General features: G+C 51.1%; 6 protein-coding genes and 2 long non-coding RNA genes across 21 annotated transcripts; 5 read left to right on the top strand and 3 right to left on the bottom strand.

Annotated features, from left to right (window-relative positions):
- Window positions 1-7,607: 7,607 nt before the first annotated feature.
- On the top strand, window positions 7,608-11,826 carry LDLRAD2 (low density lipoprotein receptor class A domain containing 2). Its single transcript, XM_036347071.1, is given in 4 exon segments — window positions 7,608-7,779; window positions 8,196-8,390; window positions 11,591-11,644; window positions 11,647-11,826. Coding segments are annotated over 4 exon segments (570 nt in total). The 3' UTR covers window positions 11,796-11,826.
- On the bottom strand, window positions 10,954-111,222 carry HSPG2 (heparan sulfate proteoglycan 2). Of its 12 annotated transcripts, none has more exons than XM_036348414.1 (104): window positions 111,077-111,222; window positions 77,881-78,016; window positions 77,330-77,374; window positions 75,056-75,130; window positions 71,695-71,804; window positions 71,535-71,593; window positions 71,087-71,247; window positions 69,914-69,964; window positions 69,387-69,515; window positions 68,882-69,127; window positions 68,670-68,789; window positions 67,518-67,649; window positions 66,950-67,094; window positions 66,704-66,855; window positions 66,464-66,610; window positions 63,805-63,968; window positions 63,117-63,296; window positions 62,819-63,015; window positions 62,578-62,725; window positions 61,593-61,720; window positions 61,184-61,270; window positions 61,038-61,096; window positions 60,793-60,860; window positions 59,804-59,944; window positions 59,511-59,687; window positions 59,142-59,321; window positions 58,904-59,022; window positions 58,146-58,257; window positions 57,868-57,981; window positions 57,598-57,725; window positions 57,127-57,213; window positions 56,593-56,642; window positions 56,179-56,273; window positions 55,731-55,871; window positions 55,157-55,348; window positions 53,805-53,843; window positions 53,142-53,243; window positions 52,398-52,607; window positions 51,888-51,971; window positions 49,550-49,642; window positions 49,129-49,209; window positions 48,678-48,908; window positions 47,191-47,304; window positions 46,029-46,156; window positions 45,804-45,890; window positions 44,011-44,069; window positions 43,648-43,812; window positions 43,389-43,499; window positions 40,695-40,795; window positions 40,417-40,597; window positions 39,528-39,653; window positions 39,242-39,394; window positions 39,022-39,164; window positions 38,609-38,744; window positions 38,374-38,522; window positions 38,028-38,178; window positions 37,299-37,468; window positions 37,066-37,213; window positions 36,473-36,624; window positions 36,146-36,281; window positions 35,901-36,052; window positions 35,059-35,194; window positions 34,720-34,871; window positions 34,149-34,287; window positions 33,903-34,054; window positions 32,962-33,097; window positions 32,708-32,859; window positions 32,327-32,465; window positions 31,616-31,767; window positions 31,271-31,418; window positions 30,062-30,213; window positions 29,540-29,681; window positions 29,083-29,234; window positions 28,566-28,710; window positions 28,313-28,453; window positions 27,872-28,006; window positions 27,447-27,628; window positions 26,776-26,971; window positions 26,356-26,535; window positions 25,802-26,062; window positions 24,537-24,741; window positions 23,907-24,004; window positions 22,658-22,924; window positions 21,874-21,983; window positions 21,524-21,671; window positions 21,327-21,443; window positions 20,935-20,952; window positions 20,553-20,664; window positions 19,693-19,837; window positions 19,508-19,607; window positions 19,269-19,378; window positions 19,040-19,148; window positions 18,423-18,521; window positions 17,806-18,027; window positions 17,278-17,522; window positions 16,774-16,945; window positions 16,557-16,679; window positions 16,409-16,465; window positions 14,674-14,749; window positions 14,505-14,583; window positions 14,322-14,392; window positions 14,062-14,145; window positions 13,678-13,781; window positions 10,954-13,564 (listed from the first exon to the last, which is right to left on the bottom strand). In XM_036348414.1, the coding sequence occupies exons 1-104, from the start codon at window positions 111,137-111,139 to the stop codon at window positions 13,392-13,394; spliced, it is 13,776 nt and encodes a 4,591-aa protein (XP_036204307.1). In that variant the 5' UTR covers window positions 111,140-111,222; the 3' UTR covers window positions 10,954-13,391. The 12 variants fall into 12 exon arrangements, with proteins under 12 accessions (XP_036204307.1, XP_036204306.1, XP_036204309.1 ...); XM_036348413.1 differs by having other exon boundaries at window positions 43,648-43,815; XM_036348416.1 differs by lacking the exon at window positions 75,056-75,130 and having other exon boundaries at window positions 43,648-43,815.
- Window positions 21,667-22,687, top strand: LOC118675508. The gene is made up of 3 exons (XR_004973931.1): window positions 21,667-22,194; window positions 22,348-22,404; window positions 22,559-22,687. It is a non-coding gene; the product is annotated as an uncharacterized LOC118675508 (long non-coding RNA).
- Window positions 111,223-123,659: 12,437 nt separating the features above from the next.
- LOC118676178 lies at window positions 123,660-124,454 on the bottom strand. Its single transcript, XM_036349646.1, has one exon. It carries the CDS (start codon window positions 124,452-124,454, stop codon window positions 123,660-123,662), a length of 795 nt encoding a protein of 264 aa, XP_036205539.1.
- A 24,511-nt stretch (window positions 124,455-148,965) lies between these two features.
- Window positions 148,966-154,239, top strand: LOC118674978 (chymotrypsin-like elastase family member 3B). The gene is made up of 7 exons (XM_036347081.1): window positions 148,966-149,021; window positions 149,760-149,845; window positions 151,192-151,289; window positions 151,414-151,548; window positions 152,639-152,775; window positions 153,149-153,291; window positions 153,967-154,239. Exons 1-7 carry the CDS (start codon window positions 148,982-148,984, stop codon window positions 154,237-154,239), a joined length of 912 nt encoding a protein of 303 aa, XP_036202974.1. The 5' UTR covers window positions 148,966-148,981.
- A 5,388-nt stretch (window positions 154,240-159,627) lies between these two features.
- Window positions 159,628-163,459, top strand: LOC118677024. The gene is made up of 2 exons (XR_004974296.1): window positions 159,628-159,773; window positions 163,399-163,459. It is a non-coding gene; the product is annotated as an uncharacterized LOC118677024 (long non-coding RNA).
- Window positions 163,460-176,829: 13,370 nt separating this feature from the next.
- On the top strand, window positions 176,830-215,138 carry CDC42 (cell division cycle 42). 3 transcript variants are annotated; one of them, XM_036347355.1, is made up of 6 exons: window positions 176,830-176,953; window positions 200,211-200,365; window positions 202,903-202,975; window positions 208,493-208,602; window positions 208,944-209,141; window positions 213,665-215,137. In XM_036347355.1, the coding sequence occupies exons 2-6, from the start codon at window positions 200,261-200,263 to the stop codon at window positions 213,752-213,754; spliced, it is 576 nt and encodes a 191-aa protein (XP_036203248.1). In that variant the 5' UTR covers window positions 176,830-176,953; window positions 200,211-200,260; the 3' UTR covers window positions 213,755-215,137. The 3 variants fall into 3 exon arrangements, with proteins under 3 accessions (XP_036203248.1, XP_036203250.1, XP_036203249.1); XM_036347357.1 differs by lacking the exon at window positions 213,665-215,137 and adding an exon at window positions 212,220-213,058; XM_036347356.1 differs by lacking the exon at window positions 176,830-176,953 and adding an exon at window positions 199,124-199,285 and having other exon boundaries at window positions 213,665-215,138.
- A 22,557-nt stretch (window positions 215,139-237,695) lies between these two features.
- On the bottom strand, window positions 237,696-265,544 carry WNT4 (Wnt family member 4). The gene is made up of 5 exons (XM_036350959.1): window positions 265,247-265,544; window positions 251,009-251,244; window positions 241,722-241,853; window positions 241,492-241,634; window positions 237,696-240,661 (listed from the first exon to the last, which is right to left on the bottom strand). Exons 1-5 carry the CDS (start codon window positions 265,321-265,323, stop codon window positions 240,194-240,196), a joined length of 1,056 nt encoding a protein of 351 aa, XP_036206852.1. The 5' UTR covers window positions 265,324-265,544; the 3' UTR covers window positions 237,696-240,193.
- Window positions 265,545-282,768: the final 17,224 nt, after the last annotated feature.

Below are 282,768 nucleotides of genomic sequence, written 5' to 3' on the forward strand. Positions count from 1 at the left end.
GATCAACGTTATGAAGTAATACAGGCTCTATGTAATGGGCAGTGTCATAGGTATAGAGTAAGAAGAAAATTTTGAAAGATATTTAGGACATATAATTGATACAATTTGATGATGTTGGTCTAATCAATGTCTGTTAACTGTCTTATTTGACCTTGAAGTCTGGGTCATGACCCTTTCCCTGGTGCTTAGAGATTCCTGTCATCTATTGCCTCACTTAGCACATGATGAAACAATATTAAATTCCTTGTACTGTCAGTGTTATATGCCAGTTTTTAACCTGGGTAACTAAATGAATAGTTTCTACCGTTAAAAAGAAATAGCAGAGTGGTTCAGTGGTTGCGCGATGACCTATAAACCAGGAGGTCCCGGTTCAATTCCTAGTCAGAGCACATACCCAGGTTGCAGGCTCAGTCCCTGGGCGGGGGGGTGAGGCAGCCTATCAATGATTCTGTCTCTCCCTCTCCCTTCCTCTCTGAAATCAATAAAAATGTATTTTTTTTTTTAAGAAAAAGAAACAACACACCCAAGATGGAGTCACGTTGGTAAGCCCCACCAGCACTTAACACAGGCATACCTTGTTTTATTGCGCTTTCCTTTTTTGTTGCTATCCTCACCCAAGGATATTTTTTAATTGATTTTTTGGGAGAGTAGAAGGGAGAGGGAAAGACTGAAAGAAGCACATAGATTGGTTGCCTCCTGCACGATCCCCCATCCAGGGCCCCAGGCTGCCGGGGAGGAGCCTGCAACCAAGGTACGTGCCCTTGATCAGAATCAAACCCAGGACCCTTTAGTCCGCAGGCCGATGCTCTACTGACTGAGCCAAACCGGCTAGGCCCGCAGCCGTGGGCAAACTACAGCCCGAGGGCTGGATCCGCCCGTTTTAAATGAATAAAACTAAAAAAAAAAAAAGACTGTACCCTTTTATGTAATGATGTTTACTTTGAATTTATATTAGTTCACACAAACACTCCATCCATGCTTTTGTTCCGGCCCTCCGGTCCAGTTTAAGAACCCATTGTTGCCCTCGAGTCAGAAAGTTTGCCCGCCCCTGGGCTAGGGTGAGCTTTGCTTTATTGCATTTCCCAGATGTTGCATTTTTTATAAATTGAAGGCAAGACCCTCCAGCAAAAAGATTACAACTAACTTTATTGCAGTGATCTGGAACTGAACCCTCAATATCTCCAAGATATGTCTGTACTTGCAGTTTCAGCCTCGTCCAGGAATGGAATTTTTTTTTTTTAATTGATCTTAGAGAGAAGGGGGGGAGGGAGGGAGAGATGTGACAGAAACTTCAATCAGTTGCCTTCCGCATACACCCCTAGGGGGAATTAAATGGGCCACACCTGCCAGGGCTGGGAATGGAATATTAAACCAATCAGTCTGGAATTAGCTGGTCAACCCTAGGGGGATTAGCTGTTCAAACCCCCTACCTTTCCCCTAGTTGCCTGAATTAATCCACTGAACTTCCATGTCCCACCCTCTTTCTGCCTATGCTGGTTTACCATTGTGTTTCACTTTATCCCACTTCCCAAAGGTTGAATTTTCTTACAGATTGAAGGCAAGGACCTCCACTGTGGTAATCTTGGAACCAAACCTGTACTCTCTCTGAGGTATCCCTGTAAAACCTACCATTTTGTGCAACTGTTCAGAGCTCCCCTCTAGTTGTTAGGTGAGAGGCTGCCGGATTCATAAATGGTTTTCTAATGACAATTAGATCTTCAGATCAGCTCAATTGAATTTTGTTTTTTAACAATACCATTAACAATACCAAGTGAGGTAGATACTACAGCAAGGCCTTAGATCAGCCGTGGGCAAACTACGGCCCGCCGGATCCGGCCCGTTTGAAATGAATAAAACTAAAAAAAAAAAAGACCGTACCCTTTTATGTAATGATGTTTACTTTGAATTTATATTAGTTCACACAAACACTCCATCCATGCTTTGGTTCCGGCCCTCCAGTCCAGTTTAAGAACCCATTGTGGCCCTCGAGTCAAAAAGTTTGCCCACCCCTGCCCTAGATGGTTTGGCTGAGTGGATAGAGCATCAGCCTGCGGACTAAAGGGTCCTGGGTTCAATTCTGGTCAAGGACACATGCCCGGGTTGTGGGCTCGATCCCCAGTGTGAGGTGTACAGGAGGCAGTCAATCAGTGATTCTCATCATTGATGTTTCTATTTCTCCCTCTCCCTTCTCTGAAATCAATAAAAATATATATTTTTTAAATACAGTCGTTTCCAAACATTTTAAAAAAATGACAGAAGGTGCAGGTTTAGAAGGTAGAGGATGATTTCAATTTTTAATATATTGAATTTAACCCAATCTATCAAATGTTTACATTTCTATATGAAATCAGTATTTTTACTATGTTAATGAAATATTCTACCTTCTCTTTTTCACACCGCCCTTTGGAAATCCGGTGTGTGTTTTACACTTACAGGTCATCTCAATTCAGACGCCCCACATTCAAGTGCTCAATAGCCACATGGTGAGTAGCTACAGTAGAGGACAGTACAGGTCTATACTCTGTTGACTTCCTCATCTATTCACTGTTCCACCTACTCCAATCTGGCCTGTCACCTTAGCACTCCTCTCTAGCTGCTTTTATCAAGGAGGTTCCCATGATTTCCCTACCACCAAAGCCAGTGGCCTCTCTGTCCTCAGCTCTGCAGTCACCAGCACAGATGACCTCTCTCGCTATCTTGACGTGTCCTTCCCGTTTCTGAGCAGTGTCCCTCCTGGTTTTCCACTTCCGTCAGTGGCTGCTCCGCAATCTTCTTGGCCACCCCCTCCTCTTCTATTGGTTTTCTCATCTAAAGGGTGGTGTAAAGGAAAAGCTCATTCTATGTGTCTCCTGTATTCTCAATACTCCACTCTTACACTTCTGTGAGTTTCCCACTCATCAAGCAATTCTGTGATACCACGTGGGTGTCCTACAATTTAACTCAATTCAGGCACTACCTACCTGGAGACTGCATCAGATCACACAGGTTAGGGATTCAGGCTAATAAGACTGCGCGCGCACACACCCTTCAGATACCAGTTGCAAGTCCAGGTTCTCACTTGTGCTTTTGACCAACTGCTTGTAATTTGGAGGTTCCCACAACCCCTCCCCACACACTTGGGTTAAATTAATTTGCTAGAGTGGCTCACAGAACTCGGAAACATTTTACTACTGATTATCAATTTATTATAAAAGGATCAAACTCAGGAGCAGCCGGTTGGAGGAGATGCATTGGGCAAGGCATGCGAGAAGGGACACAGTTTCCACACCCTCTTTGGGGGCATCACCCACCCAGCACCTCCACAGCTTACCAACCAGGAAGCTCTCGGAACCCTGTCCTTTGGGTTTTGGGGTTTCATTACACAGGCTTAATTGATTCAATCATTGGCCATTGGTGATTGGACTCAGTTTCCAGCCCCTTTCTCTCCCCTCCCTGAAGGTTCCAGTCCCCTAACTATGGTTGGTTCTTCTAGCAACCAGCTCCCACATTCTCAGGTTACCTAAGGGGCTTTCCTGAAGTCAACCCATTAACATAAACTGTGATTGAAAGGGGCTTCTTATGAGCCCGGCCAGTGTGGCTAAGTGGGTGAGGTTTGACCTGTGAACCAGGAGGTCACAGCTCAATTCCCGGCCGGGGCACATGCCCAGGTTGCATGTTCCTTTCCCAGTAAGGGGCGTGCAGGAGGCGGCTGATCAACGATTCTCATTATTGATGCTTCTCTCCCTCTCTCTGAAATTAAAAATATATTTATGAAAGGGGTTTGCTATGAATAGCAAAAGACACCTTTTGGCTAGTGCTATTTTGGGGCTGAGCCCATCTGATTTCCAGATGATCTAATACATTTATAATTCTTTACAAATTCTCTAATCGCTTCAGAAATTCCAAGGGTTTTAGGAGTTTTGTGGTAGGAATGGAGAAAGACCAAATATATATTTCTTATAAATCACAATGTCACAGCTCTATCCACTAAGCCAAACTGGCTAGGGCCACACACTTATTCTTATTTACTGGATAACTGCTCTGTGCCAGACACTGGGCATGCTCTGTTAACCGTGATTGCTTTGTTCTGAGTAAAGAAAGCACATTCTAACCTGCCTGGGAGTTAGTTGTACGCCCTGGGACCTGGGAGTCAACCTAGCCCCTGGGGCCTGGGAGTTGACTTGCCCTTGGGAGTCAACCTTGGAATGTGGTCCATTCTCATTCAAGAACTGCCTATTATCATAGAAAGATTAACAACCCTATTACCTGAATAATAGAGTCTAGTCCCAGCCCAAATTGCCTATAATCTGTAATCATTATACCCATTTTTATTCCTTTTGCCTACTTCCCCAGGCCTGTAATACCCATTCTTTTATTTATTTATTTTTTTAAATGCTGTCCATACATCTTTATTTTATTTATTGATTAATTTTAGAGAGAGAGAGAGAGCTAATGCTTTGTTATTTCACTTATGTATGCATTCATTGGTTGCTTCTTGTATGTGCCCTGACCAGGAATTGAACCTGAAACCTTGGCCTATCACGACAATACTCTAACCAACTGAACTACCCAGCCAGAGCCTCATTCTTTTATTTTTTTTCCCATGTATTTTGATTTTTTACAGTGAAGAAGGGAGAGGGATAGAGAGTTAGAAACATCGATGAGAAACATCGATGAGAGAGAAACATCGACTAGCTGCCTCCTTCACACCCCCCACTGGGGATGTGCCCACAATCAAGGTACATGCCCTTGACCGGAACCTGGGACCCTTCAGTCTGCAGGCCAATGCTCTATCCACTGAGCCAAACCGGTTAGGGCTCATTCTTTTATTTTTATTTTTTTTCAAATATATTTTATTGATTTTTTACAGAGAGGAAAGGAGAGGGACAGAGAGTTAGAAATATCAATGAGAGAGAAATATCGATCAGCTGCCTCCTGCATACCCCCTACTGGGGATGTGCCCGCAACCAAGGTGCATGCCCTTGACCGGAATCCAACCTGGGACCTTTCAGTCCGCAGGCCAACGCTCTATCCACTGAGCCAAACCGGTTAGGGCTCATTCTTTTATTTTTTAACTTATCTTTATTGTTGATAGAATTACAGATGTCCCCTTCGGGTTTTTTGTTGTTGTTTCCCCATTGACCCCCTCCACCCAGCACCGGCCCCTCCCAGGCCTCACCACACTATTGTCTGTGTCCTTGGGCTCTGCAGATAAATTTCCCAGTTAATCTTCCCCCACTTGCCTCCCCATCCCCACCTCCCCTTTGAAATTCCTCTGTCTGTTCCATTGTTCTATGTCTCTGGATCTATTTTGTTCATCAGTTTAATTTGTTCATTAGATTCCACATATGAATGAGATCATGTGATACTTGCCTTTCTTTGACTGGCTTATTTCCCTTAGCATAATACTCTCCAGGTCCATTCATGCTGTTGCAAATGGTAAGAGTTCCTTCTTTCTTTTTCTTTCTTTTTTTTAAATATATTTTTATTGATTTCAGAGAGGAAGGGAGATGGAGAGATAGAAAACCAAAGATGAGAGAATCATTGATCAACTGCCTCCTGCACGCCCCATACGGGATTAAGCCCACACCCCAGGCATGTGCCCTGACTGGGAATCGAACCCTGACCTCCTGGTTCATAGGTCTATGCTCAACCACGGAGCCATGCACATCAGTCAGGCTCTTTGCCCATTTTTTCATTGGGATAATTGTCTTTCTTTTGTTAAGTTGTATGAGCTCCTTATATATCTTGGAAGTTAATCCCTTATCAGATGTATCATTGGAAAATGATGCATAGATTGTATCATTGGCAAACCCCATATCATCGTCCTACCCCATATAATAGATTCAATGTAATCCTGACTAAAATACCAATGACATATTTCACAGATCTAGAACAAACACTCCAAAAATTTATATGAAACCAAAAAAGACCTCTAATAGCTGCAGCAATCTTGAGAAAGAACAAAGTTGGAGGAATCACAATACCAGATATCAAGTAATACTACAAAGCCACTATACCAGCCGTGGGCAAACTACGGACCTCGGGCTGGATCCGGCCTGTTTGAAATGAATAAAACTATTGAAAAAAAAGACCGTACCCTTTTATGTAATGATGTTTACTTTGAATTTATATTAGTTCACACAAACACTCCATCCATGCTTTGGTTCCGGCCCTCCGGTCCAGTTTAAGAACCCATTGTGGCCCTCGAGTCAAAAAGTTTGCCCACCCCTGCACTATACACTAAACAGCTTGGTACTGGCACAAGAACAGGCATGTAGATCAGTGGAACAGAATAGAGGCCCCAGAAATTGACCCAAACCATTATGCTCAATATCTGACAAAGAAGGCTAGAGCTGCAATGGAGTAAAGACAGTCTCTTCAAATAAATGGTGTTGGGAAAATTAGAAAGGTGCATGCAAAAAAATGAAACTAGACCACCAACTTCTACCATACACAAGAATAAACTCAAAATAGATAAAAGACCTAAAGTAAGTTGTGAAACCATAAAAATCTTAGAAGAAACCATAGGCAGCACAATCTCAAACATCTCAAATATATAGCAATATATTTACTGATACAGCTCCTAGGGCAGTGGTCGGCAAACTGCGGCTCGGCAAACTGCGGCTCGCGAGCCACGTGCGGCTCTTTGGCCCCTTGAGTGTGGCTCCTCCACAAAATACCGACTTCTGCGCATGGGCCACGAAGTTTCAATCGCACTGTACGTGAGCGCCCGCACGTGGTATTTTGTGGAAGAGCCACACTCGAGGGGCCAAAGAGCCGCATGTGGCTCGCAAGCTGCAGTTTGCCGACCACAGTCCTAGGGCAAAGGAAACTAAAGAGAAAATAAACCAATGGGACTACATCAAAATAAAAAGCTTCTGCCCAGCAAAAGAAACCAGCAACAAAGTGAAAAGAGCGCCTGCTTCATGGGAGAACATATTTGCAATGCATATCCATGCTTATTCCCTTTGCCCTACCCCATATAAGCAGCTGGTTTATTGGGGGTTGCAGGGCAGATTTTGTGGATGGCCTGCTGCTCTCCCGGTTGCCAGCAGTATTGGAATAAATGCTCATATATGACTCAACCCTGTCTCTGCTTAATTGGCTCAAGTAGTGACAGGCAGCCCGGACCCCTTGGTTGTCCAGTTTCTCTAGGGGTTCATAGATCAACAAGACAGTTATAGCCCTAGCCGGTTTGGCTCAGTGGATAGAGCGTCGGCCTGTGGACTGAAGGGTCCCAGGTTTGATTCCGGTCAAGGGCATATACCTTGGTTGCGGGCACATCCCCAGTAGGAGGTGTGCAGGAAGCAGCTGACCGATGTTTCTCTCTCATCGATGTTTCTAACTCTCTATCCCTTTCTCTTCCTCTCTGTGGAAAATCAATAAAATATGTTTAAAAAAAAACACACAAAAAACAAGACAGTTATGGAAAGCAATTTTAGTGGGGGCCAACAGGCAATACACACAAGATAAAAATAAGCAAAATAATTCCAGTGAGTGCTGATGGAATAAATTTGGGGAGATGTGATTGAGTGACAGGAGGGAGAGTGCTAATTCAGATTGAGAAGTGTGGTCTGAGGAGGTGACATGTGACCTGAGACCTGAATGACCCAGAGAAGCCAGCCATGGAAAGCTATAGAGCAAGAGCACCCCAGGTGGAGGGAGCTGGGAGTGCAAAGGCCCTGACCATCCTGGGCCGGGTGAGGTCCACGGGGGAGTTCCTCGCCCTGCGCCTGGTCACCAGAGGTCACCAGCCCTGCGTGGACTTCGTGGGAGAAGTCACCTCTTTCCTTTTGGGTGGGTTAGGGCTGTTGGCCAGGACGGGGCCTCCAAGCTAGGGTAACTGCGGCCCTGGGCTACCAATAGGGCACTGGGAGCACTAGAAGATGGAGGGGATTGCGTCCTAAGAGAGGGAAGGAGGTGGTGAGTGGTGGTGGCATTGGGCGTGATCACGGTAAGGGACATTCCAGACTCAAAGAGCTTTCCCCATAAATCTGGCTTCCATGGCTGCCCATACCAGACACACACGCTCCCACACACTCACACCCACTCACTCACACTGTACATGTACACAACTCACATCTCATACACATGGAATTCACATCACACACCTCATACACTCACAGTACCACCTTGCACACTTCCACACAACTCACACTCATGTTCACACGCCTCTCCTCTATCAGCAGAGGGGCCTAGTTAGGACTCTCGAGTCTGCATGCACATGGAACCAGCCTCCTCTCACCTCCCACATTCTCTCACTATAGGACCACCCATCCTGCTTGCTATGGGCTGGCCCACGTTCCTCATAACATGCATCCCCCTGAGTCTGGTGTGCGATCTCTGGGGCATGGATAACTGTGGCGACAGCAGTGACCAGGCTTCCTGACCACCAGCCAACTGCAGAGGTCAGTGACGGGGTGCAGCCTGGGCCCTGCTGAGCAGCTAGGAGGGAAGCTGGGGCCCAGCTCCCCTTCCCCAGGGCAGGGCCTCGGTGGGGAGGCCGGAGGCGGGGGCATGGCAGAAGAGAATAAGGGGAAGCACAGTAGTGGGGAATCGCTTTAGAAAAACTGTGCACACAGCCCACAGAGTACCTGAGGATCACAGCAAGTTAGAGCCAGAATGACATGAGAGATTATCTAATCCAGCTGCTTTCAAATATTTTTTAAAGAAAAAAAATTTTTTTAAATTGACTTCAGAGAGGAAGGGAGAGAGGGAGAGATAGAAATGTCAGTGATGAAAGAGAATCATTGACTGGCTGCCTCCTGCACATCCCCTCATGGGGATGGAGCCCGAAACCCGGGCATGTGCCCTGACCAGGAATTGAACCGTGACCTCCTGGTTCATAGGTCGATGCTCAACCACTGAGCCACACCGGCCGGGCTCAAATGATATTTTAGTGCTGGAAGCTCTTCCTAAAGAAGCCCAGAGGCCCAAGACATTAAAGGAGAGATGCTCTGTTTGAGTGGACAGGACGGGCCCCGTGTCCCAGTGAGGAACCTGGCTTTGACTCTCAAGACTTACTTTTTTTCTTTCTTTCTTTTTTAAATTTTTTATTGATTTCAGAGAGGGACCGAGAGGGAGAGATAGAAACATCAATGAGAGAGAAACATCATCCATTTTGGCTGCTTCCTGCACACCCCACACTGGGGACCGAGCCCGCACCCAGCCATGTGCCCTTGACTGGAACCGAACCCAGGACCCTTCAGTCTACCGGCCGACGCTCTATCCACTGAGCCAAACCGGTTAGGGCTCTTTTTTCTTTTCTTTTCTTTTTTTTATTTTCAAGACTTAACTCTGGCCCTGACCAGTTTGGCTCAGTGGATAGAGCGTCGGCCTGCGGACCGAAGGGTCCCTGGTTCAATTCCGGTCAAGGGCATGTACCTTGGTTACGGGCACATCCCCAGTGGGGAGGTGTGCAGGAGGCAGCTGATCAATGTTTCTCTCTCATCGATGTTTCTAACTCTCTATCCCTCTCCCTTCCTCACTGTAAAAAATCAATAAAATATATTAAAAAAAAAAAAAGACTTACTCTGAAAACCACTGATCCAGTCTAACACACATTTCACAGATGGGGAAACGGGCCTAGGGAGGAGAAATGACTCAACGGCTCCAAGTCACAGTGATGACATAACCAGGAATGACCCCTGAGTCCAGGGAGACCAGGTCACTCAGGAGTATCCTTCTGAGAATCTGGAGGTGCTCTTGCCCCCAACAGGGCTGGCATACACAGCTGAACAGGTTTACTACAAAAAAGCAGCTGGCGGAGTGGAATCCAGCTTCCCGGGTCCCCGCACATTCCCTCCTCAGTCCCCTTGGCAGGTTCCTCGCCACCTCCCTGTCGCTCTGTGCTTTGTGCCATCAGGCCCAGTCCCTACATCCGCTCCTCTTCCATCCTCCACACTCATTCCCTCAGTGGTCTCCTTCAGAACGCATACCAGCTGGAATGTCTTTGAACTCTAGTTATATAACCACCTCCCTGCTCATCTCCATGTGGGTGTGTAGGTGGCATCTCAAACTTAACTTGGCCCAAAACTGAACTCCTGATCCACAGCTGTTGTGTGACTCTTTTTTAAGTATATATATTTCTTTATTGATTTCAGAGAGAAGGGAGAGAGATAGAAACATCAGCGATGACAGAATCATTGATCGGCTGCCTCCTGCATGCCCTACATTGGGAATCAAGCCCACAATCCAGGCATGTGCCCTTGACTGGAATCAAATCCGGGACCCTTCAGTCTGCAGGCCATCGCTCTATCCACTGAGCCAAACCAGCTAGGGCTACGGGTTTTTTTTTTTTTTTTTTTTTTTTTTTTTTTTGCAGAGAGGAAGGGAGAGGGAGAGGGAGAGGGATATCAAGTTAGAAACATCAATGAGAGAGAAACATCCATTCAGCTGCCTCTTGCACGCCCCCTACTGGGGTTGTGCCCGCAACCCAGGTACATGCCCTTGACCGGAATCGAACCTGGGATCCTTGAGTCCGCAGGCCGACGCTCTATCCACTGAGCCAAACCAGCTAAGGCTACGGGTCTCTTCTTAACCCTCACTCTTAATGAGCTCTCTCCTGACCCCTTAATTTTAAAAAAAGCAACGCTGTGTCCACGGACAGGTGAATGGATAAACAAAATGTGATGTGGTCACACAATGGGATATTATTCAGCCCTAAAAAGGAAATTTCAACATGTCTGAAACCTTGAAGACACTCTGCTCATTGAAATAGGCTAAACAGAAAAGGATAAATGCTGTATGATTCCACTTCTATGAGACACCTAGAGTAGTCAAATTCAGAGACTGAAAGTAGAGTGGTGGTTGCCAAGGGCGGGGGGGCGGGGGTGAGGAAGAGAATGGGGAATTAGTATCTAATGGGGACAGAGTCTTAGTTTTGCAAGATGAAGAGCTCTGGAGATGGATGATGGTGATGGCTGCACAGCAATGTGAATGTGCTTAACACCACTCCACGGTACACTTACAAACGGTTAATGGTTTATTGTGGTATACATCACAACTTTAAAAAAAGCAGCCCTGCTCCGAGCCAACATGCCTGTCCCTTTTCCCTGCTTAATTTTATCTCCATTTGACATAATTTCCTTTGTGTCTTCTCACACTGACTGCCAGTTCCATGAAGACATTTTTGTCCGTTTTGCTCACTGTTGTATCCCCAGTCCCTAGGGCATAGTAGGAGATGCTCGAGAAACATGAGTCAAATGAGAGGAATGAACCTCCATGCCTCCGCTTCCTTATCTGTGAAATGGGGTGATAAACCTCACTTTTCAGAGTTGTTACAAACTTTAAGTGAAACGCCATAGGTAAAGGGCCTGGCACTGAGCACGGTGTTGGGTGCACAGAGAACACTGAATGTGTGCACATCCTCCTTCCTAGAAGTAGCTCCATTCATAAACTCCAGGCCCTGGGGCTGGACTGCATGAGTTCGAGTCCGCCCCTATCACTCCAGCTGTGTGACCTGGCAAATGACTTAGCCGCCCTTCCTTGATCTACTGGCTTACAATGGAAACACTAATTGTAGCAGACAGGCTTGGAAAGGACTAAAGGAGACATAGCCATGCCTTAGGAGCCCAGTTCTGTGTTAGCTCTGTTATTTCCCACTCAGGTCCCTCTCTGATGCCCAGCCAGGAGGGGAGTACAGAGGCTGACACCTCCAGGCCCCCACTGTCTCCCCAGCTCTCGGGTCAGCAGGCCCCCTCCAGAGTGCAGCTGGGAGCAGTCCCCCAGCGGGCCGGGGCCCTGCACAACAGGAGGCAGCTGCGGAAGGAAGATGGTCTTGTTACCACCTGCCCCCACTCCTCCAGGTGTAGGGAACCGGGGGAGCAGGCCAGGCTGAGACCTGAGTGGACTCTCCCTTTCCTCCTGCAGGTCCCCGGCTACAGAAGGTGGCGCTGGCCTCCTCGCTGCTCCTGGCCTCCGCTGGCCTCCTCTGGTGCTGCTGCTCCTCCAGCCAGCTGGCCCGGAGGGCTGGTGCCCGTGGCCTCTGCTTTAGCTGCACCATCTGTCTCACAGGTCCTGGCCAGGTGGCCCCTGGTGGACTGCGGCCGAGTAGGACAGCCTTCCAGGGTCAGGGAGGCCATGCATAGAGAGGCTGCGGCTTCAGAGGACGGACAGTGGGCTCTGGGGTCGGACAGACCCTGGGTCTGTCCCCACCCCCCCGAGGACTGTCTGACCTTGGGCAGGTCACGTAACCCTCTGAGACTCAGTCTGCTCCTCTGGAAAACGGGATGATCCCTGCCTCCCAGGATTGTGGGGAAGGCCACAGGAGGTGACCGGCCCCATAGCTCGTGTGGTGGCTGGCACTCTGCTGGATCCGTGAAGGGCAGGACCTCCGTGCCCAGGGCAGGGAGCAGGGGCCTCGCTCACCTGAAGCTTCCCGGACTCACCCCCAGGCCTCACCTGCCCTGCTCTGGTGCACCCTCAAGTTTCACAAGTGAAGCCCTAGTCAACGACACAGGGGACCGCCCTGGCGGGGATAGCACCGTTTATTAAGAAAGATCAAGACAAAGACCACAGGAGGGCCCTTCTGGACAGAGGCCAGGCGTCCTGACCCAACATCTGGGGAGCTACTGGTGGGGCGGGCGCTTGTCCCCAGCTGGGCCCTCAGGTTCCCACAGATGGGGCAGGGGTGCCATGGCCCCTTCCTGTCGCTCCGTCATGAGTCCTGGCTTCCCCCACCCAAGGCACTCGCTCTTTCCAACCAACACCCTCCTCCCCCCATATCCCTTGGGCCTTCACTTCCAGATCAGTGGGGGGATGTGGCCCTCTCAGTGCTGGGCTCGGGCTGCAGCAGCTCCTGGTAGGAGCTGGGGTGGAGTTTCCCTGTAGCCCCTGAGGGCGGGGGCCCTGGGCTAGGTGTTGGGTGGGGGGGATGCAGACCAGCTGGTCAGGCAGAGGTGAAGGTGGAGGGGGGCGGGGACATGGGCTAACGGGGTGGGGGCTGCCTGTCCAGGGGTGAGCTGCCTTTTGCTCCACAGTTGGCACTAAAGAGCTTTTGCTACCCAGAGGAGGGTGGCAAAGGCCATTGCGACGCCCTCTGCTCCTAGTGGCTGGGGAGGACCCAGGCTGTACGCCATGGTTGGCTCTTGTAGGGACAAGGGCTGCAGACACGGGTGGCCTGGCTCTGCCGTGGGGGCACTTCTGAGGCCACTCAGCCACCATGCCTGTCCCTCTGAGGCACCTGCTCCCAGCCAGCCTGCCCTGTTCCCCAGCCTGCGGCTTTGCCCAGGTGTGTTTGGGTGGGGGGGTGGCATGCCCACCCTCCAGTCCAGCCCAGGGCGGTAGCAGCAAAGCGTGGCATCGCCTCCGTTTCTTACAAAATATTCATAATAATAATATTAATAATAATAGACTCGACGATGTGGGGCTGGGGCACTGCCCAGGAGTCCTTGTGGGCAGGCAGCTGCCTATGAGGGGCAGGGCCGCGTGCTGGCCCCCTCCTGGGCATTGTGCTGCAGGTCCAGGGGCTGTGGGGGCGGGGCGCCCGGCCCAGCCGAGTGCAGCACCAGGTTCCTGAGACAGCCCATGATGCCTGAGGAGAACCTGCCCCCGGTCAGTGTGGCCACGTTGGGGGCTCCGCCTGTGGGGGGAGAGGACAGGACCTGTCAGCTCCAGGGGCCCCAGAGGAGAGGGGGGCGTGTGCTGGAATCTGCAGGCGCCCTTCTGGCACCGAGGCCCCAGCCCAGGACTCACCGACATAGATGTTGCCCTTGGTGTTGACGGCCACATTCGGGCCTGGGGACTGGCCGCTGACCAGCTCCTCACCGTCCACCTGGATGGAGCCCCTCCGGCCCTCTCTGTGGGGGCGGGACTGGGTCAGGCCTCCGAGCTTCCTGACCCAAAGAGCCCCTCCCATTTCCACACACTCGAGAAGTCTTCACCCAGAGTCCTTCCCTCCCCCCAGATAAGAGACCTGCACCCCCAGCTTCCTAGCACCCACCAGGTTTCACCCACCCGTAGGTGCTTCCCCCCCATGCCCTGCCCTGAAGTCTGTGCTTCAAGCTGTCTCCCCGGAGCCCACCGCCTGCCTCCGAAGCGTGGTGGGCCCCTTCCCCAGTGTCGGGGGGGCTCCCTTACCGCAGCGCCGTCACCCGATGCCACTCGCCGTCATTGATGGGGTCCTCAGAGACAAGGCGGGCCTCCCCGCTGCCCAGCTGGTAGCTGTGGTCACACAGGCCCAGGGAGGGGTGAGGTGGGCAGGACAGGAGGGGGTGTGGGAGGGTGGGGGTGACACTGGGAGCTGCAGCTCCTTGTGGGAAGAGCCGTGAGCTGAGCAGACGGGAAGCTATGGGGAGGGCGGGGGGAGGGGGAGGCGCCAGGGAAGGGAGAGAACCCACCTGAAGACAAGGTGCCCATCCTGAAGCCCGAGACTGATGAAGTCCTTCCCTTGGCTGGCCTCTCCCATCTCCTGCCAGGGAAGCACAGGGTGTCTGGGGTCCCCAGCCTGGAGAGCTGAGGCCCCTGACGGTGTGGCCTCCGCCTTTTTCTTTCCCACTGCCCTGCCAGATGCCCACACTCACCATGCCCTGCCAGAGGAGGAGGCCGCTGGCTGTGCTGGTCCGAACTTCCAGCTGGATGGTCTCAGGCACCCTGGGCAGGCTGGGGGGGTAGGTGGACAGGTGAGGGGGCGGAAGTCCCAGGTTCCCACTGCCCTCCCCGGGTCACAGGCTCTCCCAACCCCCATCTCACCTCCTGGGGAAGACATAGCTGGGGAGGGCTAGGAAGCCACCGTCGTCGAAATAGGCTCCGTACTGTCCTGGGGCATCTGGGGAGAAAGGGCTATGGGACAGCTGCTCACCTGCTCCGAGTGTCCACCCCATCGGGTCCTCTGACCCCACCTCCAGCCCGTCATGTAGGACCAGGGGGCCCTGAACCTGCAGGCCCTGGACACCCAGGGGGCTGTGGACTTGGATAGAAAACACTAGGGTTCTAGTTCCCTGTGTTCTCACTGGATTTAGCCGTTTCTCTAGTTCTGCCCGCAGGCAACAAAGGAGAGGAGCAGCAGGAGGGCCTGTGACTTCCTCACCAATAGATTGCTTTTCGAATTGCAGTCGGTGCAAATATCTCAGAACACTGTGTACGCTTATTGAACTGTGTCAGCTGTTAGGACCAGCACGAGATCTTATTTAATGTGTTGATGAAGCAGCACATAGGTTACAGTTGAGAAAAATTAAAACATTTTGATCATCTTATTTCAGTGTAATTGGTTTCCTATTTTTGTGATTGTTGATTTTAATACATTTTTATTGATTTCAGAGAGGAAGGGAGAGGGGGAGAGAGGGAAACGTCAATGATGGAAGAGAATCACTGACCAGCTGCCTCCTGTACATACACTATCGGGGATTGAACCCCCACCCCAGGCATGCGCCCTGACTGGGAATAAAACCGTGACCCCCTGGTTCATAGGTTGATGCACAACCACTGAGCCACGCCAGCCTGGCTGCATTTTTTTTTTTAAATAGTCAATAGGTCCATCCCTAGTTGCTAAGTCCTTTTCCTGGTTTTAGCTCTGAAAGTCCCACAGCTCAAGAAACCCCTCAGCCCTCAGGAAACTGGGACAGTTGGTCACCTAAGTCCATGGCACCTGAAAGATCCAGAACCTTTGTGTTCCTTCCATCTCCCAGATGGGCCAGGCTCAGGGGTGAGTAACTTGCCCAGGAAGTAGGAAGTCTGGATGGTAACCTGGACCTTTTGGCTCTAACATCCATACTGTGCGCACCTCCAACATCCCAGCCCTACCTGCTCAGACCCATCCCACAGGCCAGTGCTGGCCCCTGTGGGCCTGGCAGCTGCAAGGGTTGGGGATACTTGGCCACCCTCCACCAAATGATGAGAACAGCTAACATTTACTGAGCACCTATTATGTGCCAATCACTGTGCAGGGAGTTTCACATCCAGCTGTAAACATAATTTCCTTGAACTGGATCCTTATAATAATCCCATGACTTACATATGATATTCATAAAAGCTAACATCATATATCCACCAGGTACCAGGTGTTGTTCTAAGCATTTTAAAGACTTTCAGTAATTTCACTCTCACACAATATTTTATCCCAAGCCTTGTGGAAGGATGTTACTTCTCTCCATTGTACACATGAGGAAACACAAAGTCACACAGCCAGGCAGGCTGGCTTCAGAGTCTACGCTCTGACCCACGACACCACCACCTATCTCAGTAGTGATAAGAGAGATAATGTCTATAAAGCAGCTAGCACAGTGCCTGTGAATGTTCAAGATGGTAGGACCCAGCTCTGTGTGGCTTTCTTTGCTCTTGTTTAGTTTACTTGTGCCCAGCGAGCCTCTCACATGGACCTGTTCTGTTTAGAGCCAGGATTAAAGGTGTGGGGTAACTGGACAGGGAGCTGAGAGACCCGAATCTAATTAGGAGACAAGTCCACTCAGCTTCTCTGGAAAGTACGTACCGTTGCCCCCACTGCCTTCAAGATGCCAGTCGGATTCCGCGGTGCCATGTCTAGAGCCTATGGAGAAAGGCAGGGTCCCGTCAGTGGGCACAGACGCTGTCCCGCCCCAGAGCTCCAAAAAGGGATGGAGAGAAGCTGGGGCAGTTACCTTGTTGGCAGCGGGGGCCAGAGAAGCCAGGGGGACAGAGGCAGTGGGTACCCTGGCAGGTGCCCCCATGCAGACAGGGCTCACGGAGCTGGCAGGGGTTCTCCTCATGCTCGCAGAGGTCTCCTGCGGGTCATGGCAGAGGTGAGTGGCATGAGCTGGAGTTGCTGCTGACCACCCCACACCCCTCCCTCTCCCAGGGCCTGGGCAGCTCACACACCTTTGAAGCCATCTCGACACAGACACTGAAACTCAAACTCGCCAGCAGGAAAGCACGTGGCGCCGTTCTGGCAAGGCTGGCGCTCACACGGGGAGCTGTCATAGCACTGCCCGATGCCCCGGCTGCCCAGGAAGCTATAGGTGAGGTCTAGCCGCTTTCCATTCACTGACACCTGTGGGCATAGGGACACTGAAGGACTCGGGCCACACAGGAGGTGGGGCATTGGCGTACCAGCAGAGAGAATGCAGTAGAGAGGTAGCTGGAACAGGGGACTGTCGGGTAGGAAAGGGAGAAACAGGAGCACCTACTGTGTACCATCAACCTCCATCAGTACAGTCAATCCTCAGAACAACCCTTCAAATGAGGTGTAATTACCCCATTTTACAGAGGAGGAAACTGAGGCTCACAGGTGAAGCTTCTGGTCCCAAGGGCCTTAGCTAGCTGCAGGTGGGGGAGTCTGGTTTGCACCCCTCCCCTCCTTGTCCTCTGGAAGCTGCTCCTCACCTCACCCAGGCAGCCACGGAAGGGAGTGCTAATGTTGGTGGCAGGGGACAGCTGCACCGAGGGCTCCACGCCACCGAGGTAGAGGAGGGTGTGCAGGTTGAGGCCTTGGCTCTTGCCCGGGGAGGAGCGCAGCACGGGGCGTCCGCCGTCCACCCGCAGGCTGCCGTCCTTGTTGAGGCGCTCGGCAGACACACGGTGCCAGCGGCCCAGGGCCAGTGGCTCTGGACTCCTCAGAACAGCCAGCCCTAGGGAGGATGCCGGGAGGGCTGACACACGGACGGCCCCCTGCCCTGCCCTGGCCACCCCACACAGGGACAGGGAACTCCCGTCACCCTCCTGGTGTTCCACAGGAACCTGAGAGGTCTAGGGACTTGAAGTCACACACACAGAAGGAATGTGAAGGAGCAGGGAACTCCAATTGGTCTGACTTCTGAATTCATTCCTCTGAGCCTTCTCAGGGCACAGGCAGCCAAGGGGGCACAGAGCGTGGCCCCTAGAGCCCATCTGCACTTGGTGTCCGGTGCTCACCTGACCCCAACTCGTAGCGGAACTCCAGGTGGCCACCAACCATCGCCAGGGACACGAAGTCCTCCACAGGCTCGCGCTTGCCCCCGCTGAACAGCAGGATTCCGTTGGGTGCCAGTGGCTTGAACTCAATGTCCAGGCGTAGCTCGTGGTGCATGTTGGTGAGGGCGGGCATCACCAGATAGGAGCCAGTGCCCGACATGGAGGGTGTGGTCACGGTTACACCTGCAGCAGCCACAGCTCAGCCAGGGGCAGTGGGGACACCAGAGTCCCGGGAGGGGTCCCATTCCTCAGCCTTACTCTGGGATCCCTGCCCACCTCACTCTCTAGTCCCAGAGGCTGGAGGTCAGCGAGGCAACAGCTGTGGCTGCACAGAAACTCCTGGCCCACCCACATGCAGACCAGGCTGGAAGGATCCCTAATAAGATGGGCAAGTCCCTTTGCGGACTCTCACATAAGGGATTGGGACTGGGCAGAAGCTAGCCCAGGTGACTTTGAGGCCCTCTGGCTCTGGCATCGTCTTACCATTCTAGGACCCATCATGGCCTCAGAGGGCCCCTGCCCAGCTTCCCCCATCCTTACTGGGATCCCTGGGGGGTCTCAGGCTGGGCTCTACTCACCTTCCTCACACCTGGGCCCGGAGCGGCCCAGGTGACAGCGGCAGTTGTAGCCTCGGCCATCGGGCCTGTTTACACAGGTAGCGTCGGGCCCACAGGCCTCTGGGGGACACACAGGCCACAAGAAGACATTGAGGGTATAGTCCTGATGCCAAAGCCCTACCTATTGCATCCCAGGGGCCTCGGCTATCTAGGGCTTGGCCAGACTAAGGAGGGGGAATGGATTAGAGCAAGGGCCAGAGGAGGCTGGGCAGCGGGACCGCATGACCGGAAGTGAATGAGGACTCTGTCTGTGGTGTTCTTGAAAGACTGTACGTGGACAATGGTATGGGGGCAGCTAATGGGGCGAGTGCCTTGGTAATGGATGGGAAGGTGGTAATTACCTGGGTTGCACGGGTGGGAGAGAGGTGAGTACCTGGGCATCATAATGGGGGTAGGTACTTGGGTAGCAGAGATGGGAGGCAGGGGAGTGTTAGGTGGCAGTGATAGAGGTCAGTATCTAGGAGGAGTGGTAAGTACTTGGGTAAGAGTGACAGCGTGTGGTAAGTACATGTAGCAGCTGGGGTACAGGCAAGTTCCCCAGGGTGACAGTGATCGGGGGGGGGGGGGGGGGTCCGCACCTGGGTGGCAGTGCAGGGCCTGGGAGTGCTCACAGCGGCTCCCGGTGAAGCCAGCTGGGCAGATGCACAGGTAGCTGCTGCTCTCTGAGTCCTGGCACCAGCCCCCATTCTGTAAGGCACCCCAAAACATCAGGCCAAGAATATTGGCCCTCCCGCTCCCCACAGGGCTCTGCCACAGCTGAGGGCAGTGGCCAGGGGCAGCCAAATGGCATGTGAGGTGTGGGGTTACCTGGCAAGGCTGGTCCCGACAGGTGGGGCAGTGGGAGATGCCATGCGCTGTGAGGTTGAGGTCATGGAAGACAATCTCCTCACCCTGGATTTGTAACTCCCGGACACAGCCTGGGGGGGTGGGCAGGTGGATGAACAAAGGTGGTGATGCTCATCCCAACCACACTTCGCAGGGCCCTCCCAGGCTCTGAGGGGCGTTGGAAAGGCTTGGGCAGGGCGGGAGATGGGGAGGGAGCTCACCTATGAAGCCGCTGCTCAGCCCCGCTTTGGGGATGGCGCCATAGTCAGGGTAGCCGCCCAGGTAGAGCTCCTCATTCAGATCCAGGCCCTGGAACTTGCCCTGGGGAGTGGGAAGGTCAGGAATGGCAGCAGGCTGGGTGGAGGTGGGGCTGGGGCTGGGAATACGGGGATGGGCTGGGTCTCACCTGGGAGGTCCCGTTGACTGGGGCCAGGCTGCCTACAATCAGGGAGCCCTGGGTGAGGCTGCGCAGCAGAGTCACGGTATGGAACCGGCCCAGCACCAGCGGTGTGGGGTGGCGGATGGTGGCCATGCCTGAGCCGGCGTCAAACCTACTCCATGGGGCAGGGGCAGGGCAAGAGAGGGAGGATGTCTGGTTGGTAAGAAGGGCTGGGCAGGGGGCGCAGCCTGGGCAAAGGTGATATCACCATTTCCCGCAGTCCTGCTCCAATTCCTGTCCCTGCCTTGTGGCCCACCCCATTACCCACTTCCAGCTTGCCCCATCCCTGTGCCTTCGCTAGCTCTTCTCTTCCCCCACACCCCTGCCTTGGGAACTTATCCAGAGTAGCCCCCAGGGTTCTAGTTGCCCAGTTCTGAGGCCCCGTAGCCTAGCACCTGGCCTCACTGTTCCTCTGAGATCACCTTGTTTCTTCCCATCTTTGTTTACGGCTGGTCTTCCCCAACTAGACTCTACATTCCCACAAGTGCCCGGCACATAGCAGGTGCTCAACAAGTAACTGTTGAATGAACGAACGAATGAATGAATGAATGAATGAATGAATCCTGGACTGCAGCAGTGCCAGCTCCTAAGGATGCACTTAGCATCACTGAGTATTTCTGTGCAAGTCTCAGGCTGCTTCCTCCTCCACCTGGGGGCATGCTGTGCCTACTCCAGCAGATCGGGTGGTCGCCGAGGGTAACAGCCGCATCTCCTTCATCCAGAACCTCCATGTATAACTCAGCCCAGGGCGTGTATGTCTGACTAAAGCCCTAAAGTCTAGTCCCTAGCACCCCCCCCCCCGTAAATGGGGAGGGGGAGGGTCTCACCGGAACTCAGGCCTCCCACCCACGAGGCCGAAGGAGATGAAGTCGGGCAGCCTGTTGGCCAAGTTGGAGGGGCTGCCTGGGATCCGTTTCTGCCCATTGTACAGCAGCATCCCTGGGGGGGGGGGGGGGCAGGTATGTAAGGGCTTCCCAGCCAGTTACCGGCTCCCTGTCTGCCCAGCCCAAGAATGAACCACCCACGCTTGCGAGCCCTCCACTCTAACAGCTGTCCCTCCCCTGGGACACCCCGCACAGCCAGAGCCTCCCCACTACCTCAGGATGTGCCCTAACAGAAGGCCTTGCTGACGGCTCCTAGGCAGACACTGAATTGGCTTCACTCACACTGTAGGGTCTACCTGAACGAGGTGATGGAGGCAGAACTCACCCGAGTAGAGGAGGAGGCCTGGACAGTGAAAGTCAGAGACCCGCAAGAGGTGGGAGGAGACAGATGAGAGAGAAGAGAGGAGGAAAGGGTGAGAGATGGGAGAAGGAGGGAAGACGGAGCAGAGATAAGAATAGGAAGGTGGGACAGGAGGGCTGGGTGTCGATGCACTGATGGCAGAGGGACCATGGGGAGACTTAGATGAGAGATGTCATGGAGGTGGGGATGGAGAAGAGAGGAGGCGTGAGAGAGGGCCCAGAGGGGAGGCCCGGCAGGCCTGGGGACGCCAGGACAGCAGAGGGCTGAGGGAGGTGAGGAGGACTGGGGGCTACCAGGGCTCATAACATGACGGCAGTGACACCAGGCCCCCCCAAATCAGCTTCTCTCCTGCTCACCATCAGCTGAGTCAGGCCGGAAGGTGATCTTGATCTCAAACTTTCTGTAGGCATCCTTGATGGTGGGCAGTGGCAGGAAGGAGTGGGGGGTCTGCGTGAAGTAGGGCACCACCCGCTCTGTTGGCAGAGAGCAGAGTTAGAGACGATGCCCACCAGGCAGTGGGCAGGGCCCTGCTATCCCGGGGGTACTGTCTTACCTGGTACCTGCAGGTCGGCGAAGGCTTTGACCTTGCCCTGGCGGTTAGTGGCAGTGCAGACGTAGGTGCCTGCGTCCTGGGGTTGAACTGAGGGCAGCAGTAGCATGTTGTTCTCCACGCGGCTGCCGGGTGGCAGGTTCCCATCCAGCTGCAAACACACCCACACGTTGGACCCTGCCTGGCCTTAGCCTGCACCTCCATAGGGCCCGTCTCCCATGTCTGCCTCAGGCCCATCCTCAAACCCTGAGCACTCTGTGCCAGGCCTGGGCCAGATCCTGGGGACACTGAGATGGTGAAGACCTGGTCACGGACCCTCAGGCATGCCCACTGGTCCCCTGCCAGGCCTTTACCTTGCTCCAGCTGATGTCAGGAGTAGGGTAGCCAGAGGCCATGCAGGGGAAGGCGGCTGCAGAACCAGCAGGCACACGGACCTCTGGGGGTGTTGAGATCTGGGGCAAGGCTAAGAGGGAGGAAGGAGACAGAGGCCATGAACGGGATTGACAGCCATTGTTTGTGAGCCCAGCCTACGCCCTGACGTATTCATTCCTGGTTGCACAGGTGGAACTGGGCAGAGGCAGGGCCCAGGAACAGGTCCATTTGACTCCACAGCCCAAGACTCTTCAACACACCTGGGCAGAAAATGGCGCAGTCCTTTGGGGACCTGAGAAGGGGTAGGTACTAGGGCAGTGTGGGTCAGGAAGTTAGGGGCAGGGCATAGGGTTTGGGGTGTAAAGGAATTGCCCTTGAAGAAAGCACAGATTTGTGTCTGCTCTGCATCCACGGCCCTTGTTTTATTCTCTGTTATGTCTTTTTGGTGTTTACAGGTCTCAGCCCTCAGACTGGGCTGTAGGTCTCCCTCATCAGAACAGGTGCTCCAGTAGGTAAGGACTACATATCCATTTTCCTTGGATGCCCCTGGGGGTAGCCTTTTCCTGCAAGTCCCAGCCTGGTCCAGAGGAACACTCACGTTTATTCCCTGCTGCCACCACTCGTATGAAACCTGCCTCTTAAATACACAAAATTGAAACTTCCCAGGAGAGTGGAAAGGAAGAGTCAAGCAGGCAAGGCAGGAGATGGCAGCATGAGAAACCCCTGCCACACTCCAGTCCCCACGGAGTCCCTGCTGGCCCTCACCTTGCACGAGCAGCAGCACATGGGACTGGGTGGTGCCGGCGGCGTTGGTAGCGGTGCAGCGGTACTGTCCAGCGTCGGCCAACTCTACGCGGGCAATCCTGATGATGCTTCCGCTCTGCATGATGCCAGGCCGCAGGCGTCCTCCAACTTTGCTCCATGTCACTTGAGGCTTGGGGTCACCCATGGCCAGGCACTCGAACTCCACAGCATGGCCGACCACCACGGTCTGCACGGAGGTCCGGATGTTGATGAGCACCGAGGGCAGGGCTGGGGGAGGAGGAGGCAAAGGCAGCGTGAGGCCAACCTGCTGCAGGCCTGGCCTGAGGGTGCGGGAAGGTGAGCACTGGAGCCCTATGCCAGTGGTTCTCAACCTTCCTAATGCCGCAACCCTTTAATACAGTTCCCCATGTTGTGCTGACCCCCAATTTCATTGTTACAAATTGAACATAATTAAAGCATAGTGATTAATCACAAAAACGACATGTAATTATATATGTGTTTTCCGATGGTCTTTTTTATTTTATTTTATTTTATTTTAATTGCTTAAAGTATTACAAAGAGTATTACATATGTCTCCTCCGCCCCCCCTTGACATTCCCCCGGCCTCCCTTTTCCCCTTTTCTGATGGTCTTAGGCGACCCCTGTGAAAGGGTCATTTGACCCCCAAAGGGGTTGCGACCCACAGGTTGAGAACCGCTACCCTAGGCATTCATTCGTTTCTTCATTCACTTTTCAAAAAATATATATATTTTATTGATTTTTTACAGAGAGGAAGGGAGAAGGATAGAGAGTTAGAAACATGGATCAGCTGCCTCCTGCACAACCCCTACTGAGGATGTGCCTGCAACCAAGGTACATGCCCTTGACCAGAATCGAACCTGGGACCCTTCAGTCTGCAGGCCGACGCTCTATCCACTGAGCCAAATCAGCTAGGGCCTTCATTCACTTTTTGAAGCATTCACTCATTAACACACTTGCTATCTGCTCTTTTGTTTATTCCTTACTCACTTGTGTATCCAATGTTATTCTTCATGGTTTGTCTGAGCACCCACTTACTCCACCCATCTCCCTTCTTCCTTCTTCCCTTGCAATATTTGTCAACCCTCTTACTCTATGCCAGACACAAGCACAATACAATTGGATCATTCTCTTCATTCATAACATTTAAGGGGCTTCCTGGGGAACACAGTCCCTTTGTTCCTCATCTCTGTCCCCTGCTCTTGGCAGAGGCCTGACACCACCATCTTACCTTGGACAACAAGCTGGGCACTGGCCTGGGCCTGTCCCCATGGTCCATAAGCCTGGCAAATATATGTCCCTTGGCAGCTCTGGTCCAAGTTCTGGATTCTATAAAGAAAAAAATAGTAAGTCATCAGTGAATAAAAGCAATTGGTGAGAATGCTTTGCAATTGCATGGGAGTTCAAAGCCACCAGAGATCAGCACAGTGTCACTTCCAGTTCCCCAGAAACCATGTGAGGTGGGCAGGGAGGCAGGCAGGGTGGCATCACCACACTCATTTTGGATTAACACCTTATGGTTTAGAACTCAAGGTAAAAGTTACCAATTTGCAGAGCTGCAACCTGGATCATGCGTCTATATCTGGCCACAGAGCCTGTTCGCTTTCCTCTATATCATAACACGAATATGGGCCACTCTTTACTAAAGGCCTTCCATATGCTAAGCACTGTGTCAAGTGCTTTAGATAATTTCATTTTGATCTCATAACCCACTGTACAGCTGAGGACACTGAGGTCAGAGAGTGACTTGCCCAAGGACATTGTTTTACGTGGAGCCCCGAGAAGGCAGGTATTCTAACAGCCCCACTGGACACCTGGGGCCGGGGTGCCCAAGTTCAGTCCTGCCCCCATCCCCACTCACCGGAGCACCCCATCCTGCACACTGTGGCCAGGAGGCAGCTGCCCCCCTTCCTTGACCCAGCGGAGCTGGGTGTCTCGGTCGTTAGGCACGGCACAATGGAACTCCGCACTGGCCCCTATGCTCTTGGTCTCCAGCTGAGGCGTGACCTGAACGGTGTGTGTGGATCCTGCTGGGATGGGGGTGGCAGGGAGCGAGCCGGAGGGGCCTGTGGAGACATGTACGAGGGTGTGTGTGTATGTGTATGTGTGTGACCCCTGATGCCTCTCCAGGACCCAGGGAGCCCCATCCTAAAATTGAGGGAATATTCTTCTCCCGGTAGCTTCTCTGACCAGAGAAAAAAGACCTTTCATTGGCACATTCATTCCTTTGCTCGCTCAGGCAGTCACCCAATCACCCCATGTAAGAGCCTGTGAGGCGCTGGGCTCTCTGCTTCCACCAGCTCTCGTCTCTCCTAAGAGGATCCATGGTCATGGTGAAGGCGTGGGTCCTCCAGCAGGGGATGGATGGCAGGGTAGGTGCAGATACACATTATCGCCATTTACTAAGTGCCTACTGTGTGCCACCGGCTCCATGTATGTGTATCTCTCTTAGTCAGCCTATGTGCTGGCACTGTTCTCTCTACTTTACAGACAAAGAAACTGAGGTATGAGACCACTTGGCCATGTCTGACCACCAAGTGACCGAGCTGCCCACTGAACCCAGGCTCGTTGTAGCCCAGGCTCTTGACCAACGGGCTACATGCTTTTCCACTTCTAGAATGTGGGGCCCAACAGCACTTGTCTGGCCTGGTGTAACTGATGGAGGAGACCATGGAGAATGGATTCTTTGGAGATCCACGGGAACCCTGGGCATGCCAGGGGCGGGCGCGGCCCTGTCACACATGCACGGTCAGCAATGCCAGCATTTACGGAGCCTGTTCTGGGTCCTGTGGTGGACAAGCCCGGGGCTGCTGAAATGACGGAGCCCAAGCCCTGCCCTGAGCGTCCCCAGTCTGGTAGGTGAAGTCCGGAGGACTTAGGTAGACAGCCCTCGGCAGTGCGAGGTCAATGGCAGTGGAGGGACGCAGCCATGAGAGCCGGAGGTGCTGAGAACTCAGTGATGGGTCTTCAAGCTTTGGAGAACAGGGGGAAGGAGGGATTTCCAGGTGGGGTAATGGAGGGAGGTCCTTGTGTCCTAAGTGGGGATCCCAGGTGCCAGCTGCTGGGTAAGGAAAGGGCCTGGAGGAAAGCTGACCCGTTCTGCCCAGCCTGAGCTAGGCTGCTCACCTTGAACGTGTACCAGGGTGAAGGCCTCCGCCGAGCCCACCCTATTGGTGACCTGACAGCGGTAGCGGCCTGAGTCCTCGGGAGCCACCGACTCAAAGTGTAGCATCTCGTTCCTGGCCGTCGCCCTCCCGGGGAGGCTACCACCCACGCGGCTCCACTGGAAGGTGAGTGGCGGCGTCCCATGAGCCAGGCACTGGAGCTGCACCGCCTCCCCTGCCCTCACCGAAGTGTGCTCCGGGTCCGTGGTGGCGTATGGTGGGCCTGGGGAAAGGGGACGCAGAGGTGGGGAGAGGGGAAGAACAGAGGTCAGATGGGAGCAGGAGACTTGCCAAAGAACCAAGGACACTGAATGGTGAGCCCCAAGGACTGGGGATAAGGGAACCAAAGGTCCCAGGAGGGAATGTGGGCTTTAGGCGAGAGGAGGCTCTGGGGGGCCGAGGTGCATGGGACCTTCTGGAGGGGGTTCTGTCCAGGGTGTAGCCTGGTGGCGGGGCGGGGCTCAGACCTGCATGCGGTACAGACAGTGGCCCAAGGAGGGCAGGTGAGTGCCTTACTCTCCACATGCAGGAGGATGGTGGCCTCTGCATGTCCGGCAGGGCTGGTGGCGTTGCAGATGTACTGGCCCGAGTCCTGCTGGGCTACCCGGGGGATGATCAGTGTGTCACCTTCCAGCCTGTGCTGCCAGGGCAGTGGGGAGCGCAGCTTAGACCAGTGGATGGTGGGCTTCGGGCTGCCTGTGAAGCAGAGTAGAAGGTAGCAGAGGTCACTGGGCTACCTCAGGGTCCAGCTGGGAGTAGGGATGGTGAGGAGAAGACCTGAGTGGTCCTGCCCCTTCACGGGAGGCACTAAGTGGGCACCTCAGCCATCACTAGGAGATGCAGCAGCATGACACCATCTTCAGATTTCTTGTGGCTAAAATTCAAGCCCCAGGCACCACTGCTCTGCCTGCCCCGTGTGCCAGCCCCCGTCCACACCTGTGGCTGAGCAGCGCAGGGTGGCCGTGTGTCCGGCTTCCACAGTCAACTCAACTTCTTCAACCTGGACCTGTGGGGCCCCCGGGGTCACGTTGCCCGTGTCCACAATCACCTCCACCCGCTTCTGTGCCGTGCCCAGCGCATTCTGAGCGAGGCATACGTAGGTACCCGCGTCTGACGGTTTAGCTGATGAAATCTGGAAGAAAGCAAGGAGGCTGGTCATGAGAGAGGACCTTGGCATCAGCCCCACTCTGCCTTGGCTTTACCTCTTTCCTCTACCCTTCCTTTTGTTTTTAGCTTTCCTGTTTGACTGGCTGCTTGAGAGCTAACACTCAAGACATCCTATTGGTCCGTCTATCCATTCACCCATTAAACCGCCCACCTATTCATCCATCTACCCACCTCCCCACCCATCCAACCCCTACCCTCTCTTCTTACCTCCCTCCCTCCCTCCCTCCCTCCCTCCTTCCTTCCTTTTTTCTTCCCACCCATCTTCCAATCTACCCACTATCCACCTATCCCATTCCTCCCTTTCTCTCTCTATCCATTCATCACCCGATTGCCCATCCAACGTTCTTCACTCCAAGCATCTGTTCAAGGATGGGCCCTGACTGGGCCTCAGACAGAGATAAAACAGCCCAGGCCTCTGGCCAGGGGAAGCCACGCCTCACCTGCAGCATCGTGTGGCTGTCCACGAACCCAAACATCTGCTGCTCCAAGTTGGTGGGGGTGCCGATCCGAGTCCAGCGAGCAGAAGAGCGGGGCTCCCCAGCACTGACACATTCCAGGGTGATGGCCTTCCCCACTTTCACCCGCACAGGGCCCTCGGGGAGCACAGACACCGTAGGCGGCCCTGCCCAGAGGAATAACCGCTGATCCACCTGCAGGCTCTGTTGGTCACACTGTCACCACCCCTTCTCAGGAACTACCATGTGGGTACTTGTCTCCCCACTGCACAATGTGGAAACTGAGGTTCAGAGAGGTAGAGTGCCCGAGAGGGAAGCAGTGGCAGAGGTAGGATTTAAACCTGGAGGCTCTGAGCTTGGAATCGGGGCGGAAACAGGAAGGCAGAGCCCGTGGGGTCGACGCCCCTCACCATGGACACTGAGGTTTACGACGCTCTGGGCCACGCCGTAGGCATTGGAGGCCACGCAGCGGTAGGCACCGTGGTTGCTGGGCCGGGTGCCCACAATGGTGATGATGGAGCCATTGGGGCTGATCTGGACGTTGTCTGTGGGGTTGGCATTGGGGAGGGTATGGTCAGTGAGGGTGTCCCATGCCTGGGTGCTGTCAGTAGGTGTACCTCTGCCCCACGCCCCTGACACCTCCAGCCTGGGTGTCCAGCTCACAGGGTCACAGACGGCAAATGAAAGAGTCCTTGCAGACTCCTGGGTCCAGGCCGGAGGCCCCAGAAGAGAAGGGCCTTACCCAGGGTCACACAGTGAGTTTGGTGCCATCCTCAGCCTCTGCCCACCCACAGTGGTGATCACTATACATTGATACCCGCCTCCAGCCCCACCCACCCCACCCAACTCACCCTCCAGCTCTTGGTTACGAAACTTCCACTCAATGCTGATGGGGGCTGCCCCGTCGTGAATGAGGCACTTGAAGCTGGCATCCTGGCCCTGCTGCACGGTGCTGCTGGGCGGGTCGATGGAGATGACAGGGCTATTAAGGCCTGGGGGATGGGGGCATGGAGGGCCGGGCTCAGCAGGGCTGGGTTGGCTCAACCCCGCTGCCTCAGCTCCAGCCTCCCCTCTTTCCCCTGCCACGGCCTCTGCCACACTCACGGTAGGAGGAGCCCGCTGCTCTAGGTGGGACAGTGACTGTGAAGGAGGCCTCCTGCTCAGGGCCTGCACCGCCCGCTACGCGGCAAACGTACTCGCCGGAATCGGCTGGGGAGATGTTGTGAAGCCGTAGCTGGGAGCCGTGGGTCTGTCGGAGCGAGGATGGGGCAGCCATCAGGCCAAAGACTTGGACGGGGCAAGTCCCCAGGCCTGGCTGTGCCCGTGCCCGGGAGTTCTTCCTTGGGGCTCAGGGCTCCAGCTGATACAGGTGAGCTTCATTCACAGAGTCCTACATGTCCAACCCCCCACTTTACAGAGGAGGAAACTGGCTCAGGAAACAGCTCAGCAGCAGAGCCACGAAAAAAACTGGGTGTCGACACTGGTGAACTCTTCCCCCCAAAAGTACTTTCTCCCCTGGGGCGCTCACACTGGCCAGGGTTTGCATGAGGTTTGGGGTGCAGAAGGCCAACTGCAGGTCAAACCCTGCCTGCCTGGAACCACCCCACCCTGGTCCCTATACCTGGTGCTGGGCGGGGAGGCTGCCCCCACGCTTGTACCATGTGACCTGGGCGTGGGCCTGCCCGGGAACCACACAGTTCAGGTCCAGGGTCTGTCCTTCAGCCACATGGGAGGAGGAGGCATCGATGTAGATGGGCTGGGCCAGTCCTGGGGCTGTGGGCACAATGGGTGGGTGAGAAAGGCCAGGCTCCTAGGGTGAAGGCAGGGACCTAAAGTGGTCCTCCTGGAGGCAGAGTGACTGCCATGGCTGCGCGCCATTGACCTAAGAGGGGTCTCCATTCCCTGGGGGCCAAGATGCCACGGTGAGACTCAGCGTTAGACCCCGGTGGCTGGGAGCAGCTGGAGGACCTCCAGGGAGCCCCGAGCCAGAGCCCTGCGGGAGAGGAGGGAGGAGCAAGGCCAGAAAGGGCCCCCTACTGGCCAGGGCCCCACCACCGCCCACTGCTAGGGTCACTCACCGGGAATGGGGTCTGGGCTGGAGGCCTGAATTGTGACCTGGACAGAAGTCCCCAGGATGTCTGAGCCGCTGGTCACTTGACAGGAGTACTCGCCAGAGTCAGCGGGGGACACCTGGTTCAGCCTCAGCAGGGGGCCATGGACCTGGCCGAGGTTGGGGTGAGAGTGGGGGTGAGCTGGGGGCCAGTGGCCAAGGCCTTCAGACATCCAAGTCCTCTGGAACCTGCACCCCAGGACTGCCATATGCAGTTATACGGGCCGCGTCCTGACAAAAGCAACCCCCTTTGACATCAGACATTGTAGAGTATGTTTATTATGACATTTTTTTCTGGGAGGAGGAGTAAGAGCTGCCCTCTTAATTCCCACCAAGGTGCTGGGGGGCCAAGAGTGGCACGCAGGGTTCTTGACCTCCTGACACCCAGTGATCTTGGGGCCACCTTCCCTCCGGGCTGGATTCCGGCAGGATTGCCTGAGCAGGGGGTGGGGTGGGGAGTGCCACCCCCCGCTTTCTCCAGCCCCCTTACCTGGTGCCCGGCGGGAAGGCTGCTCCCTCGCCTGTGCCATGTGACCTGGGCGTGGGGCTGCCCAGGCACCACACATTTCAGATCCAGGGTCTGCCCTTCAGCCACGTGGGAGGAGGAGGTTTCGATTCGAATGGGTGGGACTCTGCCTGGGGCTGGGGCACAAGTAGAGGTCAGTGAACTGGGACTCCCCAGGCGCCCCCCCCCCCACCCCGTCCCGTGCCCTCAGTCCCAGCCCCGGTTTCCCAGATGTTCAGACCAGAGACCATAGGGATTCCCCCTTCCCCATTCTCCTGAGGCCGGGGGCAGCTAGGCTAGTCTAATGGGTAGAGGTGCCTCATTTTCCCAGCCCCACCCCAGACACTGGTCCCCCACCTCCTCCTGCGCTTCACTGACAGCCAGGACTCGGGGCTCAGGGCTCAGGGCCAGGCATCTCCCCACAAATCACTGATGTTTCCTAAACATGAGTCGTGTGTGGCTAAGAACTCAGACTCTGTGGCCAGACTGCCTGGGTTCAAAACCCAGCTCTGCCATGAGTTCTGTGACCTTAGGAAAGGTACTTCACTTCTCTGTGCCTCAGTTTCCCCATCCGTAAAACGGAGAGAGCAAGCATACCTACCTCCACGCATCACTGTAAGGATGAAATGAGTTAATATGTAAATATAACATTACTTATGCTGTATCATGTCTATTACTCAGCAACTCATGTACTGTTATCATGATGTCTGCCACAGCCACATGTTCCCCTGTGTTACATTTTCCTTTTGATTGATTCATTTTAAAAAAACCCTTTCATACTTAGCTCCGTGACAGGCAATAATTTCCATGAAATCATGACAGGTTTGATGTGCTGCTGTTTTCCCCCTAATATACCACTATTAATATAGAAGATGTCTATTAGGGTGTCACCTCAAATCACCCTCACATGCCCCCTGCGTTCCCTACAGGTGCACTGCCAGTCTTTAGGGAACTCAGGTAATTGTTGCAAGAGCTCGACTGTCTCCACTTTACAGATGAGGAAAGTGAAACGCAGAGAGGAGAGGACTGTGTAACATCTCAGGGTGTGGACAGAGGAGCTGGGACCCAGGCCCACGTATGCCAGGCTCCAAAGTCTCTGCTCTAGGGGCCCAGAGCTGCACCCCACTTGACCTCTGCCTGCTGGTCCCCCCACCTCTTTTTCTAGCCTCCCGGCACCACAGTAGGGACTCTTACCAGAGACAGGAACAGCACTGGAACCAGAGGCCTCAACGGTGACCATGATCGAGGCCTCCAGGGAGCCAGAGCTGCTCACCACGCGGCACATGTACTCGCCGGAGTCCGCGGGGGACAACTGGTACAGCCGCAGCCGTGAGCCATGAGCCTGAGCAGGGACAGGACAGGGAGACAGAGGAGCAGACATGGCCATCGGAACCCTTGAAGGATGGTGCCAAGGAGGCAACTGCATCCCACAGGGTCTCCCAGGCCTCCTTGCTGGGCAGAGGTTAGGGAGCAGACCCCGATCCAGGGCCTCCAGACCCAGCAGCCCTCCCACCAATTCCTGCCCCCAAACTCCCGTACCTGGTGGTGAGCTGGGAGGCTGCCCCCACGCTTGTGCCACGTGACCTGGGCGTGGGCCTGTCCAGGGACCACACAGTTCAGATCCAGGGTCTGCCCTTCGGCCACGTGTGAAGATGATGACTCAATTCTGATGGGCACGGCTCCCGCAGGGGCTGGGGGCACAGAAACACCAAGTCGGGGCTTTGGGCATAGTCAGACTGGGGAACAGCTGGGTTGATAGACACACCTCAGCCATAGAAGCTCCCACCCCCAAGGTAATAGTGATACAGTTTACACTTACTAAGCACTTACAGTGTGCCGGGCACTGCTCTAAGCACTTTCCGGATGTTAACTCATTCAGTCCTCACAAAATTCATAAACTTTCTTCGATGACAGAAATGTCCTATTACCTGCACTGCCCAGTACAGTGGCTACTAGCTATACTCATGTGGCCACCAAGCACTTGACATGTAGGCTAGGAATTTGAAATTTTAAAGAATTTAACTGCCACATGTGGCTGGCAGCACCGTTGAGACAGCTCTACGAGGCCGGCCTGAGCAATATGCCCATTTCACTGCAGAGGAAACAGGCTGGGGGAGGAGAATAACTCACGCAAGTCCCTTCGTGGTACAGGCCGGATTCAAACCCAGGCGTCTTTCTGCAGGGCCCGTCCTCCCCAGGGCCCTGTAACCTGTGTCTCCTGGTCCCTTCCAGGGTCTCCATCAGACTCACCGGAGGGGTTGCCAGCACTGGGGGAGACCGAGACCCTGATGGAAGCCTCCCGGGCATCGATGTTGTTGTTCGCCCGGCACACGTACTCGCCCGAGTCGGCCACGGACATCTGATACAGCCGCAGGAGGGAGCCGTGGGCCTGGAGGGTAGATGGGGAAGGAGGGAGAGAGGAAGTGGAGGGGCCAAAGGATCACGGACTGGGCCAGGCCTCTTCCCAGGCCTCCCTCGTCAGACCTCTGAGGCGACCCTCTGTCTACCCGGGCAGCAGGGAGGACTGCCCCAGGATTGCCAGCTAATGCTTCGGGGTCTTTGCCCCACGGCCGTCCGTGCGCCCACCCAGGAGGCGAGGTTCCACCCCCTCGGCCACGTTCCACTCTGTACCTGGTGTCGGGCAGGAAGGTGGCCCCCACGCTTGTACCACGTGATAATGGCCTGGGGCTGCCCAGCGACCACGCAGTTCAGATCCAAGGTCTGCCCTTCGACCACTGTGGGGGATGAGGACTCGATCCTGATTGGTGGGGAGACACTGGGCACTGGGGACAGAGAAGGTCAGATGTAGCCAGTCAGCCAACACTGACGGCGCCAGAAACCTCCCCCTGCCCCCACTTCCTGGACCCCTGCCTGTGTGTTCTCACCATGGGAGGAGCTGCTGCCCTGGATGGTGACGATCAGCGAGGTTTCCTGGGAGCTGGCGCCGTTACTGACATGACACACGTACTCGCCTGAGTCGGCTGGCGTCACCTCAGGGATCCGTAGCCGGGAGCCCACGATCTGAAGGGGAGCAAGTGTCAGTGGGTGAGAGCAGCATCTCCATGTCTTGGGCACTGCTTCTGCCGGGCCTGGACTCTGGGAGCACCCCTGCCTTGCCTGGGGCCAGCTCTCAGCCAGCCTCCTTCAGAACTCCCTCAGCCGCCTTCCTGAGGCTCTGGGCGGGGGAGCACAGTGCCTCTAGCCCAGCCGTGGGCAAACTACGGCCCGGATCCAGTCCGTTTGAAATGAATAAAACTACTGAAATAAAAGACCATACCCTTTTATGTAATGATGTTTACTTTGAATTTATATTAGTTCACACAAACACTCCATCCACGCTTTTGTTCCGGCCCTCCAGTCCAGTTTAAGAACCCATTGTGGCCCTCGAGTCAAAAAGTTTGCCCACCCCTGCTCTAGCCTTTGTACTGTTCCACTGAGGCCCATCCTAGTGACTCCAGAGCGCCCTGCTGTGGCTCCGGTTACACTGCTGTCAGCTGGCACATCTGCCTCACCCTGTAGCCTGTGAGCTCCCTGAGGGCAGGCACCTGTCTCCTTCCTTAGGGCCAGGTACAGGACTTGGCCTGGAGCAAGTTCTCAGGGAAGTGGAGTGAGTGACTCATAGAATGTTCTGCTAAAACATGGGATTCAACTGAGGTCAGAGAGGCTTATCTCCATATCCTCAACACTGGTCGAGGGCCCACACAGCAAGAACAGCCGGTGTTTGTTGAATGACTAAACGAGCACAGAGGAGGTGCTGAGAGCCCCTCCTGATTCCCATCAGGGCCAGTGCGCTCAGCTTTTGCCCTCCCTGCCCGCTGGTTGGTACCTGGTGCCGCCTGGGTAGGCTGCCTCCACGCTTGTACCAGGTGATGGTGTGGGGGGCTTGGCTGGCCACCAGGCAGTTGAGGTCCAGGGTATGTCCATGGGCCAGGGAGGACGAGGAGGACTCGATGCGGACGGGGTACACCACACTCTGGGCTGGGAGGGGGGACGGGAGGCAGGGTGTGGAGCCGCTGAGGTGGAGAGGCCCGAGCAGCCGCACACCACTTTCCGTGACCTCTGAGGTACTCACAGTGGGAGGGACTAAGGCGCTGCTGGATGGTGACGAGGACTGAGGCTTCCTGGGGGCCCGAGCTGCTGGCCACACGGCAGACGTATTCTCCAGAGTCGGCTGGAGTCACCTGGGGCAGCCACAGCCTGGAACCATGCACCTGAGGACAGGAGGAGGCAGGCTCAGAGCTGGGCACTGGGGCTCGCAGCCAGGCTCCTGCTCCCTTTTCTGGCCCCTCCCAGCCTGCTCCCCGCCCCCAACCCCTCCGCCCCCAGCTTGAGGGGAGCTCTTCCAGGGAGAATCTCCATTCATGACTGTTCAATTCCCCGTCCCAGTGTGAGGACTGGGTCCCGCAGGAAGAGGGGGACCGGCATCTGCTGATGTGCTACAGGGAGGTGAAGTAGTCGGTTTGAGCCATGTGGCAGATGAGGACCCTGAGGATCGGGAAGTCAAATGATTGGCCTCAAGTTACACAGCAGGCCAGAGGCAGAGAGCAGCATCGGCACTTGAATGTGCCTGAATTCAAAACTATGGTCCTTATTCTGTAGTCACAAGGGTCCTTCAGGCCCCTTAGTAGCTCCCTGCCGCCTACCTGGTGCCGGGTAGGAAGGCTGCCCCCACGCTTGTGCCACGTGATCTGGGCGTGGGCCTGCCCAGTGACCAGGCAGTTCAGATCCAGGTTCTGCCCTTCTGCCACGTGTGAGGAGGAGGACTCAATCCGGATTGGGAGGGTGACTCCAAGCGCTGGGGACAGAGAGCAGAGGGTCAATCCCTGGCTGGGACGGGAGGAGGAAGTGTGGTGAGTGAAGGGAGGGGCTTTGGTCCCGTGAGTTCCTGCCATTGCTAGAGTGGAAGCCTCTGCTGGCTGGGCCGCAGCCTTTCCATTCCAGCCCTCCCGCTCCCCCCACCGCCCTCGCCAAGTACCACTCACCAGGCACAGAGCTGACAGACTCAATGGTGACCCGGACAGAGGCCTCCAGGGGCACCGGGCCCCCCACCACACGGCACACATACTCGCCCGAGTCAGCTGGGGACACCTGGTGTAGTCTCAGCTGTGAGCCGTGGGTCTGGCGGAAACGGAGGTGAGGTCAGCAGGGGGCTCCGTGAGACCCCTGCACTAAAACATGCTTCTCTCTCTGACCCCTGAGGCCTGGCCATCAGCTCTATCCTGCTTAGGGGTGGGGAAGAGAGGTCTCGTCCCAGGGTGGCCAGGAGGAGCCATGGTGAACTGGGCAAGCACCAATACCACATCCCATCAATTCTGGGACATACTTTCTGACGTCGCTGATGTCCCGGTGCGTCTTTTACAGTGAATAATTTTACAGTTAAATGGCAGCTTTTTTTCCCTTAGAGACACATAAAATAATGGCGCATCTTGCAATCAATGGCATCCTAAATTCTATAAAATACATGAATAATAACAGCTAATGGAATTACCGTAAAAACACTCTCTGTGTGCCAGTGCTCTGAGCACTTTGCATAAACATTAATTCACTCCATCCTAAGACAACTGTGTAAGGTAGGGGCTATTACCATTTAACAGGGGCTGAAACTATGGCACAGGGAGGTTAAGTAACAAGCCCAAGGTCACAAGCTAGTAAGCGGTGGAAGCAGCATTCACGCTGAGGTCCAAGAGTCTGGGCTCTACCCTGCACTCTACACCTGCGCAATGGGGCCCACGGCTTCCCCGGTCTCAGAGGAGCCCCCGGCCCTCACCACCCAGGGGCCTCCCTCCTGTCTCCTCATTGGCCCATCCATTCTCGAGTCCTATACCTGGTGCCGGGCAGGGAGGCTGCCCCCGCGCTTATGCCATGTGACCTGGGCATGGGCCTGCCCGGGCACCACGCAGTTCAGGTCCAGGGTCTGCCCTTCAGCCACGTGGGAGGAGGAGGACTCGATACGGATGGGCTGGGTGCCAACAGGAGCTGGGGGAGAAGGTCCGTGGGTCACTCCAGTTCTCTGCAGCTGCCCGTCTATTCCCTTTTTCTGTCCCAGCCCAGCCTGGTGGCCCTACTCACGGTAAGCAAAGTTGGCCCCCTGGGTGCTGGTTACTGTGACTGTGATGGAGGCCTCCACACCATTGTTGGCCCGGCAAACATACTCGCCTGCGTCAGCTGGTGACGCCTGGAAGATGTAGAGGCGGGAGCCGCGGACCTGGGCAGCATGGGCAGGGGTGTGAGGAGGGCTTCCCAGAACCCAGCAGATGCCCCCCTGCCCACCCTTTCCCCGTTCCTCTGAGCTGGGAACTGCCAGCCCCTCAGCTCAGAGGCCAGGATGCCTGCCACCCAACTGTCCATGGCTCAGCCCAGCTGACCCCCTCCCACCTTCCTGCTGCTATTATGTACCTGGTGCCGGGCGGGGAGGCTGCCACCACGCTTGTACCACGTGACCGGGGCATGGGCCTGCCCTGCCACCACACAGCTCAGGTCCAGGGTTTGCCCCTCGGCCACTGTGGAGGATGAGGACTCAATCCTGACAGGAGGGACGGGTCCTGGGGCTGTGGGGAGAGGGGTGAGGGTAGTAGTAGATGCTACCAGAAGAGAGGGCAAGAGCTGTCCACCCTGGAGACAAGCTCGGCCTTGTCTTCTGAGGCCAGGCCCGTGTTTGGGGGGCTTGATGTCCTCAGCTAAGCAACCCTGGGGGAAGGGCCGGGGCACAGGCAGAGCCTTGCAGAGTGGAGTGAGGAAGTGGGAGGGTGAAGATGGTTGAGGCTGGGAGAGAGGATGAGGAGGCAGCAGCAGAAACATGAGGAGTGATGTGGCCAAAGAGTGATGGAAAGATGGTGGGTAACTCAGAGAAGTGGAGTCTGCCTGGGCCAGGCCGCGGCCAGCTCCAACGTGAGCCTCCTGCCCCGAGTCACAACAGGAGTCCCTAGGACTCAGCACCTTGGGAGGCTCTCGACCTCCTCCAGCTGGCCCTGACATTGGCAGCCACTCACCCGGAAGGGAGCCAGCGCTGGAGTCCGAGGCCTTGATAGTGACGAGGACAGAGGTCTCCAAGGGCCCAGAGCCAAGGACGACGCGGCACACGTACTCGCCAGAGTCTGCTGGGGACACCTGGTACAGCCGCAGCAGCGAGCCGTGCGTCTGAATGCAAACAGGGAGGGTTGGGAGGGAGCCAGAGCGGCCCAATCCAGGCCCTCCAGCAGGCTGGCCCTGGGGGCTGCTGTACCTGGTGCCGGGCGGGGAGGCTGTCCCCACGCCTGTGCCATGTGACCTGGGCGTGGGCCTGCCCGGGCACCACGCAGTTCAGATCCAGGTTCTGCCCTTCAGCCACGTGGGAGGACTCGGACTCGATATGGATGGGCTGGGTACTGCCCCGACCAGGGGACCCACCAGGAGCTGGGGCACAGAGAGGCTGGTCAGATGGGAGACCCGTCTGGGGCTGGGACCTGCTCCTCAGCATGGCCAGCCAGGCCCCTCTTTCCCTCCCAACCGCCAACTCAAGAGTTCAAGGTCCATTTGCCCACAGCCCCTAGGCCAAAAGATGCAGGCTATGCCACAACCCCTTTCTGTCGTGTTTGCTGTTTTCCTAGCATATGGTGGTGGTATGGTCCTCATTTCAGAGGAGGAAACTGAGGCCCAAAAGGTAAAATGACCAGTTCAGAGCTGATAAGGGGTAGTGCTAGGATTTGAACCCACGTCAGCCTGATTCCCTACTCATTGTTCCACCCTGATTCCGCTGCTTACTGCTGAGCTCTGAAAACAATAGCCTCATCATGGCCCCAGGTGAGCTGGACCAACCTGATCCCCACCTTAGTCCTCTCAGCTCCCCAAGCAGGGAGTGGAAGGTCAAAGCCTGCCTAGTGGCCCCCCTTGCCCTGAAGGGACCACAGGCACCTCCCCTGGGAACAGTGAGGTCCCAGGGCTCGGCCTCTGCCCAGGCCCACTGACTCCTCACCTGGGGTGTTGCTGGGGCCTGAATGGGCGCCGTGGAGGACAGAGATGGTGATGGAGGCCTCCTTGGAGTCTGATCCATTCTCCACTCGGCACACGTATTCTCCAGAATCAGCTGAGGAAACCTGGGGGAGCCGAAGTCGGGAGCCGTGCACCTGGGCCAGGTGGGGACAGAGGTTATGTGAGGATGGGGAGGGGGCTGTGGTCACCACTGAGCCGCCCCATGCCGGAAGCTGGAGAGGGAGAAGAGTAAGGGCTGGCCCCTGTGCGTAAAGTGCCAGGGCTGTGTGGAGCCTCCATGTGCACAGGACCACCCCAGGACCCCTGCCTCAGGCTCAGGGAGCTCATACCTGGGTGTGGGGAGGCAGACTGCCCCCTCGCTTGTACCATGTGACCTGGGCTTGGGGTAGCCCTGTCACCACACAGTTGAGGTCTAATGTCTGCCCTTCGGTCACAGAAGATGATGAGGACTCAATCCTGACTGGCAGGGGGCTGGCACCTACAGGTGGAGGCAGAGGAGTGAGTAGGCCTCAGGAGAGCCCTGGCTGGTGCTCCCCACACCTCAAGCCCCCACAGGCCCTGCACCTGGAAGGACAACCACTTGGATCCGGGCCTGCGCGGTGCCAGCGGGGCTGGTGGCCACGCAGAGGTAGAAGCCGGCATCCGCGGTCGTGATGGCTGGGATGAGCAGGGTGGCGATGTCTGTGTGCTCGGACCGGGCCTGCCACACAGGAGAAGGGTCAGCTGCCTGAGTGGCTGTGGCAGCCTGGCAAGGGCTAGCCAGCGAGGGTAGGCAGAGGGGGGAAAGGTAGAGGCAAGCACAGAGCCAATATTAGAGTCCAGCTGGGCACCAAAGAGGCATGGAGCCAGGCCACCATCTTGGAAGTGATGAGAGCCTGAAGAGGCAGAGATGGGGTAGGAAGTACAGGTGGGAGGGGCAGAGGGCAAATGCTGGGACTCTCTTGAGCCTGTGGGCCTGGCCGGATGGATCTCCTCACCTGTGTGGGGAGGCTGCCCCCTTCCTTCCGCCAGGTGATGGTGGCACTGGGCACACCGGCAGCCCTGCAGTACAGCCTGACCGTGCGGCCTTCGTGCACTTGGGTCCTCTCTGGACTCACCTGGACCCTGGGCCCATTGCCTCCTGCAGACAGAGCCCTGTGAGAACACCTCTCTGGGCTGCCCATGTGCTCCCAGCCCACCCTCAGCCTGTCCCCTCACCATGCACGTGGAGCATGGCCCTGGCCACATGTTGCCCGGCGCTACTGCGGGCATAGCACAGGTACTGGGCTTGGTCCGAGGGCTCCACAGCTGGCAGGCGCAGGATACCGCCATGGACTTGTGCCTTCTGAGGCAGCTGGCCACCAGGACCTCCTGATGTGGAGAAGTGGGTCAGCACCTGCTGAACGGGCATTGCTGCCCCCCTCCCGGCAGCCTAGAATGCTGCCCCAGGCCTCCCACATCCAGGAGAGCCAGGCCCTGAATGTCATTCCTGCCACAGCCTCACCTGTCCACTCAAGGGTGGGCGTGGGGTGCCCCGTGGCGCTGCAGCGGAACTCGGCCAGCTGCCCGGGCTGCACTGTGAGCTGTGGCGGGTGGATAGACACCACGGGGGCAGATGGGGCGCCCGAGGCTGACGGGAGAAAGAACATGTGGTTGGGGGAAGTGTCTTCTGAGCTTCCAGGCTGCTCTCTTTGCTTCTACTCCAGCCCCTCAGGGCCATTTGTCCACAGGGCAGGCAGAGGGAGCTTTTGAAATGTCAATGGGGTCTGTTACTTGTGAATTTAAGGCCTATCTGTGGCTCCCTATTGCTCTTAGAATAAAATCCGAACTCCCTGCTGTGATCCGCCAAGTACTACACGCACTCACCTCTGCCTGCATCTTCAAGTTGATCATCCCCCGCCCCCTCCACAGCTCCAGCCACATTGGCCATGCTGTTCCTCATACATCCACACGCTTCTGCTCCGGGGCCTTTGCACGGGCTGCTTCCTCTGCCAAGAACACTCTCTGCCGGCTCTTTAAGTGGCTGAACACTTTCCCTTCCTTCAGGCCTCAGCTCAGATGCCACCTCCCCAGGGAGACCCCCCTCACCACCCATGAAGAGTAGCTCACCCTTCTCCCACAGCATCGCTCACTTTCCTATCACCATTTATTACTAACCCAGCGTGCGTCACCCTGTGTCATTATCCTGCATGTTCGTCTGTTCCATGTTTATCCCCGCCCTCCTAGAACATGGAGTGCAAGAGAGCAGAGCTCCTGTTTGACCTCCTTTGCTCTGTTTCTGCAGAGTCTAGGCCAGGACCTGGTATACCACGGATGCTCAGAAACTGGCAACTGAACACTGGGCATTGGGGAAGTCGGGGGTGGTGGGCCAGGCATGGGCATGAGCAGTATACCTTGCACATGCAGTGTGGCTGTGCCCTGGTCCATGGCGAACATGTTGGAGCCAGTGCATACGTAGGTGCCTGCGTCACTTGGCTGGGCATTGCGAATGGTCAGGATGCCATTGAAATCCATGGCTCGGTCTGGCAGTTTCCCATTGTGCAGGCGGGTCCACACCAGGGTGTAAGCCGGAGACTGCAGGTGGGGCAAGGGGATGGGGTGGGGTTAAGGGTGGCGCTCGGAGACCCCAGAAGATAGAGTCTCCCCGGTGACCGCTCCATGCCTTGCCCACCTTGCTCTTGGCTGTGCAGATGAAAGTGACATCGGCGCCGGGACGCACACTCTGGCTCCGCTGCTCCTCCACTGTCACCGTGATGGGCTTACTTGGAGCCTCTGCAGGGACGGGAGGCCCCCGTGAGTGGTGTGCGGCCAGGCCCCTGTCCTGTGGCCAGTTTCTCTCTCTCTCTCCATCATCTTGTCTGGGTGTCACTTGCTTCCCAGTCTAGCGTAGATTCCATTCCCTGGCACTTCCCACCCTCATCCATCCGAACCCCATTATCATCTTTTTTCTGCTGGCACTGAGCAGGCAGCAGGCTGTGACGGGAGAATGTCACACCATGAGCCCGCTTGGCTCCAGTTCACGACCACAGACCACAAATGAGCTCTGAACACTTCACACTTCACTCCAACTGGCCTTCTGGGTCTGGTTCAAGTTCCCATCCTCCCCAAATCATTTCCCACTTCCTCCCATCCTCTCCACCCTCCAGAACCCCCCTTCCTCTTCTGTAGCTAATGGCTTCAATTCACACTGGTTGAGAAAACAAATTGCTAGACAGGAATTTTCCTGTCTTTCCAAATCTACCCACCTCCCTACTTCCTGGTCCCTGAGGAGCGAGGCCCCCCCACCCCCCCACCCCCGCTTTCTGGGCGCTGGAGCCCCTCCCGGGACTTCCTCCCTCTGCTGTGCCCGCTCTGCCGTGTCACTCTCCTCTCCCTCTCCACTGGATCATCCTCTCCGTAGACAAATGTGTTCTAGCATTTCCCATCTCTGGAAAGGCCCCCTTGACTCCAAACTCGCCCCAGCTAACACCCCATTTCTTGGTCTCCCTGTAGAGCCAAGACTCGAAGGAACTGTCTATGCTCGTTGCCTTCCCATCCATTCTCTGCCTCACTCGAATCTAGTTCTACCCCTTTGCTCCACTGAAAACAGCTCTTGTCAAAGCATGCTCATCAGGGGTTATTTCTCTGCCACATCTCACTTCCTCTGGGCATATGGCGAGGCCGAGCGCCCCCTCCTGGAAGCCTTCTCCCCTCTGGGCTTCCAACACGCATCTCCCCACCTCCCCGCCTCCCCCTAGCTCACTGGCCTCACCTGCTCCAGTCTCTTGCTGTAAAAGAGACTCTCCAACTTGCCATGCTGAGGTTGGAGCTCCTTGTGGCTCTGTCCTCAAGCCACACTCTCCCTGGTAATTTCACCCTGTCCCATAGCTTTAAACACCACCCCTAGCCCTAGCCAGTTGGGCTCAGTGGATAGAGCACTGGTCTGAAGACTGAAGGGTCCCAGGTTTGATTCTGGTCAAGGGCATGTACCTCGTTTGCAGGCTTGACCCCCAGCCCCAATCGAGGTGCGTGCAGGAGGCAACCAACTGATGTGTCTCTCAAACATCCATGTTTCTCTCTCTGTGTTTCTCCCTCTCCCTTCCACTCTGTCTAAGAATCAATGGAAAAATATCTCGGGTAAAGATTTTAAAAAAAAAATATATATATATAGATATATAGATAGATATAGATATATAGATACATATAGGTATATATGTATCTATATATCTATATATCTATATCTATCTATATATCTATATATATATATATCTCACCCCTATGCCAACACCCCCCAAATTCATTTCTCTGGCTGGGGCCTCCTTCCTGAGTTACAGGCTCACATACCCAATGCCTGCCGGATATACCTACTTAGATGTTTCCCCAACATCTCAAACTTGGGGTTCCCCCTGGCTTGTTTGTAGCAGGTGCTGCCAGTGCCCTGCCCAGTCCCCTCACCTTGTTCCTTCAGTGCCGCCAGGTCTGACTGCTGCCAGCCCTGCACTTCTTCGCACAGGGTTTTCTCAGGTCACCAGAGACCACCGTGCCTGCCCAGGAGGGGGGCAGAATGCAGGGGAACTGGTGCTTCTACAACAGGCCCCAGCTGATGGCTGATAGGAGCTGGTATGTACAGACCCCAGCACCCTCGATCCTGGGGTGGGGTGACTCCTAGGTGCATGCTTTACCCTAGAGCAGTGGTTCTCAACCTTCCTAATGCCGCGACCCTTTAGTACAGTTCCTCATGTTGTGTTGATCCCCAATTTCATTGTTACAAATTGAACATAATTAAAGCATAGTGAGTAATCACAAAAACAATATGTAATTATATACGTGTTTTCCGATGGTCTTAGGCGACCCCTGTGAAAGGGTTGTTCGACCCCCAAAGGGGTCGCGACCCACAGGTTGAGACCCTAGCGCTTCCCAGAGTTCCCTTGGCTGCATTAAAAAACTGCTCACAGTGGTAACTTGCTCAATAACACACCTGTTGCTGGCTGCCTTCTCTTCCCTGTCTTTATCCATCTACTAAATAAATTACTAACATGCAAATCATTGTCTCAGACTCTGCTTTTGGGGGAGCCCAAATGAAGAACCCTCCTATTGAGCCTCTCTCATCGCAGTAAATGGCACCCCATTTGCCCGCTGCTGGAAACCAGATGGCTAGGCATCATCCCAGACGTTTCTCTCTCCCTCAGCGACCACAATCAAGTCCGGCCATCTTTGCTCTAAAGCCAGTTCTTAACTCCATCACCTCTCTCCATCTCCATGGCCAGTGGCCCTGTCCAGGCAATCACCATGCCCTCTGGGAGATGAATGTGTCAGCTGCCTGGGTCTGCAGCCTCAGCCCAGCCCAGGGCAGGCCGTCCTGGGGACGAGAGAAGGAGGAACTCACCAGTGACCAGCAGTTCTCCGCGACTGGTATTGGCATGATGATGATTACGACAGGTGCAAATGTAGACCCCAGAATCAGAGGGCTGGACGCTGGGGAAGTGGAGCTCGGAGCCTGGTGGGGAACAGATGGGAACTCGTCGATGCAGATGCACCCTCCTCCCATCACCCAGCCCTGTGGAAGGGCAGGTCCCCAGCAGGGCCGAGAAAAGCCAGTGCCTCTCCGCCCATTGGGTGGTTCATGGGGTTGGGGCCATGGGTACCTTGATGTCGCTGCTGGGTGCTACTGGGCAAGGGCCGCCCATCCTCACGAGACCAGTAGAAGTAGTGGGGTGGGCTCCCACTGACTTGGCACCTCAGGGAGTGGGGGCCACCTTGGGGTACTATGCTCCGAGTCGGTTGCACCTGGACCACCAGTGGGGCTTGGTCTGCTGGTAGGGGGAGGGGAGGACAGGAGAGGCCATTCAGGTAGGAGGCCGAGCATATGGCACTATCTCAGTATCTCTACTTTTCCAAAGACTGGTCTGCCCTACTCCTGGTCCTGTCCCCCAGACCTAGCACCTCTCAAACTCCCTAGGCTCCCTGACTTGCCCATCACCCCAACCAGGGGCCATGGTCCCACTTACTCTGTGGCAGGCATCGGCCCCCTCGCACATTGGGGTTCCCCACGTAACCTGGGGCGCACCTGTAGGGGAGGAACAACGACCAATTCTGTCAGCTTCCAGGGCACCCAGTGCCTCATGGTGGATTTGGGGAGCTGGCTGCCCAGTGTGGGCTGGGAAGGTTCAGTGCTCTGGAAGGATTTCAGACACCAAAGAGGCCAGTGAACTGAGAAAGGGGAGGGCAAGGGGATATCAGCAAGTTAGGTGTGAGGGTGGTAAAGCATTTATTGTCCAGGAAGACTTTCATTCAATTAACGTTTATTAAGCAACTATTATGCTAGGTTATGGAAATACAACAGTGAACACAAAGTTCCCGCTCTTACGGAACTTACTTATTGGGAAACCAACATGAAAACTACATAATGGTGCAGCCACTGTGGAAAACAGTATGGCGTTTCCTCAAAAAATTAAAAATGGAACTGCCATTTGACCCAGTAATACCACTTCTAGGAATATATCCCAAGAAACCAGAAACACCAATCAGAAAGGATATATGCACCCCTATGTTCATAGCAGCACAATTTACAATAGCTAAGATTTGGAAACAGCCTAAATGCCCATCAGCAGATGAGTGGATTAGAAAACTGTGGTACATCTATACAATGGAATACTACGCTGCTTTAAAAAAGGAATTCTTACCATTTGCAAAAGCATGGGTGGAACTGGAGAGCATTAAGCTAAGTGAAATAAGCCAGGAAGTGAGAGAAAAATACCACATGATCTCACTCATTTGTGGAATATAAAGAACATTATAAACTGATGAACAAAAATAGATACAGAGGCAAAGAAGCATCGAACAGACTGTCAAACTACAGCGGGAAGGCAGGGGAGGGTGAGGGGGGTGCGTAAGAGACCAACCGAAGGACTTGTATGCATGCATATAAGCATAACCAACAGATGCAAGACACTGGGGAGGAGCGGTGAGGGCATGTGCCGGAGGGTAGGGGAGGCCAGTGGGAGGTCAACGGGGAAAAAAAAAGGAGACATATATACTACTATTTGTAATACTTTAAACAATAAAAGTAAATAAATGGAAGGAAGGAAGGAAGGAAGGAAGGAAGGAAGGAAGGAAGGAAGGAAGGAAGGAAGGAAGGAAGGAAGAAAACTATATAAAATGAGAGTGAGGAACATGTATTGGGGGCTGTGAGTGCACAGACCCAGCCCTGAGAATGAGGAGGCTTCCCAGAGAATGGGGCTTCTGAGCTGTTATGTTCCCTGGGAGCTGTTATATTCTCTTCAGGCTACTTATCAACGTTTGTAATTATATATTTGTATGATCACTTTTTTGCTGTTTTCTCACCCATTACAGGTGGTAGACTACACAGGACTGGGATGGAATCTGTTTTGTTCAGCACTGCATCTCCAACACCTTCACACACTACACATCACATAGTAGGTGCTCAATGAAAATGTGCTGAATGAATGAATGAATGAATGAATGAAGCTGAGCCTTGAAGGCTAAACAGGAGTTAGCCAGAAAGGGGAAGTTTGAGGGTGAAGAATGTTCCATGTAAAGGAAATAGCTCGTGCAAAGGCCTGAACATCAAGTAGTCACCAAGTTCAGCCCAACCAGAGCAGAGTTAGGTGTTGGGAGTGGATGAGACTGAAGAGTGACAAGGCTACCCAAGGGCAACAGGGAATCAAGGGCAGGGACATGATCCTGGTGGAGAACTTTCTTAGCAGCACCCTATCTAGGGCTCTCACCTAGGAATTTACCATAGACCCGCTCCCTTCACCCTTCCTGTTTGCAAACTTACTGCTCACAGTACTGGCCAGTGTAGCCAGGCTCACAGGCTGTGCAGCGGTACCCACCAGCTCCCTGGCTCTCACAGGTACGGGAGAACCTGGGAGAGAGGAGGCAAAGGTCAGGCCACGGGATGCCCACATCCCACCCTGCTCCCTTCACTCTGGCCTAAAAGCCAGTGCAGTGCCCTCTACCCCCAGTGGGAGCTCCTCCTTGGGCCTTGAGCAAGGGCACCCACATGTTCTCCGGGTTGGTCAGTGGGCAGGCACAGGGCTGGCAGTCCTCCGGTGTTCCGGCCGTGGCATCTCCATAGTAGCCAGGCGCACACAGCTCGCAGAACTCCCCAGCGGCGTTGTGCTGGCATTGCTGTGAGGTACAAAGACGTCAGCCACTCGCCCTTCGGCAGAATTTACCAAAAGCCTTACAATTTTGGAATCCTTTGATCTGGAAATACCATGTTTGTGAATTTATCTTAAAGACTGTTTAGCTCAGTGGTGTTTATAGAAGCAAAATGCTGGAAATAAACCTAAAAATCCATGAAGAGAGAACTAAAAACAACACCCACCCAAATATCTAACAAAGGATGATGTTGATTACATTTCTTACATTTTCTCCCTACACACCTGTAATATCACAGGAAAAGTAGAGGGGTACACCTGGGTGTGTGGGGAAAGAGTTTTAAAAATAGATGCTTTATTATAAATACATGTGGGTTAATAGTCTCCGAAGAGATTCATGTTTGTTTGATTAATGTACCATGTTCTTTGCTCTGCCAACCACCCAACCCTGACCCTTTACTGCAGGGAGGCTAACACACCCCACTCTGAAAACTTCAGGTATAAAAAAGTACTTAATGATACGGAAAGATGTTCATGACCTTTTAAGTGAAAAAAGGTCACTGAACACATCCTGTGTTCATTTGGAAAACACTCTCTCTAAGAATCAATGGAAAAATATCCTCAGGTGAGGATTAACCAAAAAATCTATAATAATAAAAGTGTAATATGCTAATTAGACCGGACGGCCGAACAGCAGAACGACCATATGGATGACCTTCCGGACAAAGCTGGGGCTGCAAGGCAGACTCCACAGCTGCAAGGGCTGAGGCAGCCGTGGTGGCTGCGAGGGCCAAGCTCCTTGCACGAATTTCGGGCCTCTAGTAAATAAATAAAGATGGATGCTATTCCATAGTTCTGACTACCCCACCATGCCTGCTGCTGCTTGGTGATCAGACCTGCTGGCCTAGGTGCTTTGTCCCACAGGCCATGCCCCATGACCTTTGCCCCTGGACCTAGGCCAATCTTACCAAGCCCACCCCCTCGCTATCCCACAGTGAGCCCTGGTACCCCACCCCAGGCCCAGCCAAGCTGACCCCTGCCCTGGCCCTGCTTGCATCTTACCGAGCAGGCCCCAGTCTCTGGGTGGCACAGGTCCGAGTGGCCATTGCATTCACACAGCTCACAATGGCCGAGGTAGAGTCCACTCCCAGTGCGTGTGTAGCCCGGGGCGCAGTCCTGGGCAGGGAGAGAGGAAGGTTGGTCTCCATCTCCAGTGCAGGCTCATCCAAAGCCAGGAGACCCAGAACCCGACACCCTTCCCAAGACTCTCACTGGCTCTGGGAGGGAAAATCCCAGGCCCAGCCCTCCACCCCCCCGCCCTCTCTCAGCCACCCTCTTCCACACTTTACACACCAAAGCCGGATGTTGTCCGAGCCCATCCTGGCATCGCCCGCCACTTAAATTTACTGAAATTGTAGTTAATCCTGAATGGAGAACCCATATGCACCCCTAGGACTCTGTTCCTGAAAATTCTCCTGGCAGGGTCTTTACTGAAAAAACGTAACCCTCGATGGAAAAAGCGGGTTCAGGAGAGGAGGTGGAATGAGCCCTTGAAGAGCTGCACAGCCATTTGCACATTCACTAAATAAAGTGACGGAGGCTGCACACATACAACCAAGGATGTTTTTACTCATTCTCGGTGAGTAGTCATGGGTTCTGAAAACAACGAACTGCTGTTCAACACCCCTTCTTTGAAATCTCTCCAGGCCCTCCCTCTCTCCCCGACCATTTCAAAGGCATGTTTATAAATCTGTTTTTGCTTCACTGCAGAAAATGTGCACCAAGGATTCTGCTTTCCCCAGGGGTTCGCCTTCAAAATGTGTTAAATCTTATCATTCCAAGGGACCTGAAGTTCATGTACTTGGGTTTGAAAGCTCTTGTGGCCACAGTCAAGGTGCACAGATGTAAAACTGCAGAAATGTGGACTTCCCATGGTGGGGTTCCCGAGTGGGTGGGGGGCTGTTCCCATGGTGGACCACTCCACTGCCCTTCCTCCCAATAGGACTCCCCGTCTTTCCCTCTGCCCCATCCATCTCACTCACCATTGGCAGAGGGATTTTCCCGGGGCCCAGCTCCCATGGGTAGCCTTGTCCCAGGCCTAAGGAAGTTCCCACACCCAGCCCGGCTTTCCAGGGGCGACCCTTCTGCATCGCAAGCTATGTCCCCACACATTCCTCTGAGCTTCTGCCTTCCTGCCTAGAACCCTATCCCCTCCCCACGGTTCCTCCTCTCTCTGGGACTCTTCCTTGCTCTGCTTTGGGCTAGAGTCTCTGCATGGGCTGCCTGTCTCTGGTGGGCACCCTGAGAGCACGCGCTGGGTCTTAACCTCCGGAGAGGGTAGCTGTGTGCCCTCATAAGCCATTCGCCCTTCAGTGCCTCTATTTTTTAAAAACCTGTTAAAAGGGGATAATTACACATTTCCAGGGCTGTTGGGAAGAAAAAATGAGATATTGCAGAGCACATTAAAGTTACGACTCGTCAAATGCCAGTGGACCAGCTTGCTGACCCAGCTGCGCCAGAGTAGCGGAGTCTGAGCTGGCCACGCTCACCTGGCAGGACAAGCCCACATAGCCTGGGGGGCAGCGGCATTCCTCCACCTCCAGAGCCGGGGGTCCCCTCGAGGGTCCCGGCTGGGCCACCTCCAGGCTGACCCCGCTGATGCTGGCCGCCCGGGGCACCGAGGAGAACGTGGCCCGGACCAGAAGCTCGTCCAGGTCAGCCAGCGCCATCAGGAGGTGCTCGCGTGTGGCTGGCTGCCCGTCAGGCCGGCGCCAGAATTCCTGGGTGGGGGGACGATAGCACGTGTGGGTGAAGGGGGTTAGGCTCTGTGTGCTGCTTCTGCAGCAACCCGCCCCCCAACTCCTGCCTTCCAGGCACTGGAGGAGGACCCTGAGGTAAGGATGGGGGAGTGAGCAGCAGGGTGGCTGGCTTCAAAGCCAGGCTCCAAAGCAAGGGTGGGGGTGTGGGGGAGTCGGACACTGGGTGGCCGGTGCCCCTTACCTCTCGGAAAACAATCTCATAGCTCTTCCTCTCGGAGCCCTGCAGTGCTGGCTGGGAGGCCACCAGCATGATGTTGTTGCCCTGTGAGACACCAGTGGGATTTGGAGGGGAATGAGGGGCTCTTGGGAACAGTGGAGTCTTCCACCAGTTCCAGACTCTCTGTACCACCAGCCTCCCACACGCCAATCTCCCAGGCTCATGTGCCCAAAGGAATCTGGCACATGCCCGCTGCCCCCTTCTCCCGGCAGCTGGGCCTCTGCCTGGGTAGTGTGCAGCCAGATGTTGAGGTGGGAGCATGGGCTTACCCCCTCCCCCCAGCCCGTGCCAGGCCAGCTGAGTGCTGGACTGAAAGAACAGAAGAAGCAATGAGGGTGCTCCCTGGCCTCCCCTCAGCCCACCCGGCATGGAATCGGGGGCTCACCATGATCTGGATGTCAGGGTCAGAGAGTGAGCTGCCCTGCGCCCCGGCTGTGTAGGACAGGGTGTACCGCAGCTTCCCGCCATAGGCCGCCACCTGCAAGAGGCAAGCCCTGCTGTCACAGCCTGATTGCCCTCCCCAGGTGAGGGGGCAAAACCTCTCAAGGCGCTTTTGTACCTGTGCTGTCTCACCCCACCACCCAAACAGAGGCCGGTCACTAGGCCTGGCCTGTGCCTGCCTAGGAGACAGGCCATCACTCAGTTCCTTCACAGCCTGAGCCGGTGGCAATGACCCTGAGCAGCCTCTTTTCTGCTTCTGGGGCTCCCCATTTCCAAGTGCCCGATAATCACACCAAACATGCTCCAAGTCCCTGTCCATCAGAAGGAACTACCCACAAAGCAGACAGGAGTAAGGACAGTGACCACCCAGGGGAGGCTGCAAAAGGTTCCAAGTTCTTAGCCAGGGGGATGGGGCTGAGGGTGGCTCCTCAGAGGTCTCGTCTCCTGGGCAGGTGGGTTTTGTTTGCTCAGAATCCATTTCCCCGCTTTTGGCAAACTGCAGCCTTGGTTTCCTTTAAAAGAAACTATGTCCTATATGCAGGCCATGTAGCTTGAAGAGAGACATGAGCCAGGCCCAGCCAATCTGCACATTCCATCACTCCCCCTCTCCACTCCATCAGATGTGGACACGTGAACCTGCACATCTGCTCTTTCTACTGGAACAGAGAAACGTCCTTTACCAGCCATTCTGGAAGCCAGAGGAGGACACCAACTGAGATAAAGTCCTAATGAACCCCTGGATCCAGCCATGCCTGATACCAGACACCCTTGGACTCTGGAGTTACCTGAGCCAATAAATTCCTTTCTTTGTTGCCGACAAGACAGGTGGACTTAGATTTTCTTTTCTTTTTTAAATTAAATCTTTATTGTTCAGATTATTACAAGGAACTTAGGTTTTCTATGGCTCACAATGAAACAGCCCTTAGGTCTGACACCGAAGGCTTTCATGTGGGCAGCCAGAGCCTCAGCTCCGCCCCACAGGACTTCCCTTTCTGTCCTTTGCCACCAGGACAGATGTTCAAACCAATACCACAGCGCATCAAGCCTAGCCCATTTGTTCATTTGTTTGTTCATTCAGTTGTGAGCATTTATTAAATGTCTATGGACGACATGCCAGTCCTGGGCTGCACGGGCCCCGAGATGTTCTCCACAAGCTCAGGGTAAGGTAAGAAGTTTAGGGCCATCACCAGATAACCATGAAACAACTAGTTTTCTGTTTGCTTTGGATGCCTCAGGTCACGTAAAATACTGCACTCAGCACAGCGCCTGCGACACCCATCCCTGTCACGTCCAGCTCCACCCGTGGCTTCAGCAGAGCTTCCCCATCCTCATTCTCCTGGGCCAGACTTTCTTGTCTGCTGCTGTGTGTGTTATTTTATTACAAATTATGTGTATTCTTTAGAACAGCGGTCGCCAGCCGGTGGTCCGTGGACCACTGGTGGTCTGTGAGGTCCGAAAGGTTGGTGACCGCTGCGTTAGAAGACTCTAAGTCATTTCGGAATAAGATGGAGGTAATGCCAAGATAACACTAATGTTAATAACACTGCTGCTGGTGCTGATAACAGGCAGGATAATCAGACTGACAGTGCGCGCTGTGAGGCCAGGGTCTTCACTCATCTACAGTAGAGCGCACAGTGAGTGCTTAATCCATGCTTCTTGAATGAACGAATGTAGTGCCAAGAGCTAGTTCAGTGACGCAGGGTAAACGGAGCCTAAAGGAGGGGTGTTCTACTTCCTGAGGCTCCCTCTAAGGCAGTGGTTCTCAACCTTCCTAATGCCGCGACCCTTTAATACAGTTCCTCATGTTGTGGTGACCCCCAACCATAAAATTATTTTCGTTGCTACTTCATAACTGTAATTTTGCTACTGTTATGAATCGTCATGTAAATATCTGATATGCAGGATGTATTTTCACCGTTACAAATTGAGCATAATTAAAGCATAGTGATTAACCACAAAACCAATATGTCATTATATATGTGTTTTCCGATGGTCTTAGGCGACCCCTGTGAAAGGGTCGTTCGACCCCCAAAGGGGTCGTGACCCACAGGTTGAGGACCACTGTGCAAGACAGCCCCTCTGCCAGGGGCCTGTGGCCACTGAAGAGCAAGTGCTGAGCTGGGTGTAGTCTCAGCTACTCTGACCTAAACGTGGAACCCCAGACGAGTCCCTTTCCCTCTCTGGGCCTTGGTCTACCCATTTGATCATGAAGGGCTTTGAGAAAGGGCCTTCTGACATTTCAGGATTCGATGACACCCTGAACCCTCCCAACTCCTTGTTACCTTGTTCCCCAGGAAGGCTCGGGGCAGCTGCCAATAATAGAGGCTTTCCGGAAGTAGAGAGAAGCTTTCGTAGGAGAGAGAGAACTAGGACAGAAGGACAGGCAGTGAGAGCTGAGGGAGCAGGTGCGGGGCAAGAGGGCCGAGGGACAGAGCCCCGCACCCCGCCGCCCAGGTTCCAGCCCTGCTTTTGGAAAACCTGCTTCCCCTGTCTGGACCGAATACCCCAACTGCTCTCGCTGGGCGTGGTTTGGGTCTGTGTCTCCTGTGGACCCCAAGGTGACAGACACAGCACACCAGAAAACATTTTTAAATTTAATGGCAGTTTTAAAGTGTACTTAAAAAAGTATAGTTAGCATAACTGAGTTGTTCCATGATTAATTTAAAGGAAAATCTGAACTAAATACTAGTCCAGGCAGTGTGTGGAAACGCCAGAAATTGTAAAGTTGGTTCAGAACCAATGTCTAGAAAACATGGTGTGTGTGGGTCTTTGGTGGGTGCCTTGGCACATACCTGCGAGCCTATGGAAGACAGAGGAGCAGAGGAGGCGGAGGAGGAGGAGGAGGAAGAGGAGGAAGAGGAGAAGGAGGATGGAACTGCTCGCAGAGCAGCTGCAGGCTGGGGACGGGGCAGGAGCCCGGGGGCAGGGGGGTGAGGTTGGGCAGCAAAGCTGGAAAGGAGCTGCCAGATCTCAGCGTCCATCCTCCTCTGGGCCTCATCCACCTGAGGGACCAGGAGAGGGAGGACAGAGGAAGGAGCAGAGAGGGATAGAAAGGATGTCATGAGGCTTTGCCCTCCCGCAGGCCGCGCCAGGCCCAGCCAGCCGCCTGCTTCTGTTCTATCTGTTCACAACTGCTGATGCCTGACACTCTGGCCCTTGTACCCGCCACCCTCTTGCTCCTCATGAGCCTAATGGGGCTAGCCCAGGACGGGCTCAGGTGACTATGGGCTGTGGCTATGGAGAGAAGTACATATAGAGGGTACCTGGCAAGAGAGGGGCAGACCTAGAGGCATCTGTGGGAAGGAGGAGCTCCTTGGGCCTCACTCTCCATGCGTACCCACGGTGCCAGGCCAAGCCATTCATGGCTCTGGAATGTGTCCCAAGGACAACACTGGGGTGGGCTGGGCAACAGGCTGGGGCCTGGGCTGGCATGGGGAAAATGGCCCAGGAAGACCAGGGCCTCGGCTCAAGGCTCCTGCTTGGACTAGGCTCTCTGGGGCCCCTGACACAGCCTGTTCAGGCCAGGCCCTGGTTACCTGTGAGAGCTGCTGCGCCCGGCCCTTGCCCTCTGGGGGTCCTGGGATCCTCCCAGTAGTCACAGCTACCCGCAACTGCTCCTCTGAGAGGGACGTGCGGTTCTGATGGGTAGAGGGCGTAGGCCAGCTCAGATCTCCCGGGACCTAGAGCTGGAGGCCTGGGGAGTGTCCTCTCCCGGTGGATATCATGGCCAGAAAGGCTCACACTGACTGGGGAGAAAGACGCATGCTCCCCTCTCCAGGCTGGCACACAGGGGTTAACTCCAGGCTGCTAGAGGGGGGTACGCACACAGAGGGTTAATGGAGGCTGCTGGGGAGGCAGTGCTGGGATAACCTGGGTGCCAGGTATAGTCATGTGGTTTTTAGCACTGAGTTAGTTTCCCTGCCACTAGGCCACCACTCTGGTCACCAGATGGTTGGCACCAGAACTGGACCACACAGCAGATAAGGCACACCCACCTCCTGACTCTAACTCCTAGCATCGCAGGGGCTTGGGCACAACAGTGCCACGACCGGGGAGCCAACGGGCACTACCTGGGTTCATGCAGACCCACAATGCCTTGGGCACTGGGCATCTCCCCATGCAGGGCTGAGGGCATCCCAAAACACACCATGCCCATGTCACATCAACTTCACACCACTCAGATCACATCACGGGCCTACCTGGTGAGCCCGGCGCAACCGCGCAAAATATGCCTCCCTCTGCGGGGCACAGGGAACACCAGGAGAGGAGTCAGAGAGAGAGAGAGGCCTAGGAACTGCAGGCCAGGCCAGGGGAGGAGGAACCCGAGAAGGAAGAAGAGACTAGAAGGCAGACAGCCCTGGGAGGAGGCTGGGATGCTTGGGTCTGTCCAAGGAACAAGGTCAGGACAGCTCGAGACTCCACCTCCTCAGCATCCCTGACCTTCCTGGGGCCCTGGGTGAGAGGACAGGTCTGCCTGAACACCAGCCTCAGCCAGCAGGGGGCTCCCGGACCAGGACCCCCTTTCTCTGGGTGCCACCCAATGACCATGACGATTCAAGGAATGCATTTGGGCAAGCTGCCCTGGATCCTCCCCTAAGACCCTGCACCCCACAGGACCACCATCACCACCCACTACCAGGGGTGGGCAAACTTTTTGACTCGAGGGCCACAATGGGTTCTTAAACTGGACCGGAGGGCCGGAACAAAAGCATGGATGGAGTGTTTGTGTGAACTAATATAAATTCAAAGTAAACTTCATTACATAAAAGGGTACTGTCTTTTTTTTCAATAGTTTTATTCATTTCAAACGGGCCGGATCCGGCCCGCGGGTCGTAGTTTGCCCACGGCTGCACTAGACCATGACTCCGGAGTAGCAAAGACATGCTTGTCTCTAACTAGTGTAGTTAAGGAGGGCCTTGGACCTGGGTGTGAATCCCAGCATGGTCACCTTCTGGCTATGGGAGCTCAGGCAAGCTGCCTAACCTCTCACCCAAGTTTCCTCCCCGATGAAATAGCGCAGTCGTAGTACATAGCTCATACAGCTGTGATTTGTGATATATAAATAAGTGCCTGGAACAGTGCTGAGCATGGAGTAAGAGCTCAATAAATATGACCTACAATAAGAATTATTATTATGCCCAACACCAAGCACAGAGCCATCGGCACAGGTGCATTTTCAGTGAGCAAATGAACAAAACTGAAAGTGTGTCTTATTTGTCCATGTGTTTCGTCCAGGACCTAATTGCATGAAAGCTAACAATCATCAACAGACGAGCACTTACTATGTGCCAAGCACGATCTCCAATCCTCCCAGCCACCCTGGAGCTGAGGTTTATCAAAAGGCAGCCAGCTGGTAATTGGTAAGGTCGACTGAGGCCTATCCAACCCTAAGGCCTGTGCGCTTAACCACAATGTGGCTGACACCTGCCTGCTGGCGCAGACTGCTCTGAGGTCAAATAGCGTCTGAGTCCCCACTGGCCCCAAGGCTCAGCAGAGGCCTGGCCCAAAGATGACGATCAGGGAGCCTGCCAGCCTCTGCTGCATGTCATACCTTGTCTCCCTGGTATGTCTCCGGCAGCTGCCAGTAGAAGGAATCGTGACCAAGTTGGGCGAAGTTGCCAAAAGAGAGCTGGGTGCCCTCAGGCACGGGTTCCACGGTGAAGCCTCCTGTCAGGCGGCTGTTCCGCTGCGGATTCACCAGGGCAAAGCCTTGGAAGTCCCCGGGGGCAAAGTGGGTGGAGATCTAGAAGCAGGAGGGTGAGTGTCAGCCTGTGTACTGGCGCTGGCACCTTGGTGAGGGAGGGGCATGGGAGGGCATGAGGGAAGGTAACAGGGATGGTTGAGATCAGGGCCGAGACAGAAACAATGGGTGAATGGGGAGGACAAATGGGGAAAGGAGGGGATTGGGCCCAGTGCTGACAAAGCAATTATGGGGTCATGGGGAGTATTAGGGCAGGGCGAGTGTTGCTGGGATCTGTACTGACACGGCAATAATGGGGGCATGGGCATAGGTGTCCTCATAGACAGTGGGGATGCCACTGGGCCAGGGTTCTGATTTGCCCCAGTGACGAGTCAGGGAGAGGCAGGTGGCAGGCCCCAGTGCAGGGGTGGGCACAGGCTCTTACCAGGTGGCGGGTGTAGGAGGAGCTGGCGCACTGCTGGCTGATGCCCATGCAGAAGCAGGGCAGGCAGCCGTCGGGGTTGCTGGCGTTTAGGTAGAAGTAGTGGGGCTGGCAGTGGCTGCAGGTGAGGCCTTCCACCCGGGCCTGGGAGGATGGATGAAAAGGTGGGTGCAGGGAGCTAGGCTGGGTCTCTTGCACCTCCAGCCACCCTTGAGCCCAGTCTTCCCAGCCATTTCCAGCAATTCTGGGAGCCCTTTTGGCCCCATACCCAGGCCTCAGATCCCATCAGCTGCTGCCTGACTTCCCACCAGTCTTGGAGCCGTGGGGCAGAGAGCAGCCCTCTGAGGGTAGGTGGCCAGGGCACAGCAACGGTCCCGAGGGTACAGTGATAAGGCCTGGTAACCACTGTGGCTGCAGGTCAGGCCTCATAAAGGGTTGGGTTTAGACTAACCTTGCACTGGCATTGGCCAGCAGCGTCACACTGGCTGCTGATGCTGCCCTGGGGGTCGCAGGCACAGCCAATTGGCTCTGGCATTTGGCCGTCTCCTGCAGTGGAGAGAAGCCACAGCTGGAATCCCAAACCCGCTACCAAGCACTCCCATTTCCACCACCCCCGGCCATCTAACTCTCCGCCAAGATAGGGAGCGTTTATTTCTGAACCACGGGTAGGCCTTCTATACATTCACAGCAGCCCTCTGGCACGGGGGTGCCTTTAACTAATCCCCATGTTACAGGCAAAGAAGCTGAGGCTCAGAAAGGGAAAGTCACTTGCCCCAAGTGGAAGGAGAACAAAGGTTCTGTCCTAACTTCACCCCTGGGGCAGACTGGGTAGCCCAACCCTACAGGCTTCCCCAGCCATACTCACTTCGGCATGGCTGGCCCTGGCGGGGATTGCCATAGTAACCTGGGGCACACCTATGGAGAGAGAAAGCACTAGATGAATGGAGGCAGAACTACAGAATCCTGGGGAGCCTGCTGTGAGTCAGGGATCAATGACCTCACAGCGCTAGAAGAACCAATCGGCCTAACTCACCCATTTTACAGCTGGGGAAACAGCTGGGAGAAGAGCAGGCGGGTGGCCCAGGCCACGGAGCCAGTGTAGTTAGCATGCTCAGGCCTCAAACCTATGCCCTTCACAAGAATGAGGGGTTTTCTGGGAAGACTCTGGCAGGGTGGGTCAGGGATGTTGGGGCCGGAGGTGAACTGCAGATCTCCGAGGACCTCAAATGGCAGGCTTAAGGTCGAGGCTCTCCGGGAAGGGAGCTGATCACCTTCTGGGGGCTTGTGTATGATGAGTGGGAGGCTTCTGGTCCCTCCAGGTCAGGAGGACTGGGCCCAGCCTGACTCCAGGGGCAGCCCCTCCTGCATGCCACCCACCCTGCCAGTCTACCCGCCTCACCTCTCACAGTGACGCCCACTGTGGCCTGGGGAGCATGAATCACAGGTCGGGTGGCCGTCTGTGTCCAGAAAGCAAGTGTGGGTGGCCCTGAGAGTGTGGGGGCAAATTCCCAGTTAAAGGTCAGCAGCTTTTTCTTCAGGACTAGGGAGTGGGGGGGGGGAGGGGGGGAAGGAGGGGCATGCGCACTAACATATTCCAAGTGCCAGGCACTTTACTAAGAGCTCCATCTGCATCATCTCATTCAGTTCTTACACCGGAAACAATGGAGTACATCATTATCCCCATTTCACAGATGAGGAGGTTGAGGCCCAGAAAGGGAACGTGTTATCATATCTTAAAACGACACACTGAGGAAGATGTAAGGCCAGGATTGAACCACTGCCTTTCAGGAGGGCCTGGGAGGAAGGGAGTGGGGAGGGAGGGTGGGGGACATTTCAGGAAAGGGCAGGTACAGGCAGGGGTTGGACGCACTGGCCAGCAGAGGGGACTCCATAGCAAGGGCATGGCTGGCAATCACGTGGTGTCCCTTGTTGGGCATCCCCGTAGTATCCCGGCTGGCACTGCTCACACCGAGGGCCCTCTGTGTGGTGCTGGCAACCCTGAAGGGGCAGAGCATGGTTAGGGATGAGCCCCCAGAGGCCACAAGCCCAGGCCTCAGATCCCATCAGCTGCTGCTACTTCCTGCCTGGCCACTTCCCCCTCCTGTGTCCGTCCTGGGGTAGGAAAAAGGGTGAAACTCACCTGGCAGTCACCTGTTTCGGGCTCACAGACCTCCGTGTGGCCATGGCAGCTGCAGCGTTCACAGGTGCCCAGGTAGAGCCCGCTAGGCATGCGTGTGTAGCCGGTGTCACAGTCCTGGGGGCAGGAAGATGGCAGTGGGAAGAGTTTCCTCAGCAGGACCCATTCTGAGCAGAGACCACTGGGTGGCGAGGCTGGGGTGGGCTTGGGGCGGGGGAAAGAGCTAAAGGGAGCACCATGAAAGGAGCTGGCTGGACAGGTGTGTGGGGCCCAGGGCTCACCTGGCAGGAGGGGCCACGGTACCCGGCAGGGCAGGTGCACTGCTCCACTTCCAGTGCAGGGTCCTGGCCAGTGTCCTCAGGCACAGCCACGTCCATGCTGATGCCAGAGATCCTGGGTGTGACAAAACCCTCTGAATGAGCACTCGCTCTGCGCCAGGCATCTCTGGAATCCTACAGGCGACTAACTCATTCATCCTCCCAACAGCTCTGTCATGATGCTACTGGGCCCCATCCAGGTCCCTAACTAGGCGTCCATCCCCAGCTGCTGCGAGGACTGTGGCGAGTGGCTTGCACCTGCAACTGTCTCCAGAGAACGCACCGTCCTCGCCCGGAAAGGTCACACCACCCCGGGGTGACCGATGACAGACTGACCCAGGCACAAAAGCTCCTTTGCCTCAAAGCAGGATGACCCTGAAGGGCTCCACGGGGATGAAGCAGAGGCTCCACCTGAAACTACTTCCTGCCTGGCCACTTCCCCCTCTTGTGTCCCTCTCTCCCTCCTCCCCACAGGTTCCGCCTGTGAATCATGTGCACCTCAATACCCATCTCAGGCTTTGCTTCTAGGGAACCTGACCTGAAACAAGCCCTGTGAGGGAGGCACTGTTATAATCTCCATTTTACAGATGGGAAAATAAGGCACAAGACGTCCACACTGCCTACAGGAGTAGAGCTGGCAGTCTGGCGGCAACGCATCACACGGCTGAGAATGGAACCACCTGCGCAAGCCCCCTCCGTCCCCCTGCCCCGTTCCCAGACACCTGCTCTCAGCCGGCCGCTGGCTGTAGGATGCCTGGATCAGGAGAGTATCAATGCCCGCCAGTGCCATCAGCAGATGCTCCCGTGTGGCCGGCTGCCCATCAGGCCGCTGCCATGCTTGCTGCCAAGGCAAGGATACATGTGTTACAACCCTTACATTCTGGGATACTGACACCCCTGAGTGGCAGAAGCAGGGGCCTTCCTCCTCCTCCGGAAGGCTCCTGGGACGCTGTTGCTCACCTCCCGGAAGGGCACAGTGAAGGTGCTGGGCTGGCCGGGGCTAGGCTCCCGGGAGGAGTGATGCTCCAAGACGATGCCATTGCCTTGCAGTACCACCAATGGCTGCCGGTGCAGGGGCAGGGAGCCAGGCTGGGGCTGCTGGGTCACTGTGAAGCGCAGCTCTCCTCCATAGGAGGTCACCTGGGGCACAGGGCGAATAGGCGCTCAGCTGCGGTCCCGAGTCGGACCGGCCACTGCTCCAGCCTCCCGCTGCTCCCACCACCTTTTCCACTCTTCCCCCAAGGCATTGCAACACTCCTGCGCCCGAGCCTTTGCCTGTGCTGTTCTTGCTGCCTGGAATTCCCTTTCTTTTCCCGTTCCCCTGCCTACCTTGTCCCCCCGGAAACAAGAAGGGAGGTTCCAGAAGTGGGGTCCAGAGAGGAGGCTGTGGAAGGAGGAGAAGACCAGTTCCCCAGGCGAGGGGGATGAGATGCCCATGCTGGTGGTGTGGGTGCCCGCAGCGTTGGTCAGGCTGAACTGACTGGGTGCCTCGGAGGCCCCATGCACCTGGGAGAGGAGAAGAGGCCAAGGTGGAGCTGTGCCCTGGGACTGGTGCGGAGTCCACCCAGCCCTGGGCTCGGCGGTCCCGCCTGTTCGCCCACCCGCCCGCCTCGGGTAGATACCTGGGCGCGGCTCCAAGAGGAGCTGGTGCACTGGCGACTGACGCCCATGCAGAAGCACTTCAGGCAGCCCTCGGGGTTGCGGGCACTCAGGTGGAAAGAACCAGTGATACACTCATTGCAGAGACGCCCCACCACGTTGTTCTGCAAGCACAGAGCTGGGAGCTGCAGGATGGCCCACGGGAGGGGCTGCCTGGAGCTTCCGGCCAAGTCGGCCCACATTCAGATGGGCACCCAAGGCCAGGGGGAGCCAGGGAAAGAGCACATGTATGAAGAGTCGAAACCATGTGAACAATAATTTCACTTAAAGGGAGCTTGTGCAACCAATCATTTCCCCTTTTCTCTTCAGTTGCTGGCGGGGGGGGGGGGGCTCACAAATACATTTAGATTTAAAATATAGCAGGTTGGTTACAATAATTACTGCTACCGTTTATGGAGTGGTTCGTGCACTTTGCTAGTTGCTGTTCAACCACCATCTCATTTAACTCCTCTAAGTACCTGGAGAGGCACGTGATACCTCCATGCTTCACACAAGGAAACGGAGGCTCAGGGATGCAGAATGACTCGCACACAGTCACTAATCCGCTCTGGGATTTAAGGTTGGGGTGCTTGACTCCAAATCTGTTCAGTTCTTTTTTCCAGTGACACTCTTAATGCAAATGACTTCCCTGCTCTGAGCTTCTATTTCCTCACCTGTAAATCGGCAATGCTAATACCTACATCACCGTGTCCACGTGAGAATTAAAGTATGGCTGAAGCCAAGATACAGTACTGATACAATGGGTGTACAAAGAATGACTAGCAGAGGACGTGGGACCTGAGCCTGGGTCACCGGACTCCCCAACCACCTCTCATGAGGTGAAAAACCTGCCAGCCAGACCCATCAGCCTCTGGCTAGGCCACCATCCACCAGCCAAGGAGCTATGGAGAGTACGCGTCCTCCGTTCTCCCTCTCCCAGGTCCTTGGGGTGCGGTAGGGGAGGCATGCGTACCTTACAGCGGCAGGCCTCCCTGGAGGTCTCCGAGGTGCCTCGCTCATCACAGCGTACAATCTCCTGGCCTGGAGGCACAAAGTGGGTGTTGGCAGGGTAGGAAGAAATGACATAGACATAGTCTGGGCAGACGGGGGACAGAGTGGGACACTCCTCAAGGATCATGGGGTTTATGCTAGGCTCCAGGACTGGGGCCTGGTGGGCAGCCAAGGGGGAGGCCAGGGGAAGGTGGCTATGATACTCACTGGTGGGCTTGCACTTCCCGCCTGGCTGGATGGGGTTGCCCGTATATCCAGGGGCACAGCTGGGGGAGAGAGCGGGTTGTGAGTGGCACTTCCATGCCCCCTCCCCATCCAACCCGCTTCCCCTAGCCCCCACCAGCCTCTTTTACCTCTCACACCGGCGGCCTGTGTAGCCTGGGGCGCAGGCATCACACGTGGCTTGGCCATCTGTGTCCAGGAAGCAGGTATCTGAGAATCTATGGGGATCAAGTGGAGAGGACACGGGACAGGCTACAGAGATGGGCCAGGCCAGGCCTTACAGTCCCACGTGGGGAAATGACCACTGGTCACACAGACACAGTCATAATGTCATCTCTCTTCCCACCTGTTCTTATCTGCAACCTCATAACAACACCTGGAAGGCAGGTGGCCCACAGAGGTCAAGGGGCATAGAACAACTTAGCGGCCAGGTTAGGATTTGAACCCAGGCCTCCCAGCTCTTTGCCCAGAGTATGCCCCTAGCTTGTTACACTGCCCGCTCACCCAGACATACCTGCCCCATCCCGAGCTGGGTCCTACCTGCGGGAGGCATCAATGTACGGGCAAGGGCAGGGCCGGCAGGCCGTAGCCGTGCCCTTTGTGGCATCCCCAAAGAAGCCGGCCTTGCATTTGTTGCACTGTGGCCCCTCGGTGTTGTGCTGGCAATTCTGGGAGGAAGGGAAGGGAGTGCCTCAGACTCTATAGAGCAGCCCTCTGCCCCCAATGTGGGGCCATACTGAACCAGGTGGGCTCCACCAGGGGGGCATCTGAGGCTGCCTGGCCCCGCCTCCCCCATCATGCTGAAATTACTCCACAGCTCTGCAGGCAGGGAAGCATCCAGCTGCATCCTGATGAGGAGCTCATCGCCTCACATGGCAGCTAAACACCTGCTTTCTGCTGACCTAAACCTGCCTCCCTCTTCTAACCTGTACCCACTGGCCAGGTCTGCCCTCTGGAGTCCGTTCCTTCTACCCTTGATAGCTCTTCAGAGATTTGGAGATAAAAGTTTTCCCTGCTTGAGCCTTCTCTTCTGTCAGCTCCATAATCCCAGCTCTCTCTATTATTCCAATGAAGTAACAGGATTTATAGGCTCCTTTGCTTTGCATGGTACTCTCCAGCACTGATTTTTTAAAAATATATTTTTATAGATTTCAGAGAGAAAGGGAAAGGGAGAGAAAGACAGAAACATCAATGATGAGAGGGAATCATTGATCGGCTGCCTCCTGCACATCCCCTACTAGGGATTGAGCCTGCAACCCAGGCATGTGCCCTGACTGGGAATCAAACCAGGGAATCAAACCAGCGACCTCCTGGTTCAAAGGTCGATGCTCAACTACTGAGCATACCAGCCAGGCTCCAGCATTGGTTTGACCAGGGTGGGAGAAAGCAGGACTTTCACTTCCTTCATCTGAACATTGTATCTCTATTAATGCATCCAGAGGTCACAGAAGCTTGTCTGGTGGCCATGACCCGTCTTTGTCCCCTGCCCCTATCCAGCATCCAAGTGCCAGCTGGCACTACTCACCAGGCAGTGGCCATACACAGGGTCACAATAGGTGGCATGGCCATTGCAGTTGCAGCCAGAGCAGGTACCCAGGTAGGGCCCTCCAGGCACCCGGGTAAAGTGGGCATCGCAGCTCTCGCAGGATAAGCCAGAATAGCCAACAGGGCACCTGTGGGGAAAGGACCAAGACAGTGGCTGCAGGAACTGTGAGGTCCTGCTGTTTCTCTCCTATCCCTGCCAGGGTCCCTGCTGGGTCAGGCACCTGCACTCCTCTACGCTGTGGGCACGGCCGTGGCTGGTGGCGTAGGTGACTGTGGTATCCATGGCGATGTCGCTCAGCCCCACGCTGGCCATCTTGGCATTGTACACTGTCTGGATGAGCACAGCCTCCAGGCTCTGCAGCACCTGCATCATCTCCGCCCGCTGCACTGGCTGGCCAGACTCATGGACCCAGTGCTCCTGGGTGCAGACAGAGGTGTGGGGGCGGAGAGGTCACCCGTCAGCGCCTGCCCAGCCTGCACCCTCTTACCCGCAGCCCTGAGGGCTCAGGCACCACCCACCTCAGAGAACTGGACTTGGCGCTGGTTCAGAGCACCAGGCTGGGTGGGTGTGTGGCCTCGAGAGAGTAGGCGATATCCGGCACCCACAAGGACCACATCCGGCCGCTGCACTGGCTCCAGCGTGCCTCGTGCCAGCTCATATCGTATCTTGTAGCGCAGCGAGCCGCCGTAGGAGTCCACCTGGCCACGACAGAGCCAATCAGGGCAGGGCAGCCATGGATATGCTTGATGCCCACTGTGTGCTCAGTCATCCCCCTCCCCCTCACTCTGCAACCTGGTGCTCACTGTGTGCCTGGCATGGAGCTGGGCACAGGGAGCAGAGACGAGAGCGACCTGGGCTCTGCCTTTGGGGTGCGCAATCCAATGTGGCGAGGGATATGCTAATTCTATGCAAGAGATGCCCAGGGAGACCTGAGGAGGGGCCCTTATCTCAGTCCTGGTGTGGAGGTGGTCCAGGAGGGTTTTCTGAAGGCTGAGTCGGCTGGCATCCCTCCTGACTTGAGAGGGGCGGGCAGGATGAAGAGCTGCTGCCCACAGGGGCTGTGCTGGGGCACGACCACACCTTTCCCCACAGCTGAGTCTTCCCTGCTGCCCACTAGCTTCAGAAGGAGGAAAGCCCAGGCAGGTTCTGGGCACGCGAGGAGGGGCTTCGCCCCCTTCTTATCCAGGTGGCAGCTAGGCCCCTCACCTTGTTGCCCAGGAACTGCTCGGGCAGAGCCCAGAAAGAGTCGTGGACCAGGAAGCGCCGGGACAGGTCGACCAGCTGGAACTCCTGCAGAGCAGCGTCGATCTGCAGCTGGGTGGTGGCCAGGGGTGGCGTGCTGGGCTGCGAGGGCATCAGCACCTTCACGCCTGTGGGTGGCAAGAGGGAGGGCTTGAGGGCCATAGCATGTGACTGCTCCAGACACCATCTTAAAAGGTGGGAAAGTTCTGGGAGAAATCTGACTTAGAGAGAACTTCAGTCTCTTTCCCAAAGTAAAAAACAACAACAAAAAAACCCCAGTTTCTTTCTCTTCCTGAAGCTTTGGCGCAACATTTCCCTCAGCACGCTCTGGGGAGAGCCAATGCGGTAGAATGATGGTTGGGGACCATTTGGGAACCACGGGGTCAAAGAAAGGCCAAAGGGATTCTTTGCCACAGGACTTCTCAGAGCCTTTTCCTTGCCAATAGGTCCAGGAACTGTAAGGGTTGGAACAGCCCTCAGGGGAGCAGTAAAGAGCTACACGGGGCTAAAGAACAGGCACCCAAGTCCTGGTTCCGCCACCCTCCAGATATGAGTCTGGGCAAAGGCCTCAGTTTTCCCATGTGTAAAATGGGGTAATAGTGGCTTGCCTGAAAGGGTTATTAGGAAGATAAAATGAGCAGACTGATATAAAATGCTTAAAACAAAGTGTGGCGCAGAGGAAGTGCTCAAAAAACAGCTAGCTGTTATTACTGCTGTTGGATGGTTGGCTGTTGCGGCTCTAACTGCAACAGGCCATCTAATCTAACCCTCTCCTACACACACAGGAATTCTCTCCAGCCCTCTAAGGTAGCACCAACCATCCAAGAGAACATTCTGTGATGATGGAAATACCCTCTATCTGTACTTCCCAATATGCTGGCCACTGCCTATATGTGGCTAGAGTGACGGAGGATCTGAATTAATTTATTTAAATTTAAATAGCTACAGGTGGCTAGTGACTACCACACTGGACAGCTCTAAGGGTTGGGGAGCTCATTACTTCCAAAGGCAGACCCTCCCAAGTCTGGACGTGACTCTCAGACAGTTCTTTACCCTGCTTCTGTATCTGTCTACATCTGCAATAGCTTTTCCCCTTGGCCTTAAATGTGCCCCAACAACCATGGAGGAGCCCAGCACCTCATCTGCAGAATGAGCATACACAGCCCCCAGGACCAGGCTACACTGCCCCACGCCTGCCTTCCTCCCTCCCTCCCTCCCAGGGATGTTTTTAGGCTCCCTGCTATCCTGGTCACCATCCACGTTCAGGCCACCTACTCACTCTGGAATTCCCTACCCACCTTGACCATCCTGATTCCAATCAGACAGATCTCTAAAACAGCTGTGTGACACCCCTCCCCCCCACCCCTCGCCACACAACCTCTAAGACAATGGTTCTCAACCTTCTGGCCCTTTAAATACAATTCCTCATGTTGTGACCCAACCATAAAATTATTTTCGTTGCTACTTCATAACTGTAATGTTGCTACTGTTATGAATCATAATGTAAATATCTGATATGCAGGATGGTCTTAGGCGACCCCTGTGAAAGGGTCGTTCAACCGCCAAAGGGGTCGCGACCCACAGGTTGAGAACCGCTGCTCTAAGAGCTTCGAGGTCCTCATCTGAGAACAGTATCAACAGCCGCAACCTTGCCAGGACTATTAGCCACCCAATGACTGTGTGAGTCAAACCACAGTGCCAATCGAGTGCTTGTGAAATGGTGCCCACGGCCATTATTGTTCTAAATATACCAGGGGAACAACTTTGGGAGGTGATTACATTTGATAAGTCACTGAGGTTCCTCAACCAACAAAGGGACGTAATAGGCGACATCTGTGGAGTGCTTACTGTGTGAGGCCCTAAGCCTTCCACTTGCACTTAACCTTCTGTGCTGGAGGTAATGAGATGAAGGGCTGGCTGATGTCAGGTGCTAAATGACAAAGCTTGGACTTGAACCCAGGTCTGTCTGATGTCTGGGCCCATGCCATTCTGCCTCTCAAAGCAAGAGAACTGAGCCCAGCTGCCTGCCTTTGTGTTTGGGAAAACAGGCCCAGAGAAGCCAAGAGACTTGGCCAAAGTCACACAGGCAGTACTTTGGTGCAGCTGGAGCTCAGTCCTGGGCTGAATGCTCTGGGGACAATGACACCTCTCAATCTGTCAGGATCAGGAAGGCAGTAGGGAATATTTACTGGGCACTTGTCATGGACCAAGTGCTATTCTGAGAGGCTGACATGTATTAACCCATTAAGTCATTACAACTACCTGGGGGGGGAGTTATTATTTTCTTCCCATTTTGTAGATGAGAAAACTGAGACACAAGATAGGATTGACCAAGGGTACACAGGCAGTAAGGGCCAGAGCCAGGATTTGAACCAGGAATCTGATGCCAGAGCCCATCCTCTTTATAACCTGAAGCAGGCAAATGTCAAGTGCGGATTTGGCTTTTCCTAAAAATGTTTGTTTTCCCCCTGAAATGCTTTTCTCACAGGACTTGGCATTTCTTCAACAACCTTGTATCCCTTCCCAGTGCTGCTGCTCCCCCCTGTCTTCCCTCCCTCTAAGCCCGCTAGAGCCTGGTGTCTGCCTCCCACCCCCCATAGTGCCCACCCACCCACCAACGCACCCTTGAAGTCATCAGGCTGGTCAAAGCGCAGCCGGATCTGGTCTCGGAAGCGGCGGCTGCTCTGGCACACGTTGGTAACCCCAAAGCAGAAGCAGGGCAGGCAGGAGGCGCTGTGCTCCAGGTAGAAGTGCCCATCGGCGCAGGGTCCTGCTGGGCGGCATAGGGGTGGGCTGCAGCAGGCCCCAGGCAGGCAGCCCTGGCTCACCCCCATGCCCGTGCCCTCCAGTCTGATGGCGGTACCTCGCTGAGGAATGAGCTCCAGGACACCGTCAGGAATGCCGAACACCATGCCTTGGGCATTCATGGCCTCACAGGTGTAGGCACCCTGATCTGCCTCCTTCACGTCTCGAATGGTCAGCGTGCCTCGGCCTCCCTCACTGGTCACTGTCACCCTGATGGGTCCCGAGACAGAGGCAGGGTCAGGCCTGGGCCATTGGCCCAGCCTCCTCTACACTCCCAGCCCCCAACCCAGGCCCAGAGCCAAACCTAGTATGAGATGGAATGTGGCCCCAGTTGAGTCGCCAGTTGATGATGGGGGTGGGGACACCGATGGCCACACAAGTGAAGGTTACTGTCTGACCCCGGGAGGCCTGGATCAACTCCTGGGGAGGGGTCACCACCTGGGGAGGCACTGGAAGACAGGAGCAGATGTGAGGGGTGTGAGGGGCAAAGAAACAAGAAGGGAGGGGATGGATCAGAGGAGCTAGGCAGGAGGGCTGAGGCTGAGACTATAGAGAGGGGCCAGTAGAAACCAGCCCATACAGAGGCAGAGCTGCCTCAAACAGATTGTCAAACTGCAGCGGGAAGGCCGGGGAGGGTTGGGGGACAGGAGGTAGGGGGGTAAGAGATCAACCAAAGGACTTGTATGCATGCATATAAGCATAACCAATGGACATAAGACACTGGGGGATAGGGGAGGCTAGGGGACTGTCTAGGGCGGGGGGGAAAAATGGACACATATGTAATACCCTTTGTATTACTTTAAGCAATAAAAAAATTTAAAAAAAAGAAACCAGCCCAGGGCCCCCATCTCGCCCCCCAGCTCCCTGCTCACTGCAGCCAATCTCATCGCTGCGGTCGGGACAGTCGCTCTCCTTATCACAGTGGTAGCTGGCTGAGATGCACTCGTTCGTGGAGACACAGCGGAACTGCGTGGGCTCACACACGTCCTCGGGGTGCTTGGCAGCTGGGGGACAGAGCAGGTGGTGTGGGCAGAGGGTGGACCAGCCCCATTCTGACCTGTGCCCACAGCCCCACCCTGTCCACCTTCCCCAGGTGTTCCCAGGGTCACTCTCTCATCTCGCCCATATGACACAGATGCCCCGATCAGGCCCGGGCACTGCTGCCACCATACTGCCCACAATGTCACCATCATCAAGGCGGCCATCAAACAGCTCATCACATTACCCTACCGCGCCCCCCCACCCCACTCCTTTGACTCTTTCCCTGCTCTTAGACAACAGATAGGTGGATGCAGTGGGAAAGATGACAATGAATGGATGGATGATAAGTGGAGAGATGGATGGGAGGAAGGATGTTGAACAAATGGATGGATGGACAGATGGACAGTGAATGGATGGACAATAGAATGGATGGTGAGATGGACAGGAGGATGTTGGATAGGTGGATAGACAGATGAAGAGCTTTGCAGCTAGACAATGGTGGATGGATAGTTGGATGAAAGGGTGGACAGATAGATGGGAGGAAAGAAGGATGCTGGACAGATGGACAATGGACAGTTGAATTGACAGATGGATTAAGAGCTGGGATGATGAAGGAACAAATAACTCAGAACCAGCTGTACGTGAAAACCCTCAAGGCCCATAAGGGGAATGCTTTGACTCACACATACATCAAGGAACCCATGAGCAAGGCACCCTGGTGTATATATCAAGCCCTTTTAGCCACTCATCCGACCCACACACAAGCATAAATAACAAAGACAAGATTAATGGTAACAAAATAAAGAAAAGAAAGAAAGAGACATTAACCATGGGCAATCTGCCCAGACTGCTTGCTACAAAGATCAGCTCAGAGCCAAGGGCTCTCAATGCTGGGGTCAGAGAGAGATGAACCTTAAAGTTTGTCCCCAGGGCCTTCACCACTCAGCCAGGGAGAGTAAACAAACCTACCCAAGAAGGGAAAGAACAGGGGTGAACTAGGCCGGGGCGGGGCAAGGACGCCAGGCAAATCCTGGGACACTCACGGCAGTTGGCCTCATCGGTGTGGTCCTCACAGTCAGAGTCGCCATCACAGCGCCACAGCTTGAGGACACAGTGCCCGTTTCCACAGGGGAACTCGTTGGGCTCGCAGGGCGGAGTGGGGCCTGAGTGAACCAGGCAGGGTTCAGCCAGAGGCCCGCCCCTGGCCAGGTCCCCCACCCTGAGCCCCCTCCCTCCATCCCTGCCCAGTCCTCACCACAGTCCAGCTCATCACTGCCATCCTTGCAGTCCTCTTGCCCATCACAGACATAGTCTTTGGGGATGCAGTGCCCACTGTGACATGTGGTCTCATGGGGCCCACAGGGCCTGTCAGGACGGAGAGCCGGAGTGACTGGAAGTAGCCGTGTGGTGGTTGCCTCTGGCCGGGGTGTTATAGGTAAAATCTCCGCCAGATGGGGTGGCATGGAGCTGGGCTCTGGAACTGGCTCTGTAACTGGCTCTTCTGTGGACACAGCCCACTTGGTGTTGGCAGGGGTGTGACTCCTCACCCCTTGCCCCCCACACTCCCCAGGCTCTCCCTGCCACACACACCCAGTGCCCTGGCCCTGACCCTGGTATCACCCTTCCATGTCCCTGCCCACCTTCCTCAGACCCCTCTGCCTGCACCCAACCCTCACAACCCCGATTGACTTGCAGGCCCAGGCATATCCTGACCTTTCCCTGGCATCTGCAGGCCACTGTGCCCCCAGGCAGCCCCTCACCACAATTGAGCTCATCAGACATGTCCCTGCAGTCAGGCCTCCGGTCACAGCGATACTCCAGGGCCACACACTCATTGTGGCTGTGGCAGGCAAACTCCGTCTCCGTGCAGACTCTGGCGATCTGGGGCACTGTGGGGTTGGAGGGAGTCAGAGGGGCAGGCGGAAGGTTGATGGGAGGCGTCAAGGACAGCTCAGGCACTGCCAAGCTGGGCGTGGGCTTTGGTGCCCTGTGTCAGGCCATGTGGTTTGGGGCAGACTCAGCAAGGGCAAGGAGCACATGGTGGACACATCCACAGCACACATGAGATATATGTGTGGCACAGGCCTCACACACAGTTAACATGCCACACACATGCAACCACCACACCACACACATGCAGGCCACACCTGGCCCAGCGAGGATAAAGAGGAAGAGGAGAAGGGGTGGCTTGTGGGCTATGCCCAGCCACCTTGCCCTCATCCTTCCTTCCCTTTCACCTATTAACTTCAGTTACCCTGTTGGGCCTGGATCCGGCTTACACTCTCACCTGGTGTCACTGCGGCCGCCACAGCGGCCAAGGGGGGCGGGGGTGTCTGTGCTGGAAAGGAAGGGGTGATCAGCAGCCATCCCCCCTGGGACCTGGGATCTGGGAGCTGCAGGGCTGGGCCAGGCCCATCCCACCATCCCTAGCCCTGAAGACTCATTGAAAAATGAAGAGGCTGGACCCCCTGCAATCTTCAGACCTGCGCTTGGGGGTGCCAACAGAGCAAACCTGACCTTCGGGTACATTAAGTAACAGTTTATGTGCAGAATGAGAAGGTGATGGCTTCACTGCATTTTCCTGATTGGGCTACACCATGACAGGGAGTTTGTTCAGTTCTGAGTTCCACTGAGTCAGAGGGGGTGACATGTTGGAGTCTTCCCAGGAGAGGGGACTGAAATAGTCAGCTGAGACCCACAGCCTATGAGGAATGAACTGGAACTGTTTAGCCCAGAGAAGAAAAGACTCAGGGACTCAAAATAGGAGACAGGGTGCAGCAAAAAGAACCCTGTGCCAATGAGAGGACAAAGGCCCAGACTTTGCATCTAACAGCTGTGTGACTTCGGGCCAGTTTCCTATTCTCTCTGAGCCTCAGTTTCCCATCTGCTTCTCATCTCATCTTATCAGAGACTCTGGCAAGACTGGCATAGACACAGGGTTTGGTTTAAGTTCTTGCTTTTCCATTATTTGTGTATGTGGATCTGGACAAGTCATTTTTCCTTTCTGGGCCTCAAAACCCTTATCTCTAAAGCAGGAGGTATAAAATCTATTTCACAGGAATTATTGTGAAGATTGAATGGGAGGCTGGAAATAAGGGCATCACAGAGTGCCTAGCATGTATTCAGTGCTCAGTAAATAATTGTTGGTTATTATTAAACACAAAAGTGTTTTGGATCTGAAAGTGCTGTATGAGGAAAAGATTACCTATTGTCAATGTATAGAGGTAGATGGAGAACAGAAATTGAGTTTAATAGGTAAAAGTTAGAGGAAACAATTTATGCTCAACCCAAGACAAGACTGCATAAGGATTGATAGGGCAGACCCATCAGGTGGTGAGCTCCCTGTCCCTAGTGGTGTGCAAGCCCAAGCTAAGACAGCCCATGGGGGGGATACTCAAAAGGGATCCACATGAGTCTGATAAACTGGAGGAGGTGACCCCAGGCTGCAAGATGGGCTCACCTGTGCCCAGGTGTCGAAACTGGAATCCCTGGGGAGAGGTGGTGTAGGAGGCAATGGAGCCCCTGGAGACGACCGACTGCAGCACCTCCTGAATCTGAGCCCCATCTGCGTTTCCTTCGGAGCCCACGTCCAACTCCACGAAGACCCAGCCATCCAGCTCCCTAGGGACAGGCATGGGGCGGGGGAGCAGGGTGAGAAAGATGCCTGTGGTCTCAGCTCCTCGCTTGGTCCCCTGTCTGATAGTTAGACCTGATCTGACACCCTGTAGCCCAGGCAGGGCATGTTAAGGTCCAAATTGTCCCCCAACTAACTCCTGAATTTTCCCCAATATTCACCTGACTAGACCTCTTCTGCCTCCCCTCCTAGTACCCAGGCTTCTCCCCATCTTTGTCAGCTTCTTCCGGGTTACCCACCAGCCCCCAACCTGCCCCCAGGGCGCCCTTCTCACTTGATGAACACCACATTGACAATCTGGTCTCCAGGAATCTTCAAGTACTCTGACTCCAGCTGGGGAGGGACACAGCGCCGTCAGCGTCCAGATGCCCTCACCCCACCCTCAGTCCTGCCCACCGCCACCAGGCGAGCTCCCAAAAGCCCCTTCGCCTCACCGTGTCTACCACAGCCTGGGATACTTCTCGGAAAGCCTGGGAGCCTGCGTCCTCCAGCTCAGAGCTGTAGTGGATGGAGCGAGTGAAGTTCACCAGGGCTCGGAAATAAACTGCAGAAAGGGGCGGAGAGGTGTGTCACTGTGTGGTGGCCTCAGGCAGTTGGGCCTTAGGTGGAAATAGGGAGATGTTCCCTGAGGCCGCTTGCTGAGGCTGACACCTGGGTGCCTATAGCTCTGCCCAGCATGGCCCCTATCAGCACATACTACAGTGGCCCTGGCTGGTCTGCCCAGGGGTCAAAGCTGAGGCCCCACCCTTGAGTGAGGGGCTTCAACTAATAGGGAAAGTGGTCTGATCCAGAAATCAGGTGATGGTGCAGAAGAGGAGACCCCTGGCAGCTCAGAGGAAGGCTAAACAAGAAAAGTGGCTTCCAGAGGAGGCTGGCCTAGTACAGAAATTACTTGCAAGTGACCCAAATGTTTCCCCACTCTTCCCTGACCAATTCCTCCTCACCCTTCAGGACTCAGCTCAGCCATCACCTCCTTCAACCCTGGCTGGTTAGAGACCCCTCCTTGGGGCTCTTGCAGGCTCTCTGCTTCTCCATCAGAGCACCTTCTACCCCACCTTGCACAGTCCTGCCTGAATACATGTGGATCGTAGAGTGTCTTCATAAAAATCATGGGTTCTGAGGTTAGCCACATCTCAGACCTCATCGCTCTGAGCTTCCTCAGTCAATTGGGGACATTAATTACATTAACATCTTGGGCAGCAGTAGAGAATAAATGATATGCTTACATGCACCTTCTCTCTGTGTGCTCAGATGCCATGCCTGGCACGAAAAACGGGCTAGAAAATCAGAAGCTGTTGTCACCTTGTCCTCTCTACTGCTAGACTATGAATTTGAGGGGGGGTGGGGAGACTGCAGGTCTCATTCATTCCTGTATCTCCAGTGTGTGCATCTAGCACATGGGAGGCGCCTAATAAGTGATGGCTGAATCAATTCATATCAGATTGGTGTGAGCAGATACATACACCTATTGTTTCTTAGTACCTACTATACATTTTATACACATTACGTCTCATAATGTTAATGAATTCATATAGCAGTTATAAATATGTTAATATAAGTTGCAAATGACTCATACATATGCACATAAACACATACACCAATCATTTCTTAAGCACCTATTAAGGACAAGATTTTTTTAATGCATTAATTCTCAATGTCATGAATTAAGGTATAAATCAAGCATGTCAAACTCAAAGGCGAACACAGGCCAAATAAACGAGGCATGCGGCCTGCAGATTGCGAGTTTGACATGCTTGGTGTAAATTATAAATACTGAGTTGACATGAGTTACAAATGAGTTTTAAATATGTACAAAGTGCTTAGCACAGAGCTTGGCACACAGTAGGTGCAAAATACTGTGACCAATTCCTATATGAGAGGCAGTGTAGCTCAGTGATTAGAAGCTCGGCCTCTGGAGCAAAACTGCCACTTACAGCCCTGCGACCTTGAGAAAGTTACCTCCACGGAGCCTCCGTTTCCTCCTCCATAAAATGAGAGTAATAGTAGTGCCCACCCCAGAGTAAGAGTTGTGAAGAGTAAGGTAACAAATGTAAGGTGCTTATAACAGGGTCTAGCACACAGTAGGAGCTACATGGAGTTAGCTGTAACTATTCCCTCTGGTCTTTAGGACGAACGGGAGGAATGGATTTGGCTTTATTTCTTCCCATTTGAGGGGGCAGGCATTGCTTTGACAAATCTGTACTGAGGGCCTGCTGTATGCCAGGTGGTGTTCCAGGCGCAGGGCATGTAGCAGTGAACTCGGCAAATGACAAGTCCTCTGGCCACAGAGCTCACTGTCCAGTGGGAGGAGAAAGGAAATGAAACAAGTGAGCACGAAGATGTGGAGGTAGGTGCTACCCCCCCCGGGGGGCCAGGGAAGGCCTTTCCTCAAAGGGCATATTTGAAGGAAGGTAGTGAGCCAAGGGGAGGTATCTGGGAGAACAGCATTCCAGGCTGAGGGAACAGCAGCTGCAAAGTCCCTGAGGCTGAACTGGGCTCAGAGAGGTGATAGAAGACCAGCCTGTGGGTGGCAGAGGAAGTGGCATCCTAACTACAGGCCTGTCCCTCTCCCTCTTCACTCCGTCAGGCCCATCGGTGCACACGCCTCCAGAACCAGGACCCTGTCCCTCTGAGGCTCAGGCTGAGCAAGCCCAGACAGGGGTGGACGGTACAGGAGTAAACTTCAACTTCTACACCAAGAGAGGGTGCTTGTGAGGGCAGCACCGCCTGCTCGGAGCCACAGGGACCATGGCGGACTGGACTCCTGGGGGCCAGGCGGGTGGGGCTCTGGGGGCCGGAGTATGGAAGCCACGAGCTTGGCCACAGAGGCCCCTTGTGAGCAGGCACAGAGGTCCATTGAGAGTCCCCCCCACCCTGGCCCCTGGCCTCAGCCCCACGGCACGGCAAGGGTGAGGAGGCCAGGCCTCTGCCCAGGAATGTGACCGCTCCACAAAGCCCCTTTCTCCTAGGGCCTGGGAAGGGCATGGACCCTCCAGCCTGACCCCACCCCTGGCTTTTTGCAAACCAGGGTAGGTCAGGGCGAGCCCTTCCCTCTTCCACCCTGGGATGTGTTCCTGCAGCCGGTGCCTGAGGGTTGGGGCAGGTGAGGCCTGTCTGTTTCAGGAACCAGCCTCCAGAGCTGAGGGTGCTGGGAGGCGGTCATGCTGCCAGAGCTGGGAGTGCTCGTTGGGTACCTGCCCAGGCCAGCCCACTCCCTCCTAGTCCTCATTCTGACCCCATCTGGAGAGCTCACTCGGAGCCAGAAGCTGGAGGGACAGGAGGCCCAGAGCTGCCTTGCACCCAGGTGGGGGTGTGGAATGCAGTCTACCCTCTTACTCCCCATGCTCACTCCCTGCTCACCAGAACTCCCACACACACCTAGGCCCCTGAACCCCAGCCCTGGTCCCTTAGGTGGGCCCAGGATCAGCCAGTCCTCAGGTGGACACAAGTTGCCTCCAGACTCTAGGGTCTTCCCCCACAGAGGTTTCCACACCCATCCCTGCCCAACCAGTACTCCATGGGAGAACAGCAGGCCCAGCCCACTTTGTTCCGACTGAGAGCCCAGATGGGGCCTAACTGCATCCTGGGCAGGGCAGGGGAGAAGGTGGGCCAGCTGGGGCAGGGCAGGGGCTGGCCTGGCCTCCAGACCCTGGAGGGAGGCGCCTCTGAGCCTCCAGTGTGACAAAGTGCAAGCTGGGGAGGAAGAGAAGAGGAAGGAAAAGGAGAAGGGAGAGCTGGGAGAGAGGGTGGGGAGGGAGAGGGAGAACGAGTCCACCAGGCTGGCAAGTCACTTACTGAGAGGAGACGCCTCATCAGGCTCCGAGACCATCATGCCAGACAGGGCAGGGCGGCCCAGGGGTGGCCCAGGGCCTGCAGAGTGGAGCAGCAGAGAGGGAGACGAGGAGGGGCAGACACAGCAAGGCAGGTGGAGAGGACCAAAGGGAGAGACAGAGACATGAAGCGAGAAAGAAGACAACAGACGGGGGCAGGGGGCAGGGGGAAGGGGTGGGGGGACCACAGAGATTTGGAGACAGAGACACAGAGAGATGCAGACGGAGACATGGAGAAAGTGGGGGGGAGAATGAGAGAGAGGTGAGACAAAGGCAGAAGGAAATGAGGCAAAGACAGAGAAACATGGGGGCAGAGGAGGCAAGCCGACGAGGAAGAAAGACACAGAGTGAGAGAGAAGGATGAGGCACAGTGTATGAAAGAGACAGCTCAGGCAGGGGAGGAGGGGAGCAGGAGAGACACGGAGACAGGAAAGACAAAGAGACAGGTCAGAAGATGGAAAGAAACTGGATGAGAGGAAGTGGGCAGGGGCTGTCAAGGAGGGGCACACGGGAGGGGGACAGGGCTGGGGGCAGAGCCCTGCCAGAGGGAAGAGGAGAGGGGAGGTGCCATCTCTGGGGCTACATTCCAGGGTCTGGCGTTGGCCCAGGGCCCAGGCAGGAGGCACAGCCAGGGACGGCCCCAACACCGTCAGCATGGCCCTCGCTCAGCAGCCCAGAGAGGGCAGGGCTGAAGCACACACGCTGAGCCTCTGGGAACCAGACACACCTGCTGCCTTCCAGGCTAAGATTCAGCCCAGCTGCACGGAGCTGCCCCAAAGGCAGCAGGCGGGTGCCAGGGCTTGGGCCTAGAAGATCTAAAGCCCTACATCTTCCCACGGATCAGCCGTACCCACAAGGAAGGGGCCCTACTCTCGGGCCCTCCCCAGCTGCTACTGCCCATCCCAACCCTTGTCCCACCCCTGGCCTCTCCTCCCCTCACAGCTGCTTCTCATGGGGGAGATGGGCTGGTAAACAACTCAGAGTGGGCAAAGCTGCTGCAGTGGGCAGCCCCATGGGAGGGGCTATAGATATCCCGAGTGGACAGGGTGGGGCAGACCAGGCCCTTCACTTGCAGGCCTGGCTGGGCAAGAGGCAGCTCCCAGGGCCCCATCAGCACAGGCCACTCTGGGATGTGAGCTGTGTACAAGGGCCCACGTGACACCCACTCCAGCTCCCAGGCATCCTTAGCCCGGCAGAGGCCTCCCCGTGGAAAAGCTTCAGGCAGTGTCTGAGTCCCAGGTGCCGGGAGGTCACAGTCAGGACTACTCTGCCCGCAGGCCAACCCTCCTGTTTGCACTGGCTTAGGTAGGGTGCCATTCTCTGGAATCTGGATGCTCCTGAGATGCCAGCTAAAGGGAGTCGACCTCACCCCTGGAGATGCCCAGGCCAGACTCGCCCCAGGCCTGCCAGTGTGGGCAGCACTGGGTGGTGGGGGACTGTCCAGTGGTCAGGCTGAGCCGAGCCCCATCTTTGGCTCTGACCACAGAGTGCCCAGCACTGGCTCCCAGAGGTCAGTGGGGACTCTATGGAGCTGCTGGGACCTGTGACCAGCTAGTCCCTTCTCTACCCAGCATCCTAGGGTGGGAGGAAGCAGGGACTCTCAGCCCCCATCCCAGTGCTGGGCCAGCCCCTGCTCTGGCTGGCACTTCGGGTGCTGGCAGAGTGGGCAGCTGACAGGCTCCTGATTCCTTTCCCTCCATGAAGCCAAGCCCTCTTCCCCCACTGGGAACCCTTGGCTTCCCAGAGACGACCTACCCTAAGGCAGGGTTCCCTCCTATGTCCCGGGTGAGGCTGACTCCCCCCACCCCACTCCACCCCCAATCAGCTTTGTTGGCCAGCCCTATGCCATGGAGCCCCTCTGGCTGCCCACCCTGCCTGAGGTCCCCAGCTCTGCTGCCCTGGGAAGTGAGGGTTTTGCTCTGAATGCTGAGCAGCTGGCTTTCAGTCCCTATCAGAACCGGGCATTTCTTATCTATGGCCATACCACCCTGAATGTGCCTGATCTCCTGATCACAGAACCAGGTATTTCCTGGCACAGGCAAGCATAGAGCCTGGCAATGCATGACCTTGCAGGGACCTGCATACAGCTGTCACTTAGGAGGTACAAGGCCACCTTCACGGCAGGACCAAAGACCCGCAGGGCCCTTGGTTCCAGAGATAGGGCCTCTGTGGCTGGGCAGACCTGCTCTGGGCTTTCCCAGGCACAGGATGGAGCCTATAGGATGGCCCAGCAACTTACCCATCTGGAAGTCCCCACTGCCCACATCTCCACTGCCCAGGTCATCTGTAAGCAAAAGAGAGACTTATTCAGCAACAATATTTGGTGAGTAACTACTGGGTGTCAGGCACTGTTCTGGGCATATAGTGGGGAAGGTCAAGCACAACTGTTACCTCCTGCCCCAGCCTAGTAGGGAGGGCTGGCCTGGAGAGAGGGTGTGGGCCCAGGGTGCTGGGGGAGAGGGACCAGGCCAGACTGGCCTCCAGGGGAGGACAGGAGGAGATGGAATAGGGTGGGAACTGTCCTCCACCACTTTCCCCGTCGGTCCTGACCATCCTTCCTAGGAGGGGACCGTGCAGCAGAGGAGCTGCCAGCAGCCCAGGGTCACACAGGTTGTAAGTGGAGAATCCTGGGATCAGTGGGATCAGGGCTCAGGACACACACAGCTCTTAGCCCATCTTTTGAGGAGCCACCTTGAGCAAGCTTCCTGAGGCCTCTTTAAGGCCTAGTAGGGGCAACCTGATTCTGCCCCTCACTCCCTCCATACCAAGCCACCGGAACCCTCTGCCCACCTCCAGAGGCTTCGTCAGCCAGCAAATCCTCGTCATCAGAAAGGTCTGAATCACTCCAGCCAGCCCGGCCCGCCGTGACCGTCTCCGCGTCCTCAGGCAGAGACACGCCATCATATGCCCTCAGTCCACGGGTCACCTGTGGGAGACCACACAGACGACTGTCACACACTCCAGCTCCTGCCAAGCCCAGGACCCCTCCCCTCCCTTCAAGAGGGACCCAGAGTTCTACCCCAAAGCCCTCCAGGGGTTAAGTCAGATGTGGTTTGGCGAAAAGAGTCAGGCTGGGACTGAATCACTATTTTTGACTCAGCTTCCCTAAACTTCATTAGCCCCTTGAGGCCTCAGAGCCCAACCCTGCAAATTCACAACGTCTGAATGAATCCTCAAATTCACAGACAATGAAATTAAAATCACTTTGGTAAGTGATGACTCTTCTTCTTTTGGAGATATCCACGACATGGGTTAGTGGGTAGGGGGACAGAGGCAGGTAAAGGGTGAGCTGGACCAGCCAAGATGGGAACACAGGCTGGTGGAAGAGTGGCCAGGGTCAGCGTGGATGGGGACAGAGGCAGAAATTGAGGTGAGCTGTTGCCGCCAACGGCAGCTCCCAGCCAGGCCAACTTGGCCACCTCTTTCTGCCTCAGTCTGGCCTCCAAATCTCCAGGCCACAGGGAACGCATTCCAGCCACGTTGGAGAAGTGGCTGGTGAGGGTGGGAGCCGGCAGCTGGGCTGAATGGGGGCAGGTCAGGCATGGTGTCAATTCCACGTGACCTCAGGCTGCTGCTGAGGCCCTGCACCCTGCAGGTGGAGCCGAAGGGCCCCAGCAGCCATCACACCTGCCTGCCACAGGGGTGGGTGTGGGACTGACTGCCTCTTTCCCTTAGACAAGATCAAGATTTTTCCAAATGAGTATTACCAAGTCACTCAGAGGAAAACAAACCCAGCAGAGCCCCAGGGAACTTCAGAGCCCCCTCCCCTGTCAAGTGTGCATGGATTTGCTGTGACCCCATAATGCACCTCCAGGCCCCGATGGCCTGGCAGGAGCGTCTCATGCCCTGCCCTGGCCTCGGCCCTCTCGGGGGAGCCCAGCCTGGCCAGAAGGAAATGGTCTTGCTTGTGAAACCCAAATCCAGCCGTCACTGGCTGGACAAAGTGTGGCAGCAGGAGAGAGGCCTAGGGAGGAGAAAAAAATCGAGGAAACAGTCTGTCCCTCTCCTTCCCCACCTCCCAACTTCACAGTCCATGTCCTGGAGACTGGTCTTTTCTCACACTGGTCCCTCTGTCCGAATGGCCTTCCTCCCTTTGTTTATCGGGCTAACTTCAATTGTCCTCCAAAATTCAGCTAAGCATCATCTCCTTTAACCGCTCAGAAATAAAAAGGAACAAATGCGGACATGTATGGCAACATGAATGAACCTCTAACACAGTGGTTCTCAACCTTCCTAAGGTTGCGACCCTTTAATACAGTTCCTCATGTTGTGGCGACCCCCAATTTCATTGTTACAAATTGAACATAATTAAAGCATAGTGATTAATCACAAAAACAATATGTAATTATATATGTGTTTTCCGATGGTCTTAGGCGACCCCTGTGAAAGGGTCGTTCGACCCCCAAAGGGGTCGCGACCCACAGGTTGAGAACCGCTGCTCTAACACATTGTGCTATGAAAGCAGCCAGACACCAAAGACTGTATGAAACTCTATGGGGAAAAAGTCTAATCTACAGTGACAGAAAGATCAGTAGTTGCCTGGGACCAGGGGTGGGTGGGGCTGACCAGAAAGGGGCACGAGGGAGCCTTTGGGACTGATGGTTGCCCAGGTACATACATATCCTTCTCATTTCTGACCTGTACACTTGAAACGATGGGTTTGTTTTAGTATATGTTTTATAGCTCAGTAAAGATGACTAAAAAGAAAACCTCTGCGAGACCTGTCCTGACTCCTTGCCTTTCCCTGCCACCTGCACCCTCAGGCTGGGCCCTGGGCCCTCTGGGGCTCACCCCGTAATCGCCTGTACCTCTGCTGAAATAGAAGCACTTTGAAGGCAGGGACTGTGATGAATTCAGCTCTAACTTCTCAGTACCTGTATCCAATAAATACTTGAATGAATGGACAAAAATGTCATCATCTATTAATTCTAGAAGCTTCCTGGAGATGACTTGCTTTGAAGGGTGCACAGACGCCCACGCAGTCTGTCTGTATGCATCTCCTTTCCGAGGCTGGGAGCCTGCGGGAGGCCGGGGCCGAGTGCCATTGGGGCATCTTTGTGTCTGCAGTGCTGCCAAACCTGTGTAAGGCCTGCACTGCTGACTTTACCCTCTACTATGGCCTAAGGCCCATCCGCCCCACAATCCATGGGCAAACCCCTCCTATTCCTTCTCCTCCCTGTACCCTCTCCCTCTGGACAAGGGCGGTCAGTGAACTTCTGGGCTGGGCCATGAGGTTTGCATCCAGGAGTGAGACATGGATTCCTGGGCTGTTTCTCAGAGCCACTGAGTCAGGCTCACTCACCTCCGGCCAGCGGGTTAGAGCTCTGTATGCTCAAGGGGATCCGGACACTCACCGGCTAAGAATCACAGGACCATCCCCATCCCAGGGGTTCCTCCTCCCCTGGATGGGGCTGTGGGTACTGAGCACACCCTAACTGACCTGGTACAGGGGCTACTGACACTGGGCAGAGGGGGCTGGGGGGCAGGCGAGGGCTGTGTGTGTGTCTTTGACACACCCTCCTTCTTCCCATGCAAGCAAGGCCGAGGAGGCTGCATGAGGCACAGGGATTCCTGGCACCCCTAGACGCCAGAAGCTGTCTGGAAAAGGAGAACCCTGGTGAGCAAGGTCCAGAGCGTCTCCCAGGGAGGGACTTGGGACCGGACAGGAAATAGCAAAGTGAGATTCATCTTGGAAAAAATGTCAGGAACACACATCTGCAGTGAGAGAGGAGGGAGAATCAGAGCATTTGGGGCCTGGACAGAAGCCCCCTACCCCAGGGACCCGGGAACGGGCCCTCCCCATGCCCGACTGCCCTTGCTTGCAGCCCTCTCTCCAGGACCCAAGGCTCTGGGGTCAACCGGGGCCTGCAGCAAGGGCCAAGCCAGCAAGAGCAGAGACTTCTCTTGTGCAAAGCTGAAGACCAAACGGCTCCGGCAGCTGTGTTTCACATCTGGGAGGGGAGAAGGAGCCAGGCCGGAAAGAGGCTTCGGAAAGAGCCCGAGGAAACCCGAGACTTGCCCATAGAAGGGAACCTGGATTCAGACCTGAGAAGTCCAGGGTCTACTTGGGGAATAAAAGGAGCTAATTTATTGGGCACTCACTATGCGCCAGGCACTCCTTTAGGACTTTTATGTGTTAACTCTGGTTACAGGTGTTAATCAGCCCCACTGTAAAGATGGGGGAAAGGAGCAGTCAGGTCACCTGCTTGAAGACCTGGGTGGTAGAGCTGGAATCGGAACCCTAAGCTCTTACCACTGCACCACACTGCCTCTGTAACCAGGGCTGTGCAATGAGCCCAACTCACCGAGAGGTCACTGAGAGTCACTCTCAACCACACTGCATTTCCGTTTACAGAGCATTTCCTAGGCCTGTGTCGTTTGACCCTGACAGTGGCCCCCTGAAGTGGCTGAGCAGATGCGAATGGCCCCCTTTCACAGAGGAGGAAACTTGCCCAAGATCAGAGCCAGGACCCCAAGCGCCCTGCTCATCAGGAAAGGAGGTAGGGCTGGGCTTGGCTGGGCCGGGGCTAGCTGGTCCCCATCCCCAACCTAACCTGCTCCAGGGTGGACCCCAGGAAGCTGGCATCGGCCTGGGCCCATGCAACGGTGCCTCAGGTCCCAAGGAGGGCCCTCAGAGACTTCAACGTCAAAGGCAGAAATAGAACCCAGGGCTCCTGCCTGCCGGCACGTCTCAGACTGCGACTTCCTCCCAGAGGAACCCAGTACTTCAGGCATGCACTGGGGAAGGATGGCGGGCCAGAGAGGAAGGAGCCAGGCAGAGGAGGATTTTCCAGATCCCGCAGGTTCCTGTGGGGGAAATGGGGCAGCTGACTCATACAGGCCAAGGTCAGAGGACTGTCCTAGTGAGCCGAGAATAATTGTTTAGGACGGGGGTGTAGGTAGGGTGACCCCCCAATGAGCATAGGGGGTTTGGGGTGGGAACTGTAACAGATAGACAGGGGACCTCTGGGAAGCACCCACTCCCTGAGGCTGGGCGTGTCCAGGCCTCCTGGCGAGGATGTGGGTGCACATAGAGCTCCAGGTCCAAGTCCTACAGAGGCCCCTGGGGGCAAGGGACAGAGGCTGGGCCCTCTCCCGGCCTGAGTGAAGATGCAGAGGGAGGCGAGGATGGCTGGGGAGAGCGTGGAGGTGAGGTCAAACCATTAGAGAAGGGTACAAAAGTTAGAGAAGGTTTGGGGTGCAAGGAGAGGTATAGATCCTGATATAGGAAATAGGTTCTAAAAGGAGTTTATGAGGACTGAGGGCCTTGCAATGGATATGTGTATAGATAAGAATTTCCGGAGCTGCTAAAATCAGAGCTGTAGGATGATGGCGCACAGTGAAACGATGACAATAAGAACGGTTGATCCATAGCATTCTCCCCTGTTCTCAGTTGGAAAATCAAAAACGGGTTGAAAATCTCAGTAACCTCTTATGTCTGTTCCATTTGTATGGTTATGAGAAAATGTTATCACTCTCAAACTGGTTCTCAGAAAACTATATTGTGTAAAAATGTGTTTCTTTTTTGTTTGTTTTTTGATTTCAGAAAGGAAGGGAGAGGAAGAGAGATAGAAACATCAATAATGAGAGGGAATCATTGACTGGCTGCCTGCTGCACGCCCCCCACTGGGGACCGAGCTTCTGACCAGAATCGAACCTGGAACCTTCAGTACGGAGGCCAACACTCTAACCACTGGGCAAACCAGCTAGGGCTGTGTTTCTTTTACCTATGTAACTTTAGTATACATTATATTATCTAAGCATTCATTAGATAGTTATATAATAAAGAATAACAATAAGGGAAAAGAAAAAAAAAAGAAGGGTCAGACTGCATGGAGGGCTTTCTCCATCCCAGGCCCCCTGTTCATCCTCAGCAGCCGGGAGGGTTGGCACTGCAGGGCCACTATCCCTCATTTGCAATAAGGGAAATCCAAGGCGCTTGCTCTGAAAACCAAGAGTGTTTTTTTGTGTGTTGTTTTTTTCTATACTGTTCAGCCCCCTTCAGTGCTCACAGCCCAAGGGTAAGGAGGCTGGGCAATGGTTTGAGGCTGCAGCTTCCTCTGGCATGGAGTGTGTGTTTTTTTAAATAAGTTTATAACAAGCTCATTTGCTACCAAGTCCTGACCTGAACTGACATGAAGCTATTAATAGCTTATTCACTCCGCTTCAGGTGAACAGTCGTACATTTTGCTGCAGCAATAGTGGTGTGTTTTATTGTGGGGTGTTGCCCCAGATTCTACTGATGTCACATCACAGCTGGCATGTGCTCTATGTCACCTTTCTCAGGTTTGAAAACTTCTGAATTCCAAAACACGTCTGACCTCAAGGATTTCAACTGAGAGACTAAGCTTGTGCTGTTATTTCCATTTTGTAGGTGAGGAAACGGACGCCCAGAAGGGGTCATCTGAGTAAATGGGGTTCAAGTCTGTGAGGCACTCAGCATGGTACCTGTCTACAGTGAGGGCTCAATGAACATTAGAAGTAGTACCACACAGTGGGTACGGGGCAGAGGTGAGGGGTGAGGGGGGCATGGGAGTGTGGGGTGTGGGCTCAGGCCTGGGGTCAGCCTCCAGGTGTGGGAGGAAGGGAGGGGTGTGGCTCAGCTGCCCAGGCCCTGGGCTGGCGGAACAGGCAGGGCACTGACTGGGGGTGACAACAAAGCTTCGTTCCAAGGCTCAAGTTGTCTGCCTGCTCTGAGGCCGACTCTAAAACGACCGCTGAGCACTTCAACTTCAGACTTCTCCAGAGACATTCTTCACATGCCTTGGGCAGCCAGCCCACCCTCCCCTCCATGGCCCAGGCCTGAGGCTGAGCCCCCTACCGCCCCCGCAGCTGGGCAGAAGGTCTAAGCACTGCAGTCCCTAGGGTGGCTGCAGCTGCCCAGGGCAAGGCTCCAGGCATCTGGGCTGGAGTGAGCTCACCCCATCGAAATCCACAGACAGTGTGGGGGTGGGGACAAACGGGCCCCTGCCTGCCCACCTGCCTCCTGCCTGCAGACTCTGCCTCGGTGGCCCCTCCCCTGTGCCTGGCACAGGAACCAGCAGACGCTGTGACCCACAGCCCCCAATTCTCTGGGACACTGAACCCAGTCAAGTCCCCCCACCCTTCTCTCTGATGCAGGCTCCCAGGTAACCCCACAGTGCTCTCTCTATTCTGTTACAACCCAGGCCCCAGCGATAGGGTCAAGGTGCCCTGCCCCACCCACAGGGCATGGTACCCTGTCCATGGACAGCAAACGGCAAAAAGGAAGGAATCTGTTGGGGCAGCACTTTGTTGTACAAACTGCCAGGGGCAGGAGAGCCAGACACAAAGGCCAAAAGGCCTTTAATCCCCTGGCAGGCTGAGAGGGGCACTGGGCTGGAAAAAAGGTGGCCACAGCCGCCGCTGGCATGCCTGCACTGCCCGTGCCACTCGGGAGGCCTGCCAGCTCTCCGCACTCAGGCTCCCAAGATGGCAGCACCTCCCCAGCCAGTTGGCCAGGAAGGATGGTGATCCCCAAAATAAGAAGGGCTGAGGCTCAGGTGCTCCTGCTGAGATAAGGTCTTTGTGGGTGCAGGTGCTACGTTCTGTGCAAGGCTTATAGCTCACGCAAATCCACAGCCTCCTAAGGCAGACACACTGGCACTCACAGATTTTACAGATAAGAACCCAAGGCTCGGAGAAGTGAAGGCCACACAGCGAAGGCAACAGGAATCCAGTCTGAACGCAGAGCCCTCTCTCCTGGCCGTGGCTAGCTTGGAGGCTCTGACCGCTGCCATCTAAACTCATACCAAGGCCTAGGACCCGGAAAGGCTGCATTCCTGCCAGGGCCTGGGGGAACTCTGCGGGCTCATTAGGGCCTTTGACAGAGACCACCGGAGCCAGAAGCTGGGGTGTGGGATTCCTTGTCCCAGCTCTGCCCCGAACTCACCATGTGGCCTTCGACAAGCTCCCTGTCACCCTTCCCTTTTAGCAAAGGGCAGCGAGCCCCTATGATATGTGCTAGGCTTCCACGCCACCCGTCCCTGTCAACGTGCAGAGAAAGTACCAGGAAGGCGGTGATTTTCATGTGTTTTGATCTTTGCTGCATCTCTGGAACAGACAACACTTACTAGGTGCTCAGTTAGTATCTGCGGACACAGACAGACTGAATGATCGAATGAACAAACTTGGAATGAGGGGTGAGCTGCTTTGGGAAGCACGGTCGGGAAACTGAGTCTGTCTAGCCCTTTCCCAGGTGGGCCTGACATGGTCTCTGCTTTGAAGGCCCCTCTAAGGTAGCTGGGGTGTGCACCCTAATAGTTCTGCTCCTGCCATGGCCGAGCAAGAGCACTTCATCCCCCAGGACCAGAGAGATACGGCCAGGGGTGCAGAGGGCAGACTCTGCTCAGACACCCTGACTCCAGGCCGCCTCGGCCACTTTCTAGCAGGGCGACCTCAACTTTCTCATCTGTAAAAAACAAAGGGGGATAATCAACCAGACCTGCCCAATCAGGTTTAATTTAAGTCACTCTGAGCTTTACTTATCGAGCATCTACGATGTGCTGGGCCCTGGGAACAAAACTGGGAAGTAGACCAATGGTTCTCAACCTTCTGGCCCTTTAAATACAGTTCCTCATGTTGTGACCCAACCATAAAATTATTTTCGTTGCTACTTCATAACTGTAATGTTGCTACTGTTATGAATCGTAATGTAAATATCTGATATGCAGGATGGTCTTAGGTGACCGCTGTGAAAGGGTCGTTCTACCGCCAAAGGGGTCGCGACCCACAGGTTGAGAACCGCTGAAGTATACAGACACATGGAGAGCTCTGAAAAGGAAGGATGGGGGCTGGGAGAGCCCAGGAGAGGGTCCCCCACTTAGTGAGGCAGGTGGGAGTTTGGGGAATGTTTCGCCGAGGGAGTGACAATTTGGCTGGGTCTGAACGATGATTTCACCTCAGTAGGGTGAAGAAGGGGAAGAAGTGTACACCGGGCAGAAGGAAGGGCACGTGCCAAGGCCCAGAGGTGGGACAGTGCACGGCACAGTCAAGAGGCTGGAAGTTGGGTGCCGTGGGACACGGTGTGCCAGGTGGCAGAGGATCAAAGGGACGAGCTCTGAATGGTCTTTTCACTTAGAGAGCAGTGCCCCTTGGCCATGCTGGTGTCATGCTGCTCACCAGAGCCCAATTCTCTCAGTCCGCTCCCCCCCCCCCCCCCCCGCGAAGTCCACGCACTCTCCTGCCCCCACAGACACCCTAAGAATGGGCCTTCCCTGGTGCAGGAAGCCACCGGGAAATGACCCTGCCTCACCCGTTTGCCAGGTGCCGCTGAGGCGGTGGAGGTGGCCAAGCGGGAACAGCTTCCTGGCTGGGCTGCCCAGCAAGAAGGTCCCCAGGGGTTGAATATTATCCGCTAAACACTGTTGGTGCCAACAGTGCCTGCGGCGTTCACGTGCCTGCCTCCTGCCGGAGGCCTGGCTGGTTCTCAGGTTCTCTGGCTCCCGGGTGGTCCTGCTGTGGGCCTTCAAGGCCACACCAACCTGGTTGGGCCTGCCCATGCCCACCAGGGTCATTGCCCACAGGCTTCATGATGCCCCTAGCACACTGCCAGGCCTATGGGAGGATGGGAGAAATATTCCACAAAATTTTCTTGAAATGAAATGCCACTTTTGACAATGATCACTTCCTGAACCTACTAGGTTAGGCCTTTCCATTGCTTTTGACTCAGCAAAGGATTAGAAGAAAAGCCCCTATTGTGGCCAACCAGGTCCTGTGTGATCTGCCTGCACACACGCATACGCCTACACACACCTCTCCAACCTCCTCTCCCACTGCGCTCTCTCACCATCTGCCACATTTATCTCAAACACAAGCCCCCTCCCACCTCAGGGCCTTTGCACTTGCTGTATTCCCTGCCTGGGACATGGCCCCCACATATGCTCACCCCTTTTCTTCCTCTAGTTTCTGCTCTTCCTCTAGATGTCACCTTTACAGAGGCCCACCCTGATCACATTCCAGGTCCAGAATCTATGACAGGTAGCTGTCTGTTACTTCCTTACCCTGCTTCATGGCACCTCACCACCTACATTCAACCCTATCTTTACATGTTTATCTGCTTATCATCTGTCTTCCTTACTAGAACATCAGCTCCAAAAAGGCAGGGACTCTGTCCACTTTGCTCACTGCTGTCTCCCCAGTACCTAAAAGCATCTGGCATACAGTGGCTGCTCAACAATATTTGTTAAATTAGTCAATGAATGGGGTTTACGAATGAAGACATGGAGGCTCAGAAAGGTGACTTGCCCATTGTCACAGAGTTGGAAGAGCTGAGACTGGAAGCCTGACCTGGAAACCCTATACTACCTGGGCCGTCCTCCTGCCATCTCTGGGGAGACAAACAGCCCATGGCCACTGAAGAGAAACCTGCCCACTGCCCAGACCAGCATCCCAGGGAGTGGGCAGAGGTCTCAGAGGCGAGCTGGGCCACAGCTCCGGCCCCAGGGCCTTGCACAAGGCAGCCAGGCAGCCAAGCCTCCGTGGCTCCGCTCCTGCCTGCTCCCGTGGGCATCGGCAACAGGAAAAAACAGACTGGACCGGCAACCCAGCAGCTGCGGCCAAGAAGGCCAGCTCCCCAGGTCCCCCAGGGCTTTCCCCATCTGCTTCCTGGAGGCGGAGGAAGTTGGCGGGCAGGGCCGAGCCCGTGGTTGACCAAAGGCCTGTGGGCAACAGACCTAGAAATAAGAAGAAGGCCCCTTCCTTTCGCAGTGCCCTCTCCCCTTTCCTCATGACGAACGTCCATCCCAGGCACAGTAACTCTGGACGGAAATAGGCATGGGGGAGGGTCCTACAGACAAACACATCTGGGAAAGGCTGGTTACACAAAGCGGAGCTGGTTCCCTAAGTCTTAATGTCTCTAACACCACGATGAGGGAACGGGGTGACTGGCGTTTCCCAAACTTGCTTAACTTGGAAGCCTTTCTTCCTGCAGAGCTCATGGGACTAGGGTTCTACAGAACACACTTTGGGAACACCCACCCCGACATACACCTTTCCTTCAGCTCGCTGCCAACTAGCTCTCCCTCAGGAAGGCTTTAGATGTAAAGAAACGGCCCACCACCACTGGGGTCTTGAAAAGGCGGTTCTCGAAGACAGAAAAGCCCATGGCATGAAGTGCTGCTGGAGAAAAAGCCGTCAAGGTGACAGGCTAGTCGGTGGCAGGAGGGGTACGCTCTCTCCTCCGGGGAACCCTGTCAGAGTCTGAGGAAAGCCAGGTAGGAGCTGCTCCTTCCCTTGCTGGCCAGCAGCCGGCCCTCTCCGGTGATGAGTCCGTGAGAGGGGACAGAGAGGTGGCCCAGCGCCCGGTCACTCCTGATCCCCTAGGACCATACAGAAGGTCCCAAGCCCTGGGGTGGGGGTGAGGGGAGCTGAGCGTTCTAAGGGAGAGTTCAGCTGAGGGGCTGGGGATTGCTGACAGGGTGGGGGTCAGGGGAGAGCAGCGAAGGGGTGAAGCCCCTCTGGGCAGCAGGGTGGACTGAGAACTGGCTTCCAGCTCACCTTGCTGTCTTGGGCAAGTCCCTTTCCCTCTCTGGGCCTCAGACTCCCTCTGTCAAATGATAAAGTAGAGATCTCAGGTTCCCAGTCTGTCCTCAGCGGCCTGGGGGCCACTTTAGAGCGGCAGACAGATGGTTTGATGCCCCCCCCCCCCCCCCAAACACTCACTACAATGAAAAGAAATCTACCTTTTTTTCCTTTTTACATTCTGACCATCTACCTAATATGCCTGGTTCAGCCCCTGGTTAGCTGTGAGGCTGTGAGCAAGTCACTTCACCTCTCTGGTGCCTCCATTTCCTCATCTGTAAAATGGGCATGATAATTAATAATAATAGTATCTCCCTCATAGGGTTGTTGTGAGGATTCAATAAAAATGTAATAAGCTACAAACAGTATTAGCACACGGTGAGTGCTCTGTGTTTGCTATTATTTGTCAAAATATTTTAGTAGTTAATCAAAATACCATTATTTTTATTGAAATAAGGTTTCACCGCTCAAAAATACTAAGTTAGAACGCTCTTAATTTAGATGATTCCAAAGGTTCCTTCTGGCTATGACATTTTAGGACACTGAAATTCTGAAACAACAGGATTCTAAAATTCTAGGCTGTGACTCCAACCAGCAGAGAGGGCAGGGCTATCAGACGGAATTACAAAGTCAGAACCAAGCGTAAGGGGCAGATTGAAGGGAACTGACCAGCTAAGGGTTGCCTCCACCATCATCTGTGTACGTCTACCTCCCCCACCACCCTGTTCCAAGAAGACTCTAAGCAGCTTACAAAAATGTACACATAAAAGCAAGAGAACATCAACTGAACATACACAAGAAAAACTCGGGTAGGGCCACAGATGGAGCCTGGAGTGAGGTGAGTAGACAAAGTATGTGCCACTAGAGGTCTGGGAAAGCCAACTCACTTGGCTCTGAGCTTTCTGGTGGCCAATGGGAAGAAGGAAGCCTGACCAGGCCCTGGATTCCGTGTCCCATGAGGTAGAAGCAAACCGGTTGCTTAGAAGAAGCACAACTATTCCTGGGGCGAGAGCAGGGAACGTCCCAAGGGGAAAGGTCTGTCTGGTGCCCTCCCTTGCCCTTGCCAGTGGGGCCAGCCTCCCCTCGGAGTCCACTGACCATGAGCCTCTGAGGCTGCACTCAGGGTCAGAGTCTACAGCAGGGGTCCTCAAACTACGGCCCGCGGGCCACATGCAAATACAAATATTGTATTTGTTCCCGTTTTGTTTTTTTACTTCAAAATAAGATATGTGCAGTGTGCATAGGAATTTGTTCATAGTTTTTTTTTAAACTATAGTCCGGCCCTCCAACGGTCTGAGGGACAGTGAACTGGCCCCCTGTTTAAAAAGTTTGAGGACCCCTGGTCTACAGCATTCAAAGATCCAGGACCCTGGAATGGCGGTCCAGGCAGCGCCCCAGCATCCTTGGTCTGGGCAGGATTACCCATCCCTCCCCAAGCCTGAACACAGCCAGTGCCCAAAATAGCCAGAGCAGGAGAGGGTGCCAGGAAGCCCCGGGCAGGACCTGGGTAGGCCCGCCCACAGCAGAGGGCCCAGTGGGCCAATGAACACATCCCTGACACATAAAGGAGCACCTTCACTAGGAAACAGGGCCCTCCCTGGGAGTCTCCCACCCACCAAGCTCCCCCTCAGCCACACGTTGCTCACGCAGAACCCAGGCAGCTGCTCCACCCTTCCCACAAGGCGGGCCTTCCTGCAGGAGCCAAATGGAAAAGTCTTCGAAGAAACACCACCCATAGGCAAGTGCCAGCCCCCACCCCCAGGATTAGCCTCCCTCAGGATCCTCCTGCGTCCCCCAGCTGCTGGCCAAGACAATGGGGGTTATTCTGGGCTGCACGAGGTATTTAAAGCTCTGGCTGCGCTTCTGTCCCTGGGGAACAAGAAGCCTTGACCTCAGCAAGACCTTCCTGAAATTGTTGCTGCCCAGACTGTGATGGCTGTGTCCCATACAGTCTGCACCCAACCTCTCCTGCCAGGCCATGAGGCCCGGTGGGATACAGCACAAGTGCCTCCTCTTCCAGGAAGCCCTCAGGGCCACTGCCCAAGAACCTCAGAAGAGCTGGGTTCTGGCCCCTGCTCTGCCACCAGTCTTCTCAGCCTGTTTATTCATCTGCAAAGTGTGGATAATAATATCCATGTGCACTAAGCGCTCAGAGGCTTCTGTGGTTAAGATGAAGTCGTGTCTCCCCAGACCAGTGTGGTGTGAAATGTAAGCAGGGATGGGAATTTTGCCTGTTTTATCACTGTTGTGTGTGTTTTTCTAGTACCTTGCACACAGTAGGTCCCAAATAAACATTTATTGACCGATATAAATATTTGTGGAATGTGTCTGTAACCCCCACTGAACCACCCACGGTGCTGGGCACGCAGATGGCTAATACTCTTTGAAAATATTGCCAGATCTCATTTGGGGCACTTAGAACATGCCAGGCTTTTGCTAAGTACTTTACATGGATTCTCATTTCATTTGCACAATAATCCCAAGAGGTAGGGACTATTATTATCCTATTTACAAGCAAGAAAACAGGAGTTCCACTCCCAGTGGTTAAAGAGCTTGCCAGGGGTCCCAAAACTACTAAAGTGGCCAAGCTGGGCGTCAAACCCAGGAACCCAAGTCTCTATCACCCTGCACAAACACACCCTGAAGAAAGGCAGCAGAGTGAACACGGAGCTAGGAGCCAGGAGCCTGAACTCAGCTACTCAGTAGCTGTGTGACTTCAAGCAAGTTGCTTGGCTTCTCTGGATCTATTTTCTTTTCCATAAAAACAGGGGCACTGATTCCTATTTCTCTGTGTCCTGAGTAGGATCAAGGGAACTAAGGGATGGGACCATGTCACCATCTTGGCCCCAACCCCTCCCCAGGGGCAGCAGCTCTTGCCTATGCGGGGTGGTGGGAAGCTATCCTGGGGAGGAGGGCGGTGCCCAGTGCTGGCTCAGGAACAAAGCTCAGCAGCTGCTGACTACAGCTGGGAAGAGCTCTGGGCCTGGCCCGAGCACAGGGAGAGAGAAGAGGCGGGCTGAGAAGTCACCTCTGGCCCTCCTCTGTCACCATTCCCTGCTGACAGCTGCTGGGGCCTCAGGGCCTACGGCCCCACTGCAGGAGAGGGTGGGAGCAGGCTGGCTGGTTCATCTCAGTCCTCACGCTGCCAACTGCTCAAATCCCAGGGTGCCAGGACACAGGCCTTGTTGCCCCACCCCACAGCCCTTTACCCAGTTCCTTGGAAAGTCTGGGGTGAGGGTGGAGGGGCTGGAGCAAAGGTCTATGGGCCAAGCAGGCCTTGCCTGGAGTCTGAGCTGCCCCAGAGACCCTGGTGGGAGGAAGATGGGCAGGACTAAGTGGGAATGGGGTTTGAGGAGAGGCCTTGTGATTTTCCTGGCAAAGAGACGGGGTTGCAGGCCACTTAGGGAGGCTTCTTGGAGCCTGTGAACTTGGCCTTGGCTGGCCCCACCCCAGGCCCCTCTCGGCCCCCTCAGCTCCACTCCCAGCTCAGTGCCAATCCTGTCCAGTCCGCTCCAGCCCACACAGCTCTCGCTCCTCTGAACTCAGGCAGACCCATAATTACACATTTTCCAAAGCCCTAGAGAAACAAAATTTAACAAAGGATTCCTGGGCCACTTCCGGTGTCAGAGGCAGCCTGGGAGATGTAGTTTGTAAGCACAGGTACTCAAGTTCTGGGGCATGTTCATAATCTTTTGGGAAGACTATTACTTTTATTCCATTTCATTAGTAAATCAAAGCTATCCTAGGAAATGTGTGTTGGCCACATGTCACTCCGCAACACCCTAGCCTGGCGGCTTCCTAGCTGTGCAGCTTTGGGCAAGCCACCCGACCTCTCTAAGCCTGTGTTCTCATCTGTAACTGGAAATAAACAAGGCTGCTGGGAAGATTCAACAAGACAACCTGAGAGCTTAGCCCAGTGTCTGGCACTTACAAGGCTTAAGTGTCACTTCTTCCTTTTCCTCCCCTCCCACCCCCACCCCGCCAGGAGCTCACAAGCAGGAAGAGTGACCTGACCTTTCGGGAGAGCAATTCCTGTTATGCCCTCCATAGGCTAGGTAAGGCTCCAACCAAGTCCTGGGTCCCTGGCTGCCAGAAATGGAAACTTATCAGAAGGGGAAACCGACCCAGAGAAGGGAAGTTAGGCCATCAAGGAGGACCAACCCGTGTTGGGAGCCTGAGCTCAAATCCCATCTGTGACACTGACAGCCCCACCACAAGTGCTGCTATAAGGATAAGCAGCTCCAAGAAGAGAGGGAGAAGTCTCACAGCCAGCTGATGGCAGAGGCGGACCCAGGTCTTTTGGCTTCTAACACAGGGTCCTTCTCCTTCCACAATGGCACCTCCTTCCCCAAGGCTGGAGTCTGGGGCCACACAGATGAGGACTTTGGGAGGGTGGCACTAAGCTGGGTCTTTGTCAGGGGTTCGATCAGCACCTGAGGCACCAGTCTTAGAGCTGGTACTTAGAGCTGGTCTCTCTGGTCAGGCCGAAGCCCCAGGCAGACAGGCTGAGCCGAGGAAATGGCAGGACCGGCAAGTGAGCGGTTGTGTCCTTGGCAGGAGAACTCACCTCCCAGGGACTCAGGTTACCGGAAAGGAAATGGTAAGTCTGCTGCCTGCCACCTCCGAGCAGGAATGTGTGCTGCCTGCGGGAACATCCTGTCCGCCTGCCCCCGGCAGCCCAGAGAGGACTCCCCAGCCCTGGCCCACCCCTGGGGGCTCAGGTTGACCTCTGGGCTCCCCAGCCAAAGGGCATCTGTCATTCTGGGACAGTGGGAGCGGTTGTCACTGACCAATCACAGGAGAAGAGAGGGCTGGAAGGGCACCCCAAAATCTGACGTGTTCAATCCTGTCAAACGGATTCTGAGATTTAAATTTGGGTGAATGGGCTGATCTTGTTAATCCAACATAGGAGGCAGCACAGTGTGAGCTCTGGGGCAGGACGAACCCCACTGGAAATTGGGCTCTGCCACTTCCCAGCTGGGTGACCTTGGGCAAGTCACTGCAGCCCTCCCGCCCCTCATCTCTGATGTGCAAGTGACAAAGCCGTGATGGGGACCCTGGGAAATTCAAGGAGCTGAGATGGGACTGGCTTAGCACAGGGCCTGGCACATGGGAAGGGCCTGGTAAACAGTGGCTGTCGGGTATTGAGAAGTATTGGGAAGAAGAAGGGAAATAATCAGTCATTGCTATGTGAGCAGGTTCTATGAGCTATGCAAGTTTTCTGCCCTCCTGGGACATTCTACTTGGAGCCAGCTGGAACATAAAATAATATCTGTCAAATAATGAGAATGCTAAAAAGAAAAATATAGCAAGGTGAGGGGAGCAGGGAGTGGCTGGGTGGGGCTGCTACGTTCCACAGGCCAGTTAGGGAAGGTGACGCACAGGAAGCTGGTGCATGCATAGAGGAAGAAGGCTCCAGAGACAGGGCACAGCAGCTGCAAAGGCTCCAAGGCAGGAGTATCCTGGAAACAGCCAGAAGACCAGTTATCTAACCCTCACAACTGCCTTGAGAGCAAGGTGGAACTATCCCTATTCTTCAAGCTCAGAGAGGTTTGTCTAAGGTCACAGAAGGAGTAAGTGTCAAAAGGCCAGGATTCCAGCCCTCTTTCTCAGCAAAGTGTCCAGAAGCCATTGTCCTCAGAGCTCCCATGCAAAGAGGCAGAAGGGACAAGAGCATGTTAGGTATTCAGGGTCAGAGGTCTGATTCCTGCAGCCTGGCTGTGTTATCTCAGACGGTAATTTCCTTGCTGGGCCTTCATGGCCTCAGCACATGACTAGCCCAGCGATGCCTGCTCATCCACCTCCCAACTGATGAGGCAGGGAGCCAAAGAAGGGGGAAGGGAGAGCATGATGCTGGGAGATGAGCTTCTCTGGCATCTCAGACCCAAGGCTCCTCCCAGACAGGTGTGAATGCCGCAAGCAGATCCTACCCATCTGAACTGGCCTCCTGCCTGGCCACCAAGAGTTTGCAGCCTGCCTATACCTATGTGGGCCTTGTCCCCTCCTAGCACCCAGGCTCAGCCACAGCTGGGAATCTGTTCTGCACTCCAGCTCCAGGTGTCAGACATGCCCATCACCTTAGGACCCAGACCAGGAACAGCTCCTGGTGTCCTGACCCATGATTGGCCTTTGTAACCAGGGGTGCCAACGCAGGCCAGCCCTCATGGGCACCAGGCCAGACCCTGAGGCCCGGCCAAGTGCAAACAGCATGCTTGGTGCCCAGATACGGGCGCGTTAGAGTGGGCAGGCTGCCCACTGCCCCGTCACAACAAACCATCGTCCCCACCCTGCTGAGAAGGGCCTAGGCAGCCGGATGGGAGCTGGGGACTTCCAGGGAAGGCCTCCCCCTCCTACCCCCTGGGAATGGGCAATGGGAATCTTGGAGGCTGGACATGGAGATTCCAGATGCCAGCAGCCAAACGGGGAAACAGGCAGAGACAGGCTGAGGGGAGTGGGTGGGAAAATAAGGAGAGAAGGTGGGCTGGATGGAGCCAAGTCTCGGACTTTTTAAAAATATGTGTACTTTTATTGATTTCAGAGAGGGAGACAGAAACATCAATGATGATAGAGACTCATTGATCGGCTGCCTCCTGCACGCCTCCTACTGGGGATTGAGCCAGCAACCTGGGCATGCACCCTGACTGGGAATCAAACTGTGACCTCCTGGTTCATAGGCGGATGCTCATCCACTGAGCCTCGCCGATCAGGCGCCAACTCTCGGACTTTTTAACATTACAGATGGGGTCGGGTGAGGGAACAATGAGACCTCTCAGCTGCTGATGGGAAATTGCACAGGACCACAGAGGGGCAATCCTGTCCAGCTCCACCGAGGCCCAGGGGTCTCCCTGAGGGAGTCCCAAACTGGGACCGGGAACTAGTAATAACAACAACAGCCATTCCTTACCGAGTGCACACGGCATCAATGCCATCCAATCGAACTTTCTGCCGTGACAGAAATGTTCTAGGTCTACATTGTCCAATAAGGTAGCCACAGGCCACCTGGGCTATTGAGCACTTTAAATGTGGCCCCGAAATCATGTTTTTAAATGTTTTATTTCATTAAATCTTCCATTTAAATCATCACATGTGGCTGGCCGCTACCATACTGGACAGTGTAGATGACACCATCCTTAAACCAAGACGGGAGGTAGAGCCCTCACCACTTTACAAAGAAGGAAACCGAGGCTTGCACAAGACACAGCTCGTAAGCCACAGAGGCAAAATCAGAACCCAGGCCTGGCTGCCGCACTGTGCTCCCCACCCAGGGTTATTGTCAACATTGGAAAAGACTAACGGAAATCGTACATGTGTGGGCGATAAGGCTGCCCAGTTAATCAAGACATCGCGTCTCTTGCTTTTGGCCTGAATTTTGTCAGCTACACCGGTTATCACACACTGACCAGAAACTCAGACAGGCCATTTATAAAAGTCTTTGGTTGAAGAAAGGGCAGAACGATGATAGACTAATCCCAGCTGGTTGAAGAGCCAAGTCTCTGAAGGCTGGGAACCGTCGATGACAAGAAAGCTGGGCTTGGCCCCGCCACCTCCTCACCCCAGACCCCATGCAGCCTCCAGATGCTCCTGAGAACTGGATGACACTCTCACAAGACACATTTCCCTGCTTCTCAGCTTTTGTGTAGACTGTTCCCTTCTCCTAGAATGCTGTTGCTATGCCTCCCAATCTAAACTGCTCATCCGCCCTTCAAGGCCTGGCTTAATTGCTACCTCCACTCTGAAGTCTTCCTGGATGCCCCACAAAGATAACTTTCTCTCCCGCACGTCCATAGGACGTAATTTCTACCTTTCAGAGAGCTTGAGGTTTCGTCTTTATTATAGTCACTTGAGTAAATGTCTCTACTCTCCTGCTGGAACCAAAGCTTCTTGGGGACAAACACCAGGTTGGGGTTTTTTTCTTTATATATACTTAAACCTTTAAATACTTCCCAATACTGAGTAGCAGCTAGTGGATAATAAACAAATATTTACTAAGTTGAATTGAATTATAATAGTGGCTTAGAAGTTTGGGGAGTCAATATCTTACGGCTCTCCCCAATTTCCTGGGACCCCAACAGGTGAGTCCCTTCCCTGCTCTGGACCTCAATTTGTCCATTTGTAAAATGGGGGCAGGGATAGTACCCACCTTATTAGGAGATTATTTGTACTTATTATATTTATTTAACAAACTTGATGTGCCAGGTACTTGACAAAAATTACCTTCCTAACAACCCCATGAGATATATTATTAACAACTATCCCCACTTTATAGAAGAAGAAACTGAAAGTGAAATTCAATACATAAATGAGATAATGTAAATCTAGCGCTTATTACAGTATGGCATAGGATAAGTGCTAAATATAGTACCTTTTTTGGTTGTTCTGTATAATGAAGAGTCTATGGAATTAAGAAATATATGGGATACTTCTCCAGGGCTGGACACGTAGTAGGTGTCTTGCAAAGTATTTTTTGCCAGATTGACTCGGTCTCAAATATCCCAGAGACAGGCAGGGTGGCCCTAACTAAGCCCAGGCTCTGACTCCCCAACCCCTCCTCTGACCGGCAGGCCAGTGGTTATTGCCGGTATCACAGGCCACAGCGGTAGAGAGCTCTTTTCCTGCCCTCTTCTTTCTTCGAGGACCGGAAGTGTGGAATGACCCCTGTCCAACTGTACTGGTCCCATGGGTGAATGGAGAGAAGAGTCTGATTAAGTCTCAAAGGCAGGGGACACTCTTGACCTTTTCCAGTCCTGCCAGGGGTTTTGACACCACATTCACCTCCCCAACCCTGGCCCAGACCAAAAGCAGGGAAGACGGGGCAGAATTTGGGAGAGAATGAACGCTGATGGAGTTTCTGCAATGGCCCCTCTCCATGTATCAGCTTTCACAACTGTCAAATGATAATAATTCCTACATCACAGGGGTGGGTAGTTTGCAAGATAAAATGAGACAATGTATGCAAAGAGGTGCTTCCACAGCTTTAACATGTACAGGGATCTCCTGGGGATCTGGGGATCTGGTCCACATAGATTCTGATTCCGTAGATCTCGGGCACCTGAAACTCTGCATTTCTGACGAGCATCCAGGTGCATGGACCACCCCATTGAGTTAGAACCGCACCTTGCACCAGTGGCCCTCAATAAAAGTTAGCTTTCCCTTTTCTTCCAGAGATTTAATCCTTTAAAAGCATCCCTAGGGGATGGGAACCTTTATTTCACCACCGGTAACGTTGAGTGACTTGCCCAAGCACAGAAGACTAGAATTCGAGGCCAAGTCTACAAGAGCCATCCTTCCCATGTCTCACACCACTCCAGGCCCCACCGCCTCAGTGGCAGCCACCGGCCTGGAGCTGAGGACGCACCAGCTCTGCCCCTCAGCCTCATCACAGGCCCCTGCTGGGCCAGCCAGGTCTCCAGCACGGAAGCCCAGGCTCCCCACAAAGAGGCCTGGGACATCCCCTTCGCTCCCCCTGTGGCAGCTTCCAGTGGCCTCCCCCTCCATCGCCTTATAAAGCGACCCAAGCTGCTCTTCCAAGTTGCAGTTTAATTTTATATGGAGTGAACCGACTGGCCTCTCCCTGCAGCCTGGGCCCAACTGCCTCACACATTCCTTCTGGAGCAACATTACCTAATTTAACCATACCCCTGCTCTCCAGGGCTCCCAAAAATAGCAGCTGCACTGGGGGAAAATGCCCTAATGGTATCAAAATAAATAATTCTCCCTCCTCCCCCACTCTTGGCCTGCACCAGCCTCAGGACCCAGCCCAGGGAAGAGCCAGGGCTGAGAGGACTGAGGTAGGCCTGGGTGAGACACAGCGACCTCGCCAAAGCCTCATGATCTCCATCCTTCTAGCTGTCTCCACACATACATGTTCCTGGGATCTCCCCATCCCCCTGCCTCCCCCAAATCCTCCAGCTCCTATCATGGGCCAAGACGAGGATTCAACTTTCACTTTCTCCTAATAATAAAAACTACAATAGTAATAAATGCTACCATTCCCCAGATATTAATTATGAACTAAACACTTCCCACACCTTGTCTTGCTGACACTAGCCAAGTAAGGATCAGTATCCTCCTGTTTCAAATGAGGAAATGGTGCTCAGAAAGGTAAAGTGACTTGCCCAGCGTCACACAGCCCGGAAGTGGCAGAGTTAGGGTTGGAAGCCAAGCCCAGCTGCCCCAAAGCCCTAAACATCACACCATCTTCTAGCTTAGACTTTTCAGCAGAGTCTGAGCCAGGAGAGAAGGAGCCCAAGGGTTTTTATGAGCTAGAAGAAGTTTGCTCACCTGGTATATTACTGTAGGGTCTGCTCACACAGCTGGGGCCAAGCCTCAGGGGCCTATTATACCCTAGCTCATATTTTACTCAGATCCTGTAGGCCCTAAGTCTGTCACCGGGGCCCCAGGGGCACAGGCTGCTTATCAATTTGTGGCCCAAGCCCCTACTCCCTGCTCCCCCACCCATGTGCCCCAGAGCAAGGCTGCCACATTAAAGCAGGGAACACCCAGGCTGCTGACATACCTCAGGTGCAACCAGTGGTTAAAGAGCTGGGAGGGTGGGCCTCCCTCTTCCCTGGTCTCTTGCAGCCCAGAATAATCATTAACTGAGGCAAAGCCAGGAGTGAGAGCCGAGGCAGGAACCTGGGCTTTAGCACCCCTAGGGCCAGCTCCAGGACCCTTCCCAGCTAGGGCCTGCTGGAGCCACTTTCCTAGCCACACAGCTGGGCTGCCAACGCCCCTGGTGTAGGAGGGAGTGGCTTGGAAAGCCTAACCTGGTATCACTAGGGCAGGTGGCCCGGCAGGCCCCATAAGGGAGCCTCTGAGCACCCAGGGGTGAGAGAGCTGGTGGGGTGGGAGTGGTAGGGAGAGGTCCCCCCTCCCTAGTCTGGCTATGCCAAGTAACGGTGGTCCTTGGGACTTCCAGTACCTGCCAGGGCAAGAGCTGGGCCTTCTGGGAGATTGGGGGTAGCTGAGAAGGGACACCTAAGGCTTGCATGAAGTGGGGCCTCTTGGCGCGTTAAAGGGAGGTGGCTCCTGCAAACTCCCTCCCCCAGAAGGTCACCATTCTTCATCCTCCTCCAGCTAGAGAATTCCCTTCAATTGCTCAGGTGAAACTAAGGTGAGGCCCAGGCAGGCTGAAAGCTTTGATCTTATCACACATTCCTACCCCAGCCCCAGCAGTCCCTGTCTCCTTTCCCTCCCCCCTCCCCACCCCAGGTGAAACAGCAGCCATCTTAACCCTTTCCTCCCATTTCCTCAAGTCAAATCCAGGCTTGAGCTGATCCCTGCCTCCCTTCCAAGCCCCGCTCCCCTCCTAAGGAAGAGACAGAAAAGAGGAAGGAAAGTGGAAAGCAGGAGCTTTGGGACTATTCCGCTCATTTAACTCACTCAATGCCAAACCTGAGCCCTGCAGCTTCCATTCCTCCTAAATTAAAATAACCAAGCTCAGTATAAATAGCCGCACTATTTTCCATATCCATGATCTCATCTGAGACTCACAACAAAATCAGCCTGTTCTCCTCCCCACCCTTGTGGGTCTTATCCTCTGCCTTAGCCCATGGGAGCTGTCTCCCCATGTCCCCTCTTCCCACAGGCTACTTTCAAGGTAAACAGACAGTTCAGTAACTAGAATAACAAATGGGAGCTGAGACAGTCACAAAGACCCCAGATCCCCCCCAAGAGGTGATGTGGCCCTGAAGTCTCTTTCTTGAATGCAGACTCCTTGCCCCTCCCAACCTTTTATTTATATATATATATATTTTTTTTTAATTGATTTCAGAGAGGAAGGGAGAGGGAGAGATAGAAACATCAATGATGAGAGAGAATCACTGATCGGCTGCCCCTACCTGGGCATGTGCTCTTGAGCGGAATCAAACATGGGGCCCTTCAGGCCTCAGGCTGATGCTCTTTCCACTGAGCCAAACTGGATAAAGCTGCCCCTCAACCTTTTATTGACTCTCCTATCAGACTAAAAGCTCCTTCAGCTCATGCTTGGTGTTTATACCTAATACAGGACCTGGCACTCCATAAATGTTTGCTAAATCAATGAATGAATGAATGGTTCCAAATTTAGCTCAGAGAAGCTAAATGACTTGTCCTGGATCACACAGGGAGGGCCAGGAAGAATACAGGAATCTTACGCCTCCTAATCTATGCTCACTCACTAAACACCAGTGGCAGGTCCCCTGGATGTTAGCTTAGCGGCACTTGCCCACAGGGCACACAGGTGAAACAACATGGCAGACCACTGCATGGGTAATCCCAGGTCCACATGGGTGGACAGGCAAGGAAGAGCTAAGGAAGCAGAGAGCCCTCTCCCTCAACTGTTTCCCTGGCCCTTGTGGGCTGGTAGCATCAATAAATTGATAAGGTGGTAGCTTCTCAAGATGGCTGCCTCCCCAGGCTCCAAAGAATAGAATACTATCAACTCTTAAAGGGAAGCTTTCTCCAAGAACTCAAGGTCCTGGTCCTCTGAGTTGGCAGGCAGCCAAAAAGCAAGAAAGCAGACCATTTCATGGGTAGGAAAAGCGAGGCCCAGGTCTTGACTTCTTGCCTCCTGGTCTAGCGGGGTATGGGCAGGGGACTGGGATGTACATGACCTCAGCCATGTGGTGACTTCCTCCCATTCTTTCCCCAGTGTTAACGACTCCAGCAGCAGGCCAGGACTTTCCTGCCCACACTCAACAACAATGCAAATCTAGGGACAATGGGGATGACTCCCTGACCCCTGCCCTGCATGTCTTCCTCCTCCACCAGCCTAATTCTCCTTGTTTTTTAAGCCCCAGTTCCTCCAGAAAGTCCCTCCAGATAACTCATGCCAAACTGATGTTTGCCTTCCCTGACCATGTGCTGCTGTCCGGGCTTGGAGTTGCGGTGGGTACTTATGATTCCTGAGTCCTCCCTCTGCAAGACCCAGAGCTTCTGGAGAGGAAGTACCACGCCCCTAACTTCTTCCAAGAGGACATGGAACTGAATTCAGCTCCTACCTTCCTCTGCACCTGGCTATGTGATCTTGGGCAAGACACTGCCCTTCTCTGAGCTGTCTCTTCTAGGAAATGAAAGTATAATCCCAACTACACAGGAAAGTTGATAATGCAGATAAAACACTTAGCATGAAGTCTAGCACACAGCAGATCCTTAGGCAATGAATGAGTGAATGAATAAATAAATGGACGGATGAATTCTTGACTCCTCCACTACACAGGGATGTTCAAATGACACAGTTTGGGGCTTGCATGTAGATTCTGGCCTCCAGCTGGGTCATGTGCTTCTGTGGCTTCTATTGCAGCCTAGCCCCCAATATAGAGGTGGGCAAAGGGCTGGCTCAGGACAGGCCCCACTCAGCAAAAATTCACCGACTCCCAACAGCAAAACCTACAGGGAGCCTGGGACCCAGGTGAGAAGAATCCAGGTTCCAGGGGTGGGTCTCAATCCCAGGGAAAGGCAAATCCATCTCCCTGGGGAATGTTATCGCTAAATTGAGAGAGGCCCAGAGTCAAAAGGCACCCAAGCCAGAGAAGTAGGAGCTGGATATGTTCACATGGCCGATATGCAGCTTACTGTAGCCTCTGCCAAGTCCGGCCCAGTCCACCTCCTCCAGGCAGACCTTCCTAACTATGCCAGTTGACCCAGGCTGTCTACTCTCTGCATCCAACAGGCTAAATCCACTCAGGTTGGAATGACAACTTTGGGATCAAACAACCTGAGCTCCATTCCCAGCTGATCCATGTACTTGATGGATGACTTGGGCCAGCCATTGCCCCCCTCTGAGCCTCAGTTTCACCCTCTACAAAATGGAGGTTATTGTGCCAACCTCAAAAGAGTGCTAGGAGGATCATATTCCATAATGCCCCTCGAGAGGCTTGGCTTAAGAGAGAATGGCAGTCTAATCAAGAAAAGGCATAGCGTGAAATGTTCACTGAGCATCGGCTGATGACCCGGTGTCAGGTCACTAGCGAGCAGACCCTCGTCTCTATTCTTCCTGTGCACACAGGAAGGCAAATGGCAGGAGAGGGAGAAGCGTTGTTAAGTGGGAGAAGCCACTGGGGCTAGGATTTTGAGGCCAGAATTTCAATCCATCCAGCCCAGTGAGGGATCCAAGAAGAGGCATGATCCCAGTTCCCAACTATTTGAAAACTGGAAACGCCAAACAAAGAGAGGGATGAGTCAGCTGGAGTAAGGAGGGGAGGCCAGGACCAGGAGATGGGGCCAGAGCCGACTCCTTGTGGTGAGCACTGGGAGGCGGGAAAGGAAGAAGTGGAAGCACGGACCTGGAGGTGGGCTGGGAAGGGGCCAGAGGCAGCTGGGAATTCCCACCCCAGCCCAGGAGAAGCATCTGTGGGGTCACCCGAGGCCGCCTCTGAAGTCCTCCCCTTGCCCAATCCCAGGCTGCTTCCCTAACCCCACAAATTGGCACTGGGGAAAAGGTGGGGAAAGATGCCAAATGTTAAAAAATGAAACACCTGGATGTGATCCATGCAGCAGCCCAAGTCCAAGGCACAGCGTGGGGGGAGAGGTCACCGTGAACTTTAGTCTTGCTGTTTCTCTGAGAGCCCCTGGGGACCAGATTTAGAGCTGCGAGGCCTCATCAACACTCGAAAATGAGAAACTGCTACAGGTTTTCCCAGGGCTCCCTGGGCAAGGTCCTGCCTCCTCCGGTTCGGGGCCTGCGGGAGAATGGGACTGGGATGGAGTCCCAGGAAGCCTCCCTCGGCCGCTCCCCTTAAGATGCATGAACATCCTTTCTGCACCCATGGGAGCCTCTAGGCCACACCTCTTATTGCTCAGAGCCCACCAACTGCACACATCTGGGAAGGGGACAACAGGTCCATAGGCCCCAGACTTTCCCAGGCCCCACCCTGGGGTGTGCCCCTCCCTCTCCCCTCCAGGAAGGAGCAATCAGGGTGGAAGGGTGGACTCTGTCCTGCAGCTGCGGCCTCAGTGGGGGAAGGGGGGCAGTGACAGATCAGATGTAGTCACATCCAGGGCGCTCAGACTTCGGAAGAGAAACAGAAAGAGCAGGAATGATCCCTTCCCTCGGTCATTGATTCCACAAGCCCAGAGCAGGGCCTGGGTCAAAAGATGGCCGATGGCAGCAATCTTGATCAGAAGAAACTGGGCCATGCTGGGCACTGGGAACTCTGAGTCATACACTACTCTGGCCTTGCCCTGGGCAGAATAAGACTAATAGAAGAGCCATCAATTGTCAAACACCTATAACATTCCAGACACTGAGCCAGGTCCATCCACTTGGTCTTGTATTCACTTGGGAAATAAGCATCATGATTCTCATTTCTGACCTGAGGCTCAGAGAGAGGAAGCGACTTGCCCACGGTCACACAGCCAGTTGGGGCTGAGCCAAGACTTGAAGTCAGAGCCCTCTGAGCCTACACCTTTCCCTCAACCACAGTGCCCAGGGAAACGGCACAAGTAAGCGAAAGGCAGCAAGGTAGGCACTCAGACTTGTCCCCCGTGTTCCAGGTGTCAGTCCAACACTGCCCCACCCCCATGCCATCCCCTCCATCACCTGCCATTCTGCACCTTCCTCCCTAGTCTGCACCTCCTGGAGTTTTCCCATCTCAGTTAGTGAGAGCTCCATCCTCCTGGATGCTCAAGCTGGAAGGCTGCGGAGACACCCCTGACTCCTGTCTGTCTGTCACACCCCATCCCTCAGCAAACCCTGTTGGCCCTACCTTCACCATATCTTCAGGATTCCACTACTTCTTCCCACCTCTATCTCCCTGGTACAGCTTCCATTGTCTCTGGCCTGAGTCACAGCCTCCTTGCTTTTGCCCTTGACCCTCCCTGTCTTCTCCACACAGCAAATCAAGTGATCTCTCATCTCGCAAAGAAGCAAATCCAAAGTCCTTCCCATGGCCAAGGCTCTGCCCACCTCCCCTTGCCAATCCTCTGGCCACATCAACCATGCTCCCCTTCACTCATGCTATTCCAGCCATGTGAGCCTCCCTGCTTCCCACAAACACGCTAAGCCCACCTCTGGGCCTTTGCCTTAGCTGTGCCCTCTTCCTGGAGTGCCCTTTCCCGAGATATCTGCAGGGCTCACACCCTCACTTCCTTCAGACGCGTCTGTGTAAATGCCACCTTATCAGAGGATTTCCTGACCGCTCGATCGCTCTCTATCCTCTCCCCTGCTTTATTTTTTCTGGCACTTTTATTGATTGTCTGTCTTCCTGCACTAGCTATAATGCAAGTTAAACGAGGGGAGGGAATTTGCCTTTTTTGTTCTCTGCTGTAACTTCAGCACCTAGAACAAGGTTGATAGTTAGAAGATGCTCAATAAATATTTGTTAAATGACTTTTAAGTCTAACACATAGCTGTTGGGGATTCCGTTTGCAGAATATTTAGTCACATCATGAGTCCATTCATTCGCTCAATGCACACTGTAAGCTTTGTGCTCCAGATGCCCCCTAAAATCCAGAACGGGGCACCCTCCTCATGCTTCAGGGAAAAGGGCCCGGTAGGTAGCTGGGAGCTGGTCCTAAGGACATCTCAGGGATACCACACATGCCCCTGGGGATGCTCTGAGGTCCCTACAACCATGGCATGGGCAGCCATCAGGGAAAGGAGGGAGGGTGAGTTCTGGGGGCGGCTGAGACTTGAAGTCCCCACATTCCCTGGACTCAAAGAGCCGCCTTGTTCCCAGGGCTTTCAGGATGGTGCCCCTGGCCCAGACACCCCCAGCAGCCACCAGCCACTCCCCTCTCAAGGCCGCTATTGACATGGCCGACGCCACCAGGCTGGGCAGTGAGGCTGGCGGCTCCCCGCGAAGCAAGTTCCACACATTCTTCTGGGTTTCAGTCAGCCAGCTCTGGGCACTGGGGTAGCCAGCAAGCCCCAGCCAGGCCCTGGGAGCAGGAGAGGGCAGCAGGGCCCAAGAGGCCAAGGCCCAGGTTGAGGCAACATTCCAGCAAGACCCTCAGCCCAACCTCCCCCTTCCTGGCAGGACTGAGGTGTGGGGAAGGCCAGGGTGGGCCCTGGGGGGAGGGTGCAGGGGGCTCACAAGGTCTTTGGGAAGCTGCTGGAGGATGGGTCACATTCACCCCCTCCTCCACCAGCCTGCCGCCTCTCAGCGGAGATGGGCTGGGGAGGGGGGCAACAGGCCAGGGCTGGAGTCCTGCCCACATGCTCCAAATGGTCTGAGGGTCCAGAACCCACATGTCTGGCCTCCAAGTGGCCTCTGAATCATCACTGCAGATCTTTCCACATTTTGGGCAGCCCCTCCTACCCTCCGTTCTGAGAATCTTGCCCAAGGCCAGAAAGCCCTGAAGCCTGTGCAGACTCACCCTAAACCTCGAGCCCCCAGGGGAGCCCAGTGAGGGCTCTGCGCAGGGCAGCTAGCCATTTCCCCCCCGTCGCTTCCCACACAGGGTAGGGCTGGGCCTGGCCTGCTCTGGTCTTAAAACCTCTGGATTAATTCAACTGTCTATAGGGTCTCAGGGAATATTTAATGAGGAAATTAAATAGCTAACAACCCCATAAAAGAACAGATAATCCCACAAACGACTGCCCTAGAGTTTAGCATTTCTAGGTTCCAGCGCAGGCAGGCCCTGGGGACCCTGCAGCACGCTCATCCCTAGTGCCTCTTATCCCAAAGCCAGGCCCGCTGTTCTTGCCTGAGGTAGCCGCTGCACACTTAGGACCCGAGTTCTTTCTTTTATCAACCTGAGTGACAGCAGTTTCATCAACACCTACTGCCTGCCCGCTACAAGCCTGCCCGCTACTGCCTGCCCGCTACAAGCCTGCCCGCTACAAGCCTGCCCGCTACAAGCCTGCCCGCTACAAGCCTGCCTGCTACAAGCAAGTGGGAAAGCAGCAGAGCAGTGAGGAGAGCTTTGTCTGGCTTCAAAGTCTGACTCGTGGGGCCACTGCATATGTGTGGGAGTCACTGAGCAAGTAACCCCTCTGTGCCTCAATTTCCTCTGCTTAGAGCAGTGGTTCTCAACCTTCCTAATGCCGCGACCCTTTCATACAGTTCCTCATGTTGTGGTGACCCCCAACCATAAAATTATTTTCGTGGCTACTTCCTAACTGTAACTTTGCTACTGTTATGAATCGTCACATAAATATCTGATATGCAGGATGTATTTTCATTGTTACAAATTGAACATAATTAAAGCATAGTGATTAATCACAAAAACCACATGTAATTATATATGGGTTTTCCAATGGTCTTAGGCGACCCCTGTGAAAGGGTCGTTCAACCCCCAAAGGGGTCGTGACCCACAGGTTGAGAACCGCTGGCCTAGAGTAAGCGGACTGTCCTAGTAGCTATAGCTTAGTGCATTCAACGGCCGTATTTCCTGAGCACTTACTACCTGCAGGTGCTAAATATAAAGCAGCAGGGAGCAAAAATACAGAAGGTCCTGCTCTCATGAAGCTTAAATGGGAGTAGGGGGAAACAAGTACACAGATACATGCCGGATGGTGACAAAATAAATAAATAAATAAAGCAGTACAAGGGGACAGCAAACGACAGGCAGAGTAGCAGAGTAGCTGAGGACCTGAAGGAGGTGAGGCAGAGGGTCACACAAATATTCTCTGGGCACTCATTCTAGGCAGGAGGAACAGCAGATGCAGAGGTGGGAGTGTGTTCAAGAAACAAAGACCAAGAGCATCAGCCTGTGGACCGAACGGTCCCGGGTTCAATTCCAGTCAAGGGCACATACCTCAGATGCAAGCTCCTCCCCGGCCCGGGCCCTGGTAGGGGTGCGTGCAGGAGGCAACCAATCAATGTGTTTCTCTCACGTGGATATTTCTGTCTTTCCCTCTCTCTTCTACTCTCTGAAAATCAATGGAAAAATATCCTCAGGTGAGGATAAAAAAAAAGAAAAAGAAACAAAGACCAGTGTAGCTGGACTGAGCAAATGAGGGGAAAGTTGGCAGGAGGAGAGATTCGAGAGGCAGAGGGAGAGGCCAGATCTCATAGGGCCTCCAGGGCTTGGGTCTGACTGTAAGCAACACGGAGAGTTGGGAGAGGTTGTGAGCAGGGGAACATAACAGTATAAGGACCTGCTGAGAAACTTGGTGCCTAGCAGACAGTGGGCATTTGATAAATGTGAACTGTCCACATTACTTTGTCATCATCAGGCCCTGCACCCCAAGACCTCCCTTCTCACCACTCCAAGCCCTGAACCCAGTCACCTTCTGCCACCTTCCTTCCACCCATCTCCCAGGCCAGGCCTCAGACCCACAGATCCCAACTTGCCTGCACTCAGCCTGAGAACAGGCCTGGGCCAACTCTGGTGGGGGCCGAGACTCGTATTCACAGGGAGCTTGGCCTAGGGCATGGGGGGAAGGGGTCCATCTCTGTTCCATTCAGCCTCCACCTCCCTCTATGGACTGACCTGCAGCCCTCCCTATGGAAATCTCCAGGGCTCAACCCCCTCCCAGCAGCAGGTCTAGAGCAAGGGGGGCAAAAGGGGTTGGGCAGGGCCGCCAGCTATGTCAAGAGGAGGACTGAAGTAAGATGCCCCTGAGAAAAGGAGGCTCCTCCATTTCCGGCCAGCCCACAACCTCCCCAGTGAGGAAACCCAGTTGAGGCAGGAAACAGGTATCTCAGCGACTTCCCTCCTCAGCTCTGGAAAACACTGTAATCACTGTGGCCTCCTCAAGACTCCTATCTCCTGTCAGGGCGGGCCCCAAGAAAGGAAGGGCTAAGGCCCCAGCAGGAAGAAAAGGGGTCAGCAGGCCCTGAGTCACCCAGACCTGGCCCCCTGCCCCAGCAAGCCTCCGCACCGCCACTGAAATTACCCCCACACTTAATCACAGACCACCGTCTCCTCTGTCTCCTGCCCCTGCTGAGATCTTGAGCTCCCTAAGGACCATCTCATCCTCCTCTCATATCCTCCTCTCACCCACTCACTGCTAGCTTATGGATGTGAACTGAAGGGTAGAAGAGACCAAGGGCAAGTAGGCAAGGAGGAGCCAAAGGCGTGCTGGGGCCCTGGCTAGGAACCTGATATCATTGAAAACTTACAACAAACTCCTTACTCCTATTTTACAGATTTGAAAACTAAGGCTCAGAGAGGAAAACTTGCCCCAGGTCACAGAGCTGGAAAATGGCAGAGCTGGATTCAAACTTGAGTCCAGAGGCCAAGCTCTTCCCAGGCCTCCACCATGAGCCTGGGGTGGGACAGGGAAGACCTTGATGTGGTTGCTGAGGAGACTCTATAATCACAGGACCAGAGCTGCCTATTTTCTGATCTCAGTTCTGGGAAAGCACAGACAGGGCCTGATCTTGCTCACCCAAAAACCCCAGCCCCTAGTGCTGTGCCAGGTGCACTGGTACACAATAGGTCAGTGATGGAGAACCTTTTGAGCTCGGCGTGTCAGCATTTTGAAAAACCCTAACTTAACTCTGGTGCCGTGTCACATATAGAAATATTTTGATATTTACAACCATAGTAAAACGAAGACTTATATTTTTGATATTTATTTTATATATTTAAATGCCATTTAACAAAGAAAAATCAACCAAAAAAAATGAGTTCGCGTGTCACCTCTGACACATGTGTCATAGGTTCGCCATCACTGCAATAGTGCTTGGCCAGTATCTGCCCAATGAGAATGAATGAACCCTGAACACCTGTTGATTGTCATGGGATGCTGCTCAATGAAGATGTGTTGAATGAACAAGTGAATGAGATGACTGGCTACAATCCGGGAATTTCTGTGGCAATTACTCCAGAACACAGCAAACAACTCCACCTCCTCCCCACTCCTGCCATAGTAGAACCCAGGCATCCAGGAGCCCCTCATTGGGAGGCAAAGCTGGGGAGAGTCAAAAAAGGCAGACAGGCCCTAGCCAGTTTGCCTCAGTAGATAGAGGGCTGGCCTGTGGATGGAAGGGTCCCGGGTGAGATTCCGGTCAATGGCACGTACCTAGGTTGCAGGCTTCTCCCTGGCCCTGTCTCTGGTTGAGGCGCGTGCAGGAGGCCCAACCAATCGATGTAAACACATCAACGTTTCTCTCTGTCTTTCCCTCTCTCTTCCACTTTCTCAATGGAAAAATATCCTTAGGAGAGGATTAAAAAAAAAAAGGCAGACAGCCTACGTGCTAGGTTGGTGCCTCCTTTTTGGAAAAGTGAAAACCAGTGTTGGGAGCTGCATGTTCAGGTCAAGACTGGGAGGCAACTGGACAGGCTCTGCTGAATATGGAGAGGCTGAGAAAAAGGATTAAGGAAGCTGACCAGATTGGGGGGGGGGTGGGTAGGAGAGGTGATGAGTGGGTGGGGCATGAGAGGTGAGAGGGGTCAGGCCTGGGTGGGAGTTAACAAGTGACTCAGAAGGCCAGAGGTGAGAGGAAGCTGGCAAGGCAAGGCAAGGCAAGGCAAGGATAGGGAGTCAGTCACTGGGTAAACACTGGCCAGCTTAGAAGAATCCCTCTCTTGGCTCTGAGAACATGGAGGCAGGGGCAGGGACCGCATTGGACCACCTCAAAAAGGGTGGGTGTGGTTCTGTGGCTCCCCAGGGCAGGCCCAGCTCCCCAGATGTGCCCCCACCTACTTCTGCCACCAGCTCCCTGCCCATTGACCCCACCCCACCCTCCTGGAGTTCATTCAGGTCCTCACAGCCTCTCCTGGCCAAGTGTTCTCCTTTCCTCCATCCAAGCTCCGAGCAGGGGACTGGGCTGCAGGGGCAGTCCCCTCCCCATCCCGCACCTTGGAGACCTGGGGGAAGGAAAGCTGAAGAAGCAGATCCACGGAACGTCCACCACTTAGCAGGCCCAGCTCAGGCACTTTCCTGGGCATTCCACCCGGTCCTACACATGCGCTCGGAGGCCACACATCTTATGTCCCTTAGGCATGAGGGCTGGTCTCCGAGAGCTTCGCTCGCTGGCTCTAGGTCACACTCAGTGAAGAGCGGGGATTGATCCGGGAGTCCTGAGCGCAGGGCTCTGGGTCCGGCGGGGTCACAGTCTCAGGTGTGTCCTGAACGGCTCTTTCCTTGCGCCCGCCTGGTTACCAGCTCCCCAAGGGCACGGGCGCGTGGTGAAGTTCCCGGGGGGCTGCGAGGATCTGCATCGCCCCGAGGGCCCCTTTTCCCAGTTGGCACAGAAAGAAAGGGGTGCCCTCCCCTGCCCAGCCAAGTTCCCACCCTGCTCAAAAGTTTCTCAGCCTGGTCCCCGGGGATGGAAGGCCGAGCCGAGCCCAGCGCCACTCGGAGACTCGACAACGTGGCTGGGCGACCCACGGGCTCCCACGCGGGAGGCCCCGCCCCCGGCCCCACAGGGTTCCCTGGGCGGCCCTCCGGACAGCCCCACGCGGGAGGGGGCGCCGGTCGCTGCCGACCGGCCTGGGCCGACCCGGGGGTCCCCGACGGGCGCCGCGTCCGGAACCAGAGTTCCAACAGCGCAGGGTCGGCGCCCCCGCCAAGTTGGCGGGCACGGCGAGCAGGGCCCGGGCGCCCGCGCCCCCCCGCCCGCACACTCACCGCGAGCAGCCGCCCGTGCAGCAGCAGCGCCAGCAGCAGCGCGCCCGCCGCCCGCCGCCCCATGGCCCGCTCCGCTCCGCTCACTCGCACGCCCGGCGTCCGCCCGCAGCCGCCCGCTCGCCGGCCTGCCGAGTCCTCGGGACAGCGCGGCCCGCTCCCGCCCCCGCCACCCCCACCCCTCCCGCACCCGCCGCCCGCCCCGCCCTGCCCCGCCCCCGAGGCCGCCCGCCCCGCCCCCGAGCCTGGCCCCGCCCCCGGACCGCCCCGCCGGGGCGCGAAACCCCGCCCACGGACCACGGGCGCCGCTCCTCGGAGCCAGCAGCTCCGCCAACTGGGCCTTTGTCTGGCCCCCAGCCCCCTCCGCGGGCCGCGGCCCAGCCCGGCTCCCCGCCAAACCCGGCCTGGAGTAAAGATGGGACGGGGGCCGGGGCCTCCCTCCACGCGCACGCCGCTCCGCGCGCCCCTTCGGACTGCCAGACCCGTAAAACCCCCCCACACCTCTCCACGCTCCACCAGCGGGACCCCCCGCGGGCCGCTCTCGAGGACACTCCAGAATGCCACGCGTGCACACAGGCATTTTTGACACGGGCACCTGAGCACGCTCACAGGACACTTTCACACTCACAAGTGCCACGCACCAGCACTTTCATCTGCTCCCGGTGCGCACTCGGCACATTTGCACTCTTGTACCAACTTTCATACACTAACAGTCTTCCCGGATGCAAAAGAATACGGTATCTCCTCAAAACTCTCACCTCTGCAGGTGACACAGTGGGCACAGCTGGCACACTCATATTCACATTTTTACACAGACTCACATAGACATCTTTTCGCACACAAATTCCTCACAGGCGCCGACAGTTGACACACACAGGCCGACAATTTTCTCACATGCAGGTTGGCCTTGTTACATTTTCTCACACACTAACCACAGTGACCTACAGTAGCAGGCACTCAACCCTGAACTGCCCCGACACATGCCACTTTCCATATCCATCACTCGCAGACCAACTTTGACTCACATAAATCACAGCCCCTGCGACAGAGACACCCCACGCACCCATCCAGGCCCAGACACAGACAGACCCTGCCAGAGCCCCGATCACAGCTGCTGGGCGGTAAATCACAGTCCCTGAGGATCCACCTCTGACACAGACCCAGTCTGGGCACACATGGCCCCGCCACCAGGTCGCCTTCCCGCCCACGCACAGGGCTCCTTTCTGCCTGAAAATTTCCAGGACAGCCAGGCTGATGGGTGGAGAGAAAATTGACGTGTGTGTAGCTGAGAGGAAAACCTTTTGAGTAATGATAGAGGGAGGAGAAGAAAAACTGAAGTTTCCATTGTTTCCTCGAGAGTTGCTAGGTTCCAGAGACTCGCGGCTGGGTTTGCAGCCAGGAGTGAGGTGAGCTGTGGACAGAAGGAAATGCCTAGCTGACAGGGTGGCACCAGGCCTGGCTGCGGAGGAAGGTGTGTTCCCTGTGATAGCAGCCTGCAGTCTCCCGGGCACTCTGGGGCCTCCTATCCAGGCACCTGGGGGACCGAGAACACACTAGCATCCTGGCCTCCATCCCAGATAGGTGTCCCATCTCTAAAAGATGGGGTTCTCCACCCTGTGGGGCATATTTCTGGGGGACCAGCTCAGAGCTGTAAGGAACAGAAATTCATCCACAATGTTTCGGCCAACTCCCTGTGCCCAACCCAGATGCCAGGCACAGCACTGAATAAGACTTTTTTTTTTTTTTAGAAAGAGGAGGGTGGGAGTGGGAGAGAGAAAGAGCGAAAGAGAGAGAGAGAGAGAGAGAGAGAGAGAGAGAGAGAGAGAGAGAGACTCCAACCAACTAAGCCACTAAGGCCAGGGCAAGGTCTGTTTCTGATCCAGACAGGGAGATAGGGATGGACAGCAGAGGGACACCAGATCTTAACCCTTGATGAACTCCTAATCTGATGGAGGGAAGAGGAAGGATATTGTCCCTGTTTTCATGTTGTTTTCAGTGCGATGGAGAATCCTGCCTCCACCACCGTGCTGTGCAACCTTGGACAAATTATTCAACCTCTCAGTATATCTCTATCTCATCAGCAAGAAAAGGAGACTAATGCTAAGACCTGCCTCATAGCGTTGTTCTGAGAGTTAAAATGAATTCATATATATTTTAAAAAGAACCATTTCAGCCCTGGCCGGTTTGGCTCGGTGGATAGAGCATCAGCCTGCGGACTGAAGGGTCGTGGGTTCGGTTCCGGTCAAGGGCATGTACCTTAGTTGCAGGCACATCCCTGGTAGGGGGTGTGCAGGAGACAGCTGATTGATGTTTCTAACTCTCTATCCCTCTCCCTTCCTCTCTGTAAAAAATCAATAAAATATATATTAAAAAAAAAAAAAAAAGAACCGTTTCAGGCACCTAATAATTACTAAATAAGTGGGGGCTATTTCTCTTATTTCTGTTTCTGGGTGAGTTCCGAATCTGAAGAGGGAGACACAACTCTGCCCTCAGATGGCGGGAAGGGGCTCCTGTCTGATGGAGGAGCAGCTTCTGCACCCAATGTGTTAATCCCAGTCTGAAGGCCAGAGGCAACCCCCGCCCCAAGGATCTCCAGTGCGATGGAGGACTACAGCCTTGTGCCTGAGAACTCCCTGTCTGATGAGGAAGGCTATAAAACTCCGCTGACTTCAGAGTTGGCAGGTGGCCAGCTCTGGTGGCAGGGTTTTTTCCAAGGCCTTGCCTGTCTGTGGAGGTCAGCATCCGTGACAAATCGCATTTTGTGAGCTGCCTCAGTGTCTACTATCCCCTACCTCAGGCCCTTTACGTCCCAGAACTTTGGCTTCTTGGATGATTTGCTCATGAGCAAAGGGAAAAGGGGAACAAGTAACCCTTTGTAAAAGTTTGGTCAAGACGAAAACCCAAGCTATAAGCCTTGCTTCCGAAAGGAGGTTGGGGAGAGAGGTGGTAAAGCTGACTGCAGCCAGCAGGAGCGGGCGGAGAGCAGGAAAATGCGGCCTGTCTAGAAAGCCTTCCAGGGTGACTCCACCCGCCCTGAGAATTGGTCATCCACCTATTTATTCTGCATCCTCTCCCCACTAAGGGACTTGGCCGGCTCTGTTTTATTTTGCAGTCCTCGATATCTTTAGTAAATGTTCTCAAGTTGCTTTGTTTAGGGCCTGGCTTTCTCCTCATATGGCTCAGAAGAGGAGCAGGGGCCGGCCTTCTGGGCTTCGCTGAGCCTGCGAGGCGCCTGTAATTGCACTGTACGTACTCATAACTCCCAGTGCTCCTTACACTCTTTGGAAAAGAAACAACTCGAGTCTTGCACAAGGTTCCTTCGATAAGGAGAGGCTACAAGAGTTTGGACAGGCACGAGCAGCCAAACACTATGGCTTCTGAGAAAACAGGAGTCGGGGGCCTTCTGGAACCAGTAGCCAGCGTCTGTGAGTCACCTGCTCCCAAGTTGACAGGACTCAACTTCTCCTGGCTTGCACTCCCACTCCAATTCTTCTCTCTGCCTCAGACCTTCTCACCCATTTCACGTTTTATTTATTCATTCGTTCATTCGTTCGTTCAGGGCTGCAGGGGACAGTTAAGGAGGTGGTTCACTGCACAAGGGTCTGCAGCCAAGTGGGCCCTGTTGTGAACTCTGTCTGCTTAGAGGGGGTACCTTTTGCAAATATGAGCAGGGACACTGTATGGACTAGTGGTGGCCCTGCACTCATTCAATAATGGAAGTAAACATCTATTTTGCACAGGGTTCCAACGCCTGTGTAGGAAAACAGGTGCTAGCATGGTAAAGATATGTTACTGGGTGAGAATGTGGAATAGGACATTGATATTGAGAGGGAGTGGGGATGGAGGAAAGGAAACAAGGAGATGATGTGGCAAAGAGGAGAAAGTGGAGGGAGGACATAGTTCTAAGCAGGTGGTAAAAGTTCCCTTGGACAGCCCAGCCACTGTGGCTCAGTGGTTAAGCATCAGCCCAGGGACTAGGAGATCACGGTTCAATTCCCAGTCAGGGCACCCGCCCTGGTTTCAGGCTGGGTCCCCAGTGGGAGGCAGGCATGCAGGAGGCAGCCCATCAAGGATTCTCTCTCATCATTGATGCTTCTGTCCCTCTCTCCCTCTCCCTTCTTCTCTGAAATCAATAAAAACTTCTTTTTTTTTTTAAGTTCCCTTGGACGGAGAGAGGACCCTGCAGGGCCTGGCAAGATACAGTCCTGCCCATTTCTCCAGCCACATCCCTCCCCCAGCATGGTCTTTGCACTTGCTATTTCTCTTGAGTGCCTACTCTTAGAATCCAGATCAAACTTCATGGCACCATAGAAGCCTTCCCTGACCTCCCTGGCTAGATCATGTCCCTGCTATACTTTCCAACAACCCCCCACCCTTCTCTCTCTCTCTTACCATTTTTGACAATAGCAGTCATTGGGAAGATCATTTAACATTAGGAGGCATAACGAAGAAGGCACAATTGTCTTGTTTCTATCTTGGTCCCAACTATACCCCCTGTGAAGAACACAGTGCCTGGCATGGAGCTGGCACTTGAGTGAATAATGTTACTTAAGTAAAAGAACAAGTTAAAGCAAGCATGTCGTAAGGCACCAATGTCCCCCTTCTGGTTTATACTTGGGGCAGAGATAAACTCCCTTCCTTGACCAACATTGAATCTCATTTTTTTTCACTACCACAGTCACGACATTATAGACAAGTGAGAGCATTTTATTACTTCCCTTTATCAAACAAGGAAACTGAGGTCCAGGGGATGCAATGGCCTGCCTCGTTCACACAGTCAGTGTGGGGTAGAGCCAGGATTCACGTGCATGACTGTCTGCCTCCAGAACCCATTCCCAATTCTGCTCCCCACCCGACCCTGCCTCGGGTTACGCTCAACTCTGCACAGGCAGAAGTGAGACTCTTGAAAATCGTTTTGGATTTGGCCCTCTGACCCCTCCTATCTCCACACCATCCCTCATCAATCACCTTCTTGCAGAGCTCCTGCTGTAGATCCCAGGCCCAGGGGCTGGGTCCCCATACTGTGCCTCATGGATCACCTGCTCTCTGAGATGCTCCTTGGGAAAGGGATTCCCTAGTCAAGAAGATTGGGGATTCCCCGCTCTTTCCCACACTTGGGCCATCTCAAGAAACACCAACACAGGAAAGTTTCTGAGCAGACCTCCAGTGCAGTCACCCATCCAGCTGTGGTTTTTTTTTTTTTATTGATTTTGAGAGAGAGAGGGATCTATAATAATAAAAGCATAATATGCTAATTAGACCAGACAGCTGAACGACCTTCCGGAAGCCATTCCGGATGTCCTTCCAGATGACGCCGCCGTGGTGGGGTCAAGGCAGAGGCAGTTAGGGGCGATCAGGCAGGCATGCAGAGTGGTTAAGGGTGATCAGGCAGGCAGGCAAGCAGTTAGGGGCAATCAGGCAGGCAGGCAGAGTGGTTAGGGGTGATCAGGCAGGCAGGCAGGCAGGTGAGCAGTTAGAAGCCAGTGGTCCCGGATTGCAAAAGTGATGTCCGACTGCCAGTTTAGGCCCAATTGGCAGTTGGACATCCCCCAAGGGGTCCCGGATTGCAAAAGAATGCAGGCTGGGCTGAGGGACCCCATCCCCCTGCACAAATTTTGTGCACCAGGCCTCTAGTAGAGATATAAAAGCATCAATGAGAGAGAAACATTGATCGGTTGCCTCCTGCATGACCCCTACTGGGGATCCAGCCCAAAATCAGGGCAAGTGCCTGACCAGAAATTGAATTGGTGACCTTTTGGTTCATGGGTTGACACTCAGCCACTGAGCCACACCAGCCGGGCCCAGCTGTTAATGCTGCATTCTTCAACATACTCAAGATAGGGACCTCCCTTGTTTTTATGGAAAAACCTTGTAACATTTCACAAGATTAGTGTTTCTCATAACACACTTTGCACATACTGCCCCCGAGCCAGCTCCTGAAAGACCTAAATGGTTTCTATAATTTGAATTTGTCACTCATGCTCCCCCACACCCATGGCTCCCCTCCAGCCAGGCTGGAATTCTCATGGTCTCCACATACCCACTCACATTCCTGCCCACACGCCCCTGCTTCAGCCATAGAAGACTTCTGTGCAGGGCCTGTCATTGGAGCTCCAAAAATGTTCATTTCCCTTCTTTGTCATTGTACACATGTGCATTTTACCCCATGTGATCCCCATATGCATATGAGTTCATGTTTTGCTTTTTCTGCTTAACATTCTTTTCATTAACGCCATTCTGTGTGTCAGTAAAGACCAAGGCCACTTACAAATGGTTCTGTGGATCAGTGCCAGTCCTCAAACTGCTTAGTACCAGTCTGAGACGAGATAAGAAGCTTGTTCAGAGTGGAAACCAACCATATCAGTAAGCACTCTGTTTAGCTTAAGCTAACACCTTTTTTCTTGCAATACTTGGTCCATTTGGGAAGCAGCACCTAGACACATTCTGGTACAAGCTCTTTTTCTTCTTTTCTTTTTAAATATATTTTTATTGATTTCAGAGAGGAAGGGAGAGGGAGCAAAACATCAATGATGAGAACCATTGATGGGCTGCCTCCTGCATGCCCCACACTGGGGATCGAGCCCGCAACGCGGGCATGTGCCCTGACTGGGAATCGAATTGTGACCTCCTGCTTCATAGTTCGGTGTTCAACCACTGAGCCATGCCAGCCGGGCATGGTACAAGCTCTTTATTTCAGATGGTAACCGTTAGCAATTTACGGGCCATCTACTTTGAACAGCACTCATATTGAGTTTGCACATAGTACTTCTAATAATTATTTAGTGTTGTGCCTCATCGACATACTGTTGTTCATTAACCCTATCTGATTGTTGGATGGCTGTTTTTAGGTCATTGTGGTTCAGACAGCATTGCTATGGCCAGGTATGCATGCATCCATGTGTTTACTTTACCAGCTCCTTCCGTTTTTAAGGACCACAAATCTGAGGCCAAGGAGGTGAAGTGACCTTGGCAGAGTCACGAGTGGCAGAGGCACCCCTTCCACCCAGACCTCCTGACCTCAGCGCCTTGTTCCTCCAGCCTGACCGCCCTTCCTACCGGGCCGACTTTCCATTCCTTTCATGCTTTTCTTTACTAGGCTGTGAACCTTCGGCAGTGTTTCCACATGTTGTCTTTTGGAGCTTGAGAGAAATCCTTTTGGAATGTCCTGTGCCTTCTCCCTCCGGCTTTGTTCGATTGTTCACAAGAAATTCCTGCCCTGCTGGGAGGAGCTTAGGAAGCTGTAAAGAAAGTTTGCCAAAAATGGTGCTACCAGCTCAGGCACAGCACATGTCTGAGGCTCTCTCCTTTCCCTGAGATTTCAGCTTAAAAGAGGGCAGTGTGAATGCAATTGAGGGGAAGGGTGTGCCCCATTCCCAGTGTTACGTTTCTTATGCGGAGCAAGCAGGGGCAGTCGTGTAGGCAGAGAAGACAGTAAGGGATAAATGGGCCTCAGAATGGGGGTGAGAAGGGAGGGGGGAGAGGGCGGGAGGCGCGGGCCCTAAGGCTAAGGTTCAGGATAAGAGAGATTAGGGTGGAGTAAAGGGTCAGGAATAGAATGAGCATGTCTCTCAAACACGCACCTTAGTCATACAAAAGCTTCATTTAATTTCTAGGATCTTAGAATAGTGCTATCAAATTATCTGTTTGAAAGGAGTCACATTAGATCAGTGGTTCTCAACCTTCCCAATGCCGCGAGCCTTTAATACAGTTCCTCATGTTGTGGTGACCCCCAATTTCATCGTTACAAATTGAACACAATTAAAGCACAGTGATTAATCACAAAAACAATATGTCATTATATATGTGTTTTCCGACGGTCTTAGGTGACCCCTGTGAAAGGATCGTCCAACCCCCAAAGGGGTCGCGACCCACAGGTTGAGAACCGCTGCATTCGATTGTTTTAAATACAGAGAAATAATTCTAATATCACAAAAATAATTCTAATATCATGCCCTTACACCCAATGTTACCAAATGATGCAGGGACCAGTGGATTGAGCAACTGAGACAGCAGATGACCCTTGAGGAAATTTCTCCCTTTGCTTACTATTTCCTGTAAGAGCATGTTGTCCCAGGTTAGCACGGCCCTGCTCAGAAGACTGGTGTTGGGGGCAGCCCAAACCCCTGGACTTAAATACAATCCTTGCTTTGTCTAATTTATTGCATGTTTTAGAGGCCAAGATTTACCCCTCTTTCTTTTAAAATCCATTCAATAAATACTAAGAAAAAAAACCCAGCGGTTTGAATAGAAAGGGCATTGGCTGAGGGTCAGAGGCCTGGGTTAGCATCCCAGCTCTGCTACTTTTCAGCTGCAGGAGCTCAGGCATGTTACTTTCTCTCTCTGAGCCTCAGTTTCCCCCTCTGCAAAATGGGGTACTGACACCGAGCCTCACAGGGAGCTGAGGGCCGAGAGCCTGTGATTCAGGCCTTGGCAGCATGCCTGGCACTTAATAATGAAGGACTTTCCCCGGCCACACTCTGCCGTGGGGACACCTAGGCCATTCTGTACACAAGATAGACAGCACAGTAAGCCGTGACATTGTTCTGCAGCCTGCCTGCTGCTTCCTGTTTACATGGACCCTGCAGATGCACGGTTTGACCGGTGGATACAGGGACTTCCTGTGGCCTCCGCATGGCCACATGAGGCAGAAGGCCTTCTCTAACGAAGAGCCTTATTTTCCCTGGACTTGGGCAGAGTGACTGGTTGAACAGATTTGTGAGCCATGAGTATATATCCTGAGAAGTCTGAGCCATGCACAGAGATCCTGTCCCTTTAGGGTACAATCAAATCCCCAACCAATGGTCAAATTTCAGTTGAGCACCTACTATGCACTGGGCTCTATAATGACATCTACCATTCATTGGCACCCACAGTATGCATTTGTGGAGCACCTTCTGCTTCCAAGATGTTGTAATCCTAAAGATAATTATTACTGAGCACCTACTCTGCACAACCATTTTTTGAAGAGCCGCTGTGCTCTATGCACTGTAACCATCTTTAGCACATCAATTATACCTGATCTCTCTGTGCTTCAGTTTCCTCATCTGTACGATAGGGACAATAGTACTTTACTTAAAGGATTGGTATGAGGCTTAAATGAGTTAATACATATGGTATAGTTAATGCCTAGGGTATAGTTAAGAGCTTAATAAATGTTGGCTGTCATCATTATCAGTTATTGAAAGTGCCCAGTGTGCAAGGTACTGTAATTACTTTTAATATCATAGTAGTTACCATTACTGAGCACATGCTGGGCATAAGGCCCTTTAATCCATATCAATATAATTGAGCCCCTATTGTGAGCCAGAACTGGGCTAGATACTGGAGACCCCAAGAACAGTGTTGTAGACAAGGGTCTTACACTCTGATTAGGGGAAATTGGACCATTTTTGAGGTAGGCATCCTTAGGAGTCAGGATGACTCTTTTGCAAATATGGGCTTAAAGCAGGAAGGAGATGGGTTTGAGGGGCCAGATTGGGTTTAGGAATCAGGGCACTATTTTTTTTTATTTATTGGTTGATTTTAGAGAGGGGGGGAAGGAGAGAGAGAGAGAGAGAGAGAGAGAGAGAGAGAGAGATTTGTTGTTTCACTTGTTTGTGCATTCATTGGTTGTTTCTCGTATATGCCCTGATGGGGATTGAACCTGCAACCTTAGAGTATTGAGATGACGCTCTAACCAACTGAGCTAGGGCTTCAGGACACCCTTGAGCTACCTCTTGAGTTGGACCAAAATGGATTCTAACCAGCTATATTCCTGTGACTATTTGCCTGGGGAATAAGTCACTGGAGGGCTGAGGACCCTTCAGACAAAGGCCAAAGTCTTCTTCCTGGGAAGGTTAGAGATGCCAGAGACAGAGAAAGAAGCTGCTGGGCTTTGAACCCAGGAAGGATCACCCTTGTCCTTCAGAGATGGAGTAGAAGCGGGGGTGAAGTCAATGGGCTGGGGGTTCAGTGCCCGCTTCCGTCTTCCTATCCTAAGACCACCTCAGCAATCTCATGGTAGAGATATTCAGGCTTGCTGCCTTCTCTGCTTGGCCATAGGGCTAGGCCACCTCCTCCAAGAGCCATGGAGCCTTGTAGACCTTCGGGTTATTTCAAGGTCAACCCCATTCCATACTCCATTATTGCCCTCATATTTCCAAGGGGAATTCTAGCAAGAAGGATCTGGCTGGGTCTGGAGTTCAGAGCCACACAGAAATGGGCCCTGAGGCCTGAAATAGCCCCTGGACAGCCTGGGAAGATAACTCAGGACTTAGGAGGCTTGAGTTCTTGGGTGGGGGTGGGGTATAGTCTCAATTCTCAGCTCAGGACGCTCTAGGCCTCCGTTGGGACCAGGAGAAATGCAAAAATATGAGTCCTGGAGCCCATAGAGATCATCAAATTACCCCATTCATGTTATAGAAGAGGAAACAGAGGCATAGAGAGGGGAAAGGATGAAACCTCGGTCTCTGGGCAGGTGAGTGGCAGAACTAGGTTGGATTCCCAGGCTCCAGAGTCCCTCATCAGCAGGATGGTAGATACCTGGGTGCCTTGTGGGGCCTGTTGAGTCTGAAAGTTTGGAGCCTTCAGTGGCCCAGGGGACACTTTCTCAGATATTCCCAGCAAGAAATGTGGGAGTACCTATTCTGACCCTCCAACCCTCACCTGGTTTGGACAGAACCATTCTTTCCAGAGATTTCCCAGGAAGGGCCATCCTCCCACCTGCCACTATCCCAGGTTGCCTGTTCCAACACTGGGCAATGTAAACTTTTCTCTACATCCACCCTGGGCCCTGGCCACCAAAACCACATCTTTAGAAGCATAAATATGTATGAAACACTTGGAAAACAACAACAACAAAAAACAACAACCCACTTAGAACAGTGCCTGTAAGGGCTCTACAGGGTTTGTTATCATCATCATCATCATCATCATCATCATCATCACTTCTACCCTTCTGCTCACATGGGCTGTGCTAAAGTTAATAATCCTGGAAAAATAAGAGTTTGGATGGGGTTGGGTATAAACACTCTATTTCTTCACATGCAGGAACCAAGGGTAAGGGAGGCTAGGAACCTCCCCAGCGGTCCATGCAAGACAAAACCCAGAGGTTCCTAACTGAGACCTGTGGGCTTCACACTCGGCCAACAAGTATTTTTGTTCATCTCACAGACCCTTATGACTTTTTTTTAAAAGTATGTTTTAATTGATTTTTAGAGAGAGAAGAAGGGAGAAGGGTAGAGAAATAGAAACACTGACGAGAAAGAAACATCATTGATTGGCTGCCTCCTTGCACATCCCACACTGGGGATCAAGTCCCGCAACCTTGGGCGTATTCCCTGGCCGGGAATCAAACCATGACCTCCTGGTTCATGGGTCAACACTCAACCATGAGCCACACCAGCTGGGCTGACGTTTTTTAAATTTGTTGCTAACATATTAAACTCAGATTCCTGGCTTTTCTTGAAAAGGCAACAACCCATTTGAGACCTGGGTTTTGACCAGGTATTCCCTCTCCACTCAGATACAGTCTCCACTATCCAGCCCAATTCACTCATTCATTTTTTTAATACTTTTTTATTGATTTCAGAGAGAGAAAGAGAGAAGGGGAGAGGGATAGAAATATCAATGATGGCCCTAGCTGGTTTGGCTCAGTGGATAGAGCGTCAGCCTGTGGACTGAAGGGTCCCGAGTTCGAGTCTTTTCAAGGGCACATGCCTGGGTTGTGGGCTCGATCCCCAGTAAGGGGCATGCAAGAGGCAGCCTATCAATGATTCTTTCTCATCATTGATGTTTCTATCTCTCTCTCCCTCTCTCTTCCTCTCTAAAATCATTAAAAATCTATTTTTTTTAAAAAAAGAAATATCAATGATGCTCTAGCCAGTTTGGCTAAGTGGATAGAGTGTCAGCCTGCGGACTGAAGGGTCCCAGGTTCGATTCCTAGTCAAGGGCATGTACCGTAATTGCAGGCTCCTCCCGGCCCAAGCTCTGGTCAGGGCATGTGCAGGAGGCAACTAATTGATATGTTTCTCTCACATTGATATTTCTCTTTGCCTTTCCCTCTCTCTTCCAAGCTCTTTAAAAATCAATGGGAAAATATCCTCAAGTGAGGATTAAGGGGGAAAAAAAAAGAAACATCAGCCGAAGCCGGTTTGGCTCAGTGGATAGAGCGTCGGCCTGCAGACTGAAGGGTCCCAGGTTCGATTCCGGTCAGGGGCATGTACCTGGGTTGCGGGCATATCCCCAGTGGGAGATGTGCAGGAGGCAGCTGATCGATGTTTCTCTCTCATCAATGTTTCTAACTCTCTCTCTCCCTTCCTCTCTGTAAAAAATCAAAAAAATATATTAAAAAAAAAAAAAAAGAAACATCAATGATGACAGAGAACCATTAGTGGGTCATGGGCCCATGCTCAACACTGAGCCACACCAGCTGGGCGCACCCATTAACTTTTAACTGCCCGCCCCATAAGTCCTCCAGTTTATAATCCCCAATCTAAATGGCCATTTCCCTCAATGGAGCCTTGGAAGGAGCATTTTGCCACAGACAATTTATTTTGCACAACTGCAGACTGATGGACGTGTGTCCGTTTCATGGTTGGTGTCAATATCACCACCAGCTACAGGGTTTGGAGATGGGTTTGAGAGAGGCATTCCAGTCCGAGCGGATTTCATCCCAGAACTTGGGCAGGCGACCTAAAGAAAAAAGCTTGTTGCCAAACAAACGGAGCTCAGGCAACTTCATCTCTGGTCTCTGTGGCGGCATCGGAGGGGGGTTCTGGCCACGAAACTGATGTGAGCAACTTGTGTTGACGGCATCATCCACATACTGCAAAGCATCGACACCCTTGGTGGCTGGCATCATGGTGGTGCTGGGGTTGGAGTACCCTCGGGGGGAGGAGTGGTCTGGGTGACCCAGGTAGGAGTTGGCCGCCTGTTCTAGGTAGTTGACTGCGAGCTGTGGCAGGTTCAGTACTGTGGAGCAGTTGGTGGCCCTGTCGAGGTAGTTGATGCCTCTGATGAGTTGGTCCAGGAAGGTGGGACTGGAGTGGTCCAAGGGACCATCGGTGCAGAGCAGACAGTGGGGGCTGTCTCGGTAACAGGGCTTTTTGGCCACCTTGGGGCGGTTCCCCGGGTGGCCCGTCTCTACGAACTTGGAGGTGTAGGGCCGGCCCATGCAGATTCTCCTCACTGGAAGTTTAGGGGAGCTGGGGCTGTCGGACTGTTCCGAAGGGTTGATGCCGCTGCTGAACTCCAAGCCCCTTGGGGTGTGAGGACGTTTGAGGCTGTTAGGTCTTGTCTCAGGGCATTGGAACCAGCCTGGAGTCGGGATTTGAAAGGACACATTCTTGGGATGGTTCAAGCGGCTGTGAGTGTTGGGATATCTCACCCGGCGCCCAGACATTGGCCTGCTGGGAGGAGAGAACTTCGTGGCACTGAGTTGCTGTGAGCTCACCTTGAAGCTGGTTACCTGGGTCTGGTGAGGAGAGTGAGGTCAGCCTTCCTCGGCTCCCTGCCACCTCCCACCTGGATTTCTCTCCAGGTGTTCCATCGGCCTTCACGGAGCCAACACTCCACCCTTCTCCTTCTCCCCATCTTCCTCCTAGGCCCAGGGATTTTCAAACTGAAAAACAGACACCCCAGTACTCAGAAAGTACAAAGAGAAGGGTAGGAAGGCAAGATCCTGAAAATGACGGAGCCAGAAGACCCCTAGAAAGAGTGGGGGAGTCTGTCTCTTCTTTTAGCTCCAGCCCACATTCTGAAATTCCTATTTGCCCTTTAAGCCACAGAGGCCCAGCACTGAATCTCATGGTGAATTTCCAAGCACTGAGACAGGCTTTCTTACGAGACAATATCAACTCGCTAATCAACAACTACACAATGGACTCTGATACTAAAAAAATGTGTCTTAGAAGCAACACAGTCCTAGATGCACTATCTCTGAGCCTGGATCTTGCTTGTCTCTTGCATGGAATTCTTACTACAAATCAAGGTGGTAGTTGCTATTCTATTCCTAGATGACTGATGAGGAAACTGAGGCTCAGAGAAATGATGGGACTCGGCTTCAGACCGCACAGCTTGTCAGGGGTGGGCCAAGGTACTATCTTGGGTGTGTCTGATGACCCCTGGAAGACAACGCTATGTTGTCCAGGTGACTTTGGCCTCCCTCACAGTCTACTTAGGAAGAAGTCTCACCACATCTGCTCTGCCTGCCTGGATGAGGGCACGAAGGGGAGAACCAGAGTCAGGGGGGCACTTGCTACCCCATAACTAAGAATGGAGCTGTATGTGAAGCCCAAATGGGGGGTGGGGGGCAGGGGGTGTGGCAAGCCTACTAATCAGGTTGGACTTGTGAAATCAGAACCTCGCAGGGTATTTGGCCTTGATCCTCTCTAACAGTAGGGGTCTCCTCATCCACCCCACAAGAAGGGGGTGAGTATTGGGACACCTACTCCTCCTGCTTCAAAAGTAGGCACTTCACAGGGACTAAGCCCTGACCAGGCCAAAGAGATGCCCCGTCCATTTAACCCCCACTCCTGTTCCTGGGCCTCCCGGTTCCCATTGTCGCTGAGTTCCCCAGTACTGCCCCCACCAGAAGGAAGGCTCTGATTTCTCTCCCCGAGTAATGCCAACTTGATGCTAATTTTCCACTTCTGCTTAGCAAGGACAGAGCTGTATTTGAACCTGTCCCACCCAGAAAACAGCTGCCAGCCCCTCTCCCAGCCCATAGCCCATCAGCTGCCCTTGTCCTTTGGGTCTGAATCAAGTGGAATGTCCAGATCTGCCTCTGCCCTCTCTGGTCCAACCCCACCCTCATTTCCTCCTCTGGAAAAATAGGAGGTAACTGAGGGCTGACCCCCACAGGGCCCCACCCTTCCCTTCCTGGCTGGCTGGGCCCCATCTGCCAAAAGGCCCTCTCCCACTCTCACTCTGTCTTTAGGAGGTAGATGACTTGGCCCTCTCCTTGGTGTCTACTGAGGTTACCCTCATACAGACTGCTGGCCATGTCATAGAATCACGGAATCCTAGCGCTGGGAGGGGCCTCCTGGGGTCATCCTGGTCAGGCCCCTGCCTCAAGGCCAGGCCACTTCAAGCCTTCCAAGACAGATGGACCCTATTTTTAAAACGGGGCTGGGATGGACGTTTTCCAGCATTCCTTGTTGTTTTTCTAAGTGTTTAATTATGCTGCGAGTCAGGAAGTCCTATGCCGGGTCTACTGTAACTCCCATTGGCTGTGGTCAGCATCAATGACTTCTCTTTTCTCATCGGGTCAGTAAACATTTCTCCAGAGGCGCTAGAGTGCTAATCCCTTTGAATGACCCATTCCTGGGCATAACAGCATCTTCTTTCCTCCCTTCTCGCCTCTTCCTCACACCCTCCACAACCTGGTGTCACCCCGTACATGTTCGCTGAAAAAATAAGCAAAATCCCCCTTTTGAGTTCTTACTGTATTTGCCAAGGAAAGCCTCCCTCCATCATTTCCTTCCCTAAATATTGAAAATACAGGTTTACTTTTTATTTTTAAAGATTTCCAGTTACTGAAAACTTCTAAGACAAGAACTCCCATATAGTTTCTATCTAAACCAGCAGTTCTCAATCTGTGGGTTGCGACCCCCTGGGGAGTCGAACGACCCTTTCACAGGGGTCGCCTAAGACCATCGGAAAACACATATATAATTACATATTGTTTTTGTGATTAATCACTATGCTTTAATTACGTTCAATTTGTAACAATGAAAATACATCCTGCATATCAGATATTTACATGGCGATTCATAACAGTAGCAAAATTACAGTGATGAAGTAGCAACGAAAATAATTTTATGGTTGGGGGTCACCACAACATGAGGAACTGTATTAAAGGGTCGCGGCATTAGGAAGGTTGAGAACCACTGATCTAAACCCACTAATTATTTTTTCATCCACTAATTATTAACACATTTGTCACTACACCTCCCCCCCAATTCATTATTATTTTAAGAGTAAGTTGCAGATAATAATATCTTTGCCCTTGAATACTTCAGCATGTATCCCCTACACACACGCTGGGAGAAGAAGAATCTTTTCTTACATATCCACACGATGACTACCAAACACAGGACATTTAACATCGACACAGTACTAGTATCTACTATGCAGTCCGTGTCCCTCTGATGTTCTTCATGGCAACTCTTCCTCCAGCATTTCATCCAGGATCTGAGTCAGGACCAGGCCTTGCCCTTAGCTCTCAGGTCCCTGGTTTCCTTCCACCTGGAAGTCCCTCAGTCTTTCTTTGTGTCTTATGACATTGGCATTTTTGAAGAGTACAGGCAATTTGGGTTTATCGGATGTATTCTAATCATAAGATTCAAGATTGCAAAGCACTTTTACACAGAAAGCTCTGCATACGGCCTCCCCGCCCACAATCATTGAGAGGAAGGGCTTTTTGCACCCAGGCAGGTGGGCGGGGGGTGGAGGGGGGAGCGTTATAGTCACTGAAACAGGGAGCTGAGAGGGAGGATCAGCGCCCCTACCTTCCCGCCCCCCACCCCCACCCCGAGGATGAAGAGGTACACTAGGGGACTCAGGGAACCAGGGAAGTGGTGTCAACTGTTCCTTTGTGGGGCCTCAGCCAGGCCTGGTTCTGCTCTGGGCTGGGGGCTGGGCCTCTGTGCCCTTTGTCCTGACGGTACCCAGGCATCGAGATCACTGGCCATTTCTGGCCTGGGCACTAAGAGCCTCTGGAAATAGCTCCAGGACGATTATTTCAGGAGGAATGTGCAGTTCCTCCAGCCTCCCAGAAAGACAGGCTGTGTCCGTTAAGATGAGGAATGTCTCTCTAGGGCAGTGATGGCGAACCTATGAACTCATTTTTTTGGTTGATTTTTCTTTGTTAAATGGCATTGAAATATATAAAATAAATATCAAAACTATAAGTCTTTGTTTTACTATGGTTGCAAATATCAAAACATTTCTATATGTGACACGGCACCAGAGTTAAGTTAGGGTTTTTCAAAATGCTGACACGCCGAGCTCAAAAGGTTCGCCATCGCTGCCCTATGGCCTCTCCAGCTCCAAGGGACCTCTAGCACTTTGGGGGGCCACAGAGGCCTTCAGAGACAGAAGGGACTGGGAGCCCTGAGTGGGAGGGTTGTTTTGTCCTTAGACGCTGGGTTCTCAAGACCCCGCCTAGTGTCCAGGCAGCTGTCTGACTCCAAGCACAGGGGCACTTGAGGGGGAGGCTGCGGGGAAGCAGCCTGCCCCAGCTCCTTCCCAGGCCCATCCCCAAGAAATTGATATTGTGCCAGAGAACCTGACATTGTCGGGGCCAGGACCTTCACATCCACCCTCTTGTTAAATTCTCATGGCACCCTAAGAGGTGGGGGTTTTGTTTTCCTGGTGAGGTCATTAAGATCCCAAGAGGGGCCCCTGGTGTGGCTCAGTTGGATGGGCATCGTCCTGCAAACTGAAAGGTCGTCAGTTTGATTCCCAGTCAGGGCACATGTTTGGTTGTGGGCTCAATCCTCGGTTGGGGTGTGTGCAGGGGGCAGCAGATTGATGTTTTGCTCTCACATGGATGTTTCTCTCCTTTTCCCCTCCTCTCTCTCTAAAAATCAAAGAGGGGAAAGAAAGATTCTAAGAGGGTAACCGATTTACCCAAGCTCAGCCTGTGGTCAGAATTAGAACCTGGTTTCCTGGGTTCTCCGGGCTTCAGCACTAATTGAGGGAGAACGTGGGCCACCCCCTCACTTAATGAAGACTCCAACTGAGCAGCGTTGGGGGGGGGGGGTCCAGCCTGGAGACACAGGTTGGTAGGCAGCTGTGGCCCTGTCCCCCACCAAGCACGCCCCTATCTTCCACCGTCCAGCCAAGCCCAGCTGCTGCTCCCTCCCTAGCACTGCAGGGGATCCTGAGTGAGTAGGGTCCCCTCCCTGCACAGTCTCCAGCCACAGTGGTCCCCACCTTTGCCCCATGGGGCGACTTCCAACCGTGGCTCCTTAGCTCCTTTGCCAGACCAACTGCAAATCGTGCGTGGGCTTTCTCTAGCCTTTCCCCCGCCCACTCACTCACTCTCACCTAACTCCTCTTCCTGAAGTCCTACCCACATCCTTGTCCCCTCCTCTGCCCCACCAAGACCACCAGGAACCCTTTCTCCGCCTCGGGCTCCAAGAGTTCAAGAGCATCTCCTTCCCTGGAGGCTCCAGAATGGCAGGAACAGCCCCCCTTCTCCAAAGACCTTAGGACCCTGCCCCATGGCTGCATATGCTACTTATAAACTCCCCCACATGTCACCAGCTGTTTTCCCCTCTCTCGGGGCCTGATATGGTGGGAGGAGTGTTCTCTTGAGCTTTCAGCCACAGTGCTCTTGAAATCATCACAGATAAGGAGCTAGCCCAGTTCAGTCCAGGGAACAGCTAGAGCCAAGAGCAATGACATTTTGGCTGTCCCACCCCGATTAAAGACTGTGCCCAGCCTCTGGCGACTGTCGGCAGTGTGACTCACCTGAGCCCTTAGCTGGAGTGGGGCCAGCCTGCCTGCAGGGCTGAAAATCTTTCTTGGGCTTGGTTCTGGCTCTCCCCTAGCAGCAGCCTTCCACCCATCGAAGCACCATGAATGAGTCACCCACTCCCATCCTCTAATACCCTCAAGGATAGGGCCCTCTGCTCACCAGCTGCCAAAATAGCACTTCCCCAAGCCTGTGGGAGGTACAAGCTGGGACAGATCTGAGCTCAGGAGCAGTGGGGCAGGTGTGGCTTGGCAAGTGCCCCAGCCAGTAAGAGCTTCCTTCCTGCCAAGCCACCTCAGGGCTTTTGGGGTGCAGCAGCCAGTCCTGGCAGGGACATCGTTATGGGGTCTGGGAAATTCCCTCTAAGGGGTGGGATGGGGATGGTGATCCTATGTAGGTTTGTGTGCGACCTTGCTGAGAGAAGACATGGGAAACAGGAGAGCAAGTCACTGGCTGGTGCTATGGCCTGGGGTAGCTGAACTCCAAACCTCAGTCTCCTGTTTGTCAAATGGGGGTAAGGAGGGTGCCCAGGGAGCACTGTTCACCTGACTCCTTGCAATAATGGCTAATGTTTAGGAACCCCCCCCTCCCCACGCGGCAGGCACGGCTGAGCTGCAGGAGTGTGCTGCGGTAGTTGTTAGATACGCTGGGATTGGTGCAGTGCTTGTTAAACCATCGGTAGTTTGAAATCAGCCATGGTGGGGATATTGGCAAATGGGACACATGAGAGGGGGGGTTGTTTTTTGTTTTCTTTTCAGTTTGAGACCCAGTTCGCCAGCAGACCGTTGCAGCTGTGTGGCTATGGCCAAACGACTTAACCCTTTTGAACTTTTGTTTCCTTGTCCATAAAACTGTAATGTGTTTGACAAGAGGTTCTACGGAAAGTCAGCTCACAGGGTGATCATAAATTCCTAACTGGGGAGGTCATGGTGGGTAGTCACGTCCCAGGCCTATCACTTCGTCAGTGTAAAGCTTATCTTTGCCTTGAGCAAGCCCTGCTCAGGGTTTCTGCGCACCCAGGTTAACACACCTCTGCCATGCCAGTTTCCAGACCCCTCCCTCTGAAGACAGCACGCAATCCGAAGCTTCCTGCAATCCAGTCCCGCCTCGCTTTCTCCGACCTTCAGGTAGGTAATCTTCCTGACATTCCTCCCTGATTACAAATGCACTAAAGAAACACCAAACTACCCTTTTCCAGAGCCTTTGAGGGCTTGCTCCCTGGCCTATGTCCTCAGTTTGGCTCAAATAAACTCTTCCACAAATTCTCTACAGGTTTGGGCCTTTCTCACGTTGACAGGAATAATGGCCTGTGCGGATTGGTCGCTTCCTGGGTCCCAGCTGCTGTGGGTGCTGCTGGGTGTTATTTTATGTGTCAGCTTCACTGGGCAACAGGATGCCCAGATGTCTGGTGAACCGTAATTTCTGGGGGTCTCTGTGAAGGTGTTTCTGGAAGAGATTAGCATTTGTATTGGTAGATGGAATGAAGCAGACAGCCCAGCCGTCTATGAACCAGTGTGGGTGGGCAGTATCCACTCTGCTGAGGGCCTGTCAGAGGTCTGGACCATGGGACCATTAGCCAGGTCCAGGCTACTGTCTTTGCTGCCTGTGGGTGGCTGATTGTTGGGGGGGCGGGGGGTAGGTTTCTGAGGGATGGGCAAAAGAAGGTTTACAGTTAATACAACTAAATAATACAATAAATAACAATACAAGAATAAACTTTGTCTTGTGTACTCACAACATAAACCTACTTTTGCCAACTTTGGGTCCCCAAAATATGTATACACACTTTATCAGCTGTTAAATTTTGAAAATGAAACGTATTCTAATAAACACGTCCTGTGGGGGAAGGAACGGGGAAGGGGAAGGTGCAGGGTGAGAGAGTGCACGCTGGGACCCTCTTTTTGAGGGTTTTTAAAGTTAGAGAGCATAGAGGAGGTCTTAGGGGAGGATCTTTTTTTTTTTTTTTTTTTTTTTTTATTGATTTCAGAGAGAGGAAGGGAGAGGGAGAGATAGAAACATCAATGATGAGACTCATGGACCGGCTGCCTCCTGCACGCCCCCTCCTGGAAATGGAGCCCACAACCCTGGCATGTGCCCTTGACCAAAATCGAACCTGGGACCCTTCAGTCTGCAGGCCGGCTGATGCTCTGTCCCCTGAGCCAAACCGGCTGAGGGAGGAGAGAGGGGGATCTTAATAGAATATTCATTAGCTTTTCCAGGTGTGTCCTTTCAAGGTTGTGGTGGTCTCTGATAGGTCAGTGCCAGGGCAGGCTTTACTGCTTTTCTGGGCCTGGAACTGAAATACAATTGAGGCCTAGGTGTTATCTCTAGGGAGAAAAGGTCGGGGGGTCTAAACTGCATGGCCAGTCATATGCCAAGGGAGGAAAAGCCACCGTGGAGGCAAGGCCCAGTGCCAGTTTTGCCCGTTGGTAGGTATCGGGGCTTTCTGCCCTGGTGACCTGCATCTGGCTGTAAATTGCTTGGCCAATGTGTTCAGCTATCTGCCTCAGTATCCCCATTCCACTTGCCAAGGAATTTTCCTAGCTTCTTACTATCCTGCTTCAGTTGTAGCGTTGATAAGGTGTCAGAGGAACTTAACTCTTGATCATATCAATTAGCCTATGGTAAAATTGGTTTCATAATATGTCATTTCTCTTAAATGACAGTCACAGAACTGACTGCATGTGGCTCTAGACCAGTGGTTCTCAACCTGTGGGTCGCGACCCCTTTGGCGGTCGAACGACCCTTTCACAGGGGTCGCCTAAGACCATCCTGCATATCAGGTATTTACATGACGATTCATAACAGTAGCAACATGACAGTTATGAAGTAGCAACGAAAATAATTTTATGGTTGGGTCACAACATGAGGAACTGTATTTAAAGGGCCAGAAGGTTGAGAACCACTGCTCTAGACTAGACTGAAAAAAATTCATATGTTGAAATCTAACACCCAGTGTGATGGTATGGAGGTGGGACCTTTGGGAGGTGAGTAGGTCTTAGGGATGCAGTCCTCATGAATGGGATTAGTGTCCTTATAAAAGAGACTCCAGAGAGCTCCCTTGCCCCTTCCCCCATGTGAGAACACAATGGAAAGACAGAAGTCTATGAACCAGGAAGGGAGCTCTTACCAGACACTGAGTCTGCTTGTGCCTTGATCTTGGCCGTCCCAGCCTCCAGAACTGTGAGAAATAAATGTTTGTTATTTAAGCCATCCAGTCCATGGTATTTTTGTTATAGCAGTCTGAATATGGGTTAAGAATACTTCCCATTGGGTCAGTTTTTCTAGAGAACCCTGACTACTACACTGTACTAAGTGCATTATATACCACATTCTCTCATTTATTCCTCATGGCAACCTTATAAGGTAGATGTTAATAGCATCCCCATTTTTTCAGATAAGAAAGTGAAGGGCAGCCCCACTGGCATGGCTCAGTGGTTGAGCATCGACTTATGACCAGGAGGTTACAGTTCGATTCCCTGTCAGGGCACATGCCCAGATTGCGGGCTCGATCCCCAGTAAGGGGTGTGCAGGAGGCAGCCAATCGATGAATTGCTCTCATCATTGATGTTTCTATCTCTCTCTCCTGCTCCCTTCCTCTCTCAGAAATCAATAAAAATATATATTAAAAGATAATAATAAACTGAAGAGCGGAGATGGGGTAACTCACCTAAAGGAACACACCATGATACAAACCCCAGTAATCTGCTTCGGGCTGGCCCGCTAACCTCTGACCTACTGCCTCTAGGGCCATCACTGAGTGGAGACACTATGCTAAGGGTTTTCCTCTGGTAACAGGTCTTCCCCCAAAGCCCTCCAGCCTTCCGGGGTTACTCCTTCCTTTAATAAACAAATAAGCCCTGGCCGGTTTGGCGCAGTGGATAAAGCGTGGGCCTGCGGACTGAAGGATCCCAGATTCGATTCTGGTCAAGGGCACATGCCTGGGTTGCAGGCTCCATCCCTAGTAGGGGGTGATGTTTCTCTCTCTTTCTCTCCCTCTCCCTTCCTCTCTGAAATCAATTATATATATATATATATATATATATATATATATATATATATATATATATCAGATCTCCATTTCCTGTGCAGTGGGAAGTTCAGAGCCTTCCCAACTTTTCCTGGAAAGCTGGGGGTGGGGGGCTGTTATAGCTTCTTGTCATCCCTCACTCTGAATTCCCGCTCCTGGACCAATCCTCAGCCCCCTTTGCTGCCCCACCTCTGGTGACCCTTATCTTCTATCAGTATAATTGCACTCCCCCCCGCGCATGCCCCCCCCACACACACACACACACTCTGGCCCCTGTGACCACGACTCCTTCCTCATCTGTATCCCACACCACTACAGACATGGAGCTCTTGTGTGTGACAGACTGTACTGGAGGCACAAGGTCACAGAGGGTGACAACATAGCACAGGACAGATAATAGCCCAACATGGAACAAAGGGCTGTCACTCAGTTCTTCATGTCCTTTGGCCTCCTCTCTCCTCAGGCCCAGGCCTCCCACCGTGAAGCTCACTGGGGGCCCTTCTTCATGTCACCTCGCCGTACCCTCCCCCCGCCCACTCCTGTTCTGGGGCACCCACCCACACAGGCCTCCTACTCTTAGGCTGCTGATACCCAGGTCAACATTTCCAGTGCTTCTTCTTTTTAAAAAAAGTTATTGATTTTAGGGAAAGAGAGGAAGGGTGAGGGAGAGAGAGAGGGAAACATGATTTGTTGTCCCACTTATTTACGCATTCATTGTTTGATGCTTGTGTGTGCCCTGATAAGGGACCAAATCCCCAACCTTAGTATATCGGGATGATGCTCTCACCAACTGAGCTACCCAGCCAGGGTTCCAGTTCTTCTTCTTCTTCTTCTTTTTTAAATATGCTTGTATTGATTTCAGAGAGAGGAAGGGAGAGGGAGAGAGAGACAGAAACATCAATGATGAGAGAGAATAATTGATCGGCTTCCTCCATGTCCCCCACTGGTGATCCCGCAACCCCAGCACGTGCCCTGACCAGGAACCCAACCAGCACTCTTCTGGTGCACGGGATGACACTCCAACCACCTGAGCCGCACCGGCTAGGGCGAGGCCTATAGATTCTCACTGCTCCCCTTCATTCACCACTCCATGACGTGACACCCCCATTCCTGGTCACATACCTTCCTTGCATTTTTCTCTTTTCCTTAATTCCCCTCCTAATCTGTCTGCTGGGCATCCTTTTCCCCAGTTCTTCTTTTTACCTTTTTTTTAAATTTTATTTTGGGTTATCTTCTCTGTATTCCTTCAACCATCCATCCATCCATCCATCCATCCATCCATCCATCCATTTTTCTACCCATCCATCCTTTTCATTTAACACAAACTGAGCACCAAAGCTGTGTCAGGACAATGGAGCCTGGGTGATGCAGCGCCTAGAATTGGTAGTGAGTGCACCCATTACACTCAGCTAAACCTCCACAACTCCCCTCGCCCTCAAACGCACCCAGAAACAAACAAGCCCTCACACAAATCTACTAGGGGAAGAAAAAAAACGGGGGTGGGGGGATGGAGGATGGGGGGATGGGGGATGGGGGGATGGGGGGTGGGGGGATGGGGGATGGGGGGATGGGGGGATGGGGGTAGGGACTGATCAAAAAAGAAAACAAGAGAAAGAACTCATGGACTGAAGCAACAGTGTGGTGATTGGGGAGGCGGGGAGGGCGGGTGGAGGTGGAAGAGGGTACAGGGCGGATAAATGGTGATGGAAAATAAAGAAGAAAAGTCCTAGATGGTTTGGATCAATGGATAGAGTGTTGGCCTGCGGACTGAAGGGTCCTGGGTTCCATTCCATTTGAGGTCACATACCCAGGTTGTGGGCTCGATCCCCAGTAGAGGGTGTGCAGTAGGCAGCCAATCAATGATTCTTTCTCATCATTGATGTTTCTATCTCTCTCTCCCTTTCCTCTCTGAAATCAATAAAAATATCTTTTTTTAAAAAAAAAGAAAAAGAAGGAAAAAAAAAACCCCTGAAGACAATAATGGCTCTCGGGCGCCTCCTGCTGGTAAAATGAAAATTTACATCCTGAGCCAGAGGGTCCCAGCGTGTCTCCAGGAAGGGGCTGCTCTGGCTCCCCCCTCTGGCAGTCCTCCTGCACTGCAACTTCTACTAGCAATTCCACTTTAGGGGGCCTAAGGGCGGAGTTCTTGTCAGAAATGTTTCATGTCCTAGCCTTTGTCAGGCCCAAGTCAAAGGCCAGAGTAAGAAGCAGTGAGAGAGATTGTTATGGATTGAATGTGTCTCTCCAAATCCACATGTTGAAATCCTAACCTCGGTGTGATTATATCAGGAGGTGGGACCTTTAAGAAGTAATGAGGTCATGAGGATGGAGCCCTCGTGAATGGGATTGGTGCCCTCATAAGAAGAGACACGAGCGCTTGCTTCCTTGCTCTCTGCTCTCTGCCATCTGCAAACCAGAACACCAGGTTTGCCAGTGACCTTGGACTTGCCAGCCTCCAGAACTGTGAGAAATAAATGTCTGTTGTTTAAGCCACTAAGTCTATGGTATTTTGCATAGCACCCCAAGCAGATTAAAACAGTGACATTTGTTTTAATGGGCAGGAGGTGTGTGCTCTGGTGCGTGTGTGTGTGTTGGGCGGGGGGGGGGGGGTGCCTGTACATGGGGGAGGCATGGTGAAACTTCTGAGTGTGTGCTTGCATACCACGCCCTGGGCATGATGGACATGTGCATGTGAGCGATTCTCACCTGTGCACACTAGGTGTTCTCCGGGAATGTGCATGGGACAACTCTGATGTGCATGGTCAGCTCCCAGGGTTTCCTAGTGGGATTGAGGCCCAGATGTCCATGAATGCACCCCATCTTGGCTTTCTTCCCTTCACCATCTCAAGTCCTTGCTTCCCTACACATATTTCTCAGGATCATCTCCCAAATAAACTGCCTGCTTTCGAATCCTTGTCTGCTCCTGGGATGAGAAGGAGGCAGCCCAAGAGGAGAGGCCAACATGCTGAGGCTGGCAGAGAGCAAAGATGACAAAAGCTGGGTCTATGGTGGCATCACCCCTGCCTCTGAGATAACAAATCGGCAACTGTCCTGCCCTCGCCTTCTGGTTAGGTGAGAAAGCCTGAACCATTTACATCTCTTTATATGGAGTCATCTGTTTTTTGTGGCTGAAAGCCTTCCAGGAATAGGAACTCAATAAGGCATAGTTCCATGTAAAGGGAAGTCAGTGGCTGTGTGAAAATGAGCCATAGGGGTAGGGCACTGCTGAGTGTATGTGTGTGTGTGTGTGCGTGCGTGTGTGTGTATGTGTATGTGTGTGTGCACCATATGCACTATGTGAGTGCCTGCTGTGTGCAAACCCCCGAGTATCTGGGCCACAGAATTGGGTCGTCCCGGCTTGCTCGTGTACATCCCGTGTGACTCCCCTGTCAGCTCTTGGCTTCATCTTTCTTGAACACTTTCCACATCCTCAGCTCATTTGTTTCCCCACTGCCCCCACCTGGTTACCGGGACAACCTCTGTAGATTCCCAGCTAGTCTCCCCAGCTGGTATTCTTGATCCCCTTTAAACTATTTTCCATTCAGCAGAGTTGAAAACATACTTTACATCACGTTCTCTCCTTGAAAGCCCTTCAAAGGCCCCTTGTTGCCCTCACCTCCCATGGAAGCTCCTGCCTTAGGTTTTTCCTCACTGTGGTTGGGCAGGGGCTGGGGCACTGACTCCTGCAGACTGGATCTCCCAGAAACCAGTGGCACCTGCTTTCCAGGGGGGTTCAGCCAATGGGAGGCACTGCTGGTGTTGCAGAAGATCGGAGAAAGAATCAAGCCACGCTTAGAGAAAGGGAGTTACATTTTATTTATAAATTCTGCGCAGGTCCAGAGAAAAATGTGTCTTTCAAATTCTGGGACCCCCAACATGGAGGAAACTTCTCTATTTATATTTTTTCCAGTCCTTTGTCTCACAAATTTGGAATGAGACTTCCGGGCCTTCTGAGAAAGAAGGCCTGCATGCTGGGAAGGGGCCATGAGACCCTATCTCAAGGCCTGGCCTGGTGTCAGCATTGACAACTCTGTCTGGGGCATAGTTTACTGCCTCTCTGGAATGGGAGTAGTTTTATTTTCCTTATTATTTAAGCAGGCAAGCATTTACAGAAGCCATACTATCAGGGTTAAAATTTCAAACAGCAGTTCTTATATAAGATGGATGCTTCGCTGGGAGACTGGAGGGCGGCAGGAAGGGAGAAACTAGGGTATTTTTCTCCTTGTACCTCGTCCAAGGTCTCCACTTAACAGGTCTGGGCTGGGTGACCCTGGCTCACCTTCCTCTGTCCCTACAGGCAGTTGTGGCTAATCTCTGGATTCCTCCACCTTCCCTGTTGTCTTCTCACCTGGGTAACCAATTCCCTTGCTTTCAAATACTTGAGATTTCTTTTTTTCTGGTTGACCCTGACTGACACCATCAGCCAGCTGACTCCCAGCCTGTGTAGGGCAGAGCCTTGGGGAAGGGCAGAGAACAGAATCCGGACTTGGGTGTACCTCCCCCATGCCTCCTACCCCGTCTCCAAACTTGAAGTCCTGTGAGCTAATCCATTTCCTAATTGTTTACCTGAGACCAGGCTTCCTGCTGCTCGCATCTGAAAGTTATCTGTGACATTAGGTGCCGGAGACCTGCAGCGGCCCCCAGGAGCCACTCTCCCCTGTTTCTAGAGGTAGAGGAGTTCCCCTGGTGCACAGGGCATTTCCCAGGCCCCTGGCAGCCAGGGGAGGCCTGAGCTGATTTCTTTTTTTTTCTTAATGTATTTTTATTGATTTCAGAGCGGAAGGAAGAGGGAGGGAGAGATAGAAACATCCATGATGAGAGAGAATCATTGACCGGCTGCCTCCTGCAAATCTCCCACTGGGGATAAAGCCCACAACCCAGACATGTGCCCCTGACCGGAATCAAACCTGGGACCCTTCAGTTGGCAGGCTGATGCTCTAGCCACCGAGCCAAACCAGCTAGGGCCTGAGCTGATTTCTTTTTCTTTCTTTTCTCTCTCTCTCTCTTTCTTTCTTCCCAATAAATAAGCTTTATTCATACCATTAAAAAGGTTAATAGTGTCAGTCAGGTTTCCAGCTGTCCTTCTTGGCTTCTCACTGGGCAGTTTTGGGTCATTGAAATCTAACACCTGCTTCCTAGACACTTTTCGCTCTATGATGGGGTGTCTCTCTCCTCGGGGTGTTTGGGGAGGGGATGATTAAGAACTGCAGGTCTGGGCTTGAAGGGGCACAAAACAGGTGGGAAAGATTTCATTTTGGGGGCTGGCTGAGAGGCAGACCGAGCTGATTTCTGACCGTCGACAGGAGAGGTGAGCACAAATTCCAGGTCGGGTGCTTAGAGATAAGGCCATGCATGCTCTTTGCCATTCTCTGTCTGGAATGTGGGTGCAGTGCAGGCGCCATCGCTGTGCCGTGTGAGTTTCCTAGGGCCACAAACTGGGTCATTTAAACAACAGAAACGTATTCTCTCGCTGTTTTAGAGGCTAGAAGTCTGAGGTCTAGGTGTCAGCAGGGTTGGTTTCTTCCAAGAGCTGAGGGGAGGCTGGGTTCCAGGCCCCTCTCCTTGGCTTGTCCATGGCCATCTTCCCTCTCAGTGTGTCTCTCTGTGTCCAAAGTTTCCCTCTTGGTAAGGACCCTGATCATATGGGATTAGGGCCCACCCTAATGACCTCCTCTTAACTAATTACACCTGCAATGACCCTTTGTCCAAATGATTACATTCTGGGCTATTAGAGGTTAGAACAGGGGTGGGCAAACTTTTTGACTTGAGGGCCACAGTGGGTTCTTAAACTGGACCGGAGGGCTGGAACAAAAGCATGGATGGAGTGTTTGTGTGAACTAATATAAATTCAAAGTAAACATCATTACATAAAAGGGTACGGTCTTTTTTTTTTTTTAGTTTTATTCATTTCAAACGGGCCGGATCCGGCCCGTGGGCCGTAGTTTGCCCACGGCTGGGTTAGAACTTCAACACAGGGATTGGGGCGGGGGGACACATGGATTGCAGGGGAGGGCACACCCTACAGATGGATTTCACGGAGCAAAGCTGCAACGCCAGCTTAGACTTTGACGTTAGAGGGAAATACATTTTATTTTGGTTATTTCTTTATTATTTTAATAAATATATTTTTATTGATTTCAGAGAAGAAGGGAGAGGGAGAGGGAGAAACATCAATGATGAGAGAGAATCATTGATTGGCTGCCTCCTGCATGCCTCACACTGGGGATCGAGCCCACAACCCAGGCACATGCCCTGGCTGGGAATCGAACCATGACCTCCTTGTTCATAGGTTGACGCTCAGCCACTGAGCCACACCAGCTGGGCGAGGGGAATACACTTTATCTTACTTTATGCACTATTATTTGGGGTCTCTGTTACATTCGTGCAAACATGTGTCATCAGTCAAGATCCGGGAGGAGAACTCCAGGGGTAACTGAGGAATATTTAACAAAAGTACAGACAGGGTTGGAGAAATTAACAAGGGATAGTGAGCATTCTGAGGCTAGCAACAATGGGGAGCTGATACCAGTCCAGGCCTGAAGGGGCAGAGGGAAGGGCAGTTAATGGAGACAGGGCAATCGGTGGAAGGATGCAGCCATTGCAAACCTGAGGGAATAGATACTGGAACTGCTCTCTCTTCCATCCTCCAGTCTCCTGCTGGCACCTTCCATTGGCTGAACCAAACCCAGAGGACAAGAGCCCACTGATGCAATCCATCAGGTCGGCCAAAGGGGCAGGGTGGGGCTGGTGGGGCTGGGTGGAGAGCAGATGGACAGTATCCAGCAGACTGACTGAATTCCTGCTGCTCACTCTCCCTGCTGGCTGTGAGCTCAGAGGACTTGTCATCCTCGCAGAAGGATCCCCACTGACCAGGACAATGCTTGGAATCTTGTAGGTGTTCAACAAATATTTGTTGAATATGTAGATGCCAGGATGGCAGGGGAGGAAGGAGGAGGGCTTCACACCTCCTTCACCACCATCGCCCAGGGCCGCTGCGGGGAGGGACTCCCACCCCACCCCTGCTCAGGCCCAACAGACATGGCACCAGCCGTGGGAAGAAGACTGTCCCTGGTCCTCATCCCTCCCAGCACTATGGACCAACAATCCCTCAGGTCCCGGCTGAGGCAGTGGCTTCCTTGGGACAAGAGCCACCTGCATGCGATCCCAGTCCTGGGTCTCCTCGTGGCTTCTCAGTGCCATTGCAGGGCAGATGGGGCACTTGTTTGACCTGGGCCTCCTTCCCCACCCCTGAGGCTGGGCTGTCCCATCTGAGAAGGATGGGGCTGGAAGTGGGGAACTCCAGGGCAATGAGGCACCAGGGAGTTCTGGACTTAAGATCACTGTGGCCTTGGCTGGTTTGGCTCAGTGGATAGAACGTCGGCTTGTGGACTGAAGGGTCCTGGGTTCAATTCCAGTCAAGGGCACATGCCTGGGTTGTGGGCTCAGTCCCCAGTAGGGGGCATGCAGGAGGCAGCCTATCAATGATTCTCTCTCATCATTGATGTTTCTATCTCTCTCCCTTTCTCTTTGAAATCAATAAAAATATCTTAAAAAAAGATCACTGCGTTTGGCACATGCCCTGGTTGTGGGCTCGATCCCCCATAGAGAGTGTGCAGGAGGCAAGTGATCAATGACTCTCTCTCATCATTGATGTTTCTATCTCTCTTTCCCTCGCCCTTCCTCTCTGAAATCAATAAAAATATTTTTTAAAAATCACTGTGTATGAATCACAGTGAACATTGGTACCTTAAAGACTCAGAGAAGTCCTGCAGGAAAGAATTTGAACTTTTGTTTAATCTTGTATTTTCCAGCCCCATTTGACCTTTGATTCTGTACGTCGTGCCCACTGGGGTCTGTTCTGAGACCTGGGGTCACAGCTGTGAACAAAGCAGACAAAAGCCCCTGCCTCGCTGGGCTCCATTCCCATGGGTCCATTTGTCATAGAACATCTGTTAATACCCTTTAGGATGCTGCTCTTCCGGACCACCATCCCAAGGCTGCCACTGAGCTTCCCCCGACACGGTCCCAGCCTCCAGATGTGCCCTTTATGAACGTCAGGGTCAATTGTACTTTCAGGGTAGAAAGAGTCAGGCATCTGAAGAGTCCTTTAGCTTCATTCATTCGGTCATTGACTCTTTTAATAGCATATGTATATTGTTGAGTACCTACTGTGTGCCAGGCCCCTTCTAGGCACTGGGAATTCAAAGGTGAATGCGAGAGTTTTGTCCTCATGGAACTTCCCATCAGGTGGGAACTAGAAATGAAAGAACTCCCCAAGAAAAAGGCTCCCCAACCACCCCATTCTCCCTCCCCTCCCCATACCTACTTCCTAATTCCCCGTACTCTCCCCACCCTGACTTCCACCACCCACTCAGGGCGTGGATTGTTGTGTTTCAGGCTGCGGCCTACGGTAGAGCTGGCCCCTCCAGCTTCCTGGCTAGCACCCTCTTCCCAGGGGTTGGGAAGAGGTTCACCTCCAGGGATTTTGCTCCATCTGCTCCTCGGCCAGAGAACCCCCAGAGGGTAAGTCAGCAGTGCAGCTGACTATGTCCACAGGCCTGGAGGTGAAATGACCCAACAGATTGTGATGGGACAATGGTCCTGGAGGACAGAGGGCCAGGGTGGCCGCATGTCTGTCTGCAGAGCCCACAGAGGCCGGGACCCGCTCAAGGCCGCCTGGATAAAGGCTGGGACAGCTTATGGTGTGAAGTTGGAGGGGGTCGTGCCTGTGGGTTACCTGCCAGGCCAGGCAGCGACAAATCAGGGGGCCTTAAGCCAGTCCTCACAGTTCTCTGGGTCTTGATGCCCCTATTTTTCAGACAGAAGAGACGGATTAGATCATTAGGTCATTTTAGGCTGTTTCGCCATTCTTCAGTGGAATCTGGGAGTATCTGACCTGCCTCCCACCTTCCCACAGCTTGCCCCCTCCTCCCTCTTTCTTCCTCAGCCGAGGGCCTGAGAAATCACTCAGAGCTTTAAAGCTGAGCAAACAAACATGTCCAGGCCCATGGGGAACAGGTGGTACGGGAAGGCACAGCTATTTTTATCACAGTTTGAAGGATTTTCACAGCTGCTTCTGTTGTGTCCACACATTTTCCATGAGCCCTGGGTATTGGGGTGCAGACGTCACTGAGGGTGTCATGGGAGGGGGTGACCTTCTGAGAGAAAACCTGCCCAGCTGATGCCTGACGTTCCGCCTTGGGGATCCATCTAAAGCAGCTCAGCCTTGCCCTCCTCCCGGCTTCCAGAACCTTCCAGAACGCAGGAGCCCCGGAGGAGGGCTCTACGCTGCGTCAGGAGCACTGGCAGGAAGGAGCCCAGCCATTCTTAGAGCACTGGGTGTTGAGGGGTGACTCAGGAAAGCCTGCAGAGCCACTTTGCCTTATTTAGCAAGTGTTTATTGAGCTCCATCAACGTGTTGGCCCTGGGCTGGGGGGCTGCTTGCAACAGCCAAGGATGTGCTGTCTTTTCCACAAATGAATGTGGACTAAATTCACTGACTTTGTGCCAGGCACTGTGCTTCATGCCTCACAGAGGTATTGCTCTATCTCCAAAACACGCCCTGATCCCACCCCTATCTGTTTCCATCTCTACTGCCCAAGGCCAAGCCCCGCCCCCTCACATTTGCCCACCCCCTAAATAGCTCCAGCTGGTCCCCTTCTCTCTCACCCACAATCCTTCACGCAGCACCCAGGAAGAGAGTTTTTGAAAGCATAAATGAGATCCCAGGTCCTTCCCCCACTTAATCAGTCCCTCTCTCCCTCCCCCATGGCTTGCTCCTTATGCTGAAAATAAAGACCCAACTCCTTATTATTGACCAGAAAATAAACCCTCCAGGACCTGTCCTTCACCCACCTCTCTCTCGTTCTTATTCTCTCTTTCAGGCAATAGAACTAGATAAATTATAATCCTCAGCCCATGACATACTCTCATCATTGTTTCAGGCGTCATTAGTTCATTCATGGGCCACTTTCATTTAGTTAGACATATAGTTATTTTAAATAATGTACTGAGCACCTTCAAAACCACATCTGACATAATAACGCAGATGAACCTCAGAAGCATTATGCTAAGGAAAAGGCACCCAGAAACAAAAGATATAGACTGTATCTTCATTTGTAGTAAAGATTCTAGAAAAGGCAAACTGTAGTGACAGAAAGCAGACCACTGGGTTGCTGGGGCCAGGTGTGGGGGTGAGACAGCATGAAACCAGGCAGGAGGAAAATTTGGGGGTATTGAAAGTGTTCTGGAATGGCCGGGTGGCTCAGTTGGTTGGAGTGTCGTCCTATACACCAAAAGATTGTGGGTTCGATTTCCTGGTCAAGGCACATATGAGAGGCAACAGATTGATGTTTCTCACATTGATGTTTCTCTCTCTCTCTCTCTCTCTCTCTCTCTCTCTCTCTCTCTCTCTCTCTCTTCTTTCCTCTCTCTCTCAAATCAATAAATACATCCTTGGGTGAGGATTAAAAAAGTTTTGCCCAGCCAGCATAGCTCAGTGATTGAACCAGGAGGTTGAGGTTTGATTCCGGGTCAGGGCACATGCCCAGGTTGTGGGCTCAATGCCCAATAGGGGGCATGCGGGAGGCAGCTGCTCAATGATTCTCTGTCATCATTGATGTTTCTGTCTCTCTCCTTCTCCCTTCCTCTCTGAAATCAATACAAATATTTTTTAAAAAAACTTCTGCTATCATCAACAAATCAGCAAACAATAGGTGCTGGTGAGGATGTGGAGAAAAAGGAACTCTCCTGCACTGCTGGTGGGAATGCAGACTGGTGTAGCCACTGTGGAAGACAGTATGGAGTTTACTCCAAAAGTTAAAAATGGAACTCCCGTTTGACCCAGTGATCCCACTTCTATGACTATATCCCAAGAAACCAGAAACACCAATCAGAAAGGATATATGCACCCCTATGTTCACATCGGCACAATTTACAATAGCTAAGATTTGGAAACAACCTCAGTGCCTATCAGCAGATGAGTGGATTAAAAAACAGTGGTACATCTACACAATGGAATACTATGCCACTATAAAAAAGAAGGAACTTTTACCATTTGCAACAGCATGGATGGTACTGGAGAGCATTATGCTAAGAGAAATAAGCCAGTCGGAGAAAGATAAATATCACATGATCTCACTCATATGTGGGATAGAATGATCAACATAATTTGATGAACAAGAATAGATCCAGAGACAAATGGCAAGGGAGGAGGGGTTAGAGAGCAACCAAAGGACTTGTACGCATGCATATTAGCATAACCAATGGACACAGACACTGGGGCAGTGGGGGCTTGCCCGGGGTGGGAATGGCTGTGGGGGCGGGGAGTCAAGCGGGGGGAAAAAGGAGACATATGTAAAACTTTAGACAATAAAAAACAAACAAACAAAAAACTTCTGTATTATGGTTGTGGTGGTGGTTACATAACTGTATTTGTCAAAACTTATTAATTTTACACTTAAAACTGGCAAATTTTGTTATGTAAATTAACCTTCAATAAAACCAAAACAAGCCGGAGAACCAAGATGGCGGCATAGGTTAACGCCGGAGTTTGCTGCCTTGAACAACTACTTCAAAAGTGAAACTAAAAAACGGAAGGGACATCACCCAGAACCACAGGAACGCTGGCTGAGTGGAAGTCCTACAACTAGGAGGAAAGAGAAACGCATACGGACACTCAGAGGAGGTGCAGTGCTGAAGTCAAATTCTGAGGTGCGGAGTGCGCGGAGCGGGCTGGCGGCGGAGGGCGCGGTTGGCGTTTTCAATCGGGAGGGAGTTGCAGACTCTGAGCTCCAGATACAGGCGAGTCTTTAGGGACCCAGACTCAAATGGGAGAAGCAGGACTGTCTGGCTTCGGTCAGAGCGAGTGCAACTTTCTCTCCGAGCTTTGCAGCGGGTGCTGGGACTCAGAGAGGCAGAGCCCCTGGGGACAGGACTGAGAGCCCCCATAACTGCTCTCTCCGGCCCACCCTGTTGATCCTGTGTGACCCGCCCCGCCCAAGCCCTGCACACAGGCATTTGCCGGATAGCCTCAGGCAAAGGCTAGATTAGCACCTCCCTAGAGGACAGAAGTTCTCTCACTGCAGACACAGCTGATTCTCATAGCCACTTGGCCTGGAGGTCAAACCCTCCCTGGTATTAGCTACAACAATCAAGGTTTAACTATAAGACTGCGCACAAAGACCACTAGGGGGTGCACCAAGGAAGCATAACAAAATGCGGAGACAAAGAAACAGGACAAAATTGTCAATGGAAGATACAGAGTTCAGAACCACACTTTTAAGGTCTCTCAAGAACTGTTTAGAAGCCGCCGATAAACTTAATGAGATCTACAAGAAAACTAATGAGACCCTCGATGTTATATTGGGGAACCAACTAGAAATTAAGCATACACGGACTGAAATAATGAATATTATACAGACTCCCGACAGCAGACCAGAGGAGCGCAAGAATCAAGTCAATGATTTGAAATGCGAGGAAGCAAAAAACACCCAACCGGAAAAGCAAAATGAAAAAAGAATCCAAAAATGCGAGGATAGTGTAAGGAGCCTCTGGGACAGCTTCAAGCGTACCAACATCAGAATTATAGGGGTGCCAGAAGATGAGAGAGAGCAAGATATTGAAAACCTATTTGAAGAAATAATGACAGAAAACTTCCCCCACCTGGTGAAAGAAATGGACTTACAGGTCCAAGAAGCGCAGAGAACCCCAAACAAAAGGAATCCAAAGAGGACCACACCAAGACACATCATAATTAAAATGCCAAGAGCAAAAGATAAAGAGAGAATCTTAAAAACAGCAAGAGAAAGAAACTCAGTTACCTACAAGGGAATACCCATACGACTGTCAGCTGATTTCTCAACAGAAACTTTGCAGGCCAGAAGGGAGTGGCAAGAAATATTCAAAGTGATGAATACCAAGAACCTACAACCAAGATTACTTTATCCAGCAAAGCTATCATTCAGAATTGAAGGTCAGATAAAGAGCTTCACAGATAAGGAAAAGCTAAAGGAGTTCATCACCACCAAACCAGGATTATATGAAATGCTGAAAGGTATCCTTTAAGAAGAGGAAGAGGAAGAAAAAGGTAAAGATACAAATTATGAACAACAAATATGCATCTATCAACAAGTGAATCTAAGAATCAAGTGAATAAATAATCTGATGAACAGAATGAACTGTTGATTATAATAGAATCAGGGACATAGAAAGGGAATGGACTGACTATTCTTGGGGGGGAAAGGGGTGTGGGAGATTCGGGAAGAGACTGGACAAAAATCGTGCACCTATGGATGAGGACAGTGGGTGGGGAGTGGGGGCGGAGGGTGGGGCAGGAACTGGGAGGAGGGGAGTTATGGGGGGGAAAAAGAGGAACAAATGTAATAATCTGAACAATAAAGATTTAATTAAAAAAAAAAAAAACCAAAACAAAATCTACTAACGCAAAGCTAGAACCTCTAGCAACATGTAACCTGACCTTGTCCCCACCAGATTTCAGCCAACCACCATCCAGAATCCTATGTCCATCACACTCTGCTTGCTTTTTTATAGTTTAATTCATCTACGTGTAGTCCTTAAAAAGTATGTTTTTAATTTTTCTTTTAGTTAAAAAGTATGTTTTTACCTCTATAAAAAAGGACAGTAGCCTGCATTTAATTATTCAGGACCTTTTTTCCTTAATTTACATTCCTAGGAATTATCAACATTGTGGCACGTCACTGTGATTCGTTCTTTGACTGTGGGTTCATGCTCCATTCTCTGAATACTCTACATATAGACATGCGTTCACGCCTTCTCCTTGATGGACACTTGAGGTGTGATTAAGGATTGAGGACAGGGCTGCCTGGAACATACTTGTGCGCCTCCCGGGCACATGTGCAAGATTTTCTCCAGGGTTTGTACTGGGAACAGAACTGCTGAGTCACAGGCGAACTCAGCTGTAGGTGCTCCTCGTCTTTGGCGCATCACCCCCCACTCTCCACCTTGACTGTGCTCCAGCCACATTGCTATCCCTCTCCTCAAACCAGCCGCGTCCACTCCAGCTCCCAGACCTTTGCACTTGCTGTCCTTTTTACCGGGAGTGCTTTTCCTTTAGGGCAGTGGTCGGCAAACCGGCTCTCAAGCCACATGCGGCTCTTTGGCCCCTTGAGTGTGGCCCTTCCACAAAATACCACGTGCGCGCACGTAGAGTGCGATTGAAACTTCGTGGCCCATGCACAGAAGTCGGTTTTCAGCCTGGGCGAGTTTATTTTGAAGAAGTGGCGTTAGAAGAAGTGGGGGTACGTTCGCTGAGGTCGACCCCTTAGATTGAGGTCGTTTTTAGCAAAGGCCAGCTTAGGAGTACCCTCGTTAAGTTAATAACAATGTACCTACCGTTATAGTTTAAGTTTAAAAAACTTGGCTCTCAAAAGAAATTTCAATTGTTGTACTGTTGCTATTTGGCTCTGTTGACTAATGAGTTTGCCGACCACTGCTTTAGGGCTTTCCATGACTGGCTTTTACTTGGACTCCTTTAAACACAACCTCCTCAGTCCAAATGTCACTCTTTCTGGACCCATTACTCCTGTTCCCACCCCAGTCACTCACATGTCATTCTTTTTGCAGCACCTACCGCCACACTCAGAAACAGCCTTAACTTATTTTTTTGGCTTATTATTGTTTTTCTGGGAGAGCTAGGGCCATGTCTTCTTTAGCAGTGCACCCCCTGATATAGAGAAAGTACTCAACAAAAAATGTTTTTAATGTGATTTTATTGATTTCAGAGAGGAAGGGAGAAGGAGAGAGAGAGAGAAACATCAGCGATAAGAGGGAATCATTGATCGGCTGCCTCCTGCATGCCCCACCTTGGGGATCGAGCCTGCAACCCAGGCATGTGCCCTGACCGGGAATCAAACCATGACCTCCTGAAAGGCCCACGTTCAACCACTGAACCACACCAGCCAAATTTTTTTTTTATTGAGGTGGATACTAATATCAATTCCATGTTAGAGATGAGAAATCTGAAGCTCAGAGAGGTTAATCCACGTGCCCAAGGTTGCAGAGCTTGGAGGTGGCAGGATTTGAATCTAGGTCTGACCAGTTCCAAAGCCCATGTTCTTTCCTGGAAGAGGCTGTTTTGTTCTCATGTGAACTTTCCTTCCCCCTCCCCTGTTATCAGCAGGCCATTCAATGCCACCTGTATAGCCACATGAGGGAACTCTGTGGCCACACAGGTAGCACTGTGTAGAACTCTGGGTCCTGTCATTGGCTGTCATCCTCCCTTTTGCAGTGGGTGGGGCCATGGCCTTGGACCGTGGGAGACCTGGACTCCCACCACCTGTTTCAGAAATGGGGCCCAGTCCAGTCCCCCACCAACCTTCAGCCCTATATTAGAGTCCCAGCTCTGGGCCTCTTTCCTATCATCTCAAAACGCACCATGCTCTGGCTGCTGAGTTCCCTCCTCTTGGTGGCCCTCGGTAAGACCCCGGCCTGTGTCTGTGTTACCCTGGGTCGGGAGCCCCTGAAGTCTGCCCCATGCCCTGGATCTCATGAACCCAGCATGTACAGGAGGGGGTCTTCAGCTTGTACCTAGGGCATGCTTGAGGGGGCTTTCAGCCTGGTACTTGAGCAGGATAATGGAGGGGAAGCCAGGGGTGGGCCAGCTTAGGAGAAAGACCCAAAGGGCTATGGTGGGAGTCCTCAGTGGGGGCAGCAAACAGTCTAATAATGGTGAAAAGTTTGGGCTCTGTGGTTGGACTACTTAGGCTGGAAATTCTACTCCTTTGCTTAACCCTCCAACTTTCCTCTCACACTCCTCCTACCCGCTCCATGTTCTGTGCTCTAACCCTTTCCTGGTCACTCTGACACACTGCATTCCAGCTCAGGGCCGCCTCCTTTAAGATGCCTTCCTTGACTGACAGTAATAGCTGTCACTTCTCAAAGGCTCTGAGGCTCTAGGCACTGTTCTAAGGGCACTAAACCCTTCACTGTTGCCCTGGGAAGAAGCCACATGTTCATCTCTATCCCTGGGCCCCTGGGACTCTGCTGTAGTCCAAATGCTCATAGTTCATATGCAAGGCTACTGAGGTCCAGAGAGGGGAAGGGGCTTAATGGGGTCACAGAGCCAGTCTGTGGTAAGCTGGGACTGGGACCCAGAATTCTCCTTAGCTTCTGGGGACCCTCTAGCCGATTGACACCTCTACTCTCCCTTCCAGCCTCGGGCTGTGGCCGACCTTCTTACCACCCTTCCACCCGGGTGGTCAATGGCGAGGACGCAGTCCCCTACAGCTGGCCCTGGCAGGTAAGAGCAATACCCTGGCACTGTTTCCTGCCATAGGCTCTGTACCTCGTGCTCTGACTGCAAGGCATCTAGTCTTAACCCCATCGCTTTGCTTCTGGTATCCACTTCAGCTTCCAAAGGCCAGAAAACCCTTGGACAATCTATGTGGAAGTTTTGCCCATTCAACCTGTAACCCTTACAGGGATGTTTGCAAGTTAAACGTGAAATCTGGAGAGAGCAATGTTTAACCCAAGGGTTGGTGCACTAAGTAGAATTTCAGGCTGTACACACAGGGAGGGAGATTTCTGGGGACTCATTTCTAGACTCCTTGAATTGTAGAAAAGAGCGATAATGTCTCCCAGCTGCTGTGGCTCAGTCAGTTGAGTGTCCTCCCATGCACCGAGAGGTCACCAGTTCAAGTCACTGGTTCAATTCCCAGTCGGGGCACATTCTACATTCCAAGTTGGGGCATATGCCTGGTTGCGGGTTTGATCCCTGGTAGGGGATGTGTAGGAGGCAACTGATCACATCAATGTTTCTCTCTCCCTCTCCCTTCCTCTCTCTCTAAAATTCAATAAACTAGTCTTTCATTGTTTTTTTTAATTCAGTGGCTCAATAGCCACATGTGGCTAGTGGCTACCATAGTGGACAGCCAAAATATAGAACATTTCCATCACCACAGAAACTCCTATTGGATAGCACTGGTTTATAGCAGGAGTCAGCAACCTTATTCTATAAGGGACCAGAGAGTGAATATTTTAGCCTTTGTTGCCATATAGTTTTCATTGCAATGACTTCACTCTGCCATTGTAGCGTGAAAGCATAGATGATGCATAAATGAATAAGTATGACTCTTTCCCAATAATCTTATGTACAAAAATAGACCATAAGCCCAATTGGGTCCAGGAGCTATGATTTGCCAACCCCTGGTTTAGTAGGAGCTTTTGAAAGTCTGAATGTGGAAATAAGAAGAGAGGCTGAGAACTTGAGGCGGGTTGTGCCTCAGAGGGCCCAAGAAAGGGCCTTAAAAGAACGGAGGTTCAGGAGAACTGGGTGCCCGATAGAACAGAGGGCCTGGGGTTCTCAAGACAGAAAATTAGAGGGCAGAGAATGTGGAGGTCCCCAGGGAGATCCTAGGGCTGGGAGTTGGAGGGGCTTTTGGACAGAGCGAGGGGGATTCTAGTGGAAAAGTGACAGGGCCACCATGAGCAGCTGCATAGGTTGGGCACTGCGTCTTTCTAGAGGGCGCCGTTCTTTTCTGCAGGCAGGAGGCCCTCTAGAGTTGTACAGTGCCCCTACACAGCCAGGGGTAGCAACCCCCCTTGTGGGGTCCAAACCACTTAAGCTTCTCCCTTCCTGGCCCCCAGATCTCCCTGCAGTATGAGAAGAACGGAGACTTTCACCACACCTGTGGTGGCACCCTCATTGCCCCCCAGTGGGTCATGACTGCGGGCCACTGCATCTCGTGAGTTCTCTCACTTGCCCCGTCCCTGCATGTGACCCTGGCAGGCCAGGGTGGTGGGTGGCTGTGGGAGGGACGGAGGGAGGGGGGCCAGTCAGGCCTGGACTGACCTTACCTCCGCTGGCAGGAGCTCCATGACCTACCAGGTGGTGCTGGGAGAGTATGACCGGGCTGAGAAAGAGGGCCCCGAGCAGGTGATCCCCATTAACTCTGAGGATCTCTTCGTGCACCCACTCTGGAACCCCAACTGCGTGGCCTGTGGGTAAGTGAACTCTCAGGCCTGGGACCTAGGGGCTCCTCTACTCAGCCCTCCATCACCCAAAGCCAATTCTGGGCCCTGCAAGCTGTGCCCAGGTCCACATGCGGAGGGTCACCGCCAGCAGAGCCTTTAAGGACCATCTACACCAAACCTCTTTCCCTAAGCAGGGGACAGCAGGGCCCAAGGAGGGGCAGGGACTCCCCCAAGGCCACTTGGCTGGTTGGCTTCAGAGCCCAGGATTCCTCTAGAACCCAGTCTCCCAAATCCAAGAGTTCCTCCATTCAACAGCTATCAGCCAGTGCATCCTGGGTTCCCGGCACCATGGGCAAAAGGAGAAGCGCTGGACTAAGAGTCAGGCTCCAGCACTAAGTCGCTGTGCAGCCTGGGCAAGTCACTGCCCTTCTCTGGGCCTCAGTTTTACCACTCGCCAAGGGTGAACTTCTGTGCTTCCTGGGTGGTTATGAAGGTCAAGGAGGCAGTCACTGGGTGAGGACACGAAGGTGGGGGGCCACTTAAGGCCCTCAACCATATGCAAAACTGTGTGTCTGGATGGTTCAGTATTTTGGGTGGGAAGGTCCAAGAAGAGTGCAGAACCCCTAAAAGTGCCGGACAAGAATGAGGGGCCATGAGGATCAAGACCTTGACCTGTCCTCATGGGGCTCCTGGAGTAAGTGGAGAGAAAAATCAGACCCAGGTGAAGTGAGCTGAGTGACAAGCGGGTGGATGAAGACCGAGCAGGGGATCTCAAAGGCTGGTCCCAGGCCGGCAGCAGCAGCGCCCCCTGGAAACCTGTTAGAAATGTGAACTTCCGAGCCCCATCCAGACCCCCTGCATTGGAAACTGTGGGATGGGGCCCAGCAACCTGTGTTTTAACAAGCCTTCCTGGTGATTCTGATGCAACTGAAGTGTGAGAACCACTTCAGGGTGAAACCTGAGGACAGCTGTGAAGGTCAAGGGTGAGCAGGGAGCTGAAGAGGTCTGCAGGGACAAGGGGCAGATGTGGTCGGAATGTGAAATATCTGGAGCAAAGGCTGGGAGGTGGGGCTTGGTCTGGGGGATAAGGAGGCTCCCGTGACTTTTCCCTCCTCCCCAGCAATGACATCGCCCTCATCAAGCTGTCGCGCCCCGCCAAGCTGGGAGACTCAGTCCAGCTCGCCTGCCTCCCTCCTGCCGGTGAAGTCCTGCCCGACGAGGCACCCTGCTACATCAGCGGCTGGGGCCGACTCTACAGTACGTGCTGAAACCTCCCCGCCAGCCCCCCCCCCCCCCCCCCCCCCCAGCCACTGGGACAGTGGGCAGAAAGGCAGGGCCTGGGAACAGAGGTTGAAGTCAACACCTGGACCAGTCCTTGCACTTTTCCCCAATTCCTCCTCCAGCAGCAGCCCTCTCCTCCCAAATGTGAATATGAACATTTTAGTGAGTGCCAGGCGCCGGGGATGCAGGTAGACAAAGCGGACAGGACTCTATAGCCGGGTGGGAAGAGGGTCCCCATTTTCCCCATCAGAACCTCCACCCCACACTGAGGCTCCCAGCCCTGACTCCCAGACCCCAGCCCAAGCCCTGCACTCCATGACCCCTCACTCAGCGCTCTCTACCCCCACAGCTGGTGGGCCACTCCCTGACAAGCTGCAGCAGGCCCTGCTGCCCGTGGTGGACCATGAGCGCTGCTCCAAGTGGGACTGGTGGGGCAGCGCCCTGAAGGAGACCATGGTGTGCGCCGGCGGGGACATCCGCTCTGGATGCAACGTGAGTCAGCTCCCTGGGCTATAGCCACTCAGCTGGGCGGCCAGGGCCCTGGGGTCCCACATCTGCCTGGAGGGTGCTGGAGGAATCTTGTCTGCTTGGCCCCTTCAGCCTCCAGGCCAGCAGGACTGGGAGGAAGTTAGTTAGTTCAGACACACATTCCCAGCCCGGGTGTCATGACCTTTGGATTCTAATCCTAGTCACACACTGCCTTGACCCTGGTCCTCAGGCTTCCCCATCAACACAGCAAGGCATATTGACTTCTAAAGTCATCTTCGACTCTGTTGTCCTGAAGTTATCATTAAACCAAACTATTATTGTATTAGAAGTGAGTATAAAATGAAAAAAAGAGAAGTATGAACAATAACATGAATAGTTAACTGTGGTGCTAATAATGGGAACGACCATTTATTAACTGCTTCCTTTCTACTAGGCATTGTGCTAAGATGATATATCTATCATCTCATTTAATTCTCACAAAAATCTCAAAGACCGATACCATTCCCCATCACAAAGAGCAAACTGAGGTTCAGACCAGGTTGATGGGTGGCTGTGGGAGGGATGAAAGGAGGGAGGCCAGTGATGCAGGTTTCTCAAAACCCCAAAGTCAGAATCGACTCCTTACCGCGCAGACATGGCTCAGCCCCCCACCCACCCCCCACTCTCTGACCATTCCAGGGTGACTCTGGAGGACCCCTCAACTGCCCCGCCGCCGATGGCTCCTGGCAGGTCCACGGTGTGACCAGCTTCGTTTCTGCCTTCGGCTGCAACACCCGCAAGAAGCCCACGGTGTTCACGCGTGTCTCAGCCTTTAACGACTGGATCCAGGAGGTGAGCAGGCAGAGGAGCCAGGAGGGCTCCATGTGCTGCTCCTCTGAGAGGTGCCCAGGGGAGGGGAGAAGAGGGGTCAGGGCAGCAGATCCTGAGGAGGGGCTCAAAGGATCCGAGTAAAGGGGTCCTTGGTGACATTCCAGAGGGCTGGCGGGGGGGTGTTTTCTGCTACAGTGTGGCCCCAAGAACTTTGATAGCTTCTGGGTGGAGCTTTGAACTGCTGAACCCAGCAAATGTTTATTCAGCAAGTGTTTACAAAGTGCCTCCTCTGTGCAGGTCTTTTCTTTTCCAAGCATTGCCCTGTGCGGGGGACAGATCATTAAATGAGCAGTAATGATGAGCTGTGATAGGAGAGGCTCAGGTCCCAGTGACAGTGCAAATATCACCTGGGGTTGAATGGTGAGGGGGAGTAATGTTTGTAATAGTAATAGCCACCATGTAGAAACTGCTTAAGTATGTACCAGGCACTGTAATAAGCACCTTAGTTAATAGTTTAATAAAAGAAGCCCCATGAGGTGACGACTATGGTTACCCCCATTATACAGATGAAGAAACTGAGGCTCAGAGAGGTCAAGTCACCCTCCCAGGGTCACATAGCTAATGAGTGACATGGCTGGGAGTTTAACCCAGTTCCATCTGGCTTCAGAACCTGTGCTCCTAACTAGACTACTCTGTGTCTCCCCCGCCCCCTTGTTTTTCCAGACCATGGCCAGCAACTAGAACCAAGGCCTGGGTGGCAGGACGGATCCACACTCTTCGCAAAAAAAATATTAAAGATCTCTCAGAAAATTCCAGCTCCAGGCTTGCTCCCTTCTTTAACTCACCTCTTCCCCTTCAGCCCTTTCCCAAAATGGTAGATCCGCTATGTAGAGACAAGAAGACCATATGCAACCTTCTCATATAAAGATGAGAAAAAAATGAGACCCAGAGAGAAGAAGGGAAGTTGCTACAGGGTGACCTGCACCCCTTTGCCTGGGAGTGAGGGGATCCCAGGACACAGGGCTTTCAGTGCTGAAGCCAGGAGATTTGGTCACCCTCTGTAGCCACGCATGATCATTGGTTTTTCAATGCAGAACACATGGTAGAACCTGCAGGAAAACTGACTTTGCCAGCTCCCTGGGCGGCTCATGCTGGAGTGGGAAGGGCCATGCTTTTTCTGCTTCCACTGATAGGCTGGGGAAGGAGGACTACAGTCCTTCATTCATTCAACAGCATTCATTCCTCGTTCCAGATGAGGGCGCAGCGGGGAAGATGACATGGTTCCTGCCCTGAAATAGCTCCTTATTTAGAGAGAAATAAGCCTATCAGAATCGTCCATCAGAACACTTCCTAGCACCTTCCTTGTGGAAATTTCAGGGCTGGGAGTATAGAGGGGAGTAGCACCAGCTGGGGAGAGTCCTTGCTGGGAGGGAGCAGATGCACGCACAGATGTGCACGCAATGCTGACAATGAGGCCGGAGCCCCATGAGCGGTTGTTGAGGTCCAAGACTGCTGCCACGCAGCCAAAAGCAAAATTAAAAACAACGAATTCCTTTACTCATGCTTTTCCTGAATACCATGAAAGGAAATATGGTCCCAGTGAGGACACACACATATATCTTTTTTTAAATACATTTTTATTTATTTCAGAGAGGAAGGGAGAGGGAGAGAGAGAAACATCAATGATGAGAGAATCATTGATCAGCTGCCTCCTGCACACCCCCCACTGGGGACTGAGCCTGCAACCCAGGCATGTGCCCTGACTAGTAATCGAACCTGGGACCCTTCAGTCCACAGGCCAACGTGGTCTATCCACTGAGCCAAACCAGCTAGGGCCACCCATATATCATTTTTAATATTAATGTTGTTTCATTACCCACCTTTTAAAATCATACTTCTAATTTTGAAAGTTGAAAAGGTACAACATAGCAAATAATGTAGGACACATCCAAGTAGCTTCCCTCCAGAATGGTCAAATTTTACATTTTTCCTTCATGTTTTCTGAAAGGAATAACTACAGTAAAGGTGGAGACTCCTTTGTACTCTTCCCAGAGGTCACCATCATCATGGGTGTGGGGTCATTAACCCTGTTACTGCTTTTCCTTTAGGGCACATAGTAGGATAGCTCTTGCCTGCCCCCTTGAAGTTCGGTTTGGCCACGTGGCTTGCTCTGGGGGATGATCGGAGAGACAGGACGATTTGCCAATCTCTCGTTCCCTTTGCTCTGGCAACTGGTGGCTACAGGTCAGCGGGGTCCCAGACAGGGAGCCAGGACAGAGCCGCTGCTGACCCCTGCTGGACATGCAGCACAAGCAACAAATAGACTCTTCATAAGTCACTGTGATTTCCCGCAGTTGTCACAGAAGCACGGCTCCAACCTATTCTGACTGATAAAATGAGTTTGGCGTTTATCTTTCTACTTGATGCTGTTATATTTTTATTGCATATAAATATCTATAAACAATATGTTGCATTGTTGGAGTATTTATTTATTTTGTAAGGTAACATTTATTTGGTAAATCACAGAGGCAGAAAAAGTAACGGGCCTAGGAAACACGCTATAGAGGTAAAGGAAGAGCCCTTGGGGCTTGGGAGTGAGGAAGCTAACGGTAATAGGCCTGGGTCAAGGAGGCGGGGGGAGAGGGCGAAAGGAAAGGGAAAGGAGTGCTCCCGGGAGAGAGAGCACTGGCATAGCTGGAGTTTTTAAAAACACATGCCCGGCGCAGCCCAGGGGTTGAGTGTGAACCGATGAACCAGGAGGTCATGGCTGGATTTCCGGTCAGGCCACATGCCCGGGGTTGTAGGCTGGATGCCCAGTGTGGGATGTGCAGGAGGCAGCCCATCAATGATTCTCTCTCATCATTGGTGTTCCTATCTCTCCCTCTCCCTACCTCTCTGAAATCTATAAAAATATATCTTTAAAAATATATGCATGGAAATAGACTCACAGATACAGGGAACAGACTGATAATTGCCAGAAGAGATGGGTGCTGGGGGACTAGGTGAAAAGGGCAAAGGAATTGGGAAGGACAAATTGGTAGTTACAACATAATCAGGGGGACGTGGAGCACAGCATAGGGGATATAGTCAGTAATATTATAATAACAGCTATGTACAGTGCCAGGTGGGTACCACAAATATCAGGGGAATCACTCTGTAAATTACATGACTGTTTAACCACTATGCTGTACCCCTGCAACGAATACAAAAAAAAATATTGACTATAAACTAATTAAAATTTTTAAATAAAGAAAGAATACATGCAAGGTTTCATGTCATATGATTTTGCTTCTTTTACCCAACATCATGTTTCTGAGGTCTATCCAGGCTGATTTCTATACCTCTAGCTCATTGCTGCTGGTTTATAGAGTCTCCCATTGCACAACACCAGGAATTTATCATTCTCCCCCTATGGATGGACAGTCACAGCAGGGCCAGTTCTTTGTGGTTACAAATAGTGCCTCAGTGAATGTCCTTGGACATATCTCCAGGGGCACATGTGCGAGTTTCTCTAGGGTATATTCCGGGAAACGGAATCGCTGAGTGGGAGGGCGTGCTCATTTGCAACTTTACCAATTGCCAAATTTCTCAAAAGTGAATATATCAACAATACTTCTAAAAAATTTTTTTGCCCCCATCCACTGCCTCTATATATTACAACTGCCCACATTTTTCTTAAGTCTCTCCCACAAACTCTCCTCCAGCCCTTACCCTCACGCCAACTCCTATAAAAGCCCAAGAAGCTCAGGTCTGGCAGGGCCTGAGTGAGGGCAAGGAAGAAACTGGGTCAGGCACAGCAGAGACCTCTGTGTCATGGGAGTGTGGGAGAGGATGGGAGAAATTCTCGGACCAGCATATGTTAATAATCTGTGTTGAGTCAGATAGTGCCGGGGGATAAATGTAGCTGCCAGGTGTTCCAAGGCACCACAGACTTGCAAAAGCTGAAGAGCTACTTCTTTCTAATGGGCCAGGGAAGGGCCCTTGAACAATTTTCCAAAATAGTTGTAGGGTAAAGGGCAGTCAAATGTGTAAAATTCCACCCTGGGGCTGGACAGTGGGTCTCAGGGGCCCTCCTCCACCCAGCCTCACAGTGAGGCTGAGACCTGCTATGACACCTTTCTCATACATGGGCAGCAGAGAAGTTAGGAAATCTTGCCTAAAAGTTTATCAATAATTCCATTTCCTCTTGTTTAATCTCCAAGTCTCAACAATTCAAATCCTTTAAAAACCATATAGTCACATCCTCCCACAACCACGTCAAAATTATAACTACAGAACAACCATCATTCGGAACTGCCTGAAATCCAGCTGAACAGAAGTCCCATAACTAAGGCTAAAAGAAGCCTTCGTCTCCAACAAGGTAATTGCTGATGTAAAGATGGTATTTCAGCCCTAGCCTGTTTGCTCAGTGGGTAGAGCCTCCGCCAGTTTCGATTCCCATCAAGGGTACATGCCGGGGTCGCAGGCTCAGCCACAGTAGGGGGCGTGCAAGAGGCAGCTAGCTGATCAATGATTCTCTCTCATCATTGTTGTTTCTCTCTCCCGTCCTCTCTCTCTAAAATCAATGAGAATATGTTAAAAACAAAACAAAACAGTGAAAATGCTTGAACTCTGTAGCCACACGAGCTGGACAGAAGTGCGCAACGATAATGCCTTGGTTCATGGGGAACAGGTTACCGATCAGACACTGAGCTTTTCCTTCACCGTTCTAGACTCAAACCCAAACTAAACTCAGACGCAAACCAGCTCAGTATGACTTTAAAATGTCAGTTCATGCCAAAACCGGTTTGGCTCAGTGGATAGAGCCTTGGCCTGCGGACTGAGGGGTCCCAGGTTCGATTCCGGTCAAGGGCATGTACCTTGGTTGCGGGCGCATTCCCGGTGTTTCTGTCTCTCTGTCTCTCTCCCTTCCTCTCTGTAAAAAATCAATAAAACATTTAAAAAAATAAAATAAAATAAAATGTCAGTTCATAACCAACTGGAAAGTCTTGGGAAGAGGCACACAGGACTACGATTGATCCTCCCAGATGCACGGCCGCACCCGGACCAACTGCTACATACGCACAGCAGGTGCCCCCTTCTGTCTGGGTCTGGACTGAGGCAGGGCTACTGAGCAGTCTGCGCCCGCTTCCTCCTGGGAAGTGACTGCTCCGGGCGCCGCACAGGACCGCCGTCAGCACAGCAGCTCCCAGCCTTCCCTCTGGCCGCTCCCCTCGGGTGGTGCAAAGACTCCAGGCTGTCACTTCTGGGCGGGGCTCCCACTCAGCTGCGCGCGGCTTCTAGAACGTCCCAATTCCCCCTTTCATCCTCTTTCCATTTCGCAGTTGGGCAAACTGCGGCTCGGAAAGACAAAGGCCTTCTGGGAAGCGGAAAAGCAGCCCAGGCTGTACCCACCGTTCCGCACCGTGGGCGGGACGGAGGACGGAGGACTGAGGCCAGAGGAAGAACAGAGCCCTTCACGGGTTAAAACCATGAAGTTGCGGAGGACCCCTCCCCAGGCCTAGAGAGACCCGGCCCCTCTAACCTATCCCCTTCCCACTTCCAATTTCCGGCATGCGCGACTTCCTGTTCCGGCAATGGGCTACAAAGCTTTGCGCCGGGGCTGGGGGCTCCCTTTCTCGGAGTCGCTTGTGGGGTGTCTGCTCCCGTGGTGAGCTGCCTCTGAAGTGGCAAAGGTGCAGGTGAACCCCCCATCCCCCCGACTCCTTCCCCGCGCGGTCTGTTGGGAGCCGGGAGGCCCTGCCCTTGGGGTCGGCCGGCCGCTCCGCCTGGCGTGACGTTGGGCGTCACCTCAGCGGAGGAGTAGGAGGTCTCGGCCGGAAGCGCGTTTCCGGCCCGGCCTGGGCCTCCGGAGCCGCGCCCGTCGTGGTGGGAGGAGTCGGCCTGGACGCGGGGGGTTTTCCTCGGCTCAGCGGCCCCCCCACGTGCCCCCTCTCTCCGAGCCTCAGTTTGTCTGTCTGTGACTGGGAAAAATTAACTGTCCCACTGGGTTATCGGGAGGATTGGACGAGGGAGAGCTGCCGCGGAGTGTCTGGCCCTTGACATCCAACCAATAGCGGCGGCTGCTGTTCGTAAGGTGCTCAACACAGGCCGATAGGAAATAGTGTCGAGGAAACGAGTCCGTAGGAGGTGGGTGCGGGCAGCGTCGGGCGGCCATCTGAACGGGGCGGGTTTGCCTGCTCAGTGGTTAGAGCGGAGCCCGCCCGCCACCGCGCCGGGCGCGTGCGGGAGGCGCGCAGTCGATGTGTGTCCCATCCATGTTGCTCTCCCTCTCCCGCCTCCCTCCTATCCATTCTCTAAAAAGTAAAGGAAAAAATGTCCTCGGGTGAGGATGAAAGTAAAATAAAATATAACTGATGGGCTCTGCCCGGGCCAGTGTAGCTCAGTTGGGTTTGATTCCCAGTAGGGGCCGTGCAGGCAGACATTTCAAAATGAAAAACACACACACGCCCAACAACCCACATTAGGAAAATAAATAAAACGGGTAGGCTTTAAAAGCTGGGTTCCTCTTTCAGAGCCCACCGTGAGAACTGACCTACTGACCAATGGTACTTTCTAGAAGCCGGGGTTGTGAAGGCCTGGATGTTGGAAATTAGAATTACGAAAAGGGCGTCTCCCTAAGTGGGTTAGGGGTTTTTCACTCAGGTTTTCTCCCCGGAGTTACGGAAGTGACACGTAATTGTGGTTAAAAAGCAGTACGTTGGAGCGTGGTCATGCTGCACACGGAAAGGCGGCCGGTTGGATCCCAAGTCGGGCCCACAGGGGGGCCGCCGGTTCATCTCGCATCGTGTGTATCTCGCCCTCCCCCGCTTTCTGAGATCAATCATATGCTTGGGTCAGGGTTAAAAAGTTAAATACAGAAAGATCTAAGATTTCCTCAGATGGGACTGTGCAGATTGGCCACCTGATGAGGTGGTGACTTACGGACATCTTCACATTTCAACACTAGGCCTACTTCATTTTTTACCCCCAAATTGATTTGAGAGAGAAATGGAGAAAGATATCAGTTTGTTCCATTTATTTTTATAATTTTTTTAAAGATGAAGGAGCTTGAGTTTTACTTTTATTTTTTTTTTGATTTTACAGAGAGGAAGGGAGAGGGATAGAGAGAAACATCGATCAGCTGCCTCCTGCACACCTCCTACTGGGGATGTGCCCGCAACCAAGGTACATGCCCTTGACCGGAATCGAACCTGGGACCTTCAGTCCGCAGGCTGACGCTCTATCCGCTGAGCCAAACCGGTTAGGGCTGTTCAGTTTATTATTCATTCATTGGTTGCTTGTATGTGCCCTGACTGGAGGTTGGACCCATGACCATTTTTTATTGATTGATTTTTTAAAGAGAAAGAGAAACATCAACCTGTTCCACTATTCATGCATTCATTGGTTGCCTCTTGCACGTGCTCTGACCAGGAGTCAAATCTGAAACCCTAGCACATTGAGACAACACTCCAGCACTCCAATCAGTTGAGCTACCCCGTCCAGGGCCAATGGATCTGATTTTAAATGTCAACACTTCGCCCTAACCGGTTTGGCTCAGTGGATAGAGCGTCGGCCTGCGGTCTTAGGGGTCCCAGGTTCGATTCCGGCCAAGGGCATGTACCTTGGTTGCGGGCACATCCCCAGTGGGGAGTGTGCAGGAGGCAGCTGATCGATGTTTCTCTCTCATCGATGTTTCTAACTCTCTATCACTCTCCTTTCTTCTCTGTAAAAAATCAATAAAATATATTTTTTAAAAAAATGTCAACACTTCTGTGTGGATTAGGGAGAAATTAGTTCTTAAGGGAGGGGAGTTAATGAAAAAACATGATCTCTGAAAGCTGCCTACATAATAGGAGTTATATTTTTGATTGGACATAACCTGTGAAAATTAATTTAGTCATTACTGTCATTTGAGTTTCTTCCCCCTCTTATAAAATAAATTAGCAGCCCAGCCATTGTGGCTTCGTTGGTGAGGTTGGGTTTGAGTCCGGCAGGGCACAGCTGTGGGTTTATTCCCCAGTAGGTGGTGTGCAGGAGGCAACTGGTCTGTGTTTTACTCCTCAGTGTTATCATCTCTTCCCCTTAAAATCAATAAAATTAACATAAGGTGTGGTTTTCCTGTAAATAACCCCTCTTTTGGACTGGGACCCTAACCCAAATGAAACAAAGCCCTTCTTTCCTGGCATTTTACAGGTATTTGATGGGCCCACTCCATTCTTCCCACTACGTTGTTTTGCTAAAGCTGAAGCTATTAGGCATCCAGAGAGATTCTGAGAAGTTCAATTTCCCATACAAATTGGTAGTTACAAAATAGTCATGGGGATGTAAAGTTCAACATAAGGAATATAGTCCCAAATCTACATTTTTCATTTTGGTAAGCCACACATTTTCTCAATTGTGTTAATTGATCCAACAAGAAGAAATAGAAGTAGAATTTCTAATAGCTTTATTAAGAAAACCTATTGAGCCTGGCAGGTGTAATTCAGTTGGTTGAACATTGTCCCGAGAGATTGCTGGTTTAATGCCTGGTCAGGGCACATGTCCCGTTTGCCAGCTTGATCCCCAGTAAGGGGGCATGCAGAAGACAGCTGATCAATGTTTCTCTCTCTAAAAAGCCATAAAAACAATTTTTAAAAAGAAAATCTATTAAATGGAAACAGACTCATAGATACAAAGAACAAACTGATGGTTGCCAGAGGGGGTTGGTTAGGAGGATGCATGCAAAAAGTGAAGGGTTTAAAAAATACAAATTGGTAGTTACAAAATAGTTATGGCAATGTAAAGTTCAACATCTATCTATGCCTAAGCGACTTATGACCAGACAACCAGCTGGAAGCTATGACACACACTCACCACCAGGGGGCAGACGCTCAATGTAGGAGTTGTGTGTCTGTGTCTGTGTCTGTGTCTGTGTCTGTGTCCCTGTGGTCAGTGCTCCCACAGCTAGCCAACCTCCTGCAGTCCACCCCCCCGCCCCCTGCACAAATTCATGCACTGGGCCTCTAGTAGGGAATATAATCAGTAATACTGTAATAGCCATGTATGATACCAGATAGGTACTTGATTTATTGGGATCATTTTGTAAATTATATAATTATCTTTACTATGCTGTGCACCTGAAACCAATATAAAGTAATACTGAATGTCAACTGTAGTTGAAAAGTAAAATTTAAAAACTATGCATCTCTGAAAAGAAAGAATCTGTTAAAATCGGAAAACTAATGGAACCTGTGTCTGGACCAGATCCAGGAGATTGGGTGGTTTTAATAGCCTTGGTGGTCTGTTTTTGCTGACTCTGACTTCTCCCTTTGTACCTAGGGGCCTGTGAGTCATCCTTTTCCAGAGTTCCAGAATGGAGACTGAAGGAGACCCAAAGGCACAAAAAGATAGAGAAGTCCAGAATGATCAAATAATGTCACCTCCAAATGAGGTGGTGGCTAAGGAGCCAGAAGATGTCCTAACAGCGGCTCCCCAGGCCCAGGTTCCACAAGAGCCTTCTGGGCATCCGCCAAAGAGCCTTGAAAACGTTTGTGTCAAAAATGTTCAGACCGGGCCAGGAAGGAATCCTGTCAATCCTCTCGTCTTCAGGCAGATGTTCAGAAAGCTCCGCTGTGAGGGTCCATCTAGGCCCCGGGAAGTCTTCAGGCATCTGCTAGCGCTTGCTATGCAGTGGCTGAGACCCGACATTCACACAAAGGAGCAGATGATAGAAATGCTGGTGCAGGAGCAATTCCAGATCATCCTGCGTGAGATGCTCAGAGCTCAGCAGCAGAAGTGTCCGTCCATTGTCAGATACCCTGGCTGAGTCTCGCTGCTTATTTCTCGCTCAGCCTACATCTGAGATGTTTGCTTAAAGGTTCTCTTTGTAAGTTCTTATTACAGTCATGGGAAATCTAAACCTCAATTTCCTTTGAATTTGCTTTTGACTAGTTGTAACAAATCAATCAAAACCCATGTCTGGACCTGTTTTTCCTGAGGCAGCTGTTTCCTGGGACTGAACTCCAGAAGGACAATCTGCCCTCTTGTTAGGACAATCAGCCTGCTGTTTGTTTTGCTCTGCTGACTGTCTTTTTGCACTTTGTGACATCCTTTAATATATTGTTTTTATGAATCCAAAGAGGTAATTACTTTAACTTGCAGAATTGTTGATTCTTGCTGTTGTGGCATGAGTGGGAACTTCTGTAACCTCACCAGTAACTCATTTGGGATGTCCTTGAAATATTAAAGTTTGTTTGGTTCTTAAAAATGTCCTGTGGTAATTTATCAGTGTAGCTCTTAGTAGTCGGCATTTGAGAAAAATTGTCAGGAATAGAGCTAGAGATAAGAACTATAACACATTTGCTGAGCTGGGAAATAGGAACAGGCCTGGCCTTTGTTTTCAAAGTCAGAATTTAAATTGGACAAAATGGGGTCATAAGAGGCAAATAACAGGCAGAGCTGTTGAATTGCTCTTTCTCCATTTCCATTACCTTTGTTCTACAGCTTGTCTTCCTGCAGAACTCATTCTGAAGCTGTCTGACAATTCTGTTCTGGTCTTCCTGAAACAGGTCATCCTGGCTTTCTGTGTATGGAGACCTGTACTTTGGTTCAGACAGCTGAGGCGGAGCAGTAGCTGTGGTTGTGACAGTAAACAGCAACTGCTTCCCCAGCACCATCCAGTCTGAGGAGCCTTTCTACCTCTGTGGCCTGGCTCTTGGATTTATAGATCTGCTCTGGTAACAAACTCGGTGCCAATTCACAACTGATCTTTTGGGTTAGGGATGATTAACTCCATGCTTCTGGTGTTTGCTTAGTACTTGGGCCTTTGGAACTGTTCTAGATGCTAGAATACAAATATAAAATATGGTGAACATAAAGACAAATGAACTCTGCCCCTTACTAACTAGGTTAAGCTTTTCTATTCTTAATTCTAGGAATAAATTTAACTTGGCAAAGGAGTTAGTAATGCTGATAGGGTCCTAGTATCTCTAATACTTCAGTTTGTTCAAAACATTGTGAAGGTATTTCCTTTGGTCTGCAGGAATCAGGAATTCCTGGTGTTAAGGAATTTCCTAGCCTGCACCAGTGTCTTAGCTGTTTCAATGATCTCAAGTTTTGCATGCAGGTAAAGGGGTTTTCTGGCAAGACAGCTGAGGTTTACTGAATTGAGTGAACCTAGCAGATTTTTTTCAACCATGGCCCTTTGGGTCCAGATAATTATTTGTGGGGGTTGTCCTATGCATTATAGGATCTTTAGCAGCATCCCTAGCCTCTAACAATTAGATGTTAGTAGCAGCCCCCCATATGTGACAACCAAAAATGTCTCCAGGTATTGCCAAATACCCTGTTAGGGCAAATTTGCTCCTGGTTGAGAACCAGTGATTTAATAGAGGTCATCACAGACATGCTTCATAAGCAACATGGCTAATAAGTGGTGGAACTAGAACCTGAGCCTTGGATTTCTGTCTCCCTAGTCGTGGGCTTTTTACCTTCATGTTTGGAAATGTTAACGAGTGTCTCTTAAGAATCTCCTGTGTGCAAAATGTATTTATTAATATACGTATATATTGAGTGATTGATTTCAGAAAGGGAGAGAAAGAAACATCATTGAGAGAAAATCATTGATTTGCTGCCTCTGCATGCCCCACACTGGGGATGGAGCCCGCAACCTGGGCATGTACCCTGATTAGGAATTGAACCGTGACCTGGTTCATAGGTTGACGCTCAGTCACTGAGCAGCACCAGCTGGGCCAGAATAGTTTTTTTTGTATGGCTCATACCTAGTTTCACACTTCTTAGTAAAAAATGCAAAGTGTAGTGTATTTAGGTAGGAGTCAACCTCCAAAGTGTGAGGTTTAGGGAGGTTAGTGACTGAGCCAAGACCCAATCCCCTTGTTATAAAACCAGAATTGGTACAATTCACAATTTCCCAGCAACCTCTGTAGTACCAGTTCTTTCCCATGGAAGTGAATTACAGATGAGATTTCTTGCCCCAAACAAACCCAGTAAGAGGAGAAGCTAGAGTTCATCTCCGATTCATCTGGCTTTACCCCATACCCTGCCACAAGGTCACATTGCCTGGATATCTAAAAGTAAACCAATTCTAAAGCACCCTGACAATTTTAGTTCTGTGAGTGACGGGGAAGGAAGAGGACAGTGTGGAGGAACCAGAGGGAAATATTTCTAAAATGTCTCGTGTCTAATTTTCCCTTTGTGACTCCATATTCCACAAAAGATTAATTATTTTAAAATGCTCCTACCAGATGGCTACTGGTGAAAAATCAGTTTGGGGCCACAAAGTAATATGAGATTGCTAGCAACTGGCTAGCAATGGTGCCATGGGAAAATGTCTGAGTGAGTGGGTGACAGCCCTGGCTGCTGGAGAGATGGCCAACTCCAGGAGGGGTGGGGGTTATTAGGGGGCCGTGGTGATGGCAGCTGGAGAACGCAAGTGTAACTGGCCTTCCCAGGAGCATCATGTGTGGTCAGTTTCCACAGACCACTCAGTATAATGCACTTAACAATGACGACTATTTTGCTAAACATTTTCCACCCACTGCCATGCATGTATTGGACATTTTTCTTTGAACTGGAATGCCCCTCCCCCAATCTGCCAGCCTACTCCTATTCTTTTTTTTTAAACCCTCACCCAAAGATATTTTCTCCATTGCTTTTTTTTTTAAAGAAAGAATGGAAGGGAGGGAGGGAGGGGGAAGGAGAGAGAACCATCAATTGGTGGCCTCCTGAAAGTGTCCCCACCAGGGCCTGGGATCGAACCTGCAAACTACATGCCTTTGGGAATCGAACAAACCTGAGACCTTTCAGTGAGTGGGCCAATGTTCTAACCACTGAGAACACTGGCCAGGGCTTCTAAAAATATATATGTTTTTATTGATTTGAGAGGGAGAGAAACAGCAATGTGAGAGAGAGAATGATCTGAAACCCCTGATGGGGATAGAGCCTGTAACCTGCATACTAGTATGTACCTTGACGTGGAATCTAACTGGCCACCTTTGGTGCACAGGACAATGTCAGGGCTCCTGTTCACTTTTTATTATGCAGATAGGCATGGTCACCTTCCTGAACTTTTTGTGATGTCTGCCTTGAATTGGCATCTGAAGCCCTCCTGTGAGCTGTTCTAACACATCAGTCCCTGTTCATTCAACAAATACATACATTGTGTACCCAACGTGCTATGCCCTGTTCTACACATCACACTGTAGTATAGCTTCTAGTTTGTGTTCTCAGGCAGATTGTGAGCTCCATGAAGATGACATCTCTATATTCTTGGCCTCCAACACAAGTCTTGCATGTGGCTGATTCTCAAGGAACAGTTTGGTATTTGTAGGAGACGCATGGTTGCTCCCTGATTTAAGTTGTTTCCTTCTAGTAAACACAAATAACTAGAGTTCACTAAGTGTTACATTGGGAAGAGGACAGGGAGTGAGATTATTTATTCACGTGTAAGGGCTGGTGATGGCAGTAAAATTAAACCAGAGAAGAAAAAAAAAAGGCCTCTTCACTTAGGCTTAACCCGGGTGACTGGCTTCCTTCCCCATTCTGTACCTGACCTTGCAATGAGGTGATGTTAGATACTGGCTCTACTTGAAAGCTCAAGGGCCCCTTTAGTGCCTAGCAACAACCTCACTGCCTAGAATGGTGATTTTGAGGCTGGGTGTGTCTCCTGGGCAGGAAGCCACCTACACCGCCCAAGCGGCCAGGGCCTCCCCTCCACTTCCTCCGAACTCAAACTCTGCCTTGGATTGGAGCCAATACTTAGTGTTTTGGAGCCCTGTCTTAGGGGCACAAATGGGATGTTTCTAGCAAAGATAACTCTAGTATTTACAGGGGATGTGATCTCAGACAAGTCACGTCACCTCTCTGAACTTCCGCTTCCACACCTGACTTATTCCTAGCTAGGATCACCCTAGCACAGCACTGGAGGCAGGCACATTCAATAAATGCAATTGTATCTGAATCTGCTTGGTTTGGGGAAGATTCGGTTAGATTTCTCAGCTGTCCCTTTGATCATGTTCTGTTCTTGCTCCAGCTTCTATTTGCTAATTCCTATACATAAAATCCGGTTCTTAGCCCACTCCTGCACATCCCTCTCCTTAGTGCTTATCTTATTCACAGGCATTCCATCTCATCATCGAAGAAAATTCTGCACTTCTTAGAAAATCACAAGTGTTTTGTTTTTTACACCAATACTGTAGTGACCTTTAATTTTTAAAAACTTAAATATAACACGCATCATGTCAAGTGCACAAGTCTTAATGGCACCAAGTGGGCACACCCCTATAACCACCTTCCAGGTGAAGATACAGGCTATAATCGGTACCTCAGGAGTCTCTCTCATGCCCTTTCCTAGTCGATCCCCTGAGAGTAACTGCTGATAGGATTTCTATTGCCCTAGAGTAGTGTTGCCTGTTTTTGCACCTAGTGGAAAATTACAGTAAATACCCTTTTGTATCTGTCTTCTTGTGTTCAATATTGTGTTAGTGAGATTCATCCATCCCTGCTTTTCCATGCCTATCTACCTGGACTTGCCTGTTCTTTCTGCCAGGAAGCCTTCTGTTCTTCCAGCATGCCCCACCCTGGCCTGGCCAGTCTGTTCAAGTTCTCTAGACTCAGATCAAACCTTGCTCCTTTGGGAAACCTTCCTAGTTGCTCTGGGTTTGAATCCCAGCTCCTCCACCTACCAGCTGAATGACTTGACAAACGTTACTAACAACCTTTTCGTGCCTCATTTTTGGTTGAAGATAATAGTTTCTATATGCCAGAGTTTTTGTGAATTTCAAGTGAGATAATACTTAGTTAATACTTAGAACAATACCTGGAACACAGGAAGTACTTAATAAATGTTATCGTGAATACTTTTATTATTCCCCTAGCCTAGATCCTTATACAAACTCTTGTCCTAGCACTTATTTTGATTATTGTTTGTCCCACTATGAGACCTTAATTCCTTGATTAGGGATTATGTCTTCATTTATTGTATTTCTTCAACAGATTTATTGAGTATGCACTATATTCTAGCTGGGGGTACAGTGGTGAAAAAAATCTAATTTTTTTAAGAATGAGACAAATAATAAAAATAAAGAGGTAAGATTATTTGAGATAGTGATTAGCACTATGAAAGCAAGCAATGTGGTGTGATAGTGGGTTAGGGGTGCCACTTACACTGGATGGGGAAGAGGTCTTGAAGAGGCACTATTTAAGCAAAGAGCTTCAGGGTGAAAGGAACAGGCATGTGCAGAGCGGGAGAGAGAGCAAGTGCAAGGATCTGAGGTGGCAGAGTAAGCTCAAATATCTGAGAAAAACAAAGAGGGAAGCATGGTCCAGAGGAGGTTAGAGAGATGGACAAGAGCCAGGAGAAGTCATTGAAGGGGTTAAGCAGCAGGATATTGGTCACCTTTGCATCTGAGGTACCTAGCACATAATAGACACTAACTTGAATACTGGTCACAATTGCCAATAACCAATTGGTCCACAGGAGTGTTTCTCAGGTAGTTTTCAAATTAAAACTTCATCATTGTGCTATGTGCCTCTGGGTTCTTACTAAACCCTACTGGATGGGGATGGAGTTGCTCAGTTACTTCTAGACTTTTCTTTCCCTTATCCCATCTCATCTACCATCTTTAGTGACCCGGATTATCTCCACCAATCCACCAGAGACGTGTAACAGAGATGAAAGCCTGGCAAGCCTGAACCAGTTGGAAAAAGGCAAGCAGGAAACAGGTTTGGTCAGTTCCTCTCCTTTCTCTGACTCCTAGAAGAGTCAAGGTCCCTGGACAAGTGTACTGATGTGGTACAAAGGGGAGGAGGAAGGCCCAGCAGCAGGAGGGGCTGCAGAAGGGGGTTGGAGTGGGGTCAGAGCCATGGAGTAGGCAGATTTCAGCTCTAGCCTCTTAGGGTGTGGCAGGCTAAACCAGGAGCACATCTGGAGTCCTAGCAGCAGAGTGATGCTGTTGACAAGGTCTGGGCCATTATCATCCAGCAGAGGGAAAGACCAGCCAGTAAATCAGAATGGAAGGGTAGCCTTGATTTAAGTGATAGGATTTTGCACAACAAAAATCAATATTTTAGTAACAGCAGTAAGACTTTATTTTTGTTTTATTGAATTATCTTTAACCTTTATTCTTATGAAATATTATCCAGGAGAAAAAGCACATAACACAAATGTACAGTACAGTGAATAATTACAAAGCAAACATCCATGTAATCATCACCCAGGTCATGAAACAGAACATTGTCAACACTCTCTCCCCAATAGCCCCCTATCCCTCCCAGAATACAACCTCATTTAGAGGCAGCCAGCGGCTGGATTTTTAAAATAATAATCACTTCCTGCCTGGCCCGTGTGACTCAGTGGTTGAAGGTCAACCCATGGACCAAGAGGTCATGGTTTGATTCCTGATTAGGGCATATGCCCGAGTTTGGCGCTCCATCCCCAGTAGGGGGCATGCAGGAGGCAGCCGATCAATCTCATTGGATATTTCTATCTCTCCCTCTCTCTGAAATCAATTTAAAAATTTTAAAATAATCGCTTTCTGACTTTTGTAGTTTAACACCTGTGAATCACATGGAGTCTTAAATTAGGATTTTCTCATGTAAATCCTAAGACTGAAGACCACAATGGGGAGTCTCTTTAATGTGGATCTTTCTCTTCTTTCATAAATCTTGTTAGGCCCCGGGGAGAAGTGGTGGATTTGTGGTCTTGAACATTCAGCAGAAAACACACTTTTGTTTTGTTTTGATTGTTGAACGTATTACATATGTCTCCTTTTTCCCCATCAACCCTTCCCTGGCCACTCCCACCCCCCAGGACAAGCTCCCACTGCCCCAGTGTCTGTGTCCATTGGTTATACTAATATGCATGTAAGTATTATACTTATACTAATATAATATAATATAACATAACATAATATAATATTAGTATAAGTATAAGTATAAGTATTATACTTATACTAATATACTTACATCTCTTACATCCCTGCCTTCCTTCTGAGGTTTGACAGTCTGTTCAGTGTTTCTCTGTCTCTGGATCTATTTTTGTTCATCAGTTTATGTTGTGCATTATATTCCACAAGTGAGTGAGATCATGTGATATTTATCTTTCTCCAACTGGCTTATTTCGCTTAGCATAATGCTCTCCAGGTCCATCCGTGCTGTTGCAAATGGTAAAAGTTCCTTCTTTTTTTATAGCAGCATAATATTCCATTCTGTAGATGTACCACAGTTTTTTAATCCACTCATCTGCTGATGGGCACTTAGGCTGTTTCCAAATCTTAGCTATTATAAATTGTGCTGCTATGAACATAGGGGTGCATACGTCCTTTCTGATTGGTGTTTCTGATTTCTTGGGATATAGTCAGAAGTGGGATTGCTGGGTCGAATGGGAGTTCCATTTTTAACTTTTTTTTTAAATTTTTTATTTTATTGATTTCTTATAGAGAGGAAGGGAGAGGGATAGAGAGTTGGAAACATCGATGAGAGAGACATCGATCAGCTGCCTCCTGCACACCCCCTACTGGGTATGTGCCCGCAACCAAGGTACATGCCCTCGACCAGAATCGAACCTGGGACCCTTGAGTTCGCAGGCCGATGCTCTATCCATTTAGCCAAATCAGTCAGGGCCATTTTTAACTTTTTGAGGAAACTCCATACTGCCTTCCACAGTGGCTGCACCAGTCTGCATTCCCACCGGCAGTGCACGAGGGTTCCTTTTTCTCTACATCCTCGCCAGCACTTGTCGTTTGTTGATTTCTTGATGGAGAACACAGTCTTGAGGCTTCTTTCATTCAGCCTGTGTTTAAATGCTCACTATGTTTAAGGCACCTAAAGAGTATGGTGAGAAGCACAGAGATGTGTTCAAAACCTCGCCTGCCCCTGGGAGCTCGCAGTCAGGCAGAGGCAGCATGAAGATACATGTCAGACAGGGCGAGGGCCTGAAAACGTCCCCAGATGAGTGCTATGGGTGTTTTGAAGAGGCAGAGATCACTTTTGGCAGCGGGAAGCAGAGCAGTCTTTGTGGAAGAGGTGCCATTAAGTTCATTCATGCATTATTTATCAAACGTTTTTGAAGGCCGGCAGTATGCCAGCAAATTAGGTCAAAGGATACAAAAATGAATAAGATCCTTGCCAGTTCACAGACTAATGGCTGTGTCAGCGCAGATATAAATGATTCTAATATTGTATGCTAGAAATACCCAGTGTAATAGGAATGACTGTGGCCTGGGGTTTTCAGGGAGGGCTTCAGAACTGAGAGCTAGGATAGTATTTTAAGGAGAGAGGAATAAGAGTTTAGCAGACAGAGAAGGGAACCACTGAATCTTCAGAGGTGCTGAGGTGGGAAAGGACACAGGTCAGTGTTGGCAAAAAGTAGAGTTCATAGTGGAACTTGACAGGTAGGATGGATGAGCAGAAAAAGGTGTTCTAGGCAAAGGGATCAAGCTGAGCAGGGGTTTAGCGGCAAGAGATTATGATACTGAATGCACAAAAGGAAGTTGTGAGCATAAAGTATGTGATGGAGGTCTTATGTTTAATTTTGTGTCAACTTGACTGGGCCATGAGATGCCCAGATATTTGCTCAAACATTCTTCTGTGGGTGAGGGTGTTTGGGGATGAGGTTAACATTTAGATTGGTAGACTAAGTACTGCAGACTGCTCTCCCTAATATGGTGGGACTCATCCAATCAATAGAACAAAAGGCTGACCAATCCTTGAGTAAGGGAAAATTATTCCTGGCTTTGGAGTCAAGACCCATGGGTCTTTCATGGGTCTTGAGCCTGCTGGCCATTGGACTGCAATTGAGATATCGGCTCTTCTGGTTCTCAGGCCCTAGGACTTGGACTGGAACTACACCATTTGCTTTCCTGGGTCTCTGACTTGCCAATTCACCCTGCAGATCTTGGGACTTATCAGTCTCCATAGTTGTGTGAGTCAATTCCTTAATACATATGAAATAGGAGATACAGATAGATAGAAAGAAAGATAGATGTAGGTGTAGATGTTTGCTATTGGTTCTGTTCCTCTGGAGAACCCTGACTAATACAGAAGGGAAAAGCAAATAATTTTGGAAAGGCAAATTGGTGCCAGATCAAGAGAATACAGAATGCCTAGCTGAAGGACTTAGACTTTTACTCGGAAGACATAGGAGAAAACACTAGGGGTTCCTTAGTCTGGAAGTGACTTAGTAAGAGCTGATATCTGGGAAGATGAAAGTTGTGCTGTATAAAATGAATTAAAACAGAGATTCTCAAGGGGAACCTTTAGAAATTGGGTGTTAATTTTCTGGGTACAGGATCTATAATGCAGGAAATTTTGGGAGCCCCTGGATGTACAAGGGTATGGGGACCCAAATCAGATATAGGCACCACAGAACCTGGAGCAGATGGGAACTGGGTGCTGATGGGACTTCTGAGAGCTGACATTTGGAAATGGGGGTGGGAATATGCACTAGAGGAGGTAGAGATTTGGGAATCATCTACTTGTCTTAAAGGACTGTGGCAAGTACCACACAGGGGCGGACATGGGAGGCAGAGTGATTCATCAAAAGTCTCGCAGTTGAGAGAGTAACCTACTCAACTTGGCTCAGAAAGTATAAGGACTTTATTAGCTAACTAGAGGCCCGGTGCACGGATTCATGCACGGGTGGGGTCCCTCAACTTGGCTTGCACCCTCTCGCAATCTGGGACCCCTTGGGAGATGTCGGACTGCTGGTTTTGGCCCGATCTCCTCAGGCCTGGCCTGGCCTGCAGGGATCAGGCCAAAACCGGCAGTGTGACATCCCCCAAGGAATGTAGCAGTGCTGAAGTGGCAGGCAGCCAGGAGGAGCCTGCACTGCTGCTCATCCTGGCTCTGCTGTGCCTGCTGCTGTTGGTAGCGCTACCACGGAGGCAGGAGAGGCTCCCACCCCCACAGCTGCGCTCACCAGCCATGATCCCAACTTGTGGCTGAGCAGGACTCCTGCTGTGGGAGCACACTGACCACCAGGGGGCAGCTCCTGCATTGAGCATCTGCCTCCTGGTGGTCAGTGCGCGTCATAGCGACTGGTCGACCCGTCGTCCAGGTAGTTCCAGTCCTAGAGGTCGCTTAGGTTTTTTTATATATAAATGTGGCTGAAAGTTGAAACTAAACAGAATCCAAGGGCTCAAACAATGCCACTGGGATTTGGTGTCACTATCGCCATCTCTCAGCTCTGTTTCCCCTCTCTGTCTTAGTCTCATCCTCAGGGGGTCTCTCTTCTTGCAGTGGGAAGATGACTGCCAGCAGTGGCTTGGTTACACATTTCCCTCGGTGGATAGAGTCATTCAACTGGATAGTTCTGACCAAAGTCCCAGGATAGAATCTCATTGGCTTTCAATTGTTCATATGCCCATTACTGAAATGCTGCAGGAAGAGCATTCTCTAAAATGGTCTGATAGGGCCTGGCTGGTGTGTCTCAGCAGTTGAGCATTGACCCATGAACTGGGTCAGGGCACATGCCTGGGTTTCCGGGTCAGTCCCCAGTAGAGGTGTGCACTAGGCAGCCAACAGATGGTTCTCTCTCATCATTGATGTTTCTATTTCTCCCTCTCCCTTCCTCTCTCTGAAATCAATAAAAATATAAAACACACACACACACACACACACACACACACAATGCTCTGATAGGCCAAGTCTGTGTCACCAGTCTATTCCTACAACTGTAGGTAGAATCATTTCTAGAACTACTTGGAGTGAGAATGGGGGGAGGGGTGCTTCCAGAAGAAGGAGATGGTACCAGAAGGAGGAATGGACACTGGGCTTGTAACCACAGAGGAAGCAGAGCTGGAGATCAATAGGCTATCCCTCTTGTTAATATGAGGCAGCTATAGCCAGTGGGGCAGTAGGAGGCTGGTGTTTTGATGGGCCAGCAGCAAGGGAAGGGGTAGACTGGGGTCAAGTAGTAATGCTACTGCCTTTTGGGGCTGTGAAAAGTTGGGGGAGGGGCCTTCTGACAAAAACCTGACAACATAATAGATACAGTGCTAAATGGATCCTTGTACTCAGAATAAAGGCAGGAAAAGCCAAGAAGTTGGGTGACACCCCATCAAGATATTGCTGCTGATGGAAAGGGCAGACATTGTCTGGGGACATTCATGGAATTGGGAGAAGGGATGAAGGAAAGGTCACTGCCAATTGGCCTTGTTGAGGGAGAAAGAACCAGTTTTCTCTCAAGTTTAAGAAATGAAGCTGATGCATTTTTACGGCACTAAAATTTTTATAATAGCCCCAAACAACTTAGATTCCAACAGGAGATTGGGTGAATAGTATAATGCCCATGCATTAGAATACAGCCTTTACAAATAATGCTTTATTTGACACAAAAGATGTTCACAATGTAGTTTTGAGAGAGAAAAGCAGATTACAATCTGTTTTTGTGCAATAGATGTATGTGTATACACACACATATACATAAATAAATTACTGAGAAGGTATACACCAAAAGATTAATAGTTGGTATTATTCAAGGCAGGACCACAGCTGAAGCCTGTCTTTTGATTTCTCTATAATAAACCTGCTGGGTATTATGATAGAGCAGTGGTCAACTAGAGCCAGCCTCCAGGGTTCAAGTCCCAGCTCTGCCGCTGCCTGCCTTGGCGACCTTGGACGAGTCCCTTAACACTTCTGCGCCTCAGTTCATGTATCAATAAATGGGGGTACTAGCTCTTAACTTATAAAATGGTTGTTGAGTGTTAAAGTGGCTACTATTCCATGCCTACAGTAATCACTCAAAAATGTAGTTAGTCTTGTGGAATTTAAAAAAGTCCAAACAACATAAACTGATGAACAAAAATAGAACCAGAGTCATAGAAGCATGGAACAGACTGTCCAACCTATGAGGGAAGGCGGGGGTGGGGGTGGGGGTGGGTTGGGGGTGGGGAGGGGGTAAGAGATCAACCAAAGGACTTGTATGTATGCATATGAGCAAAACCAATAGACACAGACAGTAGCGGGGTGAGGGCATGTGCTGGGGGGGGGGGGGGGGCGGCCGGGGAGAGGTCAATGGGGGAAAAAGACTTATGTAATACTTTAAACAATAAAGAAATTTAAAAAAGCTTAAAAAAAAGTCCAAAAGAAAATATGACTATTAAGTTATATATATTGAAAATAGGTGTCTTTCTTGGCCAAATAGCTGTGGCAGTCAACAGTAAATGGACTATTATTAAAATAAGCTGTTTCCCTCTAACACTGGGACACGTTTGAGAAAAGACAGAGAAGGTTCCTATTCCCCTGAAGTCTCCACACTAGCAGGGAAGACAGATAAACAGGTGCTGTGAGGACAGGGGGATCAGGAAGGGCTGAGAGCCAACCACAGGGCTCGTGAAACAGTGAATGCAAGGCCTTGCAATGGGGAGGAAGTCTCTAAACCAAAAGACGACGCTGTGGCTGGAGCGAGGGAGGCTGGGGTGTAGGCAGAGATGAGAAGAGACCCACAGAACAGGGCCCTGTCGCCTGCAGTGTAGTCTCCGCAAGTCACTTTCCTCTGGGTAGTTTCCGTCTTCTCTGCAAACCAGGGAAGATAATACTGTGCTTCCCCCGATGGCAAGGATCAGAAGAATTGTTCGTGAAAGCCCTCTGCAAACGGCCGTTTACACATTATAAATAAAACCATCTGAGCAGGAGGTGCGCTCAGCCGCAGCCCAGGGAGCCGCGTAGGCTGGCGCGTGCGCGACAGGCAGCCCGAGGCCAGGCGGAGGGAGAGTGCGTTCAGGTCCTCGCTCGGCCTCGGTTTGCCTCCGGTCCCGCCCACCTTCGCGGGTACCCAACCGTGCGTCGCCTGCGTGCTGACGTCAAGCGCGTGCCCCTGTCCGGCAGCCGAGGAGACCCCGCGCAGTGCTGCCAACGCCCCGGCGGAGAGGCTGAGGTGAGTGCGGGGCCCAAGGCTCCCCGCGGGAGCGGCTTCCCAACTGTCCCGTCCCGCCTGTGCCGCCCCTGCATCTCCTTGTCCGCGGGGACACCCCGCTTCTGGGTTCCGGGGACGCCTGGGAGCGCGGGTCGCGGGGTGGGGGTGGGGGAGCCCGGGTCGCGCGGCGCCGTGCGGGAGAGCGCGGGTCTGGGTTCCGTCAGGGAACCGAGGGGAGGGGGTCCCGGCGGGGAAGGTGAGGGGCGCCCGTTCCGCCCAGGGGAGCGCGGCCGGGATGCGGGGTGCCGGCCGGAGGGCGCGGGCGGTGCCGGGTTGTCACCGGGCAGCGGCGGAAGGAAGGAGTCACACCCATCTCGGCCGCCCGGGCTCCCCTCCCCCCGGCTGGCCCCGAGGGCGGGCGGCGGGCCGGGGTGCCGTCGTGGGTCTGGGCCGTGGAGCCGCTCGCGGGCGCCGTGCTGAGCGGGAGGGTCTGTGGCTCGGGCGGCCGAGCTGCCCCAGCGCCCGAGCTTCAACTTCCTGCTTCGCTGGGCGCTGCCGCGGACATTTTGCGGCGGGCGGGGGAGGGGAGCGGAGTGGCCGGCGCGGCCGGGGAGCGGCGGTCCCGGGGCGGGTGGCCTGCTGGTCGCCCCCGGGCTTTGCCCGCGACTGGCTTCTCCCCGCAGCCTCGCCTGCGCCGCTTGTCCCGGGCGGGGCGGGTCTGATCCCCGTCTCTCCGGTCTCTCTCTCTCTGCTGTAGGTTGAGCTCCTAATGCCATTTCCGTTTGCCTCTCCAGCTCGGCCTCTCCGCCTGCTCAGCGGAGCTTCCCTTTCTGGGAGTTACCTAACCATCTCTCGAAACTGTCGTTCTGCCGCTTTCTTAATTCCTCTTACCAGGGGGAAATTTTCTTTGTTCGTTTGCTTTTTTCCCTCCCCTTTCAGTCCAAGAGAAATGCAGTGTGGAAGGTTACGTCATCGCAATATAAGGGGTGAGAGTTTTAACTCCTGCAAGTCAGGGATTCACCCCATTAAGGCAGCATTTTGCAGCCTCAGTTGGCTACCCTGCCTGCTTCTCAGTGCATCGTATTCAGAGATCTCTTCAAATCCCGGTCGTCTCAAAGGCACCCAAAAGCCAGGAAGGTTTACAATCTCAGGAGCAGTTTGTGCCAGGGAATAAAGCGTAAGACAGCACCATGTACAGCCACTTAACGAAGGCCATACCTTTAAAGACAGATACCTTTGTACTCGAATGAAGTGAATTTACTTGTAGAAGCATCTTTGGTCCAGAAAGACTTGCCCAGACTCTCTCCTGTGTGACTTAGTGATGCAGAGAGCGCACCTAAGTCGACTGACCTGTGCTTTTTCTGTGACAAGGGAAAAGAGAATCGGTTCATCTCACCCCTCATCTTTGCTTGCTAGACGCTTTTAGTTTTGTAAGTAAAAATGAGTTTTGGATTTACAACAAGAAAAACTTGAGTAACGTTTTCAGACTTTTTGGATCACAGTATTTGTTCCCCCAGAATGTTAGGTGTACACCCTTCATGGACTACAGGAGAAATGTTAGCATTGTAAAGCAGATGAGGTCCAATTGTGTAATGCATTGTAAAAGTAGTTCTTGTTGGAACAAGTATTTTCCTATTGTTCTTCATTTGTATTGAGAGAATAAATTGCTTGCTAGGAAAAACATAAAAGAAGTGCAGGTTTAAATCGGCTTTCTGTAGTGTATAGGATAGGTGTTGTAGATTGGATAGGTGTGGAGCTTGGAGCTTCTGAAATATGTTTGCCATAACCTATCATGTTTTAAGAATGTAAAAATGGAACACAACCTGCTGTCTTGTTTCTTGAATCTTCTATATTTAAGATGTTTAAATGTACATACTGTATATTAACTTGTATCTTTCCTCTTAAAATATAGCAGAATAGTTTGAGTTTATAGTGTTTACACTGAAGCAGTGAGATTGGTAATTAACTGAGTATTAAAAATGAGCTATTTTCTAGTAATTTCTTCAAGACCTAATAAGTATCACATCCTCTTAAAATGTTTTCACATAATAATGAACAGTTATACTCAGTTCAAATTATTTTTTCTGGGATCTAAGACAGTTGTTATAGCTAGAAGGTATTCTGGGGGCTTAAATCAAATATCATTGAGAGCCCTGGCCAGTGTGTTCAGTGGTTAGAGCGTTGGCGAACCAAAGAGTTGGGGGTTTGTTTTCTGGCCAAGGGCACATACTTGGGTTGTAGGTTTGATCCCTGGTCCCGGGGGTGCATGTAGGTGGCAAGCAATGGATGTGTCTCACATTGATATTTTTTTCTCTCTCTCTTCCTCTCTCTCTCTCTCTCCCTCCCTCCCTCCCTCTCTCTCTCCCCCCCCCACATCCCTTCCTCCCTCCCCTTCCACTCTCTTAAAAAAAGATCAGTGAGATTCTTAAAGCCCACTGAGATCAAATCTTGACTCTCTTGTGACTTAAGATTTGTTTTTTATTTGGATAATTTTTTCACTTAAAAGTTTATGGTCTATTAGAAAAGCATTCCTAGTTATTTCTAAAATGGTTACTCTAATAAAATGTATTAATCCAGGAGCTGTCACATTTGGAAAACTTTGAGGTACAATTTACTGTGCCTACCTGGGAGTACTATTTATAGGTATTCTTGGAAATAAAGGTCAGATTGTGCTTTTAATTTGTAGATACATTTTAAATGCATTTATTATTTTAGGGTCTTTTTCAAGAGGATAAGAAACAATGAGCATTTCAGGCTACAGGGCCTCTACAGCAGGAGAAGGAGTGCTTAATATTTTGTGAACTTATTTTCCATAAATGGATCTATATAGCCCACTATATCAAAGAGCTTTATTCTAGGCCTTCAATATTCAATATTCTCTTCCAAATCTATTAGTTTCCCCCATTAGAATATAGGTTCTATTAGGGTAGGGCTTTGACTTCCCATGGTCACCGCTGTATCCCTAGAAATGTTTGTCAGATGAATGGATTTGATGATGTTTGAGGGATAATCTTCTTTCTGCATACTTTTTTAAAAAATTACATTTTTAATGATTTCATAGAGGAAGGGAAAGGGAGAGAGAGATAGAAACATAAATTATGAGAGAGAATCATGGATCGGCTGCCTCCTCCATGCCCCTTACTGGGGATGGAGCCTGCAACCCCAGCATGTGGCATGTGCCCTTGACCAGAATCAAACCCGGGACCTTTCAGTCTGTTTCATTCCTCTCTCTTTTTTTAAAAGTTGATTTGAAATATCCTCTATTTCTTTATTTGCCATTAGCAGCTTATTTTAAAATATATATATTTTATTATTGATTTTTTTACAGAGAGGAAAGGAGAGGGATAGAGAGTTAGAAACATCGATGAGAGAGAAACATCGATCAGCTGCCTCCTGCACACACCCCACTGGGGATGTGCCCGCAACCAAGGTACATGCCCTTGACCGGAATCGAACCTGGGACCCTTCAGTCCGAAGGTTGACGCTCTATCCACTGAGCCAAACCGGTTAGGGCAGCCGGTTAGGGCAGCCGTGGGCAAACTACGACCCGCGGGCCGGATCCGGCCCATTTGAAATGAATAAAACTAAAAAAAAAAAAGACCTTACCCTTTTATGTAATGATGTTTACTTTGAATTTATATTAGTTCACACAAACACTCCATCCATGCTTTTGTTCCGGCCCTCCGGTCCAGTTTAAGAACCCATTGTGGCCCTCGAGTTAAAAAGTTTGCCCACCCCTGGGTTAGGGCCATTAGCAGCTTATTTATGCCACTTCTCCTCTACTCAACAGTATCAAGTTCCTGGTCATGTTATGCTTTGTCCCTTACTAGTTTCTACTTTTAGTTACTTATCTCTTCAGTCCAAAATATTTTTGGTAAAGCAATTTTCATTACTTGCCATTTCAGCTATGTCTGCCACTGCTGCTGTTAAAAGCCCTGGATGTCAAACCTCTTCTTCACTAGTTGCCCCTCGGACATTGGTCTCAAACTACTTATTTCATGAAGGCACCCACTTTTAAGCAGCTATCTGCGTTTTCCCTAAACATCCATATTTTAGTAACCATCTCTCCCCCAGATTAATTTCATGAAACCATTATTATTATAAAATTATTAAATGAAGTGGAAATTGTTGCCTGTTTTAAATTTTTGTCCATTATCTCAATCATCATCATAGAAGCAAAGTTGTAAGGTCCCAGGTATGCCTTGTGTGGTCTGTGGACCAGCAGCATAAGCATCACTTTGGAGCTCATTAGGAATCTCGGGCTCCATCACAGTCCTACTGAAGTGGAATCTGCATTTAACATGACCCCCACATGGTTTTTATGCATGTGAAAGTTTGAAGCACCTCTTCAGAAACAGTGTTGAGTATTTTATTCTTAGTTTCTCCCTTACTTAGTTAAATATAATATTTTAGGCAGTGTACCAGAATTTATTGCAAAGATCATATCTTAAAGTAAATGTGAAACCTATTTGGTTTTTAAAGGAATTATAGTTTCTTACCTATAGTGGAATCATCTCATCTTGTACTCATTATCAGGAACAGATGTTTAGCTATTAAAATGCCATTGCCCACTTAACTAATAACTAGATAATCTAAGATTCTAGTTTAGTATATCAGTTAACACATTTGAATTCAAATGACATTTTATTGGAAATGAATTCCTATGAAGAGGATCATTCATGGTTATGAAAACATGGTAAATACAAAATTGTCATTTAGCTGGTCAAATGTAAAAAGTTTTCTGCTTTAAAAAAAATATTTTAGATATATATTTTTATTGATTTCAGAGAGAAAGGGAGAGGGAGAGAGATAGAAACATCAATGATGTTTCCTGCACACCCCCTACTGGGGATTGAACCTGCAACTCAGGCATGTGCCCTGACTGAGAATTGAATCACCACCTCCTGGTTCATAGGTCAGTGCTCAACCACTGAGCCACTCTGGCTGGGCATACTTTCTTTAAAATAAACCGTTATCTTCAGGCTCAAGGGAAGATGTTAGTAACAAAAATTTAGTCAGTCTTGGCTGCCATATTGAAAAATTACTGATATTTTTTAAAGACTAAATTTAATTATTTTTTTAATAACTTTTCCTTTTTTTTCTTTTTTTAAAATATATTTTATTGATTTTTTACAGAGAGGAAGGGAGAGGGATAGAGAGTTAGAAACATCGATGAGAGAGAGACGTCGATCAGCTGCCTCCCGCACATCCCCCACTTGGCATGTGCCCGCAACCAAGGTACATGCCCTTGACTGGAATCGAATCTGAGACCCTTCCGTCCACAGGCCGATGCTCCATCCACTGAGCCAAACCAGTCAGGGCTTTTTTTCTTTTTCTTAAAGTATTTGGTGTAGGAGAAATTCACCAGTGCTATCTCTTTGCAGTGTACACTCTAGAGTAGTGTTTCCTAACTCTTTTGAAATCAAGGCAGACATAGAAAATGCCACACTATAGTAAATGGATGATGAGGCTGCTCTTGGCTGACTGGAGTTGCTGAAGACCCCAGGAGAGCTGTAGGATCAGTGTCTCAGTCACACCTGTGTCCATTCTCTGTGTCCCAAGTGGCAATATGAAGCCATCTAGGGTTGGAAGTTAAACCACAGCCATCCTTTTCAGCTAAATAGATTATCACTGTTTGCTACTCCTTGTGGAAACAAGAGATTGAGGACAGATCAAATGAGCCAATGAAACAATGGAGAGATGAAGGAATAAAAGAATACTGTGTTAAGGAGTATAAGAAGAGGATACATTTTGTAGAAGAAAGCATAAGCAAGATTTCAGATACAATCCATTTGCTTTGTTGGTTGGCAGTTTAAGAATATTTGTAACTTTTTTTGGTTTACTTTTAAATCTGTTTAAAAGTAGATGAAGAGGAGTAGGAAGTAAAGAATAAAGTTTCTTAACAAATCATCTGTGGTTTCCGGATTTTTCATTATAATACACCTTTGTTTTACCAGCTGAACACTATTTGAGAGGAGGTCAGTTTTGAAATCTTCCGAAGTGGAATTTAACTATCACACTACTTTCCTAGAAAACCATATTTTTATTGTGGAGTTTAAGATTAAAATTAATATTTTAAAATAAATTAGATTTTATTTATTCATGTTTTAAATATATCTTTATTGATTTCAGAGAGGAAGGGAGAGGGAGAGGGAGAGAGAGAGAGATAGAAACATTAGTAATGAGAAGGAATCATCGATTGGCCGCCTCCTGCATGCCTCCCACTGGGGATCAAGCCTGCAACCTGGGCATGTGCCCTTGACTGGAATCGAACTTGGGGCCCTTCAGTCTGCAGGCTGTCGCTCTATCCACTGAGCCAAATCGGCCAGGGCAATAAATTATTAGATTTTAAAATGTAAACTTTTTTTGATAGCAATTTTTTTTATTGGTTAAAAAACCTAAGCATATATACAAAATTAGGTACACATTTAGATGCTTCTTTTGAAAGAATGGTTTAGTCTTTTTAAACTAAGTTTTAAAAAAATAAAAACTGCAATTTTCAGCACTGTTTTGAAAACTTAAAAGTGCACCAATATACTTAGCTTCCTTACCTACAAAACTAGTGGCTTGGTGCATGAATTCATGCACACTGAAAGGAAATTAATTAGAAGAAATAGTTTAATATCGCTATTCACCCTTTGTAATAGAAGCGTCAACCAAATTCACAATTGACAATGACAGATTGAAACACATGAGTGTGATTGGCACCAGCAAGAGCTTTATATGTATTGTGCATGCGCGAGTCAACTTAGTATATATATAGAATAAACTTGCTTAGTTAGACCTGCTTTGTGATTTAGCTACACTTTTTCCAGCCCAGTGAAGCACCCCAACTTCTCTTTGAGGTAATTGTCAGCAACACAGCAGTAAATATCAACACGAAGCAGATTGTATCGTAGATCACGCAGGGAGAACAAAGGGTAAAATATTTAACTGCAGCAATGTTTGATTATATTCTGCGCAGTGAGAAAACCTGAAGTCATTTTCAAGGTCTACGATTTCTTTTTAGTCAGGTCAAGTTTCTAAGCTTCTAAATCTCCGTTTTCTGGCTAATGAAAAGAAAATAGGGTTCCATCGAGTCTTCTATCTACTTACTCCAGGACTTATGTGAGGATCAAATGAGATGAGGCTCGGGGAAAATACTTCTCAGACATTTGGTTAAAGTGTAAAATGTTTCCACCTGGCTATAAAGCAAGTTGTGTTCCTGGGCTGAAGAAACTGCAAGGAGGCTAGTTGCTAGGGAGAAGAAGCTGGGTGTTGCCACATGGCATCATTACCCAGCACCCACAGCCACTGTTTCTGGGCTGAGCGGGGCTGTGGGCCACATTTTGCGCCCTGGGGTCTTGGCAGTGTTGGTTGTGATTTGGTGGGTTGTTGCTCTGGGGTGGTGGCGGGCCCTATGTTCCACTTGGGGGAAGCTGAGTGTTGCTCAGCTACAGGTCTGCAGTGCCAATTTCTCTGTAAATGGCCAGTGTACGTCAAGGCAGCTCCTGCGTTGAGTGTCTGCCCCCTGGTGGTCAGTGCGCATCATAGCGACCAGTTGGATGATCGGATACCGATACTTAGCATATTAGCCTTTTATATATATAGATATATATAGATATATATAGATGGTGCAATTACAATTCTTACCTGATAAGGTCACAACAAATTGAATCAAGCAAATGCATATATCTATGCACTACTTGATGTTATGTTCACTTACGTTAGTTTGCACTTAAAACACAAGAGGAAATGGGAATTGGCACAATAGAGGCCCAATTTAATCTCATTGTGTGCCAAATTTAAAAGGTAACTGCCAGTAAATGGAGAGTGCAGAAGAAACTAACTGGAGGGGCACAATTCACATTGTCAATTAGAATGTAAAGTTTAAAAAAATATGTTTTCATAGATTTTCTTTTTTTAAGACAGAGAGGAAGGGAGGAGTGGGGAGAGAGAGAGAGAGAGAGAGAGAGAGAGAGAGAGAGAGAGAGAGAGAGAGAGAGAGAAACAGAGAAACATCCATCAGCTGCCTCCTACATGCCCCTACTGGGGATGTAGCCCGAAACCTGGGCATGTGCCTTGACTGGGAATTGAACCAGCGACTTCTTGGTTTATGGGTTGTTTGTTCAACCACTGAGCCACACCAGTTGGGCTATCTCAGTTCTTTTAAAAAAAATTACTATTTGGTAATTAAGCTTCCTTCAGGATCAAGATTAATTCATGTCTTGCATGTGACATGTGTTGAAGATCTAAGTTTGTTTTCTGCTGACACCACATTTCTTACTTCTTTTATTTGGGAAAATTGCTATTTCTTTTCCTATAAATTATACGAGTAAATTCGCTTCCCTGGCTTTTAAAATATGATGGTAAGATGTTTCTCTGCAAACATTAAAAAAAACCATACCACCCAAAAATCTAAGACAAGCAGCTTTAAAAATAGAGCTAATCACCTTTGCCTTTGTGGCTCAGTTGTCCTGTGCACCAAAAGATTGCCCTGGTCAGGGCTTGATCTCCAGTAGGGGGGCATGTAGGAGGCAGCCGATAGATGTCTCTCTCCCTTTCTCCCTCTCTCCCTCTTTTCTCTTCCTCCCTCCCTTTCTCCCTCTCCCCCTTTCCCAGACTATAAAAGTCAATTAAAAAAATCTTAAATAAAATAAAAATAGAGCTAATCAATGGCAGATTTTTGTGAAGACTTAGGTTGTAGAGATAATTCTTTGGCAATTATGTGATGCTTAAATTTGTTATATACTATTTTAATGGATTCAAATCTGAGTGAGTTGTTTCAAAATTGGAGGCATATTTTAATTATAAAATGTCTAAGGGTAAGATTGCTTACCTTAACTATTTTACTCTGATACAGTTGTGACTACAATGTGATACACATACTTCAGGAGGCTACTGCTTTTTTTAAGGAGTTATCCCCCCCTTCCCCATTTAAAAGTTGGTAGAACTGTGCATTCCCAGAATAGAGTTGCTCATGATGATACAGTGTGTTTATTCCCTAAAATGATGCTGGGTGGCTTCAAACACTTGGTGTTAAGCTACTTTAGCTAGTTCAGACTGCAGATTTGACTTATATCTTAGAAATAGGATTTTTCTTCTTCAGAAGGATATCGAAAAAAATTTATTTGTTCTTTATTCAGATAGTAATACGGGAGGGTTTAGGAGCCTGAAGGACACATTAAAGGGTGTATTCTGAGTCCAAAGAACATGTTTTTGACTTGCTGCATCTCTAACCCATACTATCTATTTTAAAAAACATATTTTTATTGATTTCAGAGAGGAAGGGAAAGGGAGAGAGAGAAACATTAATGATGAGAGAGAATCATTGATTGATGCCTCCTGCACACCCCACACTGGGTATCAGGCCTGCAACCCGGGCAAGTGCCCCATTGGGAATCAAACTGTGACCTCCTGGTTCATAGGTCAGTGCTCAGCTGAGCCACTCCAGCTGGGCTACTCCATGCTATCTTATTAATTTATGAATTCAGCAACGCTTTGAATGTGTGCTGTGTGGCAGTTACTGTGTCTGGGTGTTGGGGATGTAGCAGTGAATAAAATAGACCAAAGCAAATCTCTTTCCCCATGAAATTTACATACTAGTGTGTGAGCTGGAGATAAGTGGAGAAAAATGAAGTGGGGGAAGATGAGGGAGGGCTGGCGGTGGGGTACAGTGGAGTACTTTAGGGTTTGGTAAAACTTGGGTTGCATTTTATTGTTTTTTTTTTTGGTTAATCCTGAGGATATTTCCCATTGATTTTTAGAGAGAGTGGAAGGAAGGGGGACAGATAGAGAGAGAGAGAAACATTGATGTGAGAAAGTCACATTGATTTGTTGCCTCCTGCAGCCAGGGATTGAGTCTGCAACCAAAGTAGGTGCCCCTGACTAGAATCAAACCTGCAGTCCTTCAGTCCCATGCTCTATCCAGAGTCAAACCAGCTGGGGCTTGGGTTGCATTTTAAAAAGGTAGAGTTGTTCCAAAATGAGATTTGAGCTAACATCTATAGAGGATGTGCCTGAACCATCCTGGCAAGAGAATTTTAGTTAGAGGGTGCAACAGTGATCACTTTTTATCAGTGACAAATACTGCTATGCTTACTTTTATAGGAAATCTTTAAAAATAGACCTTAAGTAGCCCTGGCAGGTGTGGCTCAGTTGGTTGAGCATCGTCCTGTATGTTGAAGGGTCACTGGTTCAATTCCCGGGGGGCCGAACATGCCCAGGTTGCCGTCCTGGTTGGGGTGGGTGCTGGAGGCAATGGATTGATGTTTTTCACATGGATTGTTTTTTTCTTTTTCCTCTCGTTCTCTCTTTCCTTCCTCCCTTCCTCTCTCTAAAATCAATAAAAACTTTTAAAAAATAGACATTAAACAACTGTATTTCATAATGCATCTGGAGTACCATTATAGGAGCTTAGTTTCCCAAAGTACAGTGTATGTGAATAATTTTCATATCAAACAATTAAAGGTCAAGGCAGAAGTTTGTACTTTGGTGGTGTTTTCCTTGGTTTTAAAGTGTGCATAAAAAAGCAGATTTGTTACCCTAAGTGGATAGAGCGTTGGCCTGCGGAATGAAGGGTCCCAGGTTCGATTCCAGACAACGGCACATGCCTGGGTTGCAGGCTTGATCCCAGTGTGGGAGTGTGCAGGAGGCAGCCAATCAATGATTGTCTCTCATCATTGATGTTTCTGTCTCTCCCTCGCTCTCTGAAATCAATAAACATGTTAAAAAAACCCCAGATTTATTGTCAACACATACTGGTTATTTTTCAGTCTTTGCAATTCTGTCTCTGTTGTTTTTGTTTCTCTCATTCTCTTTTAGTAGATAGAACTATACAGTTACTCACTGCTCTGCAACCAAGCTGAAACATCTGCATTCATGTCAGCTGCACTCTGTGGACATAGTCTTTGGTACACCTGTTATAGTATCTCCAATTATTCTTTGTCCAATTATTTCTTCAAGTACAAGGTTGAATGTTTCTGTATACGTTTGCCCCATTAACAACAGATTTTACATCAAAATTTGGTAGACTGCCTTGATTTAGAATCTTTTTAATTTTATTATTTATTAAATTCTCACCTGAGAATTTTTCCATTGACTTTTAGAGAGAATGGAAGAGAGAGGGAAAGACAGAGAGAGAAACATAGATGTGAGAGAAACACATTGATTGGTTGCCTCCTGCACACGGCCTGGCAGGTCCCAGGCTGGGGAGGAGCCTGCAACTGAGGTACGTGCTCTTGACCGGAATCGAACCCAGAACCCTTTGGTCCACAGACTGATGCTCTTTCCACTGAGCCAAACTGGCCAGGGCTTGATTCAGAATCTTGGTAATTTTGTCTTGTTCTTTAAAAATGGTTTGTGGTTTATAAAACAGACTGTATGCGAATCTGAATGTAGGTACTTCTGCATTACAAGATATAACAAAGAAAGTCTTAATGATCATGGTTAGTTTTGTAGTTGGTTTCTCACTAAGATGTGTGTTGCCCAGGTAAGATAGTGACATTTTATTTTTTTGCTGCAAATGTATGCTTGTATGTAGGATTTCTTATACTGGCTGGCACATGATTTCATCCTTGATAGACTTAGGACAGAATTTGTTCACTGAATCTGAAAAGGCTGTTTTCTTACAAGAATGCCTTAAGAACATAATAGATTTTTTTCTGACTTCTCCATTTATCTGTGGTACAAACTTATTCTCTTATTTCCCAGACTAAGAAACTTCCTTATAATTTCCCACCTCCTTACACAAACCCATTCCTCCACCCTCAAACTGGTCAACTATTTCTTTTCTCTTTCCATGCTCCTACCCTAGTGCAGGTCTTTTGTTTAAGTCTTGGATTATTAAAGTAGTTTCATAGCTGAGTTCCTTTACTTTATCTGGTTATCTTTGACAGTCCACCTTGGAATACAGGTATAAGATTGATACTCTTAAAAACACACACACACACACACACACACAGACACACACACAATCTTGTTCACAGTTAAGAGAGAAATGGTAGCCTGTTCACCACCCAGGTTAAAAGAAAACTCTGCCTAGTTTTCAGTCTTTAATGACTTGGACACATCTGTTTTTTAAATCCTTACCTGAGGCTATTTTTCCATTGATTTTTAGAAAGAGTGGAAGAGGGAGGGAAAGACAGAGAGAAATATCAATGTGAGAGAAACATATCCATTGGTTGCCTCCTGCACGTGCCTGACCAGGGCCCGGCAGGGGAGGAACCTGCAACCGAGGTACATGCCCTTGACCATAATCGAACCTGGGACCTTTCGGTCCACAGGCTGATGCTCTCTCTATTCACTGAGCCAAACCGGCTGTAGCGACTCATCTGTTTTTTGTGTTTTTCTACTTTGGGGTCCTAATTTCCTTATAAGGACACCAGTCACATTGTATTAGGACCCATCAATATGACTTTATTTTATCTTAAAGATCTTATCTCCAAATACTGTCAGTCATATTCTGAGGTACTTGGGGTTAGGGCTTCAACATGTTACTTTATTTGGGATCACAATTCAGTCTATAATAGGCACTATAGCACATTCTCTATGATAGTTTGTAGTATAACTAGAGGCCTGGTACATGAAATTTATGCCCTTGGTGGGGGAGAGGGTCCCTCAGCCCAGTCTGTGCCCTCTTGCACTCCAGGAGCCCTTGGGGGATGTCCGACTGATGGACATCCTTAGCGCTGCTGTGGAAGCGGGAAAGGCTCCCGCCACCGTACTCGCCAGCCGTGAGCCCGGCTTCTGTGCACTGACCACCAGGGGGGCAGCTTCTGCACTGAGCGTCTGCCCCCTGGTGGTCAGTGCGTATCATAGCGACCAGTTGTTCTGCTGTTCGGTCAATTTGCATATTAGTCTTTTATTATATAGGATACTAGAGGCCCGGTGCATGAAAATTGTGCATGGGGTGGGGGGTGGGGGTGTCCCGCAGCCTAGCCTGCGCTCTCTCGCAATCTGGGACCCCTTGGGTAGGGTCCCTAGGCCTGGCCAGTGATCAGGGCCTATCGGGGCTTTCCTTTCCCCGGCTGCTGACAGCTGGCCCTGCCCCTGCCGCTGCCACTGCTTGCCATCTGTGCAGCGCTGTCTCCCTCCCCCGCCACTGGTCGCCTCCCTCTGTGGGCAACAGGCATGGGGTGTGATTGCTTGGCTGGTCTGGGCCTCCCTCTACCAGGCGATCGCTGGCCAGCCCTGAACACCCGCCATAGCATTGCTGGCCGGAGGCCCCGCCCACCTGCCACAGCACCGCCAGCTGGGTGGCCTGGGCCTCCTTCTGTGGCCATTGGCCGGGTGGCCTGGGCCTCCCTCTACAGAGCCCTGCGATCGATCACCCCTCAGAGGGAGGCCCCGCCCACCTGCCACAGTGCCACCAGCTGGATAGCCTGGACTTCCCTCTTTGGGGAGATTGATTGCGGGGCTCCGAGGGAGGCCTTGCACACCCAGCCAGGACTCCATGATTGATTGCCGTGTGGAGGGTGGCCTGGGCCTCCCTCTTTGGGGCGATCGTGGAACACCACCCTATCAATCACCCTGCCGGCCGGTGGCCTGGGCCTCCCTCTTTGGGGTGATCTATTGTGGAACCCACCATTGATCGCCCCGCAGAGGGTGGCCTGGGCTTCCCTCTGTGGGGCGATTGTGGGGCGATGGCGAGGCCCCCCGACTAATCACATTGCACCTGCCTTTGTTGGCCTGTTTGCCTGTGCGTGTCATAGCATGGTCGTCTGGACGGTCATTCTGCTGTTTGGTCGTTTGGTCAATTTACATATTACGCTTTTATTATTATAGATTATATTATAACCTAGTTTACCAGTCATCTGTTGGTGCACATGCAGGTAGTCCCCTGTCTTGTTCCTACAAGCAAGACTGATGAATATCCTTGTGTCTGCCTCTTTGCATACATGGAGAAAGTTTTAGAAATGGAATTGCCACAACAGTCAACAAGTGTGGGCGAGGATGTGGAGATAGGGAACCCTAGTGCACTGTTGGTGGGAATGCAGTCAACTGTGGAAACCAGAATGGAGTTTCCTAAAAAAATTAAAAATGGAACTGCTTTTTGACCCATTGATACCACTTCCGGGTATATATCCTAAGAATCCCAAAACAATCAGAAAGAATATATACACTCCTGTGTTCATAGCAGTGTTATTTACGATAGCTAAGATCTGGAAACAGCACAAGTGCCCATTGCTAGATGAGTGGAGAAGCTGTGGTACACATGCACAATGGAATATTACGAGGTTGTAAAAAAGAAGGAATCTTACCCTTTGCAACAGTATGGGTGGACCTGGAGATTATTATGCTAAGTGAAATAAGCCATTCAGAGAAAGATAAATGCCATGTGATCTCACTAATATGTAGATTCTAATGAACAAAATAAACTGACGAACAAAATAGAACCAGAGGCATGGATACATGGGACAGAATGACAGATCTCAGAGGGGAGGGGGAAGGGGGAGGACTGGATAAAGGAAGGTGAAGGGATTAGCTCAGGGGTCCTCAAACTACGGCCCGTGGGCCACATGCAAATACAAATATTGTATTTGTTCCCGTTTTGTTTTTTTACTTCAAAATAAGATATGTGCAGTGTGCATAGGAATTTGTTCATAGTTTTTTTTTTAAACTATAGTCCGGCCCTCCAACGGTCTGAGGGACAGTGAACTGGACCCCTGTTTAAAAAGTTTGAGGACCCCTGGATTAGCTAAAGAACATATGCATAGTCCATGGACACAGACAATAGTGTGGGGAGGGCCAAGGGAGTGGGAGCAGGGGCTGGGTGGAAGTAGACGGGGGGAATATGGGGAACATCTGCAGTATTGTCAACAATAAAAAATTTAAATAAAAAAAAATGGAATTGCTAGGGTCAAAGAATGTACACGTTAAGTTTTGGCATGTATTGACATAGACATGGAGGTCTTGTTTCTTATTGTTTCTGATATTTTTTTGAAAGTAAAAATTTGCCTTGTGTGTTATATCCTAATCTAAAACCACATTGTTTTTCTGGGTACATGAATGGCTTTCATTTAGTACTTCAATGGAGTATAAACACAATACCCTATACAAGATTGCCTAGATAATCAGATTCTAAATTGACTGCTTATTTGGGTGACTTGACAATGATAAAAAGAGCTTGTAATTGAGTGTTAAGTACTGTACAGAGGAGTAACTCAGTAATTCTTACAACCTGTGATGTTAGGTTTATTTCTGTTTTACAAATGGAGAAATAGTGTTAAAGAGGTCTTGTAGCTTGACCAAAGTCACACAAAAAGGGGTATATGAGCTGAGGGCTGCTTGACTGCTACTCCATATTGTCTTCCTTGGGCATATTAGAGACTTGATAAATATTTTTTGTATGATTAAGTACTGCTATTTTGTCTCATCTTAAAATAGAGGCAGATTACAACCCTTTTTATAACATTCCAAATGCTCTAGCTACAAATAAGAAGTTTCCTTTAAACTGTTCTTTGAGATCAGAGTGCCAGGATTTCAAAAAGGATTGATCAAGTTAACAAATAAGCCTGTCTAGTAGAAGCACAGATTTTTTTAAGTTTTCTCTTAATTGTAGTGTTCAGATGCTTTCCTTTAACACTAGTAGGCCATTTTGATTTTTGCAAGTTTTAATTTAGAATAAAATGCCCTATTAGGTGTTTGTTTACTCTGTGCCAGGTGATTGTTAGTTGCTTTATATACATTACCTCATTTTTCTTTATAGCAGTTTTTTTTTTGGTTAATCTCCACCTGAGGATATTTTTCCATTGATGTTTAGAGAAAGTGGAAGGAGGAGGGAGAGACAGAGAAAAATATCAATGTGAAGAAGACATGGATTGATTGCCTCCCACACATGCCCTGGGGATTGAGCCTGCAACGGAAGCACTTTTCCTTGATCGGAATTGAACCCAGGACCTTTCAGTCTGTGGGCCAACACTCTATCCACTGACCCAGTGGTCGGCAAACTCATTAGTCAACAGAGCCAAATAGCAACAGTACAACGATTGAAATTTCTTTTGAGAGCCAAATTTTTTAAACTTAAACTATATAGGTAGGTACATTGTTATTAACTTAATTAGGGTACTCCTAAGCTGGCCTTTGCTAAAAACGTCCTCAATCTGAGGGGTCGACCTCAGCGAACGTACCCCCACTTCTTCTAACGCCACTTCTTCAAAATAGACTCGCCCAGGCCGAAAACCGACTTCTGTGCACGGGCCACGAAGTTTCAACCGCACTGTACGTGCGCGCCTGCACGTGGTGTTTTGTGGAAGAGCCACACTCAAGGGGCCAAAGAGCCGTATGTGGCTCGCGAGCCATTTGCCGACCACTGCACTGACCCAAACTCTCTAGGGCTATAGCAGTTTTTTGAGTTGAATGGTACTGTGTAGATGAGAAAATTAAGGTATAGAAGTGAAGTAATTCGCCAGGATTCACACATTGAAGTGGAGCTAAGATTGGAACCCACATGTGCTTGTCTTTAAAAATTCAATGCTTTTTAGCCAACAGGGTTTTAAAAAAAATTAAAAATTTTATTTTTTCATTTGGCCAGCATGGCTCAGTGGTTGAGGGTTGATCTATGAACCAGGAGGTCACAGTTTGATTCCCAGTTAGGGTACATGCCAGGATTGCGGGCTCGATCCCCAGGGTGGTGTGTGCAGGAGGCAGCCAATCAATGATTGTCTCTCATCATTGATGTTTCTATCTCTCCCTTTCCCTTCCTCTCTGAAATCAGTAAACATGTATATTTTAAAATTTTTTATTTTTTTTTCTTGCCACTAATATATGCTCAATACTGTATGAGGTGCTTTGGGAGGGAGATAAAGAAGTATAAGCTTAGTTTTTCCTCTCTGAGGGCCTATAATCTATTAGAATAAGCACACGCACATGTGAATAAAAACAGCATGAGTAACTAGTCACTTGTGTGATTAATTTATTCAGTGAGTACATATTAGTATCCAGCATTGAGCTATCTTCTTGGAATACAGCAGAGTCCCTGCCTTTACAGAGGTTTTCTTATTTTTTATCTGTTTCCTTTGCTGCAATATGACAAATAAATGAGATAATTATAGACTATGATCATACTATAGAGGAAATAAACAAGGTAATATGATAGAAGTAAGGAGAGAGGGGGCTGGATATTATTCTAGGTCCTGTGCTTAGGGAGGATTTTCTGAGGAGGTGATTTGAGTTGAAATCTGAAGGATGAGAAATCAACAGCTTTAAGAATAGGGGAAAGAGTGCTCTTGGCAAGACAGAGCCCTGTATGTTTGAGGAATATAAAGAGATCTGTGTAGCCAGAGCATGGAGAGTGAAGGGGAGAGGAGTATGAAATACGAGATCAGAGCTAAGAAGGGCCTTGTCATGGGCGTTAAGAATTTATTTGGGCAGTTTTTTTTGTTAATCATCATCTGAGTATATTTTGTCCATTGATTTCTAGAGACAGTGGAAGGGAAGAAAGGGAGGAAGGGGGGGGGGAGAAAGAGAAAGAGAGAGAGAGAGAGAGAGAGAGAGAGAGAGAGAGAGAGAGAGGAGAGACAGATAGAGACAGATGGATTGGTTGCCTGCTGCATGTGCTCCAACTAACCTGGACCCAGGATCAAACCTGCAAACCACCTACATGCCCTTGACTGGGAATTGAACCCGAGACCCTGTGTTGCATGGCTGACAGGCTAACCACTGAGACATACTGGCCAGGGCAGAATTTGGGCAGTTTTTGAAAGCTGGAATAGTTAGGGAAGGAAACTCAAGATGGGATTTTAGGATGGAAAGTTAGGTTAGAAATAGGATGAGTTGTAAGGTCAGACATCCATGGTTTGGAGAGATGATGTGAATAAAGTCATAGACTTTGAAATAAGCAACAAACAGTATTGGATAATTTATATAGTATCAGGCAATTGACAGTTGATTAGATGATCAGAATAAGATAGACGATGCAAATTTAGTCTTATTTTTTCCCCAGGTTGTCTAGACCTCGGAGCTGTGGTAAATTCAGATTTGAGATTTGAGATAAGCACAGTGCTCTTATTTTTTGTTATCTGGTCTTTTGCATGAAACAGAGGAAGGTTTGAATGTATCTAATAGCTCCTTGCCTGTTCTTTTTTTTTAATTATTTTTTAATATATTTTTATTGATTTCAGAGGGGAAGGGAGAGAGCTAGAGAGCTAGAAACATCAATGATGAGATAGAATCATTGATTTGGCTGCCTCCTGCACATCCCCTACTTGGGGGGCGGGGGAAGGGGGGGATCGAGCCTGCAACCCTGGGTTCCCTTGGCTGGAATCAAACCTGGGACCCTTTAGTCCGCAGGCCGACACTCTATCCACTGAGCCATATCGGCTAGGGCTCCTTGCCTGTTCTTAATTAAGAGAATAGAATTATATTGCCCTTAATTAAGAGACAAGAATGAGAACATTACCTATAAGGGTGTCAGTGTCAGTAATGTTATGAAAAAAAAGTATGTTGGGGAGGAGGATGATGCTTATTTATTGTCTGTATACCCCACTTAGGATTGTTGCCCCAAGAGAACAGGAACCTTGTTCCAGGCATTGGCCATGTATAAGGAATTAGCACATATTAGTTGCTTAAAGGTATCTTGAATGAATGAATAAATCTACAAGTCTTGGATATTTTGAGGGGAAACCTTATAATTTCCATTCTCTTCCCATGAAAGAAAGTAGTAGTTTTATACATTTCATACTCTTCAATTTTTCCAAATTGTTTTGAGAAATTAAATTTAAAAATTATATAGCTTATTTAAATATGTGCTAATTGGATTTTTAAATGTTATTTTAAAAAACTTTAGCCCTAACCGGTTTGGCTCAGTGGATATAGCGTCGGCCTGCAGACTGAAGGGACCCGGGTTCGATTCCGGTCAAGGGCATGTACCTTGGTTTCGGGCACATCCCCAGTAGGAGGTGTGCAGGAGGCAGCTGATTGGTGTTTCTCTCTCATCGATGTTTCTAACTCTCTATCCCTCTCCCTTCCTCTCTGTAAAAAGTCAATAAAATATATTAACCCCCCCCCCAAAAAAAAACCCCTTTATTATTATTTTTTAATTTTAAATATATTTTTAATTGACTTTTTTTTAGAGAAAGAGGAAGGGAGAGGGAGAGAAACATCAACGTGAAAGCAAAACATCCATCCGCTGCCTGTTGTATGCCCCCTACTGGGGATTGAGCCTGCAATCCATGGAGGACTCTCTCCTACCACAGGGTTGTCTACTTTTTACTGATTGAAAGATATTTTACAGAATTACAGTTTTAATTTATTTTTTCAAATTGTAATGGATATATTTATTACTGAAAACTGAGGTAAACTGCTGGTCATATTTAAGCTTCCTTTGGTTCTTTTTTTAGGCAAATAACTTTTAGCAGTATCTCTATTGCTTTGACTTTTTGAATGAGTGCCAAAGTTTGTAAGATTATTTCCTGTTTTTTGAGGACTCTGGAAACAAATTATAAATTTTAAAAAGGACTGCCCTTGGCTGCCTCCTACATGCCTACCAGGGATTGAGCCTGCAACCCAGGCATGTGCCCCAGCTTGGAATCAAACTGGCAACCTTTCGGTGCCAACCAACTGAGCCACACAGGCCAGGGCTTGACATTGTTTCCACAGGAAGTTAACACAGGATATGCAAACATGTCTGGCCTAGTTTTCTCCATGTTGTTGAAGCTTGCATTGTATATATTGCAAAACCAAAGTTTCTTCTCTGGTCACCTGCTTCCTTCCCATCTGGTGATATTTTAATACATGAAATTATCATTCTTTAAAAAAATATATTTATATTGATTTTTATTGATTTCAGAGAGGAAAGGAGAGGGAGAGAGAAATAGAAACATCAGTAATGAGAAAAAATCATCGATCAGCTGCATACCCCTACTGGGGACCCAGCCTGAAACCCAGGCATGTGCCCCACTGTGATCTCCTGGTTCATAGGTTGATGCTCAACTATTGAGCCACACCGGCCAGGCAATACATGAAATTATTAACACTATATAGCAAATGTTGTGCAGAATAGTTAATTAAATTGGAATTTGATGCTGAAATGACCACTTTTATAATGATAGCTTAGCTCTATATTTGACTACATTTTTAGTAAGTACAAAGAGTACTATAATTATTTTGGAAATAAAAAAAATTCATGTGCTCCTTATTTGGTTGGCATTGTTGATGTTTTAAAAACTATATTAACTTAAAAGTGCCTTTAATCATTCAAAATTAATAGCTAACATTTACTAAGCATTTACTGTATGCCGGACACTGTTTCAAATTTTTTACATGTATTATCTTAATCAACTTATCCTATGAGGAAGGTATTACTGTTTTCATTTTTTAGATAAGGGAATACTGAGCCATAGAGAAGTTAAATAGCTTGCCTAAGGTCACATAGCTTGCATGGTAGAACCAGTCTGACTCCTGAACCAATGCTCTTAACAGGAGACCCACAACTAGTTTCCAAAAGATTGCTGAGCTGTTAAGTTCAGGAATCCTAAGAAATGGAAGATTTGTGGGTATATAGAAAGGGGAACAGCAAACACAAACTCAGTTACTATTTCTTCTGTCCCCTTTCCCCAATAAAATTCAGTAATTGTCTGCAGGGTGAAGAAACAGGAATTGAACTTCTGTTTCTTGCTTCCTCTTCTGCCTTCCTCTTTCCAGTGCCGGCAGCTGTCATGGGTATATACTTGCCCCTATATTTGCAATGAGCACGTTTGTTTTTATTAATGTCAGCTCTCAGGTGAGGTAGTGTAGTGTTTTAGAGCGGGGGCTTGCTTGACAGTCAAGACTGCTTGGGTTTAAATTTCAGCTCTGCTATTTACTGGCTCATTGATCTTGGCCTAATTACTTCACTGAGACTTGGTTTTCTTATCTGTAAAATGGGGATAATGTACACACTTCTAGGGTTGTTGAGAGGATGAAATGTATGAATATATTTAGGACAGTATGTGGCACATAGGAAATGTTTGCTATTGTCTCTGTTATTATTTGAAAACACTTTTTAGGTTGAAACACCTCTGAAGTATATTACTTCATGATCTTTCAATATTCAACATGAATTTTTCATTACGGATGTAAAATGCCTGGGTGATAAAATGATTTACTTTGATAATTTGAATTCTACTTTAAGAAACTATTTCTAGGTGACCTAAAATGTCAGTAATGTTTATCCTAGTTTAGATTCTTATGTTATTGGTATTCCTTATCTTGCTATCACATAGAAAAGTGGTTCTCAAACTTCATTGTACATTAGAATTACATAGGAAGTGTTGTTCGGATTTATGAGATTTGGGGTAAGGCCCAGGAATCTGAATTGTTAATAAACCCAGCCCAAGGTAATTTTGACTGTGGTGGTCTGAGGTGTGATATTTTTGAAATTACTGGTTTAGAGGCTAAATTCAAGCATAAAAGGTAATAACTGTCAGAGTTTTGTTCGTTTACATGTAGGCAGTGATGATTTGTAAACTAAAAAAGCACTTAATTTGTTGTTTAAAGATAGTGATAGGGTCTGTTCCCCTACCTAAATTATTCTGTTAATACCTGTTAGATAACTTGGTTTTAGGGTCTACTCTATAGATACAGAAATGACGCAGGAGATATAGAAATAATACAGGAGTTTTTAGGTGAAGAAGAAATATTTGGGTGGATTTCTTTTGTGTGTGTGTTGTGTGTGTGTGCATGTATTAAATAGCAGCGAATATAGTCAGTTCATTTTAACCTCTGTTTTTGTTGTGCCTGGTATGTGCAAAGCATGAAAACTTTGATTAGGTAGTTCACCTAAGAGAGAAGGAAATACACTGTAAGCTTTTTTTTTTTAAATCCTCACCCGAGGATATGTTTTTATTGATTTTGAGAGAGAGAGAGAGAGAGAGAGAGAGAGAGAGAGAGAGAGAGAGAGAGAGAGAGAGAGAGAGAAAGAAATCGATGTGAGAGAGAAACATTGAATGGTTGCCTCCCATGCTTTCCCTGACTGGGGATTGAACCTGTAACCTTTTTGGTGTACAGGATGAAGCTCCAACCGAGTCACCTGGCCAGGGCTACATTATAAGTTTTGACTCACTGGATGAAAGTAAAATGTGATAGAATTGATTTATTTGACACACTAGGTAGAGAAATTCTTGCATATTGAGTATGAGCTACAAGCCAAATCTTTTTTTTTTTGGTTAATCCTCACTATAGGATATTTTCTCCGTTGATTTTAGAGAGAGAGGGAAGAAGGGAAGGAGGGGTTTCGAGAAAGAGAGAAACATCAATGTGAGAGAGACACATCGATTGATTGCCTTCAGCATGCACCCCTACCAGGGCTGGGGATTAAACCTACAACCCAGTTATGTGCCCAAGACCCTTCAATGTGAGGGCTGATGCTCAAACCACGGAGCCACAATGGGCAGGGTAAGGCCTTGTTTGTATTATTTAATCGTCATAACAACTGTGTGAGGTTTTGATATAATTAGTTCTGTTTTACAGATGAGAAAACAGGCAAAAAGAGATTAAGAGCCTGGCCAGTGTGGCCCAGTGGTTGAGCATGGACTCGTGGACCAAGAGGTCACCGGTTCAGCTCCCGGTCAGGGCATATGCCCAGGTTTTGGGCTCGATCCCCAGTAGGAGGCAGCTGATCGATGATTCTCTCTTAATGATGTTTCTCTCTCTCTCTCCCTCTCTTTTCCTCTCTCAAGTCAATAAAAATATATTTAAAAAAATGTAGATTTTGGCTTCTTTATGCCACAGATATTGAATTAGTAACTAGGCAACCTGATGCTAAAACAGCTGCTGAGAATGAGGGATTACCCTGGTCTGGTTTCTCATGTTGCTCATCTCTTACAGGGGAATGGTGGTGCTCTGCTGCTTGTTGGGTATAGTCCGAGTAACTGTAGCTCTAAGGTTGGATATATGGACAATTCTTTAAAGAAGTGGCCTTTATATTGCTGTGTAATACACATACATGTATACACTCATGGGTGTGCACATACAACTGAAGGAAAAGTTTAACAGAATATTTGGTATACTAAATGGGATTCATTCTGAAATACAAATGGCCTCTTCTCTTTCACTATAGTAAGACATATGTTGCTTTTTACACAAATTTGAACTTTTAAAAACACCAGTTAAGTAGAAATATCCAGGCATTAGAAATTTGACTCTTACTTATTATTGTGACTTTGAGCAAGTCACTATTTCTCGTTAGGTTCTTTCAGTGATAGTAGTTGGGGTACTAGTTCTGTTTTTGCTCTAAATGAATAAATCTGTTGCTAGGTGAAGAAAATAATACATATATAAGTACTAATAAATAAAACAAATATTCTTAATCTTTTTGTAGGTCATCATTGGATTTGAAATATTTAAAGTGGATATAAAACGGTTTCAGCAATGCAGACAATTAAGTGCGTTGTTGTGGGCGATGGTGCTGTTGGTAAAACATGTCTTCTGATATCCTACACAACAAACAAATTTCCATCTGAGTATGTACCGACTGTAAGTATAAAGGCTTTCATCTGTTAGTGAAACATATTATAATTTGATATCCTTTTGAAAATTCTTTCTCTGAGTGTACTGAAATATTTCTGTTGTCTGCCTTTGTTTCCTGTTTTTAAAGATCTTGACTTCTCATGGGTAAATTATATACACTTTAAAATTAAACAGCTGAAAAATCAGTGGAAAGTCAAAAGGGGTGACACAAGGGTTTGCAAGAAGTGCTGGGAGGCAAAACTCCAGTAGACAAGATTCTAAAGAGTGGTGTTCTCGGTTTGGAGAAGTATGCTCTACATCTTGGAATGAGGTGACTTTTTTATTTTTGACATCTTGGCCAATGATTAATCAGTGCTTGGAGGTCTTTTGGAATGCTTTTTGGGGTCTTATAACTTCAGAGGAAGTAGTATGTCTACACTTACTCTCCTGAGGGAGTAGAAGAGAATCTTACGGAGCTGTTGTCTTGGCGCTAATGGAGCTCCAAAGTGGTTTTTAGGGGTGGAGAAGACCTCTGTTTTTGTTATGAGAATACCAACAGAAGCCTTTGGGGGTCCTCTCCCACAAATCTTTTTATTAGCTTCTTGGAAGAATAGAGGGAAAATGGGAATTACCAAGATAATGAAGAGAGAGAGAGAGAGAGAGAGAGAGACACACACACACACACACACACACACACACACACACGGAGAGAGACAGATAGACAGACAGGGAGACAGAGTTATTTAGGGTAACAGTTGTGAAAGAGTGTGTTTGGGGATTCAGTGTTTGTCCCAAGTTGTTGGACCAACCCAGTGGTATAATTATGTTAAACATAGATGTGCAGTCAGTGGTGTGAGGGGAGTAGGGTTGGCCTGGCTTGGCAACATCCACCTCTGTTAAGTGAGCTGTTTTAGGGATTATGGAGCACCTGTGTGGATTAATATTGTTTGTAAGTAAAAAGGAAGAAAATATATGAGTACTTTAGGTTAATCTTCAGAGACATGAGCACTGTTAAGAGGGTGAATTGTTAAAATGTTGGTAATTATGTTTATTTGGAATTGACAGTCTATAATACCCCAAGATGGGTAAAGTGAATGAGGTAGACCAAAATTAGGTTTCTTGGAGAGGGAAAATTTAAATGTATAATTAAATTAAAAAAATCATTTTTTTGGTGTTGGCCCCTTTGGGGACATTATAAGTGAAAGAAATTCTGAGATTGAAGGGGACTTTTAGAGAGCCTGGATCTTGTTTCATAGTGAGGGCAACTGTCAGAATTTTTGTGTTTCAGTTTCCATTAACATTATTTTCTTGTAAACATTTTTGATTGTTTATGACTGTTTAAGGTGGGCTTGTGGGTGCTCTATGTGGTTGTATGTGGATCTCTGGAAAAGGGTGAGGTATGACTTAAGAAAATAACCAATATGGTTTGAGAGCTTAACCACATTAGTTACATTTCCTTGTTCTTGTTATTAAAAACTGACTTTTCCTTTAACTGCCACCTCCCCCATGCCCTTGCTTCCACTCTTGTTTACATTTATTTTATTTATTTAAATATTTTTATTGATTTCAGAGAGGAAGGGAGAGGAAGAGAGAGATAGAAACATCAATGATGAGAGAGAATCATTGATCAGCTGCCTCCTGCACGCTCCCTACACTGGGGATCCTATCCACTGAGCCAAACCAGCTAGGGCTAAGCAAGCTCCTAACCTGTTAAAACATGAATCAGAAAATTAGTGTTAGATAGCTAAAGGGTGTCTTGAAATGTAACATCCTCCTACTAGTTGGAAAGCATTGCTTTTTAATTGTAAATTAATTAAAAGGCATCCATGAATTAGTGTTGGGTCTTTATCCACTTAACACCATTATTTCCCATTTTTACAAATAACTTAATACAGCCATATTAATATATATTGAGTTTGTCATGGGTTTTACAGTCTATTTGCGAATAAAGCATCTAGATCAAAGAAGGTATCTTAGGTCATGTGGTTTGTACCCAGTAACATAAACTTTATTCATGAAATCCTAGCAAATAGTCTTCTAGCTTTAGTTGGACACTTACCTTGATTATCTTGAGGGAACCTTTATTTCTTTCTAACGGGCCTGTTGGCAACAAGGCTCTTCTTATCTTGAACCCTGAAGGGAAAAAGATTATCATGGACTGTCCTAGGAGATTTTAATTCTAGATTAAAAGGAAATGGTCTATGAAGAAATAATTTCTCAGAAGTCAGATTGAACATTGAGGTAAACTTTAAAATTATTGTCTCAAAATTTTCAAACTTAAACATGGTCATTTTGTATAGCTAGGGACTCTGCTACTGTGACATCTCTAACCCTTTGTCCAGGCTGCTGGGGTAGAGCAGACATTTCAGAACACTCCCTGTAATTTTTCCCAACAACCATTTAGCTCATGCAAAGGGCTTGGTCGACATCGTTGTTTATATATAAAGAAGATGGGCTAAGAGAGGAATAAGTCTTAGGAAGGAAACATCACCTTAGTTTAAGAGTTGTCCTAGCTCATTTTGACCACCTCCTTGCACACTAACAGTGTATTTTTATGTTTCTAGGTTTTTGACAACTATGCAGTCACAGTTATGATTGGTGGAGAGCCATATACTCTTGGACTTTTTGATACTGCAGGTGAAAACTTGATATCTTTTCTAATGTTTGGGTCTGTAACTATGACAGTTGCCGGTTGTCTTTTTTTGGACATTTTTGGGAAACTAGCATATTAGCAAACCATTTGCCATTTTTGTAATAGTTAGCAGAATTGAATATCATGATGGTTTTTGCTTGACCAAGAGGCAATCCCAGACCTGGAATGGCAAATAGGAGTTTGGAGGATCCTGGGTGGATGGTGTGGAAAGAGGTAAAGTAGGGTGAGAGCAGAGTACTAGTACATAGACAAGATGTATTATCACTCCCTGAAATTTGTAGTTAGCTTCATAGAGATAGCTTGTTTTTATACTACATTTGAAAACATTTTGAGGGTTATCCAATGTCTAACTTAAAATATTGACATTTGTGGTCAACTTTTCAAATTAAAGGAACAAATTTTTTTCTTTTTGAACTGTAACCAATTCTTCAGTGTTATTTCTTATTTTAACAGTGGCTGCACATCTTAATTTCTGACTTCTCACAAATTTTCAGTTCAGTTAGCCAAAGGGAAATTTCAGTGTTATCCTTTTAGTATGTAGGAATTCTAAATCTTTCACTTTTTATGAATTACCTCTCACTGACTTCTAGCTGACATAATGCTTTTATGGAGTGTATTATACTGCCCAATGCGAGGAACTGTCTAGATTCAATTGGGAGGGTGAAATGGAGAAACAATAGTAAGCAGTTAAGTTTAGAGATCAGTAGCTTTTAATAGTGTCTTAGACCTTTTAACATTTTTGTGAGTTAAAAATTATGTGAGTAATGGTATATTCGAGGAACCTTGGAAAATAAAGAAAAAAAAAATAATGACCTATATCTCATGATATGTAAGGGATTTTGTTTTATGTGTGCCCTTGGAAGCAATCTATATATGTAAAAAAAAGATAATTTAAAATTTTATTTTAAAATTTCAAAGCATATTTTTATAAGCCTTTAAATTTTAATCAGTATTTATTTTTTAGCTATATTGAAGTAAAATACAATAGAATTCACTAATTTTAAGTATTCAGTTTGATAATTTTGCTGATTATAGAGTTGTGTAACCTCTACCATAATCAAGATATATCACCTTAAAAATTTCCTTGTGCCCTTTCCCTGGAAATTACAGACCTGCTTTCTGTCACTGTAGTTTTGCTTTTCTAAAGTTTCATATGAATGGAATCATACAATATGTAGTCTTTTCTGTTTGATTTCTTTCACTTAGCATAATGTTTTTGAGTTTTATCTGTGCTGTATATCAGTAGCTTATTTTTATTGGTGAGTAGTATTTCAATCTATGAATATAGCAAAGTTTATCGTTTATGAGTTGATTGATATTTGAGTTCCACTTTTAAGCTATTATGAATAATGGTGCTATGAACATTTGTATTGACATATTTTTATTTTTATTATTTTAAAAATATATTTTATTGATCTTTTACTGAGAGGAATGGAGAGGGATAGAGAGTTAGAAACATTGATGAGAGAGAAACATCAATCAGCTGCCTCCTGCACACCCCCTACTGGGGATGTGCCTGCAACCAAGGTACATGCCCTTGACTGGAATCGAACCTGGGACCCTTCAGTCCACAGACCGACGCTCTATCCACTGAGCCAAACCGGTTAGGGCTGTATTGACATATTTTATATCTCTTCAGTAAATAGCTTGGAGTGGATAAGCCTTTAGTCCTTTGATTAATATTGACTGTTTAACTTAGGTTGGCAAGACTTTAATTCTAATCAGCCTCATTTTAAACGGCATTTATAAATTTAATGTATTCAGTTTTCTATTTTAAATAATTTAGAGTGCTTGACCTGACAAGTGAAACATTACCAAGCTTTTACATACAGAACTTTAATAAACCTGGTAACTTGTGATTTCCTGTACTAATTTATCTTAAGCTGTTTTCTTTATAGCTTTCATAAAATTCTTAACAATTTCAACAAGAAATGCCAAGTTTAAGATCAGTTACTCAATTGCACATTTTTAACTGGGATCAGAATCATGTTCTTTAGTATGGCATGTTATTTTAAATGTTATAGACATGAGTGTTAAATATAAATAAGGCTAAGTTATTCCTAAATGTAACTGAAAGTTAACAATAACAGTATTTGATTTATTTTACCTTTATATTAGATTCTGAATCTTTCTGGGAGTAAAAAGACATGCATTAAGAAATAATTTTACCATCCCAGGCAAAGTAGGGGCAGGGGGCTTCCATCTCAACTGGTTGAGGTCACTATAAGTCCCAGAGGCCTTTTTTGAGAAGCTCTGGAGACCTGAGGCTGAGGTGTCCAGGGTGAGTTTCCTATCTTTGACACACTTGAGGAGACTCCATTTTCTTCTTCAAGGCCTTAATCTCAGAGTCCCTTTTCCTTGTTCAAGTCATGACATTAACTCAGTTTTCTTCTAAAGCTTTCATCCCCATTGAGATGGCGACTGACTTTAACTGTTTGGTTGCATTTAATCTGTTGACTGTCATTTTGTTTTGAATTCTTTTTATAGCCTTCCTACCTCATGTTTGGCTGCAACTATTATGGTTATAGTTAAATAAAACTATTAAGCCCAGAGATAGGCTTCTCCCTCTGTTAAGGCCTTATTTCTATTTCTCCTTTTGATCACAACAGTAAATTCTTGCTAGTGAGTTCCCCACAATTATTGTGTTTTTTGCTTCTGCAAATGATTTATTGCCGTGTATATATTTTTATATTTAGCTTTTTAAATTTAACATGTTTACTTAACATAGACTTTTCCCCATGCTGTAGAACCATTACCCCAAAGCCAATTGCTTTGTATGTCATAATTTAATTGTTATTCTTTTAAAAAAATATTTTTTATTGATTTCAGAGAGAAGAAGGGAGAGGGAGAGAGAGATAGAAATATCAATAATGAGAGAGAATCATTGATTGGCTGCCTCCTGCACACCCCACACTGGGGATCAAGCCTGCAACCTGGGCATGTGCCCTGACTGGGAATCTAACTGTGACCTCCTGGTTCCTGGGTCGACACTCAACCACTGAGCCACACCAGCTGGGCTAATTATCATGTTTTGATAGCTACTCTAAATTCTTATATTCTCTCTCAATGGTGGGCAAAAAAAAAAAAAAAATTATTGGCATACAAAATATTTAACTTGTCTTTCCTGCCCTTTTAAATTTTTTTATTAAGTGTAGAGTTCAGTGTCATTAAATATTTCTTTTTAATACATAGGATTGCTGTAGCTCAGTTTTGAAATTAGAGTATTAAATCCTTCCCCTGTGACTCCTCCCTTCTCCTCACAGTTTGGAAGTGTGTGTGGCTATTTAAAAAATCATTTTAAAATATATATTTTATTGATTTTTTACAGAGAGGAAGGGAGAGCGATAGAGAGTTAGAAACATCAATGAGAGAGAAACATCGATCAGCTGCCTCCTGCACACCCCCTACTGGGGATGTGCCCGCAACCAAGGTACATGCCTTTGACTGGAATCGAACCTGGGACCCTTGAGTCCGCAGGCCAATGCTCTATCCACTGAGCCAAACTGGTTAGGGCTTTAAAAAATCATATTATCTGAAAATAAATTGCAAGCCTACAGAATAGTCGCAAGAATAGTTCCAGGAGCGCCCATAGGCTTTAACCAAATTTACCAATTGTTAACATTTTCCCCTATTTGCTTTACTGTTCTTTTTAAAAATATATATATTTTTTGTTGATTTCAGAGAGGAATGGGGGAGAGAGAGAGAGAGAGAGAAACATCAATGATAAGATAGAATAATTGATCGGCTGCCTCCTGTACACCCCCTGCTAGAGATTGAGCCTGAAACCTGGGCATGTGCTTTGACTGGGAATTGAACTGTGACCTCCTGGTTCATAGGTCAACATTCAACCACTGAGCCACGCCAGCCGGCTGGGCTCTTTTATGACATTTTTAAAATGACATTATTTTAATACAGGTCTAGTCTCTCTTCCTCCTCCCCTTATAAAATGTTCCTTATTTTGAGTTTGGTCTGTGTTTCCTCATGATTAGACTCATGAGGAAACACAGACCAAACTATGCTATTTGTTTGGACTATCACTTTAGTGATGTCTTCTTTAAGATATAAATCTGGAGGCGCATGATCTTCATCTGTCACTCACTGCTGTTGATATTCATGTACCACTCACTGGTGATGGTCATTTTCATCAGTCAAGATGATGTCTGGTTTCTTCACAATTAGTTTACATTTCCCCCCTCTGTGGCTTATAAATAATCTTTTAGACCATGCAGATATTATTCTTTTCACCAGAATTTTTCCCCATGGATTTAGCATCCATTGAGTATTGTTGAATTATATTTTTTTCTAGGCATTCTCAGTTTCAGATACTGGTTTTATTTGCGCACGTTAACTAATGTGAACCTGCTTTGGTAGTCAGGAATGGGCAATGAATATTGTAAATTGGGTTTCACTGAGATTTTCGTTTCCTTAGATGGTTTCAGTGTAATCATTTCTTAATCAGATCTGAGTTAATTTTTAACCATTTCTGTAGCAACAGTTCAATGTGTTTAGTACACTGTTGTTGGATTGCTAATGGACACAAAGATTGAAAACTTCAAACTGGTAATAAAGCAAATAATATATACCATTTGTTATATTCTAATGGCTTGAAATATTAAGTAGAATTAGCACAGTGAGAATTTTCTCAAATATTATCTATATATATAAAAGCCTAAGTGACCACCTGACCATATGATCGGTAGCTATGATGCGCACTGACCACCAGGGGGCAGATGATCAACACAGGAGCGGCTGAGCTGTGGTGACTTGGCAGCAGTGGTTCTCGGGTGATGCACCCCAGAAACAGGAGGGAGCCCGATTCCAGGGTGCGTCACCCAATAACCACCCTCTTGCAATCTGGGACCCCTTGGGGCAGGGGTCCTCAAACTTTTTAAACAGGGGGCCAGTTCACTGTCCCTCAGACCGTTGGAGGGCTGGACTATAGTTTAAAAAAAAACTATGAACAAATTCCTATGCATACTGCACATATCTTATTTTGAAGTAAAAAAACAAAACAAGAACAAATACAATACTTGTATTTGCATGTGGCCCGCGTGCCGTAGATTGAGGACCCCTGCCTTGGGGGATGTCAGAGAGCCAGTTTTGGCCCAATCCCTGCAGGCCAGGCTGAGGGACCCCGCCTGTTGGAGTGACCCCGCTCACTCTGCAGATGCCCTCTGAGCCACTGTGCTGCCCTAGGTGTGGCTGGCCAGGGAGGGACTGCGGGGGGTGGTGGTGGGGGGAGGGTTAGCTCCAGGTCATGTCTGACCCATCTCACCTAGTCCTGCCCTGCTGGCCACATTCTAATTAATTTCAATGTGCATGAATCCGTGTACCAGGGCACTAGTATTATATAAAGCCATACATTTTATTAGATAAGTTGCTTTCTCGTTAACGATCATTGTGCTGTTAGCTGCATATTTAATTTGTTGACTGGTAATTTTAATACTATGAGGATACCAACATTGAGTTGATGATTTCTCCATTTTTTTTTTCCTTCCTAGGGCAAGAGGATTATGACAGATTACGACCGCTGAGTTATCCACAAACAGATGTATTTCTAGTCTGTTTTTCAGTGGTCTCTCCATCCTCATTTGAAAATGTGAAAGAAAAGGTGAGTTGGTCAGGTATTCTTTCCTGAAAAATGTTGTCACAGAACTTCTATTGACTTGAAAATAGATCTAGAGCAGCTGTGGGCAAACTACAGCCCGCGGGCCGGATGCGGCCCGTTTGAAATGAATAAAACTAAAAAAAAAAAGACCGTACCCTTTTATGTAATGATGTTTACTTTGAATTTATATTAGTTCACACAAACACTCCATCCATGCTTTTGTTCTGGCCCTCCGGTCCAGTTTAAGAACCCATTGTGGCCCTCGAGTCAAAAAGTTTGCCCACCCCTGATCTAGAGGCTTGTGGGTTAATGAAAGTGTAATTTTTAAAATACCTTTTCCCTAGTGGGTGCCTGAGATAACTCACCACTGTCCAAAGACTCCTTTCTTGCTTGTTGGGACCCAAATTGATCTCAGAGATGATCCCTCTACGATTGAGAAACTTGCCAAGAACAAACAGAAACCTATCACTCCAGAGACTGCTGAAAAGCTGGCCCGTGACTTGAAGGCTGTCAAGTATGTGGAGTGTTCTGCACTCACACAGGTGAGGACTGTGCGGAACCCGATTTTTATTTACAGCTGAATAGTTTGTTCGAGCATTAGGATTCAGGGGCTGTTTCTAACAGTGGTCAAGAAAGCTGCCTAGGAAGACTATGATCAGCTTCATAGTTTTTATATCTTTTTCTGGATGTCTGTATTATGGAGAAATTACTAGTCTCTAAGTAAAGCTCTTGTGTTGGTGAGCTTCCATGTTGTGTTGAGTCATTTGTAGTGGTCAGGGATTGTGTTAAAAAAAAAAAATTACAGGAAAGGTCCAGGTAAGCACAAATTTACAATACCCCCCTTTCCCCCCCATACACCTTAAATTTTCATCTAAATAGTACTTACCTTTCCTTGTCTATTCTATTCTGACAATTGATGCTGTACTGTTTCTGGGATAGGGAATTAGTCATAATAGAGACTTTCATGTCAGAGAAAGTTGCCATGGCTGTTTCTTAAGTATGCTTATATGTATAGTGTCTCTACAGTTTTGGGAGGCATTCCTTCTTTATGTGGCCCTCTTTCCTCTGTCTCTTTCTGAATGATTTAATTGAAACTCTTCTCATAGCTTGATGGGAAATGTCAGATTCTGAGGACAGGGAGCAGCGCTAGAGTGTGTAGACTGAGTGTTGTAACTAACCTGCGGTTTCATTTTTTTGACTTTCATGGTTATTGCAACTGATTCTCCCATTTGATTCTCTTGTCTGGGGGCAAAGGAAAGAATTATGGAACTAATTCGTGCAGGACTCATTTATTTTACTAGTTACTGGTGGCTTTGACTTTTGAACAGTGAACAAAAACATACCTAAGTAAATTAGGGCAGGTTTGAAGGGAAGAGATTTTTTCAGTTACATTAATCTTGATTATATGTATAGTAAGATAAATGGCATATATAGTTGCATATTATGCATATATTAGGTATTTAGGATGTGGGGCCTAGACATAATTCAGTAATCTTCAGTTTAGCACTAGGTTGGATAAAGATAAAATTTTCATGTTTATCTGGATGTTACACAGGATAATTTCAAGGCCTAATATTCTCCCAAACCCAGTTTTCCTTGGCAATTTAGTTGTATTGTAAAAGCAGATATTTAAAACTAAATAAGATTTTACATCTTATCACACACAGCACTTACTGAGATTTTAAAAAAATGCCTGATGCTTCTGTATTTTGATACCATACTCAGAAAAGTGTTCATGTGTTTGTTGGGGAAGGATATGTGTGGAACGTGTGTGTCAGATTATAATTAATTATTATATGCATCTTTTGCATACCCCTTTTCTCTAAATATGGATTGTTTTGGGGGTGGGGGCAAGTGGACCCAATTTTAGGTCACTGATGAAGCTTATTTTAAAGAATTGGATGCTTCCATATATGACTTTTTTTTTTTTTAAACAGTATGAACAGGTTTATATAGTAAGTCATTTTGCAAAGAATAAGAATTTGAAAAGGTCTTAGCAACTGTGTTTTTCTTACCAGATTTTTATGTTGGAGAAGTCAAAAGAGAAGATAGAAAATAGGGTCCGTGGTTATGTTTGGGAGCTAGAACTTTTAGGATTACAAATTCTGTTTGTTGGTTTCTCTAAAAGTAAACTGTATAATCAGATAGTTTGTGGGTAAAAGTGAAGATTAGTTTTGTTTTGTAGGGAATTAGTTGATCTTTGCCAATAAACAAGAGAAGATTTCCTTCTTATTAAGGAATGCTCTAGTTTCTAATAGCTTTTCTCCACTTTTTTCCCTTATAGAATGTATTTTCCTTTCCATTCTCCCTTCTTCCTTTTATATTTGACTACTAGAATTTGCTCCTACATGTGTAGAAAGAATTTCAGAAGATCTTTAATTTTTGTTTAGCATTTCTACTTTGTAAAAGATATGGAAAGAAGAAAACTTTTTAACCGCTTTGCTTCTTTTTAAGTACTTATTGTTATTTTTGATTTATTTTGTACCTAATAGAATGTGTAAGTGCCAGTCCTCTGGGATGCATTGGTGGGGCTGTGGTGGGAATAGGGTAGGGGTGGGAATATCTGGGGTAGTCTGGGGCTGGTACTTGTTACTGGAACTGTATTCTGGAACTTTCGCAAATTTTTTATTTGGGATCAAACTGACATAAAGAACATGTGAAACTTCTTTGGGTGGTAAACCTGTGGCTTCAGATTTAGGTGAGTTTAGGTGAGTCTGTAGACCTGGGCCCAAGGTACCAGTACTACTGAATCACTGTCACGTTGGAGTTCTGCCTGAGGTGTAAGTGTATTTATGCATCTTAATCCCTGTAGATCTGGGAATATTCTTTGTTTTCACTTCATGCTTTTATGCTCTGATACCCATGCAGACACCTTAAGCATTGGACTGCTTGCTAAAACTCATTCTAGGATCCCATTCTTTGTTTTCCTATAACTTGGGTGGTGGTTACTTGCTCTGATAACATTACTGAATAACTGAAGTGTTTGCTGTTTCTAGAGTCTGTTCTTTAAACTTTTCCCAGTTGGTACTGTTGAACAATTAACACTCTTTCTAAATGTCTGAACCTTTTTGTTCCGGGAAACTGACTTTGAGATCCTGATTAATTCCATCCAGCTATGTCATTGAATCTAGAAACATGCAGCATGCCTGTTAGTCTGCTATTTGTGTACTTCAGTTATTCAGGGGCTGAATTCACAGAATTCTGAAATTTAATAGATTTCAAAATGTGTGTGCCATTCTTATCATTAGAAATACTGGGGAATTTACAAGGCTTACTTACACAATACAGCTCTTGTGTTTGCATATCTATTTTCCTCTCCTGGCATTATTTTCATTAAAATGTAATATTAGATTTCAAAGTGTGATTGTTTTAGAAGTCAACATATGACATTTTCATAAAAATTTCTTTCTTGTTCAGTTAACCTTTTTGAAGTAAGAAGTTTCTGTTCAGTTACGTACTTTCCCAGTAATGGGCCTAAGTCTTACATTCTGGCATTTATTTTTCTTAAGGCACATTGCTTCTGTGAATCCAGCCCATTTAATCCAGACTGCTATTGTATCTGCTAGTCTTTCTAACCTCTAACCTGGCTGCTATTCTCTCTCCTCCCCTCTGTCTTGTAGAGAGGTCTGAAGAATGTGTTTGATGAGGCTATCCTAGCTGCCCTCGAGCCTCCGGAAACTCAACCCAAAAGGAAGTGCTGTATATTCTAAACTGTTTCTCCTTCCCCTCTTTGCTGCTGCTTCCTGCCCCACTACTGTAGAAAGATCATTTAAAAACAAAGGAATAAAACCATCCTGTTTGAAAGCCTCTGTGTCTTTTTACTCACCACCTTAGAGCAAACTCTGTATTAGTTTTTGATCAAGAATGCAATATCTTATAGAATATTTTGTGTGATCAGTAGTCAAGTTGCTGCTTGAGTTGCCTGATGCTCAGAGCTTTTTGGTTTGGATTACTATTGCAAAAGGGAACTGGGTCTAGCATTAAGAATGTCCTCTTGGAGAAACTAAGAGTTTAACACTTCTAGATCTTAGTCTAGATGGAGAAGATAACACAAACGTCACTTTATTCTTATGATCAATTGTTAATTGTAATTGCATGACAAACTATGGAAAAAGGGTGACTTGCTAGTAGAGTGTAATGGGGAAGGGACGATTTTTTCCTGGTTTTCCTTTGTGCAGTGAAACTTTGTGTTGCTATTGCTTTGGCTGTCTGTGCTGCAGTGGAGTATTTGTCAGTCCGGGGTGGGAAAGATATTGATGTATCTGCTACTGCTTTATGAGATTATTTGTTACATTATCTTTTAAGAATAGCATCCATTTTAACAGTTGACTTACGGTTTGTTTATGTTGAGATGTAAAGCTGCCACTTTTATATTTTCTTCTGATTTTGTCCTTGTGAGGGAAACATACAATTGTGGTTACCTTCAAGTTTTGAAATTAAAAATATACAATTGTTTGTATAAATGCCTGATGAAGCTTTATTCCTGTTGCACTGACTGGCTCTAGTTTTATATATGTATCAGGTATCCATATTTTTGCTTCCTTGAATCCCCTTGGCTCTGTGTAATTGGTGGGATAAAGAGAGTTCAGAGTGAATATCTTTGCAGCCACTGTAATCGCTCTCTCCATCTTTGCCTGTGCCTTCATGTAATACGGATGCCACTGCCTGGTGCCCATCCTCCCATATCCAGCTGTTTCATTTGAATGCAGAGCTGCTTCACTTGTTTTTATGTAAAATGTTTCAGCAGCACATTACAAAACGCATATTGAATGAGCAAATGACACATGTGCTTGTTTGCTTCTTGTGACATACATTGGTCTGCAAAAAGCTTTCTCAAAGGACCACTGTCTCACTCATGAATATCTTCTCCTCTGAATTGCTGGATCCTTCCAGGGCCCTGCCTGGACAAAACTTGGTGAAGTGAGATGATTGTGTTGCGATTCAGGATTGTTTTTAATGTTTTGTTCTTTGCCAACTTTTGGGATTTGAATGTTTTTAATTCGAACTTCAACTTTCTTATACTGAAAATCAGACTGGCCATTTTTTTTCTTTCTACCCCTTTCAGAAAGGCCTAAAGAATGTATTTGACGAAGCAATATTGGCTGCCCTGGAACCTCCAGAACCGAAGAAGAGCCGCAGGTGTGTGCTGCTATGAACATCTCTCCAGAGCCCTTTCTGCACAGCTGGTTTCGGCATCATACTAAAAGCAATGTTTAAATCAAACTAAAGATTAAAAATTAAAATTCGTTTTTGCAATAATGACAAATGCCCTGCACCTACCCATATGCACTCGTGTGAAACAAGGCCCATAGATAGGGTCCCTTTCCCCCTCTCAGTACTAGTTAATTTTGAGTAATTGTGTATTGTCAGAAAAGTGATCAGTACTAGTTTTTGTTTTGTTTTTTGTTTTGTTTAAAAGCAAGGCATGCTTGTGATGACGCTGTAACAGACTAATTCGGGTTGTTGAAGCTGCTCCCGGGTTCCACTCTGGAGAGTGATCTGAGACATCTAGTATTTTTTTTTTTTTTTTTTTTTTTGCGGTGGGAGGGGAGGGGTGTGTGTGTGGAGTTTGTTTTTATTTAGTCATTTTAAAAAAATTTGTTAACCATTGGGCAACCCTTTAGGTGAGGAGGATGGAGTGATTCCACATTCCACTTCCTAGATCTAGTTTAGAAAACATGTTCCCCACCGGTGCTCTTAGGAAGGAGTATAGTAAACGCCTCATTTAATAACATACTCCTTTTTGAAAGTTGCCTTTTCTCTCCACCCTTGAGTAGGTTCAGTATTTGATGAAACTCATGAAAGTGGGTGGAACCTGTCTTGCCCCTCCTCTTTTCTAGGATGCACTATATACGTGACTGACTTTCAAGGAAATTTGTTAGCCGTTTGCTAATTTTTTTTTTAAGTTAACGTCTAACTTCTTTCACTGATAAATGAAGAAAATATTGCACCTTTTGAAATATACCAAATGGATTAAGTACATAATTAAAAAAACATTTTTTCCTTGTCAGTCATTGTTTTATATGCTTAGCATAGATGTGCAGCTTAATAGCGTATGATACGGTGTTCCTAGAACACAGCTGAAGACCTGGTATATATGAGGGGTGCTAGAAGACAGATGTCTGTGGAATGTTCACATCCTCTTCAAGTTATGAGGATGGAGACCTGCTTCATTAAGAAGCTAGGGGTGGGGTGGGGGTGGGGAGAACATTTAACAACATGGGGACCAGTCAGGGGAATCCCCTTCTTTCTGTTTTGCATGAGGAACCCTAGAGCAGCCAGTTGAGGCTCTCTAGTTTAATAAAAACCATGGAGAGAGTCTTATGAAGACTCTTCATAAGTGTTATTAGGGATTTTATCAGTTTATTTTGGTTGCAGTTTCCAACATTTTTGAAAATGTTTAGGTAATATTCTCCACCTTCCCCAAATCCTAATTCTTGTAGTTTCATTAGTGTTGAACCAATGCTTTCTCATGTTTCAATTCTATGTATATGCATTCTTTTCAGATGTATTAAACAAACAAAAAAACCCTTCACAAGCCAGCCTGGGGGTTGTTATTTCCCTCCGCCTCTTTTTTAGATACTTAGCAATGGGAACTTAACTGGACTCTTATTAACATCAATTTCTAACAAATTTTGGGATAAGATTTTAAAAGCTTTATTTCATTTTTGGCATTCAGTTTGAGATAATGCTTTTTACTCCATGTACTCAGGTTTGTGCCTTCTCCCCTAAGTTTGGCATGTAGCCTGCAAACTCCTATTCAATACCAAGTAGGTTCTTAACAGGTCTTTGTGAAGAGTGTTTAGGAAGCGCACCGCTCATATTGGAAGGAAGCATACCTCTAATCCATGGGTTAGTTGGGAAGCAGCCAGTTCCTCCAAGTTTTCTGTATCTGTGGTTTTCAAACTTGGCTGCTTACTGGAGTGCCACCTGAGCAGTGGGGTATTTAAAAGTTTTCCAGGTATTTCCAAAATGGCAGCCAAGTTTGAGAACTGTTGCTGGGTGGTTAACCCAAACTGTTTCAGATTCTAGATTCTGTGCTGTGAATCTGAATATGGGACACATTTTCTTTAGGTGGCCAGAATGATTCATTTACCTTAAGAGTATAATACTGATCTGTCTGAGAATTTTAGAAACTAAGAACTGTTAATCCCCCAGTTAATAAGGTTGATATAGTGTAGCTCATTTTGATAGTTTTTTTACAGCGTCATGTTTGCCTTGATTTCATACTGTACTAGAACCAAGCTGGGTTGGTTGGGAAGGGGTTAGGAAGAGGCAGATCTAAGTTTTACTATTTTACCAAGATGTCTTATTACTACTAACCTAGTGCCTGAAATTGCGTGAGACCCGGGACCCCCCCAAATCCCGGCGCGCCGCAGGACCCAGAGTCAAGTCCCCGCCCACCTGCACGCACCTCGCCACGCACGCAGCCCTGCCAACCTGGCACGGGCCTTGGTTGGCACGGGCCTCGCTGTGCGCGCAGCCTCCTGGTGACCGGTCTTTGGTCGTTATAGCATTACGACCACTGGTTTTTATTATATAGATTTTTGTTGACTGTACTAGGAGGGGTACCTGGATTGAGACTCTGTGAAGCAGGTACTACGTATCCCTAGTTTTTAGTACATGGCATATAGGTCCATTCTGATGATTGCTATATCCCTGGCCTAGAGCAGTGCTTGACATATGAGATGGGTACATGATATCAAGAATGAATAAATGAAATAAGGCAGGTCACATGATTGTGTCGAATTATGCACACATCAGAAAAACAATAGTGACAGAAGATTGATGCTAACATTGTTTTCTAATTAAAGTTTCAATTTCACTTTCATGTATCAGAAGAATGTGGGTGGCAAATAGATGAAGCTAACATTATTTTCTACTTAAATATTGCTTTCTATTTGACTTAAGAAATGTGTCTGTAATCTTGGCTTAGTGAGTGATACTGCCCAGTTTGGAAAAGGGTTATTTTAAACAGTCCTTAGCAGACTTAGCATGTGACAAAATTTACATTATTTAGGCTAATACATCACTGGTTTTCTAAAATAACGTTTTACTGAAGGCCTTAGTAATAGGTTCTGTAGTTTGTTACAGTTGCATCCTCAGAGCTGGATTTTATGCCAGAAGAGAAGTATATTCTAATGGGAAGAAAGGGTTGTGTTATGAAAGGAATAATTGCAGTATTTCCTTATTCTAAGATGTATTTTTCCTCACATTTTTATGTTATAATCAGAATACCGCTTAAAATTTCTGTGTACATTTACTGTAGAGCACATTTTTTTTTGTTCGAAGAGCTGTCATTAAATCAGTAGTGTCTTATAATTTTTATCTTCATAAATGGATAAAGGTATTTCTTTTTCCTCATTGTTAGGTTTGGGCTATTTTCTCCCATTCTGATGATGTTGGTTACTTGGTTGCTGAGTGCCAAGAAACTCTGGTATATACGGGCACTGCTTCTTGAGAAGGATTGGTACAGCTAACATACGTTGGAAATTTAACAGTGTGGGAGAGAGACAACATTTCACCAGGAAGTAGCAACTCTAGTACTTTCAGAAAGGGCTGAGCCCTTCAGTGGTTAGGGTATCACTGCTTGATATGTGAGAGAAGTAGCTTTAAGTCACTGTTCTAGTTTAGCTCCCCTTGGCCTTACCCCAAGTCCTCCCAACTCAGAGCATGGTGATTTAACTACTTAGAACAACAGAAGGCCTCACCTTACTATTTGCTTTCCAGGGCTATTTAAATACTTTTCAGTTTATATATTACTTGGAGTTTTTTCCAAAGTGCCCCTATGTTTTTTTTTTAAGTTACTTTTATTAGATATTGCTACAATAATATTGCATTATAAGCCATCCTAACAGTGGCTTGCTACAATAAGCACTTATTTTTTGTGTGCGTGGATCAGTTGGGTTTTGCCTCCAGGCTTCAGATTGGGCTCAGGTTGGCTCCATGTTTTTTATTCTGGAGCCTGGCTCCAGAAAACAGGCAACCCTGAGAGTTGACTTCTTTCTCATGGTGAGCCAAAGGGGTGTGAGGTCAAGCACATTTAAGATTTCTCATGTTCCATTACCCAGAGGATTCCATATACCCAACCCCAAAGTTTGTGCCACTTACTCATTCAAAATTCATATTTAGTAAATTCAAAAATAGGGTTTTTTAAAAAGCATTTACTAAGACTCTAAGAATATAACTAAAAATGTGGGCTCCTGACTTGTAGTTGGATTTTTTAAAAAATATGCTTTTATTGATTTCAGAGAGAGGAAGGAGAGGGAGTGAGGGATAGAAACATTAATGATGAGAGAGAATCATCAGTGAGCTGCCACCTGCATCTCCCCCCCCCCAGGATTGAACCCGCAACCCCGGCATGTGCCCTGATTGGGAACCGAATTGTGACTTCCTGGTTCATAGGTTGATGATTGACCACTGAGCCATTGAGCCATATTGGCCAGGCTGGAATTTTCCTTTAAATTTTGATAGCTGCTTCCTCTTGAATAGCCGTGTGGTCCCATCCCATTTTTAGAGTGGTTCTCAAGAGAGTAAAAACCAGAAAAGAACAAAAAGTAAAAATCCTAAAAATCTTGTCTGTGCATGCACATGCCATACATTTATTGGTCAGAGCACTTGTTCCATACTGGGCACTGGAGACCTGGGGAAGGACAGCCCTAACTCAGCGTATCCTTTGGTAGGTAACTTTCACTCTCCTGGCCTCTATCTGTAAAATAATTAGTGCTTTATCATTGTTGAGGTCTCAGATGCAAGTCAGGTGCCTGGTTCAATTAATGGGAAGCTTAAAAAATTCCCCGTAGAGTGGAACCTGCTAGTTCTTAAAAGCACCTCAGATAGGATTTAAAAGATATTTTTATTGATTTCAGAGAGGAAGGGAGAGGGAGAGAGACATAGACACATAGGTTGATGCTCAACCACTGAGCCACGCGAGCCGGGCTCCCCAAGTAGTATTTACCTGGTTGATGAGCTACGCATGGGGACTAGTGCACACCTCAGTGATTCGTAACTTCGGCTCCGTGACTATCACCTTCGGAGCTCATTTATAAGAGAGGTCAGTACTGCCTGCGCCGTTCCAATCAATCCCTGGAGATAGAGTCTGGTTTTTCAAATTATTTTTTTTAGTGGCATCACTTCTTTAAAGCTCACCAGATTATTTTAATAGGCCATCCAGGTTTGAGAATCATGACATTAGATGATTTCTTAAGGTTTCATTTACACTTGACATGAGTTTTAGAGTAAGTTTGGGCTACATGTCTTTACAGTTTTATTTGTTCTTTTAGGAAAGAGGTTTTCCAAACTTGTGGTCCCAAACTAACACTCAGTTCTTGACTCCTTATTTAGAAATAAGCTTAACAAAGTTCATATAATAATCTTACTGGTAGACTGGCACAGATATTTTGGGCAGATTCCTAAGTAATTAAATTAAGAAGGTAAGTATTTGAGTTGTAGAGATCAACTAAGGTTTTCTAAGTCAAAGCTAGAATGTAGAGGAAGGCTGTATTTCCCTGATAACTTCAAGACAAGTGTGCTCTACACGTCTCACTGGATAGAGATGGATATCTTTTTCACTTAGGATATTCTAATTCATCTGCTGAGAGTACATAGGACCAAATTCCAAATAGTGTAAGTTACTGCTAGAAATGAGTATGAAATTGAAGTTATTCCAGGACTATAAATTGGTCTTCTATGATGTGAAGTCTCTAGCTAAGCTAAAAACACCATCATTTTATCCTGGCCTGTGTGGCTCAGTTGGTTATTGTGTCCCATGCACTGAAAGGTTGTTGGTTCAATTCCCGGTCAGGGCACATGCCTGGGTTTCGGGCTCCATCCCTGGTAAGAGGCGTGCAGGAGGCAGCTGATCTATGTTTCACTCTCACATCAATGTTTCTATCTCTCCCTTTCCTCACTCTAAAAATCACTTAAAAAATCTTTAAAAACACCATTATTTTATCATTTTATTCCTCTGCTGCAGATTGCCCTCCCCCCAACCCCCATTATTTGTCAGACCTTTGGGCGGGGTGTGGACCAGTGTTAAGTGGCTTTATTTCCCCCTCTTGTCAGTGAATATTTAGTTCCAGGTGGATTGATTTTCTTAATTTTTTTTAACATCTGAGTGATTAAACAGGTATCAGCTTCCTCTGTGTATTAGCCTTATACTGTGAATTGATATTTAATTGGATAGGATCTTAGTTTCCGTGTTTTGATTTATAATTTAGCTGTAATTTCTTTTTTTTAAATTCTCACCCAAGGACATTTTTCCATTGATTTTTAGAGAGAGAGGAAAAGACAGAAACATCAATGTGAGAGAAACACATCAATTGGTTGCCTCCTGTATGCATCCTGACCAGGGCCCAGGTCGGGAAGGAGCCTGCAACCAAGGTAACTGCCCTTGACCGGAATTAAACCCAGGACCCTTTGGTCCACAGGCTGATGCTCTATGCTCTGAGCCAAATCAACTAGGGCTGGTTTAGCTATAATTTGATGCAAAGTCCAGTAGCCAGCCTTCTCAGAAGCAGGAACTGGAGAGGTACCTGTGTGGGTTTGCAAATACTAGCTAGTATTTGTTTCTGACCCTAAGCCTTGGACTGAAGTTCTTTCTTAACTCTCTGATCATGGGCTATTGGGATGAAGATGGGAAAGCTCGTGCCACTGCCAGGATATCTATTTCTTGTTTCTTTTAAACAATGTATTGAGCTACTTTAACTCAGGCTCCTCTGTTTTCTCTTTCCCAGTGAGCCTGCCTGTTGGTTTCTTGGATTATTGAGATGAGCTCCACCTAGTGGTGAATTTGCTAAAATTCTGGTGGTTGAACCGAGGGTACCCAATTTCTGGACACCACTTCTTATGGGATCTTGATAAATGTCTGAAGGGAGAGGATAAGGTGATGACGAAGAAAGGACATAAGGTTGAGTAAATGTACTGGTGGACTAGGGAGACTTATGGATTCTTTAGGAGAGGTGAAGAGTCAGTCTGAGAATTCATAGGCATTTAACAAAAAAATCCAAGGTGATGTCTGCTGTAGGGAAATAATTGACCTTGAGTTTCTTTTCTGGCCTTGCTAGCTGTGTGACTTTGGATAAACAGTGAATGTCCCTGATCTTTTGCTTCATCTGTAAGTTAGGAATAATAATATCTACACCTTAGGGTTGAGCATGAGGATTAAATGAGGTCATATATGTGAATATGTTCTGTAAACACAAAAGTGCTATGCAAATATTAACAGCTACAAGATTTGCATTGCAATGGAAAGAATTTAGGTTATATAAGGAATTATTTACTTATATATATCTTTGTCACATGCCACTGGGTGTATATTGGGGATTTTGTATTTTAGTAATTACAGGAGTACACATTTAATATTTAAAAACTAGGATGTTGGAGCTCAAGGTACGTTACAGCTTTACAGCTTTTTTTTCTATTCTTACCTAAGGATATGTTTATTGATTTTGGAAAGATAGGGAGAAAGGGAGGGAGGGAGGGAGGGAGGGAGAGAGAGGAGAGAGAGAGAAAGAGAAAGAAACATTCATAAACATTGATGTGAGAGAGAAACATTCGTCGGTTGCTTTCTGACTGGGGATCGAACTTGCAGCCTAGGTATGTGCCTTGACTAGGGACCAAACAACTTTTTGGTGTACAGGACGCTGCTCCAACCAACTGAGCAACCCAGTTAGGGCTAGAGCTTTCTTTAAGAAGAAGCTAAGACCTAAAGATGGAGTTTTCTCCTAGCTTTTTAATTTTGTGGAAGTATTTCATGTACACACTAAATTATATCTAAAGAGCTCTAGATACTTTACCTTTGTTTTTAGGGCCCCTGGAAGGCAGGAAAACAAAAACCTCTGCAGATCAGGTTAGTTGTACAGTTTTCCCAGTGTCCCAGAGTTACCAGGACTGGTTGCCTTAGGTTGGCCAAACCTCTGAGGCTAGCATGAGGATCTTTCTGGACCAAGCTAGTTTACGAACATCAAGGGATAAGAAACATTCAGAAGATGTTATTACATTAAAAACTACAAATCTCCCCAAAGCTTTTGTTTTGTGTAGTCTATTTAACATATTTATTTAGTACCAAGAGGCCCTCTGTTAGATAGCATGGTGGATGAAGATGGTTCTAGTAAGAATGAGAGTAAGAGAGGGTAATTTAATATACCAGGAAAAGAAGAGAAAGTACAGTTGTGTGTGTATATTGTTGGGGGATGATGGAGTGAGGAGTGGAAAGAAATCAGGAAAAAGGTTACACTTTAGATGTACTTAAAAGATGGGTCTGACTTGGAAATGAGCTATATGGGGTGGGGGTGGAGGCAGGTGGGTGAGTATAGATTTCTGGAAGGGAGGAATGTGAACAAAGATGGGGGACACCTGGCATGTTTGGGAAGTAGTCACCTGCTTAGGGATAGGTGTAGTAGGTAGAAAGCTAGCTCTCAAGGGCCCCCAGAAACAAATGAGTGAATTAAAGAGGGAACATTAATCATACTGGTGGAGGACTGTTCTAATTGCCTAAGAAATGGAACATACCCTTTGGTGAAAGAAGAGCTGTTTATTAAGCAATTGCTGCGCTTTGGACTGTGTTAAACCCACAGTGTTACCACATTTATTTCTCTCAACAGCTATATGACATTGATACTACAAGTATCTTCATTTTATAGATAAGGACTCCTAGACACCATAATTGGTTGATACCTCCAGCCAGAGTTGGAACTCGGGTCTGATTCTGAAGCCTGTATGTTTAACCATATGTATCTTAATGAAAATAACATACGTATGACTAATTACAAAGCTGAAAATTGCAGTTCAAGCATCCTTAATGCCAGGGCAAGCATAGTGATATAAAAGCTTCATCTACAGTGGCAGATTGGGTAGGAGCCAAAGGGAAGGTGACTTAATTGTAGCATGAGAGAAAGATAGCCTTTGTCTTTTGTATGAGATGCCTTTGCATTTGGGTAGCGAGCCCCTAGAACAGGGTGGGCAAACTTTTTGACTCGAGGGCCACAATGGGTTCTTAAACTGGACCGGAGGGCCGGAACAAAAGCATGGATGGAGTGTTTGTGTGAACTAATATAAATTCAAAGTAAACATCATTACATAAAAGGGTACGGTCTTTTTTTTTTTTTTAGTTTTATTCATTTCAAACGGGCCGGATCCGGCCCGCAGGCCGTAGTTTGCCCACGGCTGCCCTAGAGTCATTAGAGCAGCCGGTGTGTTGGCAGAGCAGGGTTTGTGGAGAAAGCTGGGCCTTACTGATTACCCAGGCCGGGGGGATGGTGGGAGTGCCATCCCTTTCTCTTTACCATGCCACATAAAGGCTAGAATCGCACCATTGTTTCCACATATCCAATGTAGTCCTCATCAGGAGGAAGGAACCCTGTTACTGGGAATAAGCTCATTAGCTGGACTCAAATAAGGGAGGTGATTGGGATTCTGGAGCTACATCTTCACAAAGCTCAGGAGTCCTCACACTGTTTTGAATTTAGGTAGTAAATTCAAACTTCAAATCACCTTTGTATTAGTGTTCTCACTCACCTTCAATACAGCCCTGTGAGGGAGGCAGGATAGATGGCAAGACTGAGGTTAAACAACTTGGCATTGTGATGGAAATTGCATGCATATGCCCTCCCTGCTGGCATGGCTCAGTGGTTGAGCATCGGCTTATGAATCAGAAGGTCACGGTTCAATTCCTGGTCAGGGCATAGGCCCAGGTTACGGACTCAATCCCCAGTGGGTTGTGCAGGAGGTAGCCAATCAATGATTCTCTCCCTCTCCCTTCCCCTCTGAAGTCAATAAAAATGTATTAAGGAAAGAAAGTGCATGCATAGGCTTTGGATTTGAGTTTGGGTCCTGTTACTTGATCTTTGACCTTCTGCAAGTAACTTAAACCTTCTGAGCTTTGCATTCTCCTCTGTGAAATAGAAATAGCTGTATTAACTTTACCTGAGAATTGTGAGGGTTAAATGCAATGCTTCATGTAAAGCACTTAGCACAGGCTTGGCAAGTGGTACCAGGGCCATAGAGCCCTGTTGGCTTCTGCGTCATAGTCTGCTATACGAGTGAGGGTCCCGCAGCCCCATTGCCAGGAACCGGAGAAGACTTGCAGGGAGCTTGAGAGTGTATCATGCCCTCCAGTGTCTCATTTATAACTCTGTGACAGGGGTGGGTATTTGGAGCCCCAGAACCACAGGGGAGCTTCATGCCAGCACTCTGCTCCTTTGTAAAGCACATAGCGCACACTGTGGCTGTACCTTCTGCCGTTTGAGGTGCGACAGCAAAAATCTAGCATGAATTTCTTTTTCCTTCACAATTTCACAGATAGATTTTTTACTGTGGATCTGAGAAACCTCAACATACAATTTTTTTCTTTCACCTTTTCACTTAAAAGAAGCACTCTATGGCTTCTCTTTGGCATACCTGAATTGCCAGCAAAACTACGCTTGTACTTTGGAACCATTAGTAAGTAAAATAAGGGTGACTTGAACATAAGCACGTCAGTACCTCGGCAGTCAATCTGATAACTGAGACAGCAACTAAGTGACAAACTGGCAGGTAATGTATGCAGCACGGATACGCTTAACAAGTGGATGATTTATGTTCAGGTTGGGACAGAATGGGACAGTGTGAGGTTTCATCACACTACTCAGAATGACATGCACTTTAAGACTTATGAATTGTTTATTTCTGGAATTTTCCATTTAATATTTTTGAAACGCAGTTGACCATGGGTACCTTAACTGCAGAAAGCAAAACCACAGATACGGGGGGAGGGGGATTTATCTGTGGTTTGTATAAAATTCCGCTGCCTTCGATGCCACTTGATTCTAAGACAGTCGTGGGCAAACTACGGCCCGCGGGCCGGATCCGGCCCGTTTGAAATGAATAAAACTAAAAGAGAAAAAGACCGTACCCTTTTATGTAATGATGTTTACTTTGAATTTATATTAGTTCACACAAACACTCCATCCATGCTTTTGTTCTGGCCCTCCGGTCCAGTTTAAGAACCCATTGTGGCCCTTGAGTCAAAAAGTTTGCCCACCTCTGTCTAAGACCAGCCTTTCCTTAGTCCATAGGCATCTTGAAACCTGGTAAATGGAGTGAGACTAAATGGAGTCCTGTTTGTTAGTTTATTTTGCATTATGGTGTTTGATGTTATCGCCTCATTACTCCCAGGGTGGTAATGCCATTACTGGAAAAAGCTCTGGATTGGGAGTTGGATACCCAGGTTCTTATTGGGGCACCAGAATTTCCTTGGAAAAGTAGCTACATCTCTTTGGGCCTCAGTTTCCCCATGTGTAGATAAAGTAGTTTTCTATTTCTTTTTGGTTTGTGTCTTTTCAGCAGTAGACCTCTTTTTCCCCCAAATAAAATCTTACATGGAAGTTTATTACAGAAACCGAAAAGGTAAATGAAATAACTGCTGCGATTGAAACAAGCCCAGCAGTTTTGCTTCCCTAACTGCTTCCTTGTCCCAAACATAGGAACACATTTTGTGCTCCCCTATGGGAGCTGTAGGGCTTTGCTAAGAGATTCGAGCACCACTGGTGTAGGACATCTCTACAACTCTAGGAATGTTTTGCTCTTGACAGGTAATTAATAAAAATATAGGGTGTCCCAAAATTCGCGCAAGATTTGAATTTTGTGTGAGCATTAACAGCAACAACAACAAAAAATAAAAGCCTAATTTTACTTGGTTTATTGAGTCAGATTCTAATATCTGTTGCCCTTTGATTTCAATCCCTTCAATTTGATAAGCATTACCAAGTACCAATTATGGCCCAGGAGCAGGGACAGTGAAGACAACGGCTTTGCGTATGTGCCAGCAAAGCCGTGAAGGCCATTTACCCGAAGTGCTATTCCATACATAGCCCTATACTGTATACTTTATGAATCAATAAAAAATTTACAATTTTTAATTATAAACCTGTGTTTTCTATAAAAATTCTTGCGTGAATTTTGGGACACCCTATATATAAAACCTATGTATTAAATATACAAGTAGACTATTGAGTCTTCAAGAAGAATCAGGTTTTCATTGATGTAATTTACAGGGTCTAAAGTTTGGTTCAATCTATAGTGTTTTGTATATTGCAGTGTCCAGTAAAGACTGATGTGGTTTTTGCTTTTAGGATAAATATGGTTTAACAGTAAATATTAACTTGTAATGCTCCAGAGGAGCCACTAGATGGCAGAGAAACAGCAAGAAAAGTGGTTGGTTGTGGGACTTCGCAAGGTTTCTTGAGTTTCTGCCTTTCTCATTGCCCCCGAGAAGAGTGCAAACTCTCAAATTGATAGGAAAAGAGTCCACTACCCACAGTGTCTTGTCACCCATATCTGTAGCCAGTACTTCCAATTCTGAGAACCATTACTACCTTCCAGAGCCAATGATCTTGCTTGCCATTTTTCAAATAACTAAATGTCTTAAAAAAATGATGTGTGTGTGTGTGTGTGTGTGTGTGTGTGTGTGTTTTATTTATTGATTTGAGAGAGAGGGAGAGATGGATTTGTTGTTCCACCTAGCTATACATTCATGGGTTGATTCTTTTTTTATTTGTTCATATTTCACTAGTTTTTTTTCCCCCACTACATATGTCCCCTTTTTCCCCCATTGACCTCTCCTAGCCCGCCCCCAACCCTCACCTCAGGTCTTCACCACCCTATTGTCTGTGTCCATGGGCTATGCATATATGCATACAAGTTCTTTGGTTGATCACTTCCCACCTACTCACCCTCCTCTGCCTTCCCTCTGAGATTCCACAGTCTGTTTTGTGTTTCTGTGCCTCTGGATCTATTTTGTTCATCAGTTAATTTTGTTCATTAGATTCCACATGAGTGAGGTCATATGATACTTGTATTTCTCTTACTGGCTTATTTTGCTTAGCATAATACTTTCCAGCTCTTTCCTTGCTGTCTCAAAGGGTAAGAGATCCTTCTTTTTTACTGCTGCATAGTATTCCATGGTATAAATGTACCACAGCTTTTTAATCCACTCATCTACTGATGGACACTTGGGCTGTTTTCAGATCTTCGCTATTGTAAATTGTGCTGCTATGAACATAGGGGACATACATTCTTTCTGATTGGTACTTTGGGGATATATTCCTAGAAGTGGGATCACTGGGTCAAATGGCAGTTCCATATTCAGTATTTTTAAAAACATATCTTTATTGATTTCAGAGAGGAAGGGAGAGGGGGAGAGAGATAGAAACATCAATGATGAGAGAGAATCATTGATTGGGTGCCTCCTGCACGTCCCCTAATGGGGATCAAGCCTGCAACCCAGGCATGTGCCCTCGATCGGAATCGAACCTGGGGCCCTTTAATCCACAGGCTGACGCTCCATCCACTGAGCCAAACCAGCCAGGGCCATATTCAATTTTTTGAAGAAACTCCATACTGTTTTGGCTGCACCAGTCTGCATTCCCACCAGCAGTGTACTAGGGTTCCCTTTTCTCCACATCCTCACCAGCACTTGTCATTTGTTGATTTGTTGATGGTAGCCATTCTGACAAGTGTGAGGTGATACCTCATTGTTATTTTAATTTGCATCTTTCTGATGATAGTGACTTTAAGCATTTTTTCATATGTCTCTTGGCCTTCTGTATGTCCACTTTGGAGAAGTATCTATTTAGGTCCTTTGCCCATTTTTTAATTGGATTGTTTGTCTTCCTTTTGTTAAGTTGTATTTTGTTCATTAGCTTATTTTGTTCCTTATATATTTTGGATATTAACCCTTTATTAGATGTATCATTGCCAAATATGTTCTCCCATATAGTGGGCTCCCTTTTCATTTTGTTGATGGTTTCTTTTGCTGTGCAGAAGCTTTTTATTTTGATGTAGTTCCATTTGTTTATTTTCTCCTTAGTTTCCTTTGCCCTAGGAGACATATCTATAAACATACTGCTACAAGAGACGTCTGAGATTTTGCTGCTTATGATTTCTTCTAGGATTTTTATGGTTTCATGACTTATACAATTAAGTCTTTTATCCATTTTGAATTTATTCTTGTGTATGGTGTAAATTGGTGGTCTAGTTTCATTTTTTTTTGCATGTATCTGTCCAGTTTTCCCAGTTCCACTTATTTAAGAAACTGTCTTGACTCCATTGTATGTTCTTGCCTCCTTTGTGAAATATTAATTGAGCGGAATGGCTTGGATCGATTTCTGGGCTCTCTGTTCTGTTCCATTGATCTAACCTGTTCTTGTGCCAGTACCAGGCTGTTTGGATTACGGTGGCTTTGTAGTATAACTTGAAATCTGATATTGTGATTCCTCCAACTTTGTTCTTCTTTCTCAAGATTGCTGTGGCTATTTGGGGTCTTTTTGGTTACATATAAATTTTTGGAGTATTTGTTCAAAATCTGTGAAATATGCTTTTGGTATTTTAATAGGGATTGCATTGAATCTGTAGGTTGCCTTGGGTAGTATGGACATTTTAGTAATGTTAATTCTACCAATCCATGAACATGGTATATTCTTCCACTTGTTTATATCTTCTCTATCTTTTGTCAATGTCCTGTAGTTTTCCAAATACAAGTCTTTTACCTCCTTGGTTAAGTTTATTCCTAAGTACCTTAATTTTTTTGTTGTAGTGGTAAATGGAATTGTTTGTTCAGTTTCTCTTCCTGATAATTCATTATTAGTGTATAAAAAAGCCATAGAGCCCTGGTGGGTTTGGCTCAGTGCATAGAGCTTTGGCCTGCAGACCTAAAAGATCCCGGGTTTGATTCTGGTCAAGGGCATGTACCTCGGTTGCAGGCTCCTCCCTGGCCCAGGCCCAGGGCTGCATGCAGGAGGCAACCAATCGATGTTTTTCTCTCACATGGATATTTCTCTCTGTCTTTCCCTCTCTCTTCCACTCTCTCTAAAAATCAATGGAAAAATATCCTCAAGTGAGGATTAAAGGAAAAAAAAAAAGCCATAGATTTTTGGATGTTTATTTTGTATCCTGCTACATTGCCAAATTCATTTTTTTTAAAAACCAAATTCATTTATTAAAGCAAGTAGTTTTTGGTGGAGTCTTTAATGTTTTCTATGTACAATATGTCATCTGCAAATAATGAGAGTTCTAATTCCTCCTTTCCAATTTGGATGCCTTTTATTTCTTTTTGTCTGATTGCTGTAGCTAGGACTTCCAGTACTATCTATAATAATAAAAGCATAATATGCTAATTAGACCAGCCAAACGACCTTCTGGACATCATTCTGGACATCCTTCTGGACAAAGCCCCTGTGGTGGAGGCCAAGGCAGAGGTGGTTAGGGGTGATCAGGCAGGCAGAGGGGTTAGGGGCGATGAGGCAGGCAGGGGAGTGGTTAGGGGCGATAAGGCAGGCGGGAGAGGTTAGGGGTGATGAGGCAGGCAGGGGAGTGGTTAGGGCGATGAGGCAGGCAGGCAGGTGGTTAGGGGTGATGAGGCAGGCAGGCAGAATGGTTAGGGGTGATCAGGCAGGCAGGCGGGTGAGCGGTTAGGAGCCAGTGGTCCCTGATTGCGCGAGGGTTGTCCAACTGCCATAGGGGATTGGGCCTAAACTGGCAGTTGGACATCCCCGAGGGGTCCCAGATTGCAAGAGGGTGCAGGCTGTGCTGAAGGAACTCCCCCCCGCCTGCCTCCCCCCCCCTGCTCCCAACGAATTTCATGCACTGGGTCTCTAGTTTTGAATAGGAGTAGTGAAAGCAGACATCCCTGTCTTAATCCTGTTCTTAAGGGAAATGATTTTAGTTTTTGCCCATTGAGTATGATGTTCGCTGTAGGTTTGCCATGTATGGCCTTTATAATGTTGAGATATGCTCCTCTATTCCCACTTTGCTGAGAGTTTTATAAAAAATTGGATGTTGGGGCCCGGCTGGCATGATTCAGTGGTTAAGCGTCCACTTATGAACCAAGAGGTCACGGTTTGATTCCTTGTGGGTGCACATGATTGGGTTGTGGGCTTGATCCCCAGTGTGGGACGTGCAGGAGGCAGCCAATCACTGATTCTCTCTCATCATTGATGTTTCTCTCTCTCTCTCTCTCTCTCTCTCTCTCTCTCTCTCTCTCTCTCTCTCTCTCTCTCTTCCTCTCTCCCCTTTCCCCCTCCTCCCTCTCTGAAATCAATAAAAATACTTTTTTTTTTTTTACGGGAGGGGATGGAGTTAGAGTTACTGTGGAAGTTGCAGGCTTTGGAGTAAAACATCTAGGTTTCAGACCATCCCTGCCATTGAGTATCTGTGACTTGGATAAGTTCGTTTACCTCCCTCAGCTCCAGTTTCTTAATTCCTAAAATTTTAGTTCCCATGTTAGAGGGTTGGTGAGAATTAGAGATGCGTGCCCAGAGGGAGGACATGTGCCCCGAGCGAGTGTTCCACATCTGGTTGCTTGCTCTCTCCTGTGTGCTGCCTTGGGATGGACCCCTGATGGCCGCCTGCTCTGGTGAGCCAGAGCAGGAATCCCAGGCCTGGTTCTTGGGAAGCTCACCCCAGGGGCTATAGAATCTGATGCATTTGTACTTTCCCAGGAGAAGGGGGAGGATGTCTTTAAACTTCTTGCTGGCTGCTGGGCCCTGGGACAAAGGGGAGACAAGCCCCAGGGCTGAGACAATCATGTCTTTATTATCTCAGATGTCTCAGGCCTGTCCCCCGCCTGGAGATATATGGCCGGGAAGGCTAGCTCCATGGCCTCGGCGGGATTCCAGGTCCTAGGAATGTCTGGCTGTTTTATAGCAAACAGAATCACGCACAACAGCCCAGCATCCAGGCATCTCCACCCCAGCAAGCTCTTTCTCTCTGCCAACTTGTAAAACAGTGGGACCTACAGCAGTGTGACACAGGCCCCATGCCTCTTGGGGTCTCAGCAGCTGGCATAGAGCAGCAATCCTGGGCAATGGCGAACCCATCCAAGGCTCTGGGCACAGGGCCAGCAGCGCAGACCTGGCCACACCCAGGGACCATCTTTCAGACCAGGCTTTGCCTGGCTCAGTTCTCCAAGCCGTGGGCTGCCCGGATTCTAGTCTGTTTCTCTCCCTTTGACCCTTGGGAGTAGCTGCAGGGAACCACTGAGAAGGCTTGTTTACAGATGCACTTGGCACAGGATGGGGAGACCAGCAGCGATGAGTCCTTGAGTTCCAACTTCCAGCTGCTCCCAGGTGCTGGGGAGCCTTCTACTCTGGGCCCCGAAGAAATGAGTCCACACTGTTGTCTTTGGCTGAGGCTCCAGGAACTCGAGGATGAGACCAGGAGACAGTGGGTCAGATGGCTGTCCAGGGCATCATTTATAACAAAGCCGTGTGGGCTGGCCTTGCACAGGGGGCCTTGCATAGGGACCAGGGGTTGCAGACCCAGGCTGAGGCTTTTCTCTGGGGCCTTGAAGGGGGAATGGGGTCCTGCAATCCAGGGACAGTAGTAGGTGGAGGTGGTTTAATCTATTCCCCTGACTCCTTCATTCTGAAGGAGTCTAGAATGCGAGCCTGGTGTTGTAGCATTTTAGAGCTTCCAGGGACGTGAGCCCGTCCTGTGCTGCCCTCATCAGGCTGGCCGTCCACCTGGCCTCTAGTGCCAGCAGATAACTGCACTGCCTTTCTTTATAGAGCACATGCCTCAGTTCATTTGACATTTATTCACTGCTTCCTGACTCCCCTCCCCTCATAAAATAGTAGATCCAGATCGCACCCCCAAAGAGCTCGCAGTTCAAGGGGGAGGGTGGGATGTTTAAACAGTAGTGTGTATGGCACAAGGTAAAAGGGCACCCACCCATTTTTCTCTAAAGTGTCCTCTGCCCAGCTGAAGTCTCGGGAGCCCACACCGAAACATCTGGCTCAGCGAGTCTCAGGATCAGAGGAGGGGTGGCGGCAGGCACATTCTCCAATGTTAACAGCAGTAGTAATAATAGCTGATGGCTGAGCAGCAGCTGTGTGACAGGCGGTGTGCTAAGTGCTTTACATTCTCTATCTTCGCATTCATTCTCTTTATAACAGAGGAAACAGGTTAAATGACTTACCCAAGGCGCACAGCTAGGACTCGGTGGAGCTGGGGTTATTTGACTGCAGAGTGTTTAACTACTAGGCTTCTCTTGGGGCGGGGGGAGCATTAGAATAGCCAGTTGACAAATGGTGTATGTAATTTGAAATGCTTATTTTAGTCACAAGATTTATTTTGAAATGTCAGAACTAACAAAGCAAGGGCTTTTGTCTCTCAGAGGCAGGGGTCATAGGTTAAAGGTTGAGAACCTCATTTTTGCTAATGAGCTGATGCCTCTGCTGGGTGAGCTGGACAGAGCTCTGACCCTTGAGGGCAAGTTGGAGGGTGTAACCTGGCTTTCCCCTCACCATGCTGGGGTCTTCCTGTCAAACTGAAGCTTGCTGTGGTTCAAGGGGCATCTGGGCAGCCTGGCAACCAGGAATCATGCCATTTTGAAAGTACCCTAGGTGCTGAGAGGAGATGGTTGGGGTCGAGTGTATGCGGTGCCATCACCAAACATACGGCAATGGTAACTGGCCAGGTGAAAAGGGGAGAGTGCATGTCCTAGGCCAGAAGTGAATGGAATGGGGCAGGGAATTACTGGACACCTATCTCCATATGGTTCAGTTCCCATAGTAGCCTTTGAGACGGTACAGATGGGGAAGCTGAGTCTTATAGGAGTTAACTCATCTGAGGTAACCCAGCTAGTGAGAGGCCTAGAAGAGGTTCAGTCCCAGATCTGTGCGATTTCAGCCCTCAGACTTCTTCCACCACACCGTGTCTGTTCTTTTGAGGAATGAGGCTAAAGTCCCCTCTCCTCATCCCTTTCTGATTTGAAGGATTGAACTGCCCTCTTTCAGCTTCTTTCCCAACTGAAACAGTCTGAACTCATAGCAGCAGCCCTGCATCCTCTTGGTCAGTTCTCTGGATCCACTCCAGTTCTGTGATGAATCGGAGGGGCAGCAACTCGCCCTGTCCTGGCTGTGATAACCATCAGCCATTCCTGAAGCTTCCCAGGTGGCTCCAGCCGCTGTCCAAGCAGGGGATGAGGAGGAAGCTAGGCTGCAGGAGGTGCTGGGGAGGGAGAAGATGGGGTGGGAAGACTCGGAGGAGAAGAGAGACCCAGCACATTCTAGTGTCATCTCAACCTGATGGGACCAGGAACCTACAGCATCATCTCCACTCCTCCCACACACGCTTTCCCTCACACTTAAAGAAAGAGCCAGAATGCTGGCTGAGAACAACCGTCAACCTCCCTCAACTCCTCCACGAAGCACTTCCCGGTTCAGGGTTTCACTCGGTCCTCCAACAGCCATAATATCATGGGTGGGAGGCTTTCAAATTAGGACCGGATCTGGTCCTGGCTCTACCACTGTCAGCATCTCTTTAACAGCTGAGGTTGAGTTGACTGACTTGCGTCAGATTTCACAGGCTGTCGGCAGTGGAGCTAGAATGAGCCCCTGTCTAGAAGGAGGTAGGGAGACGCAGTATCTGTAGGGTTCTGGTTAGGCACTGGTTACAGTCCTGCTTAGGAACCTGCTTGTTTCTGTGTACTTAGGGTCTGTTTGTTTTTCTTTAGTTTCCTAGTAAAAGACTTTTTTGAAAAATACCTCCCTTTTGGCTGAACTAAAGGGGAATAGGACTCATCTACTCATCTATACCTTGGTTCAGGCTAGATATTCTAGGGCCAGGTGTGGGAGCAGCCCAGAGAGCTCAGACTGGATTGTCAGCTCCTTCCTGCTGTGGGCCGGGACCTGACAGCCTATCTGGCAGGCTTGGAAGTGGACCTGAAGTCTCCAGCCAGCAGGGGGTGGTGGGCAGGGCTGCTGTGTGCAGCTGTGGCATTGTCAGCCCTAGCAGTGTGATTCCAGCCTTTCTCACCCTCTCCCCTACAGAAAGCTGTCTACAATGCATAGGTCCCCAACAGAGCGACAGTGGAGCTTAGCTCAGCCAGAGGCAGATAATGCTGTTTTGTAGGGAAAGGGTGGGCTCAAGGCACCGAGACCTGTTGGCCCTGGAAGCATCAGGTCTGGGCTAGCATGGGGTGAGGGAAAATGGAGAGGTGGTGGGACTGGAGGAGGGGCCTAGTGACACACACACCTGCCACCATAGGCAAGTCTCTGCCACGAGCCTTGGTCTCCTTATCTGTAAAGTGGGGATAAACCATACACCTGCCTCTCAGTGGGTTTATCCAACAGGATATATTCACGTTCCATTATTTGCTTGTGACTCTGACGTGGGATAATGCTGGTGGTGGTTTTGGTGTGGGCCTGGCCCTCTGTTGATAGGTGCTCAGTAAATGGTAGTGATGCTGCATATCAATGATCAGCGCCGTTTCCCGAGGGCCCTGGCCCATTCAGGGAGGCCGTATCGCTTTCCCCAGTAGAAGCTCCAAGGAGGCTGCAGTTTCTGATGTTGCAGCAAAGTCCAGGCACCTATGTAGGTGAGGAACCATGTTGCAGAGAGAGGGTTTATCTCAGAGAGAGGATGCTCCCTGGTCAAGGGCTGAGGAAGGTGGAATTGGGCTGGAAGGAAGAAGTCGGGGTGCAGGAGTAGGGCCTTGCCTGCTCTCCCGGTGGTTGCTGGGTTGTGCGAAGGAGTTACTGGTCCAGGACCAGTCTGTGCTAAAGTTTGTTCTGATCCCCTCCTGCCCTCTTGGCGCCATATTTCTTCTGCTGGGCCTCTGTTTCTTCTGCTGGGCCCCTTTTGCCTTCTTGGTTGTGGGGGTTCCACCATCCTAGGGGGACAGGTAGTTGCTGATGGGAGTAGAGCCTGGCCCTGCTCCACGGTTGTATATGGTCTGTTCCCTTGCTGGACCGTGACCCCCTTGAGGGCAGGGTCCAGGTCTGAATTGCCTCTGGGCTCCCAGATCCGTCATGAAGCCTGTAACCCTTGGGTTCTGACCAGAGGGCTCAGGCCCTTCTGGCCTCAGTTATTGGGCTGGTCAAGGCAACACAAGCCTGAGTTGGCCCTTCTCCCTCACAGGTGGCATGGGTGGGGGTAGGGGTGGGTACTGAATTAGAGTATATGGCTCCTTGTGTCCAGCTTCCTCTTCCTGGCTGGCCCAAGGCTTGGGAACAGTGGCTGCCTTTCTGGGGCAGTCAGGGCGCCTGGCCAGAGTACGCCTGTCGGGCATGGTCAGCTCTTCAGCAAGCCTCGGTCCTCCTCTTAACCCAGAGAAGGCCCCGGGTTATTGGTGTTGTTCTTGGCGGACCACCGGGCCCCTCAGCAAACAGGCAGGCGAGTGTGCACCCGGCCTGGGCCTGTTTGTGTTGGCCTCGCCAGGCGGGGGATTAGCTCAGCTGGGCTGCTAATTGCCTCCGAAGTGCCGGCCGGGATGCTGACAAGGGCTGGGCCTCTAGGCCCCTCCTTCCCAGCAGGCACTATGCCAGGCTAGGGGGCCTGGCCCAGGAGGGCCCCTTTCTCCCCTGTCAGCGCCTGCTTGGCCTAGACCCTTGAGATGCGGGCAGGGGGTCACTAGGGCTGGCGGCTCAGGAAGGAGTGGGGGGAGATGCTTATGAAGTCATCGCCTGGGCCCGGCCACACTCCTCCCTCCCCCACATCCCTTAGACATCCCCTCATACCCCCCTTCTTGAGTCAGATGCCTTCTCCTGAAGCTCAGCACTTTCTCCTCTTACTAGGAAGCTGCTGGGCTCTTTTGCCCAGATGCCCTCCAGCTCCTCAGTGCCTTCCTCCCTTCTCATGCCTTTCTCTCCCTCTGTTCCTGTGTCTGTGCTCCCACCCTCTGCTTCTTCCTCACTCCATTTCTCAGCCTGTCTTAGCTCCTCTCAGTTGCCTAGACCCTATACTTCCTTTTACACCCTTGCTGTGATCTCTGGCCCTTCCTTGGCCCAAGATCCACCTTGAACCTGGCCTTGGGGCTTCCCAGACTTCCCTTGGACCACTGGTTGCTAAGAAGGGGCTGAGAAGGAGGTCTGCTTTATCACCCAGACCTCAGCCCTGAGCTCTGAGGGCAGCTGTCAAAGATGGATCTGCACACAGCCTCTGAGCTGACCCACCCTACCTGGCAGTTCTGAAAGCCGTCCGTCTTTACAGGCGGAGCCTGGCCCCACTACCTATGCTTCCCACAGCTCTGACTCCCACTCCACTTCTGACTGGGCCCTCCTTGTCCCCTGCTCCCTGTCCGAGCCCTGCCTCTTGCCCATTGGACCTTGGTTCAGCTTCTCCTCTTGGTGCCAGGGACAGCTTTGCCATTGCCTTGCGTTCTGCTGCCTGGGTGTCCCACCCTGGGATTCTCTGTCTCTGTCCCCAGCCTAGGATCTCTGCCCTGAGACATCTGTCTGCTTCTGATTTCTGGGATGAGGCCAAAGGAGGACCACAGCCTTGAGGTACCTGCCTTCAACTCTTACCCAATTCCCCACTGTCTCTGCTTTCCTCGCTCTATCCCCTTTCTGGCCCCCTCAATCTTAGAGCGATTTTAACCGCCTCCCACACTCCTGTAAAGGGGATAATACTAATACTTATATTAATAGCTGCCATTTGTTAAGCTTTACATGTGTCATTTTATTTATCATCCCCAATAAATAGGTTCTATTATTATTTAGCCCCGTTTGGAATCGGGGCAAGGGGAGTAGCACTATATTATGAATGAAAAAATGAGTCTCAGAGAGGGACAGTGAGTTGCCCAAGGTTCCATATAGTGAAGGGATTCCAGTCCCCGTCTGTCTGATTGCAAAGCTTGGGTCCTTTTCACAGTTCTAAACAGTGGTTGGGTGGACACCTTCATCTCCTCGCTCTGCCATTGTGGACTCTATTACCAGGCTCTCCTGCCCGCCGCCGCCCCCCCCCCCCCCGATTTGAGGAAGAAGCGTTCTTTTCTATCCATCTGTCGTCTAGACCCCATCCCTTCCCTCCTTATATTATTCCCCAGCTTCCTGAAAGCACTTTGCATCGGCCCTTCACTGTCCCACTGAGCCGGCCCTTCACTGTCCCCCTGAGCCGGCCCTTCACTGTCCCCCTGAGCCGGCCCTTCACTGTCCCCCTGAGCCGGCCCTTCACTGTCCCACTGCACCGGCCCTTCACTGTCCCCCTGAGCCAGCCCTTCACTGTCCCACTGCGCCGGCCCTTCACTGTCCCCCTGAGCCGGCCCTTCACTGTCCCACTGCGCCGGCCCTTCACTGTCCCCCTGAGCCGGCCCTTCACTGTCCCACTGCGCCGGCTCTTCACTGTCCCCCTGAGCCGGCCCTTCACTGTCCCCCTGAGCCGGCCCTTCACTGTCCCACTGCGCCGGCCCTTCACTGTCCCACTGCGCCGGCCGTTCACTGTCCCCCTGCGCCGGCCCTTCACTGTCCCCCTGCGCCGGCCCTTCACTGTCCCCCTGCGCCGGCCCTTCACTGTCCCCCTGAGCCGGCCCTTCACTGTCCCCCTGAGCCGGCCCTTCACTGTCCCCCTGCGCCGGCCCTTCACTGTCCCACTGCGCCGGCCCTTCACTGTCCCACTGCGCCGGCCCTTCACTGTCCCACTGCGCCGGCCCTTCACTGTCCCCCTGAGCCGGCCCTTCACTGTCCCACTGCGCCGGCCCTTCACTGTCCCCCTGAGCCGGCCCTTCACTGTCACACTGCACCGCTGGAAAGCTGAGAGGTTCCCAGCCGGGTGAGAATTTGCTGCAGTGGGTGGTGTGTGGGGCGACAGGCCGTGCCCGCCTGGTGAGGATGAGGGCTTCACTAGAGTGAGGTTCCTCAGAAGCCACGGTGGGTGTCCCCATCCGCGGTGACTTGAGTTACAGGGCATTTTCTATCCAGACACCTCATTTTGGCTCGGCTCCAATCATGGAGTTTACTTCCAGCCACAGGCTTTGAACCCCTGTGTCCTTGACAGGAACTAAGTTCTTTTCCATTTGTCCCCTGTCTCCATCGGCACCCACTTCACCAGAACCTCCCCTGGCATTGTGTTTGTCCCTCTTCTCCACATCACCCTCAAGAAGGGCCGAGGGTCAAGTAGCTGACCCTGGCTCAGTGAGATGCAGATATGGCTTCTGTGTTAAAAGCGATTTGCAGAGAGCCTGCTGGTAGGTCCTTTACTCGTGGCCACCAAACCAGTTATTCAGGAGGAAAGAGGGCAAACCGGTGCCCATTTCTAGAGATTGCTACTCTTTATTTGCTTTTCTCTTTCCTTTCCCAAGTCTCTCTTCTCCCTCTTCTACAAAAAAGTCACTACCACAATTGCAAGATAAAGAAATAATCATTTTATCGTGCATCAGACTATTTCATGGGGATGTCACAAAGGCAAGGAGCCTCATATAAAAATTGGAGGATGGGATGGGGCAGCAGAGGGGCAGCAGCATCCAAAGCCAGGGCCTCTCCAGCCCGAGGCCGCGGAGGACATCACCTTGGCCTGTGGCAAGATGAGTGGAGAAGGTTTTGGGCTGGACTTGGACCCTCTGACCAGCTTCCAGAGTGGGTGGGCTGTCAGGCCTGTGCTGGTTCTTCCTCGATCTGGGACAGTTTGGAGGAGGACGTGTCCAAGGAAGCTCCGTTTGCCTGTAGCTGAGGCTCCCTTTGGCGTTTGGGGGGCTGGTGGTGGTGGTGGTAGGGCTGGGCAGAGGTTACACCCTTCAGAACCCCAGCTGTGAGGAGCCCCCTGGCAGGTGGGAAGGTGAAGCCCGTGAATGGGCCCAGACCCTCTCCCTTCTTCCTGGGGGTAGTGCCCATCATACCAGCATTCAGCCTGGACCTCCTGTTCCCCTGGCTCTGGGGAGAGGACTTGGGGATGGGGGAGAGTGGCTCAGCCCTATCTCTGGAAGGGGAGGGGTCCCTGTTGCTCCCTTCGTCAGGGTCTGCCTCTGCCAGTGAGGGATGGTATTTTCCCTGGCGCTGAGCATATGGCTGCACAGAGCCCGCCAGAGGAGCAGTGAGCCCCGCTGGGCAGTTGTGGGGACACAGTCGGCTCAGCTTTCATCCACATCAGAGCCTGCCCGCCCCAAGATTATCCCCACATTCGAATGTGGCTCCAGCATCTCACTTGGTTTTGGCCTTCTCAGATGGACCCTGAGCAGAGAGCTTGGCTGGAGGCCAAGAGTGTTGACCTCTTCGTGAGGGAGCCGACACCAGGAGGCACAAACCACAGGCCTGGAGAGCTTCTGCAGGCCAGAGCCTGCCTTCTGAATCTGGGACTTGGATTCAGACGTTGAACCCTGGAGCCAAGAGCTTGGGTCTGAGAACCTCCAAAGGGGATCCCAGAGCTCAAGACCTCAAACCAGAAGCCTAGAGCCCCAATGTGGGGGAAGCCTGGAGCCTGGGCTGGCAGCGAGTCCCTTTGGTGGTTGGGAGCCCACCTAGAGGCAGTGGGGTCAGGCCAGGTCTTGCTGTGTGCTTGTCTTGCTCACAGAAGTTTGGACTGGGCTCCTGACGGTGTGGCTGCTGTGCAGGGCCAGGCCCGGGCAGCTGGTGCGATCTTGGGGGGACTCTTCAGTACCGTGGTCCCCAGGGGCAGGGTGCCTCCCCGCTGTCCGCCTTGTCCCTCAGAGCTCTGCCCTCAGGAACTGTGGGGGCTCTCGCTCAGCCTGTGGTCTGTGCCTCCAACTGCCTCGCGGCCCCTTTTCCTCCAGCAGAGCCCTCTCCCCAAGGCTCAGACCCAAGAAGACCTGCAGGTTCTGGGCCTTCAGGTGCAGGAGCCTGGAGGAGCCTTGGCTGGAGGGCGCTTGCGGCTCTGCCTCTGCATCTTGCTGCTCTGGGACCCGCTGGGCATTGCCCCCGCTGCTACAAAGTGGGCACGAACATCCCTGTCTTCTCCATCATCCAGTGAGATGGCCCAATATCGGGCCTAGAACGTAGTATTTACTCAGTAAATTGGGCGCATGAAATGGTTGGGAGAGGGCTTTCTTAAACGGCCCTTTCCTCTGTGTGTGTGTGAGCCATGTCCATTCCTAGTGTCACAGAGAAGCAGCTCTGTGAGGAGGAGGCTCACACGGGGCATCACTGCAGAGACCCTGCTGGGATCGCTGATCCAGGATGGCCGGCTGGACTCCTGCCTGGAAGGGACCAGGGAGTGGGGGTTTCCCTCTCTGAGGGGGAGGCCAGACAGGCTGGGCTCTAGGGTGGGACTGCAGCTTTCTCTTGCCCTCACCTCACCTGCTCTTCTGCCTGGAAGGTCCCACAGAAGTTGCACCTCCAGCTGCTCATGGAGGGCTGAAATGAACCCTCTGCCCTTGGCCTGGTATCTGCCCATTCCCTTTCCAGTGGCCTTGAGAGGACAAGGCTACCAGGATGAAGCTGCCAGGGGCCCGTGTGTATGTGTGGGGGCGCAACTTCCAGCGAAATGGCACTGATTTCCCCCACCACAGGGCTATCTCTTTCCCTAGATGGCGGTTGGTAGGCACGTGGCTGTAACACGCCTGCTACCCACTTTGAGTCCACAAGTGGAAAGACGGACACAGATAACAGCCGAGCGAGTGGTCAGCAGCAGCCACGCGTGGATAGCCGGAAGTACGAGCAAGGTCCCTTTGGTCATTGGCAGCCACGGAGGCCCAGGCTTCAGGGAGACCCCAGCTGGTGCCTTTGGGGTCGCCTGCCTGGTTTCGGTAATAAATAACATGAGGACCCAAAAACCAAACCAAAACAAAAAAATATCACCAGTATCTTTTGGGGTGGGTGGTGGGGGACTGTTTAAATTATGGGCCTTCCCCGGCTGCGAGGCGGTGCTGGGCGCGGGTGGGCGGCAGTCACCGGCACGTGTGCAGCTCCACCAGCCGCTGGCACTGCCGGCACTTGACGAAGCAGCACCAGTGGAACTTGCAGCTGCAGCGCTCGGCCAGCTCCACCTGTGCCGTGTGGAAGCCGCGGCCGCAGCACAGCAGCTCACAGCCGTCGATGGCCTTGGATGTCTTGTTGCACGTGCGGCCCCGCGTGCCCAGCACCCCGCTGCGCATGTCCTGCTCGCAGAAGTCCGGGCTGGGCTCCAAGTACACCAGGTCCTCGTCGGTGTGCGGCTTGAACTGCGCGTTGCGCGGCACCAGCGCCCTGGAGGAGCCCACACGCCGCGGCTCCACCTCGGTGGCACCGTCAAACTTCTCCTTCAGGGCGTGGCCCACCTGGCGGAAGGGCGGCACGGCCCGCCAGCAGGTCTTTACCTCGCAGGAGCCCGACACCCCGTGGCACTTGCACTCCACCCGCATGTGCGTCAGGATGGCCTGCACAGGACCGGCAGGGGAGAGAGCAGACAGGTGTCAGGGGAGGCTGTGGAGGGGCCGGAGGGGGCAGGGCTGGGGGGATGCCGCAGCATCGGAGAAGGATGCATTGCCAGGCTTCCTCTGTATTAAGCACCTACTGTATGTGTGGTGGGCGGGTAAGCTGTGTTGGGGGCAGTTAAAGAAGATACTGGCCCTGTCCTTGGGGCACTTACAGTTGCAGGGAAGAGACATTTTATTTTATTTTTAAAATACGTTTTCATTGGTTTTAGAGAGAGAGGAAGGGAGAAGGATAGAGAGATAGAAACATCGATGAGCGAGAAACATCGATCAGCTGCCTCCTGCACGCCCCCTACTGGGGATTGAGCCTGAAACCTGGGCATGTGCCCTGACTGGGAATCGAACCAGTGACCTCTTGCTTCATGGGTTGATGCTCACACCAACCAGGCAAGGGAGAGAGATTTTACAGGGCAGTGTCATATGAAACAGCAAGTGGCAGGTGACATGATGGGGAAGAACACATTTGCATTGAATCTGCACAGGAACCTTGAGTAGGTATCGAGAAGGCAGATGGTATCTGAGAGAAGCACATGACCTTTGCTATGACTCAGGATTCACATCCTAGTGTACTACCTGTTACGTATGTGGGGGGATGTATGCTGTGCAGGGCACCACTCACTGCTCCTGCCCCCTGCCTTCCCGGAGGTGCCTGGTGCCGGTGAGAGCCTGGACAGATGCTTTCTGAGTGGCATGTGGGTGGGAGAGTGTGTCAGGGACCTTCCCGAGTCCGCCCCCGCCCCTGGGTGATGGGGGCAGAAGAAATGCCACGCTACCTTCCTGCCGGCCTCATTGTTGTGGAGGTTCATGAGGGCCCGGCTGGACGAGGCCCCCTTGCTCCTCTCCCGCACGTCCACGAACGACTGTGAGAAGGCCACGCCATAGGCGATGTTGTCGGAGCATCCTGACCACTGGAAGCCTGGGGCACGAGGGCAGAAGGGGCCACAGATGAGTGACGGCCAGGCCTCTGCTCTCCCACTCATGCCTCCCCACCTCCCGCACTTACCCTGGGGGCTGACCCCGTGTACTGTCCGGTCACAGCCGCACTTTTCCAGCTCCCCACTGCTGCACGCCCGCGTCACCGCGAAGGCCACACCTGCTGAAGAGATGGCGTACACGAAGGCCGCCTCCCGAGTCCCTGTGGGCGGCAGAGGGAGGGCAGCTGGGTCCCGGGGCTCCTCCCCGCACCCTCCTTTTCAGAGGCGGAGGGTATTTGGGACCTGAACGCGGAGGCCCCTGGAGAGATCGACCTCCCATGGGCCAGGAGCGGCACTGCTGGCGATCCTTCTCCCCATGCGATGCTAAGTACACAGACTGCATGCCAGCATCCTGACGTGTGCTGAGCATGTCATCCTCACAGCGCCCGTGAGGTCGGCACTGCCGTGATCCCCATCCCACAGAGATCAGTCAACTCGTCCCTGGTCACACGGCGCCCGGTTGAGCAGGCAGACAGACCAGCGTCATCGCTGTTAGCTTCTGTGGGGTTACTGTCCTCAACGCCCCCAGAAGGCTAGTGGTGTTCACGTCGTCTCCGACAGAGGCTCAGAGAGGAGAACTGACTTACCCAGACGACAGGGCTGTGACGTGGCAGGCGGGACTGCCAGCCCATCGGGCTCCCTCTAAAACCCGAGTTCTTCTAGCACCTATTTCCCAGCTCCGAGGGGTCCCCTGCCCCTGGGTCCTGCCCCGGCCCTTCCTGTTCAGGCTGCGCTCATCCCTGAGTTCCTCTTGCTTCCTATCTCTAAGAGTAGATTGTAATCACAGTGGCCCCTCCTCTTCAGCTGGACCACTGCTACTGATGCCGGGCCCTCTCCCACTGGGCCCTTTATCTGTGCCCATTTCACAGATGGCACAGTGCAGGTTTGGGAAGGGGAAGTGATTTGGCCCTAGCACCCAGCGAGGAAATGATAGGAGCAGGACTCAGATGCAGTCCGTCCGCCTCTGGGCCTGTCTTTCCCTTCCGCCCAGGACTTCTTAGCGGTTCTATTTTGGTGCCTGCCCTCACCCCCTGCCTGAATGGGTGTTTTTATCCTCCTAGGAACTGTGCCTCGGGGGTGTAGCTTCTGTGGAGCCTCTTTCTGGGGTGTGGGTGGTGGGAGGGAGTGTGCCTGTGTGTGTAGTGCAAGTGTGGTGCGTGTGTGCATGGCTGGCCGGGAGGGTGACCAGACAGGCCCAGCTCCTCTCCTGGGCCCTGTGAGGGCCTCTGTGTGCCCGTGACTGTCCTTCTGTCTCTTGCTGGAGCGTCTGTGTCCGCAGGAGTGGAGGGGGCAGGTTTTGGCCCCGTGGTTGGCAATTACCTCTGCGACACCCAGGCCTGCGCTCTCGGCTGCCCTGGGGAGCAGTCGCCGTGGTCAGACAGAAACAATCACCTCCTCTGTGCCCGTGTCTGTGGACGGGCAGCAGAAAAAGCGGAGCTGGGGTGGGGGCAGCTCAGGCCCTGGTGGCTCAGGATGCCCTGTTCCCGGTTCAGCCCCTGCACTGGGGATACTGCCCACCCTCTGCCCTGCCCTGGCCATTTTGGGCTGGCATCAGGGGCCTTGGCTGGGGCCACGGGGGCCTCGACAGCCCGAGATGGAATCCTCTCCAAGTTAATCGAGGTTAATAGCAGGATCATGTTGGTTGGTTTTGTGCTGTGGCCGCCCAAAGAGAGACGACTTTAGTTTCTGGTATTTCTGGTATTTCCAGGCCTGAACCAGCACAATTCTTTGCCCCAAAGACCAGGGGGGAGGGAAAGCAGGAGATAGGGCCATGGGCCCCAGCTCTGGCCCGGCGTGGTCCTTTCTCCCTTGCTTCTCTGGGCTCTCAGGCAGCCTGGGCCCACCCCCAGCTCTAGCCTCACCACTTCCCTTGAGTGCTCCTGGCCCTGGGGTGCAGGGCGCCCTGAAAGGTTGCTCAGGGAAATCTCTGCCTCATTCCCCAAACCAATACCCACCTATCAGCCAGGACTCTGGGACCCCTTGCTCTAGCTTTGGGACGAGAATGCTATGATTTTCTCCGCTTGGGAGTGGGCCTGAAGGAAGAGATTCTGGAAGAAGGGTAATAATACAAAGAGCTAAAGCTTATAGGACGCACTGAGTGGGGAAGCAACTTGTCCATCAGGACCCAGCTGGGAACTGGTGGGACCGAAACTTGGACTCAGGCAGCCTGGCTCCAGGGCTTTCAACCTTGACATCATCCTGCCTCAGGGCCGGAGCCCCTGGGAATAAACACCAGCCACTCTCGCCCAGCTGGCATGGCTCAGTGGCTCAGCATCGACCTATGAACCAGGAGGTCATGGTTCGACTCCCCGTCAGGGCACATGCCCGGTTGCTGGCTCCATCCCCAGTGGGGGGCCTGCAGGAGGCAGCCGGTCAATGATTCTCTCTCATCATTGATCTTTCTATCTCCCTCTCCCTTCCTCTATGAAATCAATAAAAACAGATTAAAAACAACAGCAAGAGAACACCAGCCACATTCTTACCACCTCCCGCCTTCTTAGCACCTGAAACCAAGAGGGACTTCTTTAGGTCTACCCTTCGGTCTCACGTGCTGTAGGACAAGTGCAGTTCCTTTTGTGGGTTCTTTACTGGGGGTGGTGAGCAGCTGGCTGTGTTCAGCACAGGAGGCCCCAGAGGCCTGGGGCACGTGGCCAGGCCACCGTGCCCCTAAAGCCGGTGGCTGTGGCTCCTCCAGCTTTTTCTCACAGGCCCTGGGTCCCAGCCCTTTGACTCTACTGCTGCGGCCCCTCCCGGCTCCGCCTCTTTGCTGGGTGCCAGGCTGGAGCCTTGCTGACTAGTGGGCACCTGGCAGCAACTGCTGAGAGAGGAAATGGATTGCGGGGCGCCTGCGAGCACAGCAGAAGGGAGTTCCCAGCCACGTGGTAGATAACTGCTGCCTGGGCAGGGTTGGCCTGTTCCAGCTGCGGGGAAAGACAGTCCTGCTTTGTCCTCTGGGGACAGCAGGGCCGGCCCAGGGTAAGGCAGGACTCTCTCAGGTGCCAGCCCCGCCCTGCAATCGTCTTCTTTTTCCATAGAGCCATCTGCCCACCCCCCACCCCCCTTCCTTTCTTCCTGCTTTTGCTCCTTCCCAGGGCACCTCCTCTGCCGGCTCCACTGGTTTAAATTCTGTGTGTCCTCCCATCCTGCCTCAGTGCCATCTTTTCCAAGGTGCTAGGCTCCTTGGGGCTGGGAATCCAGAGTTGCCTTATGGATCCAGCAGTAGCTCCCCATTCTGAGGGCACCGGGGCCTTTGCACATGTTATCTACAGCTCACAACAACCTTAGCAACCAGCTCTGCTCTCCAGAGGAAAAAGCGAGGCTCAGTGTCCTGTCTGGGGTCCCCCAGCCAGTCCGTGGCCCAGAGGGAATTGGAACAAGACCTGTGCTCTTCTGGGCACATCACCTGCGATGTCTCTCCCAGGTGTCGGAAGGAAGTGCATCCTGGCAGGAAGGAGTGTTTGGAGGAGAACCAGACGAGGCTGAGTTGGTCTGGAAAGGAAGCCTTGGGCATGGTGATCCCCCGGCACCAGGCGGTGTCCTGATGGAAGTGCCATTCCCAGCATAACTCACATGTTCCCAAAGCAGACTCAGTGGGGGTCCTGGGAGGTGGGCAGGACAGGCCCTGGTCTCTGAGAAAGACATTACTCTCCATTCTCTCCTCATCCCTGCTCCAGCCTGCCTTTCCAGTTTTCTGCTCTCTCTTTATTAAAAAAATGTATATTTTTTTATTGATTTGAGAGAGGAAGGGAGAGGGAGAGAGATAGAAACATCAACAATGAGAGAGAATCATTGATTGGCTGCCTTCCCCATACCCCCATCTGGGGAGTAAGCCTGTAAACCTGGGCATGTGCCCTGACCAGGAATCAAACTGTGACCTCCTGGTTTATAGGTCAACGTTCAACCACTGAGCCACACCGGCCAGGCTCCTTTGCTCTCCTATCTGCAAAAACTCACTTTTTCTTGAGATCAACCTGTGCTGAGTCCTGATTCTATCACCTCCAGGAAGCCTCTTTGGATTCAAGAGGTGATGTAGGACAGGGGAAAGGGGAGAGGCCTTGGGGCTGGGCCAAGCTGTGTGGAGACCCTAACTAGTGGTGTGACCTTCCTCTCTGAGCCTCCTTCCCCAATTGGAACATGGGGAATCTTGCTGCCCGCAGGCCAGACCCTGCACTTCTCCCGCACTTCCTCCCGGCAGGCATTGCGCTCCCTGGCCTGTGCCTCGCCATCAGGATGGGGTCGCAGACTGTTTTATCTGCTAAGGGTCCTGTGTGTTTATCTGGCCTCTGCAGCCAGACTCAAAGCTCCTGGGACCAGGCTGTTCCTCACACTTCTCCTCCAGCCCCCAGCACAAGGCTGGGCACAGAGTGGCCCCTCACAGCTGCTTGGAGACAGGGTGGGGAGGGGAAAGAGCAGGGCACTTGCCAGGCAGGCCTGAGATGGAGTCCTGGTGCTGCCCCCCGCCTCCCCCTCCTGCATGTGAGCCGTCAGCTCTCTGCCCATAGAATGGGGCTGTTAACAGCACTGACCTCGTCAGCTGGTTCTGGAAATCTAATCGGGTAAAGTAGGGACCGTGCTTGGTCTAGTCCCTGGCACATAGTAAGTGCTCAAGACACAGTAGCTATTGCGAGGCTTATTGTTGGGTGGTTAGTGCCACTTTATCATTTGCAAACAAATGTCGGTGGGGCACGCACACTCTGGAGGCCAGTCAGCTGACCATGTCTTTGCCTTTGGGCTAAAGGCTTCCTTAGGGCAGAGACCCTTCTTTCCTGCTGCTGCCTGGCCACACCGTTACTGACCACCTGCGGTGAGCTAGGCCCATGCGAGGCACCGGGGCTGCGGAGGTGAATTCACCCTCAAGGAACTCCCAGTGGCAGAATGTCCCATAAATTATCTGATGGCTCCGTAAGGCTGGCCTGAGAGGTCACCAGAAGGAAGGCATGGTCTCGCCCTCCTTAGGTCCAATGTCATGCAAGTATTGAGGACAAATATGAGCATACGGGTTTCAGTGAGTCACCGCCCCAGACTGAAATGCATTTACTTCTTCCCTTTTTTTTTAAAGCTTTTTTTTTTTTTTGTAATATATGTTTTGTAATATATGTTAATTTCAGAGAGGAAGGGAGAGGGAGCGAGAGAGAGAGAAACATCAATAGTGAGAGGGAATCATTGATTGGTGCCTCCTGCACGCCCCCTACAGGGGATTGAGCCCACAACCCGGGTATGTGCCCTTGGCCGGAATCCAACCTGGGACCCTTCAGTCCACAGGCCGACGCTCTATCCACTGAGCCAAACCGGCTAGGAAAGCATTTACTTACTAAATCCAGTCCGAGGCTACAGCCAGTAAGGTGTCCTAGATGATGTTAGATGTGTGGGGATGGAGAGATGGGCCTGATTTTGAATCTTCTCTTTGCTAGGGCCAGTGCACCACATCCCCTCCCAGCCATGGCAGCCAGAGCCTGAGGGGACTCAGGGCTCTCTGAGTCCCTTTTCCAGGACAAGAACTTGATGAAGGTCACAGAGAGAGATGCAAAGAGGCAGGGGAGGCCCGGGCTGTCTGCAGATGGAGGGGAGCAGGAGAAGATGGGGCTGTCTGCAGATGGAGGGGAGCAGGAGAAGATGGGGCTGTCTGCAGATGGAGGGGAGCAGGGGAAGATGGGGCTGTCTGCAGATGGAGGGGAGCAGGAGAAGATGGGGCTGTCTGCAGATGGAGGGGAGCAGGGGAAGATGGGGCTGTCTGCAGATGGAGGGGAGCAGGGGAAGATGGGGCTGTCTGCAGATGGAGGGGAGCAGGAGAAGATGGGGCTGTCTGCAGATGGAGGGGAGCAGGGGAAGATGGGGCTGTCTGCAGATGGAGGGGAGCAGGAGAAGAGGAGTCTGTGCGCCTTTCCAGCCCTCTCCGCCCTGCTCAGGGCAACCTCCAACCTTCGCGGACTCACCCTTTTCAGTCATTCAGCAAGTATTTCTCAGTTACCTGCGGTGCAGGTGCTGCTCTGGGCATCAGGATGAAGCAGTGACTAAAACTCGGAGGCCATCCCTCATCTGGCCCTTAATGCCTGCTCAGCCAAGAACTGCCACTACCTGCCCCCATTCCAGGCTTCCCCAGACACTAATTTTACCAAACTTCCAGTAGATTTAAGGCCTAGAACACACAGTTTGGCCCTAACTTATACACTGTCCTCACCAGTCACCATTAGTTCACCATCTGTCTGGCCTCAGTAGGTCGGAGGCAGGGTGGCTGCCGCTGCTGGGGGTCGGGAGAGTGCAGGCTTGGAGGCTGGGAAGCCTCAGGCAGTGAGAGAGCCCGAGGGGCATCTCTGTGGGAGCCTGGGAGCCCTTCAGTGGCATTATCTCGCTGAGTCCTGACGGGAGGCCCAGAAGGTTGGTCTGGGATTGTCCCTGTTTTACAGGGAGCAGGACCGCCAGGCCTGGGGACAGAAGGACTTCCCCTGGGATGTCACAGCCAAGAGTCGGCAGGTCCTGGAGCCCCTCGCTCAGCTGTGAAACGGGAACAATGCTGCTCACGCTCGGAGTCAGTGCGATCTGATGCGGGCAGCATGCAGCAGGCCCTCAGCAACCCGGGGCTCCTGGCTCCGGGGGCCATCTGTCAGCTGTGGCCTCTCCTGGGTCTGAGGTCACGACCCCGGCCAGGCAGCTCATGAATGCGGTACTGGCCAAGCCCCCCAATTCCCAGAGCTGGGGGCTGTGAGGGAGGCCGGCCCGGGCCGGCTGCTGCTGCCGCCGCAGCCAAAAACGACAGCAGCTGGTGATGACGGACGGCTCTTCTCGGGTCAGGGTCTCCACCAAGTGCTGCCACGCATGATGTCACCGAATCTTCTCGACGACCCATGAGGTAAGCGCACCTGCCGGGCTCACTGACAGGTGAGGACGCCGGGCCTCGGGGAGTGAAGTCACTGCTCAAGGTCATCAGCCCTGCACCTTCTGTGAGCAACACTGAGCCCTCGGGATGGACAAGTCCCTTCTCTTGTGGGGCCACACGAAGGCTTTTCCAAGAGGAATTTTACTCGGGAAGAATATGAAAGACACAACAGTGAGGAGATGGATGGAAAGGAAGACAGACTCCCGCAGACACGACTGCCCGGGGTGCTGGGCCTGGCGGGAGGGTACCCTGCCTCAGCCCCGAGGGGACTGGACGCTCCAACTGTAATCCGGAGCAGGTCCCAGCCACGCCCGGTCGGTTCTCAGTGTCTTCCCAAACGTCTGAGCCAGGGCTGGGCCCCCTCCTTAGCTCCCGTCACAAGCACAGGCGAGGAATGGGGTCCCTCCCGGCTGCAGGCCAGCACTGACCCCTGCCTGCCTTCCTCTGCCCCTTCCAGTCCCTGCCCTGACCCGCATCCTGTCATTGGGAGACCCGCATGGACTGTCCCTCTGCTGCATCCAGGCTCGGCCACGTGCTGGGTACCACCCTGGCCTTGGAAGAGCTGGAGGCTTAGGGACGGGGCGTGGGGTGGGGAGACAGGCCCACAGTACAGTCTACAAGGTGTCACGAAAGCACGTGAACACCAATGGTTTAAACAAAAGTGTGCGTGTGTGTTTTGAGAGCGAGAGAGGGAGAGAGAGAGAGAGACAGAGAGAGAAACTGATAAAGGCAAATGGGTTAAAAATTCTTTGTCCTGTTTTTGCAACTTTTCTGTAAGTTTGACATTATTTCAAACAAAAAATTATTTTTTTTTAAAAAAGGGAAAACCCAAGCGTGAACAAAGAGTTTCAGGGCCAAGAAGGAAAAGCAACCACCTGCTTGCGGGGCTGGGACGCCTCGGGGAGGGACCTCCTGAGTTGGCGGAGAAAGAGGGCTGCGTGTGGGGGTAGAGGGCACAGCATGTGCAAAGGCCTGGGGTCTGAAAGGGCCTGACACCTGCTGATCTGCCCGTGAGTCCACCCCAGGCAGCAAGCACCTGCCGGCCAGAGCAGCTCCCCCTGCTCAGGGCCTGTTATTTGAGCCTCGTATCTGGGCCTCATCACTCAGGCAGCCCCGGCCCTCAGCAGTGGCACCGTCATCCCGGGAAATCCTCCGCTCTCTGGATCTCGGCTTCTCCGGGCAGCAGTGTCCAGCCATGCCAAGCACGACCGTGCCTGTTTGGCCTCTGCCAGCTCCCGGGAGAATGGCTTCCAAATTTCTATCACAGTTGGTTTCCAACAACATCCACACGGTTTGCCACAAGCCCAGCAGCCCACAGGTGCCAAGACAAAGGTTGGCCCAGGCAACGCCTTCCTGCTGCCCGAGCACGTCACGGGGCCCCAGGGGCTGCGGGAGGCTCCGGAGTGTCAGTTTCACGCTCAGGAAGTAGAGGAGCGGCAGCTGGTTCACGGCACTTCCTCGAGGGCAGGCCTGACCCGCTGGCCTCTCAGGGAGCCTTCCAGTTAGTCGCAGGGGACGTTCCCTCTGCCCCGGCCCACGGTCCTTTGGCTCAACGCCCTCTTCTATTCCTGGTCTCCGCGGAGGGCTCGCCTTCTGGGAACGCTTTCTCTGAGCCCAGCCCTGGCCAGGGGAGGGTCCACCCTGCGCTCCCACTCCTGTGTCCCCTCCATCCCAGTGTTTTCTCACGTGGGTACGAGCGACACCCTGGAGCAGGATTTTGGGGCCCGAGTCTTCCTAGTTCTGCGACTTTGGGCAAGTTACGGAGCCTCTGTGTGCCTCCGTTTCTTCTGTAACACGGAGGCCTATTTTGTAACCAAGGGCCAGGTGAGTTAAAACACTTCCAACAGCGTCTGGTCCCCAGTTAGCGCTATCGGCGTGCAAGCCACCGCCCTCCTGAGCTGCGGTTGACTGGACGGAGAGCCGAGGAGGGCCGGCGCTGGTGCCGTTTATCCCTGGGTCTCAGGGCCGGGCAGGGCGAGGCTCTCAGTATGGGTGGTCAAAGGTTCAGGTGAGTGAGACCGGCTTGCCTACGAGAGGCTGAGTGCCAAGGGCTGGGGGTCGGGAGCCCAGGTCTGAATTCTGATTCTGCTGTTCACTCTCTGAGGGGCCTCCCTGAGCCTCACTTTCTTCCTTTGTAACCCAGGATGGCAGCTCCAGGGCTGCAGGTGCTGCCCACCCAGCATGAAGAACAGCCGCCTCCTCTGACGGCCACCCCCCTTCCCCCCGCCCCCGCCCGCCTCCCCGCCTGGATCACGCCTCCATCGGCACCCTATGCCCTCGCTGCAGCAGGGCGCTGTTTTTGCTTGACAAGTGACTGACTAGTCCGGCCACTGGCGAGTGTATCATTCCCCACGCAAGGAAATGGCCATCTCTCCCGGGGTCCCCCGGCGGAGGGCCCACACCCCGCGCTGCCCCCAGCACCCCCGCGAGCCCCTCCCTCACCTTGCGTCACCACCTTGCCGAAGACGGGCAGGGAGTCGAGCGTGGAGCAGTTCCAGCGCCGGTTCCGGAACTGGTACTGGCACTCCTCGATGGCGAGCTGGGCGCCGCGGCGCACCGAGTCCATCACCTCCAGGTTCCGCTTGCACATCTGCACCTGCCGCTGGATCAGGCCCTTGAGCTTCTCGCAGGTCTCCTCCTCCGAGATGCTCCCCACCGAAGACAGCTTGGCCAGGTACCTGGGGAGAGGGTGGTGGGGTGGAATGAGATGCAGAGCCTCCACCCCGCCCCCTCCGTCCACTCCCAGGACGAGGCCATGCCCAGCCCAGGTCTCTGGGAGCCGACTTCTCCCACCCTGGGGCCTGGCTGCCCGCTTCTGTCTGGATCCAGTGACAGGCCCTCTGGCCCGGCTCTTGGGGCCGGAGGCGGGAAGTGTTGTCTCCCATGACAAGGCCTCTGCCTCAAGTTGGGCAAAGCAGGCCGAGCCCCCATGGGACCGGGGTGGTCCCAGCTCTTGGGCCCCCACCCCTTCCTGCTGAGATGCCTGCTAGCTGGGAGTCTGCTCTGGTGTCTCTCTGTCCCACCCCCATGGCCCCCACCTTCTGGCTGCAAATCCCAGATCCTCACTGCCAGCCACATCCAGGGCCACCAGATGGAGACCAGCATCTGAGCTGCAGCACGTGGGGATGGGGCAGTGAAGGCAGGCAGGGTGGGGGTGGCCAGAACGCAGGCCAAGAGGGTGCTGTGCCCAAGGTGACATAGATAGCAAGTGCCAGAGCCGAGCCTCAAGCTCCTTCAAACCCCACGGCCTTCCTCTTGCCCGTCCTCGGAAGGTTCTAGGAAGGGCCTAGGAAGGCTCTGTCTCATCTAATGAGAGACACTGTATGATCTTGACCAGGAAGCAAGGGGGCCGGGAGCAAGACACAAACATGCTCCCGAGGAAGGGAAAAGGCCCTGTGAGGAAGAGGTGATCCCTCTCTCACGGGAAGGAGGCGTGCATTCACTGAGCACCTACTAAGTGTCGGCTATGTTTCAGAGGCAAAGTCACTGGCTCAAGGTCACCCGGTTTGTAGGGATGGACCTGATTGGAGCCCAGGTGTGGATGTCCGCATGACGTGTGCTATAACTGCTGCCCTTCAGCCCACCCCCCACCCCAGGTGTCCCTGCCACACAGTAGGTGTACAAGTGGCAGTCTAATGATGGGAGGAGCGGTGGTGGTGTCTCTGGAAAGCCCCCTCTCCTCTCCCTGCCTCCCTTTCCCACCTGCTCAGTGAGAGGCCCATCTTCTCACCTCCCAGGCAGGGCGGCCTGGGGTGCCTGTTGGGTTCTTGGGGGAGCAGCAGATCACAGAGAACCACAGACTGAAGGAACATGCCCAGACAGGGGGTCTGGTTCAGACCCCTCATTTCATAGGTGAGCACAGAGAGGGAAAGGAGCCTTCCCACGGCCTCCCAGGAGAAAACTCAGACCCTGGCTGTACTCTCAGCCTCAGCCACACGGACCTGGGGCTCAGAGCAAGAGAGACAGTGTCCTCCCGCCACCACCTCTACGGGGAACCCTTGGCCAGCAAACCCGGTCGGGGGAGCTGGCTGGGGTGGAGGTGAAGATGCTGTTGCATCCTACAAGGGAAGCCACAAGTTTCCTGTCCAAAGAAGATTTAGAGGGGAAGGTGACCATGTTGGGGATTCATTTTCCCCATCTGTAATGCGGGGAAGATACCACGGCTCCTGGCCAAGCCAAGAACTGTTGTCAGAGGCAAAGGGGATCTTGTAGTGGAAGATGGCCTGATGCGAACCAGAGGCTACGGGGCAGGAACTCAACAACCATTTGCGGAATGAAGGAGGGAACTGTTGAGTGGTGACTGCATAGAAAAGTACACAGAAAGCCCTGTTAAAGTATGGGACATTTTTATGATGATGATAATAAAAAGAGTGAAATTTTTTTGTATGTTAAATATCCTCACCTGAGGATATTTTTTCCATTGATTTTTAGAGAAAATGGAAGGGAAGGTGGGGCGGGAGGGGGGGGGGGGAGAGAGAGAGAGAGAGAGAGAGAGAGAGAGAGAGAGAGCGCAACATTGATGTTACAGGGATACATCCATTGGTTGCCTCTGAGCCTGCAAGCCAGGTATGTGTCCTTGACTGGGCATCGAACCCGAGACCCTCTCGTGTGTGGGCTGGCACTCTAACCACTGTGCTTGCTGGCCAGGGCAAAAAAAAAAAAAAAAAGTGAACTTTATGGCACTAGTGAGGGGGCTAAGTACTTTACTTACATTATTGCATCTAGCCTCTCAGCCAGACAACAGCTCTCATTTCAGAGAGGAGGACACTGGGGCACAGACAGGTCAAGCAATTCGCCTTGTGCGCAAAATCACAGGGAGTGAGAGGTGGAGCCAGGACTCGAACCTGGTTTTGCCTGATTTCAAAGCCGTTGGTAGAGACATTGTGGCTCAAGGACTAGAACCGACAGCAGCGGGCAGAAGCTGCTGGGAGCTGGGCTCGTACACCCTGAGGATGACAGCCACGGTGCGGCCGGCCAGCACTGCCTGTCGCTGCGCTCCCCATCCTGGAGGTGTGCGAGCAGCAGCTGGGTTCTATTTGTCAGGCATGTGGGTTGGACCAGGGTGATGGTTTTCAAACCTGGCTGTGCATCGAAACATTTGTGGGTTTGCTGAAAGCGCAGGTGCCTGGGCCCCACTCCAGGTGGGCATCTGGGCTTTTCACACGTTCCCAGGGAGGGGCAGCTGTGAGGCCAGGCTGGCACTGGCCTGCAGAGCCCTTTAGGGGAAGCTCCTGGGTAGCCACTGGGGGTGCTTCCTTCGCAGTCGGAAGGAGATGTGCTCTGGGACCCACTTGCCTCCTCTCTGCAGCAGCAGCCCCTGGCTGTGGGGCCTGCCGGAGTCTGGCTTTTTATCTAGAAGTGGAGATAACGGTTCCTGTCCCAGAGGGCTGCTGGGAGAAACTAATGTGATTTGACGTGGCTGCTGCATCTGGTTCTGAGCTGGGCACACTGTGGGTGCGCAGTGACTGTGAGGATCTCCCCCTTCCCTGGCAGCACGGGCGAGAGGGAGGTGGGTGGTCCCGGCTGAGGCGGTCCGACCTCAGGGCCTCCCCGTCCTCTCTACCAGGTCCTGCCTGGCGGATGCACAGACTGGCAGTGTCCTGGCAGAAGCTGAGTCTCTGAGGACACAGGGCAGGAAGATGGCTGAGGGGCAGGGAGAGGATGCATTTGGAAGGGGAGGGGACCACTTGGCTCCTCAGTGCGGGGCCTGCGTGCCCCCCTGCCTCTGCCAGCTGAGAGAAGGGGTCCCCTAAGCAGCTAGTCCACCTGGCACTCTTGGCCTGCAGGGGGCGCCAAGAGCCCGGCTACTGGCTGTGGGCCAGGTCCAGGTTTGGGAGGCCAGGGGCGAGGGGACAAGAAGTTGGGCTTCCAGTTGGATCCTTTCCTGCTCAGACCCAGGGCTGGCCTCTTGGAGAAGGGTGGGGGTCCCTATGTCCTCGGTGACATGGGGGACCAGAGTTGGCCTGTCCCCATCTCCACCTGTGCTCCCCCTGCATGGAGCCAGGGGCCAGGTTGGACTGCTGGGTCCTGGCTTCTGGTGAAGGGAGGTTCAAGGCCAGGGGTTGTCTGGGCAGGGGGAGCAGGATAGGGAGGCCTGGCTGAGCCACCCACCCCTGTGTGACCTTGGGCAAGTCCCCGCCCCTCTCGGAGGCTGTCTCCCTGTGGGTACACTAAGCCGGTGTGTCTGTGTGGCCATTCCCACTGTCAGAGCTGGCAGCTCTCCTTCTACGGACTGGGATGGGGGGTTCCAAGCCTCGAAGGCCTCCTGACAGATGGAAGCTCTGCCGTTGAACAAGACGTGAGACGGACCGGAGAGGCCTCCCACCCCCTCCCCTAGGCTCAGGGCTCCGCGAGGGGAGATGGGCTGAAATAACAGTAGTGGGGATTTAGGGGTGAGCTGCTAGGCTGCCAGGGCCGTGAGTCACTGGGACAGCTTCCAGGAAGAAGCTGAGAAACCTCTTCCGTTGAGGAGTGTCTCTGCCCCCGTGGCTGGCACCAATGCCCACCACCCCTGCCTTTATCTGGCCCAGCAGCTGTCCCCTTCCATGCCACAGGAGGCACAGCCCCACCCCCCACCCCCACCCCCACCCAGGCTCTCCCAGAGCCCAGTGTCTGGCCTGGGAAGCACTGGGAGCCGGAGCTGGAAATGGAGTTGGAAATGAGGTGGAGAGAGTTAGGACCCTGGGCATCCCCGGCCATCCCTGCATTTCTTGCTGGTTCTGGTATCCTTAGGGTGCCTGGCTTCATTTTACAGATGAGCAAACTGAGGCCCGAAGAGGTGTGGTGACTCACTCAAAGTCACACAGCTAGCGGACGGCAGCGTTCGGAATACAAACCCAGCTCTGCCTGGGACCTCTCTGTTCCCCGTCCCCTGGTGGTGGGTCTGCCCCGTGGACAGCTGCAGGGGGGTGAAGCCACCCTCAGTGTCATGTCCGGCCCAGGCTCTCCTCAGCGCCTAGCACAGGGTGCAGCACACAGGAAGCGTTGAATAAAAACGTGCAGCTGCACAGAGGGCTCTGTCCTGACCAGGTCCCCCTGCTCACCTCCTGGCAGAGGACTCAGGGGAGGGATGAATGGAGTGTGTGAGGCTGAGGGACCGCCATGGAGACAGCTTTTGCCTTTCAGTTTGCCGAGGGCCTGGAGGCCCTGAGGGGCCCACCTGGTCCTGGGGACCTCAGGAAACCCCTCTGTGCACCTTAAGGCGGCTCAACCTTTCCCCCAGAGACACCCATGCCACTTGCTGACCCTGGAGCTGGGCTGGGCTCAAATGTCGACTGCACAAGCCATTTCTGGGGGAGACAGAGAGCCTGGGCATGATCAGTCTTGGCTGCCGCTGGGCTGGGCGGCCTGCGGAGAGCCTTGACCATCCCTGCTTCTGCTCCGGGCCTAGCTGCATTGCCCCGGTTTAGGCTTCTTCCTGCCACTGCTGAGTACAGGCTTAGCAATTTGCCACCTGCTGCCCCGGCCACCCAGGACTCTAGCCACAGCCGTGCCATCGATCAGGTTACCCCACCATCCCAGGCTGCCCCTGCGGCTGCTGCCAGCCAGCTCATGCCCCATCTTCTCAACCGGGGGCTGCAGGTCCTTCAGGCTCCTCCCAGGAGGCCCTCCCCGCGCCCGGCCCGTGCCTGCAGCCTGCAAGGCTGGAGGGCCCTGGCCCTGCCAGGGAGATCAGATCCTCTCGGCCACCTGCTGTTTTCATTAGAAACTAAAATTAGCTGGGCTTGTCCCAAGCTTTTCCAGGTTTGCTTGCTTTTTAAAAAATATATACACATTCCTGGAGGAAAACCCGCACCTCTCGGACTCCTCCCAGCTCTGACTCTGCGCGTCCAGAGGAGAGGAGACGGGAAATGGCTGGGGTGTGTGGGAGGCCAAGCAGATCAGTGTCATGGGTCCTGGCCCTGCGGGTGTCCAGGCGGGGGCTGGGACGCTGGCCCAGGCCTCTCTGCCCCCTCCCTCTGGCCTCCCTGCCTGCTCGGGCCGCATTTAGAGCCTCCTCAGGAGCGGTCCTGCCTGCAACACCAGCACCGGGAGGCGGAGGGCCAAGTGGGAGGGAGGGGGAGCCTGGGGGAAGCAGTGTGCTTGCTGAACAGCGAGCCACCTTGGGAGACACGGGCCGATGAAAGCAACAGTGACATGGAGCCCGTCCAGAACTGTGATCCCCACCCACCACACCCCCAACTGTTCAGAGCTTTGAACGTTTCTGTACCCATGGTCTTAGCATCCCGCTGGCCTCTCCCTTACCCCCCCCCACCCCCTCCCTGTCCCCGACACCCTTCTCCCTCAGCGTGGTAGTCAGTGTGGCACATGGTGCAAGGGAGATGGCCAGGCTGGGTCAAATCCCACCTCTGCGATACTTGAGGCAAGCTAGTGAACATCGCCGAGCCTCAGTGTCTCCATCTACAGAATGGGGAGAACAGCGGTGCTTATCTCGGGAGGCTCAAATGAACGAAGGGTTCACGTAGCAGGCGCTCTTCCCCTGTTGGCAGCATGATTATAGTATCATCATTACTAGAATGTTTACTATCATCGTGAGCGTCATCACCTCCATCTCAAAGCCTCCTCATGGCTGGAGCCCCTGCTGGACCCCTCAGCAAAGGAAGCCAGCTCTGCTCACTGGTCTCCTTTGCTTGGCTCCGTCAGCTCTCCTAGTCCTGGGTTCCTGACACCACTTTTTTTTTTCAGCTGAACACACTTAGGGGAAGACACACTCCCATCGGGAATAGTGGGTCGCTTCAGCCTCGGTCCCAACTGCAGACTTTGGACAGAAACTCCAGACGGAGCAGGTAGAGTTGAGGAACCTGTTTTCCCGGTGTTTCTGGGCCATCAGATGGATCCTCAGGGCTGGGAGTATGAGGGATGGGATGGGGGCGATGGTGCTGTTAGGAGCTGGGGACTCGGGGTGAGGAGGACAAGCTCAGGTGTGCCCGGGGCATTTGGAAACGGTGTGAAGGACTAGATGACGGGAAGAGAGGCACCTGGGGTCCCTGTCACTTGTGCTCTTCAAGCAATAGTCACGTGCTTTCATGTATCCTTACTGCATCCATGTCGGGGTGTCCAGGGGGTATTATCCCCTCCGTTTTACAGATTAGGAAACTGAGGCTCAGACACCTGTGTTCAAGGCCATGCAGCCAGTCAGAAGTGCTCAGGCTGGACTTGAAAATAGGTCACTCTGGCTCCTAAGCCTGGGCCAGCCGATCGGGGTCCAGAGGTGGCCCATGTCCAAAGGCATGATGGTTTGGCACCAGTGACTGGAGGGCGTGGCTCCATCTTCCACTGACGAGCCTTTCCAGCGCCCACAGCGAAGGCGCGGGGCTGCTCAGGAGTGAGGGTCCTGGGGGGGTGGGGAGATGTCTCGGTGGGTGCGTGGCTGCCTGGACAGCATCTGGGACTGTAGTCTCTGCAGCTTGTGGGGCCATGAAAGAAGTTGCTGCCGCTGGCCTGAAACCCTTGGAGGGGCAGCCAGTGAGGAGGGCGGGCCTTGGAGAGACTCCTAGTGGTCGTGGGGCCGTGGGTGCTGCCCATTTTAGCATAACCAGCGTCCTCAATGCCCAGGCCCAGTTCTCTTGGCTCCGAGCGCATGTCCTCAGTTGGGGGGAGATGATGGCCTCCTCTGGAGTGCAAGTCCCCACTCCTGTACCCCAGGGCACTACCCCCCTCTTCCTGTCTCCTGGGATTCCTGGCTCCCTTTTCTCCCATCCCCAGAAGACTCAGCACCTCCATTTCCTGTCTCTTGGCTTCCCAGTTTCCACTCCTCCCATTAACCTGGTGTCCCTGCTCCTCACATTTCATTCCTGAGGGCTCTGTGGCCCCCCACTTCCTGTTTGAGAGATGACCCCACTCCCACATTTCCCTTTCACAGTATTTTTTTCCCCCAGGGGAGCTGGTGGCTGACTCAGGGCTAGGAAGTGGCCACTCAGACTTGAGCCTGGATGACCCCAGGGCTGTGCCAGAAGGTACGAATTTTCCTTCTCTCCCTGGGGCAGGGGTGTTTGGGGCAGGTGAGTGGGTGTCAAACTGAGGCACTTGCGGACCTTGCTTGGCTCCTAATTTGCCAGCAGAGAGCTTCTCCCTCGCAAAGACCTGCCCAGCCCTTGTCCAGAGTGCCTTCCTCGCCCTTGTAGCCACTGACCCGTTGATCTGTTCTCCCTGGTTCCACTGAGGGAGCCTGGGGGGGGGGAGCGGGGATGGGTGAAACCCCAGCTGAGCTGTCCAGCACCGGCCTCCTGGAGTGAGGCTCGTACCCCGGCGGCTCCAGGTTTCTAGTGAGTTCCCTTGGCCTTGATGGATCCCTTCTAAAGGCCCAATCCTGGGAGACCCTGTGGTCAAACCCGTACCTCCACCCCAGTGGGCAGATGGGAAAACCTTGGTTCCTTTCTTGCCCCCGTTGCTCACCACCTGCTACCTCTGGACCACTATGAGTGGAGATGGTGACTGGCCAGGGGTGTGGGGCTGCAGGGCTGCTTTCATCCGCTGCAGGGAAGGTCCTGGAAAGGCAGGAGACCGGGGATGGAGTTCCAGTGCTACCACTAATGTGCTGTGTGACCCCAAGCGCCCTGCACAGAGCCTGATGGGTGGATGGAATGAGTCTTGACAAATTAGTGCTTGCCGTGAGGGAATGGGGCACAGCAGGCCCCCCCCTGCGTAGAGGCTCAGTGTCTGGGGAGGGGCTGAGCGGACCATCCCCGAGAGCCCCGCTCACTCCGATGGCTGCGATTCTGTCCCCTCTGCCTGGGGTGCCAGCACCGCGGGGCATCCTTGATCAAGAGGAATGCCCAGCAGTCTCCAGCTCCCCGGGCAGAGTTCCTGGGACCCGGTCCTGTGTGATGGGACGTGTGAGCAGAGAGAGAAATAGGGTCTGAAAGGACCATTCAGAATCACAGCAGAAAAGAGGCCCCTCTGGTCTCATCAGCAATTTCCTGCTGCTTCTAATGGGCCTCTGCACCGCTCCCTCCTGAGCTGCGAGCTGTCAGGAGGCTCTTCCCTCCCCAGACACATCCCTCCCGCTTTCCACCTCCTCCCCCCTCTTCTCAGACCAGGTCCCCTCCACTGCCGGGGTTCTGACTTGGCCAGGGAACTCTTAAAGATCCATTTCAAGTTTTCCAGGAGATGAGGGGAGGCGGAGAAGGGCTCGGATGGGGAAGGGGAGCTGGTGGGGTCACGGCAGGGAGCGAGCCTTCTCCTGGGTTTGGCTGAATCACAGAAGAGGCAGTTCAGGACTCAGAGATAAAAACCTGGCAACTCCTGTGGAAATCTGGACAGCAACCACGGGTCGCAGCGTGGCCTTCCAGCGGAGTTTGCCGAGCAAAGCAGCGAGGCTCTCGCGGGCGTGTTTGGAGTGGGGGTGACTGGAGGGGCCAGGGGCGTGCAGCTGTCGCCCTCATTGGTGGTTCCCTGGCCAGCTCTGTGCCAGGTTGGCTCAGGCCAAGCCTTTCTTCCCAGAGGGAGGAACGAGGAGAGGAGGCTTGGTGCAAATGCTCAGCTTTCCAAACGCACCCACGGGGCCCGAGTTGGGCGAGTTTCAACAGGTTTGGGGAGCACCGTCTTGTCAGATGCTTGCTGAGTTGCTCAATTGCTAATCCAGGGTTGAGGGAAGAAAGTCAAGCCATAGCAGACAGCTGGGTTGTGACTGCCGCCTGAGCAAACCCCAGGGGCAGAGCCTGGTCCCAGGGGCCCTGCCGTGGAGGGCGAGGGGGAGACCGCGCTAGCCTGGCGCCGAGGGGCGTGCCCTCACTGGGGAGCTGAGGCCAGAGCAGCAGATCTGCTGGGTGACAGCCACACTTCCTGACACCCACTCTGGCACATCTTAGCATCACCTGAGGCTCAGGCAAGTGGAGCAGAACCTCCCTGCTTCTTGAGGTCTCTGAAGACAGGGCACCATCTGACCACAGCTGAAAGCGCTCTGGAGGGAACAAGCCCTTCTTTCCTTTACCCATCACATGGTGACCGAGCCCCGACCGCACGTCAGACGCGTGTCAGGCACTCCGAGGGCGCCCGGCGGTGCTTATGCCACACCTAGGCCCCCAGATGTTTATAACCTCGCAGGGGCAGCAGCCACACTGCCGGGTGGTAGCTGTAGATGATACAGAATAGTTGCGGGGATAGAGGCAGGGGATGAAAGACCCGGAGGTCTGAACATGTGAGAGTCAGTCAAGTTGAAGTCCTGCTTCTGACTTGCAGAATGTCCTTGGGGAAGTCACTGCTCTTCTGGCCTCCGAAGTGGGACTGAAAAGAATACAGTCTCCTTCCGCTGAACAGGGCAGGGGAAGAGGTGATGTGATCCCACTAGGGTCATGCGTGTGAAAGTGCTTTGTCAACCCCTGATTCTCAACCAGGGGTGAGCGTGCTCTGCTGGGGACAGTGGGCAATGTCTGGAGACATTTTTGGCTGTCATCTGAGTGAGGGGTTCCTACCGGCTTCTGAGTGGGTAGAGGCCGGGGATGCTGCAGAATATCCTACAATGCACAGGACAGGCCCTACATATCAATGGGGTGACTTGAGAAATCCCAGTGTCAGCTGTAAAGGGCTGCTGTGATTGCGACTCAATGCCCAGAGCCCTTAAGATAGTGGTTCTCAACCTTCTGACCCTTTAAATACAGTTCCTCATGTTGTGACCCAACCATAAAAATTATTTTCGTTGCTACTTCATAACTGTCATGTTGCTACTGTTATGAATCATAATGTAAATATCTGATATGCAGGATGGTCTTAGGCGACCCCTGTGAAAGGGTCGTTTGATCGCCAAAGGGGTCGCAACCCACAGGTTGAGAACCACTGCCTGAAGAGGAGCTCCAAGGGGACAGGTTTTTACTATTTAGAAGGGAGAGAGGTATCCTTTCCTGCGGGAGACTCAGGGGAGACAGGCCACACCTTTACCTGTGGGGCTGGCACTGACACCTGGGCTGGTTCTGTGCACACCTGGCCCAGCGAGCTGCGCCGGAGTGCCAGGCCTCACTCTGCCCTTGGCCAAGGGAATCACATAGTCCGCCGGGCAAGCAGATGCTCAGAGCTTGGCTGGGAGGTGTGCACCTGTGGGGAGTCAGATCCAGTTGAGCCACGTGATGCCTCCCCCGGCGGCACCGAACGCCTGTCCCAGCCACAACTCCTCCGGCCAGCAGGACTTGCCTGAGAGCCTGGCCGGGCCTCCCTCCCTCTCCGAGGCTCTTGCAGGGGCCCTGGTCGAAGAACAGGCCGGTGGCAGCCTAAACTCCCACCGCAGTGTCCTATGTAACATCACAGGACCCGGACAGAATAGCCTGGGGTAAACAGGGCTTGGGAGCAGTAGCCTGAAGGCCTGTTGTCTCCATTGTCCCTGTAAATAGGGACACGACTCCCGTCTCACTGACAGCAGCCCTCAGCTTCCAGCAGCAGCCAGGCCATTGCCTTCGGTGTGCCTGGTGCAGTGCTCAGATGCTGCATGCGTGGCCTCTCTCTTGCCTCACAAGCCCCCAAGCGTGGCTGCCATTTTGCAGATGAGGAACCTAAGGCTCAGAGAGGTGGAGTAAGCTGTCCAAGGTCACTCAGCTGGTCAGTGGCAGAACCGGGAAGGAACTGTGGGCTACCTGTCATCTCAGAGACCCAGTTCTGGCCACACTGCTGGACTGTATTTGAGTGCAGCACGGGCTCCCTGCCCTCGCCTAGCAGGTCTCTGCTAGGGCCCCGGCTCAGTGCACCACTGCTTTCCCCCAGTAAATCCACAATAGTGAAACCTCAACTCGTCTGTTCTCCGACTCTTCCCAGTACTTCCACTTGGGGTTCAGTCCTCTGCTGAGGACTGCAGCCCAGAGGATGGAAGAGCCCCATCCAAGGACCCCGGAGCTGGGACTGGAACCCCAGTGTCCCAACTCCCAGCACAGCCCTATTGCTCGGGGGGAACATTTAGAGCCGTTTCTGAGCCCAAGTCTGTGGCAGCGTCCAGGCCATCCGCCGGTGGACTGTTTTCATCCGTCCGTCCATCCCTCCCTCCCTCAGTGGTGGGAGCTGCCACAAGCTGTCAGCTCACTCCGGGTGCCAGACACAAGCCTAATCAACAGCTTCCAGCTTCTCCGGGCTTGCCCAGGCCGCAGGCTGCGGAGCCTCCCCGCTCCAGGCTTCCTCCTGTCCGACAGCTGCACGCAGCGGGACACCTGGCCTCCCTGCCAGGCCTTCGGAGACAACACACAGCACCGGCTTCTGCACCAGCCAGCCAGCCGCCCGGGACTGACGCCCGACTCCAGGTACCAGGAGGGGGGTGGCCAGCCAGGCCTTGCCCCTCTGAGAGCCACCTCCGGCGTGGCTCACACTTGAAGGACGGTGCCAGCCACCATGCCTGCCTGCCTGAAGCTTTTCCTTCTAGAAGCAGCTTTTGTATCAGCTCCTTCTGCTGTTGAGGAGCTAGGTGACTCTGGGCAATTACCTCCCTGATCCCCAATTGTCTCATCTGTGAAATGGGATTCAGGTGTTTCAGGGTTGAGCGAGTACAGTAGGAGCTATTGTAATTATTATTCTTATTGTCACGATTCTAACCTCCAGGCCAAGTGCCCCGCTTCGTGACTGCTCTGGCTCTCACGTAACCCTTTCCTCGGCCAGCAACAGTACATACACTGCCCCACCCATTCGTGGTTTTGCCTGTATCTTGTCTTTCTCCCTAGACCCCAAGCTCCTAGAAGTCCAGCGATGGAGGGTGATAAATTCAAGGCAGATGACCCAGTCTTGGATGTGCCCAGAGATCTCTTCTCCATCACAGCCTCTCTGGTTGGGTTCGGGTCCTGGGGAGCCCCCGCTCCTTCTGCCTTGGGTTGAGCAGAGACCCTTGGCTCGAGGCCCGAAGTCCAGGGTGGAGCAGGCATGAGCGGGGTCATCCAGAGACCGCTCTGTGGCAACCTGAACCATCACTGTCGCAGAGAACAGGTTTGCCAACCTTGCTTCTCCCTCCAGGCCGCCCTCCTCACCCCGCCCCCCACGGCGCCAGCACCAGAACTGAGCTGTTGGAATTCCCCACGGTTTGCGTGACCCAAAGCTGGGACCGGGATTTTGGGCTTTGATGTGACACCACCTGGGACACACTGGTTCAACCCTGGAACGGCTCCAGAGAAGGGGCTATGTCACTGCCTGGGAGTCAGAGCACCTGGGTTCAGTTCCTAGCTCCTGGGGCCTCAGTTTTCGCATCTGTAAATTGAGCCCAAACACTAGATGCTCTTCAAGGACTTTCCACGGTGGATGTCACTCTTTCCCCCGAAGGCCTGGGTCAGACCCTGGAATCACCCCTTCTCTCTCTGCCCTTTCGTGACTATGCTGGGCGGTCAGACCCCGTCCTCACTCTTTCTGATGCGCACGCTCACTGTGGAGCCCAGCTCGGAACCAGTGCTTTCAAGAGTCAGCTCCAGGGACCCCAGGCTCCCCCAAGTCCAAGTCAGCTCCCCACCTCAGCTCTGTGATTCAGACCCACTCAGGGGGCTGGTCTGCAGGGGGGCAGTGGGAGGACATGGTTTCTGTACACTGTGCCACTACCCCTGAAGTGTTAATCAAATTAAAGCTCCAAGAAAAACAAAAGCTCTGCAGCCACTTCAGACGGCCTCAGCGTCCTCGCTCCCAACAGCTGGGAGAATTCCACATCACCTCCGTCCCCCAAGCCCTGGGTGGCTCGGACCCCAACGAACACTCTCTTCCCGCCTGCAGGGCCCGGACTGGCCGAAATGACCTCATAGCAACAGCCACTGCACACTGGGGGCAATTTCACGGGAGATATTTGTTCTCTGGTCTTGATGCAGAGAGAATTTTTTCCTCTCCCGCCGTCTCCATGGAAACCCCAGCTACACTGTTGGCTAACCCCCTTCCCACCTCATGCTTTTCAGATCAATACTGGAGCCCGGCTCCCCACCGGCTGCCCACAGAAGATGAGGGCAGCGCTCTGGGCCAGGGTTAAGCCTGGAACCTGGGGAGTAGTCACTGAGGGGGATGGAGGAGTCAGGGTCCTCTTGCTTCCCTGTGGACTCACTCAGCCAGGCTCATCCCTTTAGACACCCCACACCTCTGTCCCTTCACAGGGAGTCAGGCCTCCGCAAGAGAAGGACAGACACCAGCCGACACCAGGCGAGACACCGAGAAGTGGGGGGCTGTTGTCGTCCTTACGGGCTCCACTTTGTTTCTTCCTGCCCCGGGGAGGACCAAGGCTGGCCAGCGCCGGCCACGGGCTCTCGGAGGCCCTGGGTCCCGGTCCCTTCTCTCCGTCTCTCCCTGGCTCCCGCCCCCCAAGCGGGAACAGGTCTCTGCACGCCTCCAGCCCAGCCCGCAGCGCGGCGCGCGGAGCTCGATCCTGGACGTCTCAGGATTAACCTGCTACGAGGACCCGGAGTCCTTCGCGGTGATGGACTTCCTCGGGGACCTGTCAGCTCGGCCCGGGCGGCACCCCGCGCCCGACAGCCCCATCCCGGGGTCCGCCCCGCGCTCGCACCCCTCGCGCTCTCCGGCGCCCCACGCCAAGCCGCCTATGGGTGCGGACGCCGCTGCCGCCACCCCTGTCGCCTCTGGGCTGGGAGCGGAGCGGGCAGCAGGGGTGCCCCGAGGGCGGCCGGGACGGAGGAGAGCGCGAGCCAGCCTTACGCCCCGCGGCCGAGACACCTGCCGGGCGCCCCAGCGCCCGCCGCCCCGCCCCGCCCCGCCGCCCCCCGCCCGGCGCAGCCAGGTCCCGGTCTGACTTACAGCCAGTTGCTCGCGGCGGCCGAGAAGACGGCGAAGACCAGGAGGCGCAGCGAACGCAGGCAGGAGCGGGGACTCATGGTGCCGCCGCGGGCGCCCGACCCTGGGCAGCGGCTGCGGCCGCGGGGGGCCTCCCGTCGGGGCGGCAGGTGGGCACCCCACGGGCGGCCTGGGGTGCGGCGCCGGGCGCGGGCCGGGGCGCGCGGCGGGGCTCTGCCTCCGTGCCTGCCGGCAGCCCTGCCCGCTGCTGCGCCCGCTGCCCGGCGCGGACCAGACTGTCAGCGCCGCCCCAGAGCCGGGATGCGGCGGCGGCGGCGGTGGAGGCGGGCGGGCGGCCGGGGGGGCGGGCCGGGGGCGGGCCGAGGATGGGGTTACCTGGGCGGGCCCAGCGGCCCGGGACACCCCCCGGGGGCGGGCCGGAGCGGCGGCGGGAGCGGCCGCCCTGGCCCGCGGGACTGGGCTTCTCCGGGGTCCTCCCCGGACCGGCGCCCGGGAGCACGGGGGCCCGAGCCCTCTCCAGCACGCCTGGCTGCGCGCCGCCCAGCCCGCCCGCTTAGAGGCGCGGCGACCCAGCTGCCCGGTCCCCGCCCGGGCCTTGGGGACAGGCGGGCACAGCTCCCCCAGCCCGTCGCTGCGGGCACTGCAGGGCCGCCCTCGCCGCCCCGCCTTGCCCCCCCGGCGGCGCCTGGGAGCCCGACCCCGGCCCGACCGGAGCGGCCGGACCAGAGCGCTGCTGCCGCTCGCACGCACCCAGCTGCATGCGCTCCGGCCGCGCACCGAAAGTTCGGGGTCGCCGGGCCTCCCCCCGCCAGGCCCCTCCTTGTCTCCCGGCCAGCGCGTCCTCTGGCCCAGCCCCTCCCTGGCGCTCACCTCCCTCAGCCTTCCGGGAGCTGGACGGGCCTCCCCAGCTTCGGGCAGCTTGGGACAGTGGCCCGAGACTGCGGGAATCCGAAACCTGGACTCTGGCTAGCCTAGGAGCTGGGCGCGCCCTAAGCAACAGGGTCTTGAGCAAGTCCCTTACCTCTCTGGGCCTCCGTTTTCTCATCCAAGAAATAAACATTAGACCCAGGGGTTGTGAGGGCGGAAGGAGTGGAAGGAAGGTCTTTTTAAATTTTATTATTATTGCTTTTAGCACTCATCAAGTCGTGCTTTGCGTTTTTGCTTTCGGGACGCTTGCTTTATTTACCCTTCTCAGTCCAACAGATTCGGCCCCTAGCTCAGCGCCTGGCACGGAGTCGGTGGCGGCGATGTTTGTGGAATGAATGATTGAAATGGAATGGGCTCCCGCTTGTGCCCTGATAGTGTGGAGTGTTCAATTCCACACCATAATAACTGGTAAGAGTCACTTGCCCAGCCTCAGGTAACCTATGACCAGGTCCCTGATCTGATTCTGTGTCCCTCCTCACCTTGCCTCCGCTGAGTCCTTACAGCTGCTCAGACCTGGAGGGACCTCTTGTCTTAATGGAGAAACTCAGGCCCAGAGAGGGGCATGGAGGTGCCCCACCTCACTAGGGCTTGGGGACAGAGCCGTAAGCCAGGCCTACATCCTCCCCCCTAGCCAGGGGCTCCTCACTGTTTTAGGAGCATGCAGTTTGATCCCATGTGGATGGTTATGTTTGGGTGCTGCAAGGGTGCTCTCCGCTCCTGGAGTCCCTGGGCTCAGCACAGAGGAGGGGCTCAGTAAACATTTGGTGTTGAGAGTGGGCAGAAGGTGGCAGGGATTTGTGGGGCCGAGCAAGAGCACAGATGGAGGCTCACATACCATATGTCTAAATATTTGCAAGTTATAAATCAAGCTAACAAAATGTGAAATAAAATATGTTCTATTCTCCTCCCTTGACAAGCACACTTTCATAACAACCTGGAAGACCAGCTCTGAGTGTGGCATTCCCAGACTCCTCGGACCCTGCGCTGGAGAATAGTGGAGCGGGGAGAAGAGGCCCCCCCCCCCCCCCGCCTCTGGCCGGCTCTGCAAGGGGCCTGTGCACACACATGTGGACACCTCAGCCTTCGCATGCTAGCTCTGTCTACACCACACCTGCCCCCGAGGGCTGCCCAGGACCGAGTCCTAGTGGTGCAGCCTGCCCTCAGGGGATGAATCTTCAGGTCTCTGTGGAAAAGACCCATCCAGGTCCTGGCCATCTGGGCAGGCAATCCCAGGGTCCTGGGTACCCAGAGTGTGGTCTGCAGGAGGGGGCATAGGCGCCAGGTGGGCATGTCCCTTCAGCCCCACGGTGTTTCCTGTGATGAGAGTTTAGCTGGAGGAGGGCCAGAGTGCGGGGTCCCAGGGCAGGGGCCACACTCACTGAAAGGTGGTACTAAATTACTGAGCTGTTTTGAGCCCATGTATTTGCTTCCTGGCATCTCTCTGTGGTATGGCAGATAATAATAATAATAATACTGATAATAATTTAAATGGCAATAGGCAGCTATTTTAGGGTGGCCATATAATTTCCTCCCAAACCAGGACATTTCCAAGCGTGACGGGGGACTCTGGGAGATTTGCCGGGCCATCAGGCACGAAGCAGGACTGTGCCTGGCAGACGAGGACGCCAGGCGGTGTTCTAAGTGCTGTACATGCTGCCCCTCATTCATGACTCGCAACACATCCTGGGAGAAGGTACGGTTATTCCCCCCATTTACGGATGGGAAAAGGAAGCGAACGACTTGCCCAAGGAAGGTGGTGGACCCCAGGCTCCAGAGCCATGTCCTTGGCCCCCGTGCGGCCCTGTGCCTGGGGCTCAGGTGTTTGGGCTTGAGCCTCTCTCCCACAGCACGTGCCCCCTGACTGTTGGGGAGCTGCTGGACACCCAGTGTCTGTATCCATCAGCTGAGGACACCGTTACCTGCCTCACCTTCTCCAGGGGCGGCTGGGAGACACACACGAAGCCGTGGGTCTGAGCCCTGGGAGCTGGAGTGAGCGGAGCCAGCGAGGGAGGGCGGGAACTGAGGCCCAGGGCCAGAGGGGCCCACCCTGATCGTGATAAGGAGGAGGAGGAGGAGGAGCCCTGCGGTCTGAGTCAGTGGAAAGTCTTAATGTGAAAGTCTCTTTGAGGAAATGTTCTTCTAACTTTCAGGGACAGTTTAATTGTGAAGATACAAATGCAAATTAATTAAAAAGGTCAATTGTCAACAGCACTTTCATATGTAATCGCAGGGCAAAATGACAAATGGGTACCTAGTGCTCCCCTGTGCCAGCCACGGTTCCAGGCGCTTTGCTTATATTAAGTCATTTAATCCTGGCCACGGCCCCGGGAGGTAGATGCTGCTGTTATTTAAGGGGCCGGAGCCCAGGCTGTGCTAAAATGCTTGGAGATCTATCAACAACCCTATAACACAGGCACCACTGTCAGCATCTCCATTTTCCTTATGGGGAAACTGAGGCACAGGGAGGTCTAACGGATTGCCCGCAGTCACACAGCTAGTAAGCGGCACAGCCAGGGCTGGGAAGGAGGAGGTCTGGGTGAGGCATCACCCATCATACTGTTCAGTAGACAAGAGTCTAATGCAGCGGTTCTCAACCTGTGGGTCGCGACCCCTTTGGGGGTCAAACGACCCTTTCACAGGGGTCGCCTAAGACCATCAGAAAACACATATATAATTACATATTGTTTTTGTGATTCATCACTATGCTTTAATTATGTTCAATTTGTAACAATGAAAATACATCCTGCATATCAGATATTTACATGACGATTCATAACAGTAGCAAAATGACAGTTATGAAGTAGCAACGAAAATAATTTTATGGTTGGGGGTCACCACAACATGAGGAACTGTATGAAAGGGTCGCGGCATTGGGAAGGTTGAGAACCACTGGTCTAATGTCTGGGTCCAGAAGGGGAAGGTGCTAGGGTTTCTCTAGGCTCCTCCGGAAGTGACTGTAAGTCCCCAAGGCCTGAGGTGGGCACTCTCTTCTCTGTACCCCTCTCTGTTCCCAGAGCATGGAGTGCCTCTCACATAATGGAGTCTGAACACATCTTGCTTATTCCTAGTCCTTGGTTGAAGGAAACAATCTCTTAATTCTCTGAGTGGCTCACTTTTGAAGTGAGACCTTTCTTATTCGTAATACTGAAAATTTATCAAGGCAGGGAAACCTGGCCACATTTGGAAAAAAAAATTTTTTTTTATTGATTTCAGAGAGGAAGGGAGAGGAAGAGATAGAAACATCAATGATGAGAGAATCATTGATCAGCTGTCTCCTGCATGCCCCACACTGGGGATTGAGCCCGCAACTGGGGCCTGTGCCTCGAATGGGAATCGAACCGTGCGTGACCTCCAGGTTCATGGGTCGACGCCCAGCCATCGAGCCACGCCATTTCAATCAGAAAGAATCACATGCAGGGCATCTAAATGATCACCAGCTCTCAGCGAGTAGGTCTAGAAGAGCCACGTGTGGATGTGTCTCCAGCCCAACCTCAGAGGTGCTCAGGAATGGATCGTCTGGGGCAGCAGGCGACTGGGATTTCCAGTCCAGCTTCCCAGACTTTTAAGGTGGAGAAATGAGGGTTTGGGGTCTAGGACATTCTTAAGCCTATACACGCATAGTTCAAGGACCTAAAAAGCAGAGGGTTCCTCCTGCCATCATGGCCCACATATGGCAGGTGTGTTTTGCTTGGCCCGCCCAATGTTTTTCAATGTATGAATTTGTGGACAACATTTCAAGACTGGGAGATCCACATGAGAAGCTGGATCCCCGGTTCCTCTTAAAAAATGGGGAGATTTGGCAACAGGGCACCCACATTCTTGGGCAAAGAGGAGCAACCTCCATACATCTTTAACAGCTCACTCATGTCCCTGCACCCCCAGCAAAGCCAATATTTCCCGAGCATCCTCTGTGCCAGGGACAGCATCAGCTGCTATGCCCACATATCGAATTTTATGCTCACCATAAATTATTAATACCTTATTTTGCGAATGAGGAAGTAGAGGCTCAGAGATTTGGGATAAGTCGCCCAAGCTCACAATGTTAGCAGGCGGTACAGCCAGCACCCCTGTCACTTGTCACTTTTGGGACTCGCTTTCCACCCTAAGCCTAGCACAGGGTCCATGGAGAAACCCTGGTTACGACCTGTTGATGGGCTGATTAATGGGTTTAGGCAGGTGATGTCAATGCCTGTGGTTCCCATGCTTCATGGTCAGACCCCCAGGGGGTTGTGGAGTGAGGGTAGGGACCCAGAATCAATGCCTTCACCTGGAATCCTTGGAATAAAGTTCTCCCACCTACGTTTAAATAAATTGATCAAAGTTTTGAATTTTTTATTATCAAAATGTTCAAATGTACACAATAGAAGAAAGTAGTAGTATAATAACCCCCCCCTGTACACATCACCCAGACACCGCAATTATCAATATTCTGCCCCATTTGCTTCACCTACTCTTTTTTTTGGTTTCTCTTTTTCTTTACTAGTTTATTTCAAAACACATTCCAGGTATCTCCTGTCACCCACATGTACTTCAGTGTCGATCTCTGAAACCAGTGGTGTGCGGGAGCCAGCCGGTTCTGGCTGCTAAGAGCTGACTGTGCTCATTTCTTTTTAATTCTGATGCCAGGGATGTCATGTTGGTAGCTTGAAATCGGTCATGGTGGGAGTATTGACACCACGGAAATCAGCAAACGCGACAAACCAGGGCTCCCCTCCAAATCCCATCCCAGGGAACTAGTTGTTAAACTTCCCCACCACTGTCTAAAAGACAGAAATTTTCTTACATAACCATCATGCTGTTATCTCATCTAATGAGATTAATGCTAACGTTCTAATCAAATGTCCCCAATAGTTTAAAAAAATGTGTGTTTACAGGTTGTTTGTCTAATCAGGACTCAAACAAGGACCACCTATGGCATTTGGTTGTTATGTCTCTTAATATCCCTGACCCTAGGGCAGTGGCTCTCAACCTTGGCTGCACATTAGAATCACCTGGGAATCTTTCTAAAATCCTGATTTCTGGGCCTCATCCTCCGGAAATTCTGTTTCTTTGTTATGGGGTGGGGCCACAACATGAATAACAAAGAAACAGAATTTCCGGAGGATGAGGCCCAGAAATCAGGATTTTAGAAAGATTCCCCTGTGCAGCCAAGGTTGAGAACCACTGCCCTAGGACATGCCCCTCTCTCCTTCACCTGCGGCTTTCTTATGCCCTTGATCATTGCAGACACCAGGGGCGTTGGGTTGATCTGTAGAGGATCCCCGTTCTGCGTTGGCTGTTTGTGCTATTAGATAAAGTGTTCCTCTGTTCCCGTATTTCCTGTCTCTAAAGTCTGAATAGATTCAGATTCAATTTTTATTTTGTTGTTTTTTTGGAGGGTGCCAGATGACTTCTTAGATAGTGCTGGGTTGGACAGTGAATTTCCCAATGCTTGTAAGATGATCTGTGATGAATGAAATGCAGAGTTATTGAAAAGCATTTTTAGATTTATGGTGGCTTTTGTTATGTTATCATCAACCTATGCTACAAGCACACCCATTATAGAATCTTCTGCTACGAAGGAGGGGTTTCAGAGTCAGGAAGGCTGGGTCCTTCTGATTGGGCCTCACTCGTCTGGGCAGGTCTGTCTACATTCCGGTCTCAGGGTTGAAGAATTGCCTTCAGGAGTTCATTCCAGGGTACTCTCAGTTGGATGGTCAGGCAGTTCTACCTCATGTCTAGCTGCAGTCTTTCCTGCTTTAGGTGCAGCCCATTTTCTCTACCCGGAACCCTGGAATCTCTTAACTTCCTTTCTCTCAAGTCTCTTCTAGTGCCGAGGAGAAAAGTAACCATGAATATCCTGTGATTCTAGGATTCTAAATCCTGCACTTGAAGTGCTAATCACTTTACCCAGAAGTGGTTCTAATCTCGTGCCCCCAGCCCCAAAAGGAGTTGTGCATACCTTCTCCACGCACCTGAAGGATGGGGGTCCTCACGGGCCAGGGAAGAGAACATTCACCTTTGCCCACTGTCCTGGCATCCCCCGGTGCACCCTGGCTGGCAGGTCTGTGGTCTTGTCCCCCAACCCAACGTCATGTCTGGGTTCTGGTCCCCAACGGGACGCCTGTCCTTGCCCACGTTCCCCCTCTGGGTCAAATCCTGGAAGCTGATTCCTCTGCACCTTCATCCTCTTCTCTGCTCCTTTGTGGCCCAACCCGACTCACGGACTCAGTTGGGAGCTTGCGCTTTCCTTCCAGAGTCAGGGAGCTGTGGTGAAACACTTCTATGGTGAGCATTCTGCCTGAACCTCGAGAATGGCTTGTTAGAGAAGAGATGCCGGTTCCTCCGGGAAGCAAAGAGGCGCCTGGGGAACGTAACCGCCTCCTTAGCGCTATGCCTGGCGCCAGAAGTTTGAATCTGAGCCTGCAATGAAGCTGCTCTTAGGCCTCAGTCTGGGCACCCAACTCCTCAGATTGGGAGGGCCCTGTGAGGCCCATCCCCTGCCCCTGGCAGCACTCTGTAGCAGCTCACTGGCCTGAAGGGAACTTGGGGATGGGCAGCGTGAACTTGACTTTTTCTCAAAGGTAATTCACCTGACCCACAAGGCCTCGGACACGTGTAACCCTGGAACCTCAGAAAAAAAGGTCTGACCTGTAAAGAAATATTCAAGATCAATGAGAAGGGGCATTCTGTCAAGTTCATGGTCACAGGGAATTTAATCGACAGCTAAGGATTACTGCGTAGGCGCTAAATAGCCCTTGAATATGTATTTTCTTGACTTGTTTTTATTAGAACCTTTACAAAGATGGGTTGCTAAGATGTTTTAGGAGAGGAGTTTATTTTCTTATACATTCCCAAATAGACTGGGTGATGTTAATCCGTGTGTATTGCTTATGTCTGAAAACCAACTTTCTGGACACGAGGCAATAATGGAGGCAGCTACCAGGGCTGTTTTCGTTCAGCAGTAACTGCCCTCATATTGGAGAGGCACAGCAAAGGCCCTGAGGTCAGCTAGCCTTGAAACCTGACCAGGCATGTCCTTCACTGGCTGTATGGCTTTCAGAAAACCATCTACGGTGTCCCTCCATCTCCCTTCCGTCTCCCTCCTATCTCCCCTTCATCTTCTCTCTACCTGTTTTCCTTCTCTCTTTCATCTCCCCGCCATCTCCCTTCCAGGCCTTTGCACATGCTATTTACGGGCTGGAGATGCCCCTCAGCCCGTCCTTTACTGGGCTAATTCTTGTCAGAGGCAGCTTACCTGCCACGTCCCAGAGGCTTCCTTGGGCTTTTGGTTCCATATTCTCTCTCAGCCCCCTGGACTTTTTCTTGGAAGCACTGTCAACCTCATCAAAATGTTTATTAAGAAGTTATTTGTAAAATGATCTGTAATGTGTTTCTTCCCATGGGTCAGTGGTCGGCAAACTGCGGCTCTTTGGCCCCTTGAGTGTGGCTCTTCCACAAAATACCGACTTCTGTGCATGGGCCACGAAGTTTCAATCGCACTGTACGTGCACACCCGCACGTGGTATTTTGTGGAAGAGCCACACTCAAGGGGCCAAAGAGCCACATGTGGCTCGCGAGCCACGGTTTGCCGACCACTGCCCTGGGTTATGACCTTCGGGGGGGGGCGGTCATGCCCATTTTGCTCACTGCTGTGTTTCTGGTGCTACTGTGTGTCTGGCACATACGCAGTGCTGGATGAATAAATGACGTACAATTCTCTAAGCCTCAGTTTCTTCATCCAAAAAATGGGCCCACGAGTCCCTTTCTTTTAAATGGGAACAGATATACTTGGCAAGCATTAGGTTCTTTCCTATTCTCACTTCTTGCAAAAAACTCAAAAGAAATAAATGGTCTTTTGAGTTGTTAGCCTGAAAAACCCACAACTCAAGGGAGCAAACACAGAGTTGGAATTGTGAGCCTGAAATGGTCGGGATGTCCCTGGTTTTGCCACAGGGAGATGAATAGACGACTCTCAGACCCTGAGGTGAAGGAGTGCTTTCTCGCGGGGATGAGAGAGTTGGTTTGCCTGTGTGTGCGGGGCCGGGGCTGGGCTGAGGAGCCCATGGGGAATTGTGGGGACTCCATTCTGCCCTGGGAGTGGTCCTGGAGGTGGAAAATGCTGGCAAGACTTCCTGGCGAGTCAGGGGAGACTTCCTGGCAGAAGTGGTATCAAAGTTCAGGCCTGCAGGGTTGGTCAGGTTAGCTTGGCACATGATGAGAGACCAAGTGAGTGTTCTAGGCCTGGAGGTGCGATGGCATGGCCTGTCTGAGGAAGGAAGGAGTTCAGAGTGGCGGGCAGGTCCTACGATGAAGCTGGAAGGAGTCAGCAGGGGCCAGGGCAAGAGCAGGAGGAGGAGGCCACCTAACATGTCAGGAATGCCCTGAAGGAGACGAAGCTTGTAGGATGCTATGTGTGTGTGTGTGTGTGTGTGTCTGTCTGTCTGCACATATGTACATGTATGTGTGAGGGAGCAGTTAGGGGGGCAGTACCCTCGGCCTCCAGCCAGGAACCGTGCACACAGATGCCCCGCCAGCATCCCCACAGATACAGACGTCCCGGCCCTGGAGTGTCAGGAGCCGCCAGGGCAGGAGCAGCTGCTGCTAAATCAAGGCCAAAGGCAGTCGAGGGGCGGGGTCGGGTTTGGTGGCTCTGCCCTATGGGCTGAAGTGGGGGCTGGGGCTGTAGGGGGCTCTCTGTTAGGGATTCTGGGCCAGAATGAGTCCGGCTGGTTTGGAGAAGTTTATTTTGGAAGCTGGAATGATGCAAAATTAAGTGGGGAGGAAAAAATAGATGAGGCGGCGGTGAGGGTCTGTCTGTGGCTGGCGGGGTTGAGAGTGTCCAGCTAGAGGAGCGTTGTTGGGTAAACAGATGGGGGTGGCAGTTTTCTACATGTCTGCTATAAATACCCCTCGGCTCGGCCGCCCTGCTGGGGTTTCCTGGCATCGTGGGCGTGGAGATCAAGGTGCAGACACGGGGCACTTCCGGGAGCAGCCGAGGGTGGCCAGGGCGCTGCTCAGATCCCAGCCTCCTGGGGGTGGAGCGGGGACTGAGGTCTGAGGCTGAGGCCCTGGGCAGGGGCGGGAGGTGCTCCTTCGCTCACTGGCTGTGGATGTCAGGCAAGTCTCATGACCTCTGGGAGCCTCAGCTCCTCACCTGTAAGGTGGGGATGACACGCTGAGGCCAGGGAGGCGTCACTTCTGGCACTGTAGACGCTCACATTGCAGACACTCAGGAAACGCTCTCTCCCAGGGTCAAATATCCCAGGTTCTGGTGGAGGTAGGGGAGTTCTCTCTTTTCTTTGAGTCTCGAATTCCTCATACAGAAAATATGGGGGCAAGTCTGGATCCCCTAGGGATCTCTGAGCGATCTCCCTCGTCTCTAGAGCACTTAGCAGTGATGATAACGGCGATGATAGCAGCCATTGCTGGCCTGTGATGATCCAGGGATTCTGCAGAAAAGGTTATCTAAGTTCATCGTTAACTCAGTTTTTTTACCCAACCTCCCCATTTTACAGATAGATAAACTGAGACTCAGAGAGAAGGAGCTGCCTGAAGGAACAGATCTGGGATCCAGAAGAGCCTTCCTTCAGTCAATATATAGTCAGTGAGGATCAGCCATGTGCCAGGTCCTGAGTCCCTACATCTAGGGAGCTCACAGCCTGGTGGGGGGCATGGGCTGTCAATCAGTGCAGAGTGACACACAGACAGACATCTCGCAGGGAGCATGGCTTGGGACCTGCTGTTCTTCTGCATCTTTAGTGGATGTATTTGGGTTCCTCCTTGACCGAGGGATTTTGTCACCCACACACTCACAGTGCAGGCTCCTGCTGAAATGAATCAAGAACAAAACAATTCAGTTCATCAAAACATCGCCTAAGGCTTAGGTCCTAAGCACTACTCTGTGCAGGACTCGTGCTGGCCTCTGGGGACCCAGGGCTGGTGGGATGGCTGGGGAGACGGGGATGAAAGCATCTCCTTGTACACATCTACACGCCAGGTCGTGATGGAAGAAACAGTCCCACATCTTCCCAGAATCCAGCGAACTACACAGGGCAGTTATCATTGCTCCCATTTCACAGATTGAGGAACTGAGGTTCAGTGAGGTGAAGTGACTTGCCCAAGGACACTCAGCTGGGACCTACGTGGTGGGGCAGGGCCTGGAACGAGCCTGACTTCAAATCCAGTGCTTCCCCTACATATGGGAAGGGGCTCTGACCCAGTGGGAGAGGCCCTGAAGGCTCCAGGCCCCATGGTACGGGTGTCAAGCTTGGCAGTCAAGCTGTGGCCAGGGGAAAGGCAAGTGCTGTCCCTTTTGTCCCCATGTCCCATTCTGAAGGTGCCTGCCTGCAGTGAGGGTCAGAGGGACGCAGACAGACCTTCTGGACCCAGCTCTGCCTTTTACAAAAGCTGGGCCCCGGGAGCCGCTCCCTCTCTCTGAGCCTCAGTGTCTCTCTGCACATGACAACCTCCAGGGAGCATTTCAGAGTGGACGCCCCGTATTTCTCCTGAGGGTGCCAGTCCTTGGGCACTGGGGGGCACAGTTGGAAGCAAGGGCCTGTCTCAGACAGGACCAGGACAGGGAGACGTGAGCTCATGGCTGATCCTGAAGTCAGCACCCACAGCGCAGGCCCCAGAGCTGAGGAGGACCAGGCCTCTGGGATCCCTGGGTTGAGGAGATGGGCCAGGGCCCTTATTCTCTGTTTTCCCTTCCGACCCAATCCCTGTCTCACTGACTCAGGGGACAGTGCTCCGGGCAGCTGGAGTGGGGGCACATGGCAGCATCAGGGCTGTTCACAAATGTCGGGGTTCTCCTCGTTCCAGGTCTGTGGTAGGAGTGCCCTGCCCACTCCTTGAGTTTAGGGGTGGTTTTGGCCAATGACATGTGACAGCAGCCAGTGACTAGCAAGATGGTGGTGGCCTGGGTCCTGAGTGAGGACACTATGGAGCAGAGCCCCTGCCAGCTCACAAGCATGTGCTGTGAACAAGAACAAGAACTGAACCTTTGCTGCTTAGGGCACTGAGGTTTGGCGTTGTCTGTTACTGTGACATAACCCCGTGTATCCCGACTGATAGGTTTGGGGATGAGGCGGTGGGGAAATGGGCCAGCACGAGACTGCAGCCTGGGGATGAACGGATCATTCTTCCTCCCGTCTTTAATTTTTTCATAGATTTATCCATCCATCCATCCATCCATCCATCCATCCATCCATCCGTCTATCCATCCATCTATCCAAGGATTCAAACTCAGGTCACTTGACCAACCTCCTCTGTGGTGCCAGGATGCCTCTTTGGAGAAGACACGCCCTTCTCTCTGCCTGCCTGAATCCTCTCTGTCCACAGGGCCTGCCCAGCCCTCCCTCCTCCAGGAAGCCTTCCCTGACCAGCTCCCAGCCCCACCAGGTTGTCCAGGGGGCTAGAGAGGCTCACAGAGCCCTGATCACCAAGCTGGCCCAAAAATGTGTTGACTGAGTCGCAGTCAAAAGACACAACTGGCCCAGCCGGTGTGACTCAGTGGTTGAGGGTTGACCTATGATCCAGGAGGTCACGGTTCAATTCCTGGTCAGGGCACATGCCCAGGTTGCGGACTCGATCCCCAGAGTGGGTGTGCAGGAGGCAGCCAATCAGGGATTCTCTCTCATCATTGATGTTTCCATCTCTCTCTCCCTCTCCCTTCCTCTCTGAAATCAATAAAAAAATATATATAAAAAAAATAAAGGCACAAAAGCACTTTTCCAGAGAGCGCTGAAGTGCCATGGAAATTTGCCAGCAGTGGCCCCAAGACCCTGACTTCTCCAAATGGCCCCAAGTTCACATATCTGGGGAACCTTGTCCTTGAAAGGCCTCATGAGTCCATGTTGGGCTTGGCAAAAGTGATCACCCTAGAAATGTGCTCCCAGCATCCCAGCCCCACTCTTGGCTCCTCCAGAGTTCAGAGCAGCTGTAGGGTCTACCTTGAAACCCAGCTCTTAATTTGAAAAAAAGGAGGAGGAGCCTTAATGTAGGGAACATTGAGTTTTAGTGAAATTGTTAAATGTTGGTTGGGTAGGGAGCCCCTTGGGCCTATGCTGTTTCCTCCGGGGTCTCCCCAGCAGCTGTTGCTGAAGTGCTGAGAGCGCAGAGGCTCCCCTCAGTTTGGGGAGGCAGGGTAGCCTCGTGGTGAATCCTGGGCTTGACTCCCTTTCCACCTCTGTGTGGCCCTTGAGCCTCTGTTTTCCATCTGTAGAGTGGGAGCTCCCTCAGCTTATAGGGCTGTTGTGAGAAGGTGAGGGGACAGTGAAAGTGTGTAAAGGACCATGCATGGGGTAGGTGTGCGATAAAATGTACTTACTACCAATGGTGGTGGTACCAGGCACTGGGCAGTCCCTCACTCACCAATGTGCAGAAATTTGGTGGCAGGAGTGAGGGTGATGTGGGTGACTGTAATTTTGAACTATGTCCAGTTTCTCTTGTGAAGGAAGCTTAGACTGAGTTAAATGCTGGGACTAGGAGCAAAAGCACAACTCAATGAACATTTGTTAGGAGAAGGGAATTATTCTTTTCTAAAACTCCTACTGTGTGCCAGGCACTGAAGTGGGCAGAGTAGGTCCATGATTTCTTGGGAGTCTCACATAGGCTCTTCGGGACCATTAGGCCCATTCTGCAGATGGTGCAAATGAGGCTCAGCGGGGCCAAGGTCATACAGTGCATGAACGACGGAGATTCCAGCCCCGGTCCTGTCCACCCAACTCCTGTGTCTTTCTGCACAGACAGTGCCCAGGCCTCTGTGCTGCTCACTTCTCCGGCCCAGGTCCAGTGTGACGGCCCGAGCAGCTCCGGCGAAGTCTCTCCTCAATCCCCCAGGAGACTTGCCTTGCCCTGGGGTGTGGCTTTAGCTGACACCCTGTTGAGTGTGGGCTCAGGTCTGCCCTGGGGCAACTGGGTCAAGGTCCCTGGGGGCCCAAGGGCCAAAGGAAGGAGCAGGAAGTGGGCTAGTGGGCAGCAGGTAGTGGCGGCACTGGGGAGTCAGCAGGGCACTTCCCAACGCCTCATCCTTCCTCCCACGGCCCTCCCTCCCCTCCCAGCTCCTCACCAGGGCCACCGCCACTTCATCCTGGAGCCCATCTCCCTCCCTCTGGTGGGAGAAGAGAATTAGCCTGAGGGCCCCTGCACTTGATTGAGGCCACAGTCCCCTCTAAGTCTCCCTTCCAGGGACAGGAAGAGAGACTTGCCAAGTGGCAGAGCCAGAACCAAGAACCTGGGCTCCAGACTCCCTGCCCAGGGCCACTTCCCCTGGATAACCACTAGGACCGTCCTCTTTCCCAACAAGACGCTAGTTGGTTCCGTGGGAGATGGGAGCAGATGACCTGAAGTCAGGGCTGTCCAGGAAAATTCGGGACAGAGTCAGCACAACTAAACCACAGTGTCCCTCCTCCCCACGCCCCAGGTCAGGGACTACACGTAGGGTTTCTTCCAGGATCGAGACGCTGGGCGATGCTTACCCCACAGCCCCAGCCCTCACAGTGGGATTTCAGGCACAGTGGCACCTGGGCAGGGTGGAGACTTGGGAGCGAGGGGATGTTGCTGGCCTCCCTTCTTCCTCCTCCATGACGGCCTTCGGGAGGGCTGACCAGAGCCCTGCGCCAGGCCGGGCCTCCTCAGAAGGCTTTTGGTGCCTTTCCTGTTGCGGTTTTGACTTTGGAGAAGTGCTCCGGCCTTGAACTCATCGAGGGCCGGCCCCATGTGAAGCTCGAAGTTTGTTCAGCCGTTTTGGGCTCCTGGTGGCAGGGAGCTCGGCCCTAAGCAAAGTCCAAATTGACCGCAGGTTTCCAGGGTGACTCCGGAGCCGCGGGCCTATTTATATGTGGCGGGCATTCTATCACCACTTCCCTCCAGGCTTAGTCTGCGAGGGTTTTTCTCTCGCGGGAGGAAGCCTGGCCTTCTTTCCACCATCACGTGGGCTCTCTTCCTGGCCCCTCAGAATCAGGAGGCCGACCAGACGGAGAGAGGCAGCACCACAGCGGTCAGGGTGTGGGCGTAGACAGACCTGCCTTTGAATCCTTTAGGTCTCAGCTCAGATGCCACCTCCTCCAAGAGGCCTTCCCTGACCACTACCTCTCTGTTTTAGTCTCCTAACAGTATTTACCACTGTTGGAGCTATTTTGTCATAGGTTTGTTTATCTTACTGTCTCCCCACGTCAGCGCTGAGGTCAGGGGTTGTGTCTGTTCACAGATGCATCCTCAGTGCCTGAATCGCTGTCAGGCACGCAGTAGGTGCTCAACAAAAGCTTGCTGCGTAGATGCCTGAGTGGGGCGTCTCCCCTCCAACAGTGGGTCTCAAACGGCAAGGCACGTCAGAGCCCGGGGTGCTTGTTAACTGTGCTGACTTGGGGCCCCACCCCAGGGATGGACCTGATTGGGTGGGTGTGGGGTGGGCAGGAATCCGGAAACACTGGGAAACATCCCTTGGGAAACACTGGCCCAGGACCCTGGGCCTCCCGGGGGCACAGAGCATGGCATAACTGGTGCTTAGCTTTGGGCGCGGCTCCCTGAACACCTTCCTTGAAGGCCTTGGGAGGGGGCTGTGCAGCAGGAGGGGGTGTAGGGGCTCAGTTGAGGTGCCAGGAGGTGAACCCCCAAGAGAAGCCAGGCTGATCCCTGCACAGGCATTTGAGCCACAGATCCTGCTTTCTTAGAATTCTTTGTTTAGAGCAGCGGTTCTCAACCTGTGGGTCGCGACCCCTTTGGGGGTCGAATGACCCTTTCACAGGGGTCGCCTAAGACCATCGGAAAACACATATATAATTGCATATTGTTTTTGTGATTAATCACTATGCTTTAATTATGTTCAATTTGTAACGGTGATATTGGGGGTCACCACAACATGAGGAGCTGTATTAAAGGGTCGTGGCATTAGGAAGGTTGAGAACTGCTGGTTTAGATTCTTCTGTTCTCTCTGTCCCCAGAGCAGGGATTCAGTCATTTCCTAACTGCTCTTAGACCTAGGCCCTGACCTTGACACTGGACCCTGTCTGGTCCTCTTTTGCCCGAACTCCATCTCCCAGGGTGATGTGCCCACCCACATCCCCTCCGGAGACCACCCTGCAGACGCTGGAAGGCCCAGAGGCCCGCGTCCGCTGCCGGGGTCCCCGTGGGCTTCTTCTCTGGGCCATTCTGCACGGCAGGTGTGAGCACCGCTAGGCCGAGGTGGCCGCGGACAGAGTTTGCACGTGTGGGCTGGGGTATCCACACACTGAGCCCAGCGGGGAAGGGTCGGGGGCAGGCTGAGGCTGAGGCTGGAGCCGTCAGACGCGCTCTTGCTGAGGGGCCGCAAAACTCAGTCTTGTTCCCAGTCGTGTTCCCAGGGCCGCTGGGGCCTGTGCCTGGCTACCCCTCTCCTGACTTCTCCCCTGGTTCCTCCGCTTCCAGCCTGCGCCCTCCTTAGAAAGCAAGCGAGGGAAGGGGTGGGAAGAAGAATGCAAATGTGTCATTTCCTTGCCACGTATGTTCATCATTTATTTAGGGCCCTCTGGCCCGTCCAGAACTTCCTTAGTTTCCGTGTTTAATCCTCACGGTGTCCAGGGGGTTAGGTCATGTTTTCCCCATCCTGACACTCAGAGAGGTGAGGTGACTCGCCCGAGGCCACACAGCCAGTGGAACATCCCCAATCACCGACTTTAAGACCAGTGCTCACAGGTCGGGGGGATCCCATTTTTAGGAAACAGCAAAACTCTGGGGCATTGGGTGGGTGTGTGTGCTGACGCAGGCCTGCGTCTAGAGTGGTGATGGGGTGATGGGGCTCCAAAGACTCCTGAAGAGGTCAGGACAGGTCCCAGTCACACGGCAGGACTAGGGCCACCAGGGTGTCAGCAGTGTTGAGGGACAACTTGGGAGCTCTTCAGACCCCAAAGCCACCATCGGACCTCCCAGGGCCTCGCTACATAACCACCAGTCACGTTAATACAGGGTTTTGGTTACACAAATGCAGCATCAGCTCAAACCCCGTGGCTCCCTTCCAATCGGTGACTAAGAGAAGGTGGCCCCCAAAGGCAGGACTTACCACTGGGCAAGGCGGAGCTCTCCCAGACTTGTGTCCTCTCGGGAAAGGGCTGAGTCCTCTTGTCCCCTCAGGTAAGGAGCGAAGCCCTCAGTGTCCCCTCACGATGCCCGAGCCCTTGGCCAGGGCTCCTCAGCCGGTCAGTGTTGAGTCACGTGCCAGGCACGATGCTGATCTCATTGTCATACAGCCCACGGGGTGGTGACAGGGGCTACCCTCATGTTGCACATGGAGAAACTGAGGCTCAGAGAAGCCACGTGTGCTCTGCTAGAGGCCACAGAGCTGCACGTGGAGAGGGGGAGCTGGGCCCAGGCCTCTCTGACTCCAGAGCCCAAGGGTGGTCCTCCACCATCGGCCTGGTGTTTGCTGAAGCTGTGGGCAGTGGGTGGGAGGAGCGGAAGGAGGTGAGTGCTCTTTCCTCTCCCCTTGGCCCCCAAGGCAGACCAGAAGGTGAGTGTGTGGCCTGCTGGGGCTGTGAGGAGCTGGGGTGGCCGGGGAGCAGTGGAGGGGGGTGATGGCACGGAGGGGTAGGAAACCCAGCCTGGCCATGCCAACCCCTAGCAGGAAACACCCTTGCTTATTC

Source organism: Myotis myotis, unplaced genomic scaffold, assembly GCF_014108235.1.
Source record: "Myotis myotis isolate mMyoMyo1 unplaced genomic scaffold, mMyoMyo1.p scaffold_m19_p_2, whole genome shotgun sequence".
In the NCBI taxonomy this organism is placed as follows: Eukaryota; Metazoa; Chordata; class Mammalia; order Chiroptera; family Vespertilionidae; genus Myotis; species Myotis myotis.

Coding starts and splice junctions, on each gene's coding strand:
- HSPG2 (XM_036348413.1), bottom strand. CDS start 111,139: ATGGGGCGGCGGGCGGCGGGCGCGCTGCTGCTGGCGCTGCTGCTGCAC. Junction 40,796..43,388: donor CGGAGAACTGCTGGTCACTG/GTGAGTTCCTCC, acceptor CCGTCCCTGCAG/AGGCTCCAAGTAAGCCCATC. Junction 19,838..20,552: donor GGTGGGAGGCCTGAGTTCCG/GTGAGACCCTCC, acceptor CCCATGGAGTAG/GTTTGACGCCGGCTCAGGCA.
- LOC118676178 (XM_036349646.1), bottom strand. CDS start 124,454: ATGTCTGGGCGCCGGGTGAGATATCCCAACACTCACAGCCGCTTGAAC.
- LOC118674978 (XM_036347081.1), top strand. CDS start 148,982: ATGCTCTGGCTGCTGAGTTCCCTCCTCTTGGTGGCCCTCG. Junction 151,549..152,638: donor CCCAACTGCGTGGCCTGTGG/GTAAGTGAACTC, acceptor CCTCCTCCCCAG/CAATGACATCGCCCTCATCA. Junction 153,292..153,966: donor ACATCCGCTCTGGATGCAAC/GTGAGTCAGCTC, acceptor TGACCATTCCAG/GGTGACTCTGGAGGACCCCT.
- CDC42 (XM_036347355.1), top strand. CDS start 200,261: ATGCAGACAATTAAGTGCGTTGTTGTGGGCGATGGTGCTGTTGGTAAA. Junction 208,603..208,943: donor TTGAAAATGTGAAAGAAAAG/GTGAGTTGGTCA, acceptor CCTTTTCCCTAG/TGGGTGCCTGAGATAACTCA. Junction 209,142..213,664: donor AGTGTTCTGCACTCACACAG/GTGAGGACTGTG, acceptor TACCCCTTTCAG/AAAGGCCTAAAGAATGTATT.
- WNT4 (XM_036350959.1), bottom strand. CDS start 265,323: ATGAGTCCCCGCTCCTGCCTGCGTTCGCTGCGCCTCCTGGTCTTCGCC. Junction 251,245..265,246: donor GCCGCCGCGAGCAACTGGCT/GTAAGTCAGACC, acceptor CCCTCTCCCCAG/GTACCTGGCCAAGCTGTCTT. Junction 241,635..241,721: donor ACACGGGGTCAGCCCCCAGG/GTAAGTGCGGGA, acceptor CTCGTGCCCCAG/GCTTCCAGTGGTCAGGATGC.